This window comes from Bactrocera dorsalis, chromosome 1, assembly GCF_023373825.1.
Source record: "Bactrocera dorsalis isolate Fly_Bdor chromosome 1, ASM2337382v1, whole genome shotgun sequence".
NCBI classification, from domain to species: Eukaryota; Metazoa; Arthropoda; class Insecta; order Diptera; family Tephritidae; genus Bactrocera; species Bactrocera dorsalis.
The window spans coordinates 1,355,697-1,597,266 of record NC_064303.1 but is presented as its reverse complement, the minus strand read 5'-3'; the positions used below and the strand labels follow the sequence as shown (position 1 = coordinate 1,597,266).

Below are 241,570 nucleotides of genomic sequence, written 5' to 3'. Positions count from 1 at the left end.
ACATATGCACATGTCTGTAGCGGATGCCCGCCGTGGCGTATGAGCGCTGTGAGCCATCACAGGAGGAGTGCCGGGTAAAAATGCGTGTGAGCTGAATGCAACAGTTCGGTGTTGTGTGTCGCTGACAGCATGTAGCAGCAGCAAGGACATGGAATTACAGTTTTGCATGCAACAGTGGCGAGTTGGAATGCGTAAGTGAGTGCTGGGTTCGAGCGGAACCGATTCTTGTAGAAACTCAATATATTTTAAAATATAAATTAAATTTGAAAGCCTGAAAATTATATTGCTTTTTATATTTTTATTAGTTTCGATGTTACATACCTCTAAAATTATTATACTAAACTTTTAAATGAATACCTCAAACAGTTTTTCAGTTACATGCTTTTAAAGTGCAGTCACTCAGTTCAAAAACGACCAAAATGTTTAATAAATTTCAACTTAAAACGAAAAAACGCCACCATTTTGTTAATTTTTAATTTTTTCCTACCATAATGATATACGAACAATATTTTCTATATCTCATTTTTTCAGAAACCTTATTTTTTGACACCGTCCAACAACCGACCTTTTCAGAGTGCCACACTAGATGTGAGCTATGGCACACTCTTATCCACATGTTTACAGCACTTCACCGCTTTTTTTGGAGCAATATTATAATACCCTTGGTGCAACTTGCCGTCGGTTGTAACAAAGCGTCCAAAGCGAAAGAAAAGTGGGGTTGGCTTTCGAAATCACATATTTCACTGCATTGTCAGTTGCAAGCAAACAGAAAGCAGTGAGTGCATTTGAAATAATAAAGCCAAAGGCTTACTTGTAATGCGGTAGAATAAAAAAAGCAAATGAGTTATGTGAGCTAATAACAGTAAATACCTAGAAAGCAGCAAAAGAGTTGTAAAATACACAAAAAAATCTAAAACAAAAACGAAAAGGAGTTAATGTGAATTACTGCTGAGCAACAGGGCCAGTGACCCAAAACGCTTAAGATTTGTTGCATCTTCGCTTATAAGTCAGTTAATCTAAGCTAAGTGAGTTTAAGTGAGTTGGTAAAATCTCCTGCTGATTTCTTGGAACAGTATCTAAAGAAAAACTTTACTTTCATTAATTAATTGTTAGATTCCAACTCTCGCAGCGTTTCATATTATATTGATATGCTCAGAGCAGTGAAGTAGAATTATTCTTTAGAATATGAACATAGTTAAAATATTTTTGTGTTGCTATTGTTGCGTAAAGAATTACATAAAAATGCTAAAAGACCACACTGAGGAGCTGTAATATACTTTAAAAAGATTTCTATCAACTCTGCTGTGAAGACAAATCTAAACCCTTCCCCATCCACACTTTTCTGTTAATAATGACCATTTTTAGTTAAACTTTTCACACACTCAAATATACATATGTGTGTATGTATGAACGCATGTCACAACTGTATCCTTTTCCTATGAAGTTTCTCAAGTATTATTCAAGTGCTGCCTGTCACTTCCAATATTTCTATTTAATCCCTGTTTGCTTGCAATTCAGCGAATATGTTAGTTACTGCCACCGAACATCATCAATCATGCAACAAGAAAGTGTTGGTAAGTGATTGCAACATCAATCCCTATATTTTTTTTTATTGAACAACAAAGTGCTTGAATTATTTATACAGAAGCCTCACAAAGAGATAGTGGTGTGATACAGTGGTGGACCGATTACTCACGAAATTTCGTTTTTGTAGCGAATTGAAATTAATAGAGCTGGAAGCGTGTAAGTGACACTTGAATGCAGAGAAAATATGGCAGTAAGATATGTTCATGGATGGGTTTTTTTTTATACTTTATCAAAGTTAAGTTACAATGGAGATAATGGAGATTTTCGAATTTTCAAATATGAAGTCACAGGACACATAACTTCTAGAATAAAAGTGGAGCTGAAAACAAAAAAACATATTTTATTTACTTGCAGAAACTAAGCAATGCATAGGTAGGTAGGCAGGCAGAGTTACTGTCTGACGACGCACCTAGATCTTTAGGAGGCACATTATGAAAATAGCCGGACTAAAATCCCCTCAATCTATTATCACCTCTCTGAACCACCCTGATGAAGTTCAAAAGTACAAAAAGTTTTCTCTCCGCATATTATGGAGATTAGTTTGTAGAAGACTATTGCTTTGTCTGTATTTTCTTGAGACTCGCTCAGAAGCTCTCTCCCAGTATAGAATTTAGAGAATCTAACTACAAGTTCAGACCTCTAAGATCATTCACTTTGCTTAATACTTTCTACGACACTGGAGGACTCCATTCCATTCATTGTTCAATGTTAGATGCTCTGTAGTATCGGCGTCTTACTTGTAAATCATGATTTTTACTTCCGGCAACCACTTTTCACCGGGGGTTCTATGAATTCCTTTGTTGGTAGCAGCAGGATCTACAATGTGGCTTTTTTATTCTGCAAGCCAGATTCTGTTGCGGAGTTCTGTAAGGCTTTAACGAATCTCCACCCCTCAGTTGACAGATTTATTTTTCAGGCTCTGATGAGCGGCATAATCTGGTTTGGATTCGATAGTGTAGCCGGATTCCATACACTTGCTTCTGGTCTGGATAGAATGTCTTTCATACCTAGTACATCTTTCCAACCGTGGTAGTATTATAAATGGGAATCGATTTCTCGTCATGACATGCCTCTGTGAGTGACGGTGACGGATACGGATTGCTAATGCTGGTGTTGTTGCCACGTTTGTCAGCGTAGCGTGCACCAACTTCCATTGGGCTCGGAGAATTTCTCCTTCTGGATACAGTAAATCAGTGATAATGCGGTGCCACAAAAGCAAATGATTTAGAGGGCATCTTTGTATTTAGGTTTTGGTCGGGACCATAAAAAGGTCTTTCATTGACAGAGTCACTACTAACAGCATTAATTTTTGCATCTCCATCTCCTTCCTTATTTATAGCCTTACTATGGCTACAAGGTATGGTTCCTGCTACCACTGGTATTCAGCTCTAGACTTTGGTAGCGTACGTACTTAATTGTATAAAATCTAAAGTACTAGCTTTTCATTTTTTAACTTCTGTCTTAAATTAGCGTTCCTTCCTCCTTGCTTATTTAAAGCTTCCGCCGCGTTGTCTGGCACTTAAACTCAGCTTCCGTTGCCATCAGTTAAAGTGCCGGTTTTGTTTGATTACCAGCTTGTCTGCCAACATGTCTACACTCTACACTTTAATTACTCCCTTAAATGCTTGATGGCTCCTTATATTACCGCATTAAAATTTTGTCTTTAGCGCTGCTGCGCAATATGCGAGTTATAGTGCTCTCCTTTTGAATGGGTTTTGCAAAAACTTAAATGTTTTATGTAGAAAAATTGAAAGGGAATTTCAATGAAAAGTATAAACTTTTCTTATTTCCTACGAAAAGAATGTTTCTTATCTTTTGTGTAAAAATATGTTATAAATATACAAATATTTCTACATACTTACTTACTATTTTCCCCTTAAAATTTTGTACATAGAAGTTGGTCTAATCAGCGTTAAGCTTTTGTCGGCATATCCATATGTATCGAAATATAATATTACAAAAACTTTTATAGACTTCGAGACTAATGATTAATTCCTTTTGTTTATCAACTGATAATAATGTATATAACTTAATACTCCCTATATCTATGCAGCCGCCTAAGTAGTGCTTATATACCTTCACTATATTCACCCCCCACCCATTTCGTATAACCACTTATCCGCTTATAACTATTTACTATATTTGCAGCTTTCAAGCTTCGCCACTTTGTTATGCAATGAAACTCGATCTACGCAAACACGATTGATGCGATTTGACAGCTCACTCGTTAGCTAAAAGTTTGCCTAAAAGCGTGACAAGTTGTTTGTTTATCACAAGAGCAGCGACGACTTTTAGCGCAAAAGCTCTTAATACTCATATGTTCTTATCTTCCATTCGTAGTGCAGCTATAGTAATCTCGTCTGTCATGTATACTAGTGGTGTTTGCTGAAGAAACAAATTGATAGCATAGAGTAGGCAATCTGTCATCTAATTTGCTGTGGCATTCAGTGGTAGAAGAGTGCCTCAAATATTTATGCATGTATTAGACAGTATAAGTGCTTCGATGTTTTATCAGAAAGGCTGAATATTACACCGTTCCGATTTTTTTTGTTATTCTACATACTCGATATCGATATCCCTCAATTTTTCGTTACCATTGTAAGTATGACTTGCCTTTTCCTTCACTATTTGCATTATCGCAGTCGCAGCGATTGCCGGTAGAGCAAACATTTATTTTCGATCTGGGGAGAGCAAAATTAAACTGGGAGCCAAAGCTGAAGAAAATAGTGAATCCGTTCCGTTTACCAAGAAAATATCGTTGCAGGGCCTTAGGAGCTTAATCTTGGGCGGCAGAGTCTTAGAGATGACCAATGAGGCCAAATATTTGGGTTTCACCTTGGATTCCACGATTAGTTGAAAGCAGTATTTGGATCTGCATGAGCTGCATGCAAATTATTATAAGATGAATGTACACCATGATCGAGAGACCAATTGTTACAAATGAAGCGATGGCATTGGCTTCAAAAGCATCGCAGATTGCCTGTCTTTGTGGTTGCAAAGGCGTATGTGCCTGAAGCAGGGTTATAAGTCATGCTGAAACTCACATTGCTCCATCTAGTAATCAAGCTAAAATCTAAACATACAATGATTCAAATGACAGCAGAGAGGTATGGCAGAGGGAATGTTAACTCGCTCCAGCAAATGAAGACTTTATGTTATGACATACCACTGGCTCTTCTTCCGAGGAATCAAAAAGGTAAGTTTCATGAATAAGTTCAAAGTTACTCTCGGCAGTAAGCCTGAACGGAGTAACCCCACGCTCAACGGCTGAATAGCTTTTCAGTTCGCAACTAAGTGCATTTCATCTGGTTGTTCGGTCACATGGGTATTGTCGGTAATGAATTGGGTGACGAACCCCCAAAAGGTTTACTTGTTGCATTTTACTTTTTTTTGATCACTTTCCCCTAACCAAAGCATTGTCATAAGAAAGCATTGCTAGAAAACCATTGAGAATATGTTAGAACTATTTTCGATTTATACAAATTTGCATTAAAATGTTCTGGATCAAGCATAGTATTTTTATTTTAAACTAAATTGTTCATAACTAGCTTCAGTACTCGTACATTCCCTTCCAAACACGCAGATATAAGTTCAGTGTAAACATTACTCATTGTAAATTAATTAATTATAAATGCATTCTATTGGCATAGTTTCAACAACAAACCAGCACAGCGAGCTTAAATATAGAAACATTTATACATATGCACAGCATTCAAGCGTAATCAAAATCGAATTAGCTGATGTGCAGCTTCATGCAGCAATCACTGCGCTTACTAAGCGCACACAATTACAAGAAACAACGGTTTATTTTTTATTTTGTTAATTTAGTTTTACCTCTGGTTGTAGAGCAATGCTTGTTTTTGTAATGTGGCTTCAGTAGGATAAAGTTTTTATTTGCCCGCGCTGAGCGCTTCCCCTGCTACGCCACCCGCACTGGCTGACTAAAGGTGCCCCTTACAGGTGTGACGTGTCTTGTGCCGCTTAGTGGCCACCGAATGCAAATCAAATATTTGTGCCGCAAGCAAGACACACCACCACACATGCTGACGTATTCATGTAGTCTTCTGTTGGTGACTGTGCCTTTGTTAGCTGAGAGCTTCCGCGACCCGCAATTGTTTCTGCGCGTGGCGCGTTGTTACGGCGACTTGCAATGACAATATCCACTGATTGCTCGGTACACAATTGCTTGGCAATGTAGCGACACCAATAAGCGACCGCCCCAGCAAACTATCAGCCACTCCGGCAACAACAACAACGCTTGCTTACTTTGATATGCAGCGCCTCGTTTGATCAAGCAGTAGGGACAGCGCGCTGGAAAAAATTACACTCCTGCTGCAATCTTGGGGAAAAAAGCTGTGGAAAAAGTGGAACTGATAAAATTTACGACTCTATATTCTATGCGGCGCAAATGAAATGCATGCAATGGCATTTGAATACCGGATCAACTGAGACCGGCGTGGCGCGTCATTTGCATAGTACTATATATGTACATATGTAGGAGTGTGTGTTATTGATGTGGTTTTATGCTGGACCAGCGCTGCATTACATTGCCACTTTGCATATATAGCTAAGGCGGGACAAAGTGAAAGTGCTGTGATAAGCTCGGTGGTAAGAAAGATCCATGGTGTCAACGCTGGATTAAGCGAATGCGTAAAAAATGGAGCAAGGCTGACATAAAACGATATTGAAATTGTTAGTCATTTAAATAGTTGCATGTACGCTGCCTTGTTTACAGCAGTGGGTGCTTGGAGGTTACACATGTTAGTATATGCAATTCTTGCTGAGAATTTGAATGAAGTTGGATACCTTACGGATTATAGATAAGATTAAGATAAGGCCAAAGCGTATAAAATGATATTATATCGAGAATAATACAAATTTACTTGATAATTATTCTCTACAGCTGCATTTTTTTTATTAAAATCTTTTCATGTCTTGAAGAGGGTTCCTCAATTTTTAAGATATTCGTTTGAAATTCCGTACACATCTTTGTTTTTGTAAGGTGTTGCTTATTTTCTGGAACCACTGATATCGGACCACTAAAACATATAGCGGTCATACAAACTGACCGATTAAAATCAAGTTTTTGTATGAAAAACATTTTTATTTAACAAGTTACCTTCACAAAATTTTGCTTGGATTCTTATCCAAAGCAGCCCTATTATCTCCGACCACACTTTTTGGATCCGATGACTGTAGCATATAGCTGTCATACAAATTGGACGATCAAAAACAAGTGTTTGAATGGAAAACTTTTTATTTGTTTTTCTTGTTTATTTTGTATAATTAAAAGTTTGCTTTTACGTCTCAAACTATTATAGAATTAATAATATGTCTGCCCTTAACGTTGTTAAACACCGCAATCACGCAGATATGCTCTCACCCACCATTCAGCTGCACTCACTCGCCACTGCGTATACGCAACTCGAGCACTTGCAAAAACACAGTTTAGTGTGTAAAGCAATTTAATTATTGCCGCATCAAAATTATACACTGCAGATAAACACGAACTGACAAGCATATTGCGATAGCAGCAACATTTGGCACATGCAACAACCGACTGTTGCCAACATTTTGTCAGCTCAAAAGCACGCGCCACTGCTGCGCACACATCAACATTTTCGCAGTGCAATTAAATTGCCAAATAAGTTTGTCACGGCGACAATTTAGCTGCCAGCAATTTTGTGTACGTGAGTGCAACACACAAAATGTGGAATGCAATACGCAAACAGAGAGTGCGCGGGAGGGGGAGAGTCCGTGTTGCAAGCAGTCAAGTCAGGAAGACAGCCTTTGCGTATCGCTTTCCAATTTTGATTGCATTTGAAGTGTTTATTTGTACATCGCTTGACTGTCGCTGTGTTGCAAGAACCTTGTTGAGATGAAATAATTGTATATATATACGAACATAGATGTATTTACCCCTCTCTGCCCGATTTTTGTGGCACGCGCCGACCTTTGCGCTAGAAAAGTTAGAAATGTTTGCGGCATAGACATACTTGCACCGCATCGTAACGTCATCTGTCTTGTCTGCTGAAATTTGCGCGCTCACACTCATCCCTACCCCGCCTGTGTACACTTGTTCGAAAGTTATGAGATTTCATATTTTCACTACTATTGCATTTGTACTGTTATTTAGGCCTGTTGTTCTTGCGTTTGCTGCGCGCATTGCATTGTGTCGTAAATAAAGTAGGTCGGGGACTGCAAAGTTGACTAAATGTCGACAATAATTGCAATAATACATTGCCAACGGCAACTCTGTGCGCGCCAACAGCTTCAATAACAACAGAAACAATAGCAACAAGCACTGCATGTAACTATCAACAACTGCCGCTGCAGCAATAAACATTAACCGCACATTCTGCGCACATTTTTAAAATAGAACAACAAGTGTTAGTTGTTGTTGTTGTAGCGTTGTGTTGGTGGACACTGATCATGATGACGATGATGATGCTGACCGACGTCGGTGTCGGCGACCAACCGAGAACACGGACATGACAAGGTGCCCAAGGTCCTGATGGAATGGTTACAGAGCGGTGATGGCGGTTGGTTTGAAAAACAATATACTTACAATGTATAGTGAGACAGGTCATAGTGGGAAGCGGTACAAATTTGTTATTTGCAAGTAGTTTATAGAAATCTCAACGTTTTTAACGCTTCATATATATTATTTCTGTAAGGTCTTTTTGTGTTAGTTCCTAATTTTCTGCTCTCATTTGGACCCAATGTTAATAAATAAGGTATCGTTTTAAAGGTGGCGGTTAGCTCTACATGCAAAACCATGTTTTAATTAGCGGGGTGCTTTTGTTTAATCGTATTTTATAAAAATTAATTATTTAAAAAAAACGATTGTGAATGCACAAAAAAATCAATTTGTACTGCAACGCTATTGTGAATTCGTACTGCAACGCTATCGCTAAAACTGCTGCGAGCGCGCCATCTACACTTGAATAGTGGTAAAATAAGTGAATAAGACTGCGTTCACGTTGGGTCATAAACTCGACTTAAAGAGACATTTTTTGGGTTATTATAAAGTGAAAAACTCTTACTACGCAAAGTAACAAAAAAAAGTTGAAAATAAAAGTTATTAGTAACGGAAAATTTTTTTTCTTGAGAATAACTGTTATCAGGCAGCGCAAAACAAAACGTCGAAAATCAACTCAAATTTATGGCTCATTGTGAATGTAATATAAGTGTTGGAATTTCAAATAGCGGTTTGCGCATATTTGTATGTATAGTGTAGCTAATTGAAAATCTTTTTTTATATACCCGTGATAAAATACATAATTGGTAAGTTCTAAGATGTGCATTTTTACATGAATTACATGTGTTCACATTTTGTTCATATTGTTAGATTATAATGCCTAGGGCCACCTTAAATCCTTCAACTGAGCGAAGAAGACGTCAAGAAGCTAGAAGAAGTCGACCAAGCCAGCAAAGAAATATTCATCTAGCCCATGCAAGGCAAACAATGCGTAACCGCCGACAGGAACAAAGTCATCAAATGGTAGTCCAGCGTAGGAGTGACTTGGTACCATCATATATTTTAAAGTTAAGCAGTGACACAAATTCTAGGAGAATACAGGAAAAGCTTCCAAAAACTTATTGTTCCGCACGCCTCGGAATCATCCAAGAACCACATAGCGTTGGGCGTATGGATCAACAATGTATATTTTGTATGGCAAAACTATTTGCAAGTGAAGTTAGCGATAGAAGTTCTTCAATTTGTTGTCACAAAGGAAAGGTGAGTTTGCCAGAAATTTCTGTATGTGAAGAACTTAAAACTATAATCCAACGCAACGATTCTGTAACAAAAAACTATTTGGAAAATATAAGAAAATTTAACAACGCTCTAGCATTTGCATCAGTTCAAGTAAACTTTGTTAACATCCCTGGAAGAGGCCCCTTTTGTTTCAAGCTAAACGGTCAAGTATATCATAGAATTGGAGGTTTACAACCACCTGAGGGCGAAACACCCTCATATGCTGGCCTATTTATTTTAGAGAATGATGATGCTTTGCACTATCGTACAAACCGAGAGGTTAATAACAGTTGTTGCCAATTTCTTATGAACCAACTACAAACAATGCTTATAGCCTACAATCCGTATGCGAGTTTATTCAATTGTGTCAAAGATATGTCTAATAATATTGTTGATATGCAAATACAATTTAGTACGGAAAATGCTTTCCAACCCGGAAGATATAATGCACCCACTGTTTCTGAAGTTGCGGCAGTTTTTTTGGGTCAAGATGGCGTTCCACCAGGCAAATTTGACTTTACAATTTCTTATAAGTCAGATGGATCACTTAGTAAAATATCGTATCTGAATCCCCATTCAGATCCAATGTGCTATCCTCTGCTCTTTCCCTGTGGAGACGCAGGATGGAGACCAGGTATGCAACATGTCGACATCCACGCAACTGCAATACGAAGCGTTACCACTCAATTGCAATATTATTGTTACCGTTTAGCAATAAGAGGTGAATTTAATATAATACAAGCTTCAGGCAAATTATTTCAGCAATACGTTGTAGACAGTTATGTCAAAGTGGAGGGCTCCAGAGTTGCATACATTAGATCACATCAAAAAGATTTAAGAGTTGAAAGCTATAAAGGGTTAATGGATTTCCTTCATGCAGATGCTCAACAAAGAGGTGCAGCTACAGGACTTCCTGTTATTCTTCCCTCTTCGTTTATTGGTAGCCCGCGAAACATGCTTCAAAATTATCAAGATGCTATGACTATAGTATCCCGCTTTGGCAAACCAGACATTTTCCTTACATTTACTTGCAACCCTAAATGGATTGAAATAACATCAGAACTTAAGCCGTATGAGAGGACAGAAAACAGGCCTGATTTAATCTCAAGAGTATTTCACTTAAAACTCAAATCACTTTTAGATGATTTATTAAAAAAGCACGTACTAGGTGTAGTTCTTGCGTATGTTAGTGTAATCGAATTCCAAAAAAGAGGCCTACCGCACGCGCATATTCTTCTTATGCTTCGAGAAGTCGACAAGCTCCGTTCAATTGAAGATGTGGATTCCTTAATTTCTGCCGAGCTTCCAAACAATGAGGAAGACCCGCAACTTTTTACAATTATAAAGCAAACTATGACGCACGGCCCATGCGGTATTTTAAATCCAAACAGCCCCTGTATGAAAGACGGTCAGTGTAGAAAAGGGTTCCCCAAAGAATTTCGAAGTGAAACAAACATAAACGTAAATGGTTACCCTCTTTATAGACGTCGAGAGAATTATGTTACAGGAAATACTGAAAATCAGGAAATCGACAATCGCTGGATCGTACCGTATAATTCTTACCTAAGTCGAAAATATCAGGCTCACATTAATGTCGAGCATTGTTCCTCAATTAAATCTGTTAAGTATTTGTACAAATATGTTTATAAGGGTCATGACTGTGCTTCACTGAAATTGAGCATTAACTCTGACGGGCAAAGGGAAGTAAATGTAGACGAAGTTAATACATTCTTAGACTGTCGTTATGTGAGTCCTCCAGAGGCAATGTGGCGACTTCATGAGCGCCAACTCTTTCATCGTTCACATACTATTGAGCGGCTACCTGTCCATTTACAAGAAGAACAAATGATTTACTTCCAAGCTGGTCGCGAAGCTGAAAGCAATATTAGCAAGGACTCCAAACTCATGGCGTTTTTCAAGCTTTGCAACGAAGAAGAGGACGCCCGTCAGTATTTATACCACGAAATTCCCGAACACTACGTATGGTCTAAAGGCAAATGGTGCATAAGGGCGAGAAACAGTAAGTGCATTGGTCGGATGTACACCGTAAATCCAATGGATTATGAAAGGTATTTCCTTCGTCTTTTACTTCTCCATACCAAAGGACCAAAGTCATACACGGAAATACGTACGGTAAATGATGTAGTCTATGATAGCTTTCAAGCAGCTGCGGAAAAATTGCATTTAGTAGGTAACAATGCTGAGTGGAAAGAATGTTTGCAGGAAGCTGTAACTTACCAAATGCCAACTCAGTTGAGATGGCTTTTTGCAATTATTTGCGTTTTCTGTTCACCAACCAACATTTTGGAGCTTTGGCATATATTTCGTGATGCATTATCAGAGGATTACCAAAAACAACACCAGCGCGACGAGTCCTACAATCGTGCTTTACTAGATTTAGAAAACATTTTTAAAATGCATGGCAGAACGTGTCAACACTTTTGCTTACCTCAACCAACTATAGTTGACCAGCCTAACATACTCTACAACGTTGAACAAGAACGTCAACATGGACAAGAAGCTTTTAGCAAACTGAATCAAGAACAAACGTTAATAGTGGAAGAAGTCTTGAGTTCGGTTAGAAATGAATCTCCAAACTGCTATTTCATTGACGGACCAGGTGGTTCAGGAAAAACATTTATTTACACTACGCTATGTCACATCCTACGAGGGGAAAATAAGGTGGTTTTACCAGTTGCATGGACAGGCATTGCTGCGAATCTGTTACCTGGGGGACGAACTTCACATGCTCTTTTTAAGCTACCTGTACCTATTTTAGATACTTCAGTGTCATCTATGCGGCCCAACTCAAAAGAAGCACAGCTTTTACGGAAAACAGATTTATTTATTTGGGACGAAGTATCTATGGTACCTAAGGATGCAATAACCATTGTTGATATCAAAGATATAACAAATGTGAATTTGCCATTTGGAGGAAAAATATTTGTATTTGGAGGTGATTTTAGACAAGTTCTTCCAGTTGTTAGACATGCCACCAGAACTTCAATTATTGAAAATTGCATTAAACGCTCACCGTTGTGGTCAAAGGTAAAAATTCGTAGATTAGTTCAAAATATGCGAGCCAATAATGATCCTGAGTTTAAAAACTGGCTACTCAAACTGGGAAATGGTGACTTAGAAATCCAACATGAAATATCCGAAGATACTATTAAAATTCCACGACAATACTACGCTGATTATGATAACCTAATTGCTAAGGTTTACGGCACAAATGAAATAAATGACAGTAACATATCTAAGTTTTACTCAACAGCTATTTTATGTCCAAAAAATGACGAATGCTCGACTTTTAATGAGTATATAGTATCAAAGTTATTGCCCGGGGATATTAAAATTTATCTAAGTTGCGATACAGTCGAAAAAAATGAAAGATATGATGCTCAGTGTTATCCAACTGAGTTTCTTAATTCTCTAAATCCTTCCGGCTTACCTCCACATAAACTAATTTTGAAGAAAAATACAATCGTTATGTTGATTCGTAATCTTAATGCCAAAGAAGGACTTATAAATGGTGCCAGGATGGTCGTCAGCCATTTAGGCGAGAACGCAATAACTGTCAAATTAATCGATTCGGGAAAAATAGCTATCATACCGCGAGTTAAACTAACTCCTTCAGATCCAACTGTACCCTTCCAGATGACTAGAAAACAGTTTCCTTTAAAAGTCGCTTTCGCTATGACTATAAACAAAGCCCAAGGTCAAACATTCGATAAAGCCGGTTTATATTTACCCAGCCCAGTATTTTCACATGGACAGTTATATGTGGCCTTTTCTAGAGTCAGGCGATTCGAAGATATCACTTTTTCAGCCCAAGCGACATTCAATCAAAAAATTGAAAATGAATTTATTTTTACGTCCAATATTGTATTTAAGGAAGTTTTGTAAAAAAATGTTAAGTTAATAAATACATGTACATATCGAACATAGCTAAAAACGTATACATATATCTATTACTTCTGATTGATGGTTTTGTGGTCATTGGGTCATATTTATAAAAAAAAGTTAAATATTGCTTTTTCTCAAATTTTCAGAAATTCGACATACTTATGTAAGTTTGTACGAAGGAAACTTCAAAATTTTAGAAAAAGGTTTGAAAATCCTGGACCTGGACTAATAAAAGGTTTCAAACCATTTTTGTTTTCTTTTGTTGCGCAAGGTGCGCACGGGTCCAACTAGTTATCTCTAAAAGGCGAACATTTTTCAGAACCTAACCTAACCTAACCTCCACATTGCAATGTCTGAAGTTCAAAAGATTTAAGTAATTTTCGAGTAGGTTTCCAAAATATCTTTGAAGTGCGATTTTTATTCTCTCAATCTCAATTTAATAACCTCAAGCCCTTACCACATAAAAATCTTTATATCTAAATAATTACAATGATGCCTTCTTTGTTAAGAAACAAATATTTATCGCTAACAAGGGGAAGTCATCTGCTTCTGTAGGAAAGAAGTTATTCATCTTATCTTGGTAATAGCAATAATTGTACACTAGATCTAGACGCTCACAAGTGTGATCCTCCGTTACCTCCAGTGCGAGCATCAGCCATAGTTTTGGTTTGGTTTTATGGCTCATCATACATGGACTACTATAGTCTTTTGTAATTCCATGAAAAGAGGACTCTTATAACTCGAACATATATTTTAGCAAAGAAGTTTATGGTCAATGAATATTTGGTCAAGTGTAAAATTTATGTTCACACCAGTTCGGTGGAACATCTGAAAGGAAAGTGTGAGCTTCCAAGTGTTTAAGCCTTGATCACGCAAACGCGGAACTTGTATTCTTCCATACACCTTCTACAGCTGGCGTCCGATATGCTTCTTAACCTCACAGCATGGACGCAGATATCGCAATGGCCAACTTCCACAACTAGGAAAAAGCTTGCCTTACTGACGGCAAAGAGCTCATTGGTTCACTTACTATCGATCTTGGACCTAAAGTATGGTAGCCCAGCCGCGAAGTCTAGCAGTGCAGTAGTAAAACACAAAAAGAAAGAGGAGCACCGACCCGTCCTAGTATACTTATAGCGGGGCTAGGGTACTCTTCCTTGCCAGCTGAGATTTCGCTATGTCCTGGCACTCATACCAGTTTTATCGCAAAGTAATTTGATGCTATTCATAAGGAGCTTAGCATTCACATCGTTAAAAAGGAGCAGTATAGAGAAGTAAGTACTTATGCCGATACCTTAATGGCAGCAACCTCTATTTGCAAAACACTGCAATAGTCAAGAACGCTGAAACTGAAGTTGATAATATTCCCACACCAATTTTCCCCACTAGCTTTGACCTATTCGTAAAATAACTCTTTGTTTTCTCCTTCAACGGCTTCTGTCCACTGTCAGCTCTCTCGCAGGTATGTGGACAGAGAAAACCTGCCATGATTTGCTTCGGCGACTCCTTGATCCAAGAGATCCGGTATAAAGTTAAACCGTTTCGTGATTTCCGAATATTCAGGTATGTGTTTAAAGGTGTGTTTAGGAACCCAGATTCTCATAATGTTATGGCAACTTCTGCGACCATACACCTTTCGGCGATATCTATGGGCACTTTAAACAAAATTTCATTAAATGCCTTGGTTTTAGTGGACCTGAGCGCACCACAGATGCTTATGAGCGCAACTCATTAACGATAGCTTTCTTACAAGTGTGATCTTTTCTTTCTTTTCTTGTGCCCTCCACCAGGACCAGACCTGCGACCCAACCATATTTCATCTTCCGAAGTGCTATTTTGAAATATATTTTGCACGCATCACAATTAGTAACCACTGTACGTAGAACACATTAAGCGACGCTGCTGCAAACCGCACAATGAAAGAAGCGCAAAACTTTGCAGTTGTTATTGTTGTTTTCACAATATGAGCTCAACGTGAGGTTATTAGAAAAAGTTGCTGCAATAATAATTGCTTAGCGTGTTTGGTTGTTGTGCGCAACTGCTCTTTGCACAGGAAGTGGTTTTTACTAACATTGCAACATGCCAACGGTGTCTTATTGTGTTTCAGTTTCACTCGAACTGCTTTATGTGGTTATTGTACACCGTTGCTGGCATTATTTGTTACCAAAGTGGTGTTTAGTTTGGCGTTATTGTGCATTGTTTACTCAACTGTCACAATGATTGAAATGCCACTGACCTGAATTTGTAGTTTGTTGATTCTCTTCAAGCATTTCACGCTTTTACTGGAGATAAAAATTTGCTTTTGTCAATTAATATGAAAGTTAGTTGATGATGTTGCAATATGACTGAGTCACGGCGGTGCGATGGGTTTGTTAAACCTTAACAATTCAATAACTTGATGAGAAAAATTAAAAACGCGAAGCTTAAATTTATATAAAATGAGCATTTACAACTGCGATTTTTCTCTTTTATAAAAATAAAACGGTATTTGGGCTTTCAAATATTATTATTTTTTATTTCGGTAAATACAAAATCACTTTTTTATTTGATCACAGCTCATAAAACTGCGATTTATTAATAAACAACTAAATCATAAAACACAATATGCAAGCAAAAAAGGGGCGCGAATAAACATAAATCGTAAAAAAGTTACGTATACGCCCGCGACAGCTTAGCTGCATAGCCCACAATTTATGTGGCTTGTGGCATACTTTCGCGCTGATGCGCTCAATTCGCTGTAATAAACACTTTATTTTCATACTTCGCCATACAATGAGCCGAGTGAAATGCCAACAACAACAAAAAGTGCTGTCAAAATATAATAAAATGCCACGCTACCGCCACTGGGCGCACAAATGTGTATACAGAGCTCAGTGAAAGTATCGGCAGGAAATGAAAGCAGCCAATGTCGGCGGCTTGTGAAAGTGAGAATGAAAACATGTAAATTTTCATGCGAAAAAAGAGGCACAACGCCGAAAACTAAAAGCGGATACCCTGGTGATTTAAGCTTGCGCAGGCAAGCGAATAATTGGCCGAGACAGAGTGCCAACAACTGCCGCTGCGAAGGAGATGGAAGGGTAGATTGGCGAAGGGTATGATTTAATGATTGGTCAGTCTGCGGTCGAACAAGGCAGCAATGTGGTCGGTGCGTGTGTGTGTATGTATACAAAACCGACAGGAGGTGGATAAGTGATGGCAACAAGCTGCTACATTTTTAATGCTCACTTACAACATTTTTACGATTGACCGTCGGTCCAGCAAGTGTGTGCGGGGACAGTTGGCGGCTATATCCTTTGGGTTGTGGCTGTGCCTTGTTACACTGAGATAACCACTTCTGGAACTAATATAGTCCTTGCGAGTTGGTGTGTTGCTGTGACAGCTGTGGCTGCAAGCAAATCAATTTGTTCTCTTCTGCTTTCACACTGTGGATGTGTAACAAAGCCACATGTGTGTATGTGTGCGACTGTGTGGCGCTTTAGCGCAGTTGTGGTTATTAAATTGTACGGAAATTAAGCCAGTTTCGCATCAGTGCCATCAAGCTCAGGAGAATTGGGATGTGTGGCTAGGTCGGCGGTTTTGTGAATGCAACCAAAGTGATTGTCGTTATGGGAAGTATAAATACAGAAATTAATCTGTGGTATTTGGGCGATAAAGGAGCAAAGTGGGATAAAGCTGATAATTTTCATTCTTAATAAAAATTAAATATTTTATGGTAAAATTAAGTTAATTAAAAACTTAAATCATAAAAATGTTGAAAACTCCACTGCCAATTGTAAAAGATTCAATTTATTGAACCATTATTAATGTGTTTTCCTCCAACAGCACTGTAGTTAAACACTTTTCCATATATTTTTTATATCTGTACCCTGAACGGGTTATATTAAGTACGCCACGAAGGTTGTAATATCTTGAAGGAAACGTCGAAGGCGCTATGAAACATATACTTAAATAATTAAAGAGGAGCTAAGTTCGAGTTTCTTGGCGAAAAACTGCGACAAGTAAGCCGGAGACCTCTCTGTTGATCACTTCTGGCAGTTTTTTCGCTTGCTTGCTCCAATCCTATCAGTTGTTCACAGTAAAATGTAGAATCAATCGTTCAACCAGGTTGGAGCAACTCATAGTGGTGTTTCCTTTCCAATCTCACCAAACACCCAGCATAACCTTTGGGGGCGTCAGTCCTGGCGTTGCGACCATTTGTTGAGCTTCACCACGCTTGAACTATGATCTTCTTCACACATTATTGTCGTATTTGATTAATTTTTCGTCTACTGTTACCATTCGCTTCAGAAATGGTTCGATTTCATTCGGTTTCAGCCAAGAATCGCAAATGTTAATTCGGTCCATTAAATTTTTCAGAAATAATTCATGTGGTACCCGAACATCGAGTTTCTTTTTGTAGCCAACCTTTTTTAAATTGTTCAAAACCGTTTGATGGTGAATGTTAAGTTCCTTGGCGATGTCATGGCTGCTTATGTGATGGTCTTGGTCAATCTTTTCCATAATTTGATCGACTTTTTCAATGATAGGTCGACCAGAGCGAGGCGCGTCTTTCACATCGAAATTTCCAGAACAGAATGATTCATCGTCTTCGTAAACTTCACAAATTTCCTGAATTTTTACCGATATCGGAGCAATATAGCATGTGGCTGCCACACAAACTGAACGATCTGAATTAAATGCATGCGTTCTGAATCAAGCTTTACAAACTTACCGATCGGAATCAAGTTCTTGTAAGAAATCTTTTATAATTGTAAAGGGTATTACAGCTTCGTTGCAACCAAAACTAACGCTTTTTATAATTTTTAACGTCAATAAACACGCATTTTATATTCGGAGTTCCATTTTATTTTGTAACAGTAAGCTCCTTTTGTGACTTACGACTTATGACGAGTACAACTTTAGCCGTAAAAAGTAATTTCAATAGTTCCGCTCGATTGGCCCTGCACTATTTGTGATTATATGGCAAAATATGCTTGCCATGAAATTTAATCGCTCTTTTTAATTTTTGTGTCATGGCTGTGACAAAGCTTTTAGAGATTTGCAGACAGATTTTAACTATTTTTGGTGCTTCTGCAGGGTTTTATGACAAGTTGAGACAATACTGCGGCTATAATAGTAAGCCATACTGGCTTCTTTATGGTGCCATTGGAAAACACCTAAGTCAAAGGGAATCATTTGCGGCAGAGCTTGAGATACAAGAAACTAAATTCTGTCACTAACTTTGCTGACTTACATCTTCAACGCTATAGTTTAAATGCTTGGATATCACTTTGTCCCAAATCTAACAACCTTATAAGACATATTGCTTACTAATCCCAATTTGACAATAATGTAAAGTTTACTGCTGTCACAAGCACAACCGAGTCGGCATATAAATCAGGCACACTTATGACAAATGGCTAATTAAATTACTTGAATTGCCAGTTAATGTCACATTCATTTCATTTGCCCTGCTTGAAAGGGTCAAAATCCGCTCGGAGCTACACATACTCAAATACAATATTATTTTTTGTGCCGGTCGTCACCACTACCAACACATATAAATAATTATGTGTAGGTTTTTATTTGCATACAAGAATTTTTATTTCATTTCAGCTGTCAGACGCCGGCAAATACAAGTTTCGTGCAAGTTTTTGTTAACACTTAACTGTCACTAGGCATTTCGTACGCATAAAAGGCATGATTTATGATGCAAATGAATAGCATTTTCCTTTGCTCCACGCTCGGTTTTGCGACAGCCTAAACACCCATTGGCCCATTACCAAATTAACTAGTAAGAAATATTTTTTGTGTGCTTTCTTTGTTTTTCTGTGTTTCGGACATTTATTGTTTTATATTTTGCTCGATAAAAATCTGACACATTAAATATGTATACATATATACAAACATATACTAATTAACTGTGGTTTAGCCCATCAAACACTTTATAATGGGTCTTAGTGTGCGACGGCAGTCAGCGTGGCGCTGGCCTTTTCAGTGTGGTGAGAGCAATTTGTGCTCGTCAAAAGTGTTGCTAATGCTCGCATGCGTGAATAAATATTTGCCTTCCTAACGCTGTCATTAGCAGATGCTTCCTGACATTGTAGTTCATTAGTAGGGGTCAAGTGGTTTAAGGCAATTAAGTAAGTGCGAGGTTGGGTGAGAAAATATTGCTAAACATGGAAAAAATAATAAAGTGAGTGTGGATGGATTATGGATTACAACTTAAAATTTGGTATCATAAATTGAAAGAAATCATATAACCGAAATGTTTACGAAAATTGTAACCAAAAGATTAACACAAACCCGCATAATACCTAACTATTATTACCAATATTAAGGGATAAAATAAAAATAATTAACTCAAATATTTTTCACAGTTTTGACATTTTCTTTACCGTATTTTCATTCAACTTTACCCACCCTTTCACTTTTTTGAGTGCATTCACAGTAATCCTGTTAACCTTCATCAAGCTATTATTATTAAAAAAATTTCTATGAATTCCTCTTTTATTTTATTGACACTTTTATTTGAGTAGCTTATTCCACTGAAATTATTAACGCATCATTTATCAACACAAGAAAGGTAAAGGAGCGTAAAAAACATATTCTCTAAACGTCAAATATTATGGCATCGCATTCAACTGTCACAAGTAATAATAAATGAAGCAGGAGTGGGTATCGAATATTTCATCTAAATGCAGCCAAAATTTCTGCTCAACCTTTCGCTTTTGCTGCTCACGGCTCTTCGTTGCTTAATTCGTTGTATGAGGGCAATGCTCGCTTAACCCTTAACAACCCAGTATGCTTTTGTAACGTAACTGACCAGTAGTGTCCAGCGGACACACTATTTAATTCTAAGGCATTTGAAAGAATACAAAGACATTTTGAATGCAAAAAACTTATTAAACAGTAAAATGCACTTAACTTTACTAACTTTTATGTTGTTATATTTTATTCCATTACATATTAATTTCTTTACACATATTACAAAGAATTGTTTTTATACAATGTTCAGAACAGACGTTCAGATTACATTTATCACAGCACTGTTTAGAAGTTCTGGATATTTTCGAAGGGCAAATATGACAACGCTTCTTTCTTTTTGCGACAGGTTCAAATGATTGCTTAGATGATGATCCTTGATCTGATCGTACCACGTCTTTAATGACTGCTAAATGATAACTTGACCATCCTTTCTTGTGCCGTCTCCGTATCTGAGAGGTCACTAATTCAGTTACGATTTCTCGTAAAAAAAGTTTCCTCTGTATATTCTTTTTCTGCTCGTTCCAATTAGAGTATAAAACATCTATAACAACATCTATAACATTTTGAAAAAAGGCAACCGGCCATCTGTTTGTTTTACGTAGAACTGTATATTCATGAACCATCTGGTCAAGTGTATCAACACCTCCCTTGGTGGAATTGTAGTACAAATTTATTTCAGATTTGTTTTTATTACGCGAATCTATTTATTTACTATGATGCATCGTAGACAAGAGAATAACAGCACGGTTCTTTTTCGGTACGTAAGATACCAATGTCATATTTTTAGAGAAACCAAACAGATTAGATTCGACGTCGCGGCTTCTATTGGGTTGAAAAGCTGGAGGTATACAACGCTTATTTTTTCTTATTGTTCCAACTACTGTGAGACCATTTTGACCCAAGGATGTTGCAGCATTCAGGCTTGTAAAATAATTATCAAAAGTAACTTTTCTGTTAGTTCGGAAGTATGGTTCACATAGCTGATTAACTACGTTGAACGCCAAATTGTCCCCCCTATTTTGTCCTTCCTTTCCCAGGTATGGTATGCCAAATAGAGGGTTACTAGTTTTACTGTCGCAAATCCACCAAATTTTCATTCCATATTTTTCAGGTTTACTGGGCAGATATTATTTGAATTAAACTCGTCCTCGAAAAGGTATGAGCTGCTCAACAATTGTAAGATTTTCTCCTGGTAAATACATTTTTTTTAAGTTTTAATTGACACACTCCCATAATTCTCTAATTGGAGCGAGTTTATCTCTTGACTTTCGGAGAGACCTAGTATTTTTATCATCAAACCTTAGGAAACGGAGCAGAAAAGCAAATCTGTTTTTTCCCATTGTAGCACGAAATATGGGACTTCCAAATATAGGGTCCCAGTTTTCTCTAAAATCCACACCACCCTGTTTATTAACACCTATAGTCAATAGTAGTCCTGTAAATACTTGCATTTCAATTTTTTCAGTTCTTTTCCATTGTTTTTGTGAAACTCTGTCCGCCTCAGCATCTGTGTGTTTCACTAATAATTTCTAATACAGTATCGTTGAAAAAGAGATTAAAGCTATCTTTTGGATCTATTATATTGCGCCCGGGAGGAAGAATCACCTTATGAAGAGCACCTGCAATTATGTTGTGCCGGGGAGTGCGACTTTGTTTTTGTGAAAAATAAATCTAAAAAGGGGAATCCCCATTTCTTTTATCTTATTCGCTATTCGTTGGTTTTCCGTCGGTTTCCCTTGGTTCTATTATTGCTCCGATTATCTTTCAAATTCAAATCAGAGTTTTATTTGCCTCTAAACTGCCATATGGTGCAAAATAGATATTCATGAAGAACCCTCCTTCATTCTCAAATCATTCGAAATCTTACTGTGTCCATTAGACACATGTGGGTTGATATGCTACAATTTTGGTATACTGTTTATCAATTTTAAACTATTCATGTGAAACCTGTTTTAATTAGACGTTTCGGTTCTTAAAACCTTGCGGATTAAATAGATAAAATTACTTTTGGCCGAAAATAAATACTTTAGCTTTTATATGAAAATAAAGTTAAAAGTGTGTCCGCCAGACACTTGTGGGTTGTTAAGGGTTAATCTGCAGTAAAACACAGCGAGCGAAATCGATAAATGGTGGGGGTGTCGGAAGGTCGTGAATGGCGCAAACATATACGAAAGGGAAAGCCTCAAAAAATAAACAAAAACAAAAAAAAAAAACAAGAAGCAACTAATTCGACTAGGTTAATAAAATCCAAAACATTCGACCTTGCCATCTCATGTCAAATACATTCATTAAATCTTTCTTTATGAATAATTTTGCTGTCCTAAGACACACTTTCTTATAAAATTGCTTTTGTTTCGTTACCCAATTGTTTGGAAATTCATATGGACGCCTGTTTTGGATATTCCTGATGTCCATAAATTAACTCGGTTTTGCCGCAAGGCGCGTAAAAGTCACGAAAATGAGTTGCTGGTTCTCTCTTTAAGTTCGTTATGCTATAAAACTTGAAGCCGACGCTTTCATTGCCTCATTACGCGCACTTCGCTTTGTGCACGTGTCGATATTAAAACTCCATTAAATGTCAAAGCGAAAGGCAGAAAGCGAATGTGATCCATGCAAACAGAGAAACAGAGAGGAAAAATAATAATAATGGAAATAACGGAAATAATTCTTAGTTTCCTTTAGTTATGTACGTGCTGCTCGGAGGCATAGCAAGTCAGCGTAGGCGCAACAAATTCGTCAAGGCTGTGACTCGTGCTTTCCGTGCAATTTTTGTGTCAACGAAAATAAATAAAGTATTTCAGGCGTGAAATTTTTCTGCAGCGTAATATGTTATTTAATAAAACTTTGGCAAATTGACCATAAAATTTAGGGTGGTGGTCGTTGCACTCAGTTATATATAAGAGAAGTGAATATAATTATAACGACTACTTTGCACGATACATACTGTTAGATGGAAAAGAAATTTACTCAACACAAACTCTGTAATTTGTACGTAATATTTCGGTCAATAATAAATTCGAGTTGAGTTTTTTCATCGGAGAAGGACTAATGTAATTTTATAATATTGTTAGGTTAAGAGGTCGATCCTTACAGAGATCTCAATTTTATTATATTCTTTATGCTTGTTTTGTTTTTTTTAGAGACTGGTTACGATGCGGAAAAGTACTCAAACACAATATATAAGGGATCGAATTATTGTTAAATGTAAAAGTTGTAACCGTAAACTTTAAAGAACTCTAACCTTTTTATTCGTTCTCTAAATCGTATTTCGCAGGTAAATTACAAAGTTAAGTTAAGTTTAAGTTTAAGTTTAAGTTTAAGTTTAAGTTTAAGTTTAAGTTTAAGTTTAAGTTTAAGTTTAAGTTTAAGTTTAAGTTTAAGTTTAAGTTTAAGTTTAAGTTTAAGTTTAAGTTTAAGTTTAAGTTTAAGTTTAAGTTTAAGTTTAAGTTTAAGTTTAAGTTTAAGTTTAAGTTTAAGTTTAAGTTTAAGTTTAAGTTTAAGTTTAAGTTTAAGTTTAAGTTTAAGTTTAAGTTTAAGTTTAAGTTCAAATTTAAGTTTAAGTTAAGTAAAAGAAAGATTCGTTTTACATTATGTTAATTTAAGATAAGTTCCGTTTTAAGTTAAGTTGAGTTTCGTTTTAAATTAAGTTTTGATTTACTTTAAGTTCCGATTTAAGTTATATTAAGCTTCAATTTAAGTTAAGTTCAGATTTTATTTTAATTTTAGTTATGTTAAGTTAAGTTTCGTTTAAAGTTAAGTTGTGTTAAGTTATGTTAAATTTTAATTGAAGGTAAATTAATTTAAGTTTAGGTTTAAGCTGAATTATGTTAAGTTAGGTGTCAATTGAAGTTAAGTTAAATTATGTTTCGATTTATGTTATTTAAGTATAATTACTAATTTCTGCAATTGAAATACTAAACTAATATAATTTTTTTTCAAATTTTTTGATGGGATTTTATAATACTTATCAATTGTTCCCAAGATTCCTTCCTTCCTTCATATCGAAGCCGCAGAACGTCGAGTGGAAGCACATGTCCAGAATTCGCATGAATTTTCATTACTTATATGACAATTTTCGAAGATTACTTATGTCATTCCCTTGAAAAAATGTTCTATTTAAAACCACTTCCTGTAGATATTTTACATGCATTGGCTCTAAGAGTGTCACCTGATGCTCCATTCGCTCACTTTTCAAATAAGAGTCTCATCGTTATACAAATATTGTATTATGTACTGTATACATTCCGAATTTTCTATGTGAGAAGCTGAGACCTGAAGAATGTTGACTTTTGCCTTTAAGTACTCAATTACTTCATAAAAATGAAAAATATTTCCTAAAAAACGTAAAGACCAACAATTAACTTTCAAACGTAACTGAAAACCTGCGTATATATGTACATATGTATATAAATCTTTGTATATCCAGCTGACATACCACTTTCATTCATGCTTTTCCCATCAAACGAAACGGCAGCCATTGAAGTGTTCGCAAAAACCTAAATAAACGAGCGCAAGGCACTTGACTGCGGAAAAGCACAAATACACAAATACTTCCATACAGACATATCTCCTTTCGCATCTTTAAACGTCAGAAAAACTGGGTCAATTACTAATAACAACCACAACAACCAAAACATTTGAGCATCTCTCCTTTCGTTTTTTGACTCACTTAGCAATTATGCTGTAGGTACGTTCAATTAGTTGAAGTCGGAGCTGCCAACACACCATCAGCAACACGAACAAATACCGCTATAGCGAGCGCTTAATTGCTGCTCAGACATTATGTGGCTGAAGTGGGAGGCGACGAGAGCGAGTAATTGAATTTGGGGCAGCAAAACACCGACGTATTAATGGGCAATCCCATATTGATTGCAGCGAAACTCGAAAGGAGTCGTATTTATTTCTATATAAATTTGCAAGAACTTGAATTAAAGGTAAGACATTGTACAAATGCGTTTGTTTATGGGCCACCATAAGCGACAACCGCTGGCAAGGTGCCACAGTCAATCTTCCTGTGTGTTTGTTTGAGTGGATATGTGTCGGAAGTCCTGCTAACAAGCCAGAAAAAGCTGGGGATAAATTATAGTCGGTGGCAGGGGAAATTTGTGGTGACACTTTTTGTTTGTATGTTTGCGGTTGCCACTTTCATTGAGTGGCAGCGACGCCAGTAAGCTATTGGAACAAATAATATACAGTTCTAAACACACATACATACAAACAACTAAAGGTAAATCGAATAGTGAGGCTATTGAACTTTGAAGAGGCATTCGGTGAGTTGGCAAGTTGAAAAGCGCCACTTAGAACAATAAATAAGTGAAAGTGGAAATTAAATTCATGAAAGCGTGTCGGGAGGAAGACCAAAAGTAGAGAAAAGAGGAGCGATAGGGGTGTGCACGTGCCCATCTAATACTTAGAAAAATTGTATGAAAACACCATCGCCATCAGCTGCTCAAACATGCAAAGTGAGGAGAGAAAAAGCGTTCGCTTTCGAACTTTAAAAATACTTTTGTGGCAAAATGGCATTCGGTTAAGTAAAAGCATTCAATGCATACACAGATTTTCAGCCCAATCACTGCCAATGATATGCAAATTGAAAACGTACATGTCTGGACCCTCTTACGCGCAGCGCTTCCCAGCTTCCACCAAAAACGTTGGCGAGTGCAAAGCAAACTAAAAGAAAGATAAAATAAATGAAAACTTTAGCAGTCACGTTTTGAATGAAAAGCAAAAGCAATAGTGTACCAAAATATAAAAATAAAGCAGCAAAAAAGTATAAAAAAACGGTAGAATCTGTAAGAGACTAAGCATGAGTAACACTTGTCGCCAGCACAAAAGCATTGTTAATAAAGGATTTCCACTAAAAGCACAAGTGCAGTCAATGCTTAAGGCCGCTGTGGCTTTGAAAGTAAAAGCAGAAGTGGAGTAAAAGAGGCGGTCAGCGATTGCAGTTGAAAATGGAAGTAGACAAAATTTTTATATGCCTTATAAAAGAAAATCTCGAAAATATTCTGCGAAAGTTGCAATAAAATTCATGAATAATATGTATAAGAAAAACCTATATACATATATATCTGTAGTTCTGGAACGTCATATTGAAGTTTTACTTAGAAAAATTAAATTTAACAACGAGTTCCCTTGCAATGTTTTGTTTTCAATGTCATTAGATCTTACGAATCGTCAGGAATAGTGCAGCAGAATTTTTACAAGCCCACTTTATCAAGAAACACAAGTATTTGGTGGCGCAAGTCATTTAGTAAAGGACGTAAAGTCATCGAAAACCTTTGTTAATGGAGACAAAATCGAACAAGTTAAAGAAATGTGCTTGAAAATCGCTGTGTTGACGTCAAAGAGATAGCAGAGGATCATATATTCCATTTTGGTAAATTTTTTGTTAATGTTTCGGTTTAAGTTGTGGTTAAGGTTTTGGTTAATATTTTGGTTAATGTTTTGGTTAATGTTTTAATTACTGTTTTCTTTAATGTTTTGTGTATAAAGCATGTCGATTATAGACTCTTACCGAAATACCTGAATACCTTTTGTAAAAACGACGTCGAGTAAAGGTCGTAAACGGGATGCTTGACAATGTAGTTAGCTGAGAACCCAATATTCATGAATATGACGTCGAAACAATCAAAACCGAATCAAAATACTAATATTCCCTGAAGGTACTGAAGGCTGAGTCTTAATCAAAGTATATTTAAAATTGGAATTATTTGGGCATGCTGCGTCCTAAGCTTATGAGTTTACTTTGAATGTGACAGTAATGATTTGTATTGAAGGGCATTCTAGTCCAGAAATGTGAAAAACTCGATATTTTTTCATAACTCTTCAGTTAAGATATTCAAAAATATCTCCCTAAAAGTTTTGGTGTCGTAGCAACTGTAACAGTTTGAGCTGCGGAGAAACTAGAAATTTTACTAAAAATTTTCACATACTCAACCACAGGCAGTTATCTTATACCTTTGCAAAGAATTCTTTATACTAACCACTGTATATATAAAATTTATAGAAACTTTTTAAATCTAACTGTATCTTTTTAAAATGCGTGCGTGTTGATATTTATAAAAAAAAATTGTTTTGAAGGTTCTACCGAGATTTGAACTCGGATCGCTGGATTCAAAGTCCAGAGTGCTAACCATTACACCATAGAACCGGTTATCAATTCGGCGGCCGAATAAGCTAGACGGCCAGCTGCCTTGATGATATCGTTATTGTTTTTGTATTGAGTGAAAGCTTAGTGATAAACAAAATGAAGACGATTAACGAAATGCTATAAATATAGGCAAAAATTATATTTAGTATTTTGGTGTTACAAATATGTAAATATGTATGTATGTATATATGGCTGTTTCGATTTATTATGAATGATCAGCGATAAAGTGGACAGAAACACGAAATACAGTTAAGCAAACAAGCACTGTATATAGTATTTATAGACACTCACAAGCTTTTTTCGATGAATTGAATAATAATTTAAAAAACATGTTTCGAATAAATATTCAGTTTTAAAAACTAAAGACATTTAACGCAACTTAAAAACTTAAAAAGAATCTTCACTTTCCTATCTCTCATATTTTGCGGAGTTTCCGCTTTAATATTTTCTTTTTCACTACTCTTTCGCTCATAATTTTCTAACACGAAGCGCTTTTTTTCGTAACTGTAAAAGTTTCATGAAACAACACGCGACATTTAACGCTTCAACACACTCTGCTGAAATCCGGCCAACTTAAATAACTAATCTCACCACTCTCAGCGAAAATTGTATTAAGTTGGCAAACAACAACAACAACTACATTACCAGCGCATCGAGGTACTTGTCTGTAGCGATTTTTCACAGTTACCTTTTAATACCGTGAGTTTTTTTTCTAACTTTTTTTCAAGAAAAATTGCTTAGCTCAGCGAAAGTGAAAAGTAAGTTAAAGTTTGGTCACGTAATGCGATTTTTTCCTATTTCAGCACTTACTTCTCCTTTTGACTCGCAACACATTTTTCTCTTTCCGAGCTTTTACTTTCGAAGTTTGTGTTCTAACCTTTGCTCGATGTTGCTGCTTACAGATGTTGCTTTGTTGTTGTAGTAGTGGGGTCCAATTTTTAATTGTAAACTTTTGTTTAGCAGTTTTAATTGGATCATGCGCTGTATTTTATTTCTTACCATCGGCTAAATGTAGTAGAAACTTGTTTGAAGTGGAAATTAACACTAATCATCATTAATTCAAATATTTAGAAGGAGTGGCCTTTTGTTGCTGACATGCGCTATTTAATATGATGAGAAATTTGTCTCCTTAGAAAAGCTTTGAGGTCTACTGAGGTATGTACATATGTGTTTGATAGTTAACTAACTTCTTAAAGATTATAATTTTTCTGCCGAAGTCTTTTACTCGTATGCGTGTGTATCTGCCAGTGGACAAACCTTCACGCAAACCGAGTATTTAAACCCCTTAGGGATCAGTGTGCAGCAGAAAAATTAAATCAAAAGTTGCAAGAGCTCAACGTCAATGCGCTGTCAGTATCAGCTGCGGTCTGCAGGGAGAGGGTGGCTTATTAGAGAGGCACAGTGTATTAGCCACATATACATACTATACATATGTCTGAAAAGGGGAGCCCCAAGTTTGATAAGCAACAGCTGTCAGCTACAATTATAATAGTAATACTTAAGAAGCATACAATCTTTAATATTCTCCGAGAAGTTAATTGTAACTATTTAGCTAGCAGAGAGAAGTTCATAGAGAATAATATTTTCCTAAAAAACGCTGATGTGGCAAATTGCAAAGTTTTTTTTTTCAAAATTCTTATTATATTAATAAGAATAGTATGTATAAATGGTAACAAAAATATACATATACATATGTAATGCTTTTTCTGGAGACTTCGGTAGAGCTATATAAAGCCATATCAGAGTCAACTAGCAAGAAATAACATATGCAGCAGAAGATCTTAAACGTGAATCAGTGGATTTGCTAAAAAACAGATTATTTTCCATCCAAGCTGGCTCATGTCTTTTAAGTTCGAAGTTAAGTTGAGTCGTGCCTTCTTTTACGACTGAAAGCTGGACATTCACATATATACAGGTATCGATCATCCATCAAGCAATCGGATCAACTTTCCCACTTTTGAGCTTAATTCATCGTGGGTATCCTATCTTCCGTAATCCTTACGAACCAGACCACCTATTTCAGGGATTTAGTACTTCGATAATGCCAGCCACCATACCACATTATTACATTCAATACATTAATATATGGCGGATGCCTCTTGTATGGAGCCAATAGGCCATGTAGGGTCGTTAGACCCACTTTAGGGCAATGTCTCTTCTGCAAGAGTTCCAGATTAGAAGGTCCTTGGAAGCCCTGCTCTTTATGCGTTCTCTACAGCTTAGTGTTTTTTATCTAGGATAACTCCGAGACATTTCACAGAGCTCGAGCTATACGGCTTAAGAAGGGGAAGTTTTCATCCTTGTTGTGAAAATACAGATATAATATATATTTTCATCGGATTAAAAGTGAGTCCGTGATCCTCCGCCAAGATGGCGCAGATGTCAAGGATCTTCTCTATGAGTCGGGATAGGCAACTAAGATTCAACCTTGAACATAGAACAATGAGGTTATCCACGTAGAAGAGACCTTGAAGTTCTTCTTCCCGAGAATTAGTAATAATTTATTGATCAAGGTAACCCAAAAAAATCTTTTCATAAAAAAAATTACAAATAAATTTTTTTCAGATTGATGATCGCTGGAACACATCTATGCAAATGTTCAACCTTTAGCTGTAAAAGAACGGACATATTCCTCACTTTTGGGAATTTTTATACCCAGAATAGGGTATATTGGGTTTGCCATGATGTTTGTAGAATCAAAAAGGAATCGTCAGAACTCTATAAAGTATATAAATGGTCAGCGTCATGACCTGATTTGATTCAGCCATATCTATCGGTATGCGAACTAGACCCTCAGTTTTGGAAATGTTATTGCTGTGAAGTTTTGGGCTCCGGTATATAGTTCTTATACAAACTGAACGATCAGAATTGGGGGCTTGTTTGGAAAACTTTTTCATTCGCGGAGATATCTGTACGAAATTTGACATTGATTGATGTCTATGCTAGCGATATAATTTCCTAGGAAATTGATCAGATCGAATCACTATAACACATAGCTGCTATACAAACTGAAGGGTCGATATCAAGTTGTCAGGAACACTTTTTCATTTGACGAGGTATCTTCATCAAATGTGAGTTATCTTATTGTCCTAGTCAACCGCGTAATCTCCGAAGAGCTTGTTTTGATCATGGTACTATAGCATACAACCTGACCGAGTTTTTTTGTAAGGAATTTTTGTATTTGTGGAGGGTATTATAGCTTCAGTAAAACTGAAGTTCACGTTTTTTTGCTTCTTTAATTTTTTTGGTATGTCAGGAGAAATCAAGTTTTTAACAACCCCTTTTCCCCCCAGTTAAAAGGTCATACTAGGCGTATGAGGAACTTTTTGTTGCTCTCCATGGATTTTCTCATTCTAATTTGACATTTTAAATTAAATGTGACACAAAAATCCACTTTTTCCTTGCAAAACATCCCTCCTCACTTCATTAAATTCTGGTAATTGTCGATTTTTAGCACAAATTTATTACGCTGACCTTTCTAGCTGCCGACAACACATTCATTTCGCTGCTACAACCAAATTTTCAGAGCCAATATATTCATGTATATTTGGTATATACATATATTCTATATATGTACGATTGTACAAGCATTCGTACATGCGACACAACTTAACCCAATTTCCTACGCAAACTATGCAAAGCAACTTCCGCCTTCGGCGTCGATTACCAACAAAGCCGGCAAATAAATAAAAAGAAATTAGAACGGAAAATAAAAATGGAGTGTATCAAAATGAATGGACACAAAGTGCGCAGAAAAAGCTGGAAAATTCAACACTTTAAGTGCAAAGGGTTGACCGTGCTGCTTTAAACCGGAAGCGCCGCTGACAATGAGTGCGTGCGGACAACACAAATGGTTTTGGATTTCAATTCAATATTGACCAGCGCTCAGCAGTCTCGCTTGCTGCAAGAGGGTTTGCAAGCACAGATCGACTTTTTGTTCATCAGCATAAATATTCAATTTCTTTTATTATCAACACGCTCCGCTTGGCTTCAGCTATCGAAGCTGGGTGTAGAAGGGGGGAATCCGCGTAACAACAAGCGAAAGCAGCAGCCAAGTTGTCGGGCAGCGATTGGCGGAAAGGCAACAGTGATGCGATAGCGGTGAATATCGAAGCTATTGCGAGGGGAGAGGGCGGCGAGCGCGACAAGTAAGTTAGTAAATGAAGCGGAGTTTTCGTTCTTACTTAAGGTGCAGCGATTTGAGCAGCACGACTTGTGCAATTGTTTTTCTTCGCCACTTTGCTGCAAATTTTACTGTTATGCCACACCACTTTTCGACTATCTTCCCCTCTTTTTGGCCATTTAAAATTGTTTATTTACCAAAACTCTCGCAATTGTGTGGAAAGTGGCAACAAAATGCAGCTGCAAGTGCCCAACTCCCAGCTGCCAGGATGCAATAAAACTGTTGTTTATTCAGACAAAAACACAGTTAGACAACGGCAAGTGTATTGGTGTGCTGGTTAAAGTCGCATTAAAGTGCAGCTAGCCAGAATAACTGCCGTTAAGTGCCGCCATGAGAATGGGAATCCCGTGCGGCAAAGTTGGTTTTTCGCCAGCATTTGGACAAAGTGAAAGTTTTTCAAGCTTACAGTTCTATACATTGGAGCCCTAACCGCTATTATTTGGTTCGGTACATATATTGGAAACTAACTTGTGTGAGAGCTGCACAGCTGATGGCACTAAAAATTGCAGTATTTAACACTTTTAAGCAAAGTTGAAATTGTTCAGCAACGATTTGGAGCACTTAATTGCCTTCGCACAAAATGAAAACACAAAATACGATTTTTTCAGCGCAGATGTGCAACAATTTCAGTGTTACTATGCACTTGTGTAGGTATGTGACCATGAGAATTTCAATTAAAGCTTACTTTCGTGGTCGCTAATTGAAGGCATAAATCGAAGGATAATGGTTATGGTGCTTGGAATTTATACTTTCTTGAACTAATTGGTGGAAAAATGGGGAGTAGAAAATTTAGAGCGATTTAATTTATAATTTTTTACTTCCCCTTAATTTCTGAATAATTGTGAATAAAAACTTTATTTTCTTTAATTTTCCAAATTTTCCGAATAAATTTTGAATGAAATTTAATTTTTTTGAACTAAAAATTTTTTTCTTAACTTTTTGAATAATCTTTCAATTTTTTTTAGTTATGCATTTTTTATTTCTTCTAATGTTTTTTGAATATTTTTCTGAAAAATTGTTTAATAATCTTTTTTAATAATAAAATTTTTCAAAATTAATAATTTTTTGGATACTTTTTTTAATTTTTTTTTATTTTTTTAATTCTTTTTATTTTTTTTTAAATTTTCTAAATTTATTTCTTTAATTTTTTATTTTCTGTTAATAATTGAATTTGTGTTCAGAAAAAAATTGAGAAGAAAATAGTTTTTAGATTTTTTTTATATTTTTTTTAAATTTATTTTCAAATTTTTGATAATTTTTTCAATTATGTATTATTTTATGCTTAATTTTGAGTTTTTCTAAAAAAAATTTTGTTAATAATCGAATTTGTGTAAAAAGCGGAGTGTTCAGAAATCAATTCTTTATTCTTAATTCTGACTTTTTTATTATTAATTTTTTATACATATTTCTTTTCTAACTATTTTTTAGTATTTTTTTTTCATTTATTTTCCAAGCCATTTTTTACGTTTCTTATTTACTTTTTAATTTTTAATTAATTTTTTTATTGCTTCCTTATTTTTTAGTCTACTATTTTAAATAATAATTTGTTTAATTATTCTAATTTTCAAAATAAATTTTCTGTCATTCTGGCGGCAATTTTTTTTATTTTTTATTTTTTTATTTTTATTTTTTTACTTTTTCCTTTTTTATTTTTAATTTACTTTCTAGCTATTTTATAAAATTTCTTTTAATACATACTTTTGAACTTCTATTTCGAAATTAAACTCCATACCTTCAATACATTCAACATATTAAAAAACACCATAAACACGGCAATGTGAATGAACAGCCGCCAGCTGCGTTGGATTTACATTTGCCGCTTTATTATGCAGCTCGTGCTTTGTCATTCAATTGCCGTTCGTTTCCTTCATTTTCGAGTTGACGTGCATTCCGCGATAATCCATTTGTATTGACTGTAAAAGACGAATCGAGTGCATTGAAACCAACAGCGTATGAATGAAAAGCCAGCGTGAAAGGACGGCAGTAGTGGCTGTTGGCAAGTGCTTGATTTGTATGCTCACAGTAAGCCAACTGAGTGAGTTCTCACTGGCATCATAATTTGCTAGAACAAATGTGCGCTGCAACATATAAACTGCAATATGTTGATAACGAATGTTTGTTTGTTGAAAGTGCTTAAATTACTGATTACATTATTGGGATGAGGAATATTTATGCGGAAAGAGTCTATTCAGGTATAAGAATGCATTCATTTCAGATTGGAGAACAAGAAGAAATCTCACCAAGCCAAATCTGGTGAATACGGTGATTGATCGTTGGTACTCATTGCGTTCTTTGCTTAAAATTCAGTCCAAATCGTACACTTTTTGAAAAAAACTTCAGTTTACCGGAACGAATCGAGCAAGATCTCGTTTTATACCCAAAATATCCATTAAAATTATCCAAACGGACTCGCCAGAGACGTCGAGCTCTCTTGCCATCTCTCTAACACTTGCCTGACGATTTTCAAGCACCATATTCTCCACGTTTTTTAATATTTTCATCAGTTGGAGAGGCCAAAGATTGGCCAGGATGAGCCAACACTTTTCTAATCAAATGTTGCTCACAATTTGTTTAGCCACAAGGCTTTGCGCAACATGTTTCAAGCGGCTGCTGGCAACATACTCGTATCAGCATGTTGCACCCGCACATTGTGGCCAAAGGAAAACAACTCACACAATCTCGCACACACACAAACACATGTGCCCCATTGTTGCTGTTACCTACTTCGCAAAAATGTGTTTTGCTAAAGTTTTCCACCACTTTTCTCCCAGTCATTTTCTTGCTTTGCTCAGCCGTCCAACAGCTGCTGATGTGCAACGCAGAGAGCGCCGCGCCGCTATCTATACAGCTGTTTCGTGCCGCAACGCCTGCAGCATATCAATGAAGCAAACGCAATGAATGACGCCGCCAAAGAACACACGAGATTTGGTCGAAGCAAAACACACACAAAAGCGCACACTTTCAAGCGCATTCGTGCATTCGAGACTTGTTGTTGGCTGTGCATAGGCCGGCAAATATGGGACGTCACGCAGCGCGCAGTCGCCGCTATGGCGTTGCTGTCGGCGGCGCGGCCCGTGGTCGTGTTGCTGCCACTCACTGTCACGGTCGCTGAGGCGGACGCCAAAGCTTCCAGCAACTCGGGCGTTGTTGGCTTTCATCAGTACAATTTGTGCGTTCGGCGTGTGCGGTTGCGAATTCGAGTGGTCTCGGCTAGCCAAAGCAGTAAAGTGGCTTTAGTGAACAGTAACTACAAGTTGTTGTAAGCGGCGCGGCAGTTGTGTTTTCGCAATTTTGTTATTGTCTTTTAATCAGCGCAATGCAAAGCTGGCTTTCGTTGCATGCTTTGCGCTGACACACATATACACACGCACCAGCGCTCAATGGAGTGCACGTAATGTCTCATTTATTTGTGTTGGTTTGCGCCTTTTTTCGGTCATTTATCGGTATTTCGGTCGACTTTGGTGTCACCAAGTGTACTCAGTGCGGCTGCTGTTCGTGTTGCATGCAACATTTGTGCCGGTTTGGCTTTATTCAGTCATTCAGCGGCTGCCATTATTGCATGAAATCGTGCGCGCGTGTGTGCTCGCGTGTTGTGATAGCGCGCGGTGTTGCACAGCTAGTGAAGCGCGGTGCAGCGGCAAACGTGCGAGGTGTTGAATTCGTGTTCGCGACATATTTTTTGCCTCCACCCATAGTGTTTCCATATTCATTGCTGTGCTGTGTGTTTCGATTTGTCACCGCATGTTTGTTGATTTTGGTTTTATTGCCGATACTTGGCTCAGAGCGATTTTTTATGGCAACAAAGGTCGTTTACTTTTCGGCATTGCAGCAGCCGCTGGTGGCGCTGTTGATTCGCATTCACTTTCGATTTCTAGCTAATAAACTGTTTGATTAAGTTTCCTGCGCAAATTTAGGGGCTTGGAGGCATTAAATGAAACATAAAATGCAGAGAAATAAATTCAATGAAATAAAATTTATTGAAGCGAAGCAAAGAAAAATTAAGAAACAAGTGAATTAAATTAACTTCATTCAAAAAATAAAAGAAAACACACAGAAATTTGAAATTTTTTTTTTTTAATATAAGAGTAAAGGAAAAAATTTTAAATTAAAAATTATCTAAAACTAAATTAACCTAAATCCGAAAAAAACTCAGAAACTTGAAAATTAAATTTAAATAATAATAGTACATATATATAAATAAAAATCAATACAAAAAAAAATTAAATAGAAAATAATTGATTTATAAAGTAACATAGCAACCCACAAAATTGTTTAATAAATTTTTCTAGCTATATCTATTACCAGTATGCCAATTTCTAGTGAGCTGCTTAATATTGGTAGTCGAAAAAGTCTTTTCGTATTCGTAATCAAACTTCAACTTATTTTTTAATATTTATAATAATAAATAAATAAACAAATATGCATCATTTTGGTTGATTTCTTTATGCCATTTTTCCGCAAGAGACATTATTTCATCAGTGTAAATCGAAATTTCGAAATTACCAGAACGGAAGACAGACGGATCAGTTTGTATGGCAGCTGTATGTTATATTGGTGCGATCTGAGCAATATGTTCGGAAATTGCACTATTAGCGAATAATCTGTACTAAATATCTTAAAGATGTCGGATCAAGTAAAAAATTTTGTATACAAGCACTTTATTCTGATGGTTCAGTTAGAATGGCAACTTTATGCTATAGTGCTCCAAACTGAAAAATTTCTCCGGAGAATATAGTATTGTCCCAAGTCATAATCCATGCCAAATTTCGTAAAAATACATCGTCATGTATAAAGTTTTCCATACGTTTTCTTGATTTTGATCGATCGGTTGTATGACAGCTATACGATATAGTGGTGCGATCGAAACCATTTCTTCGAAGATTGTGGTATTTCTAAAAGTAATTATTTGTGCTAAATTTCGTAAATATATCTCGTCAATTAACAAAGTTTTCCATACAAGAGCTTGATTTTATAAGTAAGTTTATATGACAGCTATATGTTATAGTGGTACGATCTGAACAATTTCTTCAAACCTTATAGCGTATCTTTAGATAATAATTTGTGATAAATTTCGTAAAGTCAGCTTGTCAAATAAAAAAGTTTTCCATACAAGCTCCTCATTTTCATTGTTAAGTTTGTATGGCAGCTATATCCTATCGTACACCGATATCGGTGATTGCAGCAAATCAATAAAACCTTGATTAGAAAAGAACATGTGTAAAATATCAGAATGATAGCTCGGAAACTGTAGGACTTTTACGCGTTTATACAGACGACATGGCTAAATCGACTCAGTCAGCTCGTCAGGCTGCTCATTTCAGAACTTTTTTTGTTCCAAAAATATTTAATTTTCTCAAATAAATACGTGCGTATGTCACAGAATTTCATTCATTAAAACAAACACTTGAATTTTCACTTGCAAAACAATAGAGAAAAAGAAACGCTAAAGAATCGCAAATATTCCAAAAACGCAGCCGTCTGCCGCCCACCTGAATGTCATTTGCCTAATATTTATCGCTGTCGCATTCTGGTTGCATGTGAGTCGCAGCATGTGACAAGGTGAATAACAGCAACACGCAAACAAACGCACAAATAAGGCGCTTGCGAGTAGTGAGAACGTAAAGTAATAAAAGCAACAACAACAAAAAATATGTGAGTAACAGCAAATAACTGCCAAAGGCGTGAAAATACACAAATAAATGCAAAAAGAAATCAAAACAAAGAAATTGTAATAAATAAATAAAATTACAAATTACTAATTGAAAAAAATAAAAATAAAAACAAAAACCAAGTGAAAAAGTCAGCGACAAGTCCAAAATCGCAAAAAACGTGTGCCCATAATTTCGGTAGTTTATTGTGTGTGCGGGATTCTTTGGCGACCCCGTTTCATTGTTGTACCAATTACTGTTGTAATTGTTGCTGTGCTGGCACAATTTTACGCTCCGCTTGTTGTTCGTGTTGTTGTGCGGTATTTACGCGTGAATTTTCGAAAGTGGTTGACCTCAGCAAGTGGCAAGGGGGCGTGCTGACTGCAGCGGTGACAACAACAGCAGTACAATAACAAACCAGCAACAACAACAAACAAGCAGCATCGCACCAGTGCAACGGCAAGTCAACAACAGCCAAGATAGCTCAAAAGCGAGCAGCAAAAGGTAAATAAATGCAAGCTACGCTCAAGCGGCAATATGAAGTTGCACTGTGCGTAGCCGCAATGCGAAAAACATAATCAAACATTATTGTTGTAAAATCAAAATGTGCGTGTCTCTCGCGAGAATCACTCACTCACTCATTAAGTCACTTGTAAGGAGTTAATGAGTCATTGCGTTGAAATCGATGGTAGTGAGGAGGTGAGCTGGAGGCGGCTCGCGATTGATTTTGTGCATAAACTCCTTTTAAAAGCCGCTTGATTAGTTAAGCATTTTTAGGGAATTGTAATCCTAGGGAGAAGTGAGAAAACAATTTAAATGTACAAATATTTCTATGAGCTCCACCTCACTTATACTTGCTACAAATTCCGAATACAAACACAAAAGTAATAATCGGATTCACGCTTTGGTAAGCCCGAAGATATATTTCTATTGATTTCGAAGCCAATCTGGCAGTGTGGTAGATTTCTTCTGCTTCAAATTATCACAAACCCAAAGCCCAAAATTTTTATTATAACTATAGAGGCAATGGTTGAAGGACTAGTTAATATGTTGACTTTTTTACAGAATGGAGGCTGCCCCAAAGAAAAAAATCGTTATTTGTGAAAAATATAATTTTAAAACGGCTTAAAAAGTCAAAAAAGTTGCAAAAAATCCATCAATACCTGGTAAATTCTCGTTTATCTAAGAAGATCGTTTGGAAATTTCAAATCTATCTGTCCAACCAAGATATTTTGCTCACCGACTCTGAAATCAGCGCTTCCATATAAACCGGTTAAAGTAGCCGTTTACACTGTGTTAAATTTCTTTATAAATACGTTCATATGTATCTTCGACAACACACCATAGGTCGCAGTGCAAAATCTCTTTTGATTTCTAACTTCCAAACTAATTGTTGAATCAACTTAAAATTTTATTAACATACTTTATTTTAGATATTTTCATGCGATACATAAGCAACACAATAATTCGAATTTTTTGAAACTCGCAACTGTTATAACCCCTTCAAAGTTAATTTTTTTATCCTTTTGAATTTTCATATTATTTTTCACATTTTCCGCTTCAAATGCTTATATTTTTCCTCAAATCTCAGTTTTTTTACATTAAACTAGGCTTAGCCAAGGCAATTAAGCTTATGGTAAAACATATTTATGTCATTTGACTTAATGCCAGCATTGCAGCAGATTATCCATTTGAATGAGCGCGCACCCAGTGCACAATTAAGCATCAAGATTCAACTTTTCGGATTATTTTTAATGCGTAAATTTGTTGTAAATGTTAAATCTTTTTTAGTAGACTTGTACAACTTGTCTGGTCAACATTAAGCAGAGAATTCAAATTACATTGCAAATCATAGGCATTAATAGAAACTAAAGAAAAGTGTTTGGTGAATTTAGAAGAGAATCTGAGGAAGGTACATATTTGCATAGTGCAGATTTGGCTTTTTAGTACAAAATACCAACTGATCAAAACTTAACCGGACTGATGATAAAAAATGTTTCCCAGATCGTTATTACTTCTTTTTATGTTCGTGTGAAGTTGGACACATGGAGTGGCATTTAGTTTGACAGCTGGTTGTTTACGACGTGAGAGATCGAGAAGACTGGTGGAAATGTTTAGAGCAAGGCAGCAGGGAAACAGTGGAGCATATCTTATGCACTTGTCCCGCATTCACAAGACTGCGCTGTAAGCGTGGTTTATCGGCCTACCAGTCTGTTAAAATTCGGGTCAAGCGCAAGCATCCTACTCCTCTGGGACCTAGGAACTGATTTTCATTTGGCATCGCAAAGGACCAAAACTGGTCTCTGGTTATCACGAAAATAGGTTTGAGTGGTACAAATCATTCAGTGAAGTTCATAAAGTCATCAAAAACTTGTCCCATGCGAGTCCTTCGTCATATATTTATACCCCTTCCATCTTATTTTCATACCTCCACCACTGTTAGGGACTAAAATTATAATTAATACCAATAGAGTTAGAGGAACAGTGCTTGAAGATCGTCGTGTTCACCTCTTATGAATCAATTCAATACATTTTGGTTAATGTTTTCAGAATGAAAAGTGTTTCGTACCAAATGACCTAAATATTCTGCAAAAATAATGTGGAATAGAGGCCTCAAAATAGTTGCTTGACAACGTATGCTTCCGTTAAACTCATAACTACTGGTGACGAGACGTGGATTTATGAATATGACGTCGGAACTACTCAATAATCTAGCGAATGGTGCTCCAAAAGTTCGCTCAAGACACTAAGATGTGTACGAAAAAGGGAATGAGTCTACTTTTAAAGCGATAATAAAAATTTCAATTAAAATACATAGAAATGTAATTTTTTGTCAGTCCGGGTCAAATTTGATCAGATGGTATATACTAAATATTCGAATGTTGTCATAATAGTGACACTTCTGGAAATAAGCTACAAAAAGATTTGTAAAATAAATAAAAATTAAATTTTTTGTCAGTCCGGGTCGAATTTGATCATATGGTATATACTCAATAGTCGAATGTTGCCATAACAGTGGCGTAGTAATAGCATATAGAACGCTCGCTTAAGAAATTATATTTTTATAATATTTATGGTAATTGCTAAATTCATTACTTAATTACAAATGTACATGCATATATGTATATCTACACGAACGCATACATTAATATTCAACAAGCATAATGGAGTGATAAGAATCAAAATTCGATATTATGTTGTAATCAGAGGAAATTATTAAAATTACCATGCTAAATTTGAGTACTCATTTGTAAAAGTGCATACATACAAACATCCATACACACATTTGCATGAATAACTGAATAACGTTGAGCGTAATCTCGAAAGCACACGCGACTGTTGGATAAAAAAGCGTCACGGCTGAGGCACAAAAATGCGAGCAAAATGTTGGAAAGGGGGAAGTGTGTCAATGGTGATGGGAAATAATGAGGCGCTCTGCAGGAATTACGGATATATTATAAAGCCATATATATTCTTAACATATGATTAAGCGAACACACACACACACATACATACGTAAGCGTACATTGACAAAGTTGTGGGGGCGAAGTCTGCAGTAAAAGCGCAAAAACACCCTGGAATCGCTGTGGTAATTTACGAACGATAAATTTACGGGATATACATATGTATGTGTTTATCTAAATACGCACGTATGCATCTTTAAATGTCACAACATTGGCACATATTTACGATAGACACACACACACACATGTTACGCTTTGGCGTCGCTTTATGCGTGGGCTTCCTCAACAATGAATTTCATACAATATTAATTAATTATAGTATTTATGGGCACTAAGTACATGGCATGGTAATTAATATGACAATATAGTGGCATGTTTATTTGTGTGTACATATGTATAATGAGTGAGTGGTGTACATCAAAGGGTGAAAGCGCAAAAATTAACTTTATTTAGCTATTCTACTTGGCAGTAGATTCAGCAAGAAGTCCATTAGAAGCGGCCAAAAATGGGTGTCCATAAATAGCAAAATCAAAAATTGAGTTAATAATGCTGCTGCAGCAGTGAGAGTGGAAGGAATCGGGAAGGAAAATATGTATGTCATGGTGCGGGTGTAAGCATGCCCCACAGAAGGGCAATGCTAATGTTCTTACAATTGAGGCTAAACTAATTTTGGGACAATTAAATTGTAATTAGGAAGGAAATTCTTTTATGATTACAAGCAATTACAAGCCTTTCTAGTTCCAATTGCGCGCAAACTTAAATTAAATGGGTGTCTAAATTTTGATGATTTTCTTTTACTTTCCTAAGTGTGGACATGCGTAAAACATTTCTATACGGCTTGACTAGTGCATAAATTGAAATTTATTTATGTTTAAAAGCTTTCAAATATTTTTTGTAATTTTTTAAGTCCTGTGTTAGGGCCAAGGTTGCGAATTTTGTAATTAAAAAATGTACATTATTAATTAAATTTTTAATATTTTTTTAAACAAAATTGGAATTAAAAATTATTTGTAGAGAGAATATGGTGGCTATGGTAACACATGCTGCATAAACTGAAAACGCTTTTGGCGAGTCATCAAACTTGTATGAGGTTACTTCTTTGACGTTTGACAAGCGAATCATAGTGGTTAATGCAACGAAGTAAATCGTTCTGTAGGAACATGAATAACAATATTTTAAACTTCAAAATTAGCCCTAGGCGTTTCATGTGTTCGTAAACGATCGAGATAGACTAACTGTTTTTTCAAATACATAACGGTAAAACAGTTAGGCGGTTCTAAGTGAAGGAAGGCTACGATGGCATATTATTTTACCTCCAAAGATTTCAATATCTGCTACACCGAGCTTTTTTTTATCTCAACTTGTATGTTAGCTTTTGCCCGCCTTTGTTATACTATATATATTACTTGGACTTTCCTCCATAATGAGGGAATATAGTTCAACTGTAGTGCCCCTATAACATATTTAGTAACCAAACTTGTATGTAGTTCTGAGACTCCTGTAAACCAATAGCTGCATCCTAAAAGAAATTGAAGAAATATTGTAGTACAATCTCTTTAATCCTTTATTCATACAGGACACTTTATTTGGTTGCTAAAAAGTTTTAAATAATTGAAAATGTTCAATTCTATTTGTAAAAATAAAACAAAACAATGAAAAGTCAGCGCAAACAGTATTTCGCCACAAAATGAAATCAAATCAAATTTAATTCAAATCGACGGCTCAAGGAAAACTACAAAATGTGTGATTGAGCTTTTGTCGTTTTAGTTTTGCACAAATTCTCTAGCTCAATCATTTTTTGTATAAAAAACAAAAAAAAGTAAAATAAATATGATAATAACAATAAAATTCGACTCGCAACTCCTCGTGAAGCATGTGAGACAGAGTAGCGATAAAGATGACTTGAAAAAATGCAATAAAACTGTAATTGAGACAGACATAAGATTACATAAATGCGCATAAAACCGCATATTGATTAGACGCTTTAAAAGTTTTGCTATAAAAATGCAAGTCGTAAAAAAATAGATAAAATTAAAACGAAAAATTAAAAGAAAAACGCATTCCAACGACAAGAGAGCATAAACTTTAGCGCGAACAGCTTTACAAATTGCCGTGCTAAGTCGATTTTGATTTGTTCTAGTATAAATTCTAAGAATATGTGCTGCGTTACTAAGCATATGGTAGATGAAAAAAAGGCGCAACGAAACAGTTATACAGTTTTCACACTTGCTTCTGAATTTACTTAACTTTTAATGGCAGCATTTTTTTTGTTATTTTTTTAAATTGAAATTAATGAATTTCGAAAAGTAAAGGATTTGACTTGTCATATAGACATGGAGCCACGTGACTTGTGGTTTACTCCCTGTGTGTGGCTGACCGAGGTGGAGTCTTGATGGAGCCTTTTAGCGCAAAAGCAGCAGAAAAAATTCCTCCGAACCCGAGTTGGACTCAATGCCAGCACGAGTCAGTAGGATACGGCGCAACCCTGTTGTAAGGCATTGCTCCAGTGACGAAAAGCTTAAAGTAAGACTTGCCGATCTAAATGGGTCAGATCACCGAAATAACAGCCCTTGATCGGATAAAATCTGTGTCAAGTCCGATGCATAGAACCGGCTGTTGTGGGAATTGCGCAACTTTGTTCTGGATGCTGTGGCAGGTTAAACTCCTACTTATCTCGAATAGACCCCAACATATCCAATATGTGTATGTCCTGCGTGCAATGAGTCTTCGCATGACACTGGCCACCTCTTTGGATGTCCCACCAATCGCACTCATCTAACATCCCTCTCCCTTTGGTCCGATCCCGTCGAAATAGCACGTTTCTTGGGCCTTCCGTTAGATAGCGACAACTTGGCTAGAACAACAACAACAACCTTCCTTTGAGTGATATTTTTCATTTAATTCTTATCTATTTATTCGTTTACTGTCATATTTTTTTCTTCAATATTTTCGTAGCAAAATGAATGAAAAGTTTCTTCCTATTAGATCTATATACCAAATATATTTTACATAATAAAGTTTCTAAAAGATATCATTGAAGATCACTTGAAAAAGAATCTGGTATCATAGAAGTGGCAGCATATTTATTCAAACCGTTATCAAGAATTAGAAAATATCAGCAAAGTTAACATGAAGAACGTTAATTCACTCACTCCTTAGTTAAAGTTTGCAGCACTTCATTTTCCACTATCACCTACACGTATCACCTACAAGTATATATACATCATTTTACGAGTATGTATATGCTCAATGCCCTCTGAAAACGTTTGCCGGCATGTGGGTTTGAAATTGCCGAACTGCTCAACCGGGTTTGCCACCACAATCCCAATTTGATATGCATCAAGTTTGGCCACAACTACAAATCGCAGACTCATTCATACATTTGTATGTATCTACATGGCAATTCCTTAAATATGTGTGTCACCTCCATTTATTTCATTTATTTTGGACCTCCATAACCATGCTTTTTTCTGTCTTGTGCTATAATTTGTTTTCCTATTTTCGTTTTAGTTTCCATATTAACTTAGTATGTAGGCACGCAATTGAATTGTGCTTGTGTCCTCTCATTGACAGATTGTACGCTGACAGTGACTGGAAATTTACAGCATGACAAATGGCAATGACGGTTGAATTGGGCCCACACGTGCGATTCCGAAATACCGCAAGGGCAACCCCTGCGTATTCATGCGCGGCAATCCTACATATACATACATAGCTATGTGGTCATACTTATGCATGTATTTTTATTCGCCACAAAGTCCGCAGTCAGTGGCTTAATCCTGTGCATTGGGTTTGGTGATAGCATATACATATGTGTATATATATGGCTTTATTTTTTTTTATCAAACTTACGGGGTAAACGTTTTAAACCATTTTATGCAAAGAACTTAAACTTATTTTCTGTCATTTATGGGTTACAGAGATTTTTGTGACACAGTTAATACCAAAATTGTATATACTTGTATGATATGTTCCCTACATTTGATTGGTTGTCTAAATTTGATGCAGTGATGATTAAAAATAGCTAAACTGACAAAAAAAAGAAAAAATTTAAGTATTTTAATAAAAATAATAATATATTATCGTATCCTTTTGAGCCAATACAAGCTTGCAGTTTTTCATGTACTTTTTATAGGCCTCGTGTGAGATGTTCTTCCGTGACTTCACGAAATGATTTTTAAGAGCTCAACAGAATCATGGTGCGTCCCCGAAACCGATTTTTCAGTTTCGAACGCAGAAAAAATTATATAGGCCCAACTCTGGTGATTATGTTAGCTGAGCAATGACTCTCACTTCGTGTTTGGCCAGCCATAATCATATTAGATTGTGATGGTTCATTGGGTGGATAAAAAATTCATCAATTCTCTGCTCTCAAAGGCGGTCATAATTACTTCACGTTGACGCCTCAAAATGGCCAAGTAGTACACGTTACTGACAGTTTGATCCTTCGGAATGAATTATTGGTGAATCTCATCACGGCTATGAAAGACAATTATAAGCATCAGCTTGATTTTTGACGTGGGTTTTTAGGTTTGGGCTTATTTTGGAACGCCATTAGCTAGATTTTTGGATAGTTTCGACGTCATATTTATAAATACCCGTCTTGTCACTAGTAATAATAGGTTTGATGAATGTAACGTCCACGAGTGACGTCGTCAATCATCTATTTTGGCACCTGTACTCCACTTTGCTTTAGATTCAGGCGAGTCTTGACAGAGTTGACACGCTTCATACCCTAAATATTAACCAAAATGTTGTCCACCCATAAGAGACGTTAATATCTGTCTGTGAATCAATGGAATGTGGAATCAATTTCTCTGCACCAACACCCTGATTTTCTAGCAATTCTTAACTTTTTCGCAGCTATCTTCATTAACATAGCTGGATGGACCACTCGCATGAGGCAAGTTTAGCACCTATGCAACATTATCCTCGAGCTTCTGTATCATCTAACTATATGAGACTTAAACTTCTTTAAAAAAAATTTAAAAAAAATTTATTTATGCTTCTTAGTCATAAACTTGTGATGATTATCGAACCAAATCGTTCACACAAAAAAGTTGGTGTTAATCATTTTATAATACTAAAAAAGCCATAAAATCCGTGTATTAATTGCTCTTACCAATTTGCCGTAAACAATACAAAATTCCAAATTTCTCACGCCCTAAATACGAATCTCACACAAACACACACACATGGTTAACACATTTAGCCACGTCAATCAAAATGCAAAAAATCAAGCATTCGCATGTATGTATGTATGTTTAGTATGCTGCAATCATATATATTAAGCATTTAATTGCTGACAAGAGGAAAGTAGAAATTTCGCTTTTGTTGTTGTTAGTTTTTATGATCCAAATACTTGGAGCACTTTGATCTTAAGGCCATTGAAACTCAAACGATGAATGAAATCAACACAAACAGTTCGCGCACATAAATATGCACATTTATGCTATGTTGTGTTGCGTGTGTTATGTTGTGTATGCTATGTTTATGTTTATGTTGAGCTTGAAAGCATAATGCGAAATCAAAGTGGACACAACTTGTTGAACATGCGAGTGAGTGGCGATGAGCCGGCGTTATGTAAACAAACAGACCGGTGCGGCGCTTTTAAGTGCCTAATAAAAGTGGTGAATAAAAGTGGTGAACCACTTCAGGAAAACATATAGGCTAGAGATACTTGTAAAAGTGATCATAAATAAAATAAAATACAACAGGTAGATATAGAATTTTATTTCAAATGATAATTACTTTCAGTCGACCTACTAATGCTAAAAGATTTGCATTATTATTTATTTCAAAAAGTGGTTTTCTTCAAATCTATCTTCCATGAGAGGTTATAGCATGTCAGAAACACAAGTTATACACAAATAATAACTCAGGTTTATAGAATTTTACGTACTTTTATCAATACGGATTACTATTCATTTTGTAAAATGTTGGATTCCCTTTACCCCGTAGCTCATCTAAAGGAGAACCTTCGAAAGAAGCCTTCTGGTGATGAGGAAAGCCTTTGCTTACAATTTTCTCAAATAAAATAAAAACATTTTTATTATTTTAACGCCATAGAAGTCCTATTAAAGAAGATGATGTGGAAACAACTCAACACTTGTTGATTTTCAGGCGTTTAATAGCTCAAAACTAAGGCATTTGCGGCGCATAATTTCAGACATCCCACTGAGCTGGTGGAAATGAAAATTAAACGCCTGGGCAAATTTATATTGGCTACTAAGCGTTCTGATAATTTGTAAGTTCGAACATAGCAGTTTTTCTTTGCGAACGACTTGATATTTTAGTTTGATACTTCGACTAGTCCTTTGAACTGTTAAGTTGTTAGATATTTAAGCCGAGTTCTAGATTGTGTTTCTTCTGGGCAATTGATTTTGGCTCCCGTTCCATTAGCCATTTTTTAAAAGAACCGCTGGTACCCTCGCCCACCCTCGCTTAGTGTGACCAGGAACCCTCTCTCCTAGATGAGCCATGAGAAAACGGAAAGGTCTAGCAGAAATCGCTACTAGTAACAGATGGCCAAGCTTCGATAGGCGAGGTTGTTGCTGGCTGAATTTGATACCGGTGCAGAAAACTGATTGTTCCCCCTATAAAAAAATTAAGACAGCTAATAGTATATTATGTAGAACGCTACTAGCTGAAGTGTCATCTACAAGACTGGATTTCTGTTCTATAGATCGGTGTCTTTCCTGTGGTCGAATGGCAGATGCTAAAGGACACATACTCTTTGGTTACGTGGTAAGCACAAGCAGAAGAAGACTGGCTTTCAGGCAAATGAATCCGGCGAGAGAACAAAAACCACAGCCAGAAAACCAGAAGCCTTATTAAGCCTCTCAGTTCAACTGGATTAAAAGGATTATTGTGGTAAGAGTTAAGGGTAAAGCACAAGTCGCAGTATCTTCCGTAACTTTCGCTCTATTTATAATTTTTACAAATAAATTGCCTGCTTCTTATCGTGTAAAAAAACCTGCGATTTTAAGACTCGAAATAAAGCTGCTGGCCTTAAATTCTTTAAATATTTTATTAAAAATTTCAATTTCCACTTTCACTAAATTTGTGGTTTTCATGACATAACTTACTGTTCCATATTCGAAAAGGTCTCTCCCACTGCGAGCGTGTCGCATGCACACTTGTCTTCTTCTCACTTTCATACGTCATTGTTTAACTGTCAGCGTAAATTTGATTTCACTTGCAGTTAGTTGAACGTGTTAGCCAAATTCAAATGACCGTAAACGAATTAGTTCAGCCACCCTCACACAAATATACATACATACAACCCACGATAGAAAGTTTGCTTCATCGTTGCACTCAACACCCTCAAACCTTTTTTCGATTCACTGTCATGTCTGCAAGTATCAATGCATGTGCGGGTAGTGGGATTCGCAGCAGTTACCGACCCATCTCAACCCCTTGATTGTCACTAGACCACAAAATTTGCAACAATGTCGGAGTCACGCACTTAATGCAATACACTTAGGAGCAATTACTACTGCATACATTTGCTGGCAGACAAAGCGACTGGACAAACGCGTCGCGCTGAGTCGAACTGGGTTGGGTTGAGTTGAGTTGAGTTGGGTTGGGTTGCGTTGAGTTGGGTTGGGTTGAGTTGAGTTGAGCGTTCGAGAGACAGGCAAATAAACTACGAGACGCTATAACTGCAAACTGACACTGGCGATGTCGTACAATTTGTGCAATTTTGGGTTGTGGCAGAGTGCCGCTCAAATTTGTGGTTGGAGAGATAAAATTAGATAAAAAACGATTTGGGCGAGCTGTTGAGGGCACTAAAGTTGGCTATGTAGATGCAAATGAAAGTGTTTGCTGCATAAATATGCGTATTTATATTACCAAGTGTGCTCTGAGGAATGCATATAAAATGCAATGGGACAATATTAAATTGATATTGAAACAGTTATCAAGTAAAATTTCCAAAAATACTAGTCTTCACCAAAACCAACTCAATTTGGCTGCTAATCAACTAGCTCCAATTAATTATCTTGTGCTGATATATTGTATGTACTCCTTTGCCCTTAGATATCGTAAACCATATATGTATGTTTGTGTGAAAATGTCAGCGTCTGCCGCTGAGTTTGCGTTTATTTGCTTGTCACTTTGTTCAGTTTACTCATGTTTCTTTGTTTTATTTCATTTGATAGTCATTTTTCTGCTCCGCCACGCTGACAGCAATTATTGTTCGCCTAACATGCTGACAACGGCGATTATTGTCAGCGTCCACCAGCGCTGCTATCGCCGCCGCAAATGGTGTCTGCGTTATCATGCGCTTGTTGTTGTTGGTTCGGTTTTGACTCTTTCTTGTTACACTTCATGTACGTCGGCCGAAGTATTTTGCGGTCATTGCTGTCAAGCGCTGAAGCATTGCAGCTATCAACTATGTTTGTGGAACGCCGGCAGTTGTGAATTTACTGCTCTTAGTTTTTTTTTTGTATTTTTCTTTATTTTATAGTTGTGTTTTCTTATCGTGGAATAATCGCACTGACGCATAAAACCGAAACGAAACTGAAAGTCCAAAGCCAATGACAAAAGATATAACAAATGCAAATTACGTCTATCAAACCCGTTGGATGAAGCGTCTACGTAATAAAGTGCTCAAGTGGCGAAACACTGAGAAAAAAACCTTATTAATTTTTTAATTAAATATTATGGGTCCATTTCGGTTTAGAGGCATGAATTTCAGGCAAATTTTGAAGTGTCCTAAAATATTCAATTAATATTTTTACTATCCATTTTTTAGTATTTAGTTATTAACATTACAAGAATACAGGAAAAAAATCATTCAAAATTCAAACCATTTTGTGGTTTCGATGAAGCTATTAATGTCCGATATGCTTTCTGTAGACATACATTCAAGGTTTGGGTGCTTGATAGATTCCAAGTGTTCTGTGTCGGATCTGCGATAGGGCTGGACATTCACAGAGAAAGTGGAAAATTGTTTCCTTATTCCCTACTAGTTCGCAGCCTCGGCAGATGTTGTTGTAGGGCATACCCATTTTGAACGCATGTTCTCCAAATAGCCAATGCCCTGTTATGGTAGCAGTTAGTCTGTAGATACTTTTCCTGGACTTATTTAATAAGGCGTTTGTTCATTTCTTGTCACATATTGGCCATATCTGTTTAAGTATATAGCATTTTGTTACATTTTTCCATCTGTTATTTGTTAATTGTTGAAATTGTATATTGAGCTCTCCTGATCGATCCTAGCGAGCTTGGTATTAACTCTGCCTCGGATTTGTTTAGGAAAGCTCCTGCCTTTGCCAACTCGTCTGCTTTTTCGTTGCCGAAAATGTTCCTGTGGCTGGGAACCCGGATCAAGTCTAGGTTGAGCTTATCTTCTAATGAGCTTAGTGCCTTTTTGCAGTTAAGGTCTATGGAAAAATTGTAAAAAATTTACAAAATAGCGACTGCTCTCTTTCACTGTTTCAAATTTCCAAACTTCCAGATATATGTAGATAAGTCTATAAAGAAGATTATGTAAACGTTTTTGGTAAATCTGTTAAGAAGACTAACTAAAAGTTTCCGGTTAAACGGTTAAATTGATATACGAGTATCAATGATATCTATCGTTTTGAAAAGAAAAACAGTTTCGAGTAAAACGCGATTGAAGTTCCGGTACCGGCCGAACTAGTCAGTATGCCGCTTTAGCAATTCCTATCCAGACATGACATATTCTTTAATAGTTAAGCTTTGAAAATATATATCCTACACAATCGTCAAGTCAGTGCAAGATTCCATCTCAAGTACTAGCAGAGTGCTTGAACAACTTATGAAGTCTGTTCGGATCGCTACTCAGAGAATGTAAAGAACTTTACATTCATTAAAGAACTTTACATTCTCTGCGCTACTCTCCAATGCTGCGCTAACCAGTTACTTACAGTTGTAATAATTTATTTATAGTCTCAAAATGTTCATAGTATTTCCAAAAACTAGTAGCTTTTACTATTTTTTAACGAAATCATGCGGAAAATAACCAATTTTGGAGATTTCTTTATAACACATGTACATGTAACCTAAAATGAATTACACAGAGTAATTAATGTGTTTGCTTTGTGTGGAAATTCGTGAAATGTAAATAAATACCACAGGCAAGTGGAAATTACGAAATGTGGAATGTTTATACATTGGATGTCAACCATTTATATACATACATATATACATATGTGTATACAAATATATATAACAGCGTTATATATCCAAACTCTCATACACAAATTAATAACCTGAAGGGAAATTCTTGCAAGACGAAGCGGAAACACGATTTCTAATAAACTCCAAGAAAACTAAGCTTTTACGGCAATTTTTTTTTAATATATCTATGTATATTAGACCAAGGTGGATAATTTTTGAAAATATAGTGAAATGATACCTATCGGAAACAAAAGATAAAATAAGAAATATTAAAGGAATTATAGAGGACTTAAGATCAATTTCAAATCGATTTGAGGGACTAGGAAGACAAACGGCGTGGTTGATAATTTCTTTTTTTATGGTACAAGCATAACGTATATCCTGTTTAAGTTATAACTACTATGATTGAATCATGTTCTTCAGTTGTCATTTTTCGTAGGAAAAATTTGAGGAGAAATAGGCATTTCAGTGATTTAATGCCTTAAGGCATTCTTGGAAAAATATTAAAATTCTTTTTACTCCATAGCTTTAGCTATTGTTAGGAAACTAATACATATCGTCACCTAAAATGCAAAAGAGCGTATCATTAAAAAAATCGAAATTGAGTATTTTTTTGCTTAAGGTTCACTACATCATATTACATATATCGCTCATTTGCTGCAAGACCGGCATAAATAAAAAAACGTGATTTTTGAGTTAATGCTGCAGAATTGTTCGTTATATCATACTTCATGTTGAGTGAAAAATTCATATGAATACCTCTTATATGCTCCGCTTGAGAAGAGGTGTAAGGTTGGAGTCACCGTGTAAGGTTATAGTAAGTTGAAAACTTTTAACACGTTTTCTAGAAAATCGATTTTTTTGACTTATGCCGGACTTGCAGCAAATGAGCGATATGTAGCATTAAATTTGCAGCTTCCGTTATCAGATATAACCAGGATGTAACCATTATATAACCAATTAATAACTAATACATAACCATTTTATAACCAAAACTCAATTTTTTTTCTTTCAATGTGTTTCTAATTTATCGCTTTCTCTTCGCCTATCAACTTATGAAAAGTGATGTTACGTTATTTTGTATTTTAGCTGACGATATGTACATTTTTCACTAGTGGGTGCTGAGTAAAGTCATCGCATTTGCTCCCAGCCAATTTGTATGTGTTTTGTTCGGCGCACGCACCACAAACGCCACCAGTTGACATTAATTGCTACCCCGCCGAGTTGCGGCAGTGACAAGTAACATTTTGCACATTTCCCAAATAAAATTACAACAAAAAAGCATAAAAATCAAATAAAATCGAAAATTAAGCTAAAATATGAAACAAATTACTAAGGGAAGGAAATAAAGTAAAATCATTAAAGTAAGCTAATAGCAATAAAATAAACCTTATACAAATGTATAAGTGAAAAAGTTTTCGGAATATCGACTTGCAGTTCTGTGCCGCAAATTAGTATTTGTAGTGTGAATACATATGTATTACAATAGCCAAAGAATTCTGCACAATTTTCAACATGAAAGCCAAAATATGGTCGTGGTAATATGCGGCAGAGTGGATCATTTTTTTTATATTTCCAATTAATGTAAAATTGTTTTATATTGTATATTAAAATACTTGTAAAAATATAAATTTCTCAAGATAAACCTCAATTGTTTTTTTTTTTACTTTTTTTTTAATTTAATTGTTTTTGATTTTTTCTCTTGCATTCACAACGTTTTGTATTAATTTTTCCATAAATTGTGCTTGCAAAAATTTACTTGTCACTTTGTGTCGCCGACAATTGCGGATTACATATTGTTACCGAAAAATCTGTTGGGCGCTTTGCCAAGATGGTCAACAAGGCAAGCAGACGCAACAACAATACTATTTCATACAGTATAAATACATTTGGTGATATGTAGCGATAATTTAGCGATTTTTTCCTTTCAATTTTTCAAGTTGAGCTGACTAACAGGTCAATTGAAAAGTCACCGTCCTGGCAAATACATGGCACTACTAAAATTAAATCCATATGATTTTTAGTTAGCCCTAACCTTTAAAAGCCGTGTGTTAAATTTGACAGCTGTCGGATCATTGGTTTGTAAAGTATATCATTTTGAGTGAGACAACTTTTGTTATTGTAAAAAAATGGATAAAAATGAATTTCGCATGATGATAAAATATTGCGTTTTAAAGGAAAAAAAGCTTGGCTTCAAGACGAGTTTCCGGTATTTTTACCAGGAAAATAAATTCGGTGCAGTGTTTGGAGATTTTTAATTGATGCCTCATTCATTTCACTCCGCAGTGGACTGTTATTGAACCATTTGAAGAACCAAATTTCCGAAAAATAGCCGCCGTTAGAGAAACTGATCTGGCCCCCCGCGACCATTTTCTGTTCTCACATCTCAAGAGAATGCTCGGTGGGTAAAAATGGTCGTCAAATGAAGATGTCATCGCTGAAACTGAGGCCTATTTCCAAGCAAAGGACAAATCGTACTATCAAAATAATAGCGAAAAGTTGGACGATCGCTATAATCAGTGTATCACCTTTAAAGTGGACTATATTGAACAGAAAAAACGAATTTTGCTAAAATTTTGTTTTACCAAGGCAGGGTCTTTCAATTGAACTGTTATTTATAAAATCACTACAAAAAGCACTTTAAATGCTGCTTCAAACCGGAAAAAAATTTCCAAATTAGTATATAATTATAAATATTTTTTGACTTTATATGTAGACTTTCGGATTAGGTTTAAAAATTGACCTCTTTACTGAAGATACCTAATTGTTTTGATGGACCTTTAACTTTCCTTCCTCAATTCAGCAGCACTGCCTTTCAGTGCAGTCCCCAAAGCATCAAAACATGTTTACAGTCATTTATCAATAAAAAATGCAATTTTACAAATCTGCTACAAAATGAGATTCATTCACAATTTCAAATTTTCATTCAAAAATTCTACAAGTTCAAATAAGCAGAAATAACAAAATCTCAGAATGCTAAGAAAGCAATTAGTAATGAGAAAAAGCAAGAAAAATGCGCAATGTCACATCTTTTGTATAAATATACATCTAATATATATACATATAAATATATACAGTATATATACATACATATATATATATACATAAATATATATACATACATATATATTTATACAATTTTTATAATTATGAATACTTTCACCACTTATTTTCGCTTGGAACGCTTGGAATGTGGGACTCTGAAGGCCCGCCAGACCATTTGGAACCAACAATTTGCTGCACACATTTTTATAGCACTTTCCGGCTGAGCATGAATGGCACGCCATGGCATTTTTATCAATGAAATTTTCAAATTCATTCAGTTTTAAAAGAAACAGGTGATGCTCGAACAAATTGTTTTGAAATTTTTAGTTCATTTTTAGTATTTTTAGTCTGTATATAAATAGACATACAAAAGAGAATTTTAAATGTTTTGTAAGAATTTCAAAAAAACTGTTTGCTAATGAAATTAATTACATACGTACATATGTACGTCTGTATATGTATATATGATACTTAAGAAGTAGTGGAATACATTTTTGTCAAAACTATTTTCAGTTGAAGGTCACAAAGTCAAAAACATTTCCTAAATCGGAAAAAATTGGTTTCGGAAAAGGTTTTCAAGATATTTATGGCTGATTTACAAACAACTTTTGCTTCGCTTTGTTTCAAAATTTTGCTTTAACATAAAGTTCGAAGCAAAATGTTGGGCAACTCTCCTCTTTTTATGCTTTGCAAAGCAGCTGTCGAAAAAATTCATACATTTTCACATATCCAATATTTTCATTGCTTCGTTTTTACTCTATATTGTTAAAAGTGTGCTCAATAATGTATAAAAGGTCCGAATAAAATTATCTAATCCACATTTAAGAGATAAATTGTCAAGGATGAACTGTCAAACAAAGCGAAGAAAGCTTTATGTGAGTGAATCAATCATTAGGAGCTTATTTTGATTTGAAATATTAAAAAAGAAATGATGTTAGGTTATTTTCGTTAACAGGATTTCATAACCTCAACATCAAAACCAAAATACGAGTGATCGATGTAGAACTGGATATAAATATTTTTGCAAAAAAATGCTCTTGCTAAAAATCGAATATCAGTCACGATTCCTTCATTTGTTTATTTCTTAATGAGACATGGCATTAAAAAATATTTATAATAACCAAAGTAACAACAAATGCCAATCGGTTTAAAAGCTGCATACTTGCAATGCAAAAATCAGATCAAAAACAACAAAAAAAAAACAATAAAATTTGTTTCAACATAATCTTTTTCCACTTATGCCGACGTCATTGCTCGCTCTCCTAAATCTACATACGATTATCACTTTATAATAACAAACAATTAAAGTGCAGATAGCTTTGGCTCGCAAAAACACGAACAATTAAGGAGCTAGCGTTTGAGCGAACTGGCCACCTGCCGTGCCCCGGAGTCGTGAGCGCGATAAGCATGACAGGCAGTTAATGTGCGATAATTACTAAGGCAATAAAACGCATTACATATACATACAAATATGTATATATTAGGGTGGAACAAAAACCAAATTTTGACTTTTTTGCTGTGGTATCGTGAAGATAGAAGTATATTAAGGTGGGACAAAAAAATTAATTTCGAATTATGAATTTTCTTTCTTTGTTACCGTGAAGATATCGTCCAGTAGATCCTGAGAAATTGTGGATGCCGGTTCAGCAAAATACCAAAATCTCCGAAAATAATTCGGATTTTGAAAACACTCTTGAAACATGAAGAATTAAAAAAAGAATATTAAAAAAATATATTTTTTTAATTTCTAGCTTATAATTCTTAACAACAATCATCTTAGATCTTTTTTGTAGATCGTTAAATTCAATATATGCATGAGTTTTAAATTTCACTGTACAATTATTTGTTCAAATTTAAAAAAAAACCTTTTTGTCCCACCCTAGTATTATATATGTATTCAGTATATACATATTTATTTATTGCCACACATTACTCATTCAAAGATTGGACTAATTTAAATATAAATACACACTCAAGCAAACATATGAATATTCGAATATTTGAAGAAAGCACATTTCGCAAATAAACGAGGAACGAAGGAGTGTACAGCATTTATTGAATATGAGCGTGATTGTTTGAATAAACTGATAGTCATAATTGCTTTCAGCGAAGCGCATTTCGCTCGAGTGCCTTTGGATGACGGGCTGAAGTTTCTTTAATAGGTTCAAAGATACAACATAAAAGTCTTTTTTTATAATTATTCCTTTATTTCGAATAATGTGAAGTGTTTTTGTTTTGTGTGAAGTACTTGTAATACAGCTGCTTTCATCGCTGGCAGCATATTTGTGATTTTTTTTTTATTTCTGCACCTTTCACAACATTTTCATTCAAAAGAGTGGTGAGGATATTAACACGAATAAGTAAAATGCTTTAATGCAGCTTTTCGTGTTAACGTAATTATAATTTATTCATTCTGTTTGCTCATTTCATTTACTAATAAAGGAGTATTGAACTGTGAAGGCCTCAAAAGCGGCAATGATATCGAATATGACTATAATTTGACAGCCACGATAATTGAATGCCAATTCGGCGATTTATTTGCAAATTTTTAACACGCATTAAATGCGATAAAATCAAAACTTACTTAATGACAGCTCAATTTACATATTTAGTATGCAACATGCAGCCACATTATGCACCCACAACTGCATGGGCTTTGCATTACCTCGGCCGAAAGCGGTGAATAGGCATTTTATTAGCTTACGCAGGCATTTGGCTTTTAATGAGTCGAGTTCTAGGAAAATATTCTACTGAGAGAAAAAAATTGTATGCAGTTTGAATGAAAAATTTGCTCAAAGAACACAGGCATGTTGGAATTTTAAGGTTATTTGCTTGTGTCCTTGTTTCAACAGTGCATTTCAAAATGTCGAAGGGGAAGTCAATGCATCGAATGTAAATATATATGTACACTCATAAATACATGTTTTGCAATAAGTTAAAGGAAATATTTAAAAATGTTTATTGAGTACATAATCAAGATCAGATATGACCCGGACTTGTACAAAGGAAGTACTAGTATTCACTCGGTAGCTGACGCTTCCGGATTCAAAATATCAGGAGGAACTCAAAACATCGAAGATAAATATATATATACATAAAAACATGAATACATAAATTAAACGAAATATTTGAAAATATTTATTGAATATATGATGAAATCAAATATGACCCGCACTGGTACATTAAAATTGGTATGTGTTTGGTAGCTAACGTGAAGTCTCTTTTTATCGATTTTAATATATGGATCAATGACTTGACTCGTTTCAGATTTGCAAGTTTCCGAACGAGAAAAAAAAATCACAGCGATATAAATCTGACAAATATTGCGGCTGACTCTCGTCTCTTGTTTAGACTATAAGTTAGGCACAACCGTGGTAGGAGTCTAACATTGATACGCTTTATAACCAAAATGTGTTGAATCAATACACTAAGATTTTGAGATTCCCTTCTATTTTTCTGCTGCCAACATAATGAGTTTCAAGAACTGTTTCTTTCAAGTTTTCAATGTTATTGTCATTAACAGAGATGGATTGACGGATGCATGAGGCAAGTTTTCGAGGACTTCACGACCTTCACTTAATGCTTTGTGCCACTTAAATACTTTTGCCCACTTTTAGGTAAAATCACATACATATCTCAGGACCTTGTCGAACGATGTCTACCAAATTCGCGAAATTCGGTACATAATATTCTTCTTACATTCTTATTTCACAGTGATAAAATGGGCACCTATTACTCAAAAAAATTAAATTTAAATTTCATCTGATTCTTTCCCTTCGAGTATATAAACCAACAAGGAACTAATATAATGGAATAAAGCTTTGCACGAATAAATTCTTTAAAGTATGCATCCTTATGGTCAAAATTTGTCCAAATCCAGCAACAATTGTTCAAGCTCCGAAGTACCGAATATGTGGACCCCAGAGCCTATAGTTAATTTTTTAGCGGTTAATATCGGTCAATGTGTGCGATATATGTACATATAATAGAAATTCTGGGATCTCTTTTTTCTGGCAATCGTATGTTTATGTGTCAAAAATGGGTTGAATCGTGCCAATACTTCCTTTAGCTTCCATATATACATATGTATGTACTTAACATAACGATTTTCGAACTTCCACGTGACTTTATATCGCATATATCGGCCAATATATGATTTATCCATATGAAAGGAGAGAGCGTGTTTTACTGATAATAGTTTATTTTTGTGCCTAAAAAAGACCAATCCGGGTCAAATTTGATCAGATAGTATAATCATACATCTACTTTTTAGTAACCATTAAAACATCAAGCCATAGTTAAAATGTTTAAATACGGGTATATTTTCGAACATAAACATATATTTCAACTTTCAAGGGTAACTTCGACAAAAGTAGAGGAAACCGTTTTACTTATGACTCACTCTTTTGGTTAATTGGGTCAGTACACAGTTGATAGTTTTACCGTATACAGTTTTTAATAGATAGGTCAATATTTTTCCAATATTTTGGATATGCAGAAATCTAGAATAAAGAATCACGGCTTCAAATTTATTAACAAACAAATTTAAAACATAAATTAGAGAAGTTCCAAAAAAGGATAACTCAGTTCAAAAATAAAAAGTATTTGACTGAGTGATAATTTTAACCAAAAAACTAAGTCAATTCACTCCACAACGATTACTTCGAATGTAGGACTAAGCGTAGCACTACCTGTAGGAGACTTGCCGTAACACGCTACAAATTACACGAATTTAAATTGAAAGCGAATAAACAAACAGCAATTTGATAAAAAACTAAAAATGTTAAATGTATCAGTGAAAAAAGATAAAATAAAAATTTTAAATTATTTAAAAACAATTTGAGCGCCGTTGGCAGTGCCATAAACAACCAGCTGACATTAATGCAAAAACACACAAAGGCGAATTTAATAAAAGCGCGTCACACTGCCAATGCATGTTTGTTTATGAGCGCAAATGTGTTGCGCCTGCGCAAGCGCACGCATTACTGACGCAACGCGCCATTGCAGCGCCTCACCAGGCAGACAGGCATGCACACACACAAGTGCGCGGCCTGCAGCAGTCGAACGTCGTTGTTGCTGTCATTTCATTCATTGAAAGCCACTGCAACGGTAGCAGCCGAATGACACCCGACCACCGCGCTGCGCTTGTAATGGGTGAAAACTCGTTTAGCAGCATGTTCGAGTTTGCGCTTTTCTGCTTGTTTTTATTTCGCATTTACTTACATTTTAGTTAAGCGTTTTGTTGTGCCTATTTTGGCATATTTCACACCGACTTCGGCGCACATAATTATATAGAAAATGTTTTGGTGAGGTTTTGCTGCTAGCCGTTTATTATACCGTGAATAGGTAGGCAGTTTGCCAAGCAGATTGTAACACACAGAAGGAAACAACAGAGACCCTATGAAATTAAAATTGATCCATGTCGAGGTTCTTTACCTTTATAAAGAAAAAAAAAACACAGAAACATCAAATTTAATAGGGAATGTTTATTATCATTCGAAATAACATTCTTTTGGGTTTATTTTTTGAAGATTATCTCTTTCAAGTTTTTGCCACGGCTACGTCTCTGTTGATCTAGCCGTTGAGTCCAATTTTCCATAACTCGTTCGAGCATTTCGCCAAATAATGGGCGAATGACACGCTTGATATTCTGCTTCAAGGCTTGAATCGAAACGGGATTGCCCGCATAGATTTTAGACTTTACAAATCATCACAGTCGAGATCACGATCTTCAATTTCAGGCATCAAATTGTAGGTTATCATGGTGCTTTAACGGTTAACAAAGATTAACACTTACCGATGCCAGCGGGGTTAGATCGCCGAATAAACAGCCCTTGGCCGGATAAAATCCTAGTCAATTTCGATGCGTAGATCCGGCTGACGTTGAAATTGTGCTATAACGGGCGTCCTGGTTACGTTCTCTCCGGCATCATTTTGGAGGAAATATGGTGCCATGATTGCACCAGCCCACAAACCACACCAAACTGTTGTTTTTTTCTGGATGAAATTGCAGCTCTTGAATCTCTTCAAAGTTTGGCTCGAAACCATCGGATCTTCTTGGAACTTTTCAAGAGCCCATACAGCGAAGCGATGCTGCTTGGGAAGGTCGAGCGGCTACAGTTCTTACACAAGCTGTATTTTGTTTGCTTTCCATTTTAGACCTCTACGTAAAATGCGGGAATAATAAAAATCGTTGTTCTAACGGGTACCTTGTCCCCGTTGGGGTAGCCAGTGTCACGTGGAGACTTATTGCACGCAGAACATATATTGGATATGTCGGGGTCTATGCTGGATAAGTAGGAACTTAACCCGTTACAGTATTCAGAACGAATCCGCGAAAGGGTCTCGTTTCTCGCGGCAACACGAGATTTTCGTCTGCGATGGTGGTGGTTTTACTCCGAACTACGCTGGTAGAGAATCGGTGTAGGTATTGATGGCTTCACTGTGAATGGCGGTCAGTGCTTGTTGGAAGTTTGCTGCGTCCGAAGAGTGGTCGACGTACTGTCTAATGATCGGTGATTTAACCCCATTAAGATCAGTAAGATTTAGTTTAAATGCGCCAAGTCACTCCACATGGTTGTAAATGATCAGCATGACAAGTTGAGTCGATTTAGCCATGTCCGTCTCTCCGTATATAGCCATGTCCGTCTCTCCATCAGTTTTAGAGATATCGATTTGAAATTTTGCAGACATACTTTTATCACCAAGGAGCTGTTCGTTTGTCGTAAGCTGTACAAATGAACTATCAAATTCAAGTCATTATATGGGAAACTCTTTTATTTGGCGAGATATCTTCACGAAATTTCGCATTTATTATTTTCCAAAGCAACAGTAGAATCATCGAAGAAATTTTTCAGGAATCTTTCCTATTTGTGAAGGGTATTATAGTATGGTGCGACCGAAGTAAACGTTTTTTCTTATTTTTTAAGATTACCTAGAAAATGCTTATCTTTAAATATGTGTACTTTTATTGATTTCAATAATGTTCAAGTACCATACAACAAACTTTCAAAAAAATTCAAAAACGCTTAATACTTGTAAACTTAAAATTCTCTGGCATGAAATTAACATTTTTAATTAATTCTAGCATGACAGAAAAATAGTACAAGCTTAAATACAGCAAGTATGTATGTATGTGCATGGCTGAGTGTGTGTGCATGTTTACTTATGTAAAACTGCATTTTCGCCCGCCTGTTGAGTGTCAAATTGCCATGGACCCGAGAATATTTATGAGTCTGCAAGTGGAAATTTATGGCCAACAAGCAAATTAGTGGAGAATTGATTGGCATTCAACGAAGTTTGTAATTTTAGTAGTAAAGTTGATGCGGCGCAAGCTAAACAAAAAATAGAAAATAAAAAATATTCAGTAAATAAAAGCTAAACTTTGCAATATTTACCGTTAAACACATTAAAAAGTTAAACGCTCCGAATTTCGGGTATAAACAACGGAAAAGCGATTGAGAAATGCTTGCCGGGTCTGCATGTGGCAAGTGTGAGATTATGCGGTTTGGATAGAATTATTTTTATGACCCCATAAAATTACCGTTATACTTAACGCTAAAGTGCAAGCGACTGGTGTGCAGCGCATATAAAAACATAGTTACACACACAGACACAAACATGCACTAGCACAGTGCTGCACGGCGAAAAGCGCAATAACAACGAAGTGTTTACCCGCGAGTGTGTGTGTGTATAGACAGCAAATATTTTGTGTATGTGTGTGTATGTGCATTGTAGTATTTGCCAGCGTGCGCATAAGTAAGCATATAAGTAAATAAATAACACACCGACGTGCATGTGTGCGAGTAAGCACACATTTAAAATGTGCTGGCAAAAAGTTAGCCGCCACACCGGCAGCCCTAGGCCCAGCAGCCCATAAAACTTTAGCTATTTAGGGGATCAGAGTATGTGGTGTTGCAGGATAAATGTGTTAAAAGGCGAAGCTTTAATGTTGTGGTGAGCCACAGTGGCTGAAGTTTGTAAAAAAGAGAAAATTTAATATGTGTTCATAGTTTTACGATGGAAATAATATAAAAGTGAATTAATAAATGGAATAAAAGAATTTGTGTTTTTAAAAAATATTATGTACTAAATCAGGTAAAGGTTATTATTGAAGTTAGGCTTTAAGTATACTTAATTAAACTTTTTTCAACTTATCACCCCCACATTTGGAGCAAATAAACATAAACAGCTGACATATTGGGTAGTCGAAAAAGTCTTTTCGTATTTCTAATCAAACTTCAACTTATTTTTTTTTATATTTATAATGAACTTTAATGAACCAAATATGTACCATTTTGGTCGACCACTTTTTGCCATTTCTCAGCTAGAGACATTATTCTATCAGTATAAAACTTGTATGGTTTCTCGGCGAAAAACTCGAACAAGTAATTTGTACAGGCTTCTCTTGAAGCCAACTTTACTCCATTAAGGGTGGATGCATTAACTCTTCCCAGCCAAGCTCTCCCAGTTTTTGCCCAGCCATCGAAGATGTGTGTGGTCTAATGTTGTCCTGATGGAAGACGAAGCCCTTTCTGTTGATCAGTTCTGGGCGTTTGGACATTAAAATGTAAAGTCCATCGTTCAACCAAGCTGGAGCAGCTGAGAGTGGGTGATTCCTCTTCAATCCCACCAAACACTCAGCATAACCTTTCGAGTCGTCAATCCTGGCTTTGCGACCATTTGTTGAGCTTTCATAATTGATCCACTTTTCGTTTCTTATCATTCGCCTCAGAAATGGTTCGATTTCATTTCGTGTCAGCAGAGAATCGCAGATGTTTGTTCGGTCCCCTCTTAATTTATTAAAAAGTAAATGTCTGAACGCTTACTTAGTTTTTTCACTACTTTTTGATATAAGTGCCCTTTTGCACAATTTGCTTAAAAATATTGCGCAAACATACATACATACATATGCTTGTATATAAACAAGTTTCTATTATGCAAAGTTTCTGACGCCTGGGCTCAATTCAGCATATTTTTGCAGAGATTGTCTGCTCTGGAGGCCAATATGAATAGCAGTAAACAGAGATTCGCAAATACATGCATATGTACAGGCAGACTCATATGCATACACATATAAATATGTATGTGTACATAAGGTGTAAAGGGATTTGTATGGAAATTTTGATATGTTCCACATTGTAGTAATAAACTATTCAATAAATATATTACTTTTCTTGCTCCGACATCCAAGTAAACATTTTTAACCATTATGGAATGATTTCCTGATTTTACCAATGGTGTGCGTAACTTTATGCGCAAAACCTAACCTACTTCCATATCATATCTTCTCCACAGAATCACTGGACTAAAAATTTATGAAAGTTTCCTCTATTGTATAGACAGACTGACTTCTAATCTGTTGTATATATCTCAATCTCGTCATATTTAGAGCTGGAGCTTTCCTCTTAACAAAGTATTCTGCTCTGACCGATGATATGGACGCGCAAATTCACTTCTGGATGTCAATTGGCGTCGTACTGTCTAATACTTCAACAGCGTCGCTTGATATCGGAAAGCACTATTCACGCGTATTGCAGAATGTCTAAGCGCTGTCTTGATTGATATTAAATATGACTTTAGGACGTCCTCCAATATAAAGTTTTTAACGGTTTCATCAGCTTTGTTCTTGCATAAAATAAAATTCTAAGTACCTGCAAAATTATTTTTCTCCCTAAACTAGTTCATTGGTATTCAAAGTGCAAGTCCAATGATTGTATTTCTGTTATAATTTATAAATTTTACATAAAAGTTGAAAAACAAATTTGAATTGTTTTTAATATAAAATATGCGATCTTTATTTTGCAAAAAAAAAATATTTTTCTAATGCCTTTATGTAAAAAGTTATGACGGATTATGTGTGAGACTCGAGTAAGTTCAATGAGCTTTATCTGACACTGTATATACCAAAGGTAATCTTAGAAAATCTCTTAAACTTAAAAAAAAAATTAATACTTCAAACTTTTTTATTTAATTTTTGTATTTTTTTTAATTAAATTTGTAAAAAAAAACTACAAAAAATTTAATCCTAACCTAATTGTGCAGTACGAATTCCAAGAGAACAAAATAAATCCACACTGTCTGCAGCAAGCAACGCTCGTACTAGATATAATTAAAACCATCACCGATTTTGTATGGCATAATTGTTGTTCTCTCGAAATTCCGAGTCAATCAAATTGATATGCTATTTGCACAACATTGCAATTTGGCCAAAAGACCCGGCTACATAAACGTGCCTTGACCGGAAAATTTCTTTGATCGTACTAAGAAATGCACGCTCACAGCCATGTGTTGTTGCATAAATGGAGTGAAAGGTGAATTCTTATTCAAAATATGTTTATCTATTAAATGCAATGAAATGCAGCTGTCAGGGATTTGATTGATGGCAAAGTAATTGCCAAAGCTACCAAATGCTACTGTGTATATATGTGTGTGTGGGAATATATGTGTAGCAGATGTATATGTTAAATTTAAATAGCTTAACAGGAGAGAAGGCACTGCAAATGCTGATAGAGTCATATCGAAAATATTCAGCAAGAAATTGAGATGACTTGGTCAAAGTTCTGTAGAGAAATGCATACGCTGCCATTGCTTTGGTATTTTGAAGAACTTATGTTATGCTATATATAATATAATAGATTTTTACTAAGCCCTCTACACCAAAATAAGTTGCTTAAGTTTCTCTAACATTTCCCAGAATGCTGAAAATTACATACATTTCCATATTTTCCGAAATAAAGTGGTATCTTCCTTTACATATCTCTTGCAGCACACGCAAATCAACAGCGTAAAGTTTCCCATCAACCGAAGCGTTGCCCATACAACTTTGTCACAAATGACATTTGTTCAATCAAATGACAAACATCGGAGAACTTAAATACTTTTCCATAGAACATCTGTAAAGAAGTAGAAATAAATAGAAGCAGTAAAAGGACAAGTTGGTCGTAAACCCTCTGCACGGCATCGATTACATTCGAACAATACTAACTGCTCTAACTGTCACTACACAGCGGTGTTGTTGTCTGTTCGTCGCTGGCGGAATTCGCCAGCATAGTTTTGTCGTCATGTTTGCGAAATGTGTTGCACACACGACTGTCATTAAATGACAAATGTTTGGCAGCATCAATCAGTGGCGTATCGAAAAGCAACAACAACAGGAGCCGCACAGTCCACAGCCAACACTACAAAAAGCATATAAAAACGTGAAGAGAAAGAGAGGGAGTCAAACTCAGGCGAGGAGAACGCGTTGTGTGCGCTGCGGTCGGATAGAGCGCTTCAAGTGTATTGGGGACGGCATGGCCATTAGCCGGGGACGCGGCAAACGCACGCACTCTTGGTTTCTACTCAAAGATTCGGTGATATTCGCGTTAGTGTTGTGCGTGTTACAGTTGCTACAGGCATATGCGCTAAGTAAACTAGTGATAAGCGCGGAGCTGATGCAAGCTGTCGAAGGTGGTGGCACAAATAAGCGACAAGCTGATAATAACGCCACCGTGAACCGAAAAGCACTGGGCGCCGTGGAACCCGCAATGACGGAGTTTGTGGAGACATTACTGCTTGGTCAACAAACGGCAAGGGAAACCAAAGAAGCGGCTGAGAAGTATGCGAGTACCGGCAACAGTATTAGTATGAGCCACAAGAGTAGTAGGATTAGCAATAGTGATAGGATTAGTAAGGATAGTTTAAGCAATGGCAGTAATAACAACACAACCACCACATCAGATAAGTCAGCGCTGATTGACGCGCATAAATCAAACGATAAGCGAGTTGGCAAGCCGCAAGCCATAAATGAAAGCGATATACAAGCGCTGAGCAACAACGCAAATATACACAACAACACGCAGCGTATGCTTGCGGTGGGTGCTGCGGCCACAGCCGCCGGCGTCAGCAAGACTCACCAAGCAACGCCAACGACCGTGAGTGCTCCCGATGCCACCGCGAATGGTACTGACGGCAAGCAAATACAGCGTGCGGTCATCAACATGCCCGAGCAGATACGTGAGAACATCGTACTGTCATCTGTCGATCCGGAAAAGGAGGCGCAATTGTTGTACGAACAAACATTGCTGGAGTATCATGGCAGCATGCAGGCAGCCGCGGCGGCAAGCAGTTCACCATCAGCGGTCACAGCTGATAAACCAACGCCGGAGGAGAGTGGGCGTACGTCACTGCTGGAGGGCGCCAGCGCAGAGCGGCAACCCCGTACTCTGCACAGCGTTTGCGAAGTGTGGACGCAGAAGCATTGTCACTGCACCGGCACACTGGAGCGGCTGTCGCTGAGTTGCCGCGGTATCGGCGTTGTTGCGGTGCCGGTGGAGCTGCCAGACACCGTTGTGACCTTGTAAGTAAATTACTCTAACGACTTGGAATGCGTGACTTGCTGATTTGAATTTTCCGTTATGCAAAATAACTTATGAGTGAAATGTTTATTGTAATTTAATCGCATATTTTCTTCTTGCAGAGATTTGGGCAACAACAACATAACTATATTTGAGGCTAACACATTTTTTATGGTACCTAACCTCGAAGAATTGTAAGTCAAACATAGATTTTAAGAAAAACTGAAAGCAGGAGAGAAAGTTTGGGTTGTAGATTCTTTGTATTCAAAAAGCTTCCAACCACTTGGAACCAAGTTGACCAGTGCTCTCAGAGAGCAGTAGTGCAAGTCGAGTAGAAAATCTTTCGGCTGTCTGTTGTGATTGCAGCTTCTCGACGTCGAAACTTCCTTGTGTTTGTTGACGTGCGTTTTTTGCTGCACGAAGCGGGGCATATCTTGACTGCAACAAGACAGTGGTCCGAGTCTATTTTAGGCCCTTGGAGCGTAGACACGTCTAAAAAACTGAAGATGTGTCTTCCGTCTATCACAACATGATCGACCTGGTTAGTGGCTTTTCGATACAGAGACAGACAGGTAGCTTTGTAAATTTTGTATGCTGGATTCTGGTACCAAAGATAATCATATTTGGGGCCCCGGCGAAGTCGATCAGCCTCAACCCATTTGGATATATTTCCTCATGAAGGCTGAATTTACGGACTGTTGCGTTAAAGTCGCGAAGCACGATTTTGACATCGTCTCGGGGTAACTCTCATAATTGCGCTCCAAGCGTTCATAGAAGGCATCTTTAGTCACATCGTCCTTTTCTTCCGTCGGGGGTCCACACAAAGTAGCTATATGTTGAAGAGCTTCACTTTGATGCGAATTGTGGCTAGACGTTCATCCACTAGGGTGAATGACAGTACTCGGCGGAGAAGTATCTTAAAGAGATGTTCGTTTGCAAGATAGATGAAAATCGCTGAAAGATCTAAATGCTGCCCAGGAAAGGCTTTAAAAAGTGCTTCGATAATTGGTTTTAAAAATCGCTTGCTCGAAACCGGTTTTCGACCCAAAGTCTCTTACACAAAGTTCTTTGGAATGATCCGTAGAATATCGATTCGCTCTAACCTAGACCGCTTGACTATAAGACAAAGAATACCATATGTTCGGAGCAAGAAATAGCCTCTAACATTATAGTCGCAAAATGCTTGTAATTTTTTTAATTTTTCTGGGACGAGTTGTGGATCATAAATTTTTTGACTGATATTGCTTCTTTAAAAGTAGCAACAAGTTAAGAAAGCTCTCAAATATTTGTTAAAACCCATTGAAGAAAGAGCATCCAATTCTATTAAAAAAAGTTTCACAATCACTGCTTTCCGAATTATTTATATTCTGAACGAGACCATCAACCGATAAAGTTCTCTGCTCTATTAAGCTAATAGTTGCCTCATTAGTTAGTGTGCTTCTAAGCGCACATACATATCTATATATATATATATATTACATATTTAACCAACTTTCTTACAAATAGCAGCCTTTATGCTCTTCTTCAACTTCCATTTATCTGCGCAGCGCCTTGATAGCTTCGAGCGCTTACTTTCGTCGGCAGCGCGGTTAGCGGCAGTTGCGCACCCCCGCAAGTCATTCAAGTTTGCTTAGATAAATGACTTTATTACCACATTTCAACACATCCGGCAATTAATTATGCCCATTTGGCAAGGATGAGGTGATGAGCCTTGACGCGCTGCTTACATCCAAAGCCATGTAAATAGGGCTGCAGCGCATTTTCCACTCCTAATTTTTATTAAATTTGCCGGTGCTTTTTTAGCATTGCTTGAGATATTTGAATTTTTTGCTTCATTATTCACAGAACTTTATCCGACAATAGCATCATTAATATTGATCCGAATGCATTTTATGGACTTGGTAAATTGAAACGTTTGAATTTACAAAATTGTGGCCTTAAATCGTTGCCGGCGCACACATTTCAAGGATTGAAGAATTTAATTTCACTGTAAGTATGCATAAAGTCAAAGCAGTATTTTTTGTTATTATGAGAATAAATTATGAAGAAGCATACTCTGCAGCACTTATGATTTTTATATGAACAGATATATATATATATTTTTAATAGTGGCACACATACAAAAACAATGCGGCATATGTAACTGCGTACTGCAGCGCCTAAATATATGCTTCTTGCGCGTCCTTTAATAGCTAACTTAATGCAGTGCACGCGCTATTCGGCTAACGCACTCAAATTTCTTTCAAAAAATACATAAAAATAAAAATATTTCTTAATAAGAAAAATGTCAAAAGAGATTCGAAAAAACTCAAAAATTGCATATTTTTTACTGTTACTCTAGTAAAGTTATTAGTTTACTGTCATATTTTGTATTTTAATTTTTGCGCTGCTTTGCTGCAACCGCACAAACCACCACGCATCGGGCAAATGTGCACCTTTTGCAAAAAAAAACACATAAAAATAAAATAAAAATCAAAAAAAATATAATAACAAAATAATTAAAAAATGTATGCATATTGTGCACAAAATAACAAAGCCAGCTGAACGGCAACGCCTTAGCCAGCATGGACACGGACAGCCTGCAGCATCTGCCCAAGCTACGCACGCTCCGGCTCGAGGGCAATCTGTTCTATCGGATACCGACAAACGCTTTGGCTGGATTAAAGACACTCGAAGCACTGTGAGCTATTTCTTACACTCTTTTACTTGCTTACTTACTTGCCTGCTTTTGAATCACTTATGTATGTATGTATTCCGCACACGCACCAACACTTCACCGCTTCCCCACTAGCGCTCTGCTTCTACTCATATTTTCATAGATTTTGCAGTAAATAACTGTTACAAAAACAGCAAATGTTGTTACTTACACATGCACATAACCATAATTTTTGCGTGTATGGCTTAAATACTTGACTTTATTGGCGAGTCGTTCAAAATTCTTAAGTGTCGAGGAAAATCTAAAAAAAATTATGAGTGTTCTGACTTGGATATATATAAATGATACATATACCATATATACATACATATATGTAGTTAGATATTAATTTAGGTTTGTAAAACAGCCTAAGGTCTATTGTGCCCTTTATATATACTTAATCTTATATCACCTAACTATAAACACAATAGTAGTTGTTTGTAATTGGTCTTCTTATTGAATTAAAAATTCTAGTTTTTAACAATTTCAATGAAATTATTTCATTATTTCAATATTCAAACTTTCGAAATATTTTCTAATATTTTTTCTTAATTTTCACTTCTTTTTTATTTTCTAAATGTTATTACTTTTATGCAAAATATTTTTTATTAATAACTAATATTTTATATATAAAAATCTTCGCAGAAATCTTGGCAGCAACCTTCTGACAATAATTAACGATGACGACTTCCCACATATGCCAAATTTAGTGGTGCTGTAAGTATAAATTATGATGACAAGTAATGTATAAATGCTTAAAAAGATATTTTGAATAGAGTTTTGAATAATTAATGTAGAAAAAAATAAAATAAAATATTAGTTAGATATTACAATCTGATCAAATATTAACCGGACTGACAAAAAAAAACGCAATTCTACTTATTTTAATAAAATCTTTATTATTGCTTGCAATAATAACTAACTAAGATAACATAAGCATGTCAACACTTAATCTATTTTTCCATTCAATTTTTCGAAATATTTTCCATTCACTAGTTGTAAGCCTCTCTTTCGAACGTCATTCCTTAGATTGCTGAAAAGGTTTGCCACAATATTCATAAACCAAGACGATGGTTGTAGCTTCCTCATTTACATACGTCGTCTAGCGTCTCAAAGTCTCAGATCTTTTAATGCGAGACTAGCAATGACACGATTCATACCCAATACCTTAAATAAAGAGTGTTGAAGTGAGACATAATCGATGTTGAAATCCAAAAAATGTCTATCTTCTAAGTCTGGTTTACCATATTTTATGTATGAGCAGTCAATACAAAACCCAATTCATGTAATTTTTCTAAGTCTTTAATTGACTCGCAACACGGTGAATCGATTGTGCTTTATCTATTGATACGAGTATAACCAAATATTTATGAAATGACCTGGATCATGTTATGTTGGGACTTTTAGAACATTTATTATTTCTGAGAACCTCATCTAAGACCATTTTATGGCCATTTCGTTTTAGGTGACGATATACATATTTTATATAAGAATAAGAAATAATAATTTTCGCATTTAATACAATAGCAGCGTTAACTTATATGTTGTCTTATATTTAAGTTAAGTAAATAACTTTACTTTTACAGCCTTTTGAAGCGCAATCAAATAATGAAGATCTCCTCGAGTGCATTTACGAATCTGACGGCGTTGAAAGTGTTGTGAGTATAGAAATCTCAAAAATGATAACATATTTTTTTTGGTGAAGTTTATTTAAATAATCAGTTACTTATGATAATGAATAGTCAGTATTTATTACTTAAGAGGCAATACAACAACAAAAAACTTAAGAGGCACACCACGTAATTACTACTAATCACTTTTAAGACTATATGTATATATATATATATATATATATATATATACAAATATGCATACCTTAAAAGGAGAGCAAAGATTATGAAGAAAAAATTTGTTTCAAGTCACACGGGAGCTCCGACAGTGCTAAAAATATGTTCTCTCTTACTGCAGTGATTCGAATTCTCTTGGCTCCTCTTAGATGCAGTGATTTGTAAGTCTTCGAAACCTAAAGAAACATGATGCTACTTGTTTTTCATTCAATAATAGTCGGTAAAAAAAACTGATAAAATAGTGGCTCTTTTAAACAAAAAATTGGATTTAGCCCAAATTATGATTGCTTTTGTCCAGCTGAAACGCGAATTAAATCAGTTCTAGGAAGCTGTTAATCACTATATAGGAAATAAGAATAGATGTGTATAAAGGGTCTAAAACAAGAACGATGTGATGGTGAAATGAAATGCTTGCATTTGGTCAAAATGGTTTCTGTTGTTTTTGTTAAGTAGATAATTCTTTGCTTTTTATCATTTGAACAAAATGTCGAACGAATAACCACCACTTTGCATATCTCCATCCATTTGCTCCAAATTTCAAGCATTGTGGTTGATGAGCAAAAGTATTTGATTTAGCAGTCCTTCCGAGAAAATAATCTACAGACTTTAAATCGCTTGATCTTGTTAATCATTTGACTGGGCCATTTTTAGAAATTAACGAGTCGCCAAACTTGGCACGCAATGTGTCTATATTTAGACGTAAATTCCGGAAAACAATTAGCCAGCATGGTGTAATACGCTCTCTATTAGTGACTAATTTCGAAGCAAATAATGGCATTCGCCATACTACAATCCGCACCAAACGGTTAATTTTTGGAGGCGCAATTGCATTTCTTGAACCACACTGGAATTTGACTCACCACAATAGTGGCAGTTTTGAAGTCATTATGCCCGAAATGAGCCTAATCTGAGAAGATGATTTTCTGATGAAAATCGTCGTAGGCTCACTAACAAATTTGGAACAAAGAACATGGCCGCGACGAGCTGTCAAAATCACGTCATCCCTCATTTATGTTGGTATATAGTATTATATAAAACGTGTTATATAAACCGTCTATAATCCCATAAGCGGTATCTACGCCGATAAAGAAGATAGTAGTTACTTTAATTTTGGCTTTCCGTGCAAAAACATGTTATGCTGTTATCTCCAACTAAATAAAAAATAATAAGTTAAAAATCAAAACTCAATCGGTTCACTAACTAAACTGACTTGTAAACCCGCAAAACTGTAAATACGATTGAGTTCCAAATAAATGACAGTTATTTTATTAAAATGAGTGGCAGCAATAAAATTCGAAACCTTATCGGGAAAAATTGAAAAGCAAAATTCGAACATGGCTTTGGGCCAGCGGACACGAAACTTATTGCCGCACAGCAATTTAATAAACAAAATGGACGGTTAGAAACAAATGCTCCCTGCCCGAGCGCACAAAAAACGAAATAGCAGCAAGAAGTGGAGACGAATGCGTGGGAGGAGAGTTATGGTCACAGCAAGTAAAATTGAATAGAGGAAACAAGTGCAAAAAGACGGCAAATACAAGTGAATAGAAATAGTTATTGGTGCGGAGAGTGAATACACGAGCATAAAAATCGCTGCCAATTTATAAGCATAACAGTAAATTCGAAAAAACCCTTAACTAAAAGCATACATGCAAAACTCATTGGAAATAAATGCAATGGCAACTATTTATGTGTGTGTGTGTGCGCACATTAGTGTGTGTGTGTTAAGTGAAAAGTTGCGCCGGCTGAGAAGCAGTAAAAACACGACTTGAGAATATCACCACTTCAAGAAGTTTTTTGCAATTTTTTGCATTTTTTGTTTGGGTTCTGCACAAACACACACACTAATGTCTGTATATATAGAAATATATTTTATAACATTTGTTTACAAACAAAGCTCTAAGTGGCTCCTACACATACAAATGCACGTATGTATGTGTGTGTGCTTGCCCATAACGGTACGGCAGCTACTTTGTTGTTGAAAAGTCAAAAGTTTTGTGGCGTCAATGCTTCCATAAAATCGAGTGCAAGTTATTTGCGGAAATCGCAATTGCTATTGCCATTATTGTTGTTATTGCATTCTATGCTATCGAGCGTTTGAAATGTGGCCATTTCAAGTGACCACTGGAAGATAAATCTTTTGCGAATGCACACTCGAAGACATTGTGTTATTTATGGGATATATGTATGTGCTGCTTAGTTTCAAATATATAGTAGAACACATAACACACATACATATATGCAAACATACATATATACACATATACTATACGGCATCTTCAAATTCATTCATTGAAAAAAATGTAACATACAGCTATGTTGTTGGTGTTGTACATGACTTTAATTTATTGGGTTACTTTGGAGCATATTACTGGAGCAAATTCATATAAAAAGAACCAGACATAAACTATTAAAAAAAAGTATTTGCTTTTCTAGGTCTTAATGTTAATATAAGCATATATAACTATTTCCAATCATTTTTTGCTTAAAATTACTCGTACAAGTATATTATTTTAATTAATTTGTCTTTCTTTAATATGTCTTATCTCTAAATCTTATGCTGCTTGAAAAAAAGAGAACTGGATGACAATTTGATCAACAGCCTGCCAGAGGGATTGAATAAACTGACGCATTTGCAAGAACTGTAAGTAAAATATCCATGAAAAACTGTTTAACAACAAAAGCAAAAAAACGTTTACTTCTGCACCGACACTACACATCGTCTTCTAAAACGGAAAATAACCTTACAACACTTTTCATAAGTTTACAAGTGAAGAAAAAATATATAATAGAAACCACTCATATTGCAAAAATTAATGCACATTGGTTATAAAATGGTTATATATTGGTTTTAGTTTATGATATATACATACGAGTATATGCAAAATAATGTAGTGAATCGTTAGCAATTAAAAACTCAATTTCAAATATTTGATCATACGTGTTGTTTTGCATTTTAAAGGACGCTATAAGACTCGTCTCAGGTGAATATCTTTTATATGTAACACCTTTTAATGCATAAGAAAATTTTAAAAGTATAAGTTATAGTGATGCGATGGAAACAATACGATTGGCGAATGTAGTTTTGTCTTCAGTAATAACTTGTGCCTAACTTAGTTAAGAATTCTTGTTTCGAAAAGACCTGATTTCGACGAATCAATATATTCAGAGGTTGTAGAGTTGCCGTGGAAAAATATCTGGGCCAAAGTTTGTGCAGATATCTCGTCGTTGTTAGCTTTTATTTGATCAAAATTTATTGACGCTCAAGCTCTTCTCGACAAAGCTCTTCAACATATTGAGAGATTGAACTCCGAAAAACGATTTTCTTAAACATTTATTTAATAGATTTTCAATGGGTTTAAGCAATGTGATTATTTCGTCCACTCTTTAACTGTGATTTTCTTGTTCTGGAGCTAATTCAGTGTTGTTTTTGCCTTCACGATTCACAACCAGTTTTTCCTAGAGTCGCTAAACAAAAGTCCTTTAGAATATCAATATAATCCGGTGCACCTTATCTAGGTGCTCGGTCACAAAGTTATAACAGGGAATGAACTGTCTGTTGCATTCGCCAGCTCCGCAGCATCCATTAACATGGTAGGATCTGAACATTTCATTGGGGTTGGTCCGCATGCTATGTAGACCCATACCATAAAGGTGCTGCTCCGCAAGGATAAAAGAGTGGGTAGGGAGAGGTATTTGGCAACAACTCCAAGACATGGGCCCCGCCAAGTTGCTAATGATTGGTTAGAACATTAGTATGTTTAGATATGTAATTAGCCTCCCAAGTGGCAAACTCAGGCTACTTGTCACTTTCTACACTTTCCATTGCAAGCCTAATAAGCACTTATATAACATGGACCTAGCTTCTTGTACATCTAGCAGTATGGAAATGTATCAATATGATGGGGCTAAGTGATACTACCTTTTTTATACAAAAATTTCAAAGTATATGGAATTTCTTCATTATTTTCATGCATTTTTGAGTAGCTGTAACTTTTTTTCAACTTCCCCGAATTTAATTTTTTTGGTTTTGCTTTAAATTTCACCTATTCAGTACTTTATGGTATGACACAATGTGATTGGTAGTACTGGAGATATAAGACTACAACCACATCTTTTGGCAAAATACGAAAATACTTTTTCGACTACGCAATATGTATGAATTATAGTTTAAATATGATTTTATTGTGCACATGATAGCATATTTTTCATCCAAATTTCTGCTAGGTATCTTCTTCTCCATTTTCTTTTATAATATTCGGTTTAAATTGTCTCCAGTTAGTGGCAGCCGAAATGTTACTCATACGTCTTGGAGACCAACTGTTGCTGTGATGCTAAAGCGTTTTTGTAAGTTTAGAATTGCATATGCATAAAATAGCACAAACCTACTTATAGGCTACATAAATACTTGTTAGTAATACATACATATGTATATACATAACAACACCAACAGCGGACTATGACATAACGCAATTTCAATGCACTTGACTTAAACATCGATGGGCGTAATTTCAAATTAGTGCAAATGCCAAGCTGTCGCCACAAGCTGCTGCTAACGACAAAAGACAGATATCCCAACAACATTTTGTTGTTGACAACACTTTTATAGGTATATGTATGTGCCTACATGTGTACATGCATACATATATTATAGGCAAGTATGCACATATATTTTCAAATGCTGCACGTCTGTTTACAGTAACTAAACGGGCACAACATGTTCTTGTTTATCTCCTTAAAATGAGTATAGGAAATATATGTTTACACGTGCACACTTGCAGACTCGATAATTCAGCTGACACGGTAAGCTATGCGGCTCATATCAATTGTCAGCACGACTAACTTCACTGCAGCATGGTGTCAAGATAAAAACGTATACAAGTGCTGTCAATATGAGTCAGTTTGAATTGTGTGTGTATGTATGAGGTGAAGAATTAACTTTCAGTTATACACAAGTAAACAATCTCCTTTTGTTAGCTATAGATAATATCGGATCTTCCTTACATATTCTTCAATGTTATTGTATTGAAGCGTCTTCATTAATACTTATACAATAAAAATTAATTTAACTACAAGCAAAATGGTGGCATGATGCCTTAACTTAATTCCGACAGGAATTCTGCAGAAACAATGCCATTATTTCAGACATTGCCAAGAATTTAGGCCAAAAGTGAACTGACATAAATGCAAAAAAGTTGAAGTTGACTTAGAAATCATTCACTCACGAGCTAATGCACTCGCAGGCAAAACACCAGTATTACTCGTGTAACACCAAAGAAAAAACAAATTTTGTGCTTACACCAACAACATACAAACTGTAACGCAATCTCGCTAGCGCCCACGCCGCCACTGACACGATTTGCTCAAGCGGAATGCATAAATGAGGTTAAAAGTGGAAATATCAAAACTTCTTCTGCTATTACAAAACAAAGCGAAATAAGAAGATAATAGGATCAAACACAATGTTCGCAAGCGCTTGCCGCATTCCCTGCAGTAGCGTGAAATATGTGACAACAGACGCTGGGGAGCGTCAACAGGCACATGCTCGTACTCACAGCGACAGCAAAACATTGCGATATGGAGTAGTGGCAGCAGCATGACACAGTGTTGACGGCAGCACTTGCCAGTCAGTCTTCATGCCGCATCAACGCTTGCACCCACTACGGCGGTGGCATGCTGCAGTTGCAATCATAACGTGTTATTTCATTGCATATTTACGAGCGCCATATTAAATGATGCGACAAGAATTTGTATACTTCTATGCTCTGGTGGTGGGCATTTTTCGCATTTACACTCGCTTTTTAAATTTCGAACAACTTGTTGAAAGTAGCAGACAGTTTACAATGTTTGCTTTATGTTAGGTAAGTTTAGGTTATCAAGTTGATCCTCGTGTGCAGGATAACGATGGATCTCTCTATGGCAACAGTCCAAATACAACTTTTGTGATGCACAAAAACTCCTAAAAATGGACCATCACATTCTAATAATCGACGAAGCGTTTTCAGCTTACCACTGATTTGTGAGGACGTTTAATATCAATCCTTCGACGAAGCTGTGTCCGCCGTGGTATTTCAATCTTAGTCTGGCAAAAGCTAAGCAGTAGAGGAGAAAGTGTCTTGATGAATCCACCTTTTCTACCTCCATATGGATTTGGCAAAAAACGTCCAAAAAAATATTTAGTTGCACCGTATGTTAGCCTACTAAAGAGTGTCCTTGCTTAGATTAAGCAGTTCAGAGGCCCCAAACGGCTTCTGCCCGAGAGTAAGATCTCCGAGCCACGGAAGTTCCGTTTGTTTACTAGCGCTTGTCGAGCTCCATAGGTTCAGTATTACTGTTCAAGTATCTAACAGTTTTCAAACAAAGATAAAATAAATTTCTTTTAAGTTTTTATTATGGATTTTGACCAAGAACAAAAAATTGAATTTTCAAAATCCAAACCAAAACTGATATTTTTGGCTTTGCAACTTATTTATGTTCATAAAATAGTACATTATTTAAGAAATAATAATAAAAAGCCAAAAGTCATCTTGTTGCAAATTCCACTAAACATTTCGGCGAGGAAAACCTGAAGCGATAAAAATCATTCCTTTTTCTCATTCCGCAACAGATAAGAAGGCTTTAAATTGACTGCAACTGCCACTGAGCGTGAAATTCCAGCACAGCTCTTCTTTCGCCGCCAAATCGGAAGCAAACACTGCCAAACGAAGTGTGGCGACTCAAGTTGCAGTCGACAGCCAAATATAAACTTGCATATGCGCAGACATAAACAGTTTATAAAGCGGTACACACCTACCGTATGCACTCAACATAATAAAATGAAAATACCCAGCAGAGAATTGCTTTGGACCACCAAGTAGCGCTAGTTACGAGGATTTGAAAGCATTTGTATGTAATAAAAGCGGGTCCTTCAATAAACGTTGGTCAGCAACCAGCATTTGAAATTTTAGGAAAGCTTTCTGGCCCATAGTGGAATACAAAAGTCACATGGATCTACCAGCTCTTAACAAGTTTCACATGGTCGCCATGATCGGTGTCCTAACTGGACACTGCCTCATTGGTACTTAAACGGTGAGGCTAAAGATTTTGTAGGACGCAGCTTGTATAAGTTGCAAAGAGGAATGTAAAGCGGTAGTATGTAGATAATTTCTGATTAACTGTCCAGCTTTCGCCAGAGTAAAGTTAAAGCAACTTGATTGACATAGTTTCTACGAACACGGCGAGTTAGCTGGAGTATGGAATGTAAGTATAATTTAACAAGTGAAAACTTCGGTAGAAGTTGAAGGTATTTCTATTAAGTTTTTCGAAAGTTCAGAACTTCCTTTAATATATTAATTCCGAAACGATAAGTTGTTGATCCACTCTCTTAAAGTGCTTCCGACAGGGTCTTACATGTACACTAACACTGTGATAATTCTATATTTTTGTGAATGTGCACACTTCCGCTTTCGCGACTTCAATTTTCCACTCGCTCCTACTGCGGGTAAACAGGATAATTACGACAATGTTAAATGCAGCGATAAGAATGGGTTCAAAATACAACACTGAAGTTGACGTCAGCGGCGAAATCATATACTCGTCTTACAATATTTCTTTGTTTTGGGGGAGGTGGGTGTGTGTGTTTGGAGTTAAAGTTGCGAGGACAAGTTTGGCTCATGTATATCTAGGTAAAAGCAAACGTAAAGTAAACGATATGATTTCAATTGAGTTTACTTTGCGAAACTATCTTCTTCTCGTAGGTATTGAACTCTTGTAGAAGAAAATGCAGTCAAGCTTGTGTCTTTTGTGCGCTTTTTCGCTTCTTTAAGTGATAAATTCTATACAAAGTGAATTTCTATTTCCAGATCAGTTACCAGCAATCGTTTGCGCTGGATAAATGAAACGGATTTACCGAGAAATTTACAAACGATTGATTTTCGTGCGAATCCGCTTTCCATAATCATGCCGAAAGCGCTGCGCGGCATGACGAGATTGCGAAAATTGTGAGTAACAACAACAGAAAGTTTATAATAGATTTAGAAATGCATTAGTGTAAGTATACACACAATTAATTTACTGTTATATTCGTACAATTGCATTAGAATTCTATCCGATGTGCGTTCACTCAAGGTTTTCCCCGATCTCGACGGCTGCTTCTCGTTGGAGGTTATAAAACTAGATCGCGCCGGTATCAAAGAAGTGCCCGCCAATTTGTGTCGTCAAACGCCAAGACTGAAAAGCTTGTAAGTGCCGGCATGCTATGAATTCAAAAGTTTTGACTAAAGAACTGGCTTTTTAAATATTTTGAAACTAATTTTTGTTTTCTTTTCAGAGAGCTAAAAACGAATTCCTTAGTGCGCATTCCCACTTTAGCCAATTGCAGAGAATTAAGACTGTTGTAAGTACTAAAATGTTGTCTTCCTTAAATATTCATGGCAACCTACCCTTATTCTTTTCAGAGATCTTTCGAGTAATTACATTGAATCTCTTAGTGGGCGACCATTTGCCGGCCTTAAACAACTCCACGATTTGGTGCTCTCTTATAATCGCATAAAAGCGATACCTTACGATGCCTTCTTCGGCATACCACGTTTACAGTTGTTGTATGTATACACAATTTCGAAGTATTATGCTCTCGTTTAACATATTTTATGCCATATTGTTTCTAGATAATTCTTTATATTTTGTTATTTCATACAATTTAATCAGTTTCGTCTTAATTTTGATCTGTCCGTCATGACCATCTCTTTTTCTCGTATCAATTCTTTCATGTTTAATGCTTTCTCAACATCTGCGTTCAGTCATCTCTCACTCGCTTTCTGTCTTATCTTTTCTAACTGCATTTCTTTTCATTAGAGACTTAGAAGGTAATGAGATCACCGCCATACACAAAGAAGCCTTTATGTCTTTCGCCAAGTTGGAGGACCTAAATTTGGGCAATAATATTTTTCCCGAACTGCCATCGGCTGGTCTAAGCAAACTGCTGCATTTAAAGACTTTCAACAATCCGAAGTTGCGTGAGTTCCCCACGCCAGACACGTTTCCACGCATACAAACGCTTATACTTTCGTACGCCTACCATTGCTGCCCTTTCATACCGTTAGTGGCGATGTCGGCGGCCAAGAAGCCGCCACTTGTACAAGAAGCTGTGCTCTTTCCATCCGATTCGGAGTTCGATATGAGCTTGTGGAACAATAGCATGATGGATATATGGCCGCAGCTCCGTAAGTGATATTTACAGGCTCCTAGAAGTTTCCTATTATAAAACATTTTCTTTCTTACAGAGAATCTCAGCAAAAAGTTTGGAAATCAAATGCACGACATTTGGGATAATTTCGGACAGGACTTTAATTATCCCGGAAATGTTCCAACTTATGTCGAGGAATACTTCGAGGAAGACGGCACAGGCACGACGACGAGTTCAATGAGCATGTCCAGCAGTTTTGCCGGTTTCAGTAATGGTCTCTTCGGCACAATGGATATTGACATAGCACCAGGCTCCATACAATGTCTACCAATGCCCGGTCCGTTTTTGCCATGCTCAGATCTCTTCGATTGGTGGACTTTACGTTGTGGAATTTGGGTTGTTTATCTGCTGGCATTACTGGGTAACGGTACTGTTATTATAGTGCTGTTGTTCTCACGTTCGAAGATGGATGTGCCGCGCTTTCTGGTGTGCAATTTGGCTGCCGCAGATTTCTTAATGGGCATTTACCTCGGCACTTTGGCCATTGTAGACGCTGGCACATTGGGTGAGTTTCGCAAGTTTGCCATTCCCTGGCAGATGTCGCGCACGTGCCAGTTTTCTGGTTTCATGGCAGTGCTGTCGTCAGAGTTGTCGGTTTACACGCTTGCGGTGATTACTCTAGAACGTAATTATGCGATAACCCACGCGATACATCTCAATAAGCGTCTATCGCTGCATCAAGCCTCATATATCATGGCTGCGGGTTGGACCTTTGCGCTAATCATGGCTACATTGCCGCTGTTGGGCGTCTCCGACTATCGAAAGTTTGCCGTGTGTCTGCCGTTCGAGACCACAACCGGCGTGGCTAGTTTGACATATGTCATTGCGTTGATGTTCATTAACGGTTGCGCCTTCCTGACGCTTATGGGCTGCTATTTGAAGATGTACTGGGCCATACGGGGCTCACAGGCCTGGAATAGCAATGACTCACGCATAGCAAAGCGAATGGCGCTACTTGTCTTTACCGATTTTCTTTGTTGGTCGCCCATAGCTTTCTTTTCCATCACTGCCATATTTGGTCTGCAACTAATCACATTGGAGCAGGCCAAGATCTTCACAGTATTCGTGTTGCCATTAAATTCATGCTGCAATCCTTTTCTCTATGCCATCATGACGAAGCAATTCAAGAAAGATTGCATAACGCTGTGCAAACACTTCGAGGAGACGCGTGTTACGCGCGGTGCAGTTGCCGCCAACACAGCACTAGCCGGTGGTCTGAGCCGGCGAGGTGGTGTGCGCATGCCGAAAGAACTGCCGCCCTTGCTGCCCGCCGCACATCCGCCCGGTTGCCGTTGCTTGCGCATGATGCCCAATGAAATGCCGAATTGGCATAAATTACAGGAGCGCGATCAACGGCGTGACTCGTGGATTTGCTTAACGTGGCATCGCTTAGCAATCTGTTGTCATTGCACCGATCCAGACGACGACGACGACGATGACGTATTGACACCAGAGCGGCGCCGCCTCGACGGACGCCGAACACGTAAAGCGAACAAATCGAATCATCGTCATGCGCGTACACGTTCGCACAATGCCAATACCGAACCGTACCTTTATCAGTTCGCTGAACTAAAGCAGAAACAGAAGCAGACACGCGCCAGCTCGATATCTAGTGAGAACTTCTGTTCGTCACGTTCATCTAGTTGGCGCAATGGCCCACCATCGGCGGGCGCGCTGCCGCACACTTGCAATATACCACTCAAGATGATGGATCCGAATCGGCGAAGGCATTCGGCATGGCTGATAACACGAAAAACATCGCAAGACTCGAATTTGTCGAGCTCACGCAATGACAGCTCCGCTTCGGCCACAACGGCGAGTACGTCCACGTTCCGTTTGTCGCGTTCAAGTGCGGGCAGCACGACGCCGCTGCCATCAATCATGGGTGAGTTCTTTACATAGATCGCACTTGCTATTTTATTACACATATTTCTCCATTTCGCAGCGCACAGCAGCAAATCACAGCAACAGCAACTGCAGCAACACGCGTCAATGCCCGCCAAGCCACGCCTTGTGCGCCAAGAGGCAGTACAAGAGGAGGAAGACTCATCGCCACCGCGTCTGGGTGTGCGCTTTCTGCCCACCATACCATCAGCGGCCGATAGTTCCATTGTCATGGAAGATGGCGATTCAGCCATGAATGTCGCCAGCGTCATGGGCATGCCACTGCCGGGCGCAGCAAGCGGCTTCTACACTGTGCTGCAGGCGCAGAGCGGCGGCGCCGCAAAAACACTGCTCACCAGCGCGACGAGTCCACCCAAGGAGGCACAACCGCCATGACACTGCTTCGTGTGCGGCAGCGGCGATCAACACAAATCGGTACCACCAATAACTGATAACAATGTTAAACGTTGTTGTTGTATTAGTGAGGCATTTCTTTGACGCTTTTATTGCGCCGTAGCTTTCAGTAGTCTGCTGCGTGTCGTAGCTGTATGTGCATAACGCCGTTATTCTTTCTATGCGTTTGTTTCCAGTTTAAAGTGTTAAGAATTTGTATATTGCCTGCGCCGACCATGTAATGCATATAAAGTAGTTACGATTATTTATAAATTATGGTTTAAGTACAACAATTACAAAAACATGTAGGTAGTCAATTTGTACAGTAGCCGTTAGAAATGCGTGTTTGTATGTTTGTACGTATATAGTTAGCCCTAAGCTGCTCAAATGATGAATCAGATTTATCGTTTGAATTACACAAGTCGTTTGAATGTATATATGTATGTAATGCTGAGTGCTAAGCGCGACTTAACTGACTCAGCTGCGCTACGTGCTTAGCTTTTTTCTTGGCATGTTATCATGAAATTTTCCCGTGAGACTCCCCTTCCTCTCCTTTGTGTACTCATATTTATAGTTAAAGTGTACCTCCACAGTTTAGTTGTCGTCCGATATAATTGCAATTTTGTCTTTACATTGTACAAAGTTTAATTTATTTATTTTTTTTTTTTTTAATATGCAAAAGAAAAAACAATTATTTTCAACTCTTCCTAGATTTATAGTTTTGTATGCCACAGTATCACATTTAGTCACGTCAATGAGTGCGAGAAAATCGAAAGCTTATGAAATTTTTTGCTTTGATGAAATTATTTGTTATTCCATAACATCGGTATATATGTATGTACATACATTCATATCGTCACTTAAAATGCAAAATGATGTAACATCACTTTTATACCAGTTTGTTCAATAAGTTTTGTCATTTGTTAAGAAAAACGCAATTTTATGATTCAAAATACACTTTATTATTCGGTATAATCTCCCTGAACATTAATACATTTGCTCCAACGCTCCTCCAATCTGTGGATCCCATTCCCGAAGTGAGAATCCCTAAGGTCTGCAAAATATGCTTCAACCTTCCTTATGACCTCTTCATTTGATGAAAAACGCTTGCCACGCATACATTTTTTGAGATCTGGAAGTCGCTTGGGCCCAAATCTGGTGAATACGGTGTATGCTTCAATAATTTGAGCTTTAATTCATGGATTTTAGCCATTGTTATAATGCTCTTGTGACACGACGCATTATCCTGATGAAAAAGATTTTTTCCTTCTGCAAACTGATCTTTTTCACAATTTTTTTCTTCAGCTGGTCCAAAAGGTTGCAATAATATTAAGAACTAATTGTTTTACCAGTTTGCAAGTAATCCACAAACAAAATTCCTCTCGCATCCCAAAAGACTGATACCATAACCTTCTTAGCCGATTTCCGGACACGAAATCGTTTCGAAGCCGAACAACCAGGTTCACACCACTCTTTATCCTCTTGTTCTAATTTAGAATAATGGTGATAGACCCAAGTCTCATCCAGAGGGATGGATCGATACACAAAATCCCCTTTTTGTTTTTGTTCCATTGTTAGCGAATGCGGCAACCATTTTACACAGAGCTTTCTAAAACCCAAAATTTCACTTAAATATGACTTATACTCGCTAATGAGATGTGTAGAGCCTCCACTAAATCTCTCTCAGTCAGTCGACGATCTTTCAAAACCGTATCCTCTATTTTGGTCTATGATTTCTGATGTTGATGCGCTTTTTGGACGTGCTTCACGAGGATCGCCTTCAAGGCTTGTACAACCACGTTTGAGTTCAGCAACCCATCTTTATACTATTCTAATTGTAGGTGAACAATCATTATAGACTTTTAACATTCCTTCGTGAAATTCTTTTGGTCCTTCCTAAAATAAGGATTTTATCGCTGCAAAATATTCAATTTTTTCCATTGTAAAAAATACTGTGACACGGCAACACTAAATGGCTTGTAAACAAAGAATGAATTGACAGATTGAAAAGAAACTTCACAACTTCACGTTCATATGAAGAGTGTGCCCACAAAACAAAAAAAAATTTGGGATAGTAGCAAAGCCCTCTCTTATCGAAAGGCAAAACTTATGGAACAAATTGCAGTAATATTGGGTAGTCGAAAAAGTCTTTTCGCATTTTGTCAATAGATTTCGTATATACTACCAACTATAGAAGCCACTTACATATTTAAGTATATTGAAACAAAATTTTGGTTTTGGTTATAAAATGGTTATATATTGGATATATTGGTCAGCGGAGGCTTGAAATTTGTTCGATATAACATGATGAAGTGAATCGAAAGCAATAAAAAACTCGACATTCTTGAACGTTATTTTGCATGTCAGGTGACGACATACATATATATTATCGTTTGTAGTGTGCTTGTAATAATGTAAAATAGCTGTAAGTCTAAAGTGATAGTATTTCTAAGAAATACTTAGTCATAAGCAAGTCTAAGTATAAGAAAACGTGAATTACATGAAATAAATATATAAACAAATACATACTTATGTATACATGTAAAAAAAAAAAACATTGAAAAAACATTGAGTTTACTTATCGCATATTCTTGAATGAAATTAATTTCAGTGCTTTTCATAATGCCCGCACGTCTCCAAGTTCAAGTGCGGTTATTTTTATCACAGCCCAAATTTTTGGAGGCGCTTTCGCGCTAATTCAAACTTGGCGTCTTGCGGAAGTGATAAGACGAAACACGAACATGAGCAGTCGCAGACTTTATCAAATATATACAGTTGCAGTCAAATTCGTAGTAGAACTAGGCGTTCTTTTAATGTATGGGGTAGTCGTTCGTTTTCTAATCAAACTTCAACTTAATATACTAATAAATAAATAAACAAATATGTACATTTTGCCATTTTTCCATTAGAGACATTATTTCATGAGTGTAAATCGAAATTTCGAAATTTTCAGAACGGAAACGAGCGAACCATGTAGTTATAAAAAATTTCAAAATATAGTGAATTTCTTCATTATTTTCACTCATTTTTGAACAGTTGTAACTTTTTTTCGAAGCTTCGTATGTCGGCTTTCCAACACTTTATGGTATGACACAATGTGATTGGCAACACTGGACATATATGACTGCAGCAACATCTATTGACAAAATACGAAAATACTTTTTCGACTAACCAATATTATTAGTTGCTCACCCACAATGGTACGTAACGCTTCCAGGTAGGTACCAACCAAAAAATATAAACGCGGAAAGAAGGCAGCAATGTCAGAGAGAGAGGGAAATCAATTTCATTGTCAGCTGCTCAAAGCAGTTTTCATTTGCAGCTGATACAGAGATGAAGGATGCCTTTCATGTAGCTGCAAGTATTGAAATTGTACGTCGGTGTTTGTACGATCACGACCAGAGTGCCCATAGCTCAAGAAAAGTGCCGTTATTGTCTAAAACGCATGTTGAACCAATACCGAATACCAGCCGAAATATACAAAAAAGAAATGGTAAAATGGTTCCTTCGCAAAGCGTAGGATCCATTTATTGGACTAAGGAAAACATGACTGGTGATTCGTATGTCAAAATACCGAAGAAAATCATTCTGCCGTATGCCAGTGAAGAAATGCCGCTTGTTTGGACATTCCAGCACACAAGTAAAACTGCTAAAAATGGTTTGAGAAAATAAATGTCAAGGTAATAGAATGGCCGCAACCCCCTGACAGCTACCCCATCGAAAATTTGTGGACTGACATCAAGTGGTCAGTAGCCCGATGTAAGCCGCCACAAGTATGGGGGGGTTGTGAAGAACGCATGAGAGTCTATTTCAATCGAAAGACGCCAAAAAGTTGTTGACTCAATCGACGCTCTAAAAAATAAAGGTCACGGAACATTAGTATTTATTTCATAAAAGGACAGTTTTCAATTTAAAAAAAATTAAAAAAAAAAACATTTTACTACCTTTTCATCGAAGTTTCGGGTTTAATATGTTACACCACTAAGTTTTTGACCGTCGAAATTCCTCATAAAATTTTTAATATATTTGTAATTCATTGAAATTGCTTAAACAAAAAGTTTTTTTTTTGTGATTTGTTTTACTTCCTGTTGGGGCTTATCAAAGTTTTTGGTGCTTTTTTTATTACTTTTTACTTTCGAACACTTACAGTTTAACTTGTCGCTATAAACTTAAGTCGAATGGCAAGAATACGTGGATTTTTTGAGGTTTTTAAGAAAACTTTATTCACAGTCGTAGAGAAAATCAGAACTGAACTTCTATCAAACTTTTTTAAACTTAAAAGCACTCGAAAAGCACTTACATAACTTAAAAAACTATGCATCTTGCTTGCAACACACGGCAGATTAACGTTACTTTGTCTCGGTATCAACTCAAGCAAATTCTAGAGCCATCTGCAGAAACTCTTCAAGGCCTTTCAACTTTTCCTCATTAGTTTTGCTGGCTTTAAAACGCTCATACAAATCACCCAGACGCCGGTGCTCCGTCTGCTGAGCCTCGCTTAGTGAAGCCCAAAACTGCTCAAAGGCTCTGCTGAACCCCCGCACCGCATTATCAACAGCGTTGTGCACATGAAAATGCATTTCGAGCAACTGGAATTTATCAAGCACTTTACTCAAGACGTCAACCTTAATATCGTCATCTTTGCGCTCGGTTATGTTGTCAAATTCTGCATACAAATCGCCGATGTCACGTATTAGTGCTGATCTGCCTTCCAAAGAGGTATCCTTCAAACGCGCCAATAAGCTCGTCAAGCGTGGTGTAAGCTCTCGTATATAGTCGTTATCCTCGGGCAGCGCTTTCAGCGCCTTAAGCACGCCATCGACAAAACGCGCAGTCTCCGTTTGGAGCGTGTCGAAGTATTTTCCTACGCCGTCGAGTGTTGTCACAATCACCGGCTCAAGCGCTTTGATGAAATTCACCTCGTTCGAGTTTGTAGTATTTACTTTTGTGTCGTCCACCGCCATCTGAGCTGTGGCGTCGCTCTGCAGGGGGTGCGCGACGATAAGCTGCTAGGAAAAGAAAATTACTTATTATAGCTCTATGACTAACTTTTCATTTTCACCTGTAGCGTTAAGTATAGGCAAAGCAGCAGCAAGCCCGTTGATTTTCCCATATTTCTTAGATTTCTGTTTCGCAACCGTTCTGAGGCAACTGTGAGGTGTACTGTTAAACAGCATTATTTATATCTACACTCGTTATTGAAAGTAATTTAAAAACGACTCGCTTATTCATAATTAATTCATACTAAATACGAGCTCTACTCAGAAATACTTAAACACCTTACACCCACTTCGACTTCGCTAACAGGTTTTAAGCTGCTAGACATGCATTATTATTGTTATATTGAATTATTATTGTAATAGTTGATAAAGCGAGATATAAAGATATTACACAAGATTCTTCGAAGTCGAAGCTTAATGAATATAAACAGCTAACTAATTATCTGGAAGACGACAGATGTTCAGAATATATTGTCTGATGTTAGAAAAATATTTTGCAATATTAATTCAAATAAAAGTGCAGAAGATATGGATTCAGAAGCCTGGAGTAAGATGATTCGAGAAAAGCCTATATTTCTCATGTGGAATGGGCTTTCATTCGTCCTTCACAACACACCAAATTCACTTCAGCGTCGTTCACCTTTGGGCAGAGGTTATGGAAGCAGAAGTGACAGAGAACCCGTCAATTGAATTAAGCACAGCTGACTAAGCCTCAATCTCATAACCTCGATTCCAGTCGTTGTCTTCTTGATAGACCTATTTCAGTGGCAATTTCTATTTAGCGTGTGGCATAGTCGACACCATTTTCGAAAAGTGTCCAGCCTAATATAATAAAACACATTTTTTTTACAAAACTCGTTTGTTTTTTGTTCAACACAGTTTCCTTTAAGAGTTTATAGACATCGTCCAACTTTTCGATTCTATTTTTGCAGTACAATTTGTCCTTTGCTTCGAAATGGGCCTCAGCTTAGGCGATCACCTCTTCAATCGACGAAAATTTCTTGCCAGCGAGCATTCTTTTGAGATCTGACAACAAAAAATATTCACAGGTGCTCGATCTTGAGAATACGGCGAATGAGAAAGCAATTCGATGCCCAATTTTTCATCATCGATTTCACTAGCTTGTGACACGATGCATTTGGCTTTGTGAAACACGGCTTTCTTTTATTTCAAATGCGGCCATTTTTCGGTGATTTCGTCCTTCAAACGCATCCAAAAATACAGACGTCATAACCTTCCCAACCGACTGTTTCGCTTTGGGGCGCGTTCATCGTGCGCAGTCCACTTGTCTGACTGTCGTTTAGACTTCGGAGTGAATTTATGGAACCTTATTTCATCTTATTTCATATATCGACGCCAAAACTTGGGTTTATTACGAATGTTTCAAAATACCGCTCCCAATCATCGATTCGTCGTTGGTTTTGGTCAAAAGTGAGCTCGCACGTTATCCATTTTTCACAGACCTTTCTCATACCCAAATATGCGTGAATGATATGACGTACACGTTTAGTTGATATCTTTAGAGTTCCTGCTATCTCGAACACCAAATTATTTTGTGGACCGAGTTGATGTTTTCTTGAGTAGCAACTGCTTTTTGGGTGTCCATTGGCTTCACCATCCTCAGCAACGACACTTAGCAATCCAACCAATTCTTGATGGTTGCTTTTCCTGGGACATTGTCGGGTAATTCGTCAACATGCCAAGCTGCTCTTCAAAAAGCAATATTTTATTATCACTTGAAATTTCCATTTATCCATTTCATTCACAATAACAAAAGTTACTTCCCTCAAAATGATTTAATTCAACACAATAACGATCAATAAGCTGTATACAAGCCTAGGGCTAACTAAATAAAATATGGACTTAATTCTAGTAGCACCATCCATTATTAATTCTGATCTTCATACATTCTCTCTGCATCATAGGGAACTAAGTCAATCAAATTTCATTTCGTAGCAACAGCAATATGCTGCGCCATTTTTCAGCTAGGCAAAGTAGGTGTCTTTCAACAAATTGAGCACATTTCAGGGTTGAAGTGGTGGCTCCATTTTAACGCTTTCTGAATATTTTTTTTAGGTATAAAATGGCTTTTATACACCAACACATTTACACGTAGGAAAGATATCGTGGATATTTTTGCACATATTTCTTATAAGAATGTGTATAAATAAAAAAATGTGCCGTTATATTATACATACATACAATTTGTTGATATTATATTTATATAGTAGCTTTGCTAATGATATTTATAATTAGACTTTTGTGCATGTGTGCGCTGTCCTCCATATGGGAGTGTACTTGTGCTAAAATAATATTTCCAAAATTGGAATAATATTGTACAGTTCCTGCGAATATCAAATTCAGTTGGGTTTTGTACGTGTCGCGACTTAGTTACTACTTACGGAAGAGCGAAAATATTAAGTAAAAATGCGCTTGCCTAATTTGTGGTTACCGCTGATCCTGCTTGGCATGATAAGCTGCTCACTTGCACGACGTCAACGCATTTGTTTTGAAGGATACAATAAAACGACAAATGGGTGCGAACCTTACTGCAGTCAGGGCTGTGTGAATGGGTTTTGCATCAGGCCGGAAGTGTGTGCGTGTAAACCTGGCTACGACAAACAAAATAATCATCGGTAGGTGCAGGAAGCGTTGTGTAAAAGTAAAGTTTTTGAAATGAAATTAATATCAGAAATATTTATACATTTGTATCTGAAAGTATGTAGTATAGCACTTAATCAAAATAATAAAAATTTCTGTTGATTTCTTTTAAATAAAATTGTGTGAAACCTTTTTTTCTTCAACAGTTGCACACCACACTGCGATAAGTGCACGGGAGGCTTCTGTATTGCGCCAAATGTATGCAAGTGCAGTAGCGGCTATGCCCTGAACGCCACTGGCGTCTGTGAGCCAGTTTGTACCCTCGGTTGTCCGAATGGTCGATGCATTGCTCCAGATACCTGTGGGTGCAGAGAAGGATATCTTATGAGCCCTTCAGAAATCTGTGAACCAGTTTGTTCCAGCGGTTGTCCAAATGGTCGGTGCGTTGCCCCAGATACCTGTGAGTGCAGTGAAGGATATCTTATGAGCGCTTCGAATGTCTGTGATCCAGTTTGCTCCAGCGGCTGTCCGAGTGGTCTATGTATTGCGCCTAATATTTGTCAATGCTTGGAGGGATATCTCATAAACGGTTTGGATATTTGTGACCCCGTTTGTTCTACTGGATGTTTAAATGGCCATTGCATAGCTCCAGAGAAATGTGAATGTTTAAAAGGATTTGAAAAAACCGAAATGGGAACTTGTAATGCAGTCTGCCTGAATGGCTGTCCGAATGGTCAGTGTGTTTCCCCGAATAGATGTGAATGTCTGGCAGGTTATATTTTGAATAAAGAAAATGATTGCGATCCAGTTTGTTCAATGGGATGTAAAAACGGTTCGTGTGTGGCGCCGGAGACATGCAAGTGCAACTTTGGTTTTGTTATGTCCCCGCTTAACAGTTGTGAACCCGTTTTGGGTGCTGCTGTAACGTTGCAACCATCGTTGTACCGATGGAACTTGTCACGACGATAGCTGTGTGAGCAACGAAGGTTATGAGCTGCAGTCAGAGGAAGACAAAGATATCTGTGTTGCTATCATCCCCTGTACTGGAGTTCTGAACTCTTTTCACTAGCGGACCCGTCCACGTTTTACTGGGGCTGACACATTTATAACACTATTACTACCATCTATAGTTCTATTAGTTATATTATAACTATTAATTAATGAGATATAACATTTTTGTGAGGCAAGTTATGTCAGTTTACAAAAAAAGGGTTAATAAAGCATTTCGTGTGTTAATAAGTCATTGCTTTTTGGGGGAAATACTGTTAAACTTAGGCTTTGCACCAGTAAAATCAACCATTGAAAAGAAATTTACTATGTGGGAAAGAGGCGAAATGAGCACCGAGAACAATAAAGAGTGGGTGCCTCGCAAGTTCATAATCTAACAAACCACTGCTGATTCTGAGGAGTGTTCCGCTATAGTTTTGTTCACATAACGGTTGTTTGTAAGTCCTAAAACTAAAAGAGTCAGACATAGGGTTATATATACCAAAGTGATTAGGGTGACGAGTAGAGTTGAAATCCGGATGTCTGTCTGTCTGTACGTCTGTGCAAGCTGTAACTTGAGTAAAAATTGAGATATCATGATAAAACTTGGTACACGTATTTCTTGGCTCCATAAAAAGGTTAAGTTCGAAGATGGGCAAAACAGGCCCACTGCCACGCCCACAAAATTGCGAAAACCGAAAACCTATAAAGTGTCATAACTAAGCCATAAATAAAGATATTAAAGTGAAATTTGGCACAAAGGATCGCATTAGGGAGGGGCATATTTGGACGTAATTTTTTTGGAAAAGTGGGCGTGGCCCCGCCCCCTACTAAGTTTTTTTACATATCTCGGAAACTACTATAGCTATGTCAACCAAACTCTATAGAGTCATTTCCTTCCGGCATTTCCATATACAGTTCAAAAATGAAAGAAATCGGATAATTACCACGCCCACCTCCCATACAAAGGTTATGTTGAAAATCACTAAAAGTGCGTTAACCGACTAACAAAAAACGTCAGAAACACAAAATTTTACGGAAGAAGTGGCAGAAGGAAGCTGCACCCAGGCTTTTTTTTATGAAAATGGGCGTGGGGTCGCCCACTTATGAACCAAAAACCATATCTCAGGAACTACTAATCTAATTATTTTTACAGCAAAATAAAAAAAAAAATATGTAAATGACGGATAATGAAATCCCGATTATCACGCGAGAGTATAAAATGTTCGGTGACACCCCAACTTAGCCTTCCTTACTTGTTTAGGTATAAAATGGCTTTTCTACACCAGCACATTTAAACGTAGATGAAGTGTTCCCACATGAAACTATTTTTGGGAGGAATGATATCGTGGATATTTTGGCACATATTTCTTATATGTATGTGCATAAATAAAAAAAATGTGATATTATATTTATATAGTATCAGTGCTAATAATATTTATCATTAGACTTTTGTGCATGTGTGCGGTGTCCCCCATATGGGAGCGTACTTGTGCTAAAATAATATTTCCAAAATTGGAATAATATTGTACGGTTCCTGCGAATATCAAACTCAGTTGGTTTTTGTACGTGTCGCGGCTTACATACTACTTACGGAAGAGCGAAAATATTAAGTAAAAATGCGCTTGTCTAATTTGTGGTTACTGCTGATCCTGCTTGGCATGATAAGCTACTCACTTGCACTTAGCGGTGTGTGCACAGCGAGATATCGCAATCGACGTGTACGCGTTTGTTGTAATGGATACAAAAAAGTGGGAAATGGGTGCAAACCTATCTGTACGAATGGCAATTGTGTCAGGCCGGAAGTGTGTGCGTGTAAACCTGGATACAAAAAAGTGGGAAATGGGTGCAAACCTTTCTGCTCTGAGGGCTGTGTGAATGGGCTTTGCATTAAGCCGGACGTGTGTGCGTGTAAACCTGGCTACGATAAACAAAATAATTATCGGTAGGTGCACGAAGTGTTGTGTAAAAGTAAAGTTTTGGAATTGAAATTAATATCAGAAATATTTATACATTTGTATCTGAAAGTAGTATAGCACTTAATCAAAATAACAAAAATTTCTGTTGATTTTTTTTAAATAAAGTTGCGTGAAACCTTTTTTTTTCAACAGGTGCATACCACACTGCAATAAGTGCACGGGAGGCTTCTGCATTGCGCCAAATGTATGCAAGTGCAGTAGCGGCTATGCCCTGAACGCCACTGGCGTCTGTGATCCAGTTTGTACTCTCGGTTGTCCGAATGGTCGGTGCGTTGCTCCGGATACCTGTGAATGCAGCGAAGGATATCTTATGAGCGCTTCGAATGTCTGTGAACCAGTTTGTTCCAGCGGTTGTCCAAATGGTCGGTGCGTTGCCCCAGATATCTGTGAGTGTAGCGAAGGATATCTTATGAGCGCTTCGAACGTCTGTGAACCAGTTTGTTCTAGCGGTTGTCCGAATGGTCGATGCGTTGCCCCAGATACCTGTGAGTGCAGCGAAGGACATCTTATAAGCCCTTCAGAAATCTGTGAACCAGTTTGTTCCAGCGGTTGTCCAAATGGTCGGTGCGTTGCCCCAGATATCTGTGAGTGTAGCGAAGGATATCTTATGAGCGCTTCGAACGTCTGTGAACCAGTTTGTTCTAGCGGTTGTCCGAATGGTCGATGCGTTGCCCCAGATACCTGTGAGTGCAGCGAAGGATATCTTAAGTGTGCTTCGAATGTCTGTGATCCAGTATGTTCCAGCGGCTGTCCGGGTGGTCTATGTATTGCGCCTAATATTTGCCAATGCTTGGAGGGATATCTTATAAACGGTTTGGATATTTGTGACCCCGTTTGTTCTACTGGATGTTTAAATGGCCATTGCATAGCTCCAGAGAAATGTGAATGTTTAGAAGGATTTGAAAAAACCGAAATGGGAACTTGTAAAGCAGTCTGTTTGAATGGCTGTCTGAATGGTCAGTGTGTTTCCCCAAATACATGTGAATGTCTGGCAGGTTATGTTTTGAATAAAGAAAATGAGTGCGCTCCAATTTGTTCAATGGGTTGTCAAAACGGTTCGTGTGTGGCGCCGGAGACATGCAAGTGCAACTTTGGTTTTGCTATGTCCCCGCTTAACAGTTGTGAACCTGTTTGTGATGGTGGTTGTGTTGACGGTGATTGCATCGCACCCGGAGTTTGTAGCGGTAAATCATTCGATACGGTATTTAGCAGTAGCACTATGGGCTCTATTCTAACAACAACGTTACTGGCGGGCTCTTTTGATAATGACAACGATAGCATTGATGACTTTGGTGATAGCGGAAAAGGAAGAGACGACAGCGACTTTTTTGGAGACAGCAGTGAGGCCAATACCTTTTTTGAAGCAGAGTATCGTTGCAACCATCGTTGTATCCATGGAACTTGTCACGGCGATAGCTGTGTGTGCAACGAAGGTTATGAGCTGCATTCAGAGGAAGACAAAGATATCTGTGTTGCTATCATACCTGCAGGTCTGGACTCTTTTCACTAGCGGACCCGTCCACGTTTTACTGGGGCTGACACATTGATAATAGTACTACTACCATCTATACTGTTCCTATTAGTTATGTTATAACTATTAATTAATGAGATAAAACATTTTTGTGCAGCAACTTATGTTAGTTTACAAAAAAAAGGGATAATAAAGAAATTCGTGTGTTAATAAATCATTGCTTTTTGGGGAAAATAGTGTTAAATTTGGGCTCTGCACCAGGAAAATCAACCATTGAAGAGATTTGCTATGTTGGAAAGAGGCGAAATGAGCACCGAGGACATTGAAGACCTAAAGAAAGCTGTGTACATAGTTGGTGCATCACAAGTTCATAATCTAAAAACCGACTGCTGATTTTGTAGAGTGTTTGAGTGCTCTTTAATCGTAATTAAACCGAATTTTTGCGTCGGTGTGGGACAATGGAAATACGGCTTTATCACTCCACACTAAACACACGACACTCATTCTAGTGGACTGCACATGGTGAACTAATCCTCAAGCGTGAATAGACTAAAAAGTCGGTTGGCAAAGTTTGTGTCATCTTTTGGGATGCACGTGGTATAATATTCGTTGGCTGATTACTCATCTAGTTATAATCCATTGCATTTTGTATTTGGTTACAGTTCTTTTCTACTATTCAAGATATGTAACAACTGTATTATTTTTGAGTAAGCATCAGTTTGAAATTGTACGCATATATGTCATCGTTTTCATTTAAATATTCTTCGTTAGAGAGCTCCGAAATAAACGCGTCCGGTCACTGCTAAATTCAAAGTGCTTTGGGTAGAATCGCGGCCTCCGACGCGCTATTTATAAGCACGGTACCGCCGCCCCGGCCGTAACGTACCACCGCAAATGCTACGTCCCACAATTTTTAGATCTGTAGTTTCTTAGTAACCGTCAGTAGAGTGGAACACGATCCTTCCTCACGACAATTAGTCGTCAGTCGAAATGAAAATGGTGATATGGCACAGGAAGGCAGAAGTTCTTGCGAAAAATTTGTCGGAAAACCCCTAAAATCAGCCCTTTTCTTTTTCCCATACAAACGAATGAATGTTTGTTTGTTAGTAACGTTAGCCTTTCTCTTAGGCTGCATCAATCTTGATGATATTTTCCGAGGTTGTTCGTTGTGAATCGTGGAAGGTTTAGAAATAAAAATACGTTTTTTGGATAATTCCAAAACGTAACTTTTTCCATACAATTTTTTTTTAAATTTATGTTGGTTTTGTTTTTCAATATTTTCCTTTATAAATTATTTGAATCGTTCAATTTCGGTCGCTTGCTTTTTTATTGCAGTTATTCAAAAGAAAAATTATTGAAAGTTATTTTCCCCCAGGATGTGATGACATACGTGCGGAATTATGAATCGCGGTCAATCATATATACTCTGTTGAGTGGCAAAAGAGCGGTTTGCCACACGCACACATTTTTCTTTGGATGGTGGATAGTGGTTCCACCAGATCAAATTGATGAAATAATTTCTGCGGAAATTTCTGATGCAGAGGAAGATCCGTACTATACGAAGTGATGAAAAACAATATGGTACAATACACGTGCTTTTCTTTCGGAACCGCAAAATAGAAATAATGGATATCTACTCTATTGGCGTCGCTCACCAGACGACAATGGCAAAACATTCAGCATTCAATTTAGAAGAGTGAATATCAAAGTTGACAACACATGGACCGTACTATACTCCCCATCAGACAGTAATTCACATTCAAAACTCATATCAATGTTGAGTATTGCAATTTGGTATAATCGATAAAATACGTTTGTAGTTACGTCACCAAAGGAAGAAACATGACGGTATTAGCCTTGAACGAGATGAGATCAGGAAGTATCAAATTGGTCGATCATGAATTGCAATAAAGCGCTTTGTAGGATATTTACTTTTTTAATTCATGAAGGTTTTCGACTGTTGTGCATTTCGCAGTTCATTTGGAGAATGGCCAAAGAGTGTATTTTAACCCAGAAAATACAGTACAGCCAACAGCCAGTGAAACACCGCCAGCAACAAAATTAACATTTACGAGTTTTTTTCAACTTTCGTCAGTGATCCGTTTGCGAGAACATTGCTCTATACGGAAATGCCTTGACATTAGACATGGAATGTATCGTCAAAGAAATGGTTACTCAGACAGCAAGGTCAAGCAGAAGATGGATATCCAGGTGTGCTCTCAACTAATTTACACAATCAACCCGAAAAAACGACGATTGTTTCTACCTTCGGTTGCTATTGATTAATGTACGCGGTTCAACTTAATTTGAGTCATTGCGTACTGTGAATTGTACGGTGTGTGCAAGTTTTGGAGAAGTAATCCAGCAATTACAATTGCTAGAAAATGTTAATTACTGGAATACAAATGAAGTTCGCACACTTTTCGCGATAATCATTTCGACATATCAGCCTGCAAATCCGCGTCTATTATGGGATACGAACAAAAATGACATAGCCGAAGACATTTTACATCGTATCGCTAAGAATTGGAAATGGGAAAATTTTGGTTGATATTTCCGGTGGTTGGATATCAATTCCATTCTTCGTTTATCAATTCACGAAAGATGAACTCATCACGAATGTTCGGACATCGCATCATTTGCGTCTCATATTTGGATCTGTCGTTATTATGTTTCGCAATCTGCGTTATCAAATACAAGGGGGCAGAATGCTTGATTCTACGAAATGTTAAATTCAACTTTGGTTTCTTTTCAAAACACATAATTTCACGCAGCACAACGGCTGCGGGGTCAGCTAGTTATTAATATTTTTTCATAACTGTAGTTCGTTCGATAACCAATCATTTGTACTTCAAGATGCAATATGTTATGTTTTTTCATCCCAAAACAATGTTTATAAAAAACCAATAACGTCCGGATTCGAATTATTCGCACACCAATTTTTTCATACTGTTTCCTGTGAAGTTCCGTAGAAGATTCTCTTTTCTTTAAGACTAAATATAATCACCATCACGTTCCAGTATACTGGTCTTGGGAATTTGAGAAACGTTCGTTATGTACTTGTATGTATATTGTTAGAAGCGTTCTCCTTGTTCTTTCGAATAAGCTCTCATATTATGTTTAAATTTATTTATTTAATGAGAATGCAGCATCTATAGAGACATTCCACATCCGATGATGGAGAAATTCGGAATTATGTCCGTGATCAGCTCGTTATAATTGTCAGCTTTATGGTTTCCAAGTAAACCATGTACTATTGCTTTAAAACTCATTCAAAATTTTTTCTACTCATTGCTAAGTAATTTCGCAAAAATATCGCACACCATATTTTTTTGCTTGAGGGCCCACAAAGATTTCAGCTTTTATTTCCACCGCTGAAAGGTTTGAGAAAAGTTCTTTCCACTATTTGAACGCTTCAGACTTTTGAGTAAAAGCATTTGTTTTTTATTATACTCTTGCGACCTGTTGCTACAGAGTATTATAGTTTTGTTCACCTAACGGTTGAACGTATCACCTATAACTAATCGAGATAGTTATAGGTTTAGATACATACAAATTATCAGGATGACGAGACGAGTTAAAATCCGGTTGACTGTCTGTCTGTGCGTCCATACAAGCTGTAACTTGAGTGAAAATAGAGATAACTTCATGAAATTTCGTGGCATCAACAGAAGTATGTGTTCGTAGATGCCACGCCCACAAATCGAAATTAATCGGAAACGTAAACTGCCATAACGAACCACTAAAATAAAATATAATTATCTGCTAAACCACTAAAGCTACAACAACCAACCATTTGCTTAGCGCAAATATAATATATGCCTCTGACTACTTGCAGATATTTAATTGAAAAATATGTCATAAATATTGGTCAGTATCGGTGAAATCAATTCGTTACTTGCTCAGCCAGCAGGCAGACATCAAATAAATGTAATAGCGCAAATATTATGAAAACCCCTACCGACAGTGCGAGAAGGGATGCAATGGGAAGACTACCTCGCTCACTCCCCACACAAAGGTTCTATTCAAAACTACTGAAAGATCGATAAATCAATAACTACTTGTAAAACACATTTTTTTTTGCAAAACTCGTTTGTTTTTTATTCAACACAATTTCCTTTAAGAGTTTATAGCGGTCGTGCAACTTTTCGATTCTATTTTTGTAGTACGATTTGTCCTCTGCTTCGAAATGGGCCTCAGTTTCGGCGATCACCTCTTCATTCGACGAAAATTTCCTGCCAGCGAGCATTATTTTTAGATATGAAAACAGAAACTACTCAACGGTGCTCGACCTAGAGAATATGGTGAATGAGGAAGCAATTCGAAGCCCACTTTTTGTCCAACGATTTCTCTAGCTTGTGACACGATGCATTTAGCTTTGTGAAACAGCGTTTTCTTTTATTTCAAATGCGGCCATTTTTCGGAGATTTCGTCCTTCAAACGGTCCAATAGTACTATGAAATAGCCGCTGTTGATGGTCCCTCCTTTTTCAATACAGTCAGTAAAAACTATTTCATGCGCATCCAAATGCCATAACCTTCCCAACCGACTGTTTCGCTTTGGGGCGCGTTCATCGTGCGCAGTCCACTCGTATGACTGTCGTTTAGACTTCGGAGTGAATTTATGGAACCTTGTTTCATCTTATTTCATATATCGACCCCAAAACTTGTGTTTATTACGAATGCTACAAAATACCGCTCCCAATCATCGATTCGTCGTTGGTTTTGGTCAAAAGTAAGCTCGTGCGTTATCCATTTTTCACAGACCTTTCTCATACCCAAATATGCGTGAATGATATGACGTACACGTTTAGTTGATATCTTTAGAGTGCCTGCTTTCTCGAACAATTTCACTTTGTGGTCATCCAAAATAATTTTGTGGACCGTGTTGATGTTTTCTTCAGAAGCAACTGCTTTTTGGGTGTCCATTGCCTTCGCCATCCTCAGCAATGACACTTAGCAATCCAACTAATTCTTGATGGTTGCTTTTCCTGGGGCATTGTCGGGTAATTCGTCAACATGCCAAGCTTTTGCTTCAACTGTTATTTCTGCTCTTCAAACAGCAATATTTTATTATCACCTGAAATTTCCATTTATCCATTTCTTTCACAATAACATAAGTTACTTCCCTCAAAATGATTTAATTCAACACAATAACGATCAATAAGCTGTATACAAGCCTAGGGCTAACTAAATAAAATATGGACTTAATTCTAGTAGCACCATCCATTATTAATTCTTATCTTCATACATACCCTCTGCATCATAGGGAACTAAGTCAATCAAATTTCATTTCGTAGCAACAGCAATATGCTGCGCCATTTTTCAGCTAGCCAATGTAGGTGTCTTTCAACAAATTGAGCACATTTCAGGGTTGAAGTGGTGGCTCCATTTTAACGCATTCTGAATATTTTTTTTAGGTATAAAATGGCTTTCTACACCAACACATTTACACGTAGGAAAGATATCGTGGATATTTTTGCACATATTTCTTATATGTATGTGCATAAATAAAAAAAATGTGCCGTTATATTACACATACATAAAATTTGTTGATATGATATTTATATAGTAGCTTTGCTAATGATATTTATAATTAGACTTTTGTGCATGTGTGCGGTGTCCCCCATATGGGAGTGTACTTGTGCTAAAATAATATTTCCAAAATTGGAATAATATTGTACAGTTCCTGCGAAAATCAAACTCAGTTGGGTTTTGTACGTGTCGCGACTTAGTTACTACTTACGGAAGAGCGAAAATATTAAGTAAAAATGCGCTTGACTAATTTGTGGTTACTGCTGATCCTGCTTGGCATGATTAGCTGCTCACTTGCCCTTCACGGTGTGTGCACAGCGAGAAAAGGCAATCGACGTCTACGCGTTTGTTGTAATGGATACAAAAAAGTGGGAAATGGGTGCAAACCTTTATGCAGTCAGGGCTGTGAGAATGGCAGTTGCATCAGGCCGGAAGTGTGTGCGTGTAAACCTGGCTACGTCGAACAGAATAATTATCGGTAGGTGCATAAAGCGTTGTGTAAAAGTAAAGTTTTGGAATTGAAATTAATATCAGAAATATTTATACATTTGTATCTGAAAGTAGTATAGCACTTAATCAAAATAATACAAATTTCTATTGCTTTTTTTTAAATAAAATTGTGTGAAACCTTTTTTTCTTCAACAGTTGCATACCACACTGCAATAAGTGCACGGGGGGCACCTGCATTGCGCCGAATGTATGCAAGTGCAGTACCGGCTATGCGCTGAACGCCACTGGCGTCTGTGAACCAGTTCTAACAACAACGCTATTGGCGAACTCTTTTGATAAAGACGACGATAGCGATGATGACTTTGGTGATAGCGGAAAAGGGAGAGGCGAAGCAAAGTATCGTTGCAACCATCGTTGTATCCATGGAACTTGTCACGGCGATAGCTGTATGTGCAACGAAGGTTATGAGCAGCAGTCAAAGGAAGGCAAAAATATCTGTGTTGCCATGATACCTGCACGTACTGGAGTTCTGAAATATTTTAATTAGAGGACCCGTCCAGGCTTTACGGTGGCTGACACATTTATAACACTATTACTATCATCTATAGTTCCATTAGTTATACTATAATTTTTAATTAATGAGATATAACATTTTTGTGAAGCAAGTTATGACAGTTTACAACAAAAAGGGATAATAAAGCATTTCGTGTGTTAATAAGTCATTGCTTTTTGGGGGAAATACTGTTAAACTTAGGCTTTGCACCAGGGAAATCAACCATTGAAAAGAGATTTACTATGTTGGAAAGAGGCGAAATGAGCACCGAGGACAATGACACTCTAAATAGGCGAAGGATCTGCGCAAAGTGGGTGCCTCGCAAGTTCATAATATAACGAAGTGAAGAGTGTTCCGTTATAGTTTTGTTTACCTAACGGTTGTGTGTATCACTTAACACTAATCGATATTGATATCAACTTATAAATATATAAATGATCAGGGTGACGAGAAAAGTTGAAATCCGGTTGACTGTCTGTCTGTCCATCCGTCGGTACAAGCTGTAACTTGAGTGAAAATATATCTCCCATGAAACTTGGTGTGCGGGATCCTTGGTACAAACAAAACTACGTACTCGTAGATGCCACGCCCACAAATCGACATTAACCGAAAACTTATAAAGTGCGATAACTAAACACTTAATTAAAATATAAAACTGCAATTTGGCACAGAGGATTACAGTGGTGAGGGGAGCCTGTTGCAAAAAGTTTTGAAAAAGTGGGTATGAGCCCGACCTCTAATACGTTTAAAGTAATTATCTCCTAAACCACTAAAGCCACAAAAATCAAGTTCTCTTACACTGCAAGAGTGGATGAAATCAAAAGATAACCCGGCTGACTCCCCATACAAAGGTTCTGTTAAAAACTACTAAAAGCGCGATAAGTCAATAACTAAGCACTCCAGAAACATCAAATTCTACCTCCAGGGTGGTATGAGAAGACTTTATGAGAGCCGATATGAAAAGCGGACAACTGGGGTGGCACCGCCCACTTTTTGGTGAAACTTATATCTCTGGACCTGACGGACCGAATTTGACAAAATTTACCGCGTGGCTATCTTCTCATATTCAGTGCGAACTCGGCCAACAACTACGCCTAGTTCCCATATAACGTAATTTTGAATTCGATTTGATTCTTTGGCTTTCCAGTACCCATATCAGGAAGCAATTTGTATAACAGGCTAAAACTTTGCACTAATAACATCTTTAAAGTTTGCCAGTTTTGTCTAACTAAATTGTCTAAATCCAACTGAAATTGCTCCAGCCGATAGGTACCGGATATGTGGACACAAATATGTATAGGATTTGTTCGTAAAGTAATAGGATGGATTTTTTCCTCCGACACTGTATTTCGGAGCGTGCGCGCACCGACTGGATTCGGTAGAAGGCGTTCCTAGCTAACGAACAAGCGGCTGGTTAGTTGTCTACGAGCACCTGTAGAGTCAGGAGAAACATTTTCGCGCGACGTGTTTCTGTGAGGGGTGCATTCGGTGCAAAGCGAAAATGATGCGTTCGGTAGGGCAGAGGAACGCGATTAAATTCTAAGTGAAACTCGGTAAATCTGCAACAGAAACGTTTGATATGATCAAACAGGCTTAACCACATGTTGCTTTAGCAGGAAGTGGTGTGTTTCGGTGACACCAGGACTTTTTGGAGGGCCGGAGTGAGCTCGCTAATGAAAAGTGTGCTGGGAGACTTCGACAAACCCCGACAATGTGTCTCGTGTACGCAAAGTTTTGAGCTCAGACCATCAACTAAGTATTCCTTTAATGATATTGTGACGGAGGGCTTGAACATGCTCAAGGTGTGCGCAAGGTCGGTCCCAAAAGTGGTCACTGACGACCATTAATTGTGGCGATAGTTTGCCAAGAAAACTTGAACATGTGTGAAGGTGAGTCATGGATATTTGAGTATGATACCGAAACAACGGGACAATCTTCCGAGCTTTGAGACGACAGAGGGGATGCAAGCAGAATATACCTCGCTCTTAAGGCTATAGCGGAGAATGCCTTCCGTGACGTGGGTATCAACGAGTGGCTCCACCTTCCCTTCCTTGAGGTATTCCATCTTTCATGCCATTTCCGGATGTACTTTTCATCGATCATCAACGCTATGTCTATGGGGAGTTTTCCTGATAGAACATGGATTAAATCGTCCCAATTTGTTTTGAATGAGCAACATGACGCCAGTCTGTACACTGAAGCAACTCCTCTCTTGTATGAGCTATGTCTAGTAGAAGATAACCAAATTGGCACCGCGAATAGAATCGCGGTTTTGGGCATTATTCTAGCAATTGCCGACACAGACATCGCGGCTATGGTGTGTGTGGCTATTAGGTGCAGCTTGAATGAAAGTCTATGATCCAAAATAACTCCAAGATATTTAAGTTGTGAGCTTGATTTTACACTATGCCTATCAATACATATCTCAATTGTTTCCACTCTTTTAGGTCTACTCATAAAACCACCTCCGTTTTGTGAGCTCGAGCCATTTTTTAACATTGCTAATGGTTTCATTACAGTTGTTCCTCGCCTCGTCAAAGGTTTTCGCTACAACTATGACCAAATGTCATCCGCATATCCAACCATCTTTACCGCATCCGAGATCACAACTTTTAGAACACCATTGTACATTATGTTCCAATGTACAGGGGCGGGAACTGATCCTTCCGGAACACCGTCTGTAACCTTATACGTTTCAGGTCCACATTCTGTGTCATAAACTAGTACTCTGTTTTCAAAGTAGCTTGCCACAATTCGGAAATGGTAGTCCGGAACCTTTAACTCTGTCAGAGCTCTAATGATTAGAATCCAGTTCGCTGAGTTGAAGGCGTTTTTAATATCCAGGATAATGACAATACAGTATTGTTTGTCACCCCATATATATTTCTCGAGCCGCTTACAAATAATTGTTTAGTGCTTTATCTGGTTCCGAGGGTTCTCATATAAATCCTCATTTACTTGGCTAACGGCGTATTCGAGCATTTCTATATCACAGGCTTTTGTTTTCCAGCGTCTTATTACGTTTTTAGGCGCGAAAATACCAGAGTTTTGCTTATTCTTTATATTAATATCAAAGATTATAGCTTGATGGTCACTGTGTGTATACATAAATGTCCGAAACTTTCCAAGAGGTTTGAGTTGCTATCGACGTGCTTACGAAGGTGAGGTCAATTTATGATGACGCTCTTCCTTTCTTAAATGTTGGCTTGTTTCTTGTTAAAGGTCCACATCGCAGATTTTGAGTATCGACTTACGCACCGATTATGAAAAGAAAGTCGGCTGAAAAACTGCATGAAATTCAATAAACCGCAGCTTATTGTACAATAATTAGATCGATTGCATTTTTATTTATCTACGAAGCATAACGATGCGCTTCGTATCCTCACAAAGAGCTGCGCGCACAACTCCCGCTGAAAAGATAATCACATTTCCACAAACTTATTATAGATTCACAGGCAAAAACTCTTTTAAACACAGAGGTCATTACAGGGATCATGATAATCAAAAGAAGAATTCATAAGCCTAACTCTTACATATTTATATTACTGTAGTGTAAGTATATTTGCGGTTATTTATATACCCAGAAAAGTCTCAATGAAAGCCACTCAAAGGCAATTTTTCGTTAAAATGTTTTTATTAATGAAAAGCTTCACTTAAATGCTCAATATAAAATTGCTTAGCAGTCCCCACTTCGACACCATAGTCTGCTTCATATACGAATGCCGTGGCAGTGGTGATAAGTCCAAACAAAGCCGAGCTTTGGCAAATCTATTTCATAATATTTAAACATACATAAATTATCATTATGCGAACGGATGTTTGTGTTTCACTGGAAAGATTGGCCCACATGAAAGAATGAAAGGAAATAACGGCTTACAGATATACATATATGAGTATATATGGTGCACCCACACATACAGTATGCTCGTAGATGAAGTGATCATAAATGAAACTATTGTCGGGACGAAAGCTATCGCGGACTTTTCTGCACATATTTCTTATAAGCATGTGCATAAATACAAATAAGTACCGTTACATTACATACACATATAATTTGCAGATATTATATTTATATACTAGCATTGCTAATAATATTTATAAGTAGACTTTTGTGCATGTGTGCTGGTGTCCCACATATGGCCGCGTACTTGTGCTAATATAATATTTACAAGATCGGAATAATATTGTACGGTTCCTGCGAATATCAAACTCAGTTGGTTTTTGTACGTGTCGCGGCTTACATACTACTTACGGAAGAACGAAAATAATAAATAATTACAAGAAATGCGCTTATCTAATTTGTGGTTACTGCTGATCCTGCTTGGCATGATTAGCTACTCACTTGCACTTAGCGGTGTGTGCACAGCGAGAAAAGGCAATCGACGTCTACGCGTTTGTTGTAATGGATACAAAAAAGTGGGAAATGGGTGCAAACCTATCTGCTCTCAGAGCTGTACGAATGGCAATTGCGTCAGGCCGGAAGTGTGTGTGTGTAAACCTGGATACACTAAAGCGGCGAATGGGTGCAAACCTTTCTGCTCTCAGGGCTGTCAGAATGGCAATTGCGTCAGGCCGGAAGTGTGTGCGTGTAAACCTGGCTACGATAAACAAAATGATTATCGGTAGGTGCACGAAGTGTTGTGTAAAAGTAAAGCTTTCGAAAGTAATATCTGAAATGTTTATATGTATCTGAAAGTAGTATAAAACTTAATCACAATAATTGAAATAGCATGTGTCGAATCTTTTTAAACTAAATTGCGTGAAACAATTTTTTCTTCAACAGTTGCACACCACACTGCGATAAGTGTACGAGAGGCACCTGCATTGCGCCGAATGTATGCAAGTGCAGTACCGATTATGCGCTGAACGCCACTGGCGACTGCGCGCCGGTCTGTAAGCCAGCCTGCAAAAATGGTGAATGCATTGCGCCGAATAAATGCAACTGCTTTCCCGGATATCAAGAAAATACCAACGGTGACTGTGTGTCCAGGTGTGAAAATGGCTGCGAGAATGGTGTCTGCCATGCGCCAAATCAGTGCGCCTGCAAAAACGGCTACAAAAAAGATGCCAGTGGTCGGTGCCGGCCGATTTGTGAAGGCGGCTGCCAACATGGCATATGCCGCGCCCCAAATGTATGCGAGTGTTCAAAAGGGTACCACAAATCTAACAATAAAACGTGTATGCCGTTTTGTGATGATGGATGTATTAATGGAAATTGTGTAGAGCCGAACGTTTGTAAATGTAAGCAAGGATACGAAAATGAGTCGTATAATAGTTGCAGGCCTATCTGTAAACAACATTGCACGAATGGTGAATGCATTGCACCAAATTTGTGCGCATGTAATAAGGGCTATGAAATGGTTAACGAAAAATGCCTACCAATTTGCTCGAGTAGTTGTCCGAATGGTCGCTGCGTTGCGCCAGATACCTGCGAGTGTAACAAAGGATTTCTTAAGAGCGCTTCCAACGTATGTGAACCCGTTTGTTCCAGTGGTTGTCCAAATGGTCGGTGCGTTGCTCCGGATACCTGTGTGTGTAATAAAGGATTTCTTAAGAGCGCTTCCAACGTATGTGATCCAGTTTGTACCAGCGGTTGTTCGAATGGTCGTTGCGTTGCTCCGGATACCTGTGTGTGTGACAAAGGATATGCTATGAGCGCTCAAAACGTCTGTGATCCAGTTTGTACCAGTAGTTGTCCGAATGGTCGGTGCGTTGCTCCGGATACCTGTCTGTGTAATAAAGGATTTCTTAAGAGCGCTTCCAACGTATGTGACCCAGTTTGTACCAGCGGTTGTCCGAATGGTCGATGTGTTGCTCCGGATACCTGTGAGTGCAGCGAAGGATATCTTATGAGCGCTTCGAACGTCTGTGATCCAGCTTGTACCAGCGGTTGTTCGAATGGTCGTTGCGTTGCCCCAGATACCTGTGAGTGTAACAAAGGATATGCTATGAGCGCTCAAAACGTCTGTGATCCAGTTTGTACCAGCAGTTGTCCGAATGGTCGATGTGTTGCTCCGGATACCTGCGAGTGTAACAAAGGGTATGTTATGAGCGCTTTGAACGTCTGTGAACCCGTTTGTTCCAGCGGTTGTCCAAATGGTCGGTGCGTTGCCCCCGATACCTGTGAGTGCAGCGAAGGATATCTTATGAGCGCTTCGAACGTCTGTGAACCCATTTGTTCCAGCGGTTGTCCAAATGGTCGGTGCGTTGCCCCAGATACCTGTGAGTGCAGCGAAGGTTATCTTATGAGCGCTTCAAACGTCTGTGATCCAGTTTGTACCAGCGGTTGTCCGAATGGTCGGTGCGTTGCCCCAGATACCTGTGAGTGCAGCGAAGGATATCTTATGAGCGCTTCGAACGTCTGTGAACCCGTTTGTTCCAGCGGTTGTCCAAATGGTCGGTGCGTTGCCCCAGATACCTGTGAGTGCAGCGAAGGATATCTTATGAGCGCTTCGAACGTCTGTGATCCAGCTTGTACCAGCGGTTGTTCGAATGGTCGTTGCGTTGCCCCAGATACCTGTGAGTGTAACAAAGGATATGCTATGAGCGCTCAAAACGTCTGTGATCCAGTTTGTACCAGCAGTTGTCCGAATGGTCGATGTGTTGCTCCGGATACCTGCGAGTGTAACAAAGGGTATGTTATGAGCGCTTTGAACGTCTGTGAACCCGTTTGTTCCAGCGGTTGTCTAAATGGTCGGTGCGTTGCCCCAGATACCTGTGAGTGCAGCAAAGGATATCTTATGAGCGCTTCGAACGTCTGTGAACCAGTTTGTTCCAGCGGTTGTCCAAATGGTCGGTGCGTTGCCCCAGATACCTGTGAGTGCAGCGAGGGATATCTTATGAGCGCTTCGAACGTCTGTGAACCCGTTTGTTCCAGCGGTTGTCCAAATGGTCGGTGCGTTGCCCCAAATACCTGTGAGTGCAGCGAGGGATATCTTATGAGCGCTTCGAACGTCTGTGAACCCGTTTGTTCCAGCGGTTGTCCAAATGGTCGGTGCGTTGCCCCAGATACCTGTGAGTGCAGCGAGGGATATCTTATGAGCGCTTCGAACGTCTGTGATCCAGTTTGTAAAGGCGGTTGTCCAAATGGTCGGTGTGTTGCCCCAGATACCTGTGAGTGCAGCGAAGGATATCTTATGAGCGCTTCGATCGTCTGTGAACCCGTTTGTTCCAGCGGTTGTCCAAATGGTCGGTGCGTTGCCCCAGATACCTGTGATTGCAGCGAGGGATATCTTATGAGCGCTTCGAACGTCTGTGATCCAGTTTGTAAAGGCGGTTGTCCAAATGGTCGGTGCGTTACCCCAGATACCTGTGAGTGCAGCGAAGGATATCTTATGAGCGCTTCGATCGTCTGTGAACCCGTTTGTTCCAAGGGTTGTCCAAATGGTCGGTGCGTTACCCCAGATACCTGTGATTGCAGCGAAGGATATCTTATGAGCGCTTCGAACGTCTGTGAACCCGTTTGTTCCAGCGGTTGTCCAAATGGTCGGTGTGTTGCCCCAGATACCTGTGAGTGCAATGAAGGATATCTTATGAGCGCTCAAAACTTCTGTGATCCCGTTTGTACCAGTGGTTGTCCAAATGGTCAATGTATTGCACCTAATAATTGCCAATGCTTGGAGGGATATCTTCCAAACTCTTTGGGTATTTGTGACCCCGTTTGTTCTACTGGATGTTTGAGGGGTTATTGCGTAGCTCCAGAGAAATGTGAATGTTTAGAAGGATTTGAAAAAGCCGAAATGGGAACTTGTAAAGCAGTCTGCTTGAATGGCTGTCTGAATGGTCAGTGTGTTTCCCCGAATAGATGTGAATGTCTTGCAGGTTATGCATTGAATAAAGAAAATGATTGCGATCCAGTTTGTTCAATGGGATGTCAAAACGCCACGTGTGTGGCGCCGGAGACATGCAAGTGTAACTTTGGTTTTGCGATGTCCCCACTTAACAATTGTGAACCTGTTTGTGATGGTGGTTGTGTTGACGGTAATTGCATTGCACCCGGAATTTGCAGTGACAAATCATTCGATACGGAATTTAGCAGTAGCACTAGGGGCTCTATTCTAACAACAACGCTCTTGGTGAGCTCCTTTGATAGTGACGACGATACCGATGATGACTACAGCGATAGCGGGGAAGGGAGAGAAGACAGCGAATCTTCTGGAGACAGCAGTGAGACAAACGCCTTTTTTGAAGCAAAGTATCGTTGCAACCACCGTTGTATTCACGGAACTTGTCACGGCGAGAGCTGTGTGTGCGACGAAGGTTATGAGCTGCAGTCACAGGAAAACAAAGACATCTGTGTTGCCATCATACTTGCAAGTACTGGAGATCTGAAATCTTTTCGATTATATATCATACTCGGAGTGCTTTCCTTACCGCTGGCACTGCTGGTGTTGTTGTTGATTTGTCGCATCAGTTGTGAGAAGACATACAATGTGGCGAAGAGAGGTAAGAACTGCTAAGTAGCTAAGGTTCAGATACAAGCATATTCTGTGCTATTAACCGCTACTTCTCCACTTACAGAAAACCAGATGGGATTGAAGAACATGTCGCGGAACGTGGACATAGTACGAGTGCCTTAGTAAGAAGTGCTTCCGGAGGTGTATGTGTGTGTATATTACAACGTTAATTTTTTAAATGATCTTCATATTTGTTATTAAATAGTTTAGGTAAAGAAGCGTGAGAAAATATTATTACAAATGCTATAAGCACTGTATCTTAAGTACAGTGCTAAATAAAATTTTATACTTAGAAACGTGTCTCTCTTCTATAGACTCAATTAAAGCAAGTTAGTGGCAATATCAATCTGATATTTTCGGTACTATCTGGATCCAATTCTGGTACTCTGTAAACAGAGGACGCACATCTCTAAGCCTTTTAAGTAAATTTATTTTCAAAAACAATTCTTTTTAAAACTAAGGAGAGGATTTTATTGACATTTCCGAAGCGATTTCAATACAAATACACCTTACTCCAAAAGGTTCTTTAGTATCACATCTTCGATCAGCTCTCCTCGCCATCCTGCACATTGAGGCCATCTTCTTCTCTCGTGCCTGGCATTACAATGCCGAACGTTGGGTTTTCTATCAACCGCACGCCGTGCTTCTCCCGGAAACGTCTGCGCGCATATTCACGATACACCAATATCAAAGCCAGTACACATAAGGCGATAAATAAGAATGCCATTGTGCCGATAGTCCAGCGCGATACCGAGACGCCACTATAATAATAAACGTAAAAACATTTCATATAGTTAAACATAAATTATCGAACTACTTTATCTTACCTCAGCGCTATATGTTCCTCCATAGCACCCAACACGGAAACACATGCGCCACGTCGCTCGTTGTATACCATACCTTCTATGCATTGACATATACCGTTTACATCGCATTTTCCATTTAAACAATTCCATTCGTTACAATAGGCTACGCAGACCGGCAGATCGGTGTCATTGCTCAGATTAAGACGATAACCGAGATCACAACTGCAAGCGTTCGGTCCAATACATCTGCCGTGACCGCAGTCTTGTTCACAACTCGGCGCACACTCTGTGTGGCTGCCATTAAGGAACTTATACCCTTCCAGGCAAACGCACTCATCCGGCCGCAGGCACTCAGCATTAATGCAAGTCTCTTTGCAGATCGCCTGACAACGGTGCGGTTCGCTGGAGTTCGTCACATGGTAGCCATCGCTGCACTGGCACTTATTGGGTGCCACACACTTGCCATTCTCACACGACGGTCGACAATGTGCGACACAGTAATTGTGATGACGTGTCTCCGAATAGCCACTCCAGCATTCGCACATGTCCGGCTCCACACAATTACTATTGATGCACTGCGGCAGACAAATGGGATCGCAGATGTTGTTCGAACCTTTGCGTAAACGAAAACCCTCATAACAACGGCATACACCGCCCGCCGCACAAATGCTGTTGATGCACTTTTGTGTGCAATGCGGCTCACAACGTCCTGTCAACCATTTTTTCGTATAACCAGTCTCACATTGGCAAATACCCGGTGCAATACAGTGTCCATGTCCGCAGTCGAAATTACAAACTGGTTCGCATTCGTTGGACCGTTCCGAATTCGGACGATACCCGCTGAAACAGCGACAGATGTCCGGTGCGGTACATGTGCCATGGACGCAGGAGTGCTTACAGACCGGTATGCAGAGATAAAAGAGCAGCGATTGGTATCCCGGCAAGCAGCTGCACACACCTGGACTAACACATTCACCGTTTTTGCAACCACGCGGGCAGTGTGGTTCGCATTCTGTAAGTGAACCGTTCTTAAGGATGTAGCCCTCGTTGCAGGTACACGTATCGGGCGCGCTGCAGTGTCCATTGATACAGTCCTTTGTGCAATTCGGTTGGCAAACATGCGGCTCCACCTGTGTATAACCCTGATGACACTCACAGTGGCCCGGTTCATCACAAAAACCATTCAGGCAGCCGCGTGCACAAGTTGGCTCGCACACGGTGCGCGAATCATTGCGATATATATAACCCTCCAGACATGTGCACTGGTTGGGTGCCGTACAGTGTGCGTTCACGCATTTATCCATGCAGTTGGGCACACAGGCAAGTCCGATTAAATTATAGGAGCCCTCCTGGCATTTGCAAACGTTCGGTGCGATGCAATAGCCGTTGGGGCAGCCACCCTGACAAACCGGTTCACACTTACCCAAGGTGCCCAGTCTCAACTCGTAACCGCTAAGACAGTGGCACTCATTAGGCGCTTTACAAATGCCATTCTCACAGGGCTCTTCACAGATAGGCGTGCACACGCCCAACAACTCGTTGCGCTCATAGCCGAAATTGCATGTACATTTATACGAAGCATCACAACGCCCATTGGTGCAATCCGTCAAACACCGGGTCTCGCATTCCGTGACACTGCCATTGATGAAATTATAGCCCTCATTGCAGCTACACTTCTCCGGCTCAACGCATTGTCCATTGATGCAGGGCTCACTGCATTCCGGCTCACAGACGGTGCTATTCTTCAGGTTGTTGTAGCCTTCGGCACAGAGGCATACATCAGGACGCACGCATTTGCCTGCCTTGCAGTCCACGCAGTTCGGCATGCAATCTCTATGTGCGAGAAGAGAGTTTTTACTTTGCACAAAATGGAGTTCGCTCTTTAAAAACTTACCCGGTTTTTGCGTTCCTAACATAACCTTCGCAGCAGACCTCTTCCATGTCCGTGTACGTCTACAATCGGGTAAAATAGGTGTGGTAATAAAAGTTTTGTACAATTTTTGGTTCTCACCTCTTTGACTGTGCGTAGTACCAAGGGATTCTGAGTCGGCGTACAATTTGTACACTTCACATCCACCGGATATTTGCGCATGGTCACGAGTGACACACGAGTTTTGGGCGTTCTGTGGTTGAAAAAAAAAATGGCTATGGGTATTAATTTTTTTCAGATTCTTAGATGGTTTCGAAAATAGCACAAAAAATATGTCGTAAAACAAGCTCAGCTTCGAGGGGTAGAAATCGGTAAGTAGCTAAAGTTACGCTCTCATTAGTATTTTCGAAATCAAGTGATGATTTCTATAAGTTCTTGAAAATGTGAAATTAACCCCAAGAGAACTGCCTGTGTGGTCCCTGCATCATTTTTATACCCTGAACAGATTAAACTAAGTTTACCACGGTGTTTATAACATCCAAAAGGAGTCGCCAAAGGCCCTTTGATATATATGTATATAAATGATAAACGTAACTAGCTGAGTCGATATAGTCGTGTCCGTCTGTCTTTCCCTTCATCTGTATATATAAGAAAAACCTTCAAATATCGATCTGAAATTTCGCATCCGTCCTTTCCGAGCCAAAAAGCTGTTCTTTTAGTTCATTGCCAGGAATGGATGATATCGGACCACTGCAGCTATAGCTACAAACTGATCGATTGAAGTTCTCGTAAGGAATGTCTAGAATTTCTGAAGGATATAGCTGCGCTGCAACCGAAGTTAACGTTTGTACTTGTTTCTTGATTATTGCTGTCTTAGTAATTCACAATTAAATCATAAATTTATATTATTCCAAAATTTCCCGATCATTCCTTGCATATTACTCGTAGTCCAGAAATATCCCAGTAACTAATAGTAGTCCAAATTTATCGTTGAATATGATGTGGATCTCGAAATTATAGCAACCGTCAGTATAGCGGAACATCCTCCTCACTACAATTAGTCGTCTGTGGAAATAATCCACTTTCGCTATTTATTTTTCATGAAGACCAACTTACGGCACTTTTACGACACATGCAGTTGCACATGTTGCCAGCAGCAGAAGGCTTACAAGAAGCTGGTAGTTCATATGAGATTTCATTGTTTTCTTTCACTTAACGTAATAATCACATGAGCCAAGAAATTCCGTAAAAAAAAATATTTGCACAGAAACAACACTAAATTGCACAAGTCGTAGTGATCTCGTTGCTTCCAAGGCGATTTCCTTGCTCTTGCTTGCTTATTGAGAAGATCAGTCGCCTTCTGCGTCGGCACTCGTCGCCGGAATGAACAAATCTGTTAAATTATAGAAATTATTGATAGCCATTTGTAGGCGCGCAGCACTGTTGGTTGGCAATCATTATCGGCTTATCTACGCAAAGAAGCGTCGCTTAAATAAAAGAGTATTGCAAAAAAAAAAAGCGACAATCTGCTGCCGCAGAGGCCAATAGAGCGCAAAAATCAATGAACTCGGAAAACAACAGAGCAGTGCTCCTTTGACAACGCATATATCAAAAACATATATAAAATGACATGTGTAATATTGCTGTGTCTTCGGCAGCGAAAATCGCAAGACAGTTATCGGTTTCATTGCAACTATTTTTACTATTACGAAGCTGCATATCTATTTTTGACTCATGGTAAGGCTTTTCTTTATTATAGCTACATTTAACATCATATCGACACTTGAAAGAGTCATCTTATTCCATTTTCTGTTACGCTTTACTGTGCCACAAGTGTGATAAACGCGCAGAGGTCAATGGCAGAACTCAAAGAAAGCGGAATTCTTATTTAACAACACGATATGGTGAGGAGCTTGGCATTGAATATTCCTTTGCTAACAGAGATAAAGCGCTTGCAGCCAAAATAGTAGATGTTGGTGTATTTCTAGAGGAACATATATGTATCTTTTGAACAAATGAAAGTGATGATGGTATGGCACTGGAAAGCAGAAGTTCGTGGCAAACGCAAATCAAAGTACGAGTAATACAGCTAAAGGGTTGAAAACATATAGTTTAGATTATAACTGTATTATTTATGATTTATAATTTATGAAATATTGATACTTCAGATAAAAGTGGGTGGTAGCACGTACAGCTTATCGTTCCACCGAATGCGATATTCGCCGTGGCCAACGGGCAAAGAACCATAAATGTTTCGCAGTGTTCTCTCGAAAACTCGCAACGTCGACTCATCAGTTGTTGACATCATCCAAGCCCCTGCACCATATAGCAGGACGGGAATAATTTATAGAGTTTGGTTTTTGTTCGTCGAGAGAGGGCTTTGCTTCTCAATTGAATTCGGACTGCGAAGTAACACCTGTTGGCAAGAGTTATTCGGCGTTGGATTTCCAGGCTGACATTGTTGTTGCTGTCCAATATAGACGAAATTACGAGTATCTACGACTTCAAAGTAATGACTGTCAACAGTGACGTGGGTATCTAGACGTGAGTGCGGCGACTGTTTGTTTGATGACGGGAGCTATTTCGTCTTGCCCTCGTTCACTGCCAGACCCCTTCGCTTCCTTGTCCAGTCTGGAGAAAGCAGAACTAACGGCGCGGGTGTTGAGGCCAATGATATCAATATCAACGGCATACGCCAGCAGCTCGAGCAGCAGATTGAAGAAGTCGAACGATAGGGAGTCGCTTTGTCTGAAATCTTGCTTAGTATTGAAAGGTTCGGAGAGTAGCACCTTTTAGTGATGTCGAAAGCGGCTTTGAAATCGATGAAGAGATGGTGATGAAGAAAAGATTTTTCACGGGTCTTTTCCAAGATTTGGCGCATGGGGCATATCTGGTCGGTTGGTGATTTGCCAGGTCGAAAGCTACACTGTTAAGGTCCAATTAGTTTTCACAGGCTTCTTCTGAATCCATCTTTACTCCGTCTATAGTCGACATCACGCTTTCAGTACACTGGTTTTTCAACTTCTGTCAAATTCCGTTATATGTACATATGTATCTTGATGGAAGCTTTCTGCTTGCTCTTTCGAATAGACTCGCATATTATCTTTAAATTTATCGAGATGAGAATGCAGCATCTTTAGAGACATTCTACATCCGATGTGTGTGGTGAAATTCGGAATTATGTCAGTGATCAGCTCGTAATAATTGTCAGCCTTATGGGTTTGAAGTAAACAATGTACTATTGCTTTAAAACTGTTCCAGTATTTTTGCTCCCCATTGTTAAGTAATATCGCAAAGTAGTCTGAAGCCATTTGTTTTTGTTTGAGGTCTTACAAGGATTTTAGCTTTTATTTCCACCTCTGAAAGGTTTGAGAAAAAATGTTGTGAGGATATGAGAATTGTTCTAAACATCTGAGAATCAAAAATATTATAGTCATCCCTCAAGAACTATTGCTTTTGGTCTTAAAAGCTAGCACTGTGTAGATTAAAATTATGAAATTTTCGCATGCCACTGCCGTCAGTTAAGCAGACTTTTATACATATGTACATATGCACATATATAATACACAAATATTGTACGAATACTATCAACGAGCTTGAGCTTAGCTAGAATATGAACAATGCAATGCGGAATTCAAATGCTTGCCTTCTAAGAAGTTATGTCAGGGTTCATTAAGTGATTTCCGAAGCATATAAGTTATATGCTAGTTCGAAGTCTGCGGATCATTAACCAGTCTGTTTGGTGCTGTCTTAGAAAAATTAACGTAATTCTACACGAATTACGCTTAAAATCCGACAACTTTTTTGCAAAATTTCCTAAAATAAAAAGTTAGGTGGTGAATGCGACAAAAAGCCCCTAAAATAATTTTTGACTCTCTGCTTGACTTTATATTGTCAAATTGAACACGAACTGATTGAAACTGTGGTGTTTTTCCATCCATGTGCCCTCAACAGGAAGTTTGTAACACGCAGAAAGAAACGTCGGCGACCCTATAAGATAGTCGATTAAGCCATATCCATATGCCTGTATGTACACGTACTAGTCCCTAAGTTTGTTTGTTATCGATCTGAAATTTTGCAACTTACTTTTCCCACCAAGGAGTTGCTGATTTGTCGAAACCATCGATATCGGACCATAGGCTCGAGATATCTTCAAGACATTTCGCATTGGTTACTGTACAAGGCAATAATGCAACCTCCGAAGAAATTGTCAAAATCTTTTCACTAATAGCATAAAGCTGCCATACAAACTGGGCGGTAAAGTTCTGGTAAGAAATGTTTTGTATTAGTGAAGGGTGTTAAAACTTGCTTTAGTTCAGTTTTGGATATACTATATGTACATATGCATTTCGGCTTCGCTGGAACTTGGCGCTGGTTTACAGTGCATTTCAATTTGCGATAAAAATTTTAAATATTGTATATGTACTACTCATACACATTTTAATATGACACAATAAAAATAAAATTTCACCAATCTCATTATGGAATTTGAAAAGATTACATATTTGCGTTTTTAAGTTTCCAAAAGCATTACTTTAATCAATCGCCTTGCTTTAATTCAATTCAGTTCACTTTGTGAATTTGAGCAGAATTATTTTCGTACGGAGCAAAAATAGAAGAAAGAGCTTCAGAGATTCAAGATGTTTTTAAAAATGCTTATTTCGTTAAGTGTTCTTTCCACCATTATAAATTTGACTACCAGTCAATCGTGCACCAAAAAGCGAAGAGATAAAGTATGTATATTACTATGCAACTAGAAATATTATAGAAACTCATATAAATCAGAATTGGTTAAGGTCCACTGGGAAAAAAACAAATAATGCAATCGGTTATGATTACACAATAAGTAAATATGATGTAATTCAATATTAACCGATAGAATATATGATGTGTATGTGAAAAGCACAGTGAAGTAAAATCAATAACATTTCGTCAAATTTTGTAAATTAGAAGTGAGTGTAAGACTACTTTTATAACTCATAAAATAACTTGTGACGCACCTGAGACAGTTTATTAGGATATTTTTAATGTAGGGCTCAAGCATTGTTATCCTGTGACATTCAGGCGGCTCAGTAAGTAAAATGATAATGCGGGGCCTCCCACGTCGGTACACGGTAGAAAAATGCTAAAACAATCCACATGACACATTACTTCTGCCAGGAAGGTTATGGCGCCTATTCAAATGACAGTAACGGCTACAGCGGATGTTTGACCTGGAGCAAGTGGTTCGCGTTATATAAGTATATGTTTTTAAAGCAGGATCGTGGGTCTACCAATGAGTTAAGAATCCTGTGCTAATCAACCATTTTTCTGATAATCTGAAACATATAGTGGCCCTACGCTGCGAAACCTTATATATAAACACATATATGTACATATACACTATATATGAATAATATTTCGATAAGTGGTTTCGTTCACTGGTATATCAAAATTCGGAGTCAAAATTAATTTTAATCATTCATTTTAAGATATTTTCCTTATATAAACTATTTAATAATTAATAATTTCTTATACTTTTAGTATAAATATGATACCAGAACTGAAAGCTATTGCTGTGCTGGTTACGTTATGAGGAACAACGAATGCGTGTCCGCTTGCGTGCCTAACTGCCCTGCCAACAGTCGATGCACCAATGTCAACAAATGCACTTGCAATTATGGTTACACTTCCACCACGTCTATTCCTAGAGACATTGTCTGCGAGCCGAAGTGCACTGCAGGCTGTCAGCCGCATAGTACTTGTACAAAACCCGAGACTTGCACATGCGATTCTGGATATGAAAGACGACGCGGGGATGGCATATGTGAACCCATCTGCGAGGAGCGCTGTTCTGAACATGCGATTTGTACAGCGCCAGATACTTGTAGCTGTGTGGAGGGTTATAAATTAAATGAGGACTTAAAGGAATGTGTACCAGAGTGCCAATATGGTTGCGATACTACAACAAATACGATTGAAACCGGCGGCGCTGCGCAATCATTGCGCATGACTATTGATGGTTTGATATTCGCTGTGTTCATGTCGGCTGCGTTTGTTTGAGCATTAAGACATCGTCAGCGGCTTTATATTAGATCATTAATGAGATGAAAGGAAAGCAACCAATTATATTAAGCTGGAACAGAAGGTTATGTTATGTAATATCGGGCTAAGTTATATCCACCAGCTGTAAATTAATTTTATTCAAAAGTATTATTTTGTGCAATTATATTTTATAGTAATTTGACATTTTCAAAATTAACAAGTAAAGAAGGGGTAAGTTCGGGTGCAACCGAACATTTTATACTCTTGCAACTTGCAAAAATCGAAGCCAGAGAAATCTTCTTCTTCTTCTTAATTGGGGCGTCAGTCGTTTCTTCTTTTCGCTACGTGGCGCCAATTGGATATTCCAAGCGTAGCCACGTCTTTCTCCACCTGGTCCTTCCAACGGAGTGAAGGTCTTCCTCTTCCTCTGCTTCCCCCGGCGGGTACAGCGTCGAATACTTTCAGAGCTGGAGTGTTTTCGTCCATTCGAACAACATGAGTTTGGTTTTTGTTTGTCGAGAGAGGACTTTGCTTCTCAATTGCCTACTCAGTCCGAAGTGGCACCTGTTGGCAAAAGTTATCCTGCGTTGGATTTCTAGGCTGATATTTTTGGTAATGTTTACGCTGGTACCAAGATAGACGAAATTATCTACGACTTCAAAGTTATGACTGTCAAGTGAGGTGGGTATCTAGTCGCGAGTGCTGTTTGTGAGGCGGGTGCGAGTGTTGGCTGCAACAAGATGGTGGTCCGAGTCGATGTTAGGACCTCAGAGCGCACGCAAATCTAAAACACTAGAGACGTGTCTTCGGTTTATCATAACATGATCGATCTGGTTGGTAGTTTTTCGATCCGGAGACAGCCAGGTAGCTTGATGAATCTTCTTATGCTGGAATCTAGTACTACAGATAACCATATTTCGGGCCCCGGCCAAGTCGATCATCCTCAACCCATTTGGGGATGTTTCGTCGTGGAGACTTATTTCGTTTGCCATGGTCGTCATCAAAAGGGGGGTTTGTCTTCCGAGGCTGTTGGTAATTTTTCATTGGGGGTGTGTTTTTACGTGGCCCAGACTCAGCGAACAACCCTATGTAGGGGATATTTCGCATTCTCACTTTAGCTCGCCTTCAAGCGGATGTTCTTAGGCTACCCAGAGGATACTTGGTCAAAGACCGGAAGTCGTGAGCTGCTTGAGCCATATGCAAAAGAATCATTTCTGGCCACTCCCAAGTGAATGGCGGTCAGAGAACTTTCCTCACTTGCGTGAACTTCTACACATGACTCCATCCTCCAGGGAAATACAAAAAGGTATAAAACCGATCATATGAGTAAAGTCAACCGGATGTTCAAAAATCCTGATATAAGTTATATAGGGGCTTGGTCAAGTTTTCGGTCAAATTTATCTATTTTAGGCACAAAGATGCACTGTTATGAGTAAAACACGCGCTCTTGTTTTCTTAGGCATAACTCACATATTGGCCGATATATGCGGTACAAAGTAACCCGGAATTTCGAAAATCTTTATATTAGGTACATATATGGGAGCTAAGCGAAGTATTTGTCCGATTGAACTTTTGACATACAGTAAGAGAAGGATTATCCCTTAATTTCAGTTATACTTATCACACATTGACCGACATTTTCGATCAAAAGTCAACTATATGTACCGGGGCAAAACATTCGGTACTAAGGGGCTTGAACAGTTTTAATTGGATTTAAACAATTTTTTACTCCAGTGACAGCTCGCTCGCATGGACAGACAGACAATCAACTGTACTTCAACTTTTCTCGTCATCATTTATATACATATATGTATGTCTATAACCTCATATCTATCTCGATTAGTTTTAGGTGATACGTACAACCGTAAGGTGAATAAAATTATATTACTCTATACCAACTGGTTGCAAAAGTAAAAAAAAACTCCGAAGAAATAACAAAAAACAGCAACAGAAATTTAGTCGAAGGTAATATATTTTTACAAAAACATGCTCATGTATATGTGGGCAGTTTTACATTGAAAATGAGATGGTCGATTTTTCACTATAAAATCGCTGGCTCGAATCCGGTTCGGGTCTACTACCATGATCCCTTAGGCAAAGTTGGTGAGAATGTTACATAGAACATTTCCCGCATTCGTAATTTTTTTTTGCTTCCTTGTAAATCGGCCCGACCTAATGTATTGTATATATTTTATACAATAAAAAGACGAGAACTACATTTACTGGGCGCCATTTATCACTTGCGGCAAAAAAAATGTAAGCCAGTGTCGATAATGCGCGGAGGCAAAGTGAGTAAGAAGCTAACTAAGCAAGTTTTAGAGTAACAAGATCAATAAGAAGTAAAATAGTTTAATAATTCCATTCAGAGCTTAATGCACAGTTAAAACTCATAAAAAAGTAAGCTGCTTACTACACCGCGGTATTTTTTAAAAAACAGGAACATAGGCATAGCATTTTGTACCCTAATTGGTATTATCCATACTGAGAGAGCGTGTGTAATCCTGACTGTTATTGCCACCTAAGCATGGTCAAGTAAGTGTGCAAAGAAGATCATGAATGGTTTCAAGCTAGTTCGTGTTAGCGATCAACCTAGAACTCTGGCAATATCAGACTGGATCAACCTATAGGCAAACCTGGGGCATGTTAGGGGTCAAGCGAAGTCAAACGAAGGATCAAACGAAGTCAAGATAGAGGTTAAGCGAGATGTAGCTAAGAAACAATCGTGGCCCCAACCAACTAATAACCAGTCGGTCAAGTGCCAGCCTGAGAGCCAAGCTCATAGCGCACTGAGCAAAATTTGGGTCCCTAAAACGTATAGTTTCGACCACTAATGGCTACCAACTCTTAAAACAAATTAAACCACTCTTTATAATTTATTTTATGTCGAAATCTTCATTAATGCTTGATTTATCTGAAGTGTTAAAGGGTATCCATTCTGTTAAAGTTTATAATTGTGTTATGTCGGAAGATGCGTCGTTTTGAGGAAAATTTTTGCACTGTAACCTACTGATGTCAAACAACAGTTATGGTCTAAGTTTAGTTAGTATTGGTCGAGTACTAGTTCAGATTTGGGCTGTTATGATACCTTACAATGAAGAATTACCGATAGTTTCGATCATAACATATATGTAAATGGTGGATGGAACTGGATATTGACAGGTAAGACCAGTTTAACATCGTCTCAAGAAAGGCTAAATATCGCCAATCGCTTTAGATATAGTGGCGGAGATGCGTCTACACTTTTAAAAAGGTGTCTCTCTTAGTTACAGTACTATATTTAGACTCATCACCGAGTTGCTGGATAAGGCTTATTTTGGTTAACGCTGACGTTCATGGGCCTCTCTTTGCAATCAATAAACAAATCATATTTAAAATATAGGCAGGAAGCAACTATGCCGAAATTATCGCCTTACCTAAGGATGGAAGAGGAATGGATTGATAGACAGATATTTGTGGATAAGTTTTCGTCATTTCGGTACACACATATGTATATAACATAAATGGTATACATATCTATCTCGATTAATTTCATGTGTCACCAATAATAATCCTTAGATGAACGAACATCTTTCATACTCCGTTCAGTATGGTGTGAGGGTATAAAAATTGTTCTAAACATCTTAGGATCCAAACTATTATAATCGTTCCTCATGAATCATTGTTCGCTCAGCAATGCTTTAGATTAAAATTATGAAATTGGCGCATGCCACTGCCGTCAGCGAAGCAGACTATTATACATACATATGTACATATACATATATGTATACACTATACAAATATTATCAACTAGCTTGGGCTTGCCTAAATGTCTATATGTAGAGAGTTAGAATGTGAACAATGTAAAGTATGCATTAATGCGGAATTTTACAACATTCCCTTCACATTGCCTTCTCATAAATAACGGGTGTTTCATTAGACTTTTGGTTTTCAATGAGACAATTCTCTCTTCCGCGTTGGTCGTTTTGACAGCCGTTATTTGTTTTATATGCAGTTTAGTTTGCTATTTCATAATGAACTGCGCGTAGCAACTTCGGTCAATGCTCCCAAAGTGAGATGACCACAGACTCCGATTTTCACAAAAAATTTTGTTCAGCGTTGTAACACACTTTTGGGTACGTTAACAAACAAATTTGTTGCATTTGGCGGGACGATAATCTACAAGTTATTTGCGAGACAATGTTAAACACACTGTTTGATGTCCTCTATGGACAAAGGGCATTATGGGTTCATGTTTCTTCAATAAAAGAGCTGGCCATGACGTTTCAGTTCATGAAGAAGACCATAGAGCCCAGATTAAAGACTTATTCGTGTCTGAATTGGAGAAAGTTGATTGATGTGAACGACCATTGGTTGCATATCTTTGTCTCAATATGATTTATTTACTAATTTTTCAGTAACATTGACTCTAAAGCAGATATTTCGGATTCCCAGCAAGACATCCTTAGCGTTATCTTCGTATTTAGTAGAATATTTACATTTTTTGTTTTGAATACTTTCCTATATATGTAGATATATTTCGGTTCCGCTCTACTTCGCGCTGGCTTACACCATTTTAAGTTGGATATGGAATTAGTGGTGTAATTCAATTCATGCTTCCGATAAAATTTCATATATTTTATATGTAAAACTCATACACATACTCGTATTAATATGACACAATAAAAATATAATTTTAACAAATTGCATTATGAAGATTACATATTTGCATATTTTAAGTTTCCCGAAGCATTACTTCAATAAATCGTTTTGCTTTAATTACGTTCAGTTCACTTTGGGAATTTGAGCTGAATTATTGTTCGACGGAGCAAAAACAGAAGAAGGACCCTCAGTACAGAATGCCTTTGAAGATGCTTATTTCGTTAAGTGTTCTTTTAACAGTTATAGATTTGACTACCAGTCAGTGGTGTACCAAATTACGAAATGATAAATTATATTATAGTGAACCTAGACAGTATATAGACACTTATTTTACTACTAATTGGATAGGATGGACTGTGCAAAGCACCAGATATGCAACTACTTGGGATTACAAAGTAAGTAAATACAATGTAATACAATATCAACCGAGGGAATACATCGGTGTATGTGAAAAGAACAGTGAAGAAAAATCAATAATATTTCATCAAATTTTGTGAATTAGAAGTGAGTGTAAGACTACTTTTCTACCTCATAAAAACTTGTAAAGCCACTGAAACAATTTATTAGGAGCTTTTTGATATGAGCCTCGAGCATTGTTATCCTGTGGCATTCAGGCGGCTCAATAAGTAAATGATACTGTGAGGCCTCCCACGTCGGTACACGGTCGGTAAATGCTAAAACATTCCACATGATACATTACTTCTGCCAGAAATTTTATAGCGAATGTTCGAAGCAGACTATCGGCTAGAAAGTCGTTAAGTATTGTATATATGTATATACCTACTATATGTTCGATATATATGGGTTTACATATTTTTTTTCTTACTTATAATTGATTTTAAGATATTTTCCTTATATAAACTATTTAATAATTAATAATTTATTTTACTTCTAGTATAAATATGTTACAAGAACTGAAAGGTATTGCTGTGCTGGTTATGTTATGAGGAACAACCAATGCGTGTCCGCTTGCCAGCCTAACTGCCCTGCCAACAGTCAATGCACCGATGTCAACAAATGCACCTGTAATTATGGTTACACTTCCACCACGTCTATTCCTAGAGACATTGTCTGCGAGCCGAAGTGCACTGCAGGCTGTCAGCCGCATAGTACTTGTACACAACCCGAGACTTGCACATGCGATTCTGGATATAAAAGACGCTCGGATGACATATGTGAACCCGTCTGCCAAGAGCGCTGTCCTGAACATGCGATTTGTACAGCGCCAGATACTTGTAGCTGCGTGCAAGGTTATAAATTCATTGAAGACTTAAAGGAATGTGTTCCAGAGTGCCCATACGGTTGCGGCTTGAATATGTACTGTCAATCGCCTAATCAATGTGCTTGCCGCACTGGCTACAAACTACATTCAAACGTAACGGGTGAAGCAGATGAGACCACCATAAGCAGCGGCGAGTGGTGTTTTCCTGTCTGCAGTGTTGGTTGTCCCGCGAACAGTGAGTGCTTTGCGCCAGAAGAGTGCCGTTGTTCGGAGGGTTACAATATGCTCACCGCAGACGAAGAGACGCAGATGAGTAGTAATCGCGAATGTGTGCCAGTGTGTGTGGATGAATGCCCACAGCATGCCAGTTGCGTTAGTCCGAATGTCTGCGAATGCGCGTCGGGTTACGAAATGCTTCATCAGCCCCAACATCGTCAATACTGTCAAGCACAATGCACCCAGAATTGCAAACTGAATGGAAAGTGTGTGGCGCCGGACGTATGTGAGTGCTTTGCCGGCTATGAGCATGTGACCAGCACAAACGCCACCTCAGATCCACAAGAACTCTACTGTCAACCGGTTTGCTCCAACGGTTGCGCGCATGGCAATTGCGTAGGACCCGAAATGTGCATCTGTCAGCCAGGCTACCTGATGGGCGCACAAGGTGTGTGCGAACCTACTTGCACCAAGGGATGTCTGAATGGGCGCTGTGTTGACGTCGAAGTTTGCGCATGTAATGACGGCTATCAACTGTCTGCAGACGACCCTGGTAAATGCGAACCCATTTGCAGTAAACCCTGCATCAATGCAGACTGCGTCGCGCCGGAGCTTTGTCTCTGTCGAGAGAAGTATAAACCTATGCCTGGTGAGGGCACCTCTAACATATGTGCACCCATGTGTTGGCCGGAATGTGTAAATGGTGTTTGCATTGCACCCGATCGGTGCAGCTGTAACGAAGGTTATGTGCGACCATCAAACACAACACAGCTGCACATCTGCGCGCCGTACTGCTCAGGCTGCAAAGGTGGCTACTGCGCAGCACCAGCGAAGTGCGTCTGTCCCGAGGGCGCGGAGTTGTCAGTTATTGGAGACACATCCGAATGTACGACAATCGCAACAACTGATATGACCACAGTTACTGCAATAGACGATACCGCTACTAGTACGATTGAAAGTACAACAGAAATATCAGCCACCACTGAAAGCTTTGTATGGCCCAACGGCACTGATAATGTTGAATTGAGAGTTGAGTTGAGTGGCACTACTATTGGGGACGAAATAGACGCTCTGTTGCAGAAAATCGACTTGGATAAATGCACCGACACGTGCGATTGTTGGAAGGAAAGCTCCATCGCTGATTGCTTCAAAATTTGTGGGACAAAGGAAAGCGATTGCCTGGAGCCGCAGTTTTCTCGTTGCATAGAAGCAGGCAAACGAATTGAATACAAAGGCTCTATTGCGCCGAAAATATATACTTGCTATAAGCATAGTTCCATTTACTCTCCGAAAACTGGCGGCGCTGCGCAATCATTGCGCATGACTATTGATGGCTTGATATTCGCTGCCTTCATGTTGGCTGTGTTTGTTTGAGCATCAAGACATCGTCAGCGACTTTATAGTAGATCATTTATGTTTATGATGTTCCGGAAAGATCTCTTATGTATGTATATCCACCAGCTGTAAAATACAGCTATAATTATCATATATCATATATGAATTTTATTTACAAATATTATATTGTGCAATTATATTCTATTCTAAATTGACATTTACAAAACAAAAAAATAAAAAAATAAAAATTTACAAGAAAACTTTATTTATGAGGGTTATATATCAAATGTGGGCGGTGGCAGATACCGGATTTCTTTCTGTTCGGGTTTGTCACTTCAACATACATATTTCTAATATTGATGATGATTGGTAGATTCTGTTGAATTTGAATTAAAATCTCCGATTTTGTTGGACAGTTATTTTGATTACACCAAAGTTCCAGCGTTGTCAACAGGACAAAGTAACATATTCATATACTCGTACGCCCAAAAGCGTCACTTTCTTGATCTATATACCAGTGAGACCTTTTTTTTTAAAGATTTGAAGTAAATACTACACAATACTGTAGTCTCTGTTTTTGATGTCATGAGCAACACATTTTGCAATCTCACAATACAAATATTTCTAATTTTTTTTTTTTTGAAACGTATTTGACCAGTTATATTTTAGTCATACGCAATGGCGGTCCGCCTCAATAGCAATTAAAATAAAAATTTACACACACAGCCTTTGTCAACCTTCTGGATGACTTGATACTTTACATGGGCGATTAATTCGTTCAAACTGCGATACAGTCGTTGCTGCTTAGACGATCTTAGGGCTGAATTAAATCTCAAAAACCTCATCCTCAGTCTTCTGTGTGACAGAGTGATTGAAATGGCATGGGGAAATGCGTGCGCGCGACGAAATGGATCCTGGTCGTTAACGACCTGCTTAAAACAATGAGCTAGCAAGGAAAGGCATCCTAGAACCACTATCGGTAGAAAGGGAGCGGGTCGATACTCCCGCATCCTCTTGTGTTTTACTGCTGGAAAGCTGGACTTCACGAAAGCTTGGCCAACGCTGAGCCACCGTCGATACGTGCGAAACAAATACTTCTTTCTTAACTGTCCCGTGTTTGGGACTTGTGAGCGTATACCTTCCGACATCCCACCGAACTGGCGGGTGTTGAAATTTAGTGCCCTTGATAATTTGTATTGGCTCTAAGCGTTTTGCCAATCTGCAAGTCCGAACACAGGAGTTCTTATTTTCTATGGCTTTACAAAAGACTACATACACTAGTCCACGTTTAACCGTTGATCAGCCATCTAACCTAACCCAAACGATTATAAGTATAGCTAAGAGATGCTTGTGAAGCGAGCGTAGATGTTCTAGCTCTAGCTCACTACTTTTGAACGCCTTTTTTGTATGACCGCTGATGAGATTTCCCACTTTAACCTAAAGAAGTATGAAATTAGTTGAAAAATCGTACTTTTCTATATCAACTCTGCGTACAGCGACGTTGTGCGCGATGTCAGCGACACTGTCGGCCAATAGCGAAGAACTTAGCATGTGCAATATGTTGAATAATAAAATATGCGGCAGCCAGTGTTGTCTCTGATTGTGGTTAAAATGAAAAACTATTACAATGAATCAGTTTTGAAAATTAATTATAATTGTGTCTAGAAAATATTGCAATTTCTTATAACTGTAATTACTAACTTATTAATTATTTTAATACCAAAAGTAATAATATATACTAAGTATAGGTTTAGTGGAACAATATGTGGCAATAATCGATGAATATGTCGTGCTGTAGAAAAATCGAGGTTTTCCAGCTAAAAATGAAAGCAATAAAAATTGTAATTAAATTAAAAACAATAAACAAAAAAATACTTCGGTAGCACCGAAGCAGTAAAATTTTCACAAATACTATACCATATTAAATTGCAAATACCCGAAGAAAAAAGTTTCCCATACAAGCACTTGATTCCGATCATCCAGTTTGTTTGGAAGATATATATGCTATCCAATATAGACGGTTCTAACAACAGAGCAGCTTCTTGGGGTGAAATGAAGTGTGCCAAATTCCAGATGGATATCTCAAAAACTGATTTACTAGTTTGCTTATTTACAGACAGACAGATGGACAGACGGGCATGTCACACTGGGTATTTGAAAAATATGTACATTTTGTAAGGTCTCACTCCTTCCTTCGATTCCTTCTGTTTAGGTAAAAAAATTGACGTGCCTGAGCAAATATTCACTTTACAAAACTTATTTTTCTACAACAACAACAATTCATTAATACATTTGTACTTTTTTTAAACTAGCTTTTCTCGAATGCAAATAAAACGAAAATAAATAAGTGTATGCTCACCTTCCCATTTCCACCCGCATCGTTGTGCGGAACGTCACCAAAGCCGATGAGCGAAGAGTAACATGAGTATTAGCACGACAAACATTCCGAGCGGCAACAGAACTGCATCTAAAGTTTGCCAACAATTTCGCGCTTGTTGACTGGACAGCTCAACGCTCTCATTTTCCTGCAGCGCTGCGATTGTGACATCGGCAAAAGCGGTAACTCCCTCGGTATAGTCAATCGGCGGCATTAAGATATCGAATTCAGCAGCTAGGAGATATGCGAGCACAGTAAAATTAATGTTTGACTAAAAACAGATTTCTGCAGTTTAATTTACCTGCAACGCCTGCGTCTGACTTTTCATTAGTCTCGAGATGACCAAGATCCGTTTCGAAATTGCCAGCCTTTACCGCGACATGCATTTTGACAAACGCGGGATAGCAAATAAACGCTGCACTCAGAAATAGTAAGAATTCTTTAAAGTAGCGCATTTGAACTATCTTCGACGATTGTATTGGATTTCACGGTGCCTTGGCTGTAAGCAAGTGTGCGTTGTTCTTCAAGTACTGCAGCATACTGAAGATGCTTTTCTTCCAATTGTTGTAAATAATTATCATTTCTCTTATGCCATTTATCTATACTATGCCTCCGGTCGTTTATCTTTTCATTGAGTATGGCAAAAACAGAGGGTTTGCCTTTTTATTTCCACTCTCAAGCAAATAATAATAAAAAAATAGTAAATAGAGGGTGTTTTTTTAGACGTGTAGTTTTCATTGAGACAATACTTTTTTCGGATTTGGTGCTTGGTGATGAACTTACTCCGGAACAACTGCAGCGATTCGTGCAAATTTATTACGGAAATAATGACGAGATTCGGTAAGTTTTTCCCAAGAAAAAATTGTTCGGCGATGAAGCTCAGTTTCAGTAGAACGGATTCGTTAGTACACAAATTTTCGTTTTTGAATTTATGAATAATCCACAAACCATTGTTGAGACACCGTTACACCCTCAACAAGCTACTATTTTGTGCGCTAAGCGCAGAAGAAATCATTTATTCACATTTCTTCAAAGCAGAGCCGACCATACATTGCAGTCAAAACGATATAACGGTTAATCCAAGTAGAGCTACTTTTTTCAATTGTCTTTCTTTGACAGCTCACGCGTGAGTCGTGTCATGCAGTCAAATTACCTATTTTTCAGTATATCCTGAATACTCGTTTACAAATCGTACAACTTGATTATGAAATTTCACGTTCTATAAAAAATATGTTTCGCGCGCAACGCTCGACTTATGATCAATATAACCGGCCTACTGCGCGTACTCTTCGCAACACCATCATTCATCTTGAGACACACCATTCATTAATAATAATATTCGATCGAATAGGCGACATCCAGCACACAGCGAAGAAACTATGTATAGCAGCCGTAGGTGAGAGTGTACACGAATACCGTGGAGAGTCGTTTCGGCGCCGTCCGCAGAAACTCGGACTGACATTCGGAACGACTAACACATTTTATATTTAAATTGAAAGCGTACAAATACAGCTTGTGCAAGAACTGAAGCCGGTCAACCTTCTCAGGCGACATCGCTTCGCTCTATGGGCTCTTGAAAAGTTCCAAGAGGATCCGACGTTTTCGAGCCAAGTTATGTTCAGCTATGGGACCTACTTTTGGCTCAATGGGTACATAAACAAGCAAAATAGCCGTATAAGGGACGAAGAGCAACGTGAAGAGATCAAGAGCGGACATTTCATCCAGAAAAAAAACGGTTTGGTTTATGATTCCATCGGCCCATATTTCTTCAAAAATGATGACGATGAGAACGTAACCGTCAATGGCGACCCTTATCGCTCTAAGTTAACCGATTTTTGATGCCCGTGATTTCGCTTCCCACACATCGCATCAATCAATGGATTTATTGAGAAAACACTTCGGTGAGCAGATAATTTCACGTTTTGGGCCGGTCGATTGGCCACCAAGATCGTGTGACATTACACCGTTATATTTTTTCCTGTGGGTATGTATAAAGTCTAAAGTATATGCGTATCGATTCAGGACTTGGAGCAAAGCATCACGCGGTTCATTCGCCAGTTATCCGTCGAAATTCTGGAACGAAAATTAGACTTAAGGGATGAACCATCTGAGAGGTAGCCGCAGACAACATTTAAAAGCGATAATCTTAAAAAAAATTAATGCCAGAGAATGTTGTTTAGAATGATAGTAAACATTTCGTATTAACTTTGAAGTTTCCGTTGTTTTTCTTTAAAACTATAGAGAACCTCGAAATGGATCACCCTGTACTATAGTCTCATTTTTAATGACTTTTACGTGTCTGAAATGCAGTATTTTGATGTGGACAACCTTTGTTTCCAACAAAAAGGCGCTATATGCATGCAACCAACGAAAGAATCAATTAATGAAGTAAACTTTTGCTAAGCGCATTATCTCGTCTCCTGGTATTATGGCGTGGCCTCCAAAATCGTTCGAATTTACATCGTTGGTCTATTTTTTATGGAGTTATGTAAAGTCGCTTATTTACTTAGATAAGTCCGAGACAATTGACGCCTTGAACGGGAACATGCGGTGCTTTATTGCTGACATATGACTACAATTACTGCAAGAAGTGGTCGAAAATTAGGCGGGTACTTGTCCGTAATAATATTAAAAACATAATGAGAAACTCTAATCTTTATAAGAAAGCTAAATTCTGGACCTTAATTTAAATATAAAAAACAACCTTAATATAAAAAATTCTGTATATTATGAGCCCTCGAATTGCATATTTATACTCAATGACTACATTTGAAGAGCAGAGTTAGCTTCAGCCAGGGTTGCAAAAGCAAAAGTTCTATAAAATCATCTGTGAAGTGTATTCCAGCTTCGGTGCAGACGAGCTTACCGTCTTCTTACTTATTTTTGTTACAAATCATTATTACTAATATTAAAATCGGCAATCTGGAAGTCACAGAAATAATTATAAAACATAAAATTCTTATTTTTATAATTTTAGTAGATACGAATTTATTTAATGGCAACCTTTTTACAAATTCTTATACTTAGAATTATATTTTATTTTTAATTGTCTCTAAGAAACATAAGATATGAGTGCATCAATGTACAGTGGCGAGCGTGTGTATTATACAGGGTCTCAAATCAGATGAACGGTGGGGAAAAGGGGCGCTTCTTGCTCAAGTATATGAGTTCCTTTGTTGAGCGGACTAAGTAAGAGAAGAATCACTATTGCTAACAATTACATTGTAAAGTGCATTTTTGTGTACAATAACATTTTGCAAACACAAATCAATTGCGTGAGATAAATAGAAAGGCGATCAACACTAACAAAACCAAGGCCATTACTAGCGCACCAATCCAGAGATATATATCTTCAATATCACCAACACTGTTCACATTTACATATTCTCCCCGATTAGTTGTATTAGTAGCTACACTGGTTGAAATAGTTTCAGTGGTCGTCCTATAATCGTACGAGTTCTCTGTGGTGTTAATATCTGCAATTCTCGCTTTGTTGGTAGTTATCCTTGATGTAGTGCTGGCGGCCGTACCACTTAATGTGTCGTCAACTTCATCGACGCGATTCTCCTGATTCCCAGCAAGCCCATTCGTTCGCACACACTTTGTACGTTGCTCGTCAATGTACTGATATCCATTCCGGCATTCACATATCCGAAACGATAACCGAACAGCGTTATTTGGGCAGTTGCTAAGGCAGTACTTAACGCCGCCCAAAACTGTTTCCTGAGTACCGAAGCTGCAGTTACAGACATTATTCTCGCATCTTGAGTTGTACAGTTCATCGCCTGTTACCATTACCCATGTGCAACTGATCAGCAAAGATGTGATAATTCCAATTTTGAGCAGCGCCAACATTTTTTTTACGATTTTGCAATTGTGACGAGAAAGGCATGCGCACTGCATGAAAATTGAAGCAAAACTGAGGCAAGCATTGGCATAGAACTATGAATAATTTAATAAAATTGATTTTGCACTAATTCTTATCGCGCCTCGTGGCGTAATATTGTAATATCGTATTTTTTTTATTTTTTATTGTTTGTGAGCATATGTGCGCTTTGTATGAGCAATAATTATTTTAGTAAAATTACTAAGACTTTTATTTATTTATGTTTTTATCATTCGCAGGCAGGCTGTGCTCGCCGTTCGCAACTTCAGTGTTTTTTATACCCTAAACAGGGTATATTAAGTTTGTCACGATGTTTTTTACACCCAAAAAGAAACTTCGCAGACCCTACAAAAAATATGTCTAAATGAACAGCATGACGAGATGAGTCGATTTAGTCCTTCAATTTTTCAGATATAGATTTGAAATTTTGTATCCCTCTTTCCCCAACCAAGAAGCTGTTCATATGTCGGAACCACCTACATCGGGCTGGATGATCGGAAACAAGTGCTTGCTTGAAATTTTTTGTATTTTAAAGGGTATTGTGTAGCTTTGGTGCAATTAAAGTTAACGATTTTTCTTGTTTTCTTTGTTTTATTATATGGTAAAGCATAAAGTGAAAAAAGAAAATGCTTTTTCGTCAGAAGCCTTACTAATATGTCTTATAAGTTATTAACTTTAATGAAAAAAACTTCAATCGCACAATAATTCGTTGTATACTCCTTCGTTATCATCACACTGCGCTGTTGATTTTCGTATCACTAAACCAAACACGAAATGAAATTTAAACTAACGGTTATACTTCGATATTTCAAACATTTACCATTGCGTACGACTTCATTTGGCCGCCATATATACCAATACCAATAGGCGAATATTGCAAGCACCATTAAAGTTAGCAGTAGAGTAAACCAAATTATAGACTCAAAATCCATTTCTGTACCAATGATTGACATTACCCTACTGCTGTGTGAAAAACGTTCTCCACAGACGCCTTTTTGAAATTGGACTAATTCTCGCCACTTCTACGAGTTGTTTACATGCGAATAAACTGCAGCTGCTTATCACCATTTGAACATTTGAAGGTCTCATTGAAACCACATACATAAAAGCGAGTTTTTTTGAGCGATGTGTGAGCAATATTTGAAATGAATAAACAAAGGCGTGCTTTAAAGGGAAAGCCTCCTCGACTTCAGCATAAACTCTGTGTATATATGTAATTATATAAGCGCACATAGGGTAGCATTCAGGTTAGTTACTTCGGTTTTAGACTTCTATCGAGACCTGTTAACCAGTCTTCTTACGTGCTGCCAGCTAGTCAAAGGCCTCTTTAGTTAAGTCATCAAGCTATTTCCATATTAAACTTGTCTGGGTGCCACAGCGGAATATTTGGAAACTGTAAAGCAGATGAGCTCGATACAATCAAATTTCCGATTCAAATCCCCTTGAAATAGGAATGATCAGGGGTTCCCCTGTTTGCGCACACAAGAGCGTTGGATCTAAGGAAGGAAAATGAGGTGGAAATATCTAAACAATTTCTCCTTCCCTGCCCAGCTTTCGCCAGACTAAAGTTGGAACAACCGGCAAATTAGATGGAGTAGATATTAGTCAGCTCAATAAATTTGTGGTTGGCTCTATGCGCTTTGTAGATATACGTCGATCTTTCAAATCTGTACTTAAGAGTTCTGGACATCACAATGGATAAGCGTAAGTGGCAGTCCAAGTGGGATTATTTTTGGTGTCATGAATATTAGCCTATAACCCAACCTAACCTAACTCCTTAAGTCACCCTTATGCGTTTAATTGATAACATATCCAAGCAAATCACAGTTTTTAAAAAACATTATTATGAAGATACAAAATTTAATTGAAATTGTATATCTGAAATAGAATTTCCCAAACAAGGTATACAAAAGTATAAGAGCTTTGAAGACAAACTAAATGTTCAAGAAAACTCATTCGGAAATGTTTTGTGAACGTTTTCATAAATTTTCTAGGACACCATAAATCGGAAAATTACAAAGGCTTGATAAATGAACTTATAATGTCACATACAGCTTTTAGGTATAATATGTTCCTAAAAATAAATACATACTTGTGTGTTGGACTCTCATCTGGATACATTTCTGGCAATTCCACAAGAATGACGTGTGAGTTTTTTCATACAACAGTAATTAATAACCACAAAAATATTTTTGTTCTAAGTTTGTCATACAGTTTGTAACGTGAAATTGATGGGGAGAGTCCCCCAAAAGGTATACCAATGAATGATCAGTGTGACGAGTGGATGAAACGATCAAAATCAAGTTTTTGTATATAAAAATTTTTTACTTGCCAAGATATTTTCTTCAAATTTGGCTCGGATTATACTACTACAATATATGAGCATAAAATAATGAGACTTTGTTCATAATTTTAAAGTTATTAATTTATTCTTCAAAATCTATGTCGTCCTCCTCAAAAAGGGGGATTACCCCTGGCCCCAATACACTTGTGTCAACGTGTTTTTTTTTCAATCCTAGCGACAGTTGTCAATGTCAATTTTCGGAATAGCCTTCAATGTGCGTGGTGATACTCGCATAATATTTTCACTTAGGTCAAAACGTTTCCTTGGACCGAACGTTTGAGTTTCTGAATAGCCAGAAGTCATACGGAGCTAAATCAGACGAATACGGTGGTTGTGACACGATATTGGTTGAAAATTTGGCAAAAAAGCTCACGAAGAATCAATGCGGTACATTATCATAGTGCAAGAACCAAGAGTTGTTGGCCTATAATTTCATTCTCTTTTTACGAATAGCTTCACTTAAACTTCGCGTAACACTCAAATACTATTCCTTGTTGACTGTTTGGTCTATAAGAAGGAATTTGGAGTGCACCGTACCTTGATGGTCGAAGAACACTGGCAACTTGATTTGCTTTGATGTGATTTTTTCGACTTTGGTTCACCTTTGCCACGATGTTCGGCCGACGATCGTCTCTTTCTGGGTCGTAAGCATAGATCTAAGACTCATCGCCAGTAATAACACATTTCATGACATCCTGATAGTCGGAAAGCATTGTTTCACAGACCTTAACGCGACACTTTCTTTCGAAAATATTTTGTGATTTTGGAATCAATCGTGCATTAGCATTTCTTAAGTCCAAATGATCTTTCAAAATGGTTTTCACTGATCCTTCCGATATTCCAACGATGCCAGTAAAATTTATGATTGCTAGTCGTCGATTCTCAAACACTAATTCCTATATTTTATTGACCATCAGTTGATATCGATGACCGTTCTGGATGTGATTCGTCGTCAACGCGTTCTCGACCCTCTTTGAATAATTTGTACCAATCAAAAACTCTTGCTCGAGACAAACAATTATCATCGAAGGCCTTTTCCAACATTCTGAACGTTTCGGCACTAGAAATTTGATTCCACACACATAATTTAATGGAACTTCTTTGTTGAATAATTTCACTCATCCTAAAGAACGCCGAATGCACTTTATGTTCTTCAGAAAGACAAACGTACACTGAACACTACTGATTATTTTGATATGACATTTAGCACAGATGTCACTTACAGTCATACCAACATAGAAAAAAATATTTCGACGAATGGGTTTTCACGCGAAATGTAAAGCAAAAAGTCTTACTATTTTTTGCTCATAGTAGTACTTACCTCAATTCAGGGCGCACGAAGTTAACGTTTTACGGTGTTTTTTTTAATTAAATTGCACTAGAAATGTTTTTTTTTTTATTCCTATGACCTGTGTTAAGGTTCTTCTTACCCAATGACTACTGTATTACACAAAATTTCGATTGATAAGCAGCATATGCCCACAAATATTTATGTGTATGTATGTATGCTTGCTTTACCACAAAGCGATAAGAACTATCATATTTATATCCGAGGAAATCCCAATTGAAATATTTTAGTGATACATTTTAATACAGGGTGCGCCATTCTTCATTTACATTTACTAATTGAGTTAGTTAAGCACAAACTGAAAAACTCAACTCAGTATATTACTAATTATGAATCGCTTCAAAACAAAGATCAATGTGTGACCGAAGGAAGCACGCCTCTATCGTATCAAATATTTTAAAATATTCGATGATAATCTATCTGGCTTAATGTCTGACCAAAAAAGTGCGACAAACTCTTCGTCGTCGATGACAATCCATCCGATCGAGGTTAGAGCATTATGTCGGACCAAAAAAGTGTGACAAATGCCAAACCGTTACTGGTTTCAACAACTGAAGAGGGTTTTAAGAGTATCCGATGTTTTCTGCTGGGTTTTATAAACTACGTGGCTACCTTAATGTACCTGGTTCAGGATGTAAATACCATGGTAGTGTCAAACTTATGCGACTGCGCTTCCACAGGATTATTCTAAGATTAAACGAATGTTTACAAAAATACTCAGAGTTGTTATTGATCTCAAAACACTATAGATATATAGATATTTCTAAATGGAGCTTCAGCTAGATCTGACAGAAGTGCCTTCATTTAATGCCTAACATGTCAAATGAACCGCCCTAACTGAAGCTTAGTCCGCAACACTGGGCACATACAGGGTTGGTCCGGAAAGTAATAGGACTGAGTCGATTTAAAAAACTTTCTTTAAAAGCTTTCAAATAGGCTCCTTCTGTGTCGATGCAGCGCTGCCAGCGCGATTTCCAAGCATTGAAGGTGACATGGAAGGTATTCTTGTTTCAAAATGCTTGCATTTCATCGGCCTTTTCAGACAAGAAAACAAAGAAAAGTCCGCGGGGCCACATCTGGGCTATAGGGCGGCTGCGGAAGCGTTGAGATGCCAGCCTTGGTTAGGTAGCTGTTCACAAGAAAGGTGATGTGAGCTGGAGTGTTGCCGTGGTGCAACTTCCAAATGGCTAAGATGTCTTGTCGGTCCCGATTGACCTTTCGTTTGAGTCTCTTGAGAACTTCCACGTAAAATTTGGCGTTGTCGGTTTGTCTAGGAGGAACAAATTCATGGTGAACGATGCCTTTGATGTCAAAATAGACAATGAGCATCTTGCACCATTCATAGAAACAAGTCGCGCGAAAATGTTTGTCCTAACTCTCCATGTGCTCGGAGACAACCGCTGACTAACCGCTCGTTCGTTAGCAGGAACGCCCTCTACCGAATCCATTCGGTGCGCGCACGGTCTGAAGTATAGTCGCGGCGAAGGAAAATCAGTCCTATTACTTTCCGAACAAAACCTGTATATCACTTTCTATGTGTGGGTATTCTCTGATTTCGCAGCATGCATAGAACGATCTGTAATTATCAGTTGAACTTACAGAAGCACGCGAATGTTGATAATTCTGAAATCATAATAATATATTTACACACAAACGTACCACATAAATAATAACAAAGCAAAGTGTGTACTATGTATATTAAAGAAGCGAAATGCGCGAAAATAAACATTTGAAAATATGTGGCCTGATCAGTAGTGTACATCATTATTTCCTTTGGAATACTGAAAGCGGACGGTTAATACACATCAAAGCGGGCGATTCGAAGCAACTAGTTCCACATAGAACTGCTGGTATTTCACTATAAGGACTACGGCGATGTTTCAGTCGGCACCAGTACACCTGTCAGTCCCACAACCAATTCAACATGGAACCAATGTGAGGTTATTTGCATTGGTGATCTGTTGCTTGCTCAGCATAAAAGCCGCGACAGCGTTCACCATCACCGGCAGATATTGCCATCGAAATGTTAGTGTGAAATATCAAGAGCCAGTGCTGCATACGAATGACCGCCAACAAATACAACGTAGCGCAGATCTCAGTGATGTTTTGGAAACTGCAGAGCACAACACGCTTTTAACCAACGTCGCCGTAGCCAACGCCACCCAAAACTATCTCACATATGAACCGCGCGTACGCTGGGAAATCACCAAAGTTTGCTGTCCTGGGTACAGTCCGTTACTCTTTGGCTTTTGCGAACCCATGTGTGCTACTGGCTGCCCGCGCTACAGCTATTGTGCCATGCCCAATCAGTGTCAGTGTTTGCCTGGCTACGAGGAGCATCATCCGAATAATAAGAAGTTGCAGCAGCTTGACTGTCGGCCAGTCTGTGCCAATGGCTGTCCGCTGCACAGTCAATGTGTGGCTCGAAATCGTTGTCATTGTCGTGAAGGCTTTCGGAATGCCAGCAAATGGTGGTTCCTGCCGTTGAAGTGCGAACGCATACAGTGTGCAGCGCCCGATCAGCGTTACGAAGTCGCACAGCGCTTGTGCGTGAAGATAGAGATGAGCATGGAAGAATTGATGCGAAAGGTCGCTGAACGCTTAACAAAAGGTTTGAGTAATGCTACGGCGGAAGACAGCGGAGAGCAAAGCAGTGATGAACTGGCAGCTAGTGAAGAGCTAGATAATAAAATTGTGCCAGACATTAATACGTAATCTACGTTTGTAGATTTAGACATAGGTAGTTTCGAGAGTTTCCCCCTCTAAGAAGGATGTCAATAATTTTTGTTAAAATTAAGCTTGTGTTTATATGTTGTAATGTAAATAATATGTTTAAGAAAAGCGAATAAATATAGACTATAAATATTAATATATGGAAATATATTTACTAACTTGTTCTAATATAAAGGTTATATATATAATTTAAACCGTCCCTTTTGAGTGAAATCGTGGATTATCGTCACCTAAGACAGTTTCATTCTATTGTAGAACCCCCAGAGATGATTTAGTAATCGATGCTCAGAGAATACTAAAATTATGGAGGGAAAGCTTCTCCAGCCTGCTAAATGGCCGTGAAAGCATAACACTATTGTTGAAGAAGTTCTAAAAGCAATTACCCCTCTGAAGAATAATAAAGCGGCGAGGGCCGATGGATTGCCGTCCAAGCTTTTCAAACACTGCAGCGAAGAACTGGTATGAAGCATGCATCAGTTTCTTTGTAGAATGTGGTCGGAGGAAAGCTTGCCCAGACCCCACAATCAGCGCCAACTACCGTGCGATAAGCCTCCTCAACATCGCATATAAGGGTGTTGTATGAAAGATTAAATCGCCTTCAAATGGATGTTCTTAGGGCACCGAGGGGATACTTGGCCAAAGACCGGAACTCCATCCTCCAGGCTTTAGGCAAATCAACAACTGACCAGATATTCACCAAGCGTCAAACTTTGGAAAATACCCGTGAAAAGGGAATCGACACGCGCCACCTATTTGTCGATTTCAATGTTGCTTCTGACATCACGAAAAGGAGCTACCTTTATGCCGCGATGTTTGAATTATATATCCCCGCAAAACTAATATTGCTGTGTACACTGACGTTGAGCAATACCAAAACCTCCGTCAGGATCGGAAAGAACCTCTCAGAGCCGTTCGATACTAAACGAGGTTTCAGAAAAGGCAACTCGAGAAAATAATTGGAGCTGCAGAACTAAATAGAGAAGGTACTATCTTCTATAAGGGTGTACAGCCACTGGCGTATGTTGATGATATTAATATCATTGGCCTCAACAACCGCACCGTTAGTTCTGCTTTCTCCAGAGTGGAAAAGGTGGCAAAGAAAATGGGTGTGGCAGTGAACGATGGCAAGACGAAATATCTCCTGTCAGCAAACAAACTGTCATCGCACTAGTGACTTGGCTCACACGTCACTGTTGACAGTCATAACCTTGAAGTCGTAGATAATTTAGTCTATCTTGGAACGAACATCAACACCAGCAACGACGGCAGCCTGGAAAACCAACGCAGGATATCTCTTGCCAACAGGTGCTACTTCGGACTGAGTAGGCAATTGAGTAGTAAAGTACTCTCTCGACGAACAAAGACCAAACTATATAACTCACTCATTATTCCCGTCCTGCTATATGGTGCAGAGACATCGACGATGACAGCATTTGATGAGTCGACGGTACGAATTTTTGACAGAAAGGTTCTGCGAAAGATTTATGGTCCTGTGTGCATTGCAAGGACGAATATCGCATTCGATGGAACAATGAACTGTATGAGTTACACGACTACATTGACATAGTTCAGCGGATTAAAAGACAGAGGCTACGCTGGCTAGATCATGTCTTTCGTATAGACGCAAACATTCCAGCTCTGAAAGTATTCGATGCAGTACCCGCCTGGGGAAACAGAGGAAGAGGAAGACCACCACTTCGCTTTAGAGATCTGGTGGAGAAGCACCTGACTGCACTTCGTGTTTCGAATTGACACCATATTAAAAGAAGAAACGATTGGCGCGCTGTTGTTAACTCGGTTATAACCGCTTAAGCGATGTCTACGCCATTAAAGAAGAAGAAGAGTAGAGTCTCCTTGAAACCACTATGGTGTGTACTAATTGCTGGGCAAAGAAGTAATCTAAAGTATTATTTTTCATTAGAATATGCTATTTTCACTCTAATAAGTCCGAAAATAAATACTATAAAAGGAGAGTATAGTCTCAACTTACGATAATTTTCTATAAATTCACCATAATTTTGAGTTGAAATAATTTTTATTAAACAAGGTGTTTATAATAACAACAAAATTGAAACTAATTAAATTTCGAGGGGAACGCACTCTCAACTCTCAGAAAATACTTATCAAAACGTAATAATCCATGGAAAACCCATCCAGTCCCACAACAAGCAAGTAATTGTTACTGCATACAAAGTAATGGATTATTTAAATACGGAGCTCATACAAAACAACAACAAACATTGAAAATATGTTGCGGTTTTGTCTGGTAAATCCAGAATAATGGAACACTTTGTACAATCTTATATTTATTTCTTACGTATGCAAGATAAACAGGGTGCGTGTTATGAAATTTTGATACTAGATGTTTTTGTAAAAAACCGCTTTATTGGTTAGCTGAAGGATGGGTTCCGAAGCGAAATCTCTTTAGTGGTCTTATATCCATTTAGAGAGAGTTTGCTGTTGTAAGTACGGCGCTCGCTAACCGCAGCTTACAGCGGCTCGTATAAAAACTAGCTATCGTCTTCAGCTCAGCTTGTTCAACATTTTCCATTTGTTTTAAAATATTTCACAGCACTGTATATTAACGTCTGATTGTGACTAGAAGCAAAATATAATATTTTAGTGGTTTATTATATATTTATTTGCAATGAAAGAAATTTTTCTTCTTCGACCACAACAAATTTTCGGTTTATATACTTGAATTTAATCGTGAAGTTATCAGTGCATATTGTGGATTTGAGCGAAACTATTGTAATACAAGTTGTGCGGAAAAGATTTTCTACAATCACAAGGAATTATCCTAACTCTGTAGTTTTACCCAAATTTATTTCTTATTTTGAGATGCGTTTGGAAAATTTTATAACGCTGACGGCCAGCTTCGTTTTATTCGGAAGTGTTTCGGGCGATATCGAGAAACTGCGGAAAATTCGTACAAATGAGATCTTAAATAGGTCGGAAGGCCAAAACGATTATAACAAATATGAGACAAATGTTGATGGAGAGGTCAGTTTTCACAATTTATATAAATCAGTGTAAAATAAAATGTTTATTTGCTTGTCGGGGATCGTAGAAGTGAAAAATTAAATAACATATAGTGCAAAAATTTAAATCCAAGCAAGCTCATGGAGTGCGCGTCAATGTCCTGCGGCTAAAGTATCGTATCTAGGGAAAGCTCTCGACAAATTTAAATAAATTTTTCGCACCGAATATAAGCCTTACGCATTAACTTGTAAACGAAGTTAATTTCGACATGAAAAACGTTAATTCGGTTGCACGGAAGCGCTCACAAATAAAAAAATTGTTTCCCCGCACATTATTTCGTTCGGTCAGTTTGTATGGCAAGTATGTACATGCTAATCTAAACAACTTTTTCCGAGATTGTGCGCTTGACTTGAATTATCCTTGCCGAAATTCGTGAATATATCTTGTGAAATAAAAAAGTTTCGTTATAAAACGATATGCCCTATAGCGGTCCGATATTAGCGGGTGCGACAAACGTCCTTTTTGAAGAGGCGATGTAAATTTCAGAACAATAAGCTAAAACCTGAGAGACGAGTTCGTGTTTGTAGAGACAGACATATAATATACTGTATACACTGTATCCAAATTAGAAGATAGGATAATCAAAACAATTCATAAATAATAAATACAATGATAGATGTATTAAATGGACGCTCTATTAAGCGGTTAAAAGATTGATATGTTAATGGGAATGATTAACATATTGACCGATCCCACAATTTGTTGAGATTTATTGAGTACAATCTATTAAGCGGACAACTCTAATAACTGGACAGAAAAGCTGGTTGTCCGTGTGAGTTTATGGGAGATTTCACTGTAATTATTTTTAAACATACGCATGTCTTCACAATAAAAAAAAAAATATTACAGTTGAACTTCCATAACTCAAACTTCAATAACTCGAAGTTCTCTATAACTCGAACTCTTCATTCAGCAATAGAAGTCAAATTACTCCAAATTTATTGCCATAACTCGAAGCTTTTTTGCGGATTATGGTGATTCGAGTTAGGAAATTTCAACTGTAATTATAATTTTCAGTAAAATACCAAATATTAAGGGCCATTTTCTCAATGTCTGGTTAGCAGCCACTTGTCAGTAAAGTTCTGGTAAACTAAACTAAGATGTCTTCTTTCGGTAAAGAACCTCATTTTAACTAGTACTGACAGATGCTGTTAACCTAACTGAGAGAGCAGCCTTAAATTTGTTATTTTTTCCATTGACATTTATTAGTATGAACATATTCAAAATTAAACCTCAAGTACAATCCCCTGGATTCTTATACCAACAAAAACGTATTCGCCTTCATGCATAAATGAAATTTTCATTGTATTGAATAGTTTGTTATATATAAAATGTATACTACGACAACGCGTGGCCAGATCCACTAGTATCCCTATAAGTTTTATGTGACCTTCGATATTACATACCCATTTCAAGATATATAAATTGCTTACCTACTCACGGCTACCAATACATTTTACGATTTTAAAAATCATATTCGCCGATGCTTTGAACTCAACCAAAGTTAAAGTTTTCGCTATGCCTTGGCTGAGTAGATTAATTTGTCTCGATAATATATTTCATACCTAACTCTTTTATTCGGTTTCACGTTTTTCAGGTCTATATGTATAGTATGCTGTATGAACTTACTATGTGTATTTAGTTTACATATTATTGTGGTGATAGCTTACCGTTAGGACGTTGATTCCGCCCAATGACATAAAATAAAAACCCCTTAATTTCCGTCAATATTTAATAATAAATAACTACTATATTCCTTTCCTTTCCTTTATATACAGTCTGTACAGGTATGTGGACTGGGCTATACGGCAAGATTTTGCAACGAAACCGCGTTTGTTTGTGAACCCGTGTGCCCTGCAGGCTGCGAAAATGGTACGTGCATCGCGCCGGGTATTTGCCGTTGTGCGGCAGGCTACGAGTTGCGCAGCATTGCAGAAAAGACTGAATGTGTACCGTTACATCTAAACAACGATGCGAGGATAACAGATGCCCATGCATTAACCAAGCGGAACGCTGAGGCTAGTGATAATTTGATTACTTGTAAAACGAGTAAATGTAAATGTTGGAAAGCTGATTCTACTGACATGTGCAACTACCTTTGCGAGACAGAAACTTATCAGTGTCTGGACCAGAAATTCTCGGATTGCATTGAGTCGAATAAATCTATGGTTTATAAAAAGGACAGTGCGAATTGGAAAGTCTACTCTTGTGTTGATGATGCAAATGCCGCTTATATTAGAAGGGCGCGTTGGTTCATTACTATCGGCTGCATTTTTATTGGAATCATGTTGATCCCCATCGTTTATCTGTGTGTGCGTATATATCAAACTCGACATGAGACAGGTGAGTCGCTTAATCGATGTAGTAGTTGTGAAATTGTCTTCTGAATTTTGTTATAGAAAATAAAATTTCATATAATTTTTGGTTTTTCAGGTGCACACGACATTCCCATAAGCTTACTTATGAAGTTTTGAGATGACTTTTTTGCGGCGCGACACGGCGTATATTATTTATAGCATAATGCGGTATTTAACGAGTTTAAAATATAAATAAAAATCAAATAAAACAGTTGTCCGAGCAATCACTTGATACCGAGTGTTCATTCATTTGGAGAGCCGACGCTTCCTTCTAGGAGCTACAAACATCGTTGCAAACTTAATATACTATATTCGGTGTATAAAAATATATTTACAGGGTGCGGAAAATTATATACAGGGTTTGTCCGGAAAGTAATAGGGCTGAGTCGATTTCAAAAACCTGATTTAATCAATCGTTACAATTCTTTAAAAACTTCCAAAATAGGCTGCCTCTGCGTTGATTCAGTGCGATTTCCAAGCATTGACGGCGTCACGGAAAGCATTCTTTGGAATAACCTTGTGAGCTGAGGCGCATGTTGCTTGAATCGCCTCTGTGGTCTCGAAATGCTTGCCTTTCATCGGTCTTTTCAGGCCAGAAAACAAAAAAAGTGTAGGAAAGCCACATCTTCAGGGCGGCTGTGGAAGCGTTTGGGATAGCGACATTGGTTAGGTAGCTGTTCACATGAGAGAAGGTGTGAGCCGCGGCGTTGTCGTGGTGTAACTTCCAATCGGCTGTGATGTCTTGTCAGTCCCGATTCTCAATCAAAGTAAAAGATGACTTTGAGCCCAGCGGGGCAGCAATTTTTGGTATTTCATAGAGTGCCGGCACAAACTCTTGCTAGGCTTAGAATTAATATTTTATGTTTATTATAATAATTTTAATGTTTTTATAATTACTATCACAAGACAACTAAGTTTATCACGCCCATACCCACAAAACTAAAGGAAATATGCTAGCATGTTACTAAAACTAATTGGGCACACATTGTGTCGAACGTTCATGATATGTAAAGCCGGGATTGCAGATGCAGCGATTGTTGCTATAACAAATGCCATTGTCGCATTTCCTAAAAAGAAGAAATGCAATTATTTTGCTTAAAATATAGTGTATGCGTTGATTGATACTTCTTATTTGGTACTCACTGATAACACTCGCGCTGGCACACACCATCCTTGAGTTCATAGCCCGGTGTACAGTAGCATTGGTTCGGCTCACGGCACTCGCCACCCTCACCGCAATCCGGATCGCATGCTGCCACACAGCCATCATTTGTTAGTTGGTATCCCTTCGCACAGCCACACACCTCCGGTTCGGTGCAATTGTGACGCGGATTCATGCCACAGCCGTTGCTGCAGATGGGTCGACAAAATTTGCGCGTCTCATCCAACTTAAAGCCGGCGTCACACTGGCAGGTGCCATCAAGAAAGCAGCGTCCGTTCAGACAACCCAGCGGACAGGCGAACACACAATCGCCATTATCGTTGGCGACGAAATTATCGAAGCATTCGCATACATTGGGCGCAACACAGCGTCCGTTGCGACAATTCTCACACAGCGGCTGGCAGAGTGTGTTGCCGCGCCAACGTAATGGCGCATAGCCAGCGCAGCAGACTAGAAGTTTTTGCTGTTGATTGCGTTGATCCAATTGAATGCGTTGCGCATAAGGATATTTGTTGATCAGCTCCACGCTGGAATGACATGGCAGGGAATAATACGATTAATATTGGTACGAAATGTTATAGAAACGAAAGTTCGTTCATTTTCGGGATTTCGAAAATTTTCAGACAGGCTTATGGATCAGTTTTGGTAAGTAAGTAAGGTGAGAGAGAAATGGGTGAAGTGGCATATTGACAGGATCTCTCTATCAACTTCAGTTTCAGGTTCTTGGCTTTTGACTTGACTTTTTCAAGCCGATTTTTTTGCCATTAAGGTTAAATTTACTGTTGTGGCATGCAATCTTCTTCAGAGAAGCTACTTTCCATGCTGATAGCAGGGCGACGATACTTTAACCTCACTAACTATACATTCTAAGCTAGTTGAGAAAGGGCTAACCTCGTTATGAATATCTTTGCGTCACCTTGCGATAAGACTGTACATTCTAAGCTGTTTAAGGAAGTGCTAATCTCGTTATCAATATCCTTGCGTCACCTGATAAGACCGTGATAAGACTAGTATGTGTGCCAGTCCACAGCGGAATCGCAGGTAGGAAACGAAGGTAGAAGCAACTCAACACTTCCGTCTTAATTGTTCCACCTTTTCGAGATGTAAAATTAAACATTGAGCTTACACTTTCAAATACATCACTGCGCCGATTGGAATACATATATCAAAGATTAAATACCTGAATAGATTCGTTATGACCGCAACGCACTTTGCCGAAATATTGGGTAGTTGAAAAAGTATTTTCATATTTCGTCAAGACATTCATTGCAGCCGTATATCTCCAGTGGTGCAATACCAGGTGGACTCTGTTCGACCTTTCGTTGAAAAAGCCGATGAAATTATGGAAAAGATTGACCAGGACTATCACATAAGCAGCCATGACTTCGCTATGAAAGTTAACATTAATCAACATACGGTGCTGAACCATTTAAAAAAGGCTGGCTACAAAAAGAAGCTCGATATTTGGGTAACACATGAATTGTCTGTGAAAAATTTAATGGACCGAATTAACATCTGCGGTTCTTTGCTGAAACGAAATGAGATCGAACCATTTCTGAAGCAAATGATTCTTTGCTTTGCGAAAAGTGGATCAAATACGAAAACAATGTATGAAAAAGATCATGGTCTAAGCTTGGTGAAGCTCAACAAATGGTCGCAAAGCCAGGATTGACGCCTCGAAAGGTTATAGTGTTTGGTGGAATTGGAAGGAAGTCATGCACTATAAGCTGCTCCATCCTGGTCGAGCGATAGATTCTACATTTTACTGTCAACCATTCCTGAGATTGAAGCAAGCAATCGAAAAAAACGGCCAAAACTGATCAACAAAAAGAGCTTCGTCTTCCATCAAGACAACGCTAGACCACACATCTTTGATGACTCGGCAAAACTGGGAGAGCTTGGCTGGAAAGTTTTCATGCATCCACCATATATCACTGACCTTGCACCATCGGACTGGTTTCGGTAAATGCAGAACTCCCTTAAAGGGGGAAAGTAGTTTTTGTAGCAGTTTTAGACTGATGGTATAATGTTTCTAGCGGTAAAATGGCAAAAAGTGGCCGAACTAAAATGAGACATATTTGGTACATAAAGCTCATTATAATTATAAAAAAATTAAGTTGAAGTTTGATTAGAAATACGAAAGACTTTTTCGACTACCCTATATATAATATGATTTGTGGTGATAGAGATCTAAAACGATATAAATTCTTAATTATATTTTAACCTACTCATCATTCATAAAAACAGCGTAAGATGATGATGAACCCTTCTGATTAAATACCGAAAACCAAGCGCTGACTATAGATTACATTATCGCCTAAAGCAAAACATGAAAGATTCTAAGCTTAGCCCAATCACCAAATCAACTCATGACCTTCAAGTGTTTACTGTAATAAAAGTGATTTCCAAAAAAGTATTGACAGACACACAGTACTTACGGCACCCAAATATGACACTTGTTTCCCTCCGATGTCGCCTCGATAGGTGGCACCTTACTTCTCGCCTGCTTCTCTAGACGCTGTTGCTGTTTCCGCAGTTGACGGCGCGATAGCTGCTCTGCACCTTGTGTTGCCAACTGCTGATTACCATACTGATAATTTACATCATTCTCATTGAACTGTCTGCGTGCAGTATCTCTACCGCGATAGGAAGAGCGCTGATACGGCGACACATCATTTGATGCATCGTCCGCATCACGGGAGTCAACGGTGTAACCACCGTAAGGCTGACGTTGCTGCCGATGATGATGTTGGCTTTCAGCGTTGCCGACAATTACAAGAAAGTGTAGACACAACAACACCAAGAAGCAGAAACTGAATTGTTTACTAGTGAAAACTATTGTCATGGCGTCAAATATATGAAATATGTATGTAACTGATATGACGCGTTTGATCACTTTCTTATTTTTGCTGGCTTATCTGGCTTGACTCAGAAATTTAGCTTGCTTGAAATTTGCAATTTTCGATTTTTTTTTTGCTAAAAAGTTTGCTATGCTCATAAATTTTAAACTAATATTGTTTTTGATTTTTAAGTTTATCTTGATTTTGTGTTTTTGATTTTTTTTTTCGAAATAAGCCTTGCTTTTTCGGCTGCTCAAGCACTCTAAGTAAGCTTAACCGAAAATTTCCGAATCCGCACCCAAAATGATTTGCTGTACTCGCGCTCCGTGCGAATAATCCATACTAAAAGTTAGTTGAGCAAATATTCTGCGAATCGGCGGGCTGGTTAACTGTAAACACTGAGCAATAGTGTTTTTACAGTTCGTCTTTGCCCCCATGTCCGTCGGCTAAGCATTTCTCTTCGCTCATTTCGTGGTGTTTGAACTTTTTGTTTTGTAGGAAGTGCGCAAGCTGACGTTGGCCCTCTGAAAGGTCTTTCACAGCGTCGCTTATCAATATTGGCAGCCTATTTGTATGTATGTATTGCTGCTCGCTTGTGTTATTAATGAGCTTTGTTGTTTTATATTTTTGTTTTCGTTTTTTTACCCTTACTAGTGTTCAATCTCATAGCATTAGCATTGAATTATTCGTGGAGACTTTCGAAAAAAAAACAGAAAGTTTCCATCAAGCGATAATTATCTGAGTGAGTTTTTTTTTTAATATTTAAATATATATAGTATTTTGTAGAATTTGAGAAAAAGATTAGAAAGCATTCCATATTTTATTTTTAGAAAACGAATATTAATAGAATTTGGCGATTAATTCGTAAAGTAGGCGGATGTTTATTTTAGAAAATGGTAAGCTATATATGTATGTACATATATACATAGATACTAAGATGGGTAAAAAATATTTTTTTTTTCACTTGGTACTCTGGAAAACAACTGGTCAAATGAAAAGGCCCTGCTACTCGTACCATGATAAAATACACATTTTGGCCAAATTAACTTTTTTTCAACATAGTTTTCTATGATTATCTGATTATAGCGACCCTTCAAATTCTCAATACCATTTTGCTTCAAAATAGGCCTCAGTTTCGGCGATCACCTCTTTATTGAACGAAAATTTCTTCCCAGTGCGCAATATTTTTGAGATCTAAGAATAGAAAATAGTCATTGAGGCCAGATCTGGAGAATGCGGTGGATGCGGAAGTAATTCGAAGCCAATTCATAGTCTTTTGCCATCGTTTTCACAGACCTATGACACGGTGCATTGGCTTGGTGAAACACCCTTACCTTTTTTTCAAATGCGGCCGTTTTTCGGCAATTTTCTTCAAATAGTCCAGTAACGCTATGAAATAGTTGCTTTATCAGCAGCTTATTTCAAGATAGTCAGTAAAAGTTATTCGTTGTGGATTCCAAAATTCAGATGCCATAATCTTGTCAGCCGTATACTGCTTTTTCCACGCTTTGGAGCGGATTTATCATAAACAGTATGACTCGGATGACTGTCGATCGCACTTTGGAGTGAAGTGACATATCCGAAAAAGCGATTGATTCTACATTTCACTGCCATTAACTGATGAGATTGAAGCAAGCAATTGAAAACAAACGGCCAGAACTGATCAACAGAAAGTTCTTCGTCTTCCATTAGAACTACGATAGACCACAGACATATTTGATGACTCGGCAAAACCTGGGAGAGCTTGGCTGGGAAATTTTGATGCATACACCATATAGCCCTGACCTTGAGTAATCGGACTACTATTTGTTACGGTCAATGAAAAACTCCCTTAATGGAGCAAAGTTGGCTTCAAGAGAAGCCTGTGAAATTTATTCGACGAAATCGGCACATATTTAGTTTATTAAAATTCATTATAAATATAAAAACACAAAAGTTGAAATTTGATTAGAAATAAGAAAAGACTTTTTCGACTATCGAACACAAACCATTTTTGTAGAGCAGACTATTTTCTACAAAATGTATGAAAGGGAATATTTTTTCAAGTAGTTTGAAGCGGGATTCGAATTTTTATCTGAAAATAAGTAAAAATCAAGATCTCATCCTTGGAGAAATTTGCTTAGAGGTTGCTTTTTAACCCACCCTAATAGATATATACATATACATATATATATATATATACATATACGTGTGTATGCATGTGGAATTTTCGTTATTATGACACAACCGAAGATTTATTAGAATAAAGTTCAAGTTGAAGTACAAGAAATAACAGTAATATACAACTCAGTGCACCGATCCTGAATTGAACACCTATTCAATACACACATATATCCAATTACGTGTTTACCGTTACCTATTCATTTAAAACAGTACAATGATCTTTTCTCTCGCGCAGCGGCGAAGTGTCGAAAACCTCTGAGGGCATTCACTTTCATTATTGGCACAGTGCACTTTTTATCAATCTCACACAAAAATTTATAAATTGGCATTTCCAAAATTTCTTTATCACTGGCTGGGCAGAATTCAAACCAGTTCACTCAATCAATCCAAACCGAAGAGACAACAATACTGTCGTTAAGATCATAAAATATTTGTAATTGAAGAAAATTTTTGCATAATGAAAGCCATATTCGTCCTGACGCTGTGGTAAGTACAGAAATTGAAACACGTGTTGCAACTACTAAAGTGTTTATCTTGCAGCCTGCTGTTGCGTGGCAGTATGTGCAGCGAGCGATGTCAGCACCAACACAAAGGGGATAACGAGCGCTTCCCTAAGGACTTTTCCTTTGGCGTTTCGACTGCCGCCTACCAAATAGAAGGCGCTTGGAATGAGGACGGCAAAGGCCTCTCCATTTGGGATACATACACGCATGCGCATCCGGAGCGTATACGCGATCGTACAAATGGTGATGTGGCGGCGGAATCTTACTATCGTTTTGAACAAGACTTAGCGGCGCTGAAAAAACTCAAAGTATGTGAGATATTTTGAATAAAAAACCATAGCAATTTATCTAATAAAAAAAAAATAATAATTTTCATGCATGTTTTACTACGTTAAAGGTCAACTTCTATCGCTTTTCCTTCTCATGGCCCCGCCTGCTGCCCAACGCAGATACGACGGTGATAAATCAAAAGGGCATTGACTATTACAACATGATGATAGACAAGCTGTTGGCAAATAACATTGAACCCATGGTGACGATGTTTCATTGTGACCTGCCAGAGGCGCTCAACCAGTTCGGCGGCTTCACCAACGCTATTATTATAAAGTATTTCCGTTATTACGCTGAGTTTCTATTCGAAACTTTTGGCGATCGCGTCAAGAAGTGGATCACTTTCAATGAACCATTCGATTACTGCGTTTTGGGCTATGGCAAATCGTACTTCCCGCCACTGGTGCATTCCCCCGGTGTTGCTGACTATCTCTGCATGGACAATACATTGCGCGCTCATGCTGCCGCTTACCGCGCCTACAGAGCGAACTATTTCCAGAGGCAAGGCGGTAAAATAGGCATCACCATAAGCAGTCGTTTCTACTACGCGCAGCATAAGAGTGGCGATGAAGACGTCGTTGAACGCGCAATGCAGTACTCGGTAAGTGAAAGGCAAAAGAAAACAGATTTTGAAGCCATGCGCTTTTTAAAGATATCACTACTTAAAATTCTACTGCTTACAGCTTGGTTGGCTGGCCAATCCCATTTTCGGCAAGACTGGCAATTATCCACAACTCGTATTGGACGATATTAGAAACAACAGCTTAAGCGAGGGTCTATCCTGGTCTCGCTTGCCGCCATTTAATGAATTCTGGTCTAAGGTCATTAGAGGTGCTGGCGACTTTCTGGGTCTCAATTATTACACTTCACGTTACGCTGCACTCACCAAGACTCCCGCCGGCGAGATACCTTCTTGGGAATATGACTCACAGCTTCAATATTCTGTTGACGAGAAATGGAAGCAGGGCAACTCAAATTGGCTTTATTGCGTGCCACAGGGACTGGAAGATATCCTAAAGTAAGCAGAGGGTTGTATAAATAATGACTTTACGTTTACACTTTTCTTAAGAGAAGCTCTTCATTTTGGCAGCATATTCCTTCCCATTAACATTGTTCGTTTTTATAATACTAAATAATATATTTTGTAGATGGATCCGCGACCACTACGATAACGTCGAGGTCTTCATAACGGAAAATGGTTGGTCGGACTATGGCCAGTTGGAGGACACAGAACGCGTCGATTTCCTGCAGGCTCACTTGCAAGCGGTGCTAAATGCCGTCAATGATGGCTGCAAGGTCACACATTACTCACACTGGAGTTTAATTGATAATTTCGAGTGGAACATGGGCTATACGTAAGCCAAACTAAATAATTGTACTTAAATTTTTTAATTCACTTCTTTCTTTTCGCTTTGAATTTCAGCCAGAAGTACGGCCTCTATTATTTGAATATGACGAGCCCAAATAAGGATCGCATAGCCAAGAAGTCTGCATATTATTACAGAAGTGTGATCGATGGTAGAAAAATATTACATAGCCTAAATTAAATAAGAAAACCAAAGTATTCATTTTATACAATAACATATTATATTATATGCCTAAAAATAAATGCCTCGTAGGCAACTCCTAAAGGACGCAATGTTTATAGAAATACCAAACAATTTTAATGGTTCAATAAGTCAAAAACAATGAAAGATCTTATTAACCAAGTGTTAAGTCAGGATAGGTCGGAACGAAATTTCTACGAAAATCGATCGATGAAACGCGGTCGGTTAATATCAGTCTCGCCTACTTCACAAGGTTTGCCACAGTCTACCGCGATATTTCAATTCCAGGCTTGCAAAGCCTGAGCATTAGAGAAAGAAGTGAGAAAATTATTTCATCTCCCTTTCTTCCATACAACTGGTACAAAGAACATCTGACAGGATGATGATCGGCGCCACGTATAAACTCTTTGGACATTGTCTTGCCAAAACATCTATATTTGTCATGAGATTGCATTGGTAAAAGTCAGAAGATCGGATGACCGCTTACGTTCCACTCCATGTAAAAAGAATCTAGCAGTCGCATAAGTTCTGTTTGTTGTGTTGAACACTGAGCTCACTTGTCTTGCTGAGCTCCAAGCCTCCAACGCCAGAACGCAAGTAGACATCGAAGACCGTATTATATTGAGGAAAGGGTGCCTTTCCTAGCCGTCTCATCGGCTTTGCAGTTTTCAGGGATTCCGCTGCGTTTAGGGACCCATACGGGTCTAATATGGAAGAAGCTTGGAGATACCGCTAATGAGGTCAGGTACTCCTTAACTAGTTTTGAGCCCACTTTCAGGGGACTGATTGCCTTGAAAGCAACTATCCACGGCTGAAACATAAACACAAAGTGGTCTAGTAGTCCGAAACTAGAGTTGATGGATAGTTCCCGACAGAAGACTCCACCACCTACTCTCCCCTAAACTTTCAATTTGGGTAGACCTTGTGGTACACCCACAGTTGAGGGCCGCTCTTTGACCACGCTCCAACTATTTAGCTTGTGTGATTTTTCCAAGCAGCCTCCAGCGGACAACGACTCCATAAGACATTACTGACTTAAGTAGCACCATTTTTAGTGTAAGGCCCCAACTCTTCTCGAGTCTTTCTCTACAACAGTATAAGGCACAAGATGCCTTTCTAACTTTCTCCTCGATGTTGTCATCCATAAGAACTTCCCCACAAGTACTTCACGCGGTCCACCGGTTGTAGAATAGAACCTCCCAAGGTTGGGAGACTGAAATCAGGGATTATGTATCCCCTAGTAAATAAAATTTCCTCAGTTTTATTTGGAGTTATGGCTAATGGATTTTTCTATGCCCACTGGGTAACCAGACTAAGATACTCTGGAGTTAGGTCGTCGACGATGTTCAGGAATTTTTCTTTTACCGAAATAGCTACACCGTCTGCGTAAACTACCAAAAACTAAGAGTTACTATTAGCTCGAGTACGAGTTCAAGTATAACTCCCTCAGTTCCGCTTTCATTCCACACCACTGAATAGTAAAAAATACGAAATAGTAAGCACTACTAACACTAGTTGAAAACCTATCCGAATTAGTTGAATCTCGCTAATAATGGCTTAGTGGTAATGCCAACACTATTGTATCAGTATCAGGGGTCGACTCTGAGCGAATTCGCTAAATTTGTAAATCTACCACACTAGATTCAAGATGATTGCTCCGACTTTGAACGCTATGCCTTCTTAGGTAATGCTCACTATCTCTTCTAGTCTTATGTTTTACCTCAATTCAAGTAATCGCAGAGTACTAAATTTAATACTGACTCGTGGTTTTGTTTTCAGTTCGAAATAGTTGTTCAATCGTCTCAGACATTCCTACTAGCCGCCGTTCATATACGTTTTTTAATACTGCTTCTTCATTTGTCTTTCGTTTCTACTTTGTTTTGTGGAAATTATGTCACTTCTGCGCGCTTTAGCTGTCAACTCGCTCTTATCATTTGCGTTTCTGTTTTGCTTCGTGTACTGTGTACATTTTGAAAAATATTGGACAACAACAACCACCACCGTCAAGCCGTGGCACATACGCCAGCCGGGCCTATCACTGCCGCTGCCCAACAGTCACCCGTCTAAGTGTTCGCGTGAAGTGCCGTGAGTACGACGAGTACACCACAAATCTTTGATTAATCTGAATTCTTTCTTATGTCGTCCCCCAATGTTCCAGCGCGGTATTCTTCCAGTTCGAGAAGGACGTGCAAGTAGTGGGCAACAGTACAAACAGTATTTATTTCAATGTCATAGAGGAGTGCTGCAAGGGTTATAAGCGCTATGATTTCGACTGGAACCGCTGCGTGCCGGATTGCGGCAACAAATGTCAGGCCAATGGATTTTGCTTGGATGGCGGCATTTGCAAATGTTTTGATGAATTCGTGCACAATCATCGCAATGTCTGCATACCGACTTGTCCGCTTGGCTGTCCGCATGGTCAATGTTACCTGAATGGCACGTGTATTTGCGATGCGGGCTACGAGTTGGATCCGACACGAAAGTACTGCATGCCGCGCTGTGAGTCCAGTTGCGCCCGCAATGAGATCTGCATCGAACCGAATAAGTGCGATTGTGCTGAGGGATATACGCGTGCGCTGCCACCCAGCACCATGGGCTGTCAGCCCATTTGCATACCGGATTGTGGTTTTGGGCTCTGCGTGGCGCCGAATCAGTGCGAATGCTTCCGTGGCTATCAAAAGCGTGAGAACCGCACCTCTTGTGAGAGTAACTGTTATAAGTAAGTGCGGAATTTTACTCTCAGAACCACTGCTCTAAAATGTATTACATACAGGCGCTGTGAGAATGGCTTCTGTGTGAATCACACCACCTGTATTTGCCAGAACGGTTACCGCTACGACCAGAATACGAGCTCTTGCCTGCCCATTTGTAGCGAAGACTGCGAAAACGGCATTTGCATCTCGCCAGGCGTATGCCGTTGCTTCAATGGTTATGTGCGTCGCGGTCCAAAGTGCGATGGTGTATGCGAGGAGTAAGTTTGGTAAAATACATCTCCATGCATACAGTGTAATTTCACTCTTATTCACAGAGGCTGCGGCTTTTATGGCAAGTGCATAGCACCGAACGTTTGCGGTTGTTCTCTTGTTGAGGGTCCCGTGCGCAACTTTCAGCGCTGTGCACATGGAAATTGCAATTCCAAAGGTCGCTGTCGCTGCAAGGAGGGCTACGTACGTTTCATCGATCAGTGCATGGAGCCGGATAAGGTGACCACTTACGCATCTATGCGGCCCAGCCGATTGAATCAGACACTGCTACTGGAGTTCAATATGCTGATCGGCAGACATTTCATGTTTCCTTTTCAAATTCCGCCCGTCTATTGAGTGAGATACTTTTTAAGGGTTTATGCAAAATATAAATGGTATAGCTATTTCTTTATTCTAAATTCAAATTGTTTAGTATTATATAATAATATTCGAAGTTTTGGGACGATGGGCAATTAAATCATATAAATGTGGCAATTAAATAATATCTTTGTTGCTCTTTGAAGAAACTTTGTGCCAAAGTTCATGAGATTTCAATTACAAGGTTAGATCACAAGCTTGATCCAAATTCCGATCTGATAGATCTCACTTAAAGTCAGTCACCCTATCCTCATAGATCAATGAAGACTTGTGAGACACCACTTCGCTCAATCTCTATTTACTATTCGAATTGTCCATGCACTTTCCCAAAAGAAACTATAGATAACAGTTTATCTTCGACCTAATTAGAATACAATACTAAAAACTTGTTAAGACCTCCAATAATCGTATTTGACCGTACGTTGTTGTAGGCCGCCTCGATATCTTAGGAGGTATCCATAATATAGTCTTAATGTCTAAGAGCCCACTGCAGCCATGACATCACTGACTGCTCCATGAGTTGTTCTAGCAAATGGAAAGAAAGCACGCTTATTGGCCTTCAGAACCGACGTTACTCTAACCTGCGTCCAAACCGGTGGAATGTAGCTTTATCTGACGCTAATTAGTTAATGATTTTTAATATCTTTTGATCTACTGACGTTCCTTCGATATTTGAACCTTCAATAGAGATAATAACGACAACAAAAGAGATATAATTTAAGCAGCAGTATAACATTGTGTACGAAAGATACTCAGAACCCATTCATAAATTGTTCAAAAGTCTTTCAACATGCCTGGGGATAGCTTATTGAGTCAGTAAGTACAAACAAGTGTTCAGTAGTAAAGTTAATATAAATTTAAACTCTCGTCTACTTTTAGGCGTCAGTTCGTAAATAAATAATTTGCTGTTCAAAAGGTGGATTTTTAGGCTCGTATATAATGTGAGCATTAATATTGATGCAAAAAAGTACATTTCTATTATGTACACATATATTTATAAAAGGAACTATAAAGTATAATTTTTAAGCAACACACACATACATAACATATGCTTATGTGGGCAACGTCTTACAATAAAAATTGCTGCAGTTAATTGTAATATCGTTAGAATAATCAGTGCCATGAACTTTCGTATCACTGAACTCGCGTAAAATTGGGTTAGTTGGGTTAGCAGCTAGATTATGCTCAATCTACATAATTCATAGCCGCCTATGCGTTCTCTCTTGCAAAGCGCTCTCCTTACATTTGAGTGCGGAAAATCGAATATAGAAATTTTTATCAGCTGCTGTCTTATCAGCGCCACAACCGGCGCCATATGTGGACTTTCTTTGCGCTAAGAGTAAAAATTATAAGAATTATGCGAAGAAAGAATGAGAACTGTCGAAGCAAGGCATAATTGGAGAAAGATTCAAGTGAACGCTGAAGGAAACTGGGGAAAAGCGTTTGAGGAGCAAACAACAACGCGACTGCGTTAGTTCTGAAAAGAAAGCCACGCGCTGCGGTTTATTAAGAGATAATCATATTCAAAGAAAAAAAATATTTCTTATTACTAAAGTATTTATTAGAAATTTTAACTCATCAGCTATGAACTTTAATTTGCTTGCATTGCTGCTTCTGTCGAACGCGGTGTATGGCCAATTCTGGAGGTTAAACAGTCCAAGTGACCGCGATAATTTTATTTTGGAAACCAAATCGCTTATGTCATCCGGCATATGCTATAAGGAAGTGCTGTGAGTGAATAATGGCTGATGACAGTTTAGTAAAAAATTTCACATTAATTTTTGTTAATTAAAATATTTCCACATTGCAGCGGCGAAGCCAGCGAGCCCACCTTGAAACTGCAAACGATCTCCTATTGCTGTCCTGGCTATCGGCGCGACTTGCAGTCATCGGCAATGCATTGCGAGCCCATTTGCTCGGAGGATTGCACAAACGGCATCTGCACGGCGCCGGATGTTTGCGAGTGCTATCCGGGCTACACACGCGCCGGTGGTCGCTGCGAGGAGCAGTGAACTAAGAGGATAGATATTTTTAAGTATTAAACTTAGAATAGAGACAGACACTAGAAGCCGAAAAATATTGAGATTTTATTGTGTAAAGGCACCAATTACATTCAAGAGCATTAAAGAAAAATTTTTCGAGAATTACAAATATAGCGAAGCGAATTTGTACATAATTTTCACTCATTTTTGAATAGCTGTAACTTTTTTCAACATCCCCGTATTCATTCTTTTAATTTTTTGGTTGAATGAAGCTCGGTTCATTTAAACTGCGCGCGCAAGTCGAATCAAAAGAAAAATTTTATTTTTAACAATCCTTTTTAATCTCGAGTTGAATTAGTATGTGTTTGGAAGCTATTTTTTACAACGCTTGGCGATTTTTGTCAACAAAAAATTAACAAGCATTTTGTATATCCAATAAAATCACGGATCGTTGAATATCCTGCAGAAAAACCTTTGACGAGTCTACTTTATCGCGAACAGAAGTATTTAAGTGGCCCAATAGCTTCAGTGAAGACCGAGAATTCATCGAAAACTTGCCTCATCCGAGACGACCGACCACCTCTCTACGTTTTTTGTTAATGACGATTATATCGAAATGAGAATGAAGTAGGGACACAACAAGCGAGGAAGATACCATCTCAGTCTATACCTACGGGTCCAAAATGGACTGAATCTGAGGTAGAACTAATACCAAGCCCGCTAGGGTCGATGAGGAGAGAGCTCAGTATACAATTACATTAATATAACAAAATGCAATGTAACTAAGCAGTTATGGTCTAAATATGACAAGAAAAAAACTAACTACTTATTAAATAGGTCCAGGAAAAGTATTTATAGACTAACTGCTACCATAACAGGGCATTGGCTATTTGGAGAACATGCGTTCAAAATGGGTATACCCTACAACAACATCTGCCGAGGGTGCGAACTAGTCGGGAATGAGGAAAAAATTTTCCACTTTCTCTGTGAATGCCCAGCTCTACCCCGGATTCGACACAAAACACTTGGAATCTATCAACCACCAAACCTTGAATGGGTGTCTACAAAAAGCATATCGGACATTAATAGCTACATCGAAACCGCAAAATGGTTTGAACGAGAAGGTGAAACGTGATAGCAATAATGAAAAGGTAGTGCATCAAAATGGCACAGCTAGTACTAATTGAGCCCGAAATACAACAGAGCTGCGCTACTACCTACCTAACTATATATATAAAGTTAAAGAAACTGTGCACCGAAATTTTGGCATCAGAACGATAGCAAGGGATCTCGGCATCGCTTATGGATCAACCTGACCACATTTTAGTTAATGTCTTGGATATAAGACGGGTCGGTTCTAGACGCCTACGAAAGGTCGTGGTTTTATGGATTTCACGTTGGAACTGTATAGCGAATGACTCTCTAAACATAATCTGTAAACGAAAAAAAACGCATAAAAGCCGGTAAAAAATCTAAATGATGTTCTCGTTTCCTTTAATTAACGTGGTGTCACCAGAAATGTATTGCACAGGATCAAGCGATCAATAAGTAGTACTACTTGGACGTTTCGAGGCAACTGCGTGAACCGATAATGCATTGGTGTTTCCCAAGCCCGATGCTAACAACAAGTGTATAGAAATCGAATTAAATGTTGACATGCTTGTATTGGCTCAAGAGGAGCCTATTTTGAAGGCGATAAGGGATTTGTAACAAAATACGTAAAAATGTTGTCAGTCCGGGTCAAATTTGATCAGTTGGTATATTTAAGTATGTATGTATGTATATAAACCTTGAAAATAACTGGCGTCAAAATCAAACAACTCGCTGTATACGATGTTTACTTACACTGAACTCAAGAAAATAAATATCTTTGATACAGCAAGCTGACATTTAATATAAACAGCGGTTAAGTCATGGCATGTACATATAGATGTACATACTTGCTTTCTTGCACATAAGTATGTATGCATGTTCTCGTGTTAGTGTAGTGACATTGATCCGTATATATGTACATATGTAAGTGACTTTAATCCATATGAGCGCCTATTGGGTTAATGAGATAAGAATTTATAAACTTACTAACAACAAAAACACATGAGTAACAAACAATAATTGCAAAGTGTAGACAAAAAGTGGAGGCAAATTTAGTCGACAACAACAACAGCACAAAGTTTACATATGTGTCAAACTGAAATGCTTGAAGAACGCTGGCTGCATGTATGTACTACAGTAGTATGTGTGTGTGCCAAGACCGGTGTTGAGCTGCTTTTCGAAAATGACGTTATCAATAATTCGTGGAAGAACAAGAGAAATATGAAAACAAAACAACACACAGTCAACTTGACAGATTTATAGCTTGATGCTTGATGATAATAGGTTGGATGTCGGATTGTGGGGTGGGAAGAAATGTATGAAGGGGACGTTTTACAAAAAAAAAAGGCAGTCAGATATTAAAAATAAAAATCTTTTATTAAAGAGAATTTAAATGGAACAATAAAACTGATTTCAAATAAGGCATAAAAAAAGATATGGAAAATTTAAATAATGTCAAATTTTGTTACATTTATTTCATCGAATTAACCATCAACTTATGGACAACATAATCGGTCTACTAAGCGTACTATTCCCAACACCATCCTCATCTTGAGACTCAGCATTCATTATTGGATAATATTTGACCAAATAGACCACTTCAAGCACGCAGTGAAGAAAATACAGCAGGCGTAGTTGAAAGTATACTCGAAGACCGTAAAGAGTCTATTCGGCACCGTTAACAGCAACTTGGACTGACGTATGAAAATACTTGGAGAATTTTACGTCGCCTGTGTGCACCCATGATAGGGCATCACCGCGTATCAGATCCGACTCAGCGTCACAACAACTTACGTAGAACGTCCGATTATACAGGTATGACTTTAGCCGCAGGTGATTAAAAGATTTCTCTTTAACTTATAAAGGGTGACAGAAAGTTAACACAAATTGGAATATAATACAGTCAAATTCTAATCTTGCGTTAATTTTGGGACACTCTGTTTAATATGCCTTCCAATCTTTGAAAGACATCAAAAAAACTACAGAACCGTATTTGCTATTTTCCATGGCATCAGTTATAAAGTTTTCTATTCTGTGGCATTGCTCAATTGTGCCATGAAACTTTCTGAATCCAAACTGGTGACCCGGCATGAGTGGTTTCTCTTCCATCAGAGGCAAAAGTCGGTGCAAAAATATTCTTTCAAATATTTTCGAAATAAATACCAATGGGCTGAGTGGTGGATATGCATTGACTACATGCTTAGGTTTACCAGTCTTCAGAATTAAATATCTCAGCGCATTTCCATTGAAAAAAAAAAATAGCAGAGTCTGAGCAAACCATTAAAGAGCCAGACAAATATGTTGATTACATTTCCTGGAAACGCTTCAAAGGCTGTTGATTTTTGGCAACGATTCATAAACAATTTAACAAAAACATTTTTATTTTTTATACTTTTTGTAAATGTGTGTATTTTTAGAATTTTGCTTTGTTTTTATTAAGAAAAAGTTAGAATCAAACGCATATGATAATAAATCAATGAAATGTATATGGAAATACATAGTTATGAAACTAAAAACAATAATCGGCTGTTTGACTTAACTAACACTGAAATCATTTAGCATATGCTGTATACATACAAGTACATACATATGAATATGTTTAGATGTGCAATTGAAATTCGCAGATTATTTTATGTGAGCCAAACGCCGGAACAGCGTCATTTATATGAATGTTGTTGTGAATAAATCATTGATTTAAATATTTCTGCACTTCTCAAATAATTTTGCTTCAACTCGCAGCTCAGTTGAAGCGTAGCTTTTGCCGCCGACGGACGTGTCTCGTTTTCAAATTACTACAATAACAAAATACTAAAATAAGTTCGCGTATATACATACAAACACATATTTTTACGAAGTGATCTCATCGCAGAATTCGCAACTACAATGCATTCGCTTGCCACATTTGTAAGCGCGCTGCTGCTGCTGACAGTGGGTGCGCATGCGCAGATCAAAACTCACTATCCTCCCGGCATTAAGACGCATTATCCTGCCGCACCGAACTCCGCCAACTTGCTGTACAATGAACACAACTACACGGCGCAGTACAACCGCACCTTCACCGCAGCGGATACCTATCAGGGTGGCAATACTGCCGTAGTGAGTGGCAATACTGGCGTTGTGAATGGCTATGCTGTCGATGGTGATGGTAAGGGGCATTTGGCTGATGGCAACCACCTGGCAGCTGGTGAGGAATACCACTACTATGGCGCTGGCGGCAGTTACAGCAGCGGCGGTAGTTTCAGCAGTGGCGGCAGTGCTAGGCAACGCGTGCCACAATTTGTAGATGCGGCCGCGGAGTTTGTCAACAAGACACGCTCTCAAATGGCGTCTGGCATTTGCTACACGGAAGTGCTGTAAGTAGAATAGACTTTCAAAGGTGATACACTTGCGGATTTTTAATTCCTAAAACTATATACTGGTGAAGAACGCTTTTTTAGAAGTAAATACTTAGGTATGTTTCAGTCAAATATCAGCAAATTCTCTTACAGATAGCTGTTTTGACAATAATACATAATGTTGCTTATTTTTTAATCTATTTTTTTTTAAATATTCATGCCGTAAAAACATCTGTGCTGTCCTTATTTCATATGCCAGATGTCTTTAGTGAAGCAAAAATATTTATTTCTTTTTCTGATTAAAAATAATTCAACATGTGGTGTCTATTTTTTCAACTCTCTTCTAAATACGCATCCTAAAAAATATCAAAAACATTCATACATATATGTATGTCTATATGAACACCTATTTCGTATTGCACAGCTATACACTTGTGTGTTATTATTAACGAGTTCGTAAATAATATTGAACTGGTAACCTCAACATCCTCATTGCGGCGATAAGTGATAAGCAAACGGGAACATCAAACTGAAAAATAAACATTCAACACCAAAAATATTGCTTCATCGCTAAACTATTTAGCAAGAGAGAAGAAGTAGAAAGATAGCTATAGTTTCAAATGAAATTTCTTCTTGTTCGCTCCATGAGAATATCTATTATTTTGAAAATTTTATTAAATAGAACACTGGCCACTGCTCAACGTAATTTTTGTTTTCGAAGTGTATTACAAATGACTTGTCTAAATAAGCAATAATAAATGTTTTTTATTTTACTTTTTGCTGTTTAATAATGCCAGTGGCAAAATTCAGTCACTTAGTTAAACAAGTCACAAAGATATTCATTGTCTCACACCTCCTTTAGATTATGATAATTGAGTCATAGCTTCATCGATGACGACAACTTTATAATACGATGTGACTATTGTTCCAAAACAGGTTTTTCTACATTCATTTGTTTACTGTTCTTTGCTTCAAATCACTTGAGGAGCGAACAAAAAGAACGTTTTTATTAAAAACAATCAAACATCAAATAAAAATGGCTAGTACTTCCGTGTGAATGCAGTTTGGTGTTTATTTGATTTGAATTTCCAATGAATCTGTAAGCAATAAATGAAGATATGCATTTAAACTAAAGTATTAAACACATAACTGTTCAATTTAAAAGTCCCCGGCCTACAGTAGTAAAAGCATTTTTTTGGGCAAAATTAATTTGTTTTTATTCAACAAACTTTCATCTAACCTTTCGATACCAATTTTGTCATACGATTTTTTCTTTGTTTCAAAGTACCTCAAAAGCCCCTCTTTCGGCTATCACCTCTTCATTAGACAAAATTTCCTCCCATTTCGTCTTTCAAACGATCCAATAATGGTATGAAAGAATCACTGCTGATGGTTTTTCCTTTCTGCCAGCCAAAAGTTGCCTTTTCCACGCTTTAGGTTTTTTTCACTTTGCGGTATTCCACGCTTTGGAGCGGGTTCATCGTGTACAGTCTACTCGTATGGCTGCCGATTGGACTTCGGAGTGAAATGTTGGGGTTTATACTCTTGAACATTTTCAAACACTGCACAGAGCTTTGTCATACCCAAATATTGGTGAAAGATAAGATGTACAAGTTCAGTTGATATCTTTAGAGTGCCTGCTATCTCGAACAATTTCACGTTGTGGTCATCCAAAATTATTTTGTGGTCTTCTTTGATGTTTTTCGTCAGTAACATTCTCTTAACAGATTTTAGAGTTTTGAACAGTGATTTGCTTTTTCGTTAGATATGCAACAGCTTGGTTGATCATTCCGATCATTTTGATTGATATAACCCTATCTCTCTACTGAATAATTTTAGCTGTTATGAACCGCTTGATTAAGTTCAACGTGAGAGAATTGAAGTATGATAAAATGGTTTTACATCAAAGTCAAGCGATTCATAAAATACTTAAGGCCATACAAAAATATCATCGTTATTTTGCGTCGACCATATATATCGTTGTATTACTATCATCTAGGGGGTATAGACAACTAGAATATAATTAAAAGTCCCCTAATCTCGATTTCATTGAATTATTCAATCCCACTTCCATCCTAGTTTTTGAAACAAAAGTTAATAACAACATAATCTTCCTCCCGTTTCAGAACCTCAACACTGGTACGCGATAAAACGATGATACCAGCTGGTAATGGCACCAGTGCCGATAAGAGCAAAATCCAAATATGCTGCGAGGGCTATGTGCGCAACCCACACGTCTACTCACGCTGCGACCCAGTCTGCCTCGACGACTGCCCTAATGGCATTTGCACGGCGCCCAACACCTGCGTCTGCATACCCGGTAACGTACGCAATCACGAGGACAAATGCATTTCCACTTGCCCCATCGGCTGCGGCAATGGTGTGTGCGATGAGCAAAATCAATGCAAATGCAAGACTGGCTACACGCTGGACCTGAAAACACAGAAATTTTGTGTGCCTCAATGCGACAAGCCCTGCGATTATGGCAAGTGTGTCGCGCCCAATAAGTGCGATTGCTTTGATGGTTACCGTTTGACCGCCGGTGGTGTGTGTGAGCCGAAATGCGACAATTGCGAGAATGGACGCTGCTCAGCGCCGGGCTTGTGCACCTGCGATCAGGGTTACACGAAAGTGAATGGCGTTTGTGAGCCCGTGTGCACGCTGTGAGTATACATCCACTTGCTTCAAGCTCCCTACAAATAACCGTGTTTGTTTATCTTTCACAGCGGCTGTGAGAAGGGACGCTGCGTTGGACCCGACGTCTGCGCGTGCACTAAAGGTTTCGAGCTGGATCGCTCTGGCACCAAGTGCATACCACATTGCGATCAACCCTGTCTGAATGGCGTCTGCGATGGTGCGAATAGTTGTGCCTGCAACCCCGGCTACATATTGGACGAGGTGCAGAAGAATGTGTGTCAGCCACATTGTCCGCAGGGCTGCCCCAATGGCTACTGCACAGCACCAAACTTTTGCGTCTGTAAGCCGGGTTACCGCAAGTCTGGTATTAAGGGCCGTCAAACCTGCACAGCTGTCTAGTGAAATTTGTTGAATTCTTTAAACTTTTTGCTTCTTGAATGTTATTTTTATAAAAGAAAAATATATTTATATTAATAAAAGTATAACTTATTTAGTTGCTTTATTGTTTGAAAAGGAAGTGACGTCCTATAAGTGTCTTGAATTCACGCCGCAGCAGCCGATTGAAGTCCTGCTCGTTGGCGCTCACCAGCTCATAGAGTTGGTTCATTTCTACGCATCTGTCTATGTAATGCGTCAACGCAATCGGACAAACGCAATGTCCGCTTGGGTCGCAAATTCCCGATCTACAGAGTTGCCCAGTTCGCCTGCAACCACAAACTCCAGGTTCTAGGCATTCGCCATAGTAGCCACAGTTGCTGAAATTGCAATGATTATTACTTATAGTTCGTTCTGACTTCTTTTCATTTGGAACTCAAGGATTTAGAGATACTCTTCTAAGTTAAAACTCTTCTTCTCTCTATTATTTCTGAGATCTCAGCGCATCTTTGAAACACAGTACTTACGTCTTGCATATTGGTTCACAACCGGGTTCTCTATACTCATAGCCCTCGAAGCATTTGCACACCCCAGGTCCAATACAAACACCATCACGGCAACTGTCACCACAATCCGGCAAACAACTGGTGGTGTCCACATCATATTTATAACCATCTCGACACTGGCAATTATTGCGCGACTCACAGAAACCATTTTCGCAGCTTCTATAACAACAACAATATGTTTATATTAACAAAAGAAAACATTCCGGCAAGTTCTACCTACATATAGCAATCTGCTTCGCACACATTTCGCAAAGGCCGCTTATGGTAACCTTGAAAGCATTCGCACTTATTCGGACCCACACATTTGCCATGCCCACAATCGGGTATACAAACCGGTTGGCAGCCCAAATCCGGCGTCATTTTGTAGCCCTCCGCACAGGCGCACCTACCCGGCGCAATGCATTCCTGATGTGTGCCACACTTTTGCGGACACTTGGGGCGGCAGTACTTCCTCGTCTCCAGATCCAACGTATAACCAGGATCACACTGGCAGGTGCCATTTAAGAAGCAACGCCCGTATTCGCAGGCAATCGGGCAGGTGTGCACACATTCGCCGCGTTGGTTGCGTACGAACTCCGCAAAGCATTCGCATTGGTTAGGCGCACGGCAGAAACCGTTACGACAGTTACTTGGTGAGACAGCCGAACAATCCGGTACGCATTGTTCGCGGTCGAAGCGCGAGCGTGTGTAGCCTTCACAGCACACCTCGATGCGTTGCCAGTGAACGGTGGAGCCATTACCGATGATGGGCGCATCGGGCGCGGTTTGGAAATAGCGTGCGCTTTAAGCAAGCCAAGCGATAGAAAGTTAAATGAAATTGAATTTTTATTACTAAAATCTCATTACTTACGGCACCTCGCGCAGACAGCGATTACCGCTTTCCCCTAGATCGTTGTAGCGTAGAGAAAAGCTGCCGATCTCATAGTAAATGTCACCATATAACTGTTCGGTATTTTGCTCCTCTGTAGTGACAGCGCTCAGCGCGGTAAAGAGAAATATAGCAAAAACCACAAACATTTCGTAGGAGCAAGATTGAGACCTCGTATGAAGAAAGTATTAATTATTGCTGTCAATACTTCATTGTTATGTGTGCCACTAATGTTTATATTTTGCTTTGAAGCGCAGTGATGGAAATGTCAAAATCGATTGAGTTGCAGATTGAGTCTATACTATGAATACAAATACCCAGCAACCGATAACCTTATCAGTCGATGGAAACTGTATCGATTGAAATATAATTAACGAAATATGGCACTTTAAAATAAAACGTTAAACACCGGGTGCTGCAGACTCGTAAGTACCAATTTGAAATTAAGGAGGACTAGCCAAACATATAACCCTGCATATTTCTGGCAGACTTGGATTGGGTTAAGAAAATATTTAATGAGTATAAGAGTGCATTAGCTGCATTATGTCACTCATGTCTAAAAGTATAGTTAAGCTCGTTATACAACACATCAATTTGTGCGAACACATTCCTTACCCAATCAACAAACCCTCAAACATTTATTTACTGTGCCAAGAGGGAAAATAATAATTTTAAAAACTCTTTCTGCCATTGCAACACCCACTCACATAACTTAATTTTTTTGTAATGAGAAAAGGTTCCGCAGCTCTTTATCGGCAATGCATTTTTTTTGAATCGGCAAAATATTATTTTTCAATGTCAAGCAATCGTGAAAGTGCCTGCCCACTTCGGTCGTCTTGTTTATTTATCGCTACTTATTATCAGCTTATTTTTTTCTTACTTATTTAATTTTTGCTTGAAAATAGGCCTTTCAGCCGATAAACATTTTTCAAGACCGCAAATGCAAATATATTAATTAGAAACAAGCTTAGAAGTTATGTAAGTACAAATTTAATGGTGTGTACTTAGAATGCACATGCAGTTGATATAGAAATATTTATAATTCATATTACAATGTAGTATATCAAATGCATATCAGTTAGCATTACAATGTAAGGAGGGATATTAACTATTGAAGCTAAAAAAGTTAAAACAAGCCATGTTCGAATGGTCAAACCAGAAAGTGGGACGAATCGAACATACAGTTGGTATAAAAAAACCTAGAATAATCAATTAGAAACTGTTGTTTTGTAGAAGCTGTGTGCTCGCTATCTACACACGCTGCTCTCTTGTAAAAAAGATCTGCATGTAAAACGACAAAAAATAGTTCGTTGCTAACGTAACTTCCTGAACTACTTCTTCTTATTCTTTACTGCCTCAGACACTGCTTACGGAGTTATATGTATCCGCATTAACAACAACGTGTCAATCGTTTCTTTTTAGGATAGTTGGCGCCAATTTGAGATACATACTAAGGGCAGCTAGGCCTTTCTTCACCTGATCTCTTAAACGCAGTGGAGGTCTTTCTCTTTCTCTACTTCCACCAGCAGATACTGTATCGAAAACCTTCAATGCTGGAGTGTTCTATTCCATCCGGACAACATGACCTATCCAGTATGCCTCTGAACCAAACAGCAGGACGGCAATGATGAGAGCCTTAAAGAGTTTTGTCTTTGTTCTTCGAGAGAGCACTTTACTTTTTAATTGCCTACTCAGTCCGTAGTAACACCTGTTGGCAAGAGTTATTCTGCGCAGGATTTCGAGGCTGACATTGTTGTTCCTGTTACTTAATACGTTCCAAGATACAAGAACTTATCTAGGAATATAAAATTATGACTGTCAAGAAACAAATGCGATAACTGTTTGTTTGATAACAAAAGATATTTCGTATTGTCCTGTGGTATTTTGCGCAGATTGTGGGTCCACCCTTTTTGTGGATGGGGCAGAGCACACTTAGGTTCCATCATCTTATTGCGTCATCATCGATTGGGGAATCGCTTTCACTGCCATTCAGCAGGCTGGAAAAATGTTCCTTCCATAAATTCAATATGCTCTGAACACCAGCCAGTGGATCACCACTTTGAGTCCTACAAGAGTATGCTCCGGTCTTGAAACCTTCCGTTAGTCGCCGCATCTTTTGGTAGGTTTTCATACTCATTAATTTTGGCTTCTTTCTTTTTTTTATCTGCATACGCGTCTCATTACTCTCTTAAACCCTCGATATTTCCCCCACTCCGCTCGGGTGATCAACGCAACATTGCGAAGGGGCTGTCTGTTTTCTCTCTCACTCCTTCCAGCTGTTCTTTAGACCTTTTTGAAAATCATAATTTCGCTTGCAGATGTACACTTGAAATGCGCCCCACACCGAGTTACTGATGAGTACTCTCAGAAAGCAGGAGTACAAGTCGAGTAGAAAACCGTTTAGCCATCTATTGTGAACGTCGTACGTTCCTTGTGTTTGTCGGCGGGCATGCTTTGCTGTACAGAGGCGGGTGTCTATATTCGCTATAGGAAGATAGTGATCCGAACCGGTGCGAACACACAAAAAGAACTCTGAGAACATGTCGTCCATCTATCAAAATATGATGGATCTAATTTCGACCTTTTTGATCCGGAGACAGCCAAGTAGCTTGATGAATTTTCTTGTACTAGAATCTAGTACTACAAAACAACCACTTTTTCGGCTTTCGTGAATTTTCCAACTGTCTCCAAGCACGATTTTGACATCGTAGCGGTGCAGTTGTCATAACCGCGCTCGAGCCCCTAATAAAAGGCGTCTTTTTGGTCATATCGTCCTTCTCTTCTATCCGTGCGTAGGCGCAAATTAGTTTTATGTTTAAAAATTTTGCACTCAAGCGGATTGTGACTAGACGTTCATCCATCGATGTGAATGCGAAGACTAGAAGATTGAGTTTTTCTCCCATCACGAATCTCACACCGAATTTGCGCTTCTTTATATGACCGCTGTAATAAATGTTACAAGGACCTACTCGTCTCTGTCCTTGTCCCGTCCTTCGCATTTCTTGGACGGGTGTGATGTCAGCCTTTACTTTTACGAGAACAGCTGTGCATCGACACCTTTTCAATGCATGGACCGGGCATTCCACGTGCGTGCCTTAATTCATAGACTTTATTACGTTTGCTGTGGTCGTCATCAAAAGTGGCGTTTCTCATCCGAGGAAAAAAATTTTACTTTAAAAATTAGTATCTTTCTTTTATTATATGTAACAAAATACAAATGTATGCTTATTAAAAAAATATTCTACAAAAATATAGTGAAAATGGCATAATGATACTGTTTATAAAAATATTTGGTGCAATTCCATTGCTGCTCTTCCAATAGCAAGAGGATACGACGCGAGCGTCGATGAAATATTAAATGAGAGCCACTTTTCGTGTGGCGCTGTTGTTGGTGGCGTTCACATTGGACGCGGACGCTGAAGGCACTTGAAGGAAATTGGCATTTTGCGGTGGTATAATCAAGTGAGCGATGTGATGTTGCTGTTGTTGTAGGGTTGTGGCGGTCAAAGGCTGTTGGGCAATGAAAGCTGATATTTGTGCGTGTTGCATGGGTTTCTGGAGCTGCTGCGCATGTGGTGACAAACTCGCTTGGCCAAGAGCGTTAGTGGTGTGAATGTGATGTTGCTGTTGTTGTTGTTGATGGTTGGAGAATTGCGGATGATTATGTTGAGGATGTTGTTGTTGTTGGCTATGGTGTCTTTGTCTGTGTTGAGTATTAAAGTTGTGTTGCTGTTGTTGTTGTTGTTGTTGATAAGCTGCCGGATAGCGTATCTCATCGTAGAGATGCGAGTCTGGACTGCCTTTGCGCGATTTGGGCGACACAATCGAATAAAGCGAGAGTTTACGCGCGTAATCATAAGCGGACGTGTTGACCGACGAGTTGTTGCTGGGCGCATCATAGAATTCGGGTCCTGCTGCACAAAGAGAAAAATCAAAATTAATTTTTTCTGCCAACAAATCTCATTTCGGATCAGGACACTTACATACCCTCGATTTTGTTGCGCACCATTTGTGTGAAGGCCGGCAAATCAGGCAACGGTTTTAGGAAACTCTTACCGCCCACGCCAGACATTGCCGTGGCGTCCACCGTGCTGCCACTGCCGCCGCCCAGCTCTGCGGACGCTCCACCAAAACTAGCATTGCGCGCTGCCAACGCCGCCTCGACGCGCTGCTTTTGCCAGTGATAGCGCCGATATATATAGAGCCAACTAATGCCGATCGCAACAACAATAATCAGCAGCAGCACAAGCAGTGTGCTTAGCAGATTAGCATCGTGTTCGGCTGCAGTGGGTGTGGGCGCTAAAGTGTGCGCCGGTGACTCAATCACACCGCCAATGCCAGCCAAACTCAGTTTGGCGTCTTGCGCTGCGCCAATCATGGAACCGTTCGCGTGCGTCGGCCAGTCGGCACCCGCGGCTGTGATTACGTGTATCACCTCAGGTGTCTTGCCGCCGGCGGTGTGTAAGTCGCTCAGCAGGCCACCGCTCAAGCCGGGTTGGTGTACAATTATTTTGGGCGTATGCTGATCCTCTTGCTTGATGACGATTACCTCGGGCGCGGCGGTGAGTTGTGGTGGCACTAGAGTGCTGGTGGCTATGGTCACTATTTTATTCGCTATGCGATCGAGCTTATGCGTTATATTGACGATGGTGGAGTTGAGTGTTTGTATCATGACATGCGTGACATTGGGCATCACTGGGGTCAGCGCATCGCCACAGGCGCCCGTTTGCGGATGGCAGCGCTTTTCGACGCAGTCGCATGCTTTGTGGCACATGACGCCAAACGTGCCGGTCGGGCAAGGCAGCTCGCAACTGCGTAGAAGAAAATTCAAATAAGTAAAATTCAAAAAATTTGATGAAATCAATTAACGCTTACAATTCGCCCGTCCAGCCAGTGGTACAGTGGCAGATACCGGATTTATTATCGCACACAGCGCCATTTTGGCATTTGCACTTTTGCTTGCACTCATCGCCCCAGTGATCGTGGTCACACCCTGTAAAAGCAAGCAAGTAAAGAAAAGCATACCAGTAATATGAAATATTTTACTCACTTTGCGTGCAATGCGTGCCAGTGTAGCCCGGTTCACAGCTGCACACATCCGGCGTCTGGCAGTAGCCGCGTCCACAACCGCCGCGACAGACCGGCTTGCAAACTGTGTCGTTGATCGAGATGTTGCCTTCATAACCCGCGCAGCAGAAGCGTATCGTGCGCGTCTTTGTGACATTCTGTGGAGTAGAAAATATTTTTCTTTATTTTAAGTGCCTAAAAGTATGCAGTGGTGGCATGATAGCTCAAATTACGCTGCACAGTCAGTCTGAAAAGTAAATGTACGGTAATAAAACAAGTACTGTCATGCAGGTTACATCTAGATACGCCTATATAAGTATGTTTAAATTTATATGGCATAAATTTCACATACACAGTGAACAAAAAAAAAGCTTGTAAAGCGAGATGAAGTGATTTATATCCAAAAATATTAAAACTTTTGTGTTGCATCGAAATGTGTGAAAAGACCGTCTTAATAAGTTTTATATTATAATTTAAATATATTTTTAAAAATTAAAATTTCTGTCTATCAAGTAGCTCCATTTTCGAAAATCAACTAACTCACCTACAAGTTTATATGTTTTTGCACTTGCCACTAAAGTTGAAAGAATATAAGAATATGCCAGCAGCAAGCGAAATGCTCAATAAACATATTTAATCAGCAATAAAAAAAGGTCTGCGGCCACAAATCAGATGTGAAGTATTTTTGAAGTAGCATTTTGTCCGTCCAGTCATGTCATTCTTGTGTCTGCATTGAAATTTCCTGCTTTTATTAATTCAACACAATCAACGCCACTCGCGCTTAAATAAGCATCACCAACAGCGCTCCCACCACCACGCCCTCACGCCCCCACATGTTGCGTTACAAGCCATAACATATGTCTGTATGTTATAGAGTCAGAGTCCACGCTTAGTCGCAGTCGGCTGCTGCTTGTGGGTGCTCAATTAGTGTGGCGACGTCACCGCCTGCCCCACACACTGTTGCAGCACTGGCCGGCGCGCATCTCAACATTCTTTACTAAATTGTTTACGAGTGTGCAAGCGTACACATTTCTTGTTGTTATTGTTGCAATTTGCATTGCGTGCCCAGACTGAGCGACGACCTGTCGTTGCTTGACTTTTCGCTGTCATCAACTGCAGTGTGTTATTGTTGCTGCGCTGTGGTGAGAAGCTGAGGTTAATAATCCATTGATGCAAAGTATTTAAGGCGTTTTGTGTTATTTCGCTGCTAATTGTATGAAAACTGTCTGCGACGACTTTGTTGTTGTTGTAGGTGTCGGTGACCGTTATATGAATTTGCAAAAAAGATTTCATGGCAGAACGGTTGAATTTATTGAAAAAATATTGTAATGATAACAGTTAAGAAAAAATAATATTTTGTAAATAAGTTAAGAAATTATTTTAGCAACATTTTGGTATAATTTTTACAGTTGTTTTATTTAATGACAACCTTCATACGCTTAAGAAGTTATATCCACTTTAACAGCAGAAGAAATTGGTTATTATCGATTTGTACTGCTCTCCATTCACAGTAACGATGTCACCAGCTTCATTTCGAAAGAAGTGCGGAACGATGATTCCATCAAGAGATAAAATACCAGACTGGTAATGTACTGGTTGTTTATGAATAATTTGTGAATTTTCTTCGCATCAGAATCGACAGTTTTGTTTATTTATTGGCCACTATTTATTTTCATTTTTCCAGATGAAAGTGAGCCCCATCGGAGAAGAGAACTCTCTTAAAAAAATTGTTAACGTTTTCAAGTTGTTCCAAGACAAAATCAGCAAATTCACGACGTTTATCGTTACCAAATTGGCTTCAGTTCTTGGATAAGAACAATTTTGTAGAATGCGAGCTGAAATATCCTCTCAGAACCCGCTAAATTGTGCTTTTAAACATTTCCAATTCTTGAGAACGTCTTGGAATCGACAAATTCAGCAACACTTGCCGAAATGGCAGTAATATTTTCAATAGTTTGAGCGGTTATTTTTCTATTGGCACTTGAACATTATGTGAAGGAAATGTACGCTCGAAATTTTCAGCAATTCGATGAATAGCGAGTACAGGTGGACCATTACGACCATAAAACGTCAAAAGCGCACGAAAAGTTGCAAAAAAAGTTTTGCTCATATCTTCAATTTGCTTTACTAGATTAAGTATTACTTTAACGAAGTCAGTTTGGTTTTTTAGTTTCAGCGGATCCAGTTTAAGGAAATGGTGATCCCCGGAGATCATCTGCAGTTCCTTTCCAAACAAATATTTTTACGCATACTGAGTCTTAAAGTCTAGTCAAGTACTTCGCATCATTTCATGAAATTTCTAAGCTTTTTCAGCCAAGCTGACCGCTTTCTTTTAAATTAGCACATTGAGAGCCTTGAAAGATATTTCACCGCAACCGACTAATTTGCAGTTGTATACGAAGTAAGGTTATTTGAGGACATGCTGAACAGACATTGAGAAACATTATGTTAATCATACGCCATGTCGATATCGACATTATAATTCCACAGGTGTTTAGTTCCTTGAGGCCAATAAATTTCCAGCTACGACCTGTTCTTTTTGGTCTTTTACATATCTGAAAGAAAGACTTATAAAGGTCTAAACACAGATTTATTCTGGTAAAGTTTACAGCATAACAGCAGGAGCGTTAAGAAGGAAAGTTAAAATAAGTATTGAAGAGTTGCAGGACAATTACCAGTAATCAATAATCGATACTTTTCTTAGCACTAATTGTTCTCAAAGAACTGTAATTACTTCGATTGCTTTTGACTCACTGCATACTGCATTTAAATATTTACTCGATCTGACATTAATCTTTTGGCAGTCTTCCGTATACAAGAGCTACCGTAATACGATGAGTAACAAATATTCATACTCAAACCGTAAACAAATCCAGTCACACATACTCGTATATTGTTAAGCTTTACACATACTATACCATATTTGCTAAAGTAACTTTGTCTGCTATTTCGCCTTATTTGCTATTCACCTGTAAAAATTTAGTTGAAGGGTTTCGATTACAAAGCAGCAGCGGCTCAAATGCATTTCTTAGGAATTCCGCGTTAGCCAAGCCACATACCTCAGTATATGTACTGCATATATATAAACACATACATATATATGAATAATGCATTCGCATTACATCTGCTCAGCTTAGAGGCGCACACACTTGCGTGCAGCATTAAATTTCATTAGAGCACAATGAGGAATATGAAATAGATCTTTCGAAACGGCTGTAGGCAAGTTGACGAAGCACGAAAAGGAATGCCATGCGAAATGCAAGTGTGTGTGTGTGTGTGTTTTGCTAGGTTTTAATTACAAGTTGCAGGAAACTTACGCAACACCATGTTGCGAGTACTATTTCTTTGTTCGATCTTTTATTGCACTAGTTTGTTGCAACACTGGAAAGTGGAGTAGTGAAGGTATGCTTATGCTCATACGTAAATGTGTGTGGATATGGGAGATACAGTTACAATTGTTGCACGCCAGTATTATTGCCTTACCAGTTAAGTAAGTGTATAAGTAAAAGGTTGCTTATTAGCAAATATTTCGTCTCTTCATTTCCATCTTATTCTGCTTTGTCTTCCTACTATATCTTATTTAGTCTGTGAAATCGCCTTTGTAATTTGATAGATTTTTGTTGGCTCTAAATTAAATAATAAGTGGATTACGCACTCTACAGTTTCGTGAATAATGTATAAGAAAAGCTTGCGATTTTATCACAACGAAATGGAAAGTAACATAATCCTTCCTAGTATTAGATAAGCGCGAACTATATTGCTGTTCAGCTGTAGAAATATTATTCTTTTTCCTTTTCGGCGTTAATGCTTACAGCGCTTTCTTGATCTGGTTTGGCAGTAGAACTACATCTATCGCAACCCGTTGCAGTGGAGGTGTGGCGACACCACTCATAAGATCGCTGTGCCCGCCGATGGTAGCAGTCTCGTCCCCCACCAACGGTTAGACTGATGTCCCAGTCCGCTTCGTTCCTTTATTGTCCTCCATGTTGAGTTTTTGATTCGGTAGTCTCAACCCCTAGCGTTTTACGCTACCTACCTACTGCTGGGTACCTCATTAGCAATGGCCGTTGTATTATCCATTCACCTACTTCTGAGGATGTATTTAAAATAGACCCACATAAGAGGATTATTGGGAAAATACGTCAGCCTTAGCTAGAAGCCGCTTGCCTGCAATGTAATGACTCTGATAGGAGCCAGCTTGAGATCATGACATTGGAAGCAGCGACTCCCATTGCCCTGTCGATATCCGCGCAAAGAATATAGCTAAAATGAAATTTTGCAGACCAAAATTGTATACTAATATTTTTCAAAATAAGGACGGCTAATAAATTTATCCTCGAAATCACCGTTTACAAGGGGGTCTCGAAGGGTGATGTTGATTAAGAAACTCGGGCTAGGTAAACAGCTAGGTAGAATGGATATCTGACAACAGAACTAGACCTTTATAAAGCCCATTGTAAAACCAACGGCACTAAAATCTGCTCTACTATGTATTCTCTGAACCAATCTGTCCCACTGACAAAGTTCATCAATACAAAAATCTTTCTATGTGCAACTTTTGAGATATCTTCAAGAAACCCTCGACCGATAAGTAAGACAATTTTCTTCTACCGTTTCCACGTCAGTTGGGTCTAAGTCACCAGAAAGGACCCTCACTTTTTTGCGGCCAAGGATTGTCAAGGCGGCATCATTCCTCGAAATTACTTTGGAAATGTTTTCTGACGCCACAAAACAATAATAAGAATAACACCTGTTTCTAATATAAAGCTTTGGAATCGCATTAAAAATGTTCTTAGTATCTTTTTCATCCAGCTCATGGCTGCTCCTCCAAAAGTTGTTTTGTATACTCATAGTATCGCCAGTCTGCTGCATGTCTGTCAATAAAACAGTGACCCATTAACACCGCTACTAGAGTTCTTATGTCAATTTTTTTAATTGTAATGGTCGGCAAGTGTGCGACCCATATTCCATTCATGCCACCTTTGTCTGCATGTTGAGGAACTTAACGATTCTCGCCACCGCCCCGCAGCTATATTTATAACATTTTTGTCAGTTAAATATCTACAAGTAGCCAGAGGTAAATATATATGTATATCCGACCTCCCCCCTTATCTCATCTTCCTCACAATTGCCAGGTATATCCTGTGCCCTGGATAAATGCTGAAATACGATTTTAGCGGTATTAAAAGATCAAGACATTCTTTCACTATCTTCGCTGAAGCCCTAAGAGCTTTAAGTGATTTCACACCTGCTTGGTTATCTGTATATATCAATATATTTCTTATTGTGAGCACACGTTTTGTCTGACCAAGAACGCTTTCCTTAAAAGCTAGGATCTCCGCTTTGAAGACACTGTAGCAGTCGGACCAACCGAATAGCTGTTTATCCCTGTGTCCGTGTCCACAACAGAGAAGCCAGTATTTTGGAAGGAGATTTAGATTAATTCTATAGATTTTCACAAATCAATGATATTACGTAGAAGGGAAACTTTTTAAGTAAGTATCTTAAAATGTTCCTTATTACAGACGACTAAGAAGAAGGATTCCCTCAGTCTATAAGCTGACTTCGTTAGCCTTTTCTGTTATTTCTCAGTAGAAATTTCTTTTTGTGGCTTGATTATTGTTGGTGAATCATGACTTTCTGCTTTACAACAATTGTTGTCCCACATTTATTTCAAATAACTCTAATACAACAACAATACGCCATAATACTAGTTATAATATATTATCGGTAAACACTTGTCGTATCAAATTACACTACCTGAACTCATATAATATTTGGCAAGTGATTTAGTATGACTGCTTCTAATTGCAAGAGTTTACTCCAATGACACCACATACCTGCCTACCAGACAACGTTCCTAACAAGTGGCGTGCTATCATATACATACATTCTTATATAACCGTAAACGCATGAATGGATATCTATGTATATAACACACATACGTACATAACTACTGATATCATGACATAATTAACACCGCCACCAACTGGTGATTACGTTAGCGCCACGACCCATCAGTCGCCCGGCAAACTCTCAGTTCAAGTGGAAAGTGGTAAGCGCGAGTGAGAGCGGCAGACTGCAAGTGAGTGTGAAAAATCCACTTCAGTGATTATGTATGCGCTGTAACGCAGATCAGCGGCTAAACGCCAAATGACAACCTGTCAGGCGGTCGAAAAAAGTCTTAATCCCGTGCGAAATGCATTTGAATGATCTTTACGCGTGTGCAATGCAAATATATTGCCATTTAATTTATTTGCTGCCGCCTTTGTCTTCACACATCTGTTGGTAGTTTGTGGTGTGACATAAAACGGATTACCGTTACGTGTGTTTTTTGGGCGGTGCGCATCTGTTATGAGAATGATTTAGCTTGGCGAGTGCTTCGCTGGCTCTTCCTGCTTCGGTTGTTACTGTTGAAATTAAATTATATTAATCCATACAACTCTATTTAGAATTAAACACAGTTATGTTATCTAATATACAAGTGAATCCAAAAATGACAAATCATTAAAGAGTTATAGTTTTCAAGTCCGAAAAAACAATTTTTACTTTATTTTGACTTTACATTTTACTTAATTAATCTCGTAGCCGATTTCCAGCAGGATCTACCAAAAATTTGTCTGGCAGTGAAGAAAATTTTCTGCTTAAGCTAGTTATGGTTAGATGGCTGATCAATGATCGCATGTGGACTGGTATATGTAGTCCTTTGTGAAGCCATAGAAAATAGGAACTTTTGTGTTCGGACTTACAGCTTACAGATTGGCAAAACGCTTAGTAGTCAATACAACAATTGTGTGGAGGTATGCGGTCCCAAGTGTTTAAGTCTTGACCCCTCAAATGCGGGACAGTCAAGAAGGAAGTGTGGAGTTGTTTCTACCTCATCTTGTGCCAAAAGGCTTTTGTGACTGCGCAAGTAACGAGGTTGATCGAGCGTTAACTAAGCTTCCGCGAAACTCAGAGGCCGCGGAAGCACCGACTCGCTTCCATAATGGCTCTAGGGTGCCTCATTAGCTTTGCAATTACCTGCGATTCCGCTATGGCTCAGCACCCATACCAGCCTTATCACTTGATGCTATTGATAGCGAGGTTAGGACCTCTTCGACCAACCTGAACGCACTGTAAATGAGTTGAAGGCTTGTATCGCCGCTCTGGTCACTTCTCTAAAGGAGGCCACACTAGCAGCAAATCTACTGCTAACTTGTTGACTTCAACCTCAGTCTGGAGACATTGCAATAGTCAGGATGTGTAAGACTGGAGTTGATAGAGAGCCCCTGACAGTAAACCCCTCCACCAACCCTCCCCACAAGCTCTGACCCATCCGCGAAGAAGCTCACTGCTGGCCTCATCCGACCCATAGATCACTCGTCGGTATTTGGGCAGAAAAGGACCCACCAGAGTTCAGTTTAGCGATCTAGATGATCCGGTATGCAGTCAAAGGTTGTAAGGATATCCGAGGGTTCAGACACGCGTTCTTTTCAGAAACCCATACTCTCTGAGTCTATTACCCACTTTTAGGTCCGCAAGTGGCTGGCTCTAATAAATCCCAGTCAAGAGCCCCAATTTTCTACAACTTTTTGCAGCAGTTGGTGCCGTATATCAGCAAAAACGCACCGAATATTCTTTTGCAAGACCTTAGTGGTCTTAAGCTTATCTGCGCACAAGCGACTTTACATAACCCAACTTGGAGGCCAAGCTACAGACCCACGACGCCAGATAATGCCCTTAATAACAGTTTACTTCAATAAAATGATTGCTGCTTTATGGCATGACTCTATAGCGTTCCCAATTGAATGTAAAGTTATGATCAGCTTCATTTTTGAAGAAATATGAAACATACATTGCCTCTGCCTATAGATCTCACCATACAGTGTTTTTTTGATAATTTACCGACGCCTCGACAATGTCTTTTGGATTATCATCATTCCGAATATGACAATTATGTTTATTAACGTACCAAAAGTGAGCTTCATCGCTGAATAACATTCTCCAGTAGAATTCGGGATCCATGGCCATTTTGTTTTTGACCCTTTCACCCAACGTTAGATGCGATGCGATGACTCGAGAAGGACGATGGCGGATGGACTCATTTAGATCTTCTTGGATCCCATAATGAAAATAGTGTTGTCGGTGTTCACTGTATGTCGTCTCTGAGAAAGCGTGTCTTCCACTATTGAAAACGCGGTGCGAAACAGATTCGTTGCGTTGCGCAAACCCAAACATTATTTTGATAACAAATTTATTTAATTTGCAGTAATTTGACCGGAATAAGTCTGTTCATAGACATTTATTGATAAAATACGAAAATACTTTTTTCGACTACCAAATATTTTAGTTCACAATTGTATATAACCACTTAATACTCATACCCAGCACGATGCGTTGCCTGAGCCGAACTACTGTTTCAGCAACAAATTTATTCAATTTACAATCTTTGTTAAGGAGTAAGTCTGTTCATTACGAAATGACAAACCAAATTGAGCATAAATCAAGTAATAGATGTCAAACTTAGAAAACAGTATTGCCTCTTTGCAAAACGCCCTTAATGTACATTCGATAAATTGTTATTTTTAGTTAACTATTGGATACAACCCCTTAATACTCATTTTACTACAAAAATAATAGTCATATTTGTGTCAACTTTGTGAGACTTATTTCCAAATACACACAATCCTCCGTTCGCCCACTTTCCCATGCTCTTAAAGAGCTTATTTTAATCGCCTTAATCGTTTCGCCTAATCGAAGCAAAGCGGTTTGGAAACAATATCCTCATGTCAGCTATGCACTTCCTCGACAACATCTCAACATGTACCGCTGACCCACAGACACGCTGCCGGCGATCGACAGGCGGCAGGCGGCAGACGGCGGGCAGGGAGCAACCGGCAGCAATCAACTGGCATGTAGAGCATAAAAAATCGCTAAGGAATGCTGAGCCGCTGTTAATTAAAATGCTGATCTTCAGTGTGTGGCAGGCAATAAACTTTGCGAAACTCGTCGCAAACGCAAGCTCAAACTTACATATGTACTCATATATCCGCGCTGGACAGCAATAAATAATTTTTCGGTCGGAATCGAATTTCGTGGTTTGTGTGGAATTGGTGTGATCCACTCGTTTTGGTCAAAACGGCTGCTGCCACAAACATTTTTACGATGTGCAATTAGGAAAATTAATTAATTCAAGTAAGCCGAATTAAACGGCTGTCGTGCTGTATCTGCGCTGCGTACACATTGTAGGCGATTTCCGATTTTAACCCACTAAGCACCCTTGTCTAGTTTTTTATATACATTTTATGAATTTTTTTAACAGATTTTCTCTGCATTTAATAGGTTGTGTGATTTTCTTTCCATCAATTTGCCGATTTGGTATGTGGACTTCGTGCAGTTTTGGAGAGCAGCTGTAATGAGACACCATTTTCATCCCGTGGCGCAAACCAAAACACTGAACATATCGTATAACCTCAAACTGGTTATGTTTTGACTTCCAAACACAGTTAGTTAGTTTGGCATTTGTGTGATTTTAGCGCTTTTGCGAAATGATGGTGACGAACTGCACTTTGGCGTCTTTTTGCAATTAATTTCTGCTTTGGAACATTTCAAAAGATTTACGGCATCGCATAACGATTGTTTCTTTTAATTACTGCACAGTGGCAGTTTGCACCAACGTTTGGTTGTGCGCAAAGTGTCTATATGCGTTGAATTGGTAACACTTTTCATTGCTGATTTTAATCAATTTTTGAGCATTCCTTTGGCGTTCACGAGCCGACGAGTCAGCCAACCTTAAGCGCGCTTACGCAGCTGCGTTTTGGCCACTTCGTTTCATGCCGCTGACAGTTGCTTGTCAGTTGCTCTACGCATCGCCGAAAATTCGATCGAAACACGATTAAAAGTGCCACAAATAAAATGCTTACATAATTGCACTTTAGCACTGTGTGGGCTATCGGTTATTGATAGCAAATACTTTCTTAATGAATGTCATTGGAATCAACTGGATTTAGTGCTAATCCATGTAGATTGTGCTATAGTACTTTAATTTTATGACAGCTTTTGAAACTTTTAATCAAATGAGGCCTTGTCTTGATGTGCCACAAGACAGGCGATAAAATAATCTTTGATACGGTTAAATAGTTCAAAAGATCTCCTGAGTTCAACTCTAGGCCAAAAGGATTCTGCAGGTCGTTAACCACCGCCTACTAAGCGCACGCAAGATACGTTGCTCTAGTACTAAAACAGAAGACACCAAAGGAGATCCAACTGACTCACTCAACGACTTTACAGTTGCCAGTGATTCTGATATGACAAGGAAGCCAAAAGAGTTAGCTGGATGCTATTTTTAGAGAGGACAGACACAAGCTTTGACAATACAGAAAACGAGTTCAGCTAGTACTGCCGCTCTTCTATCGGATTCAATACTCACCTTCCTGAAAGGGGCTGCACTTCGTAGCAATACATATTCTTCTCTTTGCTTTGTTGGCGTAGACAACGCTTACGCGGTTATAGTTGAGTTTAACCACAACCGCGCCAGTCGTTCTTCTTTTTTACTGTTTAGAGCCTTATCAAAAGGGGGTCTTTCATCTGAGGCTGTTTTCGTCTTCTCATTAGGGGTGTTATACAATATTATCAAAACCAAAAGCTCTAAAGCTACTCAATATGAAATAAAAAGCTTCAAAGCCAGTGCCTGTATCAGCTGCTCAAACCCGTCACTTGCCGTCCATTGAAAAAGTAAACCTCTGCAACTTTATCTCTTCACATTTGAATACCCGATACCGCTATCTTATTTGAGTTGCATACTAACTTATTACAAATAATCGTTTCCTCATACTTATTAACTGCAGAAGTCAAATATTTATTAAAGTATTAATAGCACAATTGAAACATATTTGCAACCGTTATATGATCTCCATTACTACCTCAAACCACACGGAGCAAACATTCAAAACTCAAGGATTTAGTTACAGCTTTTAATATTTTTTTTTTTTACCTTTCAATCTTGCATGGCAACGCGATCAAGCGAGTTACGCCGAAATTCTTTGCAGCTGCTCGCTGTCACTTTTATGCTTGCCACTTCCGTCTCGGCCGCGAGTTGACAGTATTGAATGCCACTTCTGCAAGAAGCTGCGGTCCATCTATCAAATATAACAGCAGCAACAACAACAAGAGCAAATAATTTTTAATAAAAGCCACCTTATTGCATTAATTGAATGTGCAGCGAAGCACTTGACTCCACCAAGTGGCAGTTGCATTATGAAAAACGCAATTCAGCATTTGTGTTGCTTCGCGCAGAACACTTGAGACGCTTGCAAATCACAACAACCATTACAACTACGCGGTAAAGTGATCGAGTTACGCCGCCGGCAGTCACCGCCTGCACACACACACACACATGCAGGTTGCCTTTGCGTAACTCCATCTTTGCCGCATTTTGTTGCAACCGTAAGCGATATCCGTTGCACGGCGCAGGTGATGAAATTTTGCTACAACACATGAAACATAATTAATGTTTGCGTGTATGTGTGTGTGTTTGTTTTAAGTCAGTAAGTGATTTGTTTGTTGATAGCTGAACGGAAGCAGCAAATCGCCAATATTTGCATAAGAAAATATATTGACAATAGTAAGTAATTGGAATTTGAAAAACTGTTGTCTGCAGTTGGAGTCGTAAAATACCAATTAAGAATATTTGTATTAATTGCTCGTATTTTAAGTTTTTTCCAACAAAAATATTCACACGGTCGTTTTCGGCTGCGGCATTTCCTTGTGGCACGTACATATGTATGTATATTAGGCAACTAAAAGCATTTGCATAACTTTAAATACAAAGTGGTTCAACTAATTTATCGTTTAACAGTAGTGACATATGTACTATATATATGCAGTAACGCCTATTTCAATATAGTAAAATTATAACTTAGTTTTATCAGAACATTCTTCTTGTTCCAAGCGGAGAGTCAGAATTTTAAGATATCGATCTGAATTTTTGCACACGCCCTTTCTCTTCAAGAAGCTGCTCATTTGTTGAAACTGCCGATATCAGACCACTATAGCAGTGTAAAACCCGCATGAGCGCCAACTTTATAATGAGTTAGGCTGTTTTTTGGCTACTCTATCTCGAGTGGAGTACTCCAAGGCTCAGTGTTAGACCCACCTTATGTATGACAGGGTGTTAAGAAGCTAGCAAGAAACAGACGTGAAACTAATAGCGTATGCGGACGACCTCATGGTGGTTCAGAATATATATCAAGCACCTACGAAGACAGCGAAATAAGACATTACACAAATATTGCTTTTAAAGGAGTCCAAGAAAGTCTAAAAGTTGTGAAAATGGGGTTATAATATTTGAAGTCCACAGGTGCCAACGCCTCAGTGCTGACGGCTTAATTTTTACTGAAAATATCGGACAACCTGTGAGACATATTAATGAAAGAGCTTCATTTCCTGATAACATTGATTCCTGACGTCGGCTTCTAAAAATATACCCGAGTTTTGATCTTAAACAGTTTTGTGAGTACAAAATGTTCGGTTACACTGATCCTGTGGTCTTCCTTGTTAAATTTTCTCATTCTCATAATCACTTGCCTCAAGCACCCAGCTTTCGGACCTGCCCAGAGCTTCAAGATAGGGATCAGAAAGACCGTCGCATACCGACAAAGTGCCTAAAGCATACCAGATATTTATTGAGTTCTTTATTCTCTATTCTTGCCAATAGAGTGATCTTGTAGGGCGAAAGAACAATTAATTTAGGGCTCCCGACAGAAGATTCGCCTTTCCTTTGAGCTTCGATCTATCCATGAAGAAGCACACTGCGCCTATTTTTCAGTGACTCCGTCTCACCCACATATCTCTCGGGCGTAGTTGCGTGGAGAAGATGTCGCTAGGACTAGGTTTAGCTCGCAATGGGGATGAAGTCGAAGTGAGGGAGCGTGCACAGTTTCCCGGAGTCTAATAGCAATCTACGCAGCAATGCATCTGCCAGTAATGTTCACGGTTGCTATATGTATAATAACATAAAGTACCATCGTTGGTGCTGTATGTAGTGCACACCATAGAAGAGTATTGGTTCCACTACGGTTTCGTAAAGTCAAATCCATCAATAGGGTATCCTAATTTGCCATTAATCCATTAATTAAATGTTAATGTCTCGTAAATGAATAGTTAAAAGCAAACATAAATCGTTAAGCAATACATATTATGGACACGTGACATCTGTCACAGTGAACGTTAAAAGGCATGCAGATAGACCTGCAAGAAAAAACTAAATGCGTATTTTTTTTGTTTTTGTAAAAAATAAAAATTTTCTGCAATGCCTTTTCATTCAACTCTTTATATATGTGAAGTACCGTTTAATAGCCGCAAATTACACTCCATTTACACGGCACGAAATGCCACAAAATTATGCACCAAAGCAACTCGTACATCATCTGTTGTTACGTGCCCCAATCATAAATACACATACACAAACATTTCTCCTTCAAATTGCAGCTGAAATAAAGGAAAAGCAGTAAAATGTACTTTACTGCAAATTTTCACCTACAATTCCACTTTCTGGTGTTATTAACCTCAAGCAGCTCAACAGTGGGCGCACATGTAATTCGACCCGGAGACTGTCTTGTGACAACAACAACGGACCCGGAGATTTGTGTACACATTGTTTTTGTAGGTGAAATTGGTCTGTGAGCGACGGGCCAGCTGCTGGACATTGCGCTGGATTAGCCAGCGCGCTAACTGTGCCACATGCGCGCGCTGCGGAGCTGCTGGCCAATGCAAGCCAGCGCCTTGCGCTTACGTCATAACACCGAGGTGGTGTTGACAAACCGACAGACGGAGCTGCGGTGGTGTATGCAAGCGGAGCGGTGCAAGGCGCGCCGCAAATGTTTTCTGGAGCGTTTTGCCTGGCACGGTATTGCACTGATTATGCCGTGCGTGGCATCCTGAAAGGCTGCGCCACTCCACACCAGCAACACGGTAATGTGGGCGCTGATCAGCGGCGCATGCGCAGTATCGATTGTGCGCCAATTGAGTTGCATTCGACTTTTTCATTTGCAGTGCGCCATTTGTTTTTTGCTCTCTCTTGGCTAAACATTTTCATTTTAAACACTTTTACCACTGACTGAACGCCTCGCTACTTAGCCGTTTGTGTGTTAGCAGTTAAATGTTACGTATATAATAAAAATCTAGTAATGTTTTCGCGTATTTAATGCGCTTGTGTGTGTGTTTGATTTGTGGCTTTTTTCTCGTGTTTTCAGCAAGTTTTGCAACAAAATATAAATTAAACTGGTTCTACGGGTGTGTGCTGGTCAGCTAGCCGTCCAAAGCCTGTATGTGTGTGTGTTGGTGTGTGGCGCAATTGAAAGCAGGAAATGCCGCAGCATCTGTGCACTCGCTTGCCTTTTGTCTAACGTAGAAAACACGAACAAATATGAATTAATGGAAAATTAAAATTAGAGCGCATGCAATAAGTGCGTCGCATTTGGTGGCCCCACGGAGAATTTATGCCAACTTTGCATCGACTCACATTCGAAAACGTTTCAAGTTTCTACTGTAAAATTAGAAGCTGTTGTATGCATTCATTAAAGTATTTCGAGTTTAATTCAGTGTGGGTCGTGATAGCGCCCACAAAATATTGACTAAATGTTTGTTTAAACTATGTTGTAATCAATAACGTAATAACGGTATTTAACCATTAAGATCTTAAAATAAGAAAAACCGTTAACTTTGGCTGCGTTATAATAGGCTCAACGGGTGCATTCCTTATAGCATGTGAGGGTATAAAATATTCTTCATGGTTTTAATCGGACAGTTTGTATGACAGCTATTTATTATAGGGGTCCGATTCTGAAGAGTTTGTTCCGAGCTTGTATCTATTGTAATCCATGCCAAATTTCGTGAAGATATCTCGTCAAATAAAAAAGTTCTCCATATAAGAACTTCGTTTCAATCGTTTAGTTTGTATGGCAGCTATATGCTGTAGAGGTCCGTTATTGGCGATTTCGAAAAATGATAAGCTGCTTGAGGAGAAAAAAACCTTTGAAAATTTTCAGACCGATATCTCAAAAATTGTGGGACTAGTTCTAGTGTAGACAGACCAACGGTGAGTAAGCAAACATGTATACATCGACTCAGCTCGTCGGGCTTTTCAATATATATTATATACTTTATAGGATCTCATTATTTATTATATAGTTTATAGGGTCTCCGACGTTTCCTTTTGGGTGTTAGCAAGCTTGTGGAAACCAAATTAACCATTTTCTGGGGACAGGAAGTTCTCCTTCAATATTAACCAATTTTTCTTAAATTAGACTTCTTTCCAAGATCTCAGTATTTTTCTACACTTTGAAATTCGGAACTTATCCTTATAAGATTAAAATTTTTTTCTCAATAAAGTTGTCAAGCCCCGTAGATAAAAAATAATTGTAAGGTCCTACTTTCATAGTTTAATAGGGTAAAACACGATGAAGGTAAGCGCGAAAAATGTCGATTCAAAAATATTTTTGCTTATAATTTTTTATCATAAACTTTAAACTAATACTTTTTTACTTTTCAATACATATTAAATTTTTTTTGTTTTCAAAATAATTTTCAATAAATATTTTTTTCGATTACAAAATAAAAAAACTTAATTTAATTCAAAATTTTAAATCAATTATTTTTTAACATTTCATCTGCAACTCTACCTCCAGGCTCTCCCCTTCGAACTCACCTTGATCTGCACAACTTCACGCATTTCCGTTTTATAGTTAGAGCAACGTGGTGGTATCTCCATGCACCACTGCGAGCTGCGTATGCGCACAGGCTGCATAGTAGGCACCTTCAGTTGCTCCACATAGGTCTCCTCACGTACACAAATGTGCGAGTCAGCATCCAGAGGCAGTGCGCCATGCTCATCCTGTTTACTCGCATCAATAGGCGAGTTGAAAGCGCCAGCGCTAGGCACAGTTGCAGTCGGAAGTGCCGTTAAGTCGGTATTAATGCGTAATAGTTTCTCCTGTGCGCCAAGGCATAGCGGTAATGAGCTTAATAGCAACATAACACTGAAAAGTGGTTTGACATTTTTGTGAGCTTTTAGTTTGACGCGCTTCATGTTTAAGCATTTATTTATTTTTTTGTGAAAACAGGTGTAGAACTGTAAGTTTTTAATTTCTTTGTTTGTTTTTTTTTCGTTTATATTTACATTATTTGACACAAAATTTCACAGTTTTTTGAGAACTCTATAATTTTTTGGCATTCTTACTTCATAAACTTTTCTTTCAAAGCTTTCACTATCTTCACAAGCACTTTCACTGCTTTCACTTCAAATCAATTTCACTTTTACCGTACGCTTACGTCCGATCCGTTCGTTCTAAACGCGTTGCAAAGACTGTCGCCAGCTAGCACGAAAACACTTCTAGAAGCTCATTTCAAACAAAAAAAAATACAAATTTGTTGTAATAACACACATACATACATACACGGTGAAATTTACAAATGCAACAAACAACAGAACATTAAGTTCTCCAACAAACAGCAAATTGAAAGCAACTGTGTGCCCAGACACACACACACACGCACACAAACACACAGTGGCACTAGCGAACGCACTTGCGTAAACAGATCACAATTGAATTATCGCATGCGAACGCACTGAAATCAAATCAGTGCAACCAGTCCGACAGTGACACAGTCCGCCGGAAAGACAGACAGCTCGGCCGCCAACAACAACTGTGTGAATGCTCAACATAAATCAGCGTACAATTATTTAATTGAAATGATGATGTCCTTAACTCGCTTTGTTTTTGTAAACAGTACCTGCTCTCATACAAACTCACTGGAAAAAATATATAAAAACTATACTTGTATGTAATTTGTACTCTCAGCGTGTAGCAATTGTGTTGATGTTGTTGACGTAGTTGTTGCTTCGTATGCAATTTGAAGACTTTGCACGCCAGAGTGATGTTTATGTTATTGAACTGAATGTATGTATAGTATGTAAATATGTTCATAGGCCTAATACTATATATTAAATCAATAGTTATATATGGTTATATGATAATATATACTAACATATATGAAGTTCTTGGCACCCTTTTATTCTCCATTAGAGCTGATATTTACTGCTTTGCTTTTATACTTATAAATCTCGACAAATAACATGGCAATGACCACACAAGATTACCTTATAGCATCCATGTCTGATTCTAGTAACACAAATCGCAGTTGATAAGAGGTACTTTGAGATACCAGAACCTGAGCGGTATTAGTTAAGAAACCTTATGACACAGCATCTAACTTCGCGCCAGCAAAATTTCCCGGCTGTTCGAAAAAGATGTTTTAACCTCAGTTTAGAGGAAGCTGAATAATCGAGTAGAAGATTGAAGAATTGAAATGCACTCTGTACCACTCTTTTATTATTATAATACTTCGCTTAACCCAGTCAAATCAAATCAGGCTAATTAAAGCTCCTGGTTTAATGGTTTTAATGTGTTCTCTCATCGGATATAATTGTCCAGTAGCCTGGTTCATTCTCCTTGTGATTTTGGAGCGATCTCTGGGAATAACAATTCGTTTCTTGAACCATGTTATATCGAACTCTCCGAAACAGTCTCACTTGTGGAAGCCCAGATACAGTGACACTCTACTGGACCTTTCTTCTTTCCGCAGCCTAAGGGTAAACGCTAATAGGATATAGATAGGATATGGATTTCACAGATAACCCTGCTAAACGTTATTATGTACTCAGTATCTTTGCTGATGTGATTTCAATGGATGACAGTGATAATTCTTGTCTAGAATAATTACTGCGTATACTCTAAAAGTTGCCGGATCACTGCAATATATTTCAAGCTGAGGTTTTTGCTATTGCGAAAGTAGCAGAGCTGGCCTCCAATGCACCTGCAGGCAATTCCATCTATGTAGATAGCCAAACAACATCAAAGCAGTAACCTCGTACCGCATATCGGCCAGAAGTGTCGTGGTGGAAAGTGTTGGCAGAAGTAAGCAACTTCCCTTCTAGTAGGTGCCAGATCACAAAGGCATCGAGGGCAATGAAATAGTAGACGAACGTGATAAAAATTGGGAAACCCATTTACTGTCTATATGACGCAAACTGTAGATCAGAAGTATACAAAATTCTTATTGGCACTCGATAGAAGAGACTGTGGGAAATAAATGCAGAAATGAGCTGGTAGATCGAGAAGACTGCAGGAAATGTTTAGAGCAGGACTCCAGGGAAACAGCGGAGCATCTCTTGTGAATTTGTTCTGGATTGGCAAGACTACGCTGTAAGCATCTGAGGTTCCCACGGTATGGTACACTGAGGAAGGCCACAGAGTAATAGATGACTACTTCTCTTGAACCTACATAGGTACTGGGATCTAAAGGACCAAAACTGGTCTATGCGTGGCTTATTATCTACTAGTATAACCGAACCTAGTCTAATCTAATCTAAAGCCGTCTAGCCATGGATCACAAATCCAAAACCTGAGAGAAAAGGATTGCCACAGAAAATATTACCTCTTGCAACTTGTTTTAAACGCCATTGAAAAGTTACAAAAAAACATTTTTTTCCAAATTATTAATAAAAACCTAAATATTATTTTCAAACCAAAATCTTTTTTTTTTAACTAAACATTATTTTTAAATTATTTTTTTCTAAAATATAAATTTATTAGTCGAAATGTAACAAATAAGTTTCAATATAATTTATTTGAATGAAATTGCTTTTACCAAAACTGTTACAGTAACAGCGCCACTGCATTCCAGTTACGCATTTCGCGTCTCAACCCATTAACCACTAAATTTATTTGATTATATGTACTTCACTCAAATATTTTTTTGCAAATTCATCACCTACTAGCAGTAAATCATAAGCAGGGAGCGTAAATTTTACAAAAATTAAGGCGTTCACTAAGGCGCATAGAAGCACTTATGATATATAATGTACTGGATCAACACACAACCGTTAAGGCTTTATTTATTTGACACTTGAGCACGTAATTATATCAAGAGGATAGGTGTGAGTATTTCTACAGCGACTATTTCCCAAGATCAACGACTACCTACCTACACACACACACGAGTACGGCTAGTCGGGAAATGCATTCCGAGTAAATACTTTAATTCGCTGAACACACTACGCCTGCGCTGCGTAAATTTAAGCGAAATGTTGAAATGTTCGCTTTCATTATGAGGCGGTGTGCGTCTTGGCACACAGAGGAACGTCGCCAATTTATGAATCTATCAACTGCGGAACAAGCAAAGCCTATGTGAAACAGTATATTACATATAATATTGTATGTTGATGTATGCGTGCTTATAAATTACATCTAGAATATAATGCCAGAATTTATTGTCTTACACGAGTACGCATATTTACTTTGACGCAGCATTAAACAACTTAATAAACTGACAAGGTATAGTTTTCGCTTTCAAACAAATTCAGTACGAAGGCACACCCTGTAGAAACTGAAATTACTTCAGAATAAAAACTTAGGTTTAGAATTACTAGGTGTGGATCAAAAACTTGAGGCAAATAATATCAATACTCCTGGTTAGCAAAAAGTTTGGAAACCGAGATTTTTCATCCTTAGGCGAAAGCTGGGCAGGAGGCTTCCACCTCATATTACTCCTTGCAACTCTTACCGCTGTCCGCCAAAATCTCTAGCCCCACCGCATAAGTAACAGAAATTGTACATTGTCCTATTGAGACGCCTATCATTGCGGAAATGTGAGCCTTGTTGAGAGCTAGCAGTACAAAGAACATTTTATATTCCACTCGAGGCGAGCTTAATATGGAATTGGCTCGATGATACTGATAGTGAAGTCATTCACTATCTGACTAGCTTTGAGTTCACGGTCAGCGAGCTCAAGGCTTCCGTCAGAAGATGCTCGAGTCAGCGACTCCGTCCCACCCACATATCTCTCGGAGGTATGTGCGCGGAAATAATGCCGTTAGGAGTTTCAAAAATGCAGTATAAGTGAGAAAGGATTTCGAATGTTCTCCTCTGAGAACCACAGTCTGCCGGCTATGTCCACGGGTGCTATTTGTTGAATGGTATTAAGCGTCAACGTTGGTGGTTTACGTAGTGCAGCAGTGATGCCAAAGATAGGCGCTTATTGAACACATTCCGACTGTTTAGCGAGTGTGGTCTTATCGAATGCTCTCCACTACACAAACATAATATAGTACATGGCTCTTTAACTGCAAACTTTTGCCAACCTTAGACGCTCCTCAGCATTTAGCTTCCATATTAGCTTTATGTTAAGTATGAGGTCCAAAATTGTGTATGTAACTCGATTTCGATTCGAATGGCCATCACGGCACGCTTGCAGAAGTCCAAACGTTAAACCTAATTTTCGATGGTTTTCAAGCCTAAATCGGTCGATATTGCTACAATTTCACGTTCGATATTCGTACGAAGTTCATCAAACGTCGCTAGCTTGTTGGCATAGACCATAGACTAGACGTAGCCCACAGGAAATAGTCTTACGGCGTCAAACCGCACCATCGACGCGGCCAATTGAATTCGTGAGATAACACGTTCAACAAACTTGGTTTTCAATAAATCGCTTTTAACATTCGCTGTGTGGCTTGTGGCGCTGTCCACGTATTGTCCAAGTCCATATCATCCAAATCGTTCCAAAACTTTTCGGTTATCAATAAGCGGTAGCGATTCCTACTCACAGTAATGTGCCCAAGGACGCCGCCGGCCCATAAGCAGCACTAAATCTTAATTTTTTCAGGTTGCAATTGTGACTCATGGAGTACGTGTGGATTGCTGCCAGACCAGTAACCCATATTTTGCTTATTGACGAAGCCATTCATCCTGATATGAGCCTCATCACTGAAGATTATTTTTCGATGAAAATCCGGATCTTTTTCAACTTGTTGCTCAGCCCAATTCCCGAACATACGATGATTCTGGTAATCAAGCGGCTTCAGTTCTTGCTATAATTTGATCTTGTAAGGATGTAGGCCAAGATAGGAGAATGGTCAACTATGGCAAAAGCGTAAAATTATCTGCTCACTGAATTGTTCTCTCAATAAATCTATTGAAAGATGCGATGTATGGGAGTTGCGCCGTCTTATTGAAAGCAAATGTCGTCGAGATCACAAGCTTCAATTTCAGGCATCTAATAGTCGGCGCAATAATGGTCGCCATTGATGATTAAGTTCTCACTGGCATTATTTTTGAAGAAATGTGCACTGATGATTCCACCGGCCCACAAATCACACTAACATTTGTTTTTCTGGATGAAATTAGTTATGTTCATTCTAAACCAGGAATTCGATAGATTAGTTTTTGGCTTACGCTACTGTGCAATTAGTAATTAATAGTTTACCTTTAAACAATTAATATTGTCGTTTGTAATGGCATTGGCAATTTGTATTTCCTGCTGGGTCTACTGAACTAGTAATTATACATACATATATCTATATTTATTGCCTTACAATGTTTGTCATGTGCGATACTATATGATAGATGTGGCATAAACAAATTTATAATTTGACAAATCATAACGGAAATGTTATGAAGTGAACTTTTCATTAACCAACACTATACAACAAGTCACAACTTTTTTATATTTTATGATATTTTGATAAATTCTTAAAATTATTTTAAAATTTTCTAAATTTTTAAGTAAAAGAAATAAATATAAATAACATAATTTTTTTTTTAATTTATAACGTTAGGTATACACTTCATTTTCATTCTTCACGGACAATTATTTTGGTAATTTTTTGTGCAGCTTGGGCGACTGAGGAATTCTATATTTCTAAGTTTGTCCACTTATCTAGAGAGAAGATTTAAGAAACTCCCTCTTCAGTCCGATCTATGAAATCCAACAGTTGCCGACATCCGACAGCTGGCGCTAATGTAGTAACATTAATGAAAAACTTGTATTTTGTGGCATTTTTTTAGTAAATAAGTTTACTAATAAAAAAATGCTTCTGTGAGTAGTTAAAAAATAAAATAAAAAAGAAAAAATGCTTCCCTGTGATAACTTGCACGTTCTACTCTAAAACATATGTAAATTATAAAATAATATGCAATATTTTATATGCAAACAATAAACCGCCTACGAGACACTTAACATTTTAAATTCAATAAAATCATTTATTACCTGAGAAATGCATTAACCACTCGCGACTTCCACTTCCGTCAATATTAGCGAAAATAAAACGTAAAACCTAGAATTAAGCACAAATTCGCACGTGAGTGGAAATTAAGAGTCGCCGATGTATTACGCGGATTACTGCCACGAACTGAATTATATAAAACAGAAAACAAAAAACTCACACGCAATTTGCAATTGAACTTGAGTCAATGCCAATTGGCGTCTGGCGTTTGGCGCTAAGCGCTAGGCGCGTTCCAACCGCCAAACACACACACACACACGCATACACACAAGGGTGTCGAACGAGCTTACCGGCTGCACCCGCTCAACCAGACAGCTCAATTTGCCATTTTTTCACAATAAAAATAAATTTATGAAAAAAGTACGTGAAATCACTGAAGTGCGGGAAACCAGTTGGGCAATTTGTCAGAGGTACAGCCAAACGGTAGGCGGCATGACGCCACAATGCTAGCCCAGAGTCAATCTGCGCGCGTGTTGGTGTAAGTGTGTGTGCGAGTGCGAAATAAAGCAAATGGGACCACCTGTGCGTATGCGAAACCCATTGGCGTTGATTGGGCAGTTTTTGCGTATGCGGAGCTTGGGTAGGTTGGAAAAACGCTTGCGTACACGCAGGTCATTAGGCGACACCGCATGTGTGCATTTGTTATATAATGTACATATTTATACGTGCGCTTTGTTTTCTTTGTAGGCAGTTCTTGAACTTGCCAGCGTGTTGCGTTTAAATTATTATTGCAAAAAAGTAAAAAACAGAATGACCAACTGGTTTATAGTAACAAATTAATAAAAAAAACACAATTTTTGTGGATAAATTTATTCAGCTAAAAAATTGCATATATGGTATTGATGGGCACACCTAGCAAGCAATTTAAAAAAATCGTTTTTTTTCATTTCGGTAGGTTACATATTTAAAAAACATGCATCAACTAGTTTTAAATGTTGCAGACTCCACGAGTTAATTTTGAAACGTGTCGACTTTTTTGACATAACCTGAAACTTTATTTGAAAAACTAATGTAAATCAATATTTGGATTTTTATTTATATATTTTTTATAAAAATGTTTCCTTTTTGGTGTCTAATAATTTTTTTTAATTAAAATATTTATTATTTCTCCTTTTATTGACTTAATAAATTACCCAATTTTTCAATAAAAAATTTATATAAAAAGCGAGCCGGGTTTTATGTTCCTTGAAATATCTACCGTACTATAAAATATATATAAATTTTCTCAAAAATTGGAAAAAAGACCCCATTCTTAAGGTGTCTTATTTTATCTTTCGTTTCCGATGCATTTCATCATCCAATGATTTTCAGTTTTTCTTTTTTGCGTACAATGATTTGGCATCAACTTGGTAAGCCAAAATCATTAGTCTTCAATTTGCTTTTGAATATACAACTGTTATAATTCTTAAGACAGAACAAAAGCGTGTAAAGAAAGCCCAAATAAAATGACAAACAGACACTCAATATTCCAATTATACTTTTAATAAATTTTATTTTTTTAATTTACAACAAAACTCCATTATCAATAACTTTAAGCTTTAAACATTTTAGGCATGTACAAAAAAATAAAATAAATATATGTATATAAGCATATGCATAAAATAGTATAAATTCCGACCATTTAAACCTAGCAAAGAGTTTCGTTTTCCTTAGACTCTGCGCCTTATAAAAAGCAGCGACCAAACCACCAGCAACAGTGTTGGCAATCGCACCCAATCTGCCTTAGTACCCGCGTTATAGTAACCACCCGTTACTTGCAGGTTCGCCGTCTCAATGCTGCGCTTGCAGTAGTCGCCATCGTAATTCCAGCCGACAAACTCGTTCGTGCGTAACGACTCCAGACGCAGCCACTCCTCGAGTGGCGCAAAGTACTCACGCAGCGCTGTGCCGTCCAACCGACCCTCACCGAGCGTCTCTTCCAGCACCTCCTGCCACGGCTGTGAGGCACCTTTAGCCATTATGCTTCTGCAAGTAGAAAATAGTTTTCTTTAATATATTGCTGCTTAAGTTAGAATGAAATTAGAAAAAAATTTTTTTTTTTTTTTTTGGGAAAATTTACAAAAATTTCTTTAACTTCAATTCATATTTTTCAGTTAGTTATTTACTATATAATATTTAATGAAATTTCTTACTGTCTTCTCTATACCATATATCTTACTTCAGTAAATTCCCTGCTTCCGGATGGCGATACACGTCGCAGCGATGCAAAGGCTTGCGTGGATCACCGGGCACATATTGACCGCTCACGCGACACATGCCACGGTAGATTTGGAACTGCAGAATAGTTGAGACATAGTATCTGAAAGTAGAGAAAAATTAAGGCATTTATTAAATAAGAAATTCAAATACAAGTTGAAAATACAAGTTGAAAATACAAGATGAAAATCCAACAAATTGCAATTTAAATTTTTCTCATTTGAAGAAACATATTGTCTACAAAATTACGAATTTAAAGTATCAAAATATTCAAAGATAATCGATTTAAAAGCTTCAGTAACTGACTATTAAGTTTTTGATAATTTACGAGCACAATGAAATAGTTTAGTACCGCACGTCCGATCTAATAATCGATTGAGCGCGCTTAAACTGCAAAATCGCCGCTACAGACTTACTTACTTGCGTATGTAGCTAAGCATATGTGTGGCCATTAAAACACGTAGCATCACATGCGCATTAACAGTGAATTTAATTAACTACTTAAATTACTTTTGACTAAATATGAAAAAGATATACTTCGCAACTGCTTTCAAAACATAGCGCAAGGTCGTTTTGCAAAATCATTTGAGGTTTATTAGTAATTTAGTTTGAAATTTGTTCATATTGCCTTGTTTACACACATTTATCCTCGTAAATCCAAGTAAATAAAAAAAACAAAGTTGTCAATGAAACAAAAGATATATTTAAATAACTTTCACGAATTCAGTAGCTTAGGAACCTTACAATACCTCCGACCTGGGCTGGTCCATGTTAAATGTGAGCTCAAACAGAGACAAATTTCATAAATAGATACAATCTCTTTCTATCCTCGTGGGCGATGTTGTAGAAGTGTTTTTGTAGGAGTTTATTCACAGCAATTTCAAGTAACTATTTTGGTTGTGCAAAGCATTCAGTGAAGATCGTAAAGTCACCGAAACCTTGCCCTACTCGAGTAGTCTGCTTACCTCTGGTTGTGACGAAAACATCGAAAAGGTTACAGACGTATTGGCATCAAACGCTCTTAGCATTTCTTATGGAACGACTTAAGGAGGTATATAACAGTAGAAAGGTGGGTTACTGAATTTAAACGTGATCGTAAAAGCCTTGAAGACGATCCAAGTGAAGGATGTTCAAAAACCGCTTTAACACCAGTAATCATAGCCATAAGGCAGGTTATAGTTTTGGAAGATTGTCGATTGACTGAAAGACCTTCGGGATTCTCACTACAGGGATGGAATCCACAGATTGGAGGATCATTAGAGCAAGTGTATTAATATTCAGGGAGATTATAGTGAATATTAAAATGTATTTTGAATCATAAAATTGTGTTTTTCTTAACAAATGACAAAACTTATTGAACAACCTGGTACATATATCTCGTATGTATACATACAAACCATACGAATATAGATTTAGACCCATACATCATAGTTCTATAATAAAAGTTCAATGATAGCCTTTGAATTAACCAAATGATATAAAGGCAGTAATGTTTAATAGAAAAAATTTTATGGTAGAATAAATTACATATCAAAAGTCCACTAAATCAGTCTTGAAAATGAACAAGTTTCATTTACAGTATTGCCCCACAAACAGGCCAACTTAGCACTGCTTTTAATAACAATTTAAGTGCCGAATGAAACGTGTCCCGTGTCTTTGTGTTTACTCACAGCACTAAAACATAATTTGTTAGCAGCTATTTACAACATACTTTATATTTATAGCAGCCAGCCAACAGCACTGGCAATGCTGAATTATCAAATTATTAGCACCATCAAAATGTTAATGATCGACAATTTGTCCTCAAGCCGCCATTGCAGCGCATAAAAATTGCATAATCGCTTGCATGCAAAAACCAAGCAATTAAATCGAAACTAAAGCACAGCTCGGCACTGTATTTGCTACTTTGACTGCTCAGCCATGGCCTCACATACACACACACAGAAAAGGTAAGTACGTCGCTGGTTTTGTGGCCAGGCAGCGGCTCAATGCCGGATACAGTTCTAGCGCTGCACGGAATTTGCTACATTTTGCAATATCCACAAATCATTACGCGCTAAATAATGAGCCATAACCGACGGCCGAGGAGCAATGCGGCACTGCCGAGTGGGTATTTATGAATTGCTGTACTTTTGCGCTCGTTTATTGGCGTCAATGGCAGTGCTTAGAGGCAGCCATGCCCACCGGGGGCTCTGCGAAAGCGAAATTAGCCGTAATCAATGGTAATTATTGTTGATTTACAAATTACGTGCTCGTTTCCAACAAACACATACACACAAATATATATACATATACATACATAAACGTCTGCATTAAAATATATACATATATCCGAGTTGTGTTCAGTTTCATTGCAACCTGACAAATTCATTTAAACCGCTTAACGTTTCGAAGGCTGCTGTCGATTATGGCCGCTGTAGTTGTTGCTGTTTGGTGGTCAAAAGCTGCTGGGGTGTCAGCAGTGGGCGTTGGACAGGGTGCTTTATTGTGATGGTCACGTTGCGCTGTTGCTGATTTGCTTAATTGGCGCTGCTTAACTTACCGTTTTCAACGCCAATTATGGTAATTTCGCGCTAAACAAAAGACTTAAGGCACAAACTTCAGCGCCGAAGCGGGCGAAGGCGGCTTCGAATTAATTTCAAGTAATTTAAATATCGAAAGTCGAACGTTGTGGCTGTTGGGTTCTTATTGGCATTAGAAAATAGTTATTATTTAAATTTAAGTAGGCCTCATTAGTTGCCACATTCGTGCCGCTTGAGTAGGAAAGCCTTTGGAAATATTAAGACCAAAAATAAATAATTTATTTAAGTTGTTTTCGAGCGGCGTAGTGTACTAATTAAATGTTTCGAATAGCTTTGTTGCTTTAAACTAAACAAGCTTCAAAGCAGCCTCCTTCTTAAGATTTTCTGCCGTGAAAAAACTTTTCATAAAATTCACAGACACTTCTAAAGGGGCTTTAAACTTTTTGGTTCCTGAATTTTTTTGATCTAATTAAAGTGATTAAAAAAGATAGAGGAAAACTACTGCAACCCAAGTGAAAGTGCCGCTTATACCTCTGATGGGAGATCAGACATGCGCGCCTTCTAATTTCTGCTGATGATCCTTGGTATTACTCGAAAGCAAATTCAAAATTTTCACCAAACCCTCAGGAATCTCCAAAATATCATGGTTATGGTATAGTAAAAACAAAAAAAACGTTAACTTCGGTTGCTCCCTTCACAAATAAAAAATCTTTCTATGCAAGAAACTGATTTTGTTTGGACGGTTTATATGACAGCTATATGTTATAGTCATTCTATCTGAACAATTTCTCAGGAGATTACATTATATACTTAGGTAATAATCGGTGCCAAATTTCGTGTAAATATCTCTCCAAATGAAAAAGTTTTTCATACAAGCACTTTATTCCAATCGTTCAGTTTGTATGGCAACTATATGTTATAGTGATTCAATCTCAACAATTTTTTCAAATATTGTAGCGATGCTTTAGAAAGTCCGACATGCCAAATTTCGTGTAGATATCGCTCCAAATGAAAAAGTTTCTCATACAAGAACTTAATTGCAATTGTTCAAAATGTATGGCAGCTATGTATATATTAAAATAGACCGATATCGGCAGTTCCGGCAAATAAACAGCTTCTTGAGGAGAAAAAGACGTGTGTAGAATTGTCTGATCGATATCTCGGAAGTAAAGAACTAGTCTCGTTCGTTTCCTTTTGGGGCTTAAAAACGTCATGGAAAACTTAATATACCTAGTTCAAGCTGCAAATATTAGGAAATTATATTTTAATAAAAACTAAAAAAAAAATCCTCACATAAAATAAAAAATTTTGTCATTAACTATAAATTTTTGAAAACTACTGCGTCGCTGAATAGTGACTAATAAAATTACCATACATCACTTTCCCATTTTTTCTTAGTTTTCGGTCAATATCCTGTTGTGGTTTGTGTTCCCAAGCGCTCGCTGCTAACGATCACGCCTTATAAATCAAACGAACGACACGAAGTGCACAACATGGCACAAGGCATGCAAACCCACTGCCACAGTGCCCTGCATTTGCGGAACGGTCAGATGGTCTGTAACCAGCAAACAACAACAACAAACATGCATCGAACATACATATGTACATAATGCAAGCAACGGGTTTAACATGCGGGAAAATCAACGAACACAAGCGAGGCAACAACCTTTAAAGTCACAGGCAGTTGAGCAGCCGTCCAAGCAATGAATCAGCAAGTAGCCACAACAACAAAGGCAGCCGTTAGAAGCGGCGAACGCCAACGCAGCAGCCAAGCCGTGACTGAGACTAAGGTGCATGTTTGCGTTGTTTGTGTTGTTGTTATGTTTGATTTAGCTCCACTCTTGGTATGGCTGTTGGGGTTATCGCTGCTTAGGTGGCATGCAACAATTGATTTTACTGCTGCTTTTTGGTATTTGCGGCGCTTGGCGCTTTAAATCCTTTTGCATAACAATTAAAAACACGGCTTTAGCGTGCAATTTTGCTTTTTTTATTTATTGTCTTTTAATTGTCGCTTTTTTGGTGAGTGGTTATGGTTAACTTACTTTGACTTAAAAATGCGCTAATGCAACTTTTTGTGGTATAAAAATGTTATTTTGTGCTAATTTTTGTTTTTGCATCAATAATGGTTACTCTATTACTTACAGAGACGCTTACAAAGCGTTTTGTTTTTTTTTGACTTTAGCACTAATAAGCCACCAAGAACATTGAAAACAACAAAAAGCGTCATGTCGCTGCCGGAAAAATGGCTCATAATTTATTTGCTGTTGGCGCGTGATTTCACTGAATCCATCATCATGACTGAATGACACAAAATTTAAATTAAAAGCAACGTTCAAGGTCACCTCCGGTATAGACAACCACATTTCGGCACGATTTAATTTTCTGTGGGAAAACTGAGGTCTGATCAGAAAATACTAAAAAAGCTGACTAATTTCAAGAGATCAATATGCAAAAGATACCTAATAATTATTATTTTTGTTGTATTTATTTTGATTTAAATTTCCTTTTTTTGCTAATTTATTGAAGCAGAAATGTTATATGTCACATTTGAGAACAATGTTTTTTGAAAAAAAAAAATATATATATTAGCTAGACGAAAAAGTCTTTTCGTATTTTGTCAATAGATGTCATTGCAGTCGCATATCTGCAGTGATACCAATTACATTGTGTAATACCAAATAGTGTTGGAAAGGTGAGACTCTAAGGGGCTATAAGAGAGTGGCGCATGAAAAATTAGGCTATTTTCGTGAATTTTTTTAGGAAAAAGTACGCAATTGAAAATTTAAAACTTCTTTGAACGTAATAAGGCATTTTTTCAGCTATATTTTGAAATTTTATTTGTTGTTGTTTTTAGGTAAAAAAATGGTATTTTTTTTAATGCCAAATTGACAATTTTGAAGCAATCAAAAAGACCTTAGGTCATTGAAGTTGATCGATGTCATCCAAAAACTATTCAAGATTTCACAGGATATTTTTGAAAATATAAACTATCGAAAAAACACATAAAAAAAAACTTGTTTAGAAAGTGTCACACTGGGGCTACCTTAAATTTCATTTAATTTAAAAAATTTAATTCAGGAAATTTGAAAAAAGTTACAGTTGTTCAAAATTGAGTGAAAATAACCAATGAAATGTGTGAAGTTTACGGAGACGACGCTGTTTGTTTAGCACAACAACTGTTCGCTCCTTCGGTTCTGGAAAGTTTGATGTAAATGATCTACACTGATACAAATTTTACACTAATGGAATAATGTCTCAAGGTAAAATTTAATAAAAAATATGAAAGAACTTGTTTGATATCACGTCATAAAAGTAATTTCATAAAAAAACGATTAGGTTAGGTTAGGTAAGAAGGTCGACCCAAAAGAGGATCTCACAAAAGTGGTCGGCTGTTTCCATCTCAGCCTTATCATATGTACGCCTTTTGGACGCTTTGGCATCAAGAAACAAACTCCTACAATTGCGGCAAGAAGAACCTTCCGAAAGGCAAATAATTTACAGTCACATTGAAGCTAGTGGTCGATCAGTGTCTACTAAATACACACGAAGTCCAGAAGTTCACCACGAGACTAGGAGACTAGGACAACAGAGTTCGCAACCAGATGTAATTGGGTCTAGCGATTCCGCTATGACCAGACAATAAGTCTAGATTTTAAACGCATTTATGGAACAATCTCATTCTTATTCAAAGTGTATTTTAAAACTTTTCATAAAACTTAGTTTGGCCTGTTGCTGGTCAAAATAGTTGCACACTATATTCAAACGGTTTGATAAAAATAGTAAACATGTAATTATTCATATTATCCGCAGCTGCCCTAAGACCAGATGTGGATCCCAACGGATTTTTCTGTTTCCTTGCCTGCAAAAGCCAATAAAAAGGGAACCAGAATGCACCTCAGCTCTCAATGCTATTCCGGGAATGCCTTCAGTGACGCCTTCAATGCTTCGAAATCGCGGTGGCAGCGTTGCATCGACGCAAAAGGAACTTATTTTGAAAGTTTATAAAGAATTGTAACGATTGGTTTAATAAATTTGTTTAAATGGACTCAGTCCTATTACTTTCGGGACAAACCCTGTAAACTATGTCTCATTGGCAGTTAAAATGTGGATTAGGAATTTGCACGATCATGCATGTCTAAAGAGATTTTTTTAACGGTACTTTTTTTGGAAAAAAAATCAGCTTCATCGTGACGAGTCGAGTAAAAGTCCATTTCATACCCAAAATATCTACCAAAATCATTCGAAAAGACTCGATAGAGATATCGAGCTCTTTTGCCTAGAGAGATGGCACACTTGCCTGAGGATTGTTACGCACAATATCCATCCTTTGCGAATATCAATTCAACGATCTCTCGACTGTCTTTGAAAGCTTTGTATCACTCGTACGCTTGTGCTTTTGATAAAACTGAATCACCGTAAGATTTTCCAAAATTCGCAACGTTTCCGCATATGGAATTTGGTTAGGATTACTAAATTTGAGAAAAATTCTTTGTTCGAAATTTTTATCCATTGTAAAATTCGCAACGCGATAATGAACTCAATCTCCTCTTCCAGTTCACATTAAATAATAGATTAGAAAATGAGAACACCCGTGCAAAGCAGCAATTTGAAGTCTTTGCTGTTTCATGTTGCATGTTACTTTAGCCTTATGCAATAACAAATGACCAGCTGCATGCCTGAAAAGGCCTTTTTCGAAAAGTGTTATCGAACTACATTTTGACACAACGAATTCATCACATCATCAAAATTGTCTCACACCTGCTTTTCGTGCCATTTTTGCATTTTTGAACTTAAGCATGTAGTTAAAATACTTTGAACAAACTTTAGCCCAAATATTTGCAATCACCTCTAACATAACGCACCATAATTTGCAGACCGTTAAGTGCAATAATCACCGTAAGTTATTGCCTCCGCTAACCGCCAACCCCCAACCGCCGGTTTACGCTCACCATAACTCCGCTCACTCATATCGGACGCAGGCACAATTCGGTTGGTTGCTACACTTCTAGTTAGTTACAATTACATTGCTAACTACTATATTGCTAGCCAAAGCTTAGAGAAGCGTAGCGGCAGGCAACAGCTGGAGCTGAGCCACCAGCTGCAGCATTTGACCAACCGAAGCCAGCAAGTGGCCGGTGAATGCGTCAACGCCGCGCGATGATTATGATGATGGCAGGCAAAATGCGAATGTGGAGCAAATAACTACAGGCAGTGGCAATTGCAGGCAGCTAGCTGCTTGCCACAACCAATTGCTCAATACAAGGAGGCGGTTAGGTTTTTTTTCTGTATCGGGCAAAAGCGAAGTGTGTGCTTTTAAGTGTCTGTCGTGTTGTCAAATGGCTGTCGTTGGAAATGGCTCGGCTTGTGTGCCAGTTAAGCAGACTGCCTGTCGGTGTATCAGCCGGTCACCGCTCAAGCACTCACATGTGAGACACACATGTTTATGTCTCCTGTGCGCCAGCGTCTTGTCGGCATTAAATGTTTGCCATCACATTTGGTACAAATCGCCAAAATGGCAGCCAGTAGCCGCCGGCAACTGCCGATTCTTTATCGCTGCCATTTGAGATGGCTAACATGTCAAACTGTACACACAAACATTCACACACACACACACACACACTTATTGGGGGTTTGTAGCAGTTGAAGGCAGTCTGTCAACAATTATACGAATGTTGCTGAGCCCCTCCCGCCGCAGCCTGCCAGCCAGTCGGCACAGCCGCATTTACTCGTCTATAATAACACATTTTGCTTCTGTTTCTCAAATGACTCAAATTAAAGGTTGCGAAATTAGCACACGCACGAAGGCGCTCATTCACTCGCTCACTTGTTCACCGACTCCTGCCACCGCTACACCCCGGCCGCTTGCTGTTTGCGCTCTACTAGCAATTGACCAATACGAAAATGGTTATAATTCTTGTTGCCACTTTGTTACGATTTTACGTACACTGGTTTACATTTCTTCAATTTGATTGAACTGTTGTCCGCCCAGTGCTTGGCGGCAGCAATTTTGTTTTATCTTATTTAATTGCGTCGATAATTTTGTCTCGTTCAGTTTTTTACAAGACACATAAGTGTATTTATGTATGTTTGTGTGTGTGTTGAAAAGAAATTAAAATTCGCCGTAAAATTTTGTATCATATGGTGCAAGATCTATTTTTATGTTGCTCACCATGAATATGGGTGCTGTACGTTGGATAGCGTTGAGAATGTGGTTCGATTTCGTAATCCTTTGATTTTTATTGCCGCACCATAAAGCAAACGAGGTGGTGGTTTAATTGCTACTGAAACAGTAAATTTTTCAACGGTGCTTGGAAAAACAACAATTTTCGGTGGTTTATTGCCGAATTTTTAGAAAGGGATTTTTTTATATTTTTTTATTATTTCTTATTTTTTTACACACGCATTTGCTGTGGTGCTAATTACCAACATTAAATGCCGTGACATTAGGTTGCTGTAGATAAGTAAGCTTTTGTCTATTTCAAATCGAAGTCTGAGCACTCTTCTTGCTACAAAACCTAACAAATTTAATCTATTGCCACACTCATTATGTTATTTAAAGATTATTTAAAACTCAGAGTAAAAAAAATCTTCTGACTCATCTCAGCACCCCCGTCTCTCTTTCAGTTCTTTCAATCCACCCCAGTTGCTTTCCAATGCATTACACTGCTTGTTTTCACGCTGATTATTTAATTAACCGCCTCAGCAGAAATTTTTCCATAGCGTGTTGTAGTTTTGTTGCAAAATCTCCAACTTTTCACCAGCAGAAATGTACAACGTCGCATAATGTCTTTCGTAAGTGCCACTTGGAGACCGTCCGTGTTAGCGTGCGAGAAATTCAAAAAAATTCAAAAAAATCACACTCACATTCATAAAATAACAGAAATAGTTGCAAAATGTTTATGTCTCTGGTGAACAGTTGGAAAAACGAGTTTGCATGTAATGCGAGTGGTTGGCGCGCGAACGGCCTTATAGCGGCAATTAATAGTAAAAATTGTAAACAAGAATAAATTGGCGGCAAAAATCTCACTACATTGAAAAGGTATCATACGTAGTTACCGTTAGTTCAGCATAGGCGCCGCTCCAAATATAAATATTCACATTTATGGGTTTCAAAAGTTTTCCAGGCACTTGAAAAGCGAGCGCTTGCGTTGATAGAGCGTACTTGGCGGCAGCGGGGGGTGCGGTGGTGGTGGTGTAAGGTGTTGACAACCGTAAACGCCTCTAACATAATAATTTTGATTTCTAGCTTAAAGAATGTCTAATTATAAAGTTGATAACAGGTGTGATGAGTCAACTATCTAAACGATAAAATCTATAGAGCCAGGGGGAAAATTGGTACGTTACACTTAAAACGAATACTAGTGCATAACAGATTGAAGAATTGCCTTTTTGTTAGAAATATAAAGAGTTATAAATTATAAAAACTACAAAAAAATGAAATTTTAATGATGACTTTTATAGCTACTTTCAAAAATAAGTAATTATACCCTACCAAGATGTATTAAGTTTGCCAGAATGTCTGTACACCCAAAAATAAACGTCGGATATCCACTAAATAGAAATTTTAATTTAAATTTCTCGAATATGAGAAATTTCAAATCGATGTACTTTGCTAAGTTGGTAGGATTACTTCCTATTTTTGAGCGCGATCTATGAACCAGCTTGTTTACACCAGCTGCTTAAGTCAGTACACCTCAGAAGTGGTTGCGAGTTTTACGATGGATAAAAATATCGAATAAAGATTTTGTCTCAAATTTTAATTTTCTAACCAAAATTCGTCTGCGGAAACATTCCCAATGTTGGAAAAAGATTAAGGTTATTCAGTTTTATCAAAAACACAAGCTTACGAATGGTACAAAGCCTTAAATGACGGACGAGAAGTAGTTGAAGACATGCCTCGTTGAATGGCCTCCGACCTCTTCAACTGAATGAAGAATATGGAGCTTGAATATCGTCAGGCCAATGTTAGAGAGATGCCAAAAGAGCTGAACATCTCGCACGAGCCGTACGAATGATTTTTTCTTTCTTTGGAGTTTCTTTAAGGAGTTCATATTCAAGCACTTACGTGAGAACATCTGTCGAAAATGGCCGGAATTGTGGAAGAGCAATCGCATCGAGCTACGATTGTGACCAAATTGAAAGCCAAAAACACAATAAATACCATCGATCAACGTCATATTCATCAGATTTGGCTCAGTGTAATATTTTCTTGTTCCCCTCTCCGCTTGTGCATTTGTATATTAAACCAACTAGTCAGTTATTCAGATATCGATCTGGGTTTTGTACAGAACTGCTATTTTGGGTTCATTGTAGCATATATCTGCCTTACAAATGACAGGTAAAACTTAAGTGCTGGTATGAAAAACTTTTTTGTTTGTCAACGTTGCAAGGTATAGCATATAGCTGTCATATAAATTGACCGGTGAAAAGCAAGATCCAGATTTTTTTACACCTTTTCATGCAATACAAATGCACCGGTGAAGGGTATATTATATTTCAACTCTATAAACGAAAAAATTCTAACTATAATTTAAGTATAACAAATAATCACAATATGATCTATAAATAGTTTGCTTCTCATTTTTGTTATAAAAACGCCACAAATGTTATTGAAATTTATATCTACCGCATCTAACCATTATCAGGAGCGTTGTTTTCTTAACTTTTTTGACATAATATCCATTCACTTCGGCTTTTATTAGTTCTTGCACCGGCCCAACTCGAATGCACTGCCTTTTGTTTATTTGCTAATGTAACAAAATTTGAAAAGACAGCCTCGTCAGCAGCTTAGCGTAGGCATATATTCAATATTTGATGCCTTCCAACATTTAAACTAAACGCATTTGCATTATGATATTGAAATAATTGTGTTATTTATATACCCGAGCTCAGCTTTTCATATATTTATAGTGCCTATTTATAACTAACAATTTCAAATATTGAAAGATTTTCACGGTTTTCATAATTTAGTCCATTAATCTCAGTTAATTTATAAGCAATTATAACTAACAACTATATAACAAAACCATTTGCTACACACTTTAAACATTAATAAGCTTAATGAAGAGCAAGACAAGCGTTTAATTCGATTAAGTCTGCGCTTGTTTTTTAATATATATTTAGCGATTCGATATAAAATATATCGAACGATTTGTTTTCATTATTTCGATTTGTAATTATTGTAGCGCACATATTGACTAGTACTAAAAAAGTGCAGTCTATGAATTTATGCCATAAAATGGTGCACAATTATTGCTGATTAGCTTTGATTCGTATAATATTTACAACTATATGTGTAGCTATTTAATAACACAACGAAAAAAGTAGCTGCAAAAAGCATGAAGAAAGAAAAATTCGGATTAAAAATACTAACGAAAATTAGTGATACATAAATAAATTAATACGCATGATTAATTAATGGCAAACAAAGTCCAAATAAAGCATATAAATACTACTTTTTTCCCCAATTTCAAAACAAATCCACACCGCCATCAACTCACCTCTCTCACTCATTTAAAAGTTGTTGTAATTTTCTGTTAAATAATTGCGAATTCCTTGAGCTTTTTCGTACGCATTTTTGAAACTAATAAAAAACTAGTGTAAGCACTAAAAAGTCTAAGAATGCGAGCGCAAATAGCATATGCTAGTTAAAGCAATGCATATATCTTGCACTAGATCCGTTTTAATTTGTACGCCAGTAATTACTTCATTTGCACACGTCGCCGTCATTCAAAGAGAAGTGCTCAACAGATCCGGCCTCAAGCGGGATTTAAATTTAATTATATTTACTGATATAAATATACAAATAGATGTGGTGCAGCAGAATTATAACAATTACAACGTTCTTACAATGCATAGGGACTTAAGTGTTTTGAAAATTAAATCCATCAATGCATAATAAAATAAATAAGATCAAAATAAAAGTATTTCATTAAAATTTGAAGGAAATGTGTACTATTTAAATTTAACCATTTTTATTTTCCAGGGGTATTTTTTCTGGGAAAACTTAGTAATATATATGTATTGTTTAGTCAAAAAAGTCTTTTCGTATTTTGTCAATAGATGTCGTTGCAATCGTATGTACATATATCTCCAGGAAAAGCCTGTGAAAATTACTTGTCGCACTTTTTTGCCGAGAAAATAGAAAAGTCTTACACTGATGGAATAATGTCTCTAGCGGAAAAATGGCAAAAAGTGGTAAACATATTTGGTTCATTAAAGTGCAGAAATACGAAAAGACTTTTGCGATTACGCAATATTTTTTTAAGCTGATATGCCCCTCCCAGCGCATAAATTAAAGATTTCGAAAAAATCCTTTTGTAACTGTCTCTAGAAACTAGAGGCAATCGCCGATAGTAATAGCAGGTGATTTTAACGTGTGGCCTACTGCTTCAAACCTACGTGGGCGTCTCATTTTAGAAACCTGCCGAACGAACCACACGAAAAATACATACCAAAAAGGAAATAAAGTTTCTATAATAGACATAATGTTTGTTAATAATACACTGAGCAGACGCATTAAGTAAGAGGTGTCAGACATATTCACAAACAGCGATCACGTGGTTATAATAGTTGACGGTTTGTTCTCTTATGAAAGGGATCCTCTCGGAAGAAATTCATCACAAAACGAAACCGAAGGCAAAAAGAGTTCGATAGTTTGGAATGGGGCAAAGCCATTAGGCGAAGACGCCTCCCACATAGTATCCGCAGTGCGTAAGAACTGGTCACAGCACTCGACGCAACTATGCGTAGGACTACACACCATAAGTACCTAAAGCAAGTATAATATTACAATATATTAGTGGAAAGAAGAAATAGCCACGCTCATTGAGATTTTTTTTCAACCTGCTCTTACCCTCAATTTTTTTTCAAAAACTGGAAACTTTTCCCTTCTGTAAAGTTCCTGACTCAAAATATTCTTCATGTTGAATCGTAAATCTTGAAAATGAATAATCCTTTCATATTTCACATTAGAAATTATAAAACAAATCTAATTAAAGCATACTTAATATAACATTTTTATATTAACCAACACTCCTTCCTAACCACTTCAAGCTCCATTAAACTTGTCGAACGTAATTGAAACCTTTAAACGGCAATTTAATGCCAACCCAGCAAGATGTAAACCAATACAACAGCTACACACCACATTCAGCAACAAACACCAACGATGACTATAGATGGGTTGCTAGTCAGCGGTGAGAAATGAGTGCGTAAGATCGCCAAACCAAAGACACAACGAACGCGCGGAAGGCTAATGGCCAACCGAATGAAAGACTAGCCAGCTGCAGGCGAGCGTAACAACCATCAACTAGCGGTTGGTTTGATGCGACCGAACTACAAGAAAGCACCAATGACAATTCTGCCTAATTTGGGGTGATTGCCACAAATGTTTGAACAAACTTTATCAGCAGCCACCAGGGAAATGCAGACTAGTGGAGAGCGCAAAAAATTACTCATAATCACATATACAGCATTATAGCCGATAGCCCTGGTGACTATTGAAAAAATATAAAAATGTAATTATTTTTCATAAGTAATAAAATACTAATAACAATAGTAGATAATAAATTATTTATGGTACTCAAATATCAAGTTGTAGGAGGAGACTTTTAACCGCACAGAATACAAAATATTTCCAAATGATTGGTATAGAATTGTATCAAGTTGAGCAGGCAACCACAAGAAAGGCAAAAGCCGCCACACATATAATTGATTAATTGAAATTTTAGATTTAAGCCATGTTTAATTGAGCGATCATAGCAACTATCCTTGCTTATCTTCTTTTTAGAAGCAGGTGCTGGCTATTTCCACAAACAACTGACATTGCCTGTCAATTATGGTAGATTAATCTGCGTTTGATCTTGAATATGCTTGGTCACGTGATAATTATGTTAAGAACACAAGCAATGTGATTTCATGCAAAGGTCATTAGCATTACATTCTTGTATAAATAAGGGAATTAATAAAAAGAGTTTTATTATTCAAAAACGATCATTCAGTTTTGCATAAATGGGTGTAAAAGAGCAAATGTCATGTGCAAATACGTATATGTAGGTAAATCGGAAATACTCAAAATCCCTATTGGCACTCTATGGTAAATACTAACTAGTCACTGTCTGGTTTGGACACACGTCCTTAGGATGGGGCTGATAGATCGAGAAGATTGCGGGAAATATTTAGATCAGGGTACCAGGAAAACAATAGAGCATCTCTTGTGCACTTAAATTTCACGCCAAAACCCATTCATCGAAATATTTTTTTTCTAAGTTGACTATTTGACATTCAGCAAAGAAGTACCATTACATTTTTTGTTCCGAAACGTTGATAATGTTGGAAAATGCTTTTGGTGGTAATTGTTTGTCGCGAGCAAGTGTTTCTGATTGGTACAAATGGTTCTAAGAGGGTCGAGAAGGCGTTGACGACGAACCACACGGACAACCATCAACATCAACTGATGATCAGCAAATCAATAAAATAAAGAAATTGATGCTATAGAATCGCCGATCAACAATCAGAGATCTTACGGTCATATTTGGAATATCGGAAGAATCAATGAAAACTAATTTGGAAGATTGAGTCTAAGAAAAATGAAAGCGCGATTGGTTCCAAAAGCACTAAATTTTTTCATAAAACAACCTCTCGTTAAGGACTGTGAAACAATGCTTTCCAACTACGAAGATGTCAGACTGGTGCGTTAGAATCTGCTATCTTTATCGATTGTCCAGTGAGAAGCTACATTAGCTTGGTTATGGAGGCCCTCATGCATCCACATTATAGTTCGAACGTGACAATTCCCGTCGAATGATTTTTTTTTTGGGTTAAAAATTCGCCTTAAAGCAAACCTTGTGAAAACCGACTGCCCGTGTTTTTTCCAATTGAAATTATATGAAATTTCCATTATAAAATTATCTTCGAAATGCCAGCCGATTTAGTATAATTCTAACTTATAATAATAAATATAATTTTTATTAAATAAAACAAGATAATTTTAATACATAGTTATGAACTTCTATTACTAGACCTTGTATAACCCTTCACACTGCTTAGTCTTAATAATATGCTGCCATATCAGTTTCCGATCATTCTCTGCCTTTCCCATCTAATTTTAAGTAATTCCATTTTTGCGTTTTTTTTTCAAAATTTATAAAGTTTGTGTCTTTCAACTTCTGTTTAGATATATATTATTATGCGCTAGACTATACTGCACCGTATCTTAAATTAATAAAAAAGAAATGACTTTTGGCTGCTGAAAAGTGTTGCAAGTTTTGTTGTGAGTTGTAACTAAAATATATATCCGTCAGAAAGTTAAAATTAGTCGAAGTTAGTTAAAGCGCACTTTTAGAAGTAAAAGTACGATTAGCATAATGGCATTCTAATAAACAACAATAAATCATGGAAATTAACATATAAGAAAATTTTGATGTTAATAACGACATTTGTTGCAGACACCAGGATGAGGACAAAAAGTGTTTCATTAGTCACCGGCGAATGTTTGCATAAGCGAGAGATCGCCGCTCCACAATTTATATGCGCATAAGTAATGGATTCGCCGGCGCTGCGCACAATCATAAAAAGCCGTTACACTAAACTGTGGCAAAGCTGCCGGAAAAGCGGTCAGATCCATTTAATCTGAAATGTAGGCCAACTCGGAGGCAGCGAACAGCCCCAAAGGCGTTTCGATTTTATGTTTTTGGGAGCAACAAATGCCGAATTCAATGCGCAAAAACGCTGTGAGCAGTGGACAATAAATAAACAGCTGCGCATGAGTGCTGGATTGGGGCGCTTGAAATGTGATTTAGAGTGCACTAAACGCAGTTAAGCGAGTAAATGGGAAAATAAATCTAAAATCAAATGTAACGTATACGCCTCACCGTGTCGCCAGCATTTGCTTGCAGCGTGTACACGTACGCGTTTGAGGTTAAGTAAGCGACTTTCGGGAACGATTTGGAAGAAAAAGCGACACATTTATATGTAACATTTTTTGTTGTTGTTGTTTTAGGCTGCGCAACAAAGGTGACTTAATAGAAGAATTATTTCCAACAAATATCAATTACCTGCCGCAAACGCGATGCGAAACAAGTGAATGCCGTGGCAAGCAATGCTGTGTGGCGTTCATGCCACAGCAACCAAGCGGACGCCAGACGCTTGTCGAGCGAGTTTAAATGGCGCTGCTCTGAATCTGCAGTCTACAAGTGCAAATGTAGAATCGCCAGGCAGGGCAAAAACAACAGCAATGCAAGCAGTGTACAAACTCGTAACAATATCGCCATCAACATTTGAGTTTTGGGTTCACTGCATGCAACAGAGCAACAAAAATCTAGAGCCGAACATGAGTAATGGCCCGCAACTTTTGACCGAATCTTTTTAAGCGTTTATTGCCAACTGCCCGCACACTGCACTACCTCTACCGTTAGCACCACTTTTTTCTGTGTCTGCCACATAACTAGAAGTAATTGTTGCACATGTACAGCTGTTGTTGACCGGTGTACCGCTGCCACAGCGCGACAGAATGATTCCGCGTTGAGCGTGCGAACGTTGAAAATGACTTTATAACTGAAAACGAATGTGCAGCGCTGGCTGGCCGTGCGCTACAATTAGCTACATGTGCAACAAAGCGTTGCAACAACTATTTCTGATTGCAGCTTTGCTCCGAACAATGTTAGATCATTGTGTTTGCATTGTTTAAGAATCTGCAAATGTGCACTTCTCAGCAGGTGAATGGCTGGAAAGTGAAATGCTGCGTGCAATTGTCTAACGGTATCAAATTTTTGAGTGCCACGTGAGGTAACCGCTCTTAAAAGTATAGAATTGCTGACAAATATGATAGCTACAGAGAAGTGGAGGACGCACATTCTGGAAAAAAGAGCCCAGAAATTGTAATCAAATTGGCAATAAGTCAATAATCATCGGAATGGTGATAAAAAAAAGAGACGAAACCAAAAAAATCACTACAAAGCCGCTCAAAAATCAGGGTGATGTTGTTTTTTTTCGATATTCGTGGTTTGATAGAGGGTATTTGGCCATATTGAGGCGTTTGCATGAGAACATGCTTCGAAAACGGCCGGGATTGTGGAAGAACAATTCATGGATTTTACACGATGATAATGTCCATCCGAAGCCAGTCGCGATAGTGATCAAATTTAAACCCAAAAACGTAATGAATTGTCCAGATTTCGCTTCGTGTGATTTTTTCTCATCCAACCAACTGGTGGGGATTACTTTGAAGGCGACAAAATAAATACTGATGAATAATTAAACACTTTACTATCTACTTATGAAGTCTTTTTAAAGGACCGTAAATTGTATGTCGAGGAAAAAGGTGCATTTTCTGAGCTGTATTCGATTGACGCTGGAGTTCCGCAAGGGAGTATCTTGGGTCACGTGTTGTATACAATATTAACAGCTGACCTGCCGATCATCAATGATTTAGAAGTAGCAACTTATGCTGATGATTCGGCATTTATTGCCACAAGTTTTAACCATAATGACAATTGACATAGTTTTCAAAAACAACTTAATATTGTCGAAAAATGGCTAAAGAATTGGAAGATAGAAATAAATACACAGAAATCTGTTCAAACCCCGTTTACATTAAGAAACAAAAAATGTTCTTTTCTATCACTAAATGGCTCTACAATACCAGAAATCACTGTCAAATACCTAGTTCTTTATTTGGACAGAAGATTCACTTGGAAGACACACATAAAAGAGAAATTGAAGCAGCTCAAATTTAAAACAAGAAAAATGTACTGATTTTAATTTTTCAATTCAATCCTTAAACCAGTATGGACATATGCAATGCAGTTATGGAGTACGGCGAGTACATCCAACATTGAAATCCTTTCAAGATATTAATGTAAGACTTTAAGAAGCATTGCAAGTACTCCTTGGTATATAAGCAACTTCGAAATCCACAAAGATTTCAATGTACCCTTTCTTAAAGACGAAATCAGCAAAGCTTTTCGAAGATACCTTGATAGACTTTCTAATCATGAAAACTTACTGGCAATAAATCTACTGAACTACTGAACAGCAGTATGGATGTTAGATGCCTAAAAAAACTTACATTTTGAACCTTCCAGACGGATTTTAAGTAGTTTTCAAAATTTTTTTTTTTTAATTATGTTATTGATTAATCTCAACGGAGCTCGATCAATGTTATGATGGTTATATTTATAAAATTTGCTGATCGTCTTTAGATAGATTGCAAATAAAATATATAGTAAAATAAAAAAAATCTGAATTTTGCTGTTTTTCCGTAGAAAGCGCAAGCAAATGATGTATTGGGTATATATGTAACTACTTGATTATTATTATTTTATATTTCCAATATTCCGAGCCTGCATAGGAAAGCTACCGTATATTTATATATTTAAATTAAGTTTTAGGCTTGAAAACATATTTTCCGGGGGGTTTTATCTAAACTTTCCAATGGAAATGTCAGATTGCACCTGGCAACACTTAGTGTTGCCTAGTCCAGAAATATATATAGCAGCCTATGTAGCTCATAATTTTTTGCACCTTTCCTTCCCGTTTGAGCTTATTTTCTGTTGCCATAATCTAAAATATTACCCGCTGCATTATCATATCAAAGGAAGCAGTATGATTGCGCTTAATGATCTAGAAAACCCCAAAAAGCCATAACAAACAATAAGAATAACGTTAAACACATAATCAGCCAATTTATTGCTCTCTTGATATCCAAGGCAGAAGTGTGACATATTTTGACAGGTATACAAAACTTGTTCGTCTCAACACCTGAACGCGACACATAAAAAACATTTATTGATAGGATTCAACTTTGTGGACAGACAAATTGTACCTGTCACAGAATCAAACTAACCAGACCACTTCATAAGTGAAAAAAAGACAAATTATTCAAAACACATTTTGAGGAAAGCAGCATTTTCGCACGTCGCTGTTGCTTACGAATTCATATAAAAGGTCGAAGAACCAGTTTTGGGAAATAAAATAAATAAATTGCACAAGCAGTCAAAATCGGTCGATAATAATTGACGTGCAAATAAACGAAAGCTGTTTCGGTGGCGACAATAACCGGGATTGGGTTCTAAATGTTTTCTGGCAGCGCAATAATTAATGTTAATAGTTACGATAAGTAATAAAAAATAATAATATTTAGGAGCGAAGTTTGACAGTTTTTTATTTAAGTAAAAATTGTTTACTTGACCTTGTTTGACAGTACTTATAAATATTCAAATCTAAAGATTTGAAGAGTAGCTCGCAATGAAATATAAATGTTGAAATGTGTTAGATAAGAGAGAGAGTTGAAAATAATTCATCACTTTGTTTTGTGTCAAAAAACCTTGGCGTACAAAACTTTAAATGCGTTTTTCTCGAAAATCTGTTCTCTAAGTAGATGAAAAAATTTTGTAGGAAAAGCTGGACCGCTGGATTTGTCACGCAATGATCGAAGGACTAAGAATCCCGTATCGTAAATTTTTCACAAAAAATTTTTTAGAAAACCGCCATTTTGTCCAGTCTTTCAATTATTGATATATTCAAGCCGTTTGATGCCCTCAACCTACTTATCTCCATTATGCTTTTTGCAGGCAGACATTCAAGGTTTGCTGTCTGATGGACTCCATAATTACGATATCCAATTTGTGATTGAGTTGGACATTTACAGAGAAAGTGGAAAACCATTACTTGCTCCCTTTGAGTTTTTAAACTCTACAATGTATGCATGTTCTCCAAACAGTCAATTCCCCTTTCTGTTAACGGTAAGTCTGTATATACTACTCCTGGATCTATGAAACTTATTATCTTGTCATATTTTGGCTGTAACTATTTCGTTAAGCTGGATTTGGTTGTAGATTTCCCTCTACTTTGCGGTATTTGCTCAAATTTCATATTGGTCAGACACGAACATAACCAATTCGCCCGCTTTTTCTTTGCCAAAAATGTTTTAACGACCAGGAATCCAAATTATGAAAAAGTCGAGTTAACATGCCAGTGAGCTAAAAGCTTTCCTCGCTTTGTTTACTACGCTTGAGTTGATCTTTGGTAACGACGAAACTGTTATTGTTGTCGTGGCAAAATTCTGCCGAGTTGACAGTCTTTTGACGGGATAAAACATCCTGGTCCGTTCCGATTACGTAGACTTGGCTGTCTGTGTAAACAGTCGCCTCCTAGAACTCCACAGGCCTTCTCTATGCTTAGTACTACTGCTTGCAAAATGCTAGCTGAGTTTAGTTGACGGAAAAATATCATGATCCTCGGTGTGTACCTCTGTACCTACACCGCAATTTATTTTCCGTCGGTTTAGATTGTGGTAGTATATTCCTTCCCTGCTAAACATCTTATCCGTTCACGTCTAGAGCGTATTCTCAACTGGTACCACTACTGAAGTCCAGCCTCGGAAGGATTAAGTTTGCGAAGTCACTTTCGGAATGAAAATTTTGATGAGTTGGTGCAGGAACATTTTCAACGTATCATTCGTACATAACTTAAACGCCACGGTAATCACTGCACAGCCGACTCATTGAATATCTTCATGTTTCTGGTGTTATATTGTTTATTTAATGCTGGCCAACAAACCAGGAGGTAATTTTGTAATGCGATACGAATAAGAAAATGTTCGCACCTTCAATTTTGGCGCTCTGGAATTCGATAATCGCTTTGAATTTTGAAAATTTCGAATTTAGTTTTCTCTTTTCGCTTTGGCGACACCCTGCTTTGCTAAAGCAATTATAAAGAATTCGCAACCTTTGAAAATGTAAATTACAAATATAAATTAGTTGTTTAAATTGTTGCTGAAATACATAACTACAAACAAATAACAAACTCAACTAAAGCAATTTGAAAATTTCATGACGGCGCATCCCGATTTATCGAGAGGATCGCTAAAACTGCAGACATCAAAAGTACCTCTAATAATTTATGAAAAATTTAGCTTCCAAATTCAACGCAGCCGGGCCACCATTGCGTGGCATTGTGGGGTGGAAAAAGGTAACTCCAATAATTGCACAGTTAAATTATAAATGTGATTAAATGCAATGATGGTTTGGGCAGACTGTAAGATTCACTCAAAGGCAAAAATGTGACGAAACAAAAAATATTTTAAGAATTGGAGGTGCTTCCTCACTTTTCATACCCCTATCAAAGTTAGAGCAGCAAGTGAGTGAGTTATAGCCAATAGAAGAATCAATGAAAGGAGAGACCCCACCGAACCAAATACAGAAAACAGTGAACTTCCCTCGAAAAAAGCAGCAGACTCTGCTTGAAAAATAAGTCCAAAACCAAATTGTATAACCAAATATCAATATAAAAAAGAAAAACTGTTGAATAAAAAGAACAAAAAGCAAAGGTTAACAGCATTGTTAGTGATACGTAAGCATCACTAAATAAGGGTATCAATTGTCGATCCGAATACAGAGTAAGCCTTCAGTGCTTCACATGTAAGGATTCGTCTAATGACGGTCGTATGCATCCCGATGACTTTATTTGGTTTTAGGCCCCGATTCCTGTTGAGCATTCTTTTACTTATGTGATACATCGTAAAGCTTCTCCTAATAAATTTCAGTTTCAGTTTGGCATTTATTTTGACACTTAAATATTCAGAGAAATTGTAGTACCATCGGGTGATGGAAATTGAATTTGTGACGGTTTGGTTTAATTCGTGAATAACAGGAAACGCCTTGTTCCAGTGACTCAATAGTCGTGCTTTGTAATAATAAGTTTTTTTGGTTTACCAAATTGAAATAATTCTAGCAAAATATAACTCCCAAGCTGACTCCTTTTTTCGAAGATCCCACTACAGCTCAGATAATATACTATAGACTATAATAGTATTTCTGTGACTGTTTGTACATTGTATTTACAGGTACATTGAAAGTTATAAGCGCAAATTCTTCCTTCTTTCCCACTTACTGTCATAATCAGCCCAAAAGCCGTTAGATGCATAACACTGTTATAATTATGAATTACCAAGAAATATTGCGGAAATTTTCTACAAACAGTTCCCACTCAGTTAAACTACAATGACTAAAAAAATATTTTAAAGAGTTAAAAAAAAATTATAAAATTTTAATAAACTTCACACAGCCAAAAAATTCAAGTTTAATGGTGTGAGTAACAGATTATGAGATTGTATGGGTGAATTAAGCGAAGAGTCCACTGCTAGCGGCTGCAGGGCACACACACCGAAACAAATTTCTTAACTTTTTCAGTGTGTTGGTGAGCACAGCAACTCTTCAAATATTGGTGGAATCCAAAGCGCTATTATTTTTTCAAATTAAGTGCATAAAATATGTTTACTTATTTAGAATAATAATTTAAAAAAAAAATGTATTTTCTATTAAAATATGGCTTTAAGACACACTAATAGTACAGTGCAAAATTTCACTGAAGCAAATTTAACCGGCAAAACCCACACTAACACCTTTACTCCTCACTAACACTATCACAACACCGCAACCGGCAGTTGTACCACTACATACAAACACGAAAAGCTCGTCGCTCAACCAGCAAGCACCGTCGCGCTGAGCGCAGCAAGTCAAAAGACTGCAGCAACGAACGCGCCGAGCACTGAAGCGAGCAACCAAAACGCGCAGCTTCGACTCAAGGCACTCTCACTTTCGTTAGAGGCCGTCTTCTGCTCCACAAAACAACCATACACACCGTCGTTCTGACTGCCGCCGTGCGCAGCGATTTTGTAATCGCGAAAGCTCGCTGAGCGCGCGCACACTCGCTCACGTAGCACGCAACGACCAAAGCGCTTCACCAGCGCTCGGCTTTGCCAGCTTTGAATTTCGATTTCTGGGCAGCGCGTTGACGTCGGCAGCGCTGCTGTGTGTCACTGCGTAACATTTCCATGGCTTTGGCTCTTTTGGCGGCTCACCGCTAAGTTTTGCGAGTTGGAAGTTTTATTTTGAAAATATGTGCCGCGGTATATAAGCCAGCAGCTGGCCAACAGCAGCATCCAGTCAAAACTTTGGAATCGTTGCGATTCTACAAATAATTCTGCTTTAGTTGTATATAATTTAATTCAAATTCGAATTTGTTTGTATTATTTTGCATTGGGTTTTCAAGTGATCTAGTGCAAGTGCTGTGAATGTAAGTGTGTTTTAGTGTGCTACCGACAAGAACTATCAAATTATAAAGCTTAAGAAATTTTGGAAAAATATTGTGTTTTGTAACTGAAATGTCTTGAACGCGTTTACGAAAAATATTATTATTGAAACTTGTTGAAGGCGCATTGAGTAATCACAAATTCTGTTTAATATTTGCAGTGTCATCGTAGCTGTGCTTGGCGGTATTTTGTGATTAATTCTGCTGTTGACTGAAAAGGAACGCTGAAAATGAAATTATTTGTAAGTATGCGTGCTAGTTTTGAAAAACAGCACCACTTGATTAATTGATTTTGGAAAAGTTCATAACTTTTAATTAAAAACGGTTAAAAATTGTTTGAAATTCATTTTTGGCAAAGAAACACATTTTGTTATATTTTCTTTAGAAAAAGGTTCTGAAATTTTCAAACCAATTAATTTTTATTTAATAATTGCTTTAGCTTATTGAAAAAGTGCGAAAAATTATTTTCGAATTAAATTTTTTTGAGATTACGAAATTTTTGGAAATCTTGAAAATCTTCTGATTTACTCAAATATTGTTTTTTTAGGTGATTTAAATATTTATTTCTAGAAATAGAACTTTCTTGAAAACTTAAAAGAAAAAAAATGTAAGAAAAGGTTCAGAAATTATCAAACAAAAATATTTTTATATAATTGCTGATAGTATATTTAGCTAACTGCATTAATTTTTTTTAGAATTTATACTTACTACTTTGAACACATTTTCTTTTAGGAAAAATTGTGACTTTCCAAAGAAAAAATTTATTATTTTTTATTTAAACTAAATCTTATTTGAAAGTTTTGCAAATATTTTCTTTGAAAAAAGTTACAATATTTTTAAACAAATATTTTTTACAATCGACTACATATTTTTCGAATTATGGCTTTGTTGACCACTTTGCAAACATTTTTCATGAAAGATTTCTGATTTTCTAAAACAAAATATTTTTTTTATAATTAATTAATATCTTTTTTCGAACTATACCTTTTTTTGAAACCATTTTCTTTAAACAAGAATTCTGAACTTCTAAAAAAAAATATGATTTATTGAAAAAATATTCGATTTTTTTTTTAATTAACGCATTTTGTCTATTTTGCATACATTTTCTGTAAAAAAAACTGTAATTTTCTCAAGAAAAAAATTATTTTTAAAAATTGTATTACATTTTTTTTCGAATTATAACGTTTTTGAAAACGTTTTTTTATGAAATGTTTCTGATTTCCTCAAGAAAATGTTTTTCTTTTTAAAACTTAAATAATCTTTTTAATTATAGCTTTTTTCTACTTAGAAAAAATGTTCTTCAAGATAAAATTTTGGAAACTTTGAAAACTTTTTTTGACAAATTCTGATTTTTTTCAGAAAAAATTTTTCTTATCAAAATTTAATTAATTAGTTGTTTTTTAATTATAGCGCTTTTCCTAAACTTTTTCTTTAAGAACGTTTCTTTCAGAAAACGTTTTTGGAATTTCTAAAATTTTTTTCAATTTAAAAAATAAAAAATATTAAAATTATAAACAATTTGAAGTCGGCAAAAAGTAGGCCATTTAGGCTAAATTATTTAGTTCACGGTAAAAAGTTTGTAAGAAATGAATCATTTAGAATTTCCTAACCTCAAAATACTATAAACAAAATAGCTTCATATACTGTGCTGATCGTTAAGCTCACTCTTAAATCTTCTGTAAGCTCTGGAACTTTGTTTATCTTTCCATAATGAGTACCAGTTCTAAATCTAACTGAAATTGTGCCAATTATTTGATGTACTTTAAATTCGAAAATTTTAAACCCAAAAATATTAGAAGTAATTATTTTAGCGCCAAAATATATAGCGCTTCTTAGAGTTAAGCACTAACCTACTTCGCACATCTGTTTTCCCACAACATTTCTGCCAACAAAAAGTTAGTAAAGTTAGTGTGTAATCATAAGATTTATTAGCCACTAGATTATTCGATTTATGACCACCTTGCAGCAGGCGGCCCTTTTGAGCAATGTGTGTCGATAAATTTTGGCAGCAAGCACTTTGCTAAATCGCCACATTTCCGCGGCATTGCTGTAGCACTTCTTGACACACGAGTTGATCTGAACATAAACAATGCACGATTATTTCAAATACCACAAAAATACAAAAAAAAAAACAGCAACTGTGCAGAAAAAACAAAAACCGCAGGCGACGTCAACATCAGGCACATTGTAAAACAAACAGGCCATAAAATAGTCATAAAAACGCTAATGGCAACAATGCAAAAGCGCATGCAAAATGAAAATGCTATGAGCACACAAACAACAAGAAAAAAATCAAAAAATATAAAATGAAAGAGTAGCGCATACAGAAAAACAAAAACAACTTATAACTGTAGCTTACGACTTGCTCATTCATACTCCTCAAGCTGCTGAACCCATCGTGGTTTTATCGTTTGTTTGCCTTCCACAACAAATGCACGTACTACAGTTACCGTTAAGCTGTATTATTTACAATGCAGTGGATAGTATATTATATATTTGTATACACATACATACATTTGCCTAAATCCAAATAAAATAAATAAAACCACTCAATTGCCGAGGAAGTGTTAGCGGCACAGCCTTTTTTCAACAAGGCAAACCATAATTTTGATCAGACATCAATCAATCCGTTAATCACTTAGTGGTCCGGCTTTTTTCGACAAACTCATAGCGCCCAATTAACCGTAATTACAGCAACTAGTGCGAACACATAGGCATTTTTCTTGCAATTAGCGCCTTGCGGAACTTTTTGCTTCGCTTCACCACATCGTCGAGGCCTACTTGTTTAAGGCCTGCAGCTGGCATAAATTCACAGGCATTCTGTCTTCGTTTTAATCAAAGTTTAATAAGGCGCTTAAGCTGCACTGTACCGTTATGTACACACAATTATTACGAAGTTATATAATTTTATTAGCATTTATCGATTATCGACGAGTGTCAAAAGCAATTTCACCAAACGCCGTTCATGTGCACCACCATCGGCGGCTAGCTGTGGCCATTGGGCGCGAACACTTTCGCTCGCCGATTGCTCAAATTGGCGTACCATCGCGGCTATGAAGTAATACGTCTTTTTTTCTTTCAACTTAATTTCGTTTATTAATGTCAAACACGTACGACAGATGGCTTTAAGCAGCGATTGATTGATAGAAATGTTATGAAAATCGAAATGCAACACTGGCAATGTTTACTATTTTGCGTAATGTGTTTTTGTTGTAACAAGCACACATGGGTTTCTATAAAATTTAAATGAGCAATCATTATCGGCCTTTAGTAGCTGTTCGAGGTCGCGCTTATGAACAAAGAGTTAGTAAAAAGTCGATTCACACTTGAACTTAAGAGAATTCTACAATATATGGTAGTCTTTTCGTATTTCTAATCAAACTTCAACTTTCAAACTACACTATATGGTATGACACATTGGTGATTGGTAGCACTGAAGATATACGACTGCAACGACATCTATTGGCAAAATACGAAAAAACTTTTTCGACTACCCAATATTTGCTATATTTTACTAAGAAATGAAGAAAATAATTTGGTTTCATTAAAAAAAAAATCAACCCAATCAACCTAAAAAAAATGTTAAACAAAAATCAAGCCTTGAACCTTTAATGAAAAACAAATCACTAAACAACTAAAGGTCTAGTTATGAGACTCAAATATTAAAATAAACTCTGTAAATTCCACTTTTTCAGATCTGCTTCGCCGCCCTGCTTGTGGCCACTGCCTACGCCGGCGACACCGCCAAGAAGGCCACCGTCGAGTCTAGCGCTGCTTCGGCCAAAAAAGTTCCACTCGAGAAGAAGCTCGACAAGCGTGGCCTACTTGACCTCGGCTACGGCTATGGTCACTCCGGACTAGATGTTGGCTACATCGGACACGGTAGTGTTGACTACGGACATGGTTATGGCCTTGTGGCTGCTCACTCCGCTCCCGCCGCCGTCTCTTATGGACATACCGGTCTGGCGTCTGCTGGCATTGCGCACTCACCATTCCTCATCAGCAAAACTGCCGATGTGCATAAGACCATCACCGTCACTAAGGGTATACCAGTGCCAGTGACAGTCGATCGTCCCTACCCGGTTGTGCATCAGAAACAAGTGCCCGTCGAAGTGAAAGTACCTGTGCCACAGCCCTACGAAGTCATACGCAAAGTACCAGTTTCGGTGAAGGAGTATGTCAAGGTGCCCATTCATGTGCCACAACCCTACACCGTCGAGAAACGTGTCGAAGTTAAAGTACCCGTGCCCGTAGATCGCCCCTACCCAGTGAAGGTGCCAGTGCCACAGCCCTATGAAGTGATCAAGCATGTTCAAGTACCCGTCAAAGTGCCCGTACCACAGCCCTACGAAGTGATCAAGCATGTCCAAGTACCCTACAAGGTTCAAGTGCCAGTGCCACAACCCTACGAAGTCATCAAACAAGTTCAAGTGCCTGTACATGTGCCAGTCGATCGCCCAGTACCAGTCGCTGTACCCAAGCCCTACCCAGTGCCAGTGGAGAAACCCTACCCAGTTGTGGTGGAGAAACAAGTCAAGGTTGAGGTACCAGTACGCGTCGACAGACCCTACCCCGTGCCAGTAGACCGTCCTTACACCGTTAAAGTACCAGTCGATGTACCACAACCTTACACCGTCGAAAAACATGTACCCTACACCGTGGACCGTCCAGTGCCAGTGCCCGTCAAGGTGGCCATCGACCGTCCCTACGCAGTGCATGTGACACGCCCGGTGCCAGTGGCTGTTCAGAAACCCGTTGCTGTACCCGTACCCGTGCCAGTGGTCGCCGGTCATACGGTGGTCGAACATGGACCCGCCATTGCTATCAGCGGCGGCGGCTATGATGGCGGTTACGGTGGTCACGGCTTCTCATCCAGCGGCTACGGCTACTCGTCCCTTGGACACGGTTATGCACATAAAAAGAAGTAAGCCTGTCTGCGGAGCTACAGCTTCTACGATTACTGTGTATATGATTTCAGCATTGAAGGCGGAATTAATTGAATGAATTTTAGTGTTAATTATGAAATTATGACGAGAAGGAAGTCGCTAGCAATAGGACTTCGGAAAATTTAGTAAGAAAGCAGAAGAACATTACGAGCAAAACGAAAACCCGAAGTAATTGTAATGATAAAACAATGCAATAACAAATAGAAGCAGTATAGATACACAAAAGCGAAGACATTCACGAAGTGATGATGAAATGCACGAAATGAAGAACTCGAGCTGACACCAACTTAACTAGCATAATACGAATAGAACATACGTTTGCTTAATATTCATTTTTCGGTCACTGAAAATCGCTCATTGCTTACTATGTATATATGTATATGTAAACCCTGCCACTTAGTTTTAAGTATTTACAAATTCTTGTAAATTATTTAAAAAAGCAAAAAGAGCTGCTTGTCTAGGACAACACACAACTGACTGCTTACAACGCTAAACGGTTTAGTTGTGGCTTAGGTTGTCAGTGGACGCACCCAAAATTAAAAACTCATTGAATTGAAAAATAATGCGTTTTTTGTTGGGCCTGCAAAGGCCCTGCTACTACCGCATTTTGTTCAAAATTTGCCAATTAGCCCTAAAGCTATCATTATTACCACTTATGCCACTCACTTACATATATATGTGTATAATAGCAACATTTAGTGTATTTCTCTCATCCAATGCAAAAACAAGTAACAAAAAATTAAAAAAACGGTATTTTAATTTTAACTTTGTCACTTGTAATTTTGCCGTAATCATCAGTTATTTCGAAATTCAGCAATATTTCGTTTCGCATTTGTAATGTACATCTCTTTCTCTCTCTCACTTTCTATCTTTATTGTATGTGTATAAATTAATTTTATATATGTACACTATGTATGTATTTTGTAAATGTGTAAATATGTGTTAAGACGAAATGATTTTTTGAATAATAAAAATTCGTAAGAAAAATAATGGAAAATGTGTTTAGATTTTGGTTCTTTCAGAGAAATCGTTTAAATCAGTGTAGTCCGCGGCTGCAGAACAAAAACACTATCTACTTAGCTTGACAACTTTCAAAACCAAATTCGAAGCTTGTATTCAACATAAATTATGTAGGCGTAACTTTGAATAAAATGACTATTGAAGAGATCTAGCTCACTTATAAATCTCAAAATTGTTAATCTGATATAGAGTAGGGGTTAGAAATAGCAATGAAAAACTCTGTGAGAAAAATAAAAATATTCAATAATATCTGAAATAGGTCTACAGAGATAAAATTCATGGTATTTTAATGAAAGCAAATTGTTAAATAGATAAAATTTTACTTCCAAAATCTCAGTTTAGTATTTTTTATTTAAGAGCTGTTATGGACTTGCAGATAAGAAAAATAGTGAATCGTCTTTGTTCGTGAATTTTTGGTTTTTTTTTGTGAAGAGGCATTTTATTGAATAAACAAACAAGAAAAATGAACATAGTAGCTCTGAGAACAATCTAATCTACTTTAGTAATCGCTTTTTAATCTTCTCAAATTTTGTATTCCCTTGATCTTGAAACCGATCTCCGGGAAGTCCACAAAAAAGGTGACTGACAGTAAATGAGTATTTCCTGCTCCAAATTATCTCAAATCCAGAAAACAACAAATAATAATTTTTAAAACGATTGACGGAATATCGGTAGTGATCGTAAAATGTTTGATTTTTGATAACAAAAACAATAAATTTCTTTGTGATAAGTGACTTCAAAATCAAAGATTATACCAAAAACTTCACTTTATTTCTTCCTTCGAAAACCGCCGGCAAATTCACTTTCGATATTTGTACGAAGTTCATCAATCGTCGCTCACTTCTCGGCATAGACCATAGACTTGACGTGGCCTCACAGAAAATATAGAAGTCTAACAGTGTCAAATAGCACGACCGAGGTGGCCAATTGACTGGGCGTAAGAGAACACGTTCACCAAACTTGAATTTTAACAAATCGATTGTGACAATCGCCGTGTGGCTTGTGGCACCATTCTATTAGAATCACACATTGTCCAAGTCCATATCATCCAAAAATATTCAGTTTTCATTGCGCTGTAGCAAATCCCATTCACAGTAACGTCCTGATCATCATGGATGAAGTATGGCCCAAAAACACCACTGGCCCATAAACCGCACCAAACCGTATTTTTTCGGTATGCAATAGTGAATCATGCGGTACGTAGGAATGTTTTTTCACAGGAATAAAGGATTTCATTGATATGGTACGTTCATAATATCGAATGGAGACTAATTTGTAGATGACAATAGGGGCGTACGCAAAGCAAGGTTTTAGGGGAGAGCTAAGCCACAAATTATCGGTGTTTGTCCTTAGGCCTTATCAATGATCATAACAAATGCTAAACAGATTGGCAATTGTATCTGTTGAAATGGTCCGTGATAGAAATACTACTTCTCCTGGAAATTTTCCGCTTAAAATGGTAGATTCAAAAATGTTGGGCATGATATTTTTGTGACCAGTCTATTCAGGCCATTTAGGTTTTGAACCGAATTATTGGTGGACCAATATTCAATCAGATGGATGAAAGCACTCCAGCTCTGAGAGTATTCGACACAGTACCTGGTTGAAGGAAAATATGGACAAAAAATTTCCCTGATATTTGTTTCTGCGTACACCGCCAGGCGATAACATTAATGAAGACAAATGAATAAATATTTTTTTCAAAAAAAAAAAAATTCCGGTTTTTTTTTAATATTTCTTAATGATATATGATCTATCGGAATCTTGATGCTGAAAGCTTGAGTTCTTGCTTATTGAGTTATTTTTATAACTTTGTTATGTGAAAATTTATATGGAAAAAATATATCATCACCTTTATTTGGACACAATTTAACGCAATAGTTTTGGTGTTAACTCAAGGCCACATTACCACAGCTTCGAAGAAATCAACTAAAATTCTAAACTAAAAAAAAAGTTAATTATGAACCAAGTAAACAGGCAAATCTCAATTGAGAAAATGTAGACATTGCCATGCAAACAAATTAAAATTATAGCCAATCTAAACAAAATACAAACAGGCAATCTGAATCTGAATCTCGGTCTGAGTCTCAATCACTAAGTACAAAAACTACTTTCTAAATAAATACATAAAGTACCAATATTATTAGTTACACATACTCACACACATACACACGCAAAACACGAAACAAACTACTTTTAGTTAAATTAGTATTTTTAAACTCAACTATGCTGGCACTACGAGAATTCTAATCGAGTGTTCTTGCCCGTTGACTCACAACTCGCTGGCAGCTGGTACAAGCCAGGCAGACCAGACCAGATTACACACACAAACACACACAGAAGTAATTACGCTTATTTGCTTACGATCGCACGCATATTGATTAAATTGGTTTGAGAGCAAATATCGGGTGCAATTAAGAGTGCCATAGTGCTTCTAAGTCATCGTGGCCGTTCAAGGTCGTTTGCATTGCGCGCAGAACAACAAAAACGAAATTAAAAAAGCTGCTCCACTTACCACTTGCCACATAGCTTTGGTGATGGCGGCGACTTCATGCTACATATGCGGATGTAGTCGAAACTAAAGCGGTTATTAATAACTTTTCTCAAACACAAATACAAAATAGACTGACACACATGCGCACCACGCCATTTGCGTTTGTAGGTAATGTATATATGTAATTAAAACATGCTGTTGTGTGACGAATAAAAATATATCGCTGCAAAGAATAAAACTTTAATATTTTTTCGATTTATTGCACAGAGGAACACCAGGAGGCAGCTAATAGCAGCTTAATGCTGGCAGTGCGATATAATGTACCAGTGTTAGCGCGAGTGTGTGTGTTTGTGTATCGCAAGCAGGTGGTCTTAATAATGTAAGAATTCTAATTAGCCACACTTTAATCGCTGTGATTAATTACTTCTTGTAATAATTAGCCAGCCGGTAAAATTAATCCTAACTTAAAAAATAACTGAACAAATTTGTTTTCAATCAAAGTCATTTATTCGAGTAATAACTTATTTGGAATGAAGGCTGCTGAAAATATTACTTGATAATAAATAATAAAGCCTCAAAGCTCTTAATAAAGACTACGAAAATGTAATGTAAAAAAAATCAATCAAAGAACTGCACCAAATACCAAATATGCATTTTGAGATTGATAGATCATTAAACTATTAGGTGCGTAACTAAATTCTCGCTGTTTTTTAATCAAAATGCAATATTATTGTAAAGAAATGGTTACAAATTAATTGTAATTGCGAGAGATGATATTAGTCGAGACAAATACCTCAAAAGGGAGGTGAACTGGGATAAAACAGTTGTTTTCTTATAAATGTTTGACAAATTAACATTATTTGGTTTATTTTTAAATTATCTGTGTGATATAATAAATTTTTAAATTACTTCAAAACAATCTTTATTAAACATTATACGCCTTAAGTACCAAAAACTAAGCTATTTTAATTTTTATGATAGTAGTTTCTAAGGATAAATGGTGTACAATTAATCCACGGTCACAACAAAGCCACGTTCGAAAATACTTTAGATAAAAATTAACCATATTTCCATGCTAATTAATGACCCAAATCTTCTTTGGAAGCAACACGATTGGCATTCATACTTCTGACGACCTTGATTGTCAACAAAATATTTTAATAATACAAAGCGATTTGTACTTTTTAACGCATCAATAAACTTAATCGCTCGCCTCCGAATGCAATGAAGAACTGCCGTTTTAAATGTCAGCCGTCAGATGTTCACGAATTGAGCATTAAAAGATGATACTCGAACCACTTTCCGCTTAATTGCTTGTTACATTTCTTGACATTTTTCAATTAGCCGCCGCAGATGATGCAGACATTTTTGACGCGCACGTTCGCGGCATTTAACTTTATCACAGACACACAAGCGTGTAACACTCTCGGCACGCCGGTGAACGTGAGGGCATGTGCGACCAAACGACACGTTCAAGGTTAAACTGCCGGCTTGCGAGATGCCACACAGCGGCCAAACGGCCAAGTCCGCGCATGCAATGTCATAACAAAGCGTCTGCAAACGCTGTCACAGCGACAGAGGGTGTTGCAAGGGCATGTCGGTTATGTAACACGCCACAGAGCACGTGTTGTGAGGCAAGCACAAAAAAAGGAAAAAATGCCACAAACTGATAACCAGTTGATTGAGCGCATTTAGCACAACAAGCTGCCACTGCGCTGTATTTGTGCCGAGATAGTAACAACAACAATAACAGCAAAAAAAAACAAAGCAGCGAGGAGGGAAACGCAGAGATGCGCGTGCAAAAAATGAGCATGCACTTTTGACCCATACCACGCGGCTTCTGCAACGCATCTGCCTTTGCAGCATGTACTTCTGCATTGTCAGCGCGAACGGGTTTGGCGCTTAAGTCTTCTGATTACAACGACCTGATTACTTTTAACTTCGCGCGCTGTAAATGTGTGTCAATTACTTTTATCGCATGCAATTGCTTCAGTATGCAAACTGCGACCTCATTTACGCTGGTCATCATTCAGTTTTGATTTAGCCAAATTGCATTTACTTAAAAAGCGAAGAGCAATCAACTTTTTAAATTAAGCGCTAACTGAAAGCATTACGTTGATTATTTTTTATAGTCGCAAAGGGATTGTTTTTCAAAAAAAGAGTTAAAAAAACTAAGAAAAATAAAAAATAATTAAAAACACATAATATAATTAATAAAAAAAAAAATATTAAAAAAGAACTAAAAAAATAAACAAAAGTAGTAAACAAAAGAATACAAAATGAAAGAGCAAAAATTACTTTAAAAGTCGTTGAGTTTGCTGAACCGAAATTGCATAATCCAAATTTGTTACATTGCATTACATTCCTACATTCCTCGCAACAAATTATACGCATTCTTATCATATGCAATCGATTAATTGTTTTTGTTTTCTCTTTGTTGCATTTAATTCACTTCATGATGGCCGCGATTAACATATGAATTTCAGTTGCAACTTTTTCCCATCATAAAACTTATCTATCAATTTTAATATAATCAAAACTGCCGACGTGAATGTGATGGGATCAGTTGCTCAGCGCTCTAAACCAACAGGAAAAGAAATGGTGAGCTTAGCCACTGCACATTGCAACCCATATTACACACATATGAACACAAGCGCGGCCACTGCGCACATTAGTGCAACATGTGCCTCATTTCGGCCGCTTTTTGTGCAGCTTTTACGGCTTCACCGCACTTACCGTTGCGGTTCAAGTGCGACCAGCAGCGTGTGCTATGCTTACAAAGCTGCCTATCTGGCTGCCCGGCTGGCTGGGCGACGTACGTGCCGTGGCGATTGGGTGGCGCTGCGAGTGGTCGACAAATACTAGTTAATCGCTTGCGGCAGCCACAGCACGCTATACACACAATGCGGTCGCAATTAAATTGTGCACAATATTTTCCTGCCGGCTGGTCTGGCGGACTCGCCTTTCTTTCCTGCTGCACCACATTTAATACCCGTTCAGCGTTGGTTGGCTGCTATCGCTGCGAGCATCACTCGGCAATGCATCCCAAGCCCATTTTTAGACACATAACATGTTGCACGGAGTAAAATAGTTTTGTAAGTTTAGTGGTTTATATCTGAACAAAATTCACTCAGACTGATAAAAAAAAATGACACTTACTTGAATACAAGTTTTTATTATCACCTTCAAATGGGCAATACATGGGCATACAGGCAACCAATTTTCCATACACTGGTCATAAGCATAATGATGCGTTCGATGAATGTAGGGGCCTCAGCTAAGTTCTCAAGCATCTTTGTTGAACACTATCGTGATCTATAAAATATGTTTAGATGCTCTGCTAATTCACTGATGCCAACACGACGATTTTCAAACACTTTTTCTTTAACTTTTTTTGATGCCAGCGTCATTAACAGAAGTCATGACTCCCATGAGGGAAATTTTCGATTACCTCACGAGCTGTTCGTGATAGAGCATACTCCTGAAGACACTTCAACAACATTTTCAACAATTCTGTAACCGTGATAAAAATTTCAATTAACTTGGTTAATCAAAGTCTAAATGGACCAGTCCGGGTCAATTTTGATCAGTTGTTATTATTATACGAAAATGTTCAGGTTGTCGAAACTAATGGATTTTCGAATGTATATATGTACGTTTTTCAAAGTTTAAGTGAACCAAACTAAACGCCTAAACTAAAGGATTTTCGAGTATATGTATGTTTTTCAAAGTTTAAATGGATCAGTCCGAGTCATTTTTGATCACATGGTATACGCATACGCAAATGTTCAGGAAGACAAAACTGAAGGATTTCCGTATTTAAGTATATATGTTTTTCAAAGCTTAAGTGGACCAATCCGGGTCAATTTTGATCATATATTATAGTTGTACGAAAATGTTCAGGACGACGAATGTATGTATATCTCTCGATTTAAGTCATTACTTGAGTAAAAATTTCCACCTTAACGCCCTTACCAGCTCTTAGAGCACCTCACACCTAGCAACACTGATCCCTCAACTGCGCAACATTCTTCTTACATTTGACTAGCGTAGCCAAAGTCTGACTTCACCCGACCTTACCACCTCCTTACTTGTTAGTATGAATTTATGTTTTGACACTTAAAGTGGTATGCGCCGTTGGTCGGTGCTGAATGTTGCCACCGTTTGCGGCATCTGCGTCTGTGTCTAGGCAGTTAGTCAGGTAGTAAGTTAGTCGACCCACCAACCAAGCAGGCAGCTAGTCGCATAATTCGCTGTCCTCCTCTGTCATTACGTAATGCAACCGCCAAATATTGCATTTCTGTGCCTTGGCACAATTTCACCGTTATTTGCATAAACAAACGCCATTCTGCATTTAGCAACGTAATACTAAATTTGGCCAAAATTGGGTGAGCTCAGGCGATTGAGTTTTTTTGCATATTTTTCACTTGTATTGGTTTCTATTATTTTATAACACTTTTCGGCACCTACAGTGTGGCAAGTGGAGCAAATTATGAATATATTTATAAAATTTAATTCTTAATTTATTTTTTATGGGTATCAAATTCCTTGAAATAGAAAAATTATACCGTAACAAATATTCTAAGTTATGTAGTAAGGTCAAATCTTGCAGAACCAAATTTATTTCCTAAAAATTATTGCAGAGCATGAATGATTCTCAAGTAAGTCCTATTCTACTACAACAACAAAAATATACCCTTCAGAGCAGAATTTTCTACAGCATAAAAGGGTATACAAATATCTTGATCTTAATTTTTATTAACCAGTTTGTATGGCAGCTATATGCTATAGGCATCCGATCTGAATAATATCTTCGGAGATTACATATTTGTTCCAGATAACGATCTACGCCAAATTTCTTGAAAATATCTGGTCAAATGAAATAGTTTTCCATATAAGAACTTCGTTTGGATCGGTTAGTTTATTTGGCAGTTGTATGTTAAAGTGGTCCAATATTCGTCGTTCCAACAAATAAACGGCTTCTTGGGGAGAAAAGAAAGTGTGCCAAATTTTCTCTAAAACTGACTGACTATATCGGGTATATACATATACAAAGAGATGTATCCCTATGATGAACACCCTTTATCTTCAGTTTCGATATTTTTGATTTTAGAAAACCTTGAAACTACAAAAGTTACTGCGATTTCTTACAGAACCACTATGTTTTAAGCTTTGTTTATACCTATGTATATTCCCCAAATTAAATTTTCCTACTTTCTGCCACCAAGTGTAGGCTTCTCCACCACAGCTGAGTCAGTTTGCTAAACACATGCATTTGCCACCGTTGGCTGACTCACTTGTGTGGCACTTCTATGTAGTATACAAACGGTATGCTGTCGCAAACTTCTTCCTACTCACTACTTACCGACTGTCGACACACTCACCACACTCACTCTCCTGCCATACCACAACCGATGATTTGAATAATTGCGCAATATGCCAAAAATTGCATTTCGTCGGCGCAATTTACCGTTTCTACTACAGCCATTGTTCATAAACGTTATGGGTATAAGCGAGTTGGCCTCCCAGAAAATCGAAAGAATCGCTTAAATGTGCGCTACATTGCTCATACACTTTCGAATAGGTGTGCCACACAAGCAACGAGGCAACAGCTTTGACTTACATTTACACGTAATTGTCCTTTCACTCGGACGCCGTCCTCTTGCTTTAATGAATTGTAACGAACTTTTTGTTTTCACAAACCATTAGCAGTCATCCACTTTTCGAGTGCAAACAATATGATTTCCAATTTTAATTGACCAAAGTCGGTGCGAGTGCAATGTTGCACAAACACTGTATAGCCGCCAATCGACAAAGTAGACAAAGCGTGCAACTTGTTGCTAACGGGAACGGGCATAGCATGTGGCTGAGGAGCATTTGTCTTCGATGCTCGCGTAATTTATGCACCTGTGCTTCGGTTACGTGAGAAGTGATTATCAATACAAAAGACTTGGGCAACGCGCCTTGCGTGCCATTAATCAATGTTAGCCCCACTTTTGCACGGACAATGGAGTGCAATTGAGTGCAACGAGCTAAAATGTTGCTAGATATTAGCAAGATAAGTTTTTCTTTCAACAATATACTAGCTGTTAGTTACTTCTTGTAATTTCATTTAGTTAAAATTTAGGTTGATTTGGTATTGTCTTCATGGAAATTACTTTAAAGTTGAAAGAATAAATATAATTTTTTTGAAAAATTATTTATGAATTTTTTAGTTGAAGCGAACACAAGTGTTATTTTCCTCCAAAAGGCCAAACCATTTGATATTGATTAATTAAAGTACAACACTCTTAATTTCCCGTCTGCTTATCTTTCCTATCATCACTTTTTATATGAGGTCCCAAGATACATTGCTAAATATAATTATAAAGAGAGTATTACTTGCCCAAATTTCCTACTAAATTCACTCTTATCGATTGGCTTAGTCTTTCAGTTAGTCTGTTAGCTTTCCTTATTTCTCTAGAAATTGCTTGAATAATAAAGATAGTATTACTAGACTAATTTAGTAAATGATACAAAAATTCTCGGTTTATCACACAAAATATTTCAACACATCCACTTTTAAAGATAGGGTCAATCTTTCACGTATACCATTTATCATCACTTGTATCACTTGTCTTCTAAAATGTTTACTATTCAAGAACATTTTTGAACAATGGGATAAACCTTATAGTGCTTCTGTCAAGGAAAACCAAAGCAAACTTCAGAAAAGGTTCTTAGGAACACTATAAATTTCCACACTTAAGTCCTAGGAAAGAAAGAGTAAGAACTACCATCAATGTCTTAATTTCATACGGGCAGATGATCGGCATATCTCATGCACGAATCCCACATTTCTACAGCGTACTGCATACGGAAATGGACCTCGTGATAGCATTTCATCTGGCCTTACTAAGAACAAAAACTGGTTTATGCAAGGCTTGCGAGCCTATCAGACATAACCTATCCTAATATACAAGTAGAAGAGGTTGTCTAGAAGACCTCGTCTATAGAAACTTGGTAAAATGGATCTGCAAAGTGTACAGCTTAAAAGATGAAACGTTGAACTATTATTATTATTATTAATAAATACCCAAGGTTTAGCCGATTATCACGATATGTCTTCCAAGATTTCGAATTTCACAAGGTACAAGAAATTGGGTAGATAAGGGAGATATAGACTTCCAAACTAATAAAATCCATCGAGTTGTTCTCAATAGTTGTTATTTGGTAGTAATTAGTAGTTAGTCACCTTTCAGGGGTTATAGGAACTCTAACTGGACACTGTCCGATCGGGATTCATCCGATAAGATTAAAAAGATTGAAGATCTTACCGGATGTCAGCTGCCTCAACTGTTTGGAAGAAGGAAGAATCATCTCAACACTTCCTCCTTGAATCTGCCGCTTTTCCCAATTCAAGGCAAAAACACATTTAGACATCCGGGTAAAATCGTGTAAATGACCATCTGGATAAAAAAAAAAGAAAATATGAAAATAGAGTTTGCCGATAGCTAATATCCAACTGAAGGAGTTTTCTGCTTTAGCTTCCCAAAGTATTGAACAGAACAGTCCAAGTGGCATCCATCAGTTGTTGTTGCTGTTGTAGCGGCAGAATTATGCCCAGTCATCTAACGTATCCTAATCTACCAGTTGTGATCAGACATTCAACCAATTAAGCAAGTTTTTGAGACTTTCAGAAGATTTACATTTCTTAGCAAGCGTTTTTGTGTGCTTTCCGAGTCAAAATTGATTTTTATGAAACCAAACTTTTCTGAAGGTAGTGGTCTTTAGTAAAGTCCTCTCTATCGACGAACCAAGACCAAACTCTATAATTCACTCATTATTCCCGTTCTGCTATATGTAGTATAATAGACAAGTTTTTGCGAAAGGCTTATCAAGACCAATAATTTTGAGCTTTCTTTTTTCTTTCTAATCTCAGTTGTTGGACTTTGAATTGAGCAAAAGTAAATCAAAACATCCTTTAATCTAAACAATTGTTCTCAAAATAACTTAAAAATTCCAAAGCAAGCAATCACATATGTTAATATTTCCTACATTCCCTCTTGTCACTAAAAACTTACAACAACTACGAAAGAAATACAAAGCAAACCTCCGCTCGCTAATAAACACCTCACGAGTGGCTCTGATGTGCCGCGGAATGCAGGCCGCATTAGATTTTAATGGCACAGCAGTTATGCAGTAATGGCAATTGAGTAAACGGGCAATACAATAATTACAACAACAACCGAAACGGATTGCAATTCGCGCATCATCAAATTCATTAAAATGTCCGTTGTGACACATTGATTAACCCACTGATTCAGTAGTTGACCGACTGACTGAGTTTACCCGGCACAACAACAACTAAACCCATGCAACCAACTTGCATGCAAACACACACACACGCACATACACCTTCAGCCATCAGATGACGCTTGGCTGAGCAGTTGAGTAGCTGATAAATGCAGGCAATCAGCGATGAAATGGCAACAGCATGAATGTGTGCCACAACAACCGAAAGTACGCCTCATCAGCATGCAACCGGCGACAGGCCCGCCAGCAGACAAATCCCGTGCAGTCACTCTCTCTTTCTCGCCGCTGCTTTCCAGCGCATGGCGCCCATGCGTCAACAGTCAGAGGAAAAAAACCACCGTTGCCGGAGACTTGAAAACTTATGCAACTTTTTGCGAAAACGCGGCGCGATATGTGAGGCAGCATTTGCCTGCAACAATGCGCTTGCTGCTTTGGAATACCACCGTTATTGCTACAACAACCAGCGCTGACGTTTTTGTTGCTAAAATTATGCATTCGTATTGTTGTTATTGTTGTATTGGCTGTGAGTTAGCAATAAATTTTCCCAATTGGCTTATTGCGCAGACGGCATCTCTTCGGCTGATCGCATCAATTTGTCGACGCGCAACTGTTTAATAGCGTTCGATCGCCTGTTGTTGCTACTGTTGCGTGGTTGCTAAGTACTTTGGCATTTCAATTGATTGCGTTTTAGTGCCTTTTGTGTTGCTGGCTTTCTGCGAGTGGAGAAAATATGTATGTGCTCTCTTTAGCTGATAGTCTCTTGTTTCGCGTACGCTTTTTCTCGCTGTTGCACCAATGTGGATGCGCACAGGCGGCAAATGCAAGCAATTGGTATATTGTGCAAACGTTTTGCCATTTATTAAGTTGTTTGCAATTTCGATTTGGTTTGTGGTAAGCGCAATTTTTCTACAACAAGGAAGTTGTTCAAATTAATTAGTTTCACCGCATGCGCGCTGCCCGCCAATGTTGCGAATTACATTAATGAGTAACTGACTGACCATCAGATTTATTATATATTTAATTACTATAATCAGGAAAAAAGTAATAGCTGTTATTCGTTTAAGTTGATTACGCATTTAAATTCATTTAAAGTAAAATTTCTAATTAAATTTTAGAGAAAATTTTTTTCACACTTAAATTTGACTCAAGGCAGCAACGTTAGTAGTAATCAAAGTGTTATTGCGCCGAAGTCTTCAACCAAATTAGCTGTCTCAGTGAGAAAGCTAGCTCCCAAACATCTACAACAGTATCATTCTGTTCTGTTGTTGTAATATCCACAAGTGACTTGTAGTTAGCTAGCTCCAAAGATCTAGCTATTTCTTTAGGTTAAGTTAATTTAGGTTGTGAAGGGCGGAGTCCTGTGTAGAAGTTCACGCAAAGTTGTCTCATCGCCATTCACTTGGGAGTGACCAGAAATGATTCTTTTACAAATGGCTCAAACAGCTCACGACTTCTGGTCATAGACCAGATATCCTCTGGGTAGCCAAACAACATCCATTTGAAGGCGCGCCAAAGTGAGAAGGCGAAGTATCCCAACTCAGTGTTGTGCTCTGGGTTTAGATTATACAGATAGATAGACTCACAGGTCTGGAACACCTGCAAAATTTGCCTTACCACAATCGTAGGGGTTCTAACATTGTCCAATAGACATTCCTTCAGTAATACTACAAATATTGACGGACGGCAAGTTATTATAGTTGTCCTTTGTCCATCTTTTGCAAAACTGAGGTTGAAACATCTCGGCAGTCCTAACTTCGGCTTACCAGGAGATGTACTCGAAACCGACATTAGGATCCTATGATCTATTATATATAAGAGTTTTGGAGAACAGAACGGATCGGTGATCTAAGTTGGCTAAGTAAGATCCAGAATCGACCTCCTAATTGGTCCTAACCTAACCTAGTCTTACATGTCGTTTGTAATATGAGCTGAAGTTATAATAGAAGGGGGACTTAATATCTAATTTTGATACTTCATTTAGCCCCTTGAACTGCCAAGCTCCTAAGATCTAAGACGTTCTAGATAAGATCGGACAGAAGCAGAGGAATGATTCTAATGTCCAATTGACACACATGTCATGCCAGTAAATTGTGGTCAGCTACCGTCCTGCAGTCTTTTCGAGACCATTGCTAGCTTGCAATGGCCAGTGTAGAAGGCGACAAGTAGCCTGAGTTTTTCCCTTGAGAGATTGAGAGATTGCAATTTCATAGTCTACTTAAGATACTTGCGTATTTCCTGTATAGGTTCGAGGCCATTTTGTACAATTTAAGAGACTATTTGGTTTCCCAGTATGCGTTTGTAGCCTGCAACCCAGTATGTATGCAGCCGCTTTCCAGCCACCTTCTTCCAAAGACATTCCCTGACGTAAATTTGATGTGAGATTATTACCTTAACTGTGACTTGGATATCCATCGTATTCCTTACCGCAAGAACTCTAGAAGATACTGGAATATTCTACATCAACAATTTTCAATTCGTTCGTGTAGATGTTAAACACATGCAGGCGAATCGCATCCTCCTGCACCATTCACCGTCATCTTTACTAACTGCTAATGTAAAAGCATCTTTTTCGGCACATTTGTTACAAACTAGTGAATTTCCCATCAATGTACTCAATTCAGTTGATATAAAACTGATCAATTCGAATCCACGATCAAAAAAGAATGATCCGCGCTCGATCAATTGCCCTATTTAAATTAATATAACCTATACTGAAGGCGCTTCCTTAGTAATCTATTCTTTATCCAATTTCATTTTCATACCAAAAGACTTTCAAAGTCAGTGAAAAACTGATCTGCAATAGATCTTACAGCTGATCCAAAACTAGCGATCTTGCACTCTCCACTGACAATAATTTTCTTCTGAATGGGACGAATGCGACAAAATTTAATCAAACGCAAGGTGAACATATGAAATCCTGAATTCTGAACAACACAATATTACATTATATGCTTTATTCTTACGTAAGTGCCTTGGAGAGGTTTGCTGACCATATTGAGGTTCCCAAACTGGCACTGCAACTGCAACAAAAAGCCTTCGCCAATGTGTTTGCAATGTGGCCGCGCTGCAACCTCATAAATCAATAATAGATAATGGTGGCATTCAATAAAGCAAAATGCATAAAAACAAGCACTTTTAACAAACCATAACTACCGTTCAAATGGAGCATAAATATTAGCGGAGAAGCCATTTCGGCGGCGCTTCAGTTTTCCACTTTGATGGCGTTCGGTCAAACCAATTCACCTGCTTGAGTGCGCGAGTGCCACGGCGCAACGGCACAACGGCGGCACACAAGCGACCGCAATCAGCAAAACTAACAACACGTTCATTGTTAACGACAACAACAACAACTACAACCGCAACAAGAGAACACCAATGATGCACAACCGCCAATAAATTGGTGCAACGAATGCAGGCAACAATAAAAAAACAAGCCGCGGCGACTAGACAACCATAACAAAGATGAATTTCGTCATCTGGCGTATCAAAGCAAACAGCAGAACAACTGCAACAACAACAGCGACAACACCACCAGCAGTGGCATAATGTCTAGCTGCAAGTAATGCTCGAGAAGCGGCAGCACTTGTGGTTAGCCACAAGTATAAGTTGTCGCTGGCAACAAGTGTGTGGCAAGCAGATTGCATGCAGTGCTCCAGCACACGGTCTCGCACACCAGCCGCTGCCAGCTGCCTTACTGAAGTCCCGTTGCAGCGTTTGGCGTAATTTATATTGCTATTGTAGGCTATTGCTGGTGTGCTGGCTGCAGCAAAGATCGGCAATCGGTATGCGCTGGCCGGCAACTGGAGCAACTGGTGCAATTATTTTGTGACCAAATTCTTTTGATATCTCGTATGCCCCAGTCGAGCAACATATGGCAGCGCAACGTAAAAGGCACGAAAATGCCAGCCAGTTTTGTTGTTTGCTATAAAAGTGAATTTTGTAATATTTATTGTTGTTGCCGCTGCTGATGATACTTTGAAAGCGCGCAATGACCAGACACAATAAAGTAAATTCTGCGACAGTAGCACCAGATTTGCATTGGGGTAAGCGCAAAGTTTGAAAACTTAAACAGCAACCTTAGTAGTTGTGATCGACCTCTATTTTTCGTTCTCATAACAGTCGCAGATAACTAATCGGAATGAACCAGGATATTGTTGTTTTAGCGGATACCTAGTCCCCGTAGGGATGGTAAGGAGTAGCTAAGTCATCTAACGGAAAGCTTAAGAAACGTGCTGTTTCGACGGGGTTTGACCAAAGGGAGAGGGGTGTCAAATGAGTGAGGTTGGTGGGGCATGCAAACAAGGCGTATTGTCTAATGCCGTTGACGTAATTGAAGAATGATCTTTTGATGTTCCTAGGAGGCAGTTCCACTCCAAGCAGGTGGTTGCAGAGATGATTTCTGCGAAAGCAGATTATTGACAGTTGGAATATCGCCACCATCATCTGCAGTTTGTAAATATGGTCTCTGTGGATTTAGTGTTAAGTTCGGTGTAGAGAAGAAGCGAGAAAGGTCGGACAGATGGCCGTTTACCTTTGAAAATATGTCATCGATGCCATTGCCCGACTTCGATATCGTGCCATCATCATTGTACGAGGTTAAGGAAACGGTGGCCAACGCTACGAGGATCGTCCTCTCACAGCCTCTCGAGCCTAGATGCTTTAGCATAACTCATCTCAGAGCAGTCCATCAACATTTTCTCCTAACAGCCTGCGAAATTTCGTACAATTTTAATGTACTCTGTCTTACTAATTAAAATAAAATTGTTTACATTAAGTTTTTTATTGAAAAAGAGACGTCCAATCAACTAAAAATTTATTTGGTAATAGTTTGTCTACCACCTTCGATTTTAAATTTGTCATTACAGTGGAAAATTGGAGCGAAAAATGCCTTTGTGACCTTCAAAACAGCGTTTCGCTATCAAATACATATATGAAGAAGTAATTGTGTTGTTGTTTTACTTTTAATATTATTATTTTTTTATTTAAACTTGCCTATCGTTTTCCATTGACAACATTTCGACAGTTGTATTTTTGTTTTATTGTTCAAAGCTCTTCTGTTTTTTATTTTTTTATTGCTCTTCGGTACTTTTATTACACGAACATATACATACATACATACATACAATACGGTCCTTCTAGCGCCGTTTCTTCTCGCATTTACCTTCTTACTGCTTCTAGTTGGTCACAGTTCGTCTCTGCGGCAAAGCGATGTTGCAACCCAGAGCCGCTCCGCAAAAGCGATTAACAGCAGTGCACTACACGGAGGGGGGGATAATTTCGCAGACATACTTAGCGTTGTTAGTTGGCTGACTTTTTCACTTTGGTGACTGCAACGCTGCGAGCGCGCTGGTCTTGTGACTTTTCCACAGAGCACAACAGACACACACACACACACATACAAACATAGCGAACATTTTTTATATGGCCACCAATGCGAGCACTCACAGACATACTTGACGATTGAGATTATGTAATATCGCCAACTTTATTTGTTGCAGATTGTTAGCATGTCAGGCGCACAAACACATGCACACTACGAATTTTAAACACACACATACCAGCATATTTGTAGCAGCAATAAGATCAGTGTTAGTTGTTGTTGCTGCTGCCGCCTGCTGTTTACATTATAGCTTTTAATTAGCAGCAACAACAGCTGCAACAACAACACACAGAAACGCTGTCATCTGCACCGCGCGGCTAAGGGAATTTTGCCACAGTCGCAATAAATATTAATTGCCGCTCGGAGGGGTATGCACGACAATTACTTCATGAGCTATTTGCTTGGCGGCCTGTGTTTTCTAGTTTTATTGCCATTTTTTCTGCTTTTATTGTTGTTGTTGGTTT

The 241,570-nt window shown here is 38.0% G+C and overlaps 18 protein-coding genes, 1 long non-coding RNA gene and 1 other non-coding gene across 29 annotated transcripts in view; 12 read left to right on the top strand and 8 right to left on the bottom strand.

Annotated features, from left to right (window-relative positions):
- The first annotated feature begins 11,191 nt into the window (after positions 1 to 11,191).
- Positions 11,192 to 13,419, top strand: LOC125775824 (ATP-dependent DNA helicase pif1-like). The gene is made up of 3 exons (XM_049446745.1): positions 11,192 to 11,366; positions 11,451 to 13,105; positions 13,399 to 13,419. Exons 1-3 carry the CDS (start codon positions 11,192 to 11,194, stop codon positions 13,417 to 13,419), a joined length of 1,851 nt encoding a protein of 616 aa, XP_049302702.1.
- A 13,661-nt stretch (positions 13,420 to 27,080) lies between these two features.
- On the bottom strand, positions 27,081 to 27,152 carry Trnaq-uug (transfer RNA glutamine (anticodon UUG)). Its single transcript has one exon. It is a non-coding gene; the product is annotated as a tRNA-Gln (tRNA).
- A 7,352-nt stretch (positions 27,153 to 34,504) lies between these two features.
- LOC105232301 (leucine-rich repeat-containing G-protein coupled receptor 4) lies at positions 34,505 to 84,962 on the top strand. 3 transcript variants are annotated; one of them, XM_019992510.3, is made up of 16 exons: positions 34,505 to 34,594; positions 36,716 to 37,487; positions 64,410 to 65,981; positions 66,102 to 66,173; positions 67,825 to 67,968; positions 68,516 to 68,659; positions 69,320 to 69,391; positions 70,261 to 70,332; positions 73,097 to 73,165; positions 78,363 to 78,500; positions 78,600 to 78,740; positions 78,830 to 78,895; positions 78,957 to 79,100; positions 79,354 to 79,721; positions 79,782 to 81,629; positions 81,690 to 84,962. In XM_019992510.3, the coding sequence occupies exons 3-16, from the start codon at positions 64,750 to 64,752 to the stop codon at positions 82,022 to 82,024; spliced, it is 4,845 nt and encodes a 1,614-aa protein (XP_019848069.3). In that variant the 5' UTR covers positions 34,505 to 34,594; positions 36,716 to 37,487; positions 64,410 to 64,749; the 3' UTR covers positions 82,025 to 84,962. The 3 variants fall into 3 exon arrangements, with proteins under 3 accessions (XP_019848069.3, XP_049306986.1, XP_049306988.1); XM_049451029.1 differs by lacking the exon at positions 34,505 to 34,594 and having other exon boundaries at positions 36,639 to 37,487; positions 78,830 to 78,892; XM_049451031.1 differs by lacking the exons at positions 34,505 to 34,594; positions 68,516 to 68,659 and having other exon boundaries at positions 36,640 to 37,487.
- A 1,255-nt stretch (positions 84,963 to 86,217) lies between these two features.
- Positions 86,218 to 87,241, bottom strand: LOC105232300 (uncharacterized). Of its 2 annotated transcripts, none has more exons than XM_011213949.4 (2): positions 87,084 to 87,241; positions 86,218 to 87,027 (listed from the first exon to the last, which is right to left on the bottom strand). In XM_011213949.4, exons 1-2 carry the CDS (start codon positions 87,132 to 87,134, stop codon positions 86,392 to 86,394), a joined length of 687 nt encoding a protein of 228 aa, XP_011212251.2. In that variant the 5' UTR covers positions 87,135 to 87,241; the 3' UTR covers positions 86,218 to 86,391. The 2 variants fall into 2 exon arrangements, with proteins under 2 accessions (XP_011212251.2, XP_011212249.2); XM_011213947.4 differs by having other exon boundaries at positions 86,218 to 87,030; positions 87,084 to 87,225.
- A 2,597-nt stretch (positions 87,242 to 89,838) lies between these two features.
- LOC125775823 (uncharacterized) lies at positions 89,839 to 109,159 on the bottom strand. Its single transcript, XM_049446744.1, has 11 exons — positions 109,115 to 109,159; positions 108,970 to 109,048; positions 108,005 to 108,135; positions 107,609 to 107,806; positions 107,411 to 107,509; positions 107,213 to 107,311; positions 106,916 to 107,014; positions 106,718 to 106,816; positions 106,322 to 106,420; positions 106,025 to 106,222; positions 89,839 to 90,080 (listed from the first exon to the last, which is right to left on the bottom strand). The coding sequence occupies exons 1-11, from the start codon at positions 109,157 to 109,159 to the stop codon at positions 89,901 to 89,903; spliced, it is 1,326 nt and encodes a 441-aa protein (XP_049302701.1). The 3' UTR covers positions 89,839 to 89,900.
- On the top strand, positions 92,117 to 94,289 carry LOC125775763 (fibrillin-2-like). The gene is made up of 2 exons (XM_049446283.1): positions 92,117 to 92,554; positions 92,721 to 94,289. The coding sequence occupies exons 1-2, from the start codon at positions 92,229 to 92,231 to the stop codon at positions 94,096 to 94,098; spliced, it is 1,704 nt and encodes a 567-aa protein (XP_049302240.1). The 5' UTR covers positions 92,117 to 92,228; the 3' UTR covers positions 94,099 to 94,289.
- Positions 99,752 to 100,761, top strand: LOC105232298 (epidermal growth factor-like protein 6). The gene is made up of 2 exons (XM_029552857.2): positions 99,752 to 100,071; positions 100,239 to 100,761. Exons 1-2 carry the CDS (start codon positions 99,830 to 99,832, stop codon positions 100,588 to 100,590), a joined length of 594 nt encoding a protein of 197 aa, XP_029408717.2. The 5' UTR covers positions 99,752 to 99,829; the 3' UTR covers positions 100,591 to 100,761.
- Positions 109,160 to 109,462: 303 nt separating the features above from the next.
- Positions 109,463 to 147,611, bottom strand: LOC105232299 (uncharacterized). Its single transcript, XM_011213946.3, has 12 exons — positions 146,851 to 147,611; positions 144,394 to 144,939; positions 144,222 to 144,317; positions 130,873 to 131,348; positions 127,842 to 127,955; positions 127,677 to 127,774; positions 117,470 to 117,598; positions 112,845 to 112,933; positions 111,870 to 111,981; positions 111,753 to 111,811; positions 109,880 to 111,691; positions 109,463 to 109,813 (listed from the first exon to the last, which is right to left on the bottom strand). The coding sequence occupies exons 1-12, from the start codon at positions 147,255 to 147,257 to the stop codon at positions 109,597 to 109,599; spliced, it is 4,155 nt and encodes a 1,384-aa protein (XP_011212248.2). The 5' UTR covers positions 147,258 to 147,611; the 3' UTR covers positions 109,463 to 109,596.
- Positions 116,248 to 118,041, top strand: LOC109579208 (von Willebrand factor D and EGF domain-containing protein). Its single transcript, XM_019992461.3, has 2 exons — positions 116,248 to 116,461; positions 117,252 to 118,041. The coding sequence occupies exons 1-2, from the start codon at positions 116,369 to 116,371 to the stop codon at positions 117,768 to 117,770; spliced, it is 612 nt and encodes a 203-aa protein (XP_019848020.2). The 5' UTR covers positions 116,248 to 116,368; the 3' UTR covers positions 117,771 to 118,041.
- On the bottom strand, positions 130,497 to 135,477 carry LOC115066577 (uncharacterized). Its single transcript, XR_003846139.2, has 2 exons — positions 132,247 to 135,477; positions 130,497 to 132,184 (listed from the first exon to the last, which is right to left on the bottom strand). It is a non-coding gene; the product is annotated as an uncharacterized LOC115066577 (long non-coding RNA).
- LOC105232292 (uncharacterized) lies at positions 136,837 to 137,987 on the top strand. Its single transcript, XM_011213938.4, has one exon. The coding sequence runs from the start codon at positions 136,994 to 136,996 to the stop codon at positions 137,831 to 137,833; it is 840 nt and encodes a 279-aa protein (XP_011212240.2). The 5' UTR covers positions 136,837 to 136,993; the 3' UTR covers positions 137,834 to 137,987.
- On the top strand, positions 140,277 to 143,482 carry LOC105232291 (uncharacterized). Its single transcript, XM_011213937.4, has 3 exons — positions 140,277 to 140,854; positions 142,672 to 143,236; positions 143,327 to 143,482. The coding sequence occupies exons 1-3, from the start codon at positions 140,693 to 140,695 to the stop codon at positions 143,365 to 143,367; spliced, it is 768 nt and encodes a 255-aa protein (XP_011212239.1). The 5' UTR covers positions 140,277 to 140,692; the 3' UTR covers positions 143,368 to 143,482.
- Positions 147,612 to 147,906: 295 nt separating the features above from the next.
- On the top strand, positions 147,907 to 151,882 carry LOC105232289 (myrosinase 1). Its single transcript, XM_011213933.4, has 7 exons — positions 147,907 to 147,994; positions 148,428 to 149,901; positions 149,956 to 150,226; positions 150,316 to 150,849; positions 150,932 to 151,266; positions 151,397 to 151,603; positions 151,672 to 151,882. Exons 2-7 carry the CDS (start codon positions 149,873 to 149,875, stop codon positions 151,793 to 151,795), a joined length of 1,500 nt encoding a protein of 499 aa, XP_011212235.1. The 5' UTR covers positions 147,907 to 147,994; positions 148,428 to 149,872; the 3' UTR covers positions 151,796 to 151,882.
- Positions 151,883 to 153,578: 1,696 nt separating this feature from the next.
- LOC105232287 (fibrillin-1) lies at positions 153,579 to 155,269 on the top strand. Its single transcript, XM_011213932.4, has 4 exons — positions 153,579 to 153,880; positions 153,954 to 154,514; positions 154,569 to 154,766; positions 154,824 to 155,269. The coding sequence occupies exons 1-4, from the start codon at positions 153,687 to 153,689 to the stop codon at positions 155,113 to 155,115; spliced, it is 1,245 nt and encodes a 414-aa protein (XP_011212234.2). The 5' UTR covers positions 153,579 to 153,686; the 3' UTR covers positions 155,116 to 155,269.
- Positions 155,270 to 156,481: 1,212 nt separating this feature from the next.
- On the top strand, positions 156,482 to 157,291 carry LOC105232286 (epidermal growth factor-like protein 6). The gene is made up of 2 exons (XM_011213931.4): positions 156,482 to 156,866; positions 156,947 to 157,291. Exons 1-2 carry the CDS (start codon positions 156,721 to 156,723, stop codon positions 157,146 to 157,148), a joined length of 348 nt encoding a protein of 115 aa, XP_011212233.2. The 5' UTR covers positions 156,482 to 156,720; the 3' UTR covers positions 157,149 to 157,291.
- A 3,659-nt stretch (positions 157,292 to 160,950) lies between these two features.
- LOC105232284 (fibrillin-2) lies at positions 160,951 to 164,667 on the top strand. The gene is made up of 3 exons (XM_049446284.1): positions 160,951 to 161,563; positions 163,672 to 164,208; positions 164,272 to 164,667. Exons 1-3 carry the CDS (start codon positions 161,094 to 161,096, stop codon positions 164,579 to 164,581), a joined length of 1,317 nt encoding a protein of 438 aa, XP_049302241.1. The 5' UTR covers positions 160,951 to 161,093; the 3' UTR covers positions 164,582 to 164,667.
- LOC105232285 (fibrillin-2) lies at positions 164,647 to 166,289 on the bottom strand. The gene is made up of 4 exons (XM_011213930.4): positions 165,974 to 166,289; positions 165,344 to 165,904; positions 165,085 to 165,282; positions 164,647 to 164,937 (listed from the first exon to the last, which is right to left on the bottom strand). Exons 1-4 carry the CDS (start codon positions 166,138 to 166,140, stop codon positions 164,682 to 164,684), a joined length of 1,182 nt encoding a protein of 393 aa, XP_011212232.2. The 5' UTR covers positions 166,141 to 166,289; the 3' UTR covers positions 164,647 to 164,681.
- Positions 166,290 to 169,187: 2,898 nt separating this feature from the next.
- On the bottom strand, positions 169,188 to 187,404 carry LOC105232283 (uncharacterized). 2 transcript variants are annotated; one of them, XM_011213927.4, is made up of 5 exons: positions 186,747 to 187,404; positions 171,042 to 171,216; positions 170,867 to 170,984; positions 169,979 to 170,802; positions 169,188 to 169,905 (listed from the first exon to the last, which is right to left on the bottom strand). In XM_011213927.4, the coding sequence occupies exons 1-5, from the start codon at positions 187,125 to 187,127 to the stop codon at positions 169,346 to 169,348; spliced, it is 2,058 nt and encodes a 685-aa protein (XP_011212229.4). In that variant the 5' UTR covers positions 187,128 to 187,404; the 3' UTR covers positions 169,188 to 169,345. The 2 variants fall into 2 exon arrangements, with proteins under 2 accessions (XP_011212229.4, XP_049302239.1); XM_049446282.1 differs by having other exon boundaries at positions 169,188 to 169,902.
- Positions 187,405 to 194,629: 7,225 nt separating this feature from the next.
- The window catches only part of LOC105232282 (angiotensin-converting enzyme), a 118,520-nt gene continuing 71,579 nt past the window's right edge, over positions 194,630 to 241,570 (bottom strand). For all 6 annotated transcript variants that reach the window (XM_049447758.1, XM_049447743.1, XM_049447767.1 and 3 more), the window contains exons 9-10: positions 195,322 to 195,462; positions 194,630 to 195,128 (exon numbers count right to left, since the gene is read on the bottom strand). In XM_049447758.1, coding sequence (XP_049303715.1) covers positions 194,813 to 195,128; positions 195,322 to 195,462 — 457 coding nt within the window. In that variant the 3' untranslated portion in view covers positions 194,630 to 194,812. The remainder of the gene's footprint in view (positions 195,129 to 195,321; positions 195,463 to 241,570) is intronic.
- LOC105232279 (uncharacterized) lies at positions 218,783 to 224,910 on the top strand. The gene is made up of 3 exons (XM_011213921.4): positions 218,783 to 218,959; positions 219,136 to 219,216; positions 222,670 to 224,910. The coding sequence occupies exons 2-3, from the start codon at positions 219,205 to 219,207 to the stop codon at positions 223,900 to 223,902; spliced, it is 1,245 nt and encodes a 414-aa protein (XP_011212223.2). The 5' UTR covers positions 218,783 to 218,959; positions 219,136 to 219,204; the 3' UTR covers positions 223,903 to 224,910.

Coding starts and splice junctions, on each gene's coding strand:
- LOC105232289 (XM_011213933.4), top strand. CDS start 149,873: ATGAAAGCCATATTCGTCCTGACGCTGTG. Junction 149,902..149,955: donor ATATTCGTCCTGACGCTGTG/GTAAGTACAGAA, acceptor TTTATCTTGCAG/CCTGCTGTTGCGTGGCAGTA. Junction 150,227..150,315: donor CGGCGCTGAAAAAACTCAAA/GTATGTGAGATA, acceptor ACTACGTTAAAG/GTCAACTTCTATCGCTTTTC.
- LOC105232300 (XM_011213947.4), bottom strand. CDS start 87,134: ATGGGAAAATCAACGGGCTTGCTGCTGCTTTGCCTATACTTAACGCTA. Junction 87,031..87,083: donor GCCTATACTTAACGCTACAG/GTGAAAATGAAA, acceptor TTCTTTTCCTAG/CAGCTTATCGTCGCGCACCC.
- LOC105232287 (XM_011213932.4), top strand. CDS start 153,687: ATGTCACTTCTGCGCGCTTTAGCTGTCAACTCGCTCTTATCATTTGCG. Junction 154,515..154,568: donor TGTGAGAGTAACTGTTATAA/GTAAGTGCGGAA, acceptor TATTACATACAG/GCGCTGTGAGAATGGCTTCT. Junction 154,767..154,823: donor TGCGATGGTGTATGCGAGGA/GTAAGTTTGGTA, acceptor TCTTATTCACAG/AGGCTGCGGCTTTTATGGCA.
- LOC105232299 (XM_011213946.3), bottom strand. CDS start 147,257: ATGACAATAGTTTTCACTAGTAAACAATTCAGTTTCTGCTTCTTGGTG. Junction 144,318..144,393: donor TGCCAGCGCGAGTGTTATCA/GTGAGTACCAAA, acceptor TCTTCTTTTTAG/GAAATGCGACAATGGCATTT. Junction 117,599..127,676: donor CGCTGCAGGAAAATGAGAGC/GTTGAGCTGTCC, acceptor CCCTCCACACAG/CTACAAGTATCTGGCGCTGT.
- LOC105232298 (XM_029552857.2), top strand. CDS start 99,830: ATGCGCTTGACTAATTTGTGGTTACTGCTGATCCTGCTTGGCATGATT. Junction 100,072..100,238: donor GTCGAACAGAATAATTATCG/GTAGGTGCATAA, acceptor TTTCTTCAACAG/TTGCATACCACACTGCAATA.
- LOC125775824 (XM_049446745.1), top strand. CDS start 11,192: ATGATTTACTTCCAAGCTGGTCGCGAAGCTGAAAGCAATATTAGCAAG. Junction 11,367..11,450: donor GTGCATAAGGGCGAGAAACA/GTAAGTGCATTG, acceptor TCCATACCAAAG/GACCAAAGTCATACACGGAA. Junction 13,106..13,398: donor GTTTATATTTACCCAGCCCA/GTATTTTCACAT, acceptor TCAAATTTTCAG/AAATTCGACATACTTATGTA.
- LOC105232284 (XM_049446284.1), top strand. CDS start 161,094: ATGCATTCGCTTGCCACATTTGTAAGCGCGCTGCTGCTGCTGACAGTG. Junction 161,564..163,671: donor ATTTGCTACACGGAAGTGCT/GTAAGTAGAATA, acceptor CTCCCGTTTCAG/AACCTCAACACTGGTACGCG. Junction 164,209..164,271: donor TGTGAGCCCGTGTGCACGCT/GTGAGTATACAT, acceptor TATCTTTCACAG/CGGCTGTGAGAAGGGACGCT.
- LOC105232283 (XM_011213927.4), bottom strand. CDS start 187,127: ATGAAGCGCGTCAAACTAAAAGCTCACAAAAATGTCAAACCACTTTTC. Junction 171,217..186,746: donor GTGAAGTTGTGCAGATCAAG/GTGAGTTCGAAG, acceptor TCTACTCCACAG/AATGTCACAAAGACGCGCAC. Junction 170,985..171,041: donor TGGCACGCATTGCACGCAAA/GTGAGTAAAATA, acceptor TTGCTTTTACAG/GGTGTGACCACGATCACTGG.
- LOC125775823 (XM_049446744.1), bottom strand. CDS start 109,159: ATGTCCACGTTCCGCGACATGTTCTTCAATCCCATCTGGTTTTCT. Junction 107,510..107,608: donor ATCCCTCGCTGCACTCACAG/GTATCTGGGGCA, acceptor CTGCACTCACAG/GTATTTGGGGCAACGCACCG. Junction 90,081..106,024: donor ATCCTTTGTTACACTCGCAG/GTATCTGGCGCA, acceptor CTGCACTCACAG/GTATCTGGGGCAACGCACCG.
- LOC105232285 (XM_011213930.4), bottom strand. CDS start 166,140: ATGTTTGTGGTTTTTGCTATATTTCTCTTTACCGCGCTGAGCGCTGTC. Junction 165,283..165,343: donor TGCGAAGCAGATTGCTATAT/GTAGGTAGAACT, acceptor TTGTTGTTATAG/AAGCTGCGAAAATGGTTTCT. Junction 164,938..165,084: donor TGTGAACCAATATGCAAGAC/GTAAGTACTGTG, acceptor TTGCAATTTCAG/CAACTGTGGCTACTATGGCG.
- LOC109579208 (XM_019992461.3), top strand. CDS start 116,369: ATGTTTTTAAAAATGCTTATTTCGTTAAGTGTTCTTTCCACCATTATA. Junction 116,462..117,251: donor CCAAAAAGCGAAGAGATAAA/GTATGTATATTA, acceptor TTATACTTTTAG/TATAAATATGATACCAGAAC.
- LOC105232286 (XM_011213931.4), top strand. CDS start 156,721: ATGAACTTTAATTTGCTTGCATTGCTGCTTCTGTCGAACGCGGTGTAT. Junction 156,867..156,946: donor ATATGCTATAAGGAAGTGCT/GTGAGTGAATAA, acceptor TCCACATTGCAG/CGGCGAAGCCAGCGAGCCCA.
- LOC105232291 (XM_011213937.4), top strand. CDS start 140,693: ATGCGTTTGGAAAATTTTATAACGCTGACGGCCAGCTTCGTTTTATTC. Junction 140,855..142,671: donor AGACAAATGTTGATGGAGAG/GTCAGTTTTCAC, acceptor CTTTATATACAG/TCTGTACAGGTATGTGGACT. Junction 143,237..143,326: donor TCAAACTCGACATGAGACAG/GTGAGTCGCTTA, acceptor TTGGTTTTTCAG/GTGCACACGACATTCCCATA.
- LOC105232301 (XM_019992510.3), top strand. CDS start 64,750: ATGTTTGGCAGCATCAATCAGTGGCGTATCGAAAAGCAACAACAACAG. Junction 67,969..68,515: donor TTGAAGAATTTAATTTCACT/GTAAGTATGCAT, acceptor AAAATAACAAAG/CCAGCTGAACGGCAACGCCT. Junction 70,333..73,096: donor CTGACGGCGTTGAAAGTGTT/GTGAGTATAGAA, acceptor CTTGAAAAAAAG/AGAACTGGATGACAATTTGA.
- LOC125775763 (XM_049446283.1), top strand. CDS start 92,229: ATGCGCTTGTCTAATTTGTGGTTACTGCTGATCCTGCTTGGCATGATA. Junction 92,555..92,720: donor GATAAACAAAATAATTATCG/GTAGGTGCACGA, acceptor TTTTTTCAACAG/GTGCATACCACACTGCAATA.
- LOC105232292 (XM_011213938.4), top strand. CDS start 136,994: ATGTTTCAGTCGGCACCAGTACACCTGTCAGTCCCACAACCAATTCAA.